The sequence below is a fragment of the Grus americana genome, chromosome 1 (assembly GCF_028858705.1).
Source record: "Grus americana isolate bGruAme1 chromosome 1, bGruAme1.mat, whole genome shotgun sequence".
Classification (NCBI taxonomy): Eukaryota; Metazoa; Chordata; class Aves; order Gruiformes; family Gruidae; genus Grus; species Grus americana.
In genome coordinates, this window is record NC_072852.1 from 60789942 (window position 1) to 61078299 (window position 288358).

The following is a 288358-nucleotide window of genomic DNA, read 5'->3' on the forward strand; positions in this document are numbered from 1 at the left end:
ACATCCGCTCTTCCTACAGAAAAATCCATGTTGTTAATCCTTTAGAGAAATACATGAAGAAAAATTACAGGTAAATGTTATTTGTTAATCTGAATGACTGAAGCTGATATCATATCAAATGGGCTCTGCAGTCTGATTTTGTTTGTGTACAAGAGCAAAAAGAAAATATACCACAAGCTTTTGTTGAACATGCTATCTTGTTGACAATCTAACGTCACTTGCTTAGAAAGGGATTTGCCCCTGGGCAGGGAGCCAGTACGAGGCCAACACACCTCACGTCCCACTGAAGGTTCCTTGTTGAGAGCACAAGCAGGATCAAAGCAATGTATGGTCCCCGTACTGACCTCTGCACAAAGCAGGCCCTTTTCAACCTGTCTGCGCATGCAGACTCGGTGAAAGTAGCAGGGCTGGCCAACCAAAGGGAAAGGCTAATATGCATTCTTTTTAATTTTAAGAGTAGGATAACACTACATGGATAACGTTCCTCTTCTAAGACGAACCTTTGATCTTTTTTCTTACACTGTTTTTCCAATTAACTCCTCTTCACACCTTTGCCTGGATGATGCTTTGACTCAAGAATTGCAGTATCTTCCATGATGATATGAAGCAGATGGCCTGGTTTGCTTTCCAGGTGGTACAAATCAGGTGTTATTTGCTGCTCTACAATGGCAGAAGTTGTACTGTTTCTATTTATATTGTATGTTTTGCTTTGGTTTGGTTTTGGGTGGGGGTTTTTTTTGTATGTGTGTTTTTAAATATCAAGTTTAAATGGGGGTGCTGGGAGATTCCTTACATACTTCATTGCCTGTGGCATTTGAACAGGGTCCCCTCCTTCTCTCCTTCCTTTTATTTCACTATATACACTTAATTACCCAGCCAAAATGAACAGAAAATATTTCTGACATACCTCTAAATAAAACATCGAGGCATCTTCCTTACAGATATAACTTAGTTGTGGTTTTAATTGCATATATCCTAACACAATATCTACAAGAATGTAATCTTTGTACAAAAGAACCCTCAACTCATTCACACTCCCACAAGAATCATGAATAACACTACTGACATTACACAGTGATTGCTTTGAATTACTTTGAATTACTCAAAGCAACACATTCTCCTTGACACCATGTCTGAAAAGAAATTCGTCAGTGGAAATATTGTAGTAGAAACACAAGAGTCAGCTGAACACATGCAAGTCCACCTATTTCCCAACAGATGATGTCTCAACTATTTTACCTGTGAATGTATTAATGAGAAGGAAGAAGAAGAAAATACATCAGGAGTTTAAAAAGAAACCCTCACAATGTTCTGCATTTGTTATATTTTACTGTGCTGTAATTATACTAAATTCTAGTATTTATTATACATATCACAGTTTGTCTGGGCTGCTGCAATTTATTAACAGATATAAAAGTGTAAAATTAACAGTTTCTCTTGTTATCTGCATACCACAGAATTACAGTAATAACTGCAATTTAGACTCAGATTTGGGAATACAAGATTGAATAGTTTTATGCCTCTCTAATCCAGTTTTATCCTTAAGCATGGGCCATCTCTTTCCAGCTCTGTAGCTAGAAGTGAGAGCTGCACCTAAACCACTCAGGTTTCATACTGTGACTATCACCAAAATACAGGTCTGCAAAGTGCTGACAAGCCAATAAACGGTGGTGAGAAATTTGGACTTTTGATGTTAAAACGGTTGGCTTCAACCATTGCTTTTTGTGTAATCTTTGTTCAGTGTAATTCTACTCGCTCTGAGAAAGAACCCAAGGGCAGGTTTGCAATAGCAAAAGAGAACTGATCGCATCGAGATGTGGGCATGGTCCAGCAGGGACTTCCACTCACTCTAGAGAGAAGGACCGAAGCATGCTTACTGCATCTCTTTCCCTCGTGGTTTCACGAGTCTCCCTTATCTTATAGTATGTCTCCAGGATCTGAAGACAACTTGAAAAATAGCTCTGTAATTTGTTCCTTACGCAGCAAGTACTGCTATAAATGTCAATAAACTAAGCTTTCAGGGGACATAGTGCAGTTGTCTTATCAAAACACTTCACATATAATAAAAGTGTTTGGTATATAAAAAAACATCTTCCCTTGCAGAAGAGACAGTTCTCAAATGTGTTTTATCACAATACCTTGGGCGCGCAGAGTACATCTCTGTAGACACAGATTAATTTCTCATTCAGTGACACTTCATATTATCACTGGCTTCCTTTGATACTTGTGCTTTAAACTGGTAGTTAAGATATCACTCGTTCAAGGGAGTAAAGTGACTACAAAAACCCCTGGAATCTCAGAGGACTCATGTTTGACAGTAGGAAAAAACACTCTTATCTGCGTATGACTACATCCAATCTGGCTCATAGGCTCAAAGTATTACTTTCAGCTCAGACAGTTGAAATAGCATGAGGATTTCAGTGCCAGGGCAGTTCTGTGGTAGAATTGCACTATCATAATTGGCATTAAGACAAGCTGAGGGCTTGGGATAACCTAGCATTTCAGGACAGAACCAAGACGTACTGAGTATAACTGCAAAGTTGTAAGGATGATGACTGAAAATGGAAGATCTCCAGTCATCTGCTATGTATTAGGGAATGCAACATAAAGAAACTTTTGGGCTTGTAATCATTTGCTGGAGTTTCCAAGAAAGATGTGAAGTGTTAGCACCAACCATGTGAATATGTGGTACTACACACATAAAAATGAAGCGCAGATAAAATCCTCATCACAAGCTTAGCAGTCCCTAAAAACCTGAGGACTTGATGAGTTCTTTCTTGACTTGATGAAATAATGTTTGTGGGTCAATTCAGCTACACTCAGTCATGGTTAGAATAAGGATTATCTAGGGTAGTGGAGAAGAGGAGAGGTTGTGGCATATGTGGTAAACTAAATGAGGTCCTTCTTTTGGTCACGAATGACAGAGACCTGGATTTACTTTGCCTAAATGTAGTCGTCTAGAAGTTATATATTTAGACTAAACTTATTACGCAGGTCCCAGTTACAGGCCATAGACACAGAGAGGCTACTCCAAAGGGAATTCTCACACGTCTCAGACACCGACGTCTCTGCGGCAGCCTATCTGCCTCCTTCAGCTACAGAGAGAGCTTGAAGAACTAGCATATACAAGGTGTCTAACTTTCTGACAGCTAAAGCCAAATCAGAAGAGCCTGTTTCCACCCCTAGAAGAACCGACGGGTTTGTACTGAACTGGAATGACCCCTTCCAGATCCTACATTTAGGCTCTTTAGATCAAAAGGTAGCAGGTAGAAAAATACCTCAAGTTTCCTTCTGCGCAGACATCCTGTCAAGGGATGTCTCATTTAATAAGGCATCGTTTAAGTGTCAGGCATGATCAAATTACAGAAGCACATTACGGTGTTTCAGGAAACAGCTGTTCACCCTGGCACTTAAGGAACTTGTAGACTGATTTGAACAGTGTATGCCATGAATATCCATGTGTCACAGGCAAAAGTGAGCTACAAAACTACTTGTGCACATCAACAGATTCCTTTGCAATGTAGTCTTAGCCAGAATTATACATATGAGCCATAAATCATAGGTAATTGAACAGCAGCTGATGTCCAGAAGGTAGCTGGGGAAGTACGGGCTGATGGTACCAGAGGCCATGAAACACAACCCTCTAATGACAGCAGATACGAGGGCGTGATGAGAAAGCGGTGAGATAGCTGGGACTACCGTGTGGAAAAACCAGGAGCAACTGTCCTGCTTTTCTGAGAGAAGAGGCACATGAAACCACGGGCTGAATGGCAAGGGCTTTCGGTCAGCCGACTGAGCCGAGGATGACACCTTATAACCAGAGAGTGCCAACCGACATGTTCCTCAGAAAGGGGAGAACTGCCGTGCACCTGGGCGGCTCCCAGGCCCGCTCTCCCGCCCCAGCGGCGCCCACAGAGCTGGAAATAATCTGGAAATAAGGCGGGGAGGTGGCGGTCAAAGGTGCTCAAACACCACCGAGGTTCACCGAAGGCAGGCTGCCTCCGGCCTGCAGCACGGTGGCTCGTGCCAAGCCCTGCGGCGGCTGCCAGGGAGCCGGCAAGGGCAGCGGGGCCGGCGAGCCGCCGTGGCAGGCAGGCGGCTGCCAGGAGGTCAGGGATGGCCCGGTCTGACACGGAACCGGGACGCCTGATAGGCATCCCCGGGGGAGCCCCTCCGCGCCAGCACGGCTCGGGCCGGTATCCGCAGCTGAGCCCTGTCACAGCCCCCGCAGCGGCGGCAGGCGGGAAGCGGCCGAACCCCGGGGCGTTGGCGCCGCTTCCTGGATGTGGCGCGCGGCGGCGGAAGCAGCCCTCGTCCCCCTCCCGCCGTTGCCGCCGCCATCACCGCCTCCCTCTCCCGCCTCCTCCTCCTCCTCCTCCGCGCTCCCCAGCCTGCGGCCGGGCCCGCGTCGCTCGGGGCCCCGCCCATGAGGCGGCGGCGGCGGCGGCGGCGGTGGTGGTGGTGGTTGCGGTCGGGCCGTGGCTGGGGCTGGGGGCAGGCGCCTGCCCGAGGGGCGGCGGCGGGCCGGGGCTGAGGGCCCTGATGCGGCTGCGGCCGCGGCCGCTCCGCCGCCGGGAGAGGCCTCGCCCCGGTGCCGGGCCCCATGCACCCCAGGTGAGCGCCCTCGCGTCCGATGGGACCGGGCGGGACCGCGACCGGGCGCGGTGGGGGCCGGGCACCTCGGGCCTTGCGACGCGGCGTGCACCCCGACGGGGGGGCGAGGACGGGAGGGGGTCCCTAAAGCGTTCAGCGCCTCCTGCAGGCCCCGAGGCTTGGCCCCGCTGCTTCGCCACCCCTCGGTCCCGGGGTGGTGGACCCCTTCCCCGGGCGTCGCCACCCTCAGCGGCCGTTTGGGCCGGGGGCGGCGGTGAGGATATCCCTTGCCCCGCTGGATAGCCAGACCCCTCACACCATCCTTGCAAAGCCATCCCTGGAGGCAAGTGGGGTGGTTGACAAGGGTAGGAGACTGCGCAATGCAAAAACTGGGCAGAAGCGAGATGAAAGTCAGTGACTCAGTTTGTGCGGCTCAGACCTTCAGGTTAACTTGTGTGAGTTTGGTGTATTTGGCCATTTTTCCAGGGTGAGTGGTACCTTTCCTTACTGGAGTGGCAATCCAAGCTCCAGTTCTCCATCGGTACCGCAGAGCTTGGGCCTGCTGCTGGCAAAGGGCATGTGGGGGGCTTGGGTCAGTGTGGAGGCCATTCAGTCCTGTTGACAGGGTTGTGACCGCAGTGGGGGCAGCCAGCCCTACAAACCGCTGATTAGAGCTGGTGTGTGGGCAGGAGTGCCAGGGTGGGCAAAGCTAAGGCCAGGCAGAGCTTGCAAAGTTGTTGACAAGTGGAAGATGATAGTTTCTCCTTGGTGTCCCCATCCCTGTGAACTGGTTCGGGCTGCATGTGTGGCTTGAGACCCCAGAGGACGAACGTGCTCCGAGCTGGCTTGATTTCTTCTAAGGCTGGGGATTTGGATTGTTGGGCAGCCTGGCGGTTTCAGCAGCTCTACAGCCATTCCTGTGATGTGCGTCCACTTGAGTAGCTTGAGAGGTGCAGGCATTCAAGAACTGCCAATTGATTACTCTGAAATAACATGTCATCCACAGTGCCAATTTTTAATGGGATAGGAGCGTGTGCCATGTCTGCAGAACCAGATTGAGGCAGCCTGTTAAAACTGTATAAAATGGCTATTCTGCAGAGGTGACTCTTGTCACTATTGGCCTGGTTCAAACAGATGGTGAATTAGAGGTTTTGTGTCCATTACCAGTTTTAAATGATTTTTCCCTCTCCTGTCCATTGACTTTGGTTTTTGAACATGAATGTGATGTCCAGAAGTCATGAAATACAAATCAGATGCTGTTGTCCAAGTAAATGTGACAATTGGCTTGCAAATTCATCTGTGTTCATAATTCTTTAATCACGATGGCTTTGACTACTAGGAGTGAGACTTTGTTTTCTGGATGGCAAGGAAAAAGCTATAGTCTGATTTATCTTTTTGAACTGCCTTTTTAATCCTGGTTATTGCTATCTAATATGATCTATATATTGATCATGTGATCACAGTGTGATGTGCTTTATACTTCACTTTCTAAGGCAGAGTTTTTATGTGTCAGTATCTGATTTTGAGTTTGTTTGCTCAGCCCTTCCTCACTGCAGTACAGTCAGTAATCAGGAATGTTCTTGCTTCATTTTCTCTTTCTTTTTCCCCTCCCCTCTCTGTTTCCTGGCCCCAGAATGAATGAAATGAACTTGAGTCCTGTAGGGATGGACCAGCTGACCTCATCCTCTGTGAGCAATGCCCTGCCAGTCTCGGGGAGTCACTTGGGATTGGCAACGTCACCCACTCACAATGCCATACCAGCACCAGGTAATGGGGAAAGCTCCCACAAGGGGTATTGCAGCTCACACTCTCTGTTTTACTGTCATGGGAATGTTTGTAACTGGGTAGCAGTGCTTGCTCTCATAGCAAGTTGTGCCTTTAGTAGGAAGTGAGGTGGTGTAGAATTGGGGAAGGGTAGACCATAAACCATTGCTGATGGGGGCAAAGCAAAAGGGATGTGTGCTTACTGGGCTTATGCCTTAATGGGAGTCTCATTTTGTTCTAATAGGGTGGTTTGCACTATGGGTAGCAGAATCCTTTGAAATACAAACTGTAGCTGCAAATCTGTTTCCATCTATGTCTATCTTCACTCAGGTGAAAATAATGATTTTTTACCTGTAAAGCAAAACTGTTTTCCTAGGTTTTTTTTTTTTTTCAGGGGACTGCACAGACAGAAGACCATTACAATTGTAAAGTAGAAGCAGGCCCTATATAATGTATCCAAAAAAGATCTAGCCACATTCAGGCATGCCTCTTAGTGCTGTGATAACTATGATCCTTTATTTGAAGCTTGCAACCTTACTTTGGCAGTACCGTACTGTACTTCCATAGGGAGCTCCTGAGGAATTAGTAACCTCTTTGTTAGCTTGTGTGTTCATAAGCTTATGTAGTTCCATTGAATTTAAATGGGCATTTTCTTTTGCAGGCTTGCCTGTTGCAATTCCAAACTTGGGCCCCTCCTTGAGTTCCTTGCCCTCAGCTCTATCTCTGATGCTCCCAATGGGTATTGGGGATCGAGGAGTGATGTGTGGTATACCAGAGAGAAACTACACCCTACCTCCTCCACCGTACCCTCACCTGGAGAGCAGCTATTTCAGACACATTCTACCTGGTAAGTGGTATGGTGCTGATGGATGGGAACAGAGAGAGAAATTGTTCTAAGAGGCACCGATTTCTGTCCTGAAGCAGGCAAGACTGACTGTTTTGCAGAGCTATAAATTCGTAGAATTTGTCTGGAGTCTGTTGTGTCATTTACCTTTATTTTCAGGTCTCTGTTTCTGTGTATGTATGTGAAGAGAATCGCAGGGTATTTTCTATTTGAACTGAACCTCAGGCTACTCTTCCTGTTGCTTTGGTTTTTAAGATTAACAGAAAACAAAGCATGCCTGGTTTCTGTCTCAAATCGCTTTAGTTTGAAAATTGCTGCTTTTTTTTTTTTTCTCCTGTAGTCTGAAGCAGTACTTGATATGTGCGTGATGGTAGGTTACAGTAAGTAGTTCAAAGCTCAAAAAGAGCAAACCATCAGCTGAGGAGTTTGGGCACGTTCCCACCCCTTTAGCCCATGGCATAGGTTTTCTTCATTTTTGGTCAAGATTGGTTTTGAAAGGCCTAACATACTGATTTCTATCTTGTTTCCTCTCTCACATGTGTTTTAGAGTATAAGTGTAGAATTTTACATGTTAGTATATGAAGACACAAAAATTTGAGCTTTAAATGTAGTCCTTGTTTTGTTTTGTAGCTAGGATTGACAGCGTGGAAGAGGGTAGATAAACTTCCAGGTCACCCAGTGGGTGTTGTTGGTTTACCCTAGGTTAGGTAAAGAGATACAGCAGCCCAGATCTCATCAACTACCTGGTGACTAGTGGCTGAACTTGCGAACTGCTTAGGAGTAACCTTTCCTACTGTATTACATGCTGTCCATTTTGTGAGCAAAGAGTAGAGGAGGAGACAGTGCATTTGAGGACTGAAGGCACTTGCCATTCTTCTGAGCTGGAATAATTTATGCAGAAAAGTATTTTTTCTTTCTAGTCTGCTTGATGTTTAGCCTGATGTTTCATAGGACTCTTCTGTTAGTTATCTTACTGCCTTCAAGGATCCTCCTTGTTCAAGCCACAGGGCAGCGTAGCATGCAGAAATATTTGATGCAGCAAATTAAATTAAACTGTCCATTTCTTGGCTCAGCCATTTTTAATGGGTTTGTGCTGCAGAAAGAATATCCATGCTTGCATGCTTGTGATAACAGACACATTTGAAAGGAAAACTTTCACAGAATAAATGGCCTATAGGATTCAAGGCCAAAAAGAAACGTGCTGACTCAGATCTTGCAGAATCTACTGGAAGTAATGTTTACTTGAATGTGCTGATGTATTTCCTCCAAAGATTTTTTTTTTTTTAGCTTTGTCCAATGAGAAAAGTTGGTAGTATATAAATAGAGGTTAGTGTTTCTTTGTATCTTAAGTTCTAAGGTTGGTTGTCATTGAAGATCTTTCCAGAACTACCAGAAAGATGTTATGGTTTCTGATTTAAATTTAACTGGGCTGTTGTTTTAGGAGAAACATCTTTCATCTAAGGAAAGAGAGCAGATGACTCATGATACTTTTGAGAGACCTTATCTTGGTCCTTCAAAATTGCGGTTGATGATCTGTAAGATGGACAGTTGTGTCACTTAATCTTAGAGGAAGGAAGTAGTCATTGTTAAAACTAAAATACCGAAGCAAAAAGGGTGTATATTGGTGAACTGTTTCTACTGCTCGTAGCAAAGATGAATAAGGGATTATCAAATGTTAGATTCCACTAGCAGTCCTTCATTCTTTGTGAGCTGTTTCTTGAGAATGAAAAATTATGCCTGAAATCAGAAGAACAACTTTCTGATTCAGTCTGTGTGCTGTGGAGCCTAGGTTAGATGTTGCCAGAAATGTGACTGTTCAGAGTTTGACAAATAACTAGAGACTTGCTCTGTTGGATGGAAGCTCTGTTTTTGTTGTCAAGTGATACTTTGACAGGAGTGTTGGGTTGGCATATGTTTGTAAGCCGTGTTTTAGAATTAGTGGGTTTTAATTTGACATAATGTAAAGAGCATGTCTTCAAGGCTTTAGGGTCTTAATGTGGGGGTGTTTTTGTTCAAGATTTGAAAACTAATGTAATCTCACACTCTTCTCTTTCCCCCTCTCATTCTATCAGGTATCTTATCTTACTTGGCTGACAGACCTCCACCTCAGTACATCCATCCCAACACTATAAATGTTGATAGCAATCCGGCATTGTCAGTCTCCAGCAATCCCTCGGCCCTAGATCCCTACCAGCCCAGTGGAAGCGTGGGGCTGGAACCAGGGATTGTCTCCATGGACTCCCGCACAGTGAACACGCATGGTGCTCAAAATCTGCATCCTAGTGACAGCCATGAGGTAGCGCTGGATACTACAATCACTATGGAGAGCGTTTCGAGGGTAACCAGCCCCATCTCTACAGATGGGATGACAGAGGAGCTTACGATGGATGACGTAGCTGGGGATCATTCACAGATCCCGAACAGCTCCCGGAGCCACGAACCTTTAGCCGTAGACACGGTGGGGAGTAACTTGACGTCAGACGCTGTGGGACACGGAGGTGTCATTCCTATTCACGGTAGCACTTTGGAACTCCCTGTCGTCATGGAGCCCGACCACATCGCTGGGCGGGTGACAGGAATATCAGACAGCACACTAAATGACTCAATTCATACTGTGGCCATGAGCACCAACTCTGTGAGTGTGGCGCTCTCTACCTCACACAACCTGGCTTCCTTGGACTCGGTAGCCTTGCACGAAGTGGGCCTCAGCCTTGAGCCGGTGGCAGTGTCTTCCATAAATCAGGAAGTAGCCATGGGGCCAAGTCACGTGGATGTGGCTGCAGACAATCTTGCCTTCGTACCATCCTCTCTGCAAATGGAAGACTCCAATTCGAACAAAGAGAACATGGCAACCTTGTTTACCATATGTGAGTGGGTGTTTCATTCTTTCTTGGGGTAGGTAGGGTTTGTTATGTAGCTGTTGCCTGGTGAGATGACTCTTGTTGCTAGTCTTACAGATTTCGGGTGAAAGAAACTTAGTTATTTAACAAGTCCACAAAAGTTGGAACATCTGCAGTGGCAGGTTAACCTTGCTGAAACTATGCTAGTTGGAAGTAGATACAATAGGATGCTTTAGTGTCGTTCTCTTCGTATCCATCTCCCATGTTGCCTTGATGTTGGAAGCTGAGTTCTTTAGGAACCTCTTGCCTTTTGTGGATATGCTGATATTATCCTTTGCAATGAGACTTTTGTTTTTTAAAGTCATGTCACAAATGATTCTTCTTGCTCTGTTAAAAAAACCCAACAAACACTGCCACAGGCCATACATTTTATCAAGTGGGTATAGTTGTTGAGTATGACATTGTGTGATTTTGCAAAATGTTTATTAAACCATGAACAATCATCATGAAAATGTTGTTCTCAACAGGACCTGCTGGAAAAAAGGGGCAGAGAGGGAGGGAAGTTTTTAATATTTCTAATTATTCTCACCAAAGGACTTCAGTCCAGAGGTTAGTTGATCTCCTAGGAAGAGAGGAGCGCTGGACATTGCACTCTCAATCCTGTCATTGTTCAAGGGGCGGTGTTCGAGAACTGTGAAGTTCTTGTTTGCTGGGACAGAGATTTGAACTTCCAGCCTCAGCAAATCTGGCTTCCCGCCACTGAAGCGTAAGGCCAGCTTTTATATTCAGTTTTATTAGTTGTGGTAGCGTTGCTGAGTGCTGCTCTTGCACGCCATCTGGCCCTACAACTGCCAGAGCCTTATGACAAGCTTCGCCTGCAGAACGTTTTTTAAGAAATGGAAAGAAATAGTGCCTTGGGTAGCAATGGAAGAGGTGCAGCTTACTGCAAAGTGTCTAGTCAGACATTTAAATTAAAACTTCTATTCTGTGGGATGAAATATAACTTAAAATCAGGTGGATGTAGAACTATCATGATTTTACAACTCCTAGAGGAAGACTTTTACAGCTGATCTACCTGGAAGTTCTTACAAGCATCCATTGCATGATGAACAAATAATGATCAAAATACTATAACATCCAACGTGCTCATTGTGAAATAACTTCTCTTCTTCACCTAAGTGAGATTTGATGTGCCAGCTTATTGTCACTATACTTAAAATAGTCATAAGCTGTTTCCCAGATGATGCTCCCCATTGGGAGGATGTTATAACTGCTGTTGCATGCCTAGTGCTTTCATGTGATTTGCAAAATAGATCTTTGACTTGAGAAGTTAAAATTTAAACTTTTTGTTGTTGTTTTTAAACTTCTGGATGAAACATGAATTTGTGTCCAGACAGGAGACAGCAAGGAGGAGGAGTTGTTTTAGGGCCTCTTAGAGGCTTTTCCTCACTGAGAAGGCAGGAGTCAGGGCCTTTTTCAGAAAACTTTTTACACTGTTCCGAAGTGGGAAGAAAAAAATGTGCCTTTGCTACAGTCCTAAATGTTTGTGAAACTTTTATGTAGCCCTTTTTTGGTCATCTTTGTTTACAGTTTTGGGTACCCAAATCAGAGAAGTAATCACTGTGTTTGGTTTTGGTGTTTTTTTGGTGATGGGGGTTTTTTTTGGTTTTGGGGTTTTTTTACAGTTGGCAAGGACAGAAATGGAAAGGAAATGGTATGTTTTGCTTCCGGTAGAATGTAGGATTTTTTTTTTCAATTTCTGAAAAACGTATGAATCCCTAAACCTTTCCAAGTGGAAGTGTCACATGCCTAGAACTTGCTTTTCTTCCTCTTTGCCTCTCCTTGGGGCTAGTTCACAGACTTGCAGTGGTATGTGCCAGGCAATGCTTAAAAACAGCTGTTCTAAATAGTGTTTCTCAATTACTGAGGTCTGGTTGTTGTCATTGCTGTACTCCTACCTGTCATCTGTGCACATGAAGCAATGCTTATATAGGCTCTACCTAATAATTTTCTGAGTACCTTCCTATCTACAGTTGCTCAAACTGTACTTTGTATGGGGTCAGATTCTGGTACCCTGATGTATGAAGGGAGTGCCCCAAAAATCTCTTTAAACAAGTAATAATGGAGGGACTGTTTATGCCTGCTGGAGACTACTTCTGTGATAGGTCTTTTATACTGGAGTTGGGCCATCAGGAGGCCAAAGAAGGTCTTTGTGTAGATCCTGCTTAATTTCCTGAGCATCTTTCTTCAGAAGAATGATTTTTCACAAGGGTGGTTGCCGAGTAGGTGTTGGTTGCTCCATTCATATACAATTAAAATGATGTAGTTTTTCTAGATGAGAGCATTTTATGCTGTACTTCTCCCTGAATTTATTAGGCTGAGGACTTTCAGTGGTTTATTTTTCAGAAGTACTTACGCTGAATGACAGATTGGGAGAGTGATGCTGCTGGTTCTTCTTGGACGTTTGTTTTTGTTCCATTTGGTGGCATCCATAGAGGTATACTGAGTTTATTGCAGTAGGTCCTTCAAAAGCAGCAGTGTGGTCAGGTTTTTACTGCCATGAAGATTTGCACATTGTCTGAATTTAAATGGAGCTAAGGGGATTTGTGGCTCAAATTGGAAGAATTTTAGAAAGAGGACCTTACTGTCCCTTTGCATGAGTATCCTTGAGGTTCTGCATGCAAGTAAACTCTTGTGTCCTGGTAAATTCCAGAAACATAACTAGTTAGAAAGTGTTTGGTTTGGTATGGCTTGGATTTTTCTGCTAATAAAGGTAATTTCACTTGTGATCAGGGAGAAAATGGGTCTTCCATCACCAGCATTACTGTCAGCTCTGGTGAAACTATCATCCACTTTGAGTAGTTTTGATGAAGAGTGGACTCTGTTGCAGGGCTAGATTGTCCCTTTAGGGATAGTTTAGAGTCTAGACAGTTAATTTACCATCATGAAGGCAGGTGGAGATCTTCATGTTTGGTCTGAATTGGGTACAAACCGTGACATGTACATCAGTGCCCATCTGACTGTAATAATATGGTTTATACTTTTCTCAGTAAAAGCTAGTAAAGTGGAGCTCCTTTAGCAGGAGCTGAGCTGAAGCTGAAGCATGTTGGTAGGGAGCCGATTGAACCGTGGGGGCTGTTGCATCTTTTTAATCCCTGGCTGTTGTATCTTTTTAATCCCTGTTCTCTCTTCCCTTGTCTGCAGGGTGCACACTGTGTGACAAGGCATATCCATCGGACTGCCCAGATCATGGGCCCGTCACCTTTGTCCCCGACTCCCCGATAGAGAGCCGAGCCAGGCTTTCTCTACCTAAGCAGCTTGTCCTCCGGCAGTCTATCATGGGAGCTGACGTGGGTAAGAATCAGATTACTCTATATTTCTATGCAGCAGTTCAAAATACACTCACTGCCTGCAATCCAAAACTGTAAGGATTTTAATGTGGGAAAGAAACATTGTGATAGAGAGGTGGCTCCCTCTTCTGTAATCGCCCTGACTTACATCATTGTGCAAGAGCTTCTTGTCCTCTAGTTACTTCTTAGATGTCAGCTAGACTCTAGGGGTGCTGCCACGGAGTGTTACTGAAACACTTCATAAGGTCAAGCACAAGCAAGGTTTATTTTTATTGTGTGCTAAACAGCCCAGGCACAGATTTGATAAGAAAACATTACAGCAGTTGGAGTTTGGGGAAGAAAACAATTAGTAATAATGAAGGAGATTTCTGTCTGCTTGTTCATCAGCTTGGTTTGCTACCTGTGGGTCCTCTGGATGCTGTCACTGGAGAATTGATCACGAGTGCCTCTTTTCTTTTTTTTTTTTTTTTTCCCCCCCCTCCCCTCATTTGCATTTGGCATGTAGACTGTGACCTTGTCATTGGATGTGGACCTTGTTACTGTATTTCACGCCATTTTCACCTGGAAATCGAAGAGTACAGTGCAATACCCTAAGGATCTGAAGGCTAGAGGAGAATGTGATTATTGGCTTGCTTAGTGATGCTGCTTGTTAAGAGTAGATTACATCTGTTCTTTTCAAGCTGCACTAGCTTCCAGTGTATTCCTAAAAGCTATTCAGTGTATTCATGTAGACCTATATAAATGTTTAATAATAAATAATATACACGCAGGAATCCCTCTGCCCATGACAGAAATACAGCTGCCTCTGGGGAGAAATGCAGAAGCTGCTTAACAATGCCCAGCAACAATTCTGGAAATTCCTGGGGATTAGGTAGGCGAAATGTAGTTACTGAAACTAGTATTTTCTGCTTCTGCAGAAAGTGCCATGAAAACTTTAATTGGTACAAGTGGCTAGGATCTTAGTTTTATAGCTTACTGAAAAGTAAATTACTTGCTTTTGACAAACAAATATTTGTAATTACAACAAAGCGGCTCCCAATAGTGTCATGTGGTGGTGGTGGTTCTTGTCTCTGCCTTAGGTGTGTTTTACATGCGAAGTAGAAGCTTTGATGATCACTTGCCTAGATACTATTACCCCTGGAGCATTATCTCATAAACCTCCCACCTCTTTGTTATGCATGATTAGTTGTTTAAATAATTGATTTCTGCAGATTTTGGCCTTCTACCAATAGGTGTGTGGACACGAGAAACCATTCCTGTAAGGACTTGTTTTGGACCTTTGATCGGGCAGCAGAGCCATTCTCTGGAGATGGCTGACTGGACAGACAAAGCAGCCAGTCACATCTGGAAGGTCAGTGGATGTTATGGCTCACAGAGTCTGCAGGCATGCCTTTATCTGGTGAAAGCCACCACAGGACACAGCAGCTTTAACATTATCATCCTTGCCAAAAATCAAAATTAATGCAGTTTGATAGTTTAATGCTTCATATCAGCATAGCAGAGCAGTATACCATGTAATATGCTAGTAATCAGTCCTGAAGTACAACAGACTCCTTTAATGCTTCTTCTTTTAAAGGTCTGAGTGTGGTTTCCAGCATTTGTCTGGAGTTGCAGCAGAGATTGTATGTGAATTACTAAGCAGCATTTGTTTCTTTGTTTTGATTCATTGTTTATTGAAAGTTCCCCCAGGTGATGAATGATTTGTTTTAGGAAAGCTGCTTTCAAGCTTTCTTTTTCACATTATTTCATGTTGAGAAGGTAAAATTGATCTATATAAATAAAACATGTACTGTTTGCACAGATATTATTATTATTCACAAGACTTGGCTTGTAAGAAAAGCAGCCAAATGCGTTTCTGCTGGGAGCTAAAGGTAGCGTGTGGGAAAGATGCTGATAAACAGTTTTTCTAGCCTCCTGGGTGTCAGGTCAAGATTGCTGTGTGAAGGGGAAAGTAAGCAGTAAGAACAGGGCTGTGGTCCTGACAATGGCAATGGAGATCTCCTGACACATCCTCTCCTAAAGAAAGCAGCTGGCTTTCACTGCATTTGTCACTGTGTTTTGTCCTAAGATTGCAGTTGTTTTTCCTTGTAGATCTATCACAGTGGTGTCCTGGAGTTCTGCATCATTACAACTGATGAAAATGAATGTAACTGGATGATGTTTGTACGCAAAGCCAGGTGAGAACCACCTCTGCTGTACTCAAAGTAGCTTGGAATCTGAGCTGCAGGCTCATCAGAGGCTGTGCTGGAGAATGTGCACTGCTGCCCTGACTGCCCAGATGGGTAATGAGCCTGGGACCAAGGGACCTTCAGGAGTTACCTAGGCATCTTGGACTAGTGGGAAGAATGAAACAGAGCACCCAGTGCAGAATGTTATGGGGGAACCAGTACACATACTGTAGTAAACCAGCCCCAAACCTGCCCGTATACTTTGTTTCCCTTGTTCTAAAGCTTTAAATCAGATTCATTTTATATTAGCTTACTGTGTATTAGCTTGTTACTGCCTTTCCTCCGTCCGTTTCCTTTTGGATGCATGTGTGAAGATGACGTTGATTGTCTTTGTGATTTTAATACTTTATTAGCAAAGTGTCCCTGGATTCTTTTGGCCAAGTTCCAGGCTCTTACAGCTCACAAGAGCTGTCCTTTTCAGTCTTTCTGGAGCCTGCGATGAAAACTATCCAGACTGGCTTCAATATTGCTCCATACATGGTCCACTGAGAAGGCTGAACCTCTCCTATTGCTCTGTGACACAAAGTAGGTTTCCCCTGCAATTCATTTAATTGCTCCCATATGCAGGAGTCAAGAAGTTAATGCTTGGTCTCCCACTGCAGTGGGGCAGAGCTTTTGCTGGTTTCAGATGCTGAGAACAAACATACACAGGATACAGCTTCAGAAGATGAATTATCACATCTTGGAAATGCTTTTCAAGAGTGATTTTTGAAGATAATTTTGCATTAGACTTTATTGCTACTTATTTCTCCCTCAGATGTTCTCTATTTCTTAAGGGGATTAATATGAAAAATACATATATTTTTGTAGTTTCTTAAGAGATCATAATGTCTCTTCTCTCAGCTCACTCCAATGTCTATTAATAATTTTCTCAGCAAGATATCACAGTGGTGTGAAAAATGTATCATTTGGTGGAGCAGATTGGCTCTCAAGGTCCAGTTTTCCTTTCCTTTAGTAAAGAAGGACAAAAGTGACAGACATGGATGTTTTTATAATATGCTGACAAGCATTGAGGTTCTCTTATTACCTATTTATAGGAATTTCCTTAGGTTTTTCTTTCCTCTCTCTCAAAAATTCATTATTTCTGGAGGGCTCTTTTTTTTTTTTTTTTTTTTTTTTAATAATTCTTGTTATTGCTGTAGGAACCGGGAAGAGCAGAATCTGGTAGCTTATCCTCACGATGGAAAAATTTACTTTTGCACCTCTCGGGACATCCCACCTGAACACGAGCTTCTCTTTTATTACAGTCGGGACTATGCACGACAGCTTGGTAAGTAAGTGCTCACCTTCGTTGACTTTGTGGGGAGTACTCAGCTCGAGTTCCCTTTTAGTGCCTTCTCTGGGCGCTGTGACTTGGGAGTGCATTATGTTCCTTCTCAGTTCCTAGTGGTGCACATCACAGTTTCCTTTTACATTTCGCGACTACAGGAGTACCATCGTTTAAAAGAAACATTTCACTATCTAATCCCACTGATGAGGAGTAAAAGATCGGAGTTTCAAAGAAGGGTTGTTTTTCTTCTGTTCATCCATCTAGTGCTGAGGGAGTTATGCTAGCTGAAGATGTTCCTATCCTCCCCCACCTTTGGTTGTGATAGTGTAGGTTTGGTGGAGCTGTGCTCAAATACATTCCAAAGTTTGCCTCCCCAAAACATTTGAAATGTCCTACCTAAAAGAGCTGAAAAGCAAGTACTAGAGCTGAAAAGAACAGTGGTGAAAATCTCTGCAGCTGGCTTTGCTACCACAGACAAAGTGTTAACGTGGGTCACACTCTGTTGAGCCTTGCTGTGCCTCATTCAAAGTGATGCTTTTTGCCCAAAGGTGTCCCTGAACATCCGGATGTGCACATCTGCCACTGTGGAAAGGAATGCGCTTCCTACGCGGAGTTCAAGGCCCATTTGAGCAGCCATATTCACAACCACCTCCCCAGCCAGGGGCACAGCAGCAGCCACGGGCCAGGCCACGGCAAGGAGAGGAAGTGGAAATGCTCCATGTGTCCCCAGGCTTTCATCTCCCCTTCCAAGCTCCACGTCCACTTCATGGGGCACATGGGCATGAAGCCACACAAGTGCGATTTCTGTAGCAAAGCTTTCAGTGATCCTAGCAACTTACGGACACATCTCAAGATACACACAGGTAAGGGTTGGGGAATGTATAGAGATACCTGTGGTAGTAAAACATTGGGGCAGGACCTCTTCTCTCTGATACCTCATCCAGTTGGCAGGGTATAGCTTGTGTCCAGAAATCTAAGCTCTTAGAAACATAGAATCATAGAATGGTTTGGGTTGGAAGGGACCGTTAAAAATCATCTAGTCCAACCCCTCTGCTGTGTGCAGGGACATCTTTCACTAGATCAGGTCACTTAAAGCCCCGTCCAACCTGACCTTGAACACTTCCAGGAATGGGGCATCCACAGCTTTTCTGCGCAACCCGTTCCAGTGTCTCACCACTGTCATTGTAAAAAAAATTTCTTCTTTATGTCCAGAATCTGCCCTCTTTCACTTTAAAACTGCTGCCCCTTGTCCTGTCACTGCAGGCCTTGGTAAAAAAATCTCTCTCGGTCTTTCTTATAAGCCCACTTAAAGTATTGAAAGGCTGTAATAAAGTCTCCCCGGAGCCTTCTTTTCTGCAGGCTGAACAACCCCAACTCTCTCAGCCTGTCCTCATAGGAGACGTGCTCCAGCCTTCTGACCGTCTTCATGGCCCACCTCTGGACTCGCTCCAACAGCTCCATGTCTGTCTTGTACTGGGGACCCCAGAGCTGGATGCAGTACTCCAGGTGGGGTCTCACGAGAGTGGAGTAGAGGGGCAGAATCACCTCCCTTGACCTACCTTTCTAAGAATGGCAGCATCCTGTCTGTAGGAATGATCTCTAGTCCATGCTGACCCCAACTAATGCCTGGGCACTGCCTGAGGGAGCGCTGGTTGGCATGGGATAGGGCTGCACTGGGTTCAGTGCTTATGGAACAGTACATGGACCTGTGTTCTGGCTAATTGTGGTGTTTCTAAAAGAGCATTTGATGAGTTGAAGTTGATTACCGTTGGGAAGAAGTGTTGGCCTTCATCTTAAGGAAATGGCACAAGACTGAAATTGGTGACTTTGGGGTCAGACTGATGTGGGTAAGGCTCAGCTCTGTCACTCATCAAAACTTAAGTCTGCACATGCTGTTGACTTCTGTGGGCATTTGGATATCTCTAGAGGCTTTGGAGATAAAGGAAGATCAATGAATGAGAGCTAACAGAGGAAAACAAAATAGTGGAAGATTTTTCAGCTGTGTAACAAGAGAGGGAATAAGAAAAGGCAGGGGTTCAACAGAGAGAGGACAGAAGAGAGGGTGAAGGTCAAGTACAGTCTGGCAATAGTGTGTGTATTTTTGCCTTATTTTTTTCAGTAAGGTTGAAGTAGCTGTTTGCAATCAAGGAATACAAATCACAAAACTGGAGGGGGAATAAAATCTGGAGTTCAGTGCACGTGAGTCAAGCATAGGAAGCTGCAGGCTCGATAATGAGGAGTTTTAATGTACTGATCAAGTACAAATGGGGTATACACAGCCACGGCATACTCAGTGGGATAGGGATTCGAGTGGTATTCAAACTTAGTCTGAATTCCGTGGCATGCAGGGGTTTTGAACTATTTGTGGTAATGAATAATGGAAGAACTGCAGATAAGTGGGAAAATGCGATAAAACATAAAATTTACCAAAGAGCCAGTGAGCTTTGTACCTGTGTGTTTGTTAGATAAGAGAACTTGTTTTTCTAGACAAAGGCAATGCAGTGCGTCAAATGTGGTTGGGCTCCAGTAAGGCATCAGATACAGTTTCTGTGAGAAATCAATGGAGCTGGGGATGCACTAATGTACAGTAACTGGATGGCTACCATGGTTACTGTTAAAAAGGAGGCTACCATTATTTTTACTTAAGAATTCATCTTGGATAAGCCTTGTCTTGTTAAATGTTTGCCTGAATCTCTTTGCTGGAAAATTTACGAGTCTACTGGTGGTGATGTGATATGCAGAACAGGGAGGCACAGTTGGTGTAGACAAGAAGCAGAAATCCTATCTTGTAGGAAAGGCAGACTCACCACAAGCACTGGAGGAAGAGGAGCCAACGGTATTTAGAAGGACAAAGTGCAGAACAGTGCATCACATGAAGGGCTCAGTGGTTCGAAGCAGTAGCATGAAGTAGGTTTTTCAGCTTGGGGGCATGGAGTGGGGGGTGAAAAGCCTTGGGAATGATGAAATGAAGTCAGGTGCCTGGGTTTTGCATAGCTAAATCTAGACTGTAACTAGGTAGACCTTTTTGCTGAGGCTGAAGAAACTGCAGGAGGAAACAGGTCCTGTTCACAAAGAATCTGCCTTACTTCAGGGTGAAATTTTATTTTTCAGAAGTGGGCAGGCTTGTTTGCTTACTGTGTTTCTTGGCACACTGACTGTCAATTTGTGGGTGTACGTATGTAATCCTAGGCCAGAAGAATTATCGCTGTACCCTCTGCGACAAATCGTTCACCCAGAAGGCTCACCTGGAATCGCACATGGTCATTCACACTGGGGAGAAGAACCTGAAGTGCGATTACTGTGAAAAGCTATTCATGCGGAGGCAGGACCTCAAGCAGCACGTACTCACTCACACACAGTAAGTGATCCTGCAGGCTGTGTTAGACTGGCCAGTGCAATAAATAATGAAGCCCAAGAGAGAAACTCCAGTTTGAAGATAGTTATGCCTAGGGAGTATAGGTTTGTCCTCTAAAATTACAGAGAAGTCTATCTGGACAAATTCCTTGTTACTGGCTGAAGTTGTCCTGTTCTAATGTCTGCAATATTTTAATGACACGGTAAATTCCAAGTGTGCACCTTGTCTTGTGAAATGGCATTCTGGAGTGCTCATAATTTTGAAGAGTGAGATAGTTAAATTACATTTTAGTTCCCTGCCAAGAACTGTTTCCACATCCCAATGTGACCACAAAAAATGGTAAACCCCCTCAATACTGTTCCCACCGAGTAGCTTGTTAGTGAAGTCTGCCCCTCTGCACTGGTGTGGGGTGCAGCCATTCCCAGCTCTTACTTCCCCCCAGGTCTCGTTCATGCACTTGAGCTCCTGCTCCTCCTGAGGGGAGATCCCACAGTTAGGGCAGATCCCCACCCCCAGGTCCCCCTCCAGTTAGCTGCAGGTCTGCCAGCCCCTCAGCTCTCCCCCCAGGCTAGATCTTTCCTTCTGCTGCGAGAATCTCTCCATCCTGTTTAGTTACTCCCAGTCCAAGGTCCTCCCTTTTGCTCGCCCAAAGCTAGTGCCTCTGCTTATTTCGTTTTCAGCATCTGGTTCTGGTTCTTGTACTCACTTGGAATCGATTGCCGCTTCTGTCATGCTGCCTAGGAGACAGCATAACACAGCTAGCATGAGCAAGAGAGAGGCAGGCAGACAGACTTGCTTTGCTGCTTGTTCTCACAGCCAGAGGCAGGAGCACTGCTGCTGGGAGGTGTTTTGCAGTCATCTACGGCATTTGACAGTTGCAGTCTTATAAGCCTCTGCTTAGCATTTACAGACTGAGGATTGTTAACACGTGGTAGCTTTTTCTTTTTTGTTCTTCCCTCCCCACCATTTATGCAAGGTGGGAAGGAGGGAGACAAACCTTTCCACCATGGCAACATCTCTGCCCTTGCCAAAACATGGAGCTTAACCAGAGTCTGTCTTACTCAAAAAAATAAACAAACAAACAAAACCCTTGTAGACTTCCTCCTCCTTTAATTTATCATCAAGAAAGAAAAACACTTGGTTGCAAGCTAGCAGTTAATCCAAAAAGCCTGACTTTTGCCAGTGATCTTGGGGAGGGGAGGGCAGAGAAGAAGGGCTTTGTGTACATACTCTGTGAGAGAAAACTGAGCAGTATTTACACTTTAGTGCTGCAGTAGTGCTGTTATTTCTGGTCTGCTGCTTCTTCAAGTATATTGAAAGTAAGATTTAGGAGTAAGACTGACCCTTTCACCTTTCCTGTTGCCACCCCCCCACTATTTAATACAGAATCAGCTGCCTTGCAGCCAGAGCGAACTGTACCTTTTCCATGTCTTGCAGAGAACGGCAGATCAAGTGCCCCAAGTGTGACAAGCTGTTTCTGAGGACAAATCACCTGAAGAAGCATCTCAATTCACATGAAGGAAAGAGGGACTATGTCTGTGAAAAATGCTCCAAGGCTTATCTAACCAAATATCACCTCACTCGCCACTTAAAAATCTGTAAAGGCCCCACGTCCAGCCTGTCGGCCCCAGAGGAGGAAGAGGAGGATGATTCAGAGGAGGAATTAATAGACTCTATGAGGACTGAAGACTGTGGGATTAACAGTGGAGTCTATTCAACAGGTGATGCCCTCTCTGGACACAAATGAAGAAAAGAGAGAGAGGGAGAGGGAAATTTTCTTGGATAATGAGGGGGAAAAAAAAAAACAACCCTCTTCCTTGTCTCCCCAGTCAACAGCATATGTCAAATGAGGAGTTTACCTTCTGTTTTGGTCTCTGCACTACCACCGCTTAATAAACTCTGTAGCCAAAACACTGAATGAGAATGGATAGCGCATGTACAAGTGAAGAATTGCTAAGAAGGGAATGTGAGGCAAGGAGTGGTGGGGTTTTTTGGGGTTTGGTTTTTTTTTTTTCCACATACTGTGCATACTTCTTTTCCAAATCACTCAGATTAATCCATCCAGCGCTGGGATACCTGACACACCTTGCATAGCCCTTTGCGTAAAGAGCCACAAACCAGAAATGTAGTTGAGTGATTGTGGGGACCTGTACGCCAACTGCTCTTAACTGCCAAAGCCGCGACAATAAGAAAAACAAACAAAAAAAATGGTGGTAGCAGTTGATGTACTTTGCTTTTTAGTACTTTTTAACTGAAGGATGTGGTTTGGCACAAAGCAAAGACTGGTCAATGCTCAGGTTTCCTTCTTTTGGGGGAAAAAAAAAAAAAAAGCTAGTGAAATCAGCATTTACAGACAAAGCAGTTGCCCCACTACAGAAAATCAAACATTGGCTTTTGGAGAACAGTTATTGCCGCTTCTCACTCGAATATGTGAGCAGGTGAAGAGGTGAAGACTGTATAGCTCAGTAAGGAAGCGGCTTACAGATGATGGGACAGTGTTTACAGTATGTATTACTTCTTGTGCTGTAAACCTTTTACCACCTAGAATGATGGAAGGGTTTGCTGCTAATATTATTTATGGAATGAAGATGTATTTCATTCGGTTGTTTTGAAAAAAATTAAAAATGTGGCTCTTTTCTAATGTTCTTTTTTTTTTAATATTTACACATTCTGAAGATAAAAAAAGTTCCTATCATCTCTGATAATGATGCGAAGAGAAGTAACACCATTTTTTCATCATCTGCCTCTGCCAAGCTTTCCGGGGACAAGGTATGGGTAGGAGCACCTCCATGAACCAGCACCCCTAAGAACCGGTCTTTAAACCGTGTCGCTTTGCTGTGTGGCTCCTCTGGCTGTGCTGCAAAAGAAAAGTAGGCTGAGCTCTCTTCTCTGACAAGGTGGTGGGAGGTTCTCTTGTGAAAGGGGTTCCAGTTCTTGCCCTAAAGGGCCTAAGTTCTCTCTGTAGGCTCTATTTCCTAGAGAGCTCCTTGGGTTCTTCAAACCTGAAAAATGCATAATGCTTGCCCTCTGAGAGCAGTAAGTGAATAAAAAGCTCCAGAAATACAGGTTGAAGGATTTTGGTCAAGGGAAAGATGTGTTTCTTGCAGTAACGCAATTTCTTCCTAAAATGAAAAGCAACTTCTAGAGCTACAGTACCAATTAATACCAGAGGTAGGGATAACAGAAATGACTACCCTCAACGAGCTTAACACAAAGCATTTATTGCAAATGAAAGTTTTGAAAAACTTGCAGGTTTTCAGTGGAGAGCACTTGAACTGAGGTGGTTCTGCTGCTTTCACTGTCTTAAGCTTCACAAAAGCAGTTGGGTGGGTTTGGTTTTTTTTTTTCCCCCACACATTGTTCACTATTGCTTGGCAGAGAAAGGATTGAGGCAGGAATCCCAACACATCCAAAATACTCTTGGTTCCTGCAGAGCCATGCTAAACACCTGTCACCAAGCTAGAAACAGCTACAGTGGATTTAGGAGCAGCGACTTCAAAGGCTGGAAAGGTACAGCCCTGCCTTTTCCGCATCTGCAGTTTGTACTGGTACCATTTATCTGCTGTACCTAACCAGAAGGAGTTACAATGAAGTAGGGTGGAAAGCTGTAGTTAGCTCTTGTCAACTACATGCGCTGACACTACAGCTGCTTTGGCACCAGTTGCTTTAATACCCTTGGCATTTTTGCAGCAGCAGCACTTCAGTAGACACCTTCCAGTACGTGGAGAGGGAAGCACTTCACAGGAGGACACAAGTAGCGTTTAACTTCTGACCTGAGGTAAGGCACTTCAGTGTTCATTTAAAATGTGAGGAAATTGTTTTGAGTCACATTCCTTGACTAGGTTTCTGATGCTATAAACAAAGCGTTTAACTAAGTCAGTGGTTAGGCCGATACTCAGAACTTTCCTCCGTGCCTTCCGGTTGCAGGCAGAAATCCCTGGGAGGAGTTAGGTACGTGAGTACGTAACATGGACGGCTTTCACCAGTGACACTGACCAGCTGAGATCCCTACCCTTGCTTTGTGGCCTTACAGCCTCTCATCCTCTTCTGATTAGTAGCTCCTTACTTCGGTTCAAATTCTCTTTATATATGTTACCTTTGGAGCTTGAAGAAAAACCCCAATCAATACACATGCATCATCAATAAGCTTCAGGTGCTGTGGAACCAGGGAACAGAAACCCTTGATCTTGATAGGATACAGCTAGGATATTTCTCATTTGATATTGGTGAGCTGTTTGTTGCAAATACATTTCATGATTCTACTCAGGGATGCCCAAGAAATACTCTTAAGACTTAAAGTTACATAGAAGAACTTTTAAAATCTGTATTAGAAATCTGTAAATCCAGCCTAAAATTAAGGATAAATTATCTATTTACACTTGTCATTTCATTCAGCTTTTGTTTATTTATTACATAGCTGTTTGAAGTATTTTTCCTTATGCCTTTAGAAGATATTTACCTTTGCAGTATTCAACAAACTTCTGGTAGCCCCAGCGCTTTTCTAGTGACTATTTCATTTTGATATATCAACTTTACACATAGTAGCCCCTGTTTCAGGGATCTAATCTCAGGCAAAAGCAAGTGATTTAATCTTTCAAAGCTGGTGATAGAGGCAGGAACTTAGAACTGCTGACTTAGAGCTTAACCACATTGCCATGTTTCTTTGTCCAAGATGAAGCAGCCTGCAGACTGCAAGACACTAGAGTAATCTCTATGAACTCTCACCAAACAGGAGGATTTGTAGAATGTACATTATAGTCCCATGAATTACTTTGATTTTGTGATGCTTGGTCCATCACGATTCCATTGCTGTCTCCAAATCGTTGCTGCTACTGCTGGCTGTGGAGCTGCAAGCCACAGAGTTGGCACTAGCCAGAACATGTCTCTCTCTGTTTCCAAAAACTTCATTCACTGCAACACAGACAGGGGATTCCTCACATTACTGTTCCAGAGACAAGACTAGTACAGCAGGTATAGCATGTTAACTTCACAGAATGGAAATCCTAACCCAGTGTGGTTTTTAAAGCTTTTCCCCCTTACCCCGAGTAGGGAGTTGAAGCTTCCACATCAGAACAATTTGCCACATATGATACTTAAATTACAAGTCCTGTTATTTCTCTCCCAGAGCATCTCTAGAGGTTGCCCTGTGCATAATTCCTGTACCTAAGTACTGTGAAATGGATGAGGTTTGTAGAGCAAAACATTAAGTTAAAATAATTTATTTCTGGTGTACGCCAAGCTCTTAAAATCCGCCTCCAGAAATTCACGCCATTTAGTTACATATAGCTACGACAACCGATGAAAACCAGCCCTCACTTTTATTCCTACAGGTACTCAAGAATGTGATACTTGATTACACCAGGAACATTAAGAAAAAACTAAAACATAGGTATTGTAAGAAATCAGGTGGTATACTTCAGCTACAAGAAAATAAATCGTGGCAAACACAGTTCTCCAAGTTAGAAAAAAACCCACATTTTTTGAAGCTGAAAACACAAACACATATGCAGTCTTGGGGTATTTAAAAATACTAACCTACAGTTTCTCTCAGAGGCACAACACATTATTGAATATACAAATATACCCTGGGGACAAGGGGAGAACCATAAGATTAAAAAAAAAAAAAAAAGAATATTACCTGCAGAAATCTTGCTTATATCCCAAACACGCAGACCTTCTCGCTCTCCTCCAAAGGCAAAAACAAACGGGAAGTCAGGGCAGCAAGCTGCACAGAAGAGAACACCCTGGGGGGAGGCAGAAAGAGGAAGATTTTTTTTTAAATATCATCCTAAAATGAATTTGTCATCTGAAAATACTTTCACCAAGCAAGTTTTAACAAATGTAAGCTCTAAAAGTTTCCCGAAACTTATTTTGGAAAGACACAAAATTAAAGTCAAGAGCTGCTTATCACAAACAGTAAATCACATCTTTGTCTACTCCAACCTGGCAGTCGGAGTACCTGTAGTTCTACTCAGAACACTGTATCTGGTGTTCAGGTCTGAGGCTTTAAAGCAGACTGCCAGCTACATGTGGAATTGAATACTGCACTGTAATGAGCACAACTTACCCAGAATACACAGATGTGATTAGGTTTTTTTCCTAAAAGATGTTATGTTATGTAAAACATAACAAGTTAGACAAAACTTTCAAGTTAGACAAAAAGATTAAGCAGACATAGTTTATATATAGACCTTCTTGGAATCAAGAAATGAATATTACTCTACCATTTTCATATTCCTGGAATGGATTAAACTTGGTCTGTCTCCAAGGATATCCCAGATTTTCACATATTTGTCAGCAGATGATGTCACAAGGCACCCTTTGATCTGACTGCTTAGTTGTAGCCCTGGAAGGTTAAGAGTGCAGCAGTGTGAGAGCACCAGGTAACCACTATTTCAGAGATGAGGACACATTTTGAAGTGAAGTCATGAGAACAAGCCCAATATTCTCCTCACACTAAACTCTGTTCCAGCACAGAGGAGTAAAAACTTAATGAAAGTTTCGTGCTGTCACTGCTCCCTGTAGTCAGAGCAAACTGACTTCAGGTAGGCCAATTTTGTCTCTGTATCTAACAACAGTAAGAGTGCAGAGATGCTATTGTTCCACAGAAAACTTCACATAATCTGGCTTCCCCAGGTAGTTTTCTTCGTTCATTCACCAAAGACCATCTCTTTTGTTATCCAAGACAATGGAGTATATAGTCATGCGATCTCATTGTAGACACCAAATCAGGTGCTTCAAGATGCTGTTTAGAAGCTCCTACACTGATCAAATGATTAAAGTAGCCTAAAGGAGGCAGTGTGAAAACCTGCCTATGTGCCATACCTAAATCACCTCCAGAGTGAATGTCAGTATCAAATAATTGCAGCTAGAGGAGGTAAATTACAGTTCATAATCCTGGATCGGATTGCATAGTTTTTGTTCTTCCTCACCCAAAAAACCACAGGGAGTGTGTCCCAAGTGAACAGATCTGTTTTGACATGCTTATTGATTATATTCACTGAGAAAAGTTCACTAAAATACTTTGCTTACAATGGCTTTTCAACAGAGATTTGTTTCATGCACCAGCTACCCCTGATTAAGCTCTTATTTGCTAAGCAAGGAGTCACCACCACCACAGTCATATGGGTTAAAGACATCTGCCAGATGTGCCTCGCCGCTGGGGACAAACACACACACAAATTACCTGACACCTCTTCGTCGTGAGCTTTCAGAGTAAAGAGGGGCTTATCAGAGCGAGCATCCAGACAGTACACAAAACCATCCTCTGTGCTTGCCTAAGGAAACCACAACATTTTAAAAACAGCCGTAGTCACTCGTTTGGAAAAAAGCCCCTATGAAATAATACCCACCCTCTATTAGATCCCTGTGACTTGAGATAGATTCCATCCAGCTGGTGCCTGAGCTATTCTACGTACCTAAACTACGCTGCAGGGACTTACGTGGAAGTCTTAATCCTGTACAAATTTCTTACACTGTATTTTGAAGATGGTTGCACTACAAAGCTTGGCTTTCTTGTTAGGCAATGAAATACAGGGCCTTTAGTCTCTTAACTGTCAATTCAAACTTTTTGGAGCCATCCTGCGGTTGCATAATAGCCCTGTGCAAAGCTGAGTGTGACTATACCGAGAGAAATCTACATCATAAACCCAACATAACTGAGCAATTGCTTTTGTTGGCTGTACACACAAAGCAACAGAGAACTTGACAGCCATTGAGTAGTAAAAAAGATCTGGTTTTAAATTCTGTTTAAAAGTTTTATTATAAAAATCTCGCCAAAACGAAGGTATTTTTACTCTGTACCAGATAGGACAGTGCCCTCTAGCGCTGATTTGGAACACTGAATATTCAGAATCTTTGTTCTAATTAGCTACTTCTCAGCTGCAATTGCCTCATTACATGAAAAACAACAGCAACTATGCAAAGGAAAATATATCCCAGCCACTGAACACTATAACAACACGGCAAAGAAGCCACCTCTGAAGTGAAAACGTATCAGCATCAATTTTTTTCTACAGTTATAATGAAGATGCCAAATAAGCTGCTGGCCTTGATACACTTGTTGAAAAAACTACCTAAAATCACCCTCCCACACACTGCATTTTTAAAATAAGCAACATCCAGCTGTCCATTGGGTCCATTATATGATTCAAAAACATTACAAACACAAAAATACAGGTTAAATGAAATGGCCACAGCCAACAGACCAAGAATAGAAGAGCATGTACTCACTAAGAAATTACAAGGTGAAAAATGATTCCAGGTTACTCTTTCAACCTGACCACTAAACCGCCACACTCGGTGGTTATCTTGTGGGTTTCTGCAGTCATACAGCACAGCTGATCTATGGGAAAAAGGGATAGGAAATTAAGAAAAAAAAAAAAAATCACGGCGGAATACTTGATGAAGTTGGTTTTACCGCTGGCCTCTACAGAAGGTCTATGTAAACTACAATTCAAAAGTTAAAATGGCAACAACTTCACTATTTAGTCTTCCAACTCAGTAACAGATGAAAATTTCTCAGATAAGCACAAGCTTTTTCATGTACTTCAAAGTTTCATCTTGGTTACAAACAGCTATTATAGTTAGGCAACAGAGCTCAAATTTGCTCAATATATAAGATACTTATACAGGAGACCATAATTATGCATATATATCACTTAATTATGAGCAGACTTCAGTAAAGTCAAGTAATGACTGTTTGAAATAATGCACTAATTAGGAAATCAATTTGTGATACATAGACAAACATTTTCAAATATGCTTTAATAAAAAAAAAAATAATAATCTTTACAAGTGGTTAGGGAAACGCTACTCCAAAAAGGAGAAAGAGCAGATGGGAGCTAGTGGGTCCTTTGGGATTCTTTACAGGCTTGTGCTCAGCCCAGTGGCAGCAGAATCTGTCCCAACTCAAAAAGCTCCTGGATGCCAATGCAAGAAAGGAGCGATGATGTCACTCTCACAACATCTCACCACAATTTACATCCACAGTGTAACCCACTCCCACTCTATCCTATAATTAAAGTCGAAGAAATGTGATCTCTATTTCTCAGCTCTTTTACCAGGCCTTTTATAACAACAGTTTTAGTACATATGCAATTTTTAATGGTTTGACTTTCAGGTTATGAATGCATCTGCCAATATTCAATAAATAGCCTGTGGTCTTGGGAAGCTTTACAGGAAAAATCTACAAAGACAGTCTACTGGTTTATAGACAGTACACTGGCTTATAGGTGTCCATGGGATCAAAGGGCTAGCTAAAAAGGGAATGAGAAGCTGGTCTCAGTGTTTGGACTTTTTTCTTTTTTTTTACCGAAGGAAGTCAAGAGGGAGGAAATTGGACAGAAACAGGTCCCTAACAACAATAAAAGGTTTTTCTCTGATACTTTTACTTAAGCAGATGTAGCAAGAGCATAATAGAAGCCAGAAAACATAAAGATTTGGCTAAAGATTGACAGGTCTTTAAATATTTTAACACAAAGTCTTAAAAGCAGAACAAAAAAATTGATATAAATAACCCACAGTTACAGAACAAAATCAACAAGTTACCCCTATGAGATGGGAGAACAGAGGGGAAGTTTTTTGGCTGGCAGGGGTAATAAAAACTAGCAGTTACAGAGCTAATCCAAGTGTGCAGCCACAAAGCATCTCCAGGCTGCAATCACAGGAGACAGCCTGTTTAACTGGGTTTTTAAAGTCCCTCATGCCCCACTCTGGTCTTACAGTTTGGCAAAACCTTGACAAGTTTTCACAGGAAGGACCAGTGACACATTCCCAGTGCAGGTAATGCCATAAGGCCAAATTAAGAAATAAATTCAGTTTGGAGCAGACACCTGGCACAGAAAATGTCAGTCCAGATGGTTAAAGGATTTGGCTAGTCCTGAGAAAGAGGTAAGGAAAACTGCATTTGGGCCACATACAAACCTGGCTACCTGACTGGAAAAAAGTAATAGCATTACTCAAATTTGGCACAGTTATAAGCCAATGAAAAAGAAAACTTAATGGGCTTAATTCACTACTTATACCCTCCCTATGTGTAACATTTGAAAATATTACCCTGACATACTTATCATAAGATCCAGAAATAAGGGTCTGAGTTTCAAATGGATGAAATTGCAATGTCTGGACCTAGATAACAGAAGATTTTGTTTTAAAAACTAAGCATTGAGATATAACACACATATACAGGAACTTTCTTTGAACCAAGCACAACACCCCCCTCCTCAAAACCAGCACATTTCCTCCCAAAAAAACCTTCTATTAAGCTTGTTGATACTCAGATTTCTCACAGAACAGTGCAAGAGATGCACATTATTTTTATTTCAAACACCCCCACCCAGTGGAAACAAGATATTTTCCAATATAATTTAACTGAACAGAACCACATGCCCCCTTTCTGCCCTAGATATTAAAAAAATAAGCTGGAGGAGGTTAAAGAATAGCTGCTTCCAGTTTGGGAGAAAATGCAGAAGTTAGCAAAAAATGAAAATCAGGAGTTTGCCAAGGGCAGTGACTTTGTTAACAGCAAAATAAGGTTATAGCTATTAATAACTAACTTTCACATTTTAATTACTATGAGATGAATTCATTTCTGAAGTACCCATCACTATGCTATTTTAGTACCATTTATTTTAAACCTTTCTTACCTGGAGCAAACTGTAACTGACGCTTATTGTTGCCTTAAGAGGCAACTTGACCTATGCTCAGAGATCTATTTTTTGTAGCTTATACCAACACTATTAGATTCCCAACCATCAGGGCTTTCACACAAAAGGCATTTTAGAATCTGCTGTAAATTTCTGCAAACTTTCTAAAGGATAAATTAATTAACATTTTTAAAAGCAAATACAGTGTTGTTTGCAAAAGCAACTAATTCATAAATTTAAACAATTCTGCACACTTGTTAGAAAATTACAGAATTGTTGTTTTAAGCGTTCACTACCAAGCAGCTAATGAAAAACCGCAATTATTTTTTCTCTGTATTTTACAGTGGAAGAAACACAGCAATTATTACATACCTTGTCTGTATGTAGCATCAGGCTGGCTGCTGGCTTACCCACAGACATATCCCACAAAATCACAGTATTGTCAGCAGACGCACTTGCTAAAACATTCCTGATAATGGATCAAAAAATAAGTTTTAAAAATCTTTATACAGATACAAACCAATATTGGTGACAAATCAAAAATACATACAGAGTCTGATTCTGAGATCAAGTATTCTCTGGTCCATAGACTATATATCTCAAGCCTGAGGCATAACTCCCTGAAGGTAATTCTAAGTTAAGACTACAAACAGACTATATTACATTATATTAGTACAACACTTACAACAACAACATTGATAGTTTTGCTTTTATTTCCCTCCCAACACCCCTTAAAATATCATTTACTGGAAGACGTCTCAAACAAAATGAAGCAAGAAAGGCTTTTAAGCACTTCCTTTCCTTTGACATTAAGATAGTATTTTTAGCATAGAATCATAGAATGGTTTGGGTTGGAGGGGACCTTAAAGATCATCTAGTTCCAACCCCCCTGCTGCGGGCAGGGACACCCTCCACTAGAACAGGTTGCCCAAAGCCCCATCCAACCTGGCCTTGAACACTTCCAGGGATGGGGCATCCACAGCCTCTCTGGGCAACCTGTTCCAGTGCCTCACCACCCTCACAGTAAAGAATTTCTTTCTAACATCTAGTCTAAATCGACCCTCCTTCAGCTTAAACCCATTACCCCTTGTCCTGTCACTACACTCCCTGATAAACAGTCCCTCACCATCTTTCCTGTAGGCCCCTTCAGGTACTGGTAAGCCACAATTAGATCTCCCAGGAGCCACCTTTTCTCCAGGGTGAACAACCCCAACTCTCTCAGCCTGTCCTCATAGGAGAGGTGCTCCAGCCCTCTGATCAGCTTTGTGGCCCTCCTCTGGACTCTCTCCAACAGCTCCGTGTCTCTGTTGTACTGGGGCCCCCAGAGCTGGACGCAGTACTCCAGGTGGGGTCTCACAAGAGGGGCAGGATCACCTCCCTCGACCTGCTGGTCACACCTCTTGTGATGCAGCCCAGGACACGGTTGGCTTTCTGGGCTGCAAGTGCACACTGCTGGCTCATGTTGAGCTTCTCATCAATCAATACCCCCAAGTCCTTCTCCTCAGGGCTGCTTTCAATCCATTCCTCGCCCAGCCTATGGTCGTGCTGGGGATTGTGCCGACCCACATGCAGGACCTTGCACTTGGCCTTGTTGAACTTCATGCGGTTTGCATGGGCCCACCTCTCAAGCCTGTCAGGGCCCCTCTGGATGGCATCCCTTCCCTCCAGCGTGTTGACCACACCACACAGCTTGGTGTCGTCAGCAAACTTGCTGAGGGTGCACTCGATCCCACTGTCCGTGTCGCCAACAAAGACGTTAAACAGTGCTGGTGCCAGTACCAACCCCTGAGGAACGCCACCCGTTTTAAACATTACCTATGCAACTTAGTTCTGTATACATCCATATACAGCCAAGAGCCAGACAAACCTGTTTTTAAAATATTTTCCTCTCTAATATCTGAGTGTTTATGTAACTACTGAAGACCCAACACTGTACACCCTTCACAGAATGCTGAAAGGAGCCACTAACATTTTAGTTGGTTTACAGACTCCACATTTCAACTTAAATTTGACTAATTGTGTTAAGAGCAATAAACACAGTTTATAAGTTTAATCAGAAAAAACTCAAAACATTCCCAAAGGCCTGTCAAATACACAGAACAATTGCTACTATTGCTTGTAACAACAGATCTACTACCTCAACATGCTGTTTCTGATTGAAACTGCTCCCCTCACCCTTGTTTTTGGTTTGTTTGGGGTTTTTTTTCAATACTAACAAAGTGTTTCTGACTGAAAGAGCCAACATTCTCCTGGAAACACTATTCTCCCAAACAATGTTACAAGGGAAAGTTAAGAAAATGCATAGTGAAGGCTATGAGAACATTTTACAGCAACACCATTATGACCTACAGGCAGAAAGTTAGTTATAGAGAGCTGCCACAGCATGTCTTGCTTAAAAAAAGCCCCCAACAACAACAACAACAAAACAACGAAACATTTAAATATAAACTGTTCCAAGGAGTTCCTTGTTTTGCCCCTAGGCTTCCCACTTCAAGGCTGTTTTTATTTCCTGGAGGATCAACCAGTATCAATGAGTTCGTAACTCAGCACATTACAGAATTAGGCGTTCCAGACACTTAACTGTTGTAGCCATAACTTTTTTGACTTGTCTCTATATTATCACCAGACAACCATTTCTAGGTACATGAAAGCTACTCTTTTGTAACACTGATGGAAAGATTGCTACCACACTCTGTGCCTATATATAATTTAAGAACAATAGACAACGCACTGTAGATTCAGAGTGCAATTTATGTACATTTACTGCATGTCTAGTGGGTGTTTCCTTCGTCTGTATCTAGATAACAAAGCATTATAAGTGAAGGCTTACACCTGCTCATCAGGAGTATGTGGAGCTGACTGTTTATCTTCAGAGACATTTATGACAGCAGGAAATAAAAAATAAAAAAAAAAATCAGCTTGCGTCTGACTGAAACAGTTTCGAGACCCATGCTGAGGATCCTCTGACAGCTGAACTGTTAAATCCCACCTAAGCAATAAAAACCACCAGCATCTTTATTTCAGTCAGCACACTGTCCTTGACCTCTCCCCCAAGATGGGCCAGCTTTGTGTTGCTTCAATAGCAGCATTTCACTGCTAGTCCATTCAGGAAACAGGGAATTCTCTCTGCCTAGAATAACCCAAAGGTCAGAGGCATTTCTGTAACTGTGCTATTACACTCTTTTCTGTTCACAGCTTGGGGGCAAAAGCCAGAGGAAAAAAAAAAAACGGCACAGCAAGGACTTCCTTCTATATATCTACTTCTGTCTGTTGAAATGGTGGTTTAGGTCACTGGCAGATTGGCACAGATCAGGGCAGCCTTTCTGCTTCTCCAATTTGTTCATCTGACTTAAATGTAGCTGATTTATCAAATTGCTTAGACCCACCTTAGCCCTGTCCTCATCTGGACAACCTGCAAATAAAAAGTCATCTGCAGTAATATATAGGTTTTCAAAAAAAAATAAATAAAGACTTCTAGTTAAAAAAAAAACAAGGGGAAGAGGGGCTATTTTTGAGAATTGATTCATTTCAGCACTACTTTCAAATTCAATGTTATACTATGTAAGATTTTCGATTTGTGTGAAAAATGTATGCCTAATTAAGTATACAAATTTGTAACCATCCATTGTTATTCAAGTATTCTTTTACCTGCTTTGTTTATTCCATGAAAGATCAAGCACAGCATCAGTATGTTCTTTCACTGTTCCTTCTGAAGATAAACTCTGTATTCAAATACAACATAAACAGACTTTTGAAAATTACAGCTTCCATGGCCATCAAGCATTAAAACACGTTAGTATGAACTCCTTAATGCCTTCACAAACAACTTCACGTTTTAAATTAATCTCACGTGCTGCAGCAAGGCTTTTGATAGAACTGTCCCTGCAGTACCTCACCTCGCCTGCTACCCCAGATCTCAGACTGCTCCATGCACAGCTGGTGGGCTTACAGAACTGGTTACTCCCTTCAGGCTAGTAGAAGAAATTTCATTGTCTCCAGCTAATGTGCAGCTTCTTCAGCTTCTTTCTAAACACTCCTGGAGTTCCCTCTCCCTACTCCCAATTAACTGAGCTTTAGATCCTTGTAACTGCCAGCTCCTAAAAACTCTAATTTAAAATGGTTAACCTTCAAAGTTTCCTGGGACAGCAATTGGAAAGCACCCATAAGCCACTCCATTCCTCTTCTATTCTTAATTCCAGACTTTAATTATCCATGCAGAGAACAACTAGCATTTCAGATTGAGGTAACATTTATGAATGGTATCTTCAACAGCAATTCTGGTAACTCAGTGATTTTCAGAAGCAAGTTTCACAGGACAATTCCCCTTCCAAGGATATTTTTTCTATTGTTTTTAAAACCAGAAGGTCTGAGAACTCAAGAAGTAAACCCCCTTCGCAATTACACACAGTGGCTCTTTAGCTGACGAACACTGCAGTGCTCCTTTGTCTGGGAAACCAAGATTAGCTACATACCCAGGGTTGACCTTCCCTGTTTAGGCACTCTTTAAGCACTTCCTGAAGCATCTGCTATCAACTTAAATCTTCTAGATTTTGCTATGTTATCTTCCACACTTGTTTACATACCAAAGAATTTTGACAAATGATAACACCACATTCAGGCACAGAATGAGGGTCAGATTCATCTCACATCATTTGGCATCCAGTCTAAACCTCAGTCTTCCTCTTTGGTAGTTAAGGTTTTCTCTGGAGTCCGCAAAAAGAAACTCAGCCATTCTCTGGGGGTGTCTCTATGCCTTAGACAATCTCAATGACTAGCTTCAAATATGCTTAAATTTTAAATAGATAAAGCTAATGAGGTGACTTCTGAGTAAATGTATTTTATTAGTGTCAACTTTGTCCTTTATTGCTCAATGCCTTTTCAACTCTCCGAGTCACAGCAAAATACTAATTTTAACCTATCGCAGACAACCATGACATTATCTTCTGTAACCTGTCTAAACGTCATCTTTCAACATGACAGAATTAAACCAGATTATCTATAATTTTTTCAGTGTAGGAAAAAAAATAATGACATTGCTCGAAGTTTCCTCCATCCAATCAGATAAACCATTTTGCTATACTTACCTTCTTTCCTTTCTTTTTCTTCTTTTTCTCTTTCTTGTCTCCAAGAGAAAAGACTGGTTCTAAGGATTCTACTATATCGAGGTCCCAAATGTCAATAACTGGGGTCATGTTACCCACTGCAACATAATTTCCTACAAGCAGAAACCCAAATGCAGCCACATTTATTTAGAGTTACGAAACAACGTATTTGGCAATCCAGCTGTTGCTTATTTCTTTGATTAAGTAAAACTTATACTTATGTGCCAGAATCTTCTATTTGAACATCTTCGATGATTATAACTGACAAGGAGCCATTTAAAAATGTCAACTGACAGCAGATGTTGCCAGAAAAAAAATTTACTTGCCCTCCAATACACTTCCCCTTCAGTACAAGTAACTGTTCAGACAAGCTGTATAAAGTTCCCCATGTTTTGTTTCTTTTTTAAGAAAAAAACCCACCCAAAACCATATTCCCTGTGCTATGAAATAAAAATATTTGTAAAACACAGGAAAAAGGTTATTAAATACATAAATACATATAAGTTTTGTTGTGTATTACAGTTAATCAACTGCATTGGCCATAATGATTTTGAACAAAAGCAACCTTTCATTTGCAAATGGAAAATAAAGCAGAGAAGAGCTTGCTCTGGTCTGCTAAGTGACATTATTTGTCATATAATCAGCGTTGTAGTCAAATCACTTGTTATGGCAGCATCGCTAAGATGACTCTATCACCAAACTAAAAAAAACATTGATACTCAGTTTTTCCATCTTAATATCTTGTTCTTATTTCTGTTTGTACCACTGGAGAAAATTATTTAGTGACAACATTACATTTAATATACTTTTCAAGTAAAAAAATATTTAACTGGACATTTACAGTATCCTTTGTAATTTACCTAGTGATTCATCAGGACTAGGATCAAAATTCAACCACTCCAGACTTAGAGGGTAAGCAGGCAAGATAATATCATGATGGACATAAAATGAGTTCTCTTCATGATTATAAACTGAAAAAGAATTAAAGATATACAAGACATCAGTGAAGAGAAAAGCAAGCAACTATAAACAGTCCTCTTCTGCAAAAGGCAGATGTGGCAAACACTAAATTGTCAAGGAGATCTACAATGTAAATTCACAGTGTGTTCAGAGTTATAGGTAAAGGCCAGAGCAGAGGCTCTGTACTAATGTTACGCCTCACAGAATTACACAAAACAAACACACATACTCCTGTGTACTTTAGGTAAGGTGACAAGTTCAGCAAAGCTTAGACACTTTATTCCTAGCATACCATGCTACTTTGTTTGTAAGATCACTTCAAAATAGATGCTCTGTATCCATTGCCACTTTCTACATCAGGATGCATTACTGATGGTTTAGACATTCATTTTACAGATTTGGTAATTTAAAAAAAAAAAAAAAAAAGAAAGAATTCCAGGTGCAATCAAAGGGGAAATGAAGGTAAAAGACAAACAGTTTTGAGATTAGAGGAAGCTGAAGAAGTCAGAGGAAGTTACCTTTAGCAGGTTGTAACTGAGATACAGGAATAGTTTTGGTAAAGCAACCATACACTGAACACAGCATTCCCTTTAGCCAGCTATTTTTCCTCCTTATAATAAAAGAATTTACTAACTGGATAGCAGATAAAACACATTAATTATTTTAATAAAATGGTATCATCACACACACGCAATCACTGTGCAAGTGACAGATGTTCAGACACTAACTAAAGTCTTCAGTTAACTAAGTAATCTTAGCAATTAACTAAGACAGGGCTACCCAAATGTTATAAACTGCAGAAGCCTGTGCTGTTGTTTTATAAGTTTATACAGGGAAAATAACACAGTTGTTAAAATTTGTAAACACCTCCAGATACAGAAAGTGCCAGGTGCTGGGATCTGAAGAGATGCCTTCAAACACTTTGGTCTTGGTGTTTTCTTAGAACAGAATACTTTGCTTGCAGAAACATGCACCATAGCAGAAGTAGCCAGAAACATTCCCCCAAAGAACCACCGTAAGAAAAGATGGCAACTTCAGCACACTCAGCAGTAACTTCAGCTCTCCTTGCTGCAACAGAAAGATCTTTTACACAGTAAAACTAAACCCGTCTCTAGAATAAGTGGTATTCAGACCTTATTAAGGATCTCTTTTAAAACTCAGATGATAAAGGTGCTGATTCTTCTACCTCTAGCAGCAGAAAGCACATTTAAAGAAGCAAGAAGAAAACAAGGGAAAAAAACCCCAGCAACAAACCACTAGAAGAAGCTTACGTGATATGGAAGGTAAGACTGTTTGGAAGAAAGATTGTATGTTTTGAGAATAAAAATGCCATAGTATTTTCCAAGTGTCCTTAGGAATGAAATAAGAAAAGGCAACAATACACAGGCTGATAAAGGCACACTATCCTCAAAATAACAGTAACTCCACATTAATTACTGTAGTTCTGGAAAGTGGCTACAGCACCATGATGTAGGAAAGAGGACAAAACACACAGGGCAGATGAGGAGAAAAAAAAACAACTTAAAAAACCCCCACCTCCTCCCCTTCTACACAGCCATATGGAACAGGATAGGCAAGACATATTCCCTAAGTTCACTGTAAGGAACAAATCCTATGTTACTCACCATGGACCTCCAAACTACAGTAGTCTTTATCAGCTCTGCCACAAAGGACAAGATTGTCACTGGGCTTAATCAAAAAGTCCTCCTCTTCATATTGATCCTGAACAGCAAAAAGGAGAGGGGAACAGATGTTAAGCAAAGCACATAAATGCACAAAACTACACACATTCAAAAGGCTGAATCGGTAATAATTTTTAACTGTAACTGAAAACACTCAAAACCCAACACCATCTTATGGTGGTAAACAGAAAAAGACAGGAATCAGACTCAATCATGGGGAGACTGAATAGTTATTATACAGACTGAAGGACTGCTTATGTGGACCTAGGTGGATTTAAAGAGATGTTTAATTACCAAATAGGAAACCACCTTTTGAGACTACCATGCTGCAGCCCATTGCTGAAAAGAGAATCACCACCAGGAGCCCACATACAGAGCTTACTTCCCTTGTGCTCTCATGCCTTCAGCATTTATGTAGTGTAACAACTTTTTACACAACAAGCATATTGTAACTGCTCCTTGCATCCAGGAAGCAATTCCAAGAGTTTTAGAGCATTGTCTACTTTCTGGAAAATATTTCCAGAAAAGTACTGCCTACGGCTATACTGGGCATTCAGCTGAACCAGAACAGATGTAACCTCTCATCTAATTTTCATTGTTACTAAGGAATGGAAGGCATTCAGGGAATTTTTGTTAGTGGAAAACTAAGAACTGTACATAAAAGTCAATAGTCTTACACAAACAGAGTACCATCCTTCAAATATACAACACATACAAGACTTTTTGGACTTCTTGTTGCAAGCTTTTTATTTCTTTTTTTATTCACTTCAAGCACCTTTTCAATATTTTAATTCTATCAAGTATTGCAACTCTTTGAATTAATCAACTTAATGCTGCATGGTACTTAAGTCTTCAACAGTACTAGTAATAAAAACCAAAATACAACATAAAATGCATGTTTAAGCACTAAAAAGTATTCTCCTTTCAGATTTTGAGGAAAGGACTTGAGTGTAGGAAGACAGGGCTGAGAAAAAGGTGTTCACTTTTTCTATGTCTGGAAGAAAGTTAGCTTTTCTGACATAGAATAAATGCAGCTGATACTGTCCCTGAATCCCTGTGCAAACGCCTCTTTGACTATAAAAATAACTTTTAAAGCATTTCTATCCTCTACTGGTACACAGGAGCAAGAAAAATCATCAACCAGTCAGTGGAACAAAAAGAAAACATACAGTGCCCCAAAGTGCACATAGCAAGTGATCTTGTTTTAAAGAGAAGACATATGCCTTCCTCCTTGAGCTTTGTTATGGCATGTGAAGTCACATAACTTCTTGTTTGAGACCACACATGTTTGGAAAAGTCCCCTGACACATAAACTAGACATTGTAGTAGAAGCCTACAGCTGCTCTTTCCTTTCAATCTTACTAGCTTTGTAGAATTCAAAATAGTATAGAAAGGACAGCACCCAGAAAAATCTCAGAATCTTAACGCTTAGAAGAGGTCTCGAAAATTCACCTACTCCAGCACCCTGCCCCAGATGATCATAGTCTCTCCTAGTTGCTCTCTAGATTACACTGTCTCTTCTCATGCAACCTCACCTTCTAACTGATGTAATCTCTCCATGTAAACTGAGTCAATTAAAAGTTGCAATCTATCCTTCTGAACTAAACCGTGGGATGTTCTCTGGAATCTCTCCATATCTTTTCTGAAGAGGCACCCAATATTCTAGCTAAGGCAATACTGATGTGGAGTAGAATAGAAGGATTACCTCATGTCTTGTTCACCAGAAAAAGACAAACAGGCTGCATAACAGGACAGCGCTGTTGACACGGTTAGCTTGTGCTAGACTGCAGCCAGAGACTTCTCCACCCCCTGCAGAACTCCTACAAAGCCAGCTTCTGCAAAGATGTTCCCCATCTGATACTTGTTGGAAACTAATACAGGCAGAAACAGTCAACTACAGGGTATGCTGTGCATATACGCTTAATAACAGGAACATATTTCTTCATGCCATACCCCTAATTTGACATGTAGCCTGAGTTCACCTCTGCTTGGTTTCTTCCACAAACTAGTGGAAGGTGTAAGAGTCTTGCAATCTGGGAAGTTTTCTAATATGGGTCGTCAACGGCCTCAGATACCAAGATTTGTTATTTCTTCAAGCATTTTCTGGCTCCTAGTAGATAGGTGACAAACCACCTCCATATACAGAAGCACGTGGCTTAAACAATGAGTTACTCTGCCTTAACATCTGACTTAAACATAAAAACCACACGTACAGGGGACTGAACAAAGCAATTTTAAAAGAAAAGAGTTCTGTCTGATCAAAAATCTGGCAGATCTTTGGAAAAGGACTTACAGACTCTGAGGCAGTGTGGAAAATTTAACTGATTTTTAAGCTTATGCTGTTTAAGATATTTTAAATTTTTATAGTACTTTTATGGTACTTACAGTGGTTTTTAGAGTGATGTAAGGATCATGATCATTACTTCCGTATACTGTCAGAGTAGCCAAAGAGTCTCCAAGTTTTACATCACCTAGATGGGAATTTCAGAACATTTTTTATATATGTCAATGACAGGTAAAGTTAGAAACTCCTGTACTAATACCTGTATTACCTGTACTGCGAAATATCAAGAGTGGGCTAAATGAACCTCCAAGTTGCAAACATAAGAACCTCAGTAAGCTAAATTGCTCAGTGCTTTCAGGGACTGCTGCTGCTCTGCTCCAGCACTACAGCAGGGGGAGTGACAGTCTGTCCAACACAGCTCTCGGTTCTAGTGTCCAGAAGGGGGACACTGAATTGTTTCACTCACTAAATTACTTCTGAAACTGGGACAAGCAAATAATTAAAAGTGAATTTCCAGCATTTGAAACATAGCACTGTGTAGTTTTAGGATACTAATGTCTTAAGTACAAGAAGTGAAACGGTTCTTCACTTACACTGCATATCTGACATTTAAATTCTTCTTACCTGCGTACTCCTCTTCATCATAATTTTCCAAATCATATTCACCCAGTTCATCATCAGACATGTCTTCATTTTTCTGAGAAGACTTAGCTATGCCAGGAATGGGTACATTCATGCCAGATGCCATCTGGTCCTCATTGCTATCATCAGTGCCATCCCTGTTTAAAGATACACAGCCCTGAGAAACCATGACATTTAGAATGCTTCCGGATAATTGCTTAGGGACTGTTAACAAGATTTCAGTGCACAATCCTGGCTGTTCACAAGGGTTTCAAGTCTTTATGCCAATAATTTGGAAATCTATTCACTCCTTTCCTATCTTTTCCCAAAATACAAGGCACCATTATTCTGAGGCTTCCAGAGAATTTTTCTTTGAAAAGTTTTCATGACAAAGTGTGGCACAAATTTTCCTTGACAGAGCTAAACTGTGTGTCTAAATACCTCTTTTTTTTTGTTTTTGTGGATACAATGCTCTCAACTTCACTTCTGTGTGTTCGCATGTGTCCAATTAACTCCTTTTTTTTTCCCCATCCACAGGCCCTGTCATGTGTGATGACTCCTGCATTTCTTCAATATTTTTAAGACCTTATTTCCTCATACTTCCCAGACTTGCATTAGAAGAAAAAACAACATAAATTAATTAGGTAGAGACATATTGCAAATTACTTCTTACGGGGTAAATATGTAACATCTAGAAAACTGAGAACTTTTGTGGCAACAATTCTGTATGAAAGAAATTCAGTAGAAGGAAATGGACATTAAACATTGGTTGAGGACCTAACAGACATCTCAGATGTCTCAATGGAGTGTGCTCCATAGGAACTTGTCCCTGCTGAATACATTCTATTTCTGTCCTTCTACAGGCAAAATTCCCAGGCAACAATACACCAAAACAGTTCTTATAGGTATGTTCTAAAGTAAATATCAGAAACCTACTTTTATTATCTGTTCAGTAAAATAAACGCTTCACATATTACCAGTTTTTCCTAGTGTAAAAACTGGTAACAAGATAATTAGAGATTCTAAATCTGAGTCTCATTTGTGATCTTTGCACAGGAAAAAGAAGTGACTGACGTTGTAACAAATTCTACAAAGTTACAGATGTTATAAAGAGATCATAAACCCTTTGGTTGTTATGGATGGTCTTTAAATTTCCATGTCGAAGTTTAACAGAATTCATAATTACTAACAAACAGCACCTCAAATCTTTCAAGGTTCTGGAAATTGCAAGAGAAAGGAAATTAAAGAAAAAAGGACTCAAAACCCCAAAAGTTCAAATGCATAAAGGAGAAAAAAGTAACACCACAGATAACAGAAACACTAAACATAATTGGTTAAGAAATTAACCTCAAGTAAGAACCTTCCAAACGTTTAAGAGGATTTTGGAACTATTAAAACACAAAACCAGAACAAAACACATTCTGGGACGAAACACTGTGCAGCAATAAACTCACAGATCCATCTAATAGAAATCGGGTGAATAATATTCACCCAACTATAAAAGCTTTTACTGCTACCTCTTGCATCTGTTCAATCACACATACTGTGGTATAACCACACACCCTACATAGCTGAAACTGAATCAGAAGCCTAAATCTATGAACAGATCTAACTGAAAATGGCCAGAAAATGGAATAAGACCTCAATACCTCATCTTTTTCTAGAGAAGACCTGTCTTCTATAGATTATGTTTCCTAAATCCACCACTTCTCTTATTCTTTTCATAAGTTTATTTACCTTTTTCTTAAAAGCAGAGTGACCAAACATAACACAACTAAGGACTTTTAGTGCTGAGTGGAGAGTCGTGATGTCTCCCGTTTTATATGTGAACCATAAACACATCCCTGAGTGACGTTTTGCCTTTTTTGCCAAAGCACAAATACCAAGGCATTCTGAGCTCCTCTGTGGCCTCCAGACTCACTTAGATTGTAACATCTCACCCTCAGCATCTGCTTTTTGACAGTCAGTTAGGGACTTCCATCTCGGTTTGCCACATCTCCAAAGCACCCATGTTTACAAACCCCAACATCTTATTTCCTCACGCTAGGCGGGAATGGCAACTCCAGTGAGGCCTGGGTCCCGAGCGGGTCTCTGCAGACTTCACCTGAATCGCTCAGCTAGTCTGACGGTACACGCTTGACAACTGAGGAACTGCACAGGAACACCCCCCATGTTGTCATATCCACAGCGAAGGCAGCATATACTCCACTCGCAGCATATTCTCCTCTCACTCTCCGGACAAACGGCCCTCCCGGGACGTCAGGCTCACTTGACACAGCCGCTTCAGGAGGAACTCGTGCTGGCTGGTGCCGATCGCCACTGCTCGCTGCTGCTTCCCAAGCCGGGCCTTCAGCGAGCCCGCCCGGCCCGGGCGCACCCCCTCCCCTCCACAGCTCTGTCAGCGGCGAGGCCCGGGAAGCTCCAACCCCGTCTCCAGCAGAACCTGGGAGACGCGACGCGACGCGCTCGGCCCGGCCGCCCCGCCCTGCTCCCCCAGCTCACCCCAGCCTGTCCTGGGCCTCCTCGATGAGACGGTTCAGCTCCTCCTCGCCGAGCTGCACCTGCGGGGCGGACACAGAGAGGGGTGAGGCCGGCGGGGGGCGGCGGGGGCTGGCGGGGGGGATCCCTCAGCACGGCCCCCACCCCTGCCCCCACCTTGTCCGGCGTCTCCTTGGCAACGCCGCAGCGCACCCAGGCGGTGCACGTCACGGGGCAGCTCATGGCGGCGGCGGCACGCGAGCGGTGCGGAGCGGTGCGGTGCGAGCGATGCGGAGCGGTGCGGTGCGAGCGATGCGGTGCGAGTGGTGTGGCACGTGCGAGCGACCCCGGCGCGCTCCCAATGACGTCACCGACGAGGGCTCCGTCTGCAACAGTAGAGAAAAACGGAAGGGGCGGAGACAGCTAGCCGCGTGAGGTCATCTCCGAGCGCCGGGACAGCCCGGAATGAGGGGGCGTGGCTACGGGGGAGAGGCCGTTGGCCTCAGCGGGGCGGGGCCTGAGGGGGCGGAGCATATGGGGCGGAGCCTGCGCGGCGGTTAAGGGGAGGTGGGCGGGAGACGATTAGTCTCCTCACAGCCCGGCCGGGCTGTCCGGCCCGTCTGTCCCCCTGGGCCCGGGGTGGCATCCGCTCCGTTAATGACTGAACTTGCTAGGCGACCGATTACCTTTAGCAACAATTTCTCTGATTTTCATAAAATGAATTGCAGAAGGGTGCTTAGTTGCTTCTCTTAGTTAGCCCAGGCTGTCAGGCTTGGCACCCCTGCCATCTTTAGCTGGGGCTGAGACCAGCTAGGGCTCCAAGGCCCCTTTAGTAGCAGAAATAAGCTCTTTGCCATGTACTAGGTCCTTATGCAACCGCTCCTCCTGGGTGCTCAGGTGAAGAAATGTGCTGCCCCATCTCCAGGCTTTTCAAGTCCTTTGCTTCCTGCACTGGAACACCGCTTCCCCCACTGATGTTCCCTGCCCTGCTTGATGTTTGCTTCTACTTTGGCTCTGAAATACCCCAGTGGCAATCCACCAAAATTAAGGGTTTAGAAAAACCTTTTTGTTACCAATCTTTAAAATTTATCTGAGGAGAAGAAACTGATACACGGAGTCAGCGGTGAGAGGGAGTTGCAAGAAGTTGTGAGGGACTGGCATTTTTCAGGACGTGCTGCTTTTTGCCCTCCCCGATGCCAGTCTCCTATACTAGATAGCTCATTAAATCAGAGAAAATGGATAAAATGTCAGTTGGAATATATAGGAAGGTAGTCTCTTACTAACTTGCACAAATCACTGCTGTTGCCATCACTGAAATCTTAATTCAGGGGATCACTGCAAATTACATGGATGGGAAGCTGAGGTTAGGGGAAGGAGCATTTCTCATGGTAAAGCTCAAGGACTTGGCAACCAAACTTCAGCTTGGCAGATGGAGTGGCTACATTATTTCATCCACATGTCACTAGACAGCACCACTGTAGCATTTTCATTATTTTATCCTGATTCTTCTGTGGTTCTGGCATGAGAGAGAAATAAATATCTATTAAAATATTGCTACCTCTTATGCCTCCTTGTCATTTCACTCATTTGCTGCATTTTGTCTTAATGTAGACATAAACATACCACGGCAAAAGCTGTATCTTTCTAGCTATTCCCCGTAGTACCCTGTAGCACAGGCATCTTAGTCCTGCCTGGGTTCTAGATAATTACCAATCTTGCATTTTGGTATGCTTGTCTTTCCACTGGGCTGTTAATTACTTTCTTTGCTGGTCACCTTCTCTTACAGCGTTCAAGAAATCCTTCTTGTCCTCCCACACATGAGTTGGCTACAATTTGGCTGTCAGTCTTCCTCCAGATTCTGAGGGAAGTTTTGTGTAAGTGGATGCTATTCCCAAAGGACAGGCAGAGGGGAGTGTTATGCGGCCAAGTGGAGGAAAGCAAGGTTACTTTCCAGTGACTGTGGTTCCTGGATATGTTTTTTTTGCAGATATATACATTTACAGTGTGGAGGTTTGCACAACAAACACTTCAGCCAGACTTGTTTTTACCGAAGCAATACCCAGAGGGGGCACACATGCTCTACATTCCCTCCCACTGCATATATAATCACAAAATAGCAGTGTACTGTGGTGATGCTCAACAACAGAAGTACCAAGAAAAAGAGACTTGGAGAAGGAGGAAGGAAGGAAGGAAAATAGGTAGCAAATGTGCATATGGATATTACAGCTTAGAGAGTTGCAGTTACTAGTAATATTTTTTCTTCTGAGAGCCAGTCTATAAATGCTGGGTGGTTCCAATACTTCTTTCCATCATACACTTGCCGGGGACGTGGAACTGCATCTCAGTCTTCCTAAGAAAAGTAAGACCATTCTATTAAATATATTACTGTTCCACCATGCCTTGGCAGTCAGGAGATGGGGTTGAAAGAGTGGTGCCCCAGGCATGAAGCTCCTTGCAGACACCTGAGCTGACAGTAACTGATAGTAACTGAGCTCTAGTGCAGTACAGCCCACTCACCCCAAGGAACCACCCAGGACGACTCATAGGTCATAACACACCAGGAAAGAAATGGTCGTCTTGTTAGTTTGTGTCCAAAGATGACTCAACCATGGAGGTGTGAGGCTTGTGAAAGAAAGCAGATGTTCATTTCTTAATTTGGATAGAATTCTGACACAACTGTTGGAGGAATTTGGGGATGAACCCAAAGAGCTGTTCTAATTGGCAACAAGGCTGTATAACTGACAGAAGTCTCTCTGAATCTCTGCTAGGTGAAAGAAATGGCCATGAAGAAAGATATGTGCAACAGGAGACAAGGATGCGAATGGCTGTCTTGGTAAGGGTGCGAGGAACAAGTTCATATCCCATGGAAATAAAAGGTCTCTGACCAGAAGAATTGTCATCAAACATTCTCATGTCAAAACCTGTTTTGGACTGGCCTTGGGCCTTTTCTAAAATCAAGCTTCTAAAACTTGAAGGCTGCTGCTTTCTTTTTTCTTTTTCTTCATCAGAGATCAGTCAGATATACACCAGTATTTCTCCTCCAGAGTTGGTTCATGCCTGGAATCTTTCTTAGACACATTTCTTATCCTCTGATGAGCAGAGGTGAGTTTCTTTGTCTTCTGAGAGACCTCAGCAAAGTAAGGCAAGACTTGATAGTAATGATTTTCACTGATTCAGTTTAGTCACCAATTCTGGTGTCGGAAACTTTTGCCTGTCTGAAGTGAAAAGCACTAAAGCATTGCCCCCAATTCTGGATCCACATTTGACCTATCCCTACCTACTGCTTTTCACCTGAGGATGCAAGTGCTGGATAGTTCACATCAACAGGAAGTGCATGCCTGTATCTTGTTCAAGGTGTCGTCATAAACATTCAGAAAGTTTCAGCTGGATTGTTACCCAGCTAAGCAGAGTGAATGTTTGCTCTGCTGTGGATTTACGAGGTCAGGAAAAGCAGGGTCAGTGGGAAAAATTACTGTCTCCTCCAAAGGGATGATCCAACTTCTTTTTTAGGGGATGTGCCAAGGTGCCCAGAGAGCTACAGTGTTCTTCTTCACACTGAGTAAGGGTGGGAGAGAGCTGGTTGATGAAGGAGTGGTGTTGAAGCAGCTGGTGCCACCAGGCTCTCCAATAACCGTTTGAAAACTCGAAGAGCTCCAGTGTCCAACACTCTGCAAGGACCTTGATAGACCTTGAATCATGAAACTCTCAGAGACACTGTAAACATTTCAAACATGACAGCTGGAAGGTACTACAAGGCCATGAAAAGGTTTATACTGCAAATCATACAGGCTGTAAGCAAGAAAACAAAGGGAATTTTATGTGTTTTGAGAGAAGGTATGTTGTAGGCTTATGGCTGTGGTTCAGCTGACCTCTTCAGATGAGAAGAGGGGAAAGGATTGATACACTGGCATGGCATCTCACTCAAAAAAAATTTCTGTTTTCTCAAATGAGCTGCAAAATATTAGTGTTGCAGTCCCAGAGATGCTGAACAGCTAAAACAAGGTCACAACATCAAGAAATCCTCTAACTTAGTAAAGAAAGAAAGGAGTACTTAAGCGTGGCTTTGAAACACCAAGGGCAGCGATGAAAGTCCTCAAGGTTGCCTTTTGATTCTCTATTTGCATTCCCTGTGTGTTTCTGTGAAATACAGAGCATGAATACTGGGAGGAAACCAAAGGAAGATCAGATCTCAGTAGGTCAGCATCTTGTCAAGGGAGACTACATACCCTGTTTGCACACAGCAGCGTAGCCTGGAGGGAAGAACCCTTGAACTGATAGCTAAGGCATAAAGTTAAGTTTTCAGGTAGTTGAAACAAGGCTGCTTTGGTTTTCTTTCATCCATGATCTCCTTAAGGAGTTCTCTGGGAGAGCACCAGCTTCCTCACTTTAAAAGATAAAACATCCTTGAGCTAAGGCTTATTCTCCCAGATCTTACATATTGCTTTCGGTGCTCTTTGCTTAACTTTATGGAATAAACTAGGTCTGTCACTTATCTTTTAACTATGTCTAGTAATAAGTGTGATCTCAATGTGAACCGGATACACATTAAAGGCATTAAATCCGTGAAATATAGTGAATGTATTATCACGGCAGAGAGGCGTGCTTATGGAGCATCTGCTTCCCCAAAATGTGTGCTGAGAGCTTGGGAGCGAGAATCTCATCATCCCTGCAATGACTGCTGTAAGATAGTGCTGGAACCAACATAAAGGCAGGCAAAGAAATATCATCAGTGCCCTCTGAGCAAGCTAGAGAAAAGATGGGTGGATGTGGAGAATGGTCACGTTTGCCACATACAGCCAATAGAGAAAAATAACTTTAAATGCATTGGTAGAAATCCAGGAGTAGAGAGTTGAGAGGGAAGGAGGCATGCGGGAGAGGAAGAACCAAGATGCACATGAAGGTAAGACACAGTCAAGGACCTAGCAAGCCATTCTTGGCCAACTTACACAGAGAAAATGAAGTAAGTTGAAAAGAAGTGTAGAATGATACAACATGCTAAGGATTTACTAGTAAAGGAAAGTCAGCAAACATATGGGTATGGGAAAATAAACCAACAACTGGCAGCACTCCATGTGCTGGGACTTGGCCAAGTTATGTGAGTTCTGCCTCGTAACGGTTGTTCTCACAGCAAGTGGGAAGTGGTGTCTATGTGCATTCCCCAGACGTTGCTACGGGCCTCCAGCTCCAGGCTTTGCCAACCAGAGGTCCACAGTGCCAGCATAGACTTGGGTGAGCGCCAGGAGAAGTGGCACGTGGGCGTGTGGCAGGGCTACATCACGCCTCCCACGGCAGATGGACACATCAAAACACCTGAAGGCTCTCACCCCTCCCGCACCATGGGAGCGAGGGGAGATATTAGGGCCAGTGTTTGTCTCAATGGTGGCACATTTTTATTTCCTCCATGTCTAAGTATATTGTTCAGTGCTGGTTGCTTCACATATTCATTATTCCCGGAGGAGACTCCAACTTCTTACACGAGCCACTGGGCTAATAGAGCAGAGGGGCTGATAAGCTCCAGGAAGGTAGCCATGCAGTAGGGTTGTGCTGGGTATGGTGACCTCCCAGCCTGCAAGGATATGTGCACGGGTTCTCAGACATCATTTACCTTCTAGTCTGACATCTTCATAGCAAAGCTTAGAGATAGCCAGCCCGCACGCCTACTCTGGAATAACATTTTCCTTGAAACATTCATTAGACAAAATGAAAGCCACTGCAGAAACATTCATTAAAATACAAGGCTCTGTTGACATGGAATAATTTAGCTGATACTGCTACACACCTAGAAATATGCCTGTATAAACCACTATGCAGATTTAAAAAAAAAAATATTGTTTCTGAGTGGTTTAAATGTTACTGTTACTTTCTAAGTAGTCAAACGGAGACATACAATCATCTTTTTTATGTTACGCAGATGCGTCTGCTACTGATTCCCTCAGCAGACCTACATCAAGCACTTCTGACAGTGCTTTTGCCTCAGGACAAAACCTGAGCCTCCTCTAGGTGAGCCCTAGTACGTAGCAGTGGTGGTTAGCCATTGCTGCCCATTTCTGCCCAGCAGAGGAGAAAACACAGCAGTGAGCAACACTGTCCTAAACCCTAATTAGCTCAGTGAACGAGTGCCATAGGCCTCAGTCTCTCCATGTTAAGATTGTCCAGAAAACCTCAAAAAATGTGAACTGAACATAGCAAAAGCATAGGTGAGTTTACAGAGAACCCAGAGGAATGGTGTTAACAATTACAGCTGAACTTCCCTGTTTTTCTCAGTGAAGAGTTAACTCAGATGCCCAGAAATACTTTTTTTTTTTAAATTATTCCAATATCACCAGTTGGGAAAGGAGACAGATCATCCCATTTTGCTACATGCACAACCTGCTTTGTTTTTTTCCAGATATTGGGGAGGCAGGCAAGGGGGCCTACAACTCTTATGAAATGTTGACACCTGTAGGGTTCCCTATGAGTTGCTTTTCAAACTGTGCTCCTGGACAGCAGAGCTTGCAGAGCCCAAAGGCACCTGGCAGAGCCACAGTCCTGGTCTGGACAGTCACCCAGTCTGGTGTGAGCGGCGTCTCAGTCCCACGACTCATGTACAGGCCATGCTTGAAAGGGTATTACCACCTTCTGCCTCCTGGAGCAACCTGTTTCTTAATGATCTGGTACATTATGAAGAAAGAACTTGACTCCAAATCCACTACAACATACAAGACAGAAAACATTGTAAATTAATGGAAAAAAAAATTTAAAAAGTAAAAAAAAAAAAGCTAAAATAAAAATATTTTTCAAAGCCTGATTTTTACACTTATGCCAAAGTTAATCAGTTCCCTCTATTTACTTCTGACTTCTCCGTGGGAGACCCATTTGCAACTTAGTTGTGTGCACTTGCAGTAATGAAGCAACCTTCCAGCCCTTTGGGTCCTCATGCATACAAACTGTTTGGCTATGACATATTTGCAGATGCTTAATTTTAAGCAGCACGGAGCTCCATTCCCGGGCCTGACGTGCCCATTTTTTTGCCAGATCAGGGCTCATAGAAAAGTGTTTGGGAACAGACTCTGTGCCACTTCTTCACACGCGCGGCAACCATACTGACAGCACTGTATGGGGGGGAAAACAGCACCAGGACTTCCAGATGTAAAACCCAAACGCATGTGGTTTCTGGGAGATGGTTCCTGGGAGAACCCCAGTCCTGCTGCTGTCTGAAGGACGTTGAGAAACACCTGAAGAGGAGAAGAAACAACAAAGACACTCATAGCAGCCATTTCCTAGGCTAGAAAACAATGGAATTTTTATTGAACAGAGATGGCTCATAAACACGCTCAAAGGAGTTCCACCTACTGTTCAGCAATATTCATTGCCATCTGATAATAACCTATGGGGGCAGCTGTATAAAATAGGAATAAAATACCAAATTGCTATATTCATTAATAACTTTGCCTTCCAAATACAGAACTGTATGTTATTTAAAGTCTGAAAATAGACTACAATTGTTAGCATTTAAACCAAACCTTTATGATAACAAATATACAAAAAAGGCAGTCAATATATTAAACATTTAAATCAATAGCATACATTTCTTAGAGGTAAACATTGAGCAAACAAAGCCACCAATGATGTTCAGAAATCAGGTGAAAGTTTCAAGGTCAAGCTCCAAACACTGTAGCTTTCCTAAAGCCATAGTGGTATTACACTTTTAACTAGCCCCTACATTGAAAACTATCTAGCATGAACATTTGAAAATAGAACATTGGCTATCCAGCAGGAAATCGGAAGTTTCTTAAGTCCTCATTGTATTTATATTGAAGCACCTGCGGAGACAGAGGGCGGTAGGAGTGAAGCACTTTGTTTTGCAAGGTTGGGGTTTTTAGTTCTGTTATAGACGAGGGCAACAGCGTCCTCATACCAAACACGAATTCCAGCACTGACAAAAGAGAAGTATTGGCCTGACAAACTGCATGAAGAATCAGCCTTGCAACTTGTGTTAAACAGAACGGGACTCGCATACCTGCCTATTTACTGAAAGCCCGTGCTATTTCTACTGCACAGAAAAAGTCTCCTTCAGTAGTTGATCTAGTGCCTGAGTTTGAAAGCTTGGGATACATACATACGCTCAAAAATAATGTGACAAATTTACTATCAATAAAAACATGTTTTAATGCCAACAACTAATAAATGTTCATATTGCAATATTGCTCACAACATAAATGTACAATTTGCACAAAACATGGCTCTTCAACGTGAATATTTTGCAAGCTACAATATATATATATATAATATGTATAATTTCTTTCCTTAAAGAATTATATGCCAGAGTGCATGCAAAGATTTCAAAGCAGTAACACAACAGGAGCAATCACTTGTTTACAGGTTACTGAAACCATTCAATACAGAAACACCGGGATATTAGATAACAGACAGACAGATAGGTAGATGTATATACACACTGCTTTTTCATGGGCCTTCCCATCTTACACCAGAAGTGTGGGTTCCTTATAAGCTCAGACTCCTAAGAAAGACTGATCCAAACAGGGCTCTGAATGTTCTCCACACTCTTTGAGCATAAATCACTTCTGTTGGAGATGACAGCGGAGGAGGCACTTGTCCTTTAGCCAGGAGTGGAGGCAAGCAATCTTCTCCATAGCCAACATCTGTTCCAATTCCTGCTCCTTCTTTTCTAAGCAGTGGGTGGTGAGCATCTATCCATCCTAAGGTTTGGCTGGTCCCAAGCAGTCTCCTGCAGCCTTTACAGTTGGAAACCCAAGACTGGAGAACCTGGATCTCCTAAACAGCAGTGCACAGCACTGCCACCGTTCTAGTCAGATATGTACAAGGAATGACACGTTATCCTCTGGTTTAAAATTTACATAGAGTATATACAAATAAAGCTATTCTATCAAGGTGCAAGTTTATTATTCTCTGGTGTGTTCCAACGAAGATTTCTTAAAAACCTTTACACAGACCCACCAGGAGAGTTTACACAAAGTTGACATTTTGCCATAGTTCAATACGTAGGCTTCGTCCTGCAAGCTCCGTAACGGAAATTCCTGTTACTTTCCCTTGGAGTTCTGCCTATGCACAGGACTGCATTTGGTAGACTGCAGTCACGTCTAATATGATTTCCTTGACTTTGATACGTTTTTAACTGGGATGAATTGGCACCATGGAGGTTTTTTTTCCAGGAAGTCATCAATCTCTATGAATCAGGGGGTTTGCAGTTCATGGGTCCAGTCCAGCTTTCCTTGCTTTTGATGGGAGTGTGGTATGTGAAGCTAGCAGTTTGGCCCTAAGGCCCAAGGGTATGTTTGGAAGTCCTTGGCACTATTTTACACTAGCTGATGGTAGGCAATGCCCTCAAAGAAACTTAAAAAAAAAAAGACCAAATGTAATTTACTAAACAGTAAACATCAGACTGATCCACTAAACAGATGGATATGGAATGCAACTTGTCTAAAATTAGAATGGCTGTTTTCTTAGGCAGGTCTAAATTCATAAAAATCTTTCCCACCCTGCACAGGCCTCATTCTGCAGCATGTAAATGTATGATGCTTCTCATAAAGTCACTGGAAACACAAAGGCGGTGATCAAGGAGCAGAAGGAAAGCCTACCCGCTCCCATTTCTCTTCAGCAAAAACCTCAAAATTGTGCAACTAACTGATGTAACGTAAGTACATGTTTATGATCCCTGCCAAAGTAGGGCTGCTGTGTGCAATGACAGCAGGACTTGGCCTTCAGCCTTTATGGTGTACCAACCACAACCGTGCAGATGACTAGATGGGAAATTATATCTGCTAGTGCATTAAAAACCCATACAGCCTTGCAGTAACTCCCATTAAAGATTCCCACTGACTTCATGAGAGAGAAACAGAGAGAGCGAGCAGACTTTAACAAGTGCATGTTCCACACCACTGGAGTTAAGTTTCTCAAAAATCCTTCTCTAATACCATTTTCCTCCATTTTGTAACTTGATGGTAACAAAGCATTCAGAGCATGTCCTCTCAAGCTAAGGGGAGTATTTCACAGTAGAAACAAAGATCTGGTTAATTTTTCTCTTTTTCAGAGTAATACAATAACAAAAAAACAACCTGCAGGTTTCACATGCCTTTGTACAGTGTTAACAAAATGACATCTAGCAATGACAAATGAATCATAATCTCATTGGAGATTTTAAAAGGATCAGGATCAGACAGCATGGGGTTTAAGATAACCAAAGGTGCACTCAGATAAGATGCTTTCAGAGTTTTCCCAACATTTATGCTAAAGACCTAATTATGTGATAGAACACATAAAGGTTTCTGATTTTGCGGACTGAATACATTATACTCAAGGGAAAAAGTTCATTTTAAAACCAGTAATTAAAAAAAAATCAAAAGAAATTAAATACAAACACACATTTTAAAACAACGTTCAAGTTGTGGACATAGTGGACAAAAGCTGCCACTTCAAATTATGGCTGAGCTCCTCTATTTTTAATACATTCCCTTCTGCCTCGTTTCAGCATGCCCTCAGTTAGTGTCTTCAGTGGAACGGTTTGCTCTGGAACATTAACAGCACGAAACAGCAATTTTCAAAAGCATCTAAGAGACTGACATCTTCGAATGAGCTACAGATGGCTATCTGTCTTTTTGAGGAAAAATATTTGGTTCCAGAAACATTTGTAATTCTTAGCTGCACTCTTTCTCTGTTGAAAAACATCTGCCATGCTATTGCCTGTACTCTGACCCTCTGCTATTTTAGAGGTTGAACATTCATAAATGGGTAAGCAAAGGGGAAGAAAAGTTTCACCTGTGTTGTTGATTGTAGATGACCTCAAACACGGCCGTAAAGCCACAAACTAGTATGTAAGCTACATCTGTGGGATGGAGGACACCACCACCTCTGTGTTTGTTGATGATTGCTGTTGGGTTGTGTGATCTTTCATTTGCTTCTTAATATAAGTGAAGTGAAACCTTCCCATAAAACCTCAACAATGGATGGCAGCAAAAACCCCCTGCTCTGCTAGAAAAAACCAAACCCAAATTCCTAACAATCGTAACAAATGCAAACCAATCATAATCGTTCCTGGGTTTATACTACACAAACTAGGAGTCTGCCTAAAAACTGCAAAAAATCAAGATTAACTAGATAGTTGTGCACTGTTCTAGAAACCATCTTATTTCTAGCACATCCCTTCCTCTTGTTTTCATTTTTCTTTTCTAGCTTTAAGTTCAAAGACATCTCAGGGACGAGTGGGAGTGGATGTGAAGAGGGAGGAAGGAAGCAAAGAGTTGTCCCACAGACGGTGCTAGCTATTCTGTCTTTCCAGGATGTTCGCACTGGGATTTCCCCATTTAGCCGTTGTTTTCAATGGCAAACACGAAGATACAAACCCAGCCCTTCAGAAGTGGATGACAGAGGAAGGATTCCCCATTTAGAGATCAAGATTGTGCTTTCTAATTACAGATATACATTCGGCTTGGAAAGTGCCTGATGTGCAAAGACTTCAAAGGTGACATAGTGTGAAAGACAGATGGAAAACAGACCTAATCTACAGACTAGAAAAATCAATGAAAAGGCTTCCAGCCATTTTAATGGGGCAAATTTCATCATGCTTTCATGTTTGGCATGTGAATGATGTTACAGTAGAATATTAACTTGTATTTTTCCTAGAACAATCATATATCCATCGTTTAACATGTAAACTACTTGAACCAGTATCAAATATTTATAAATGCTAAACTAGGTACAAAGTGAAACCCATTCGGGAAAGTGGAGTGGAGGGAGGTTCAGCTGCACTAATGGATATTGCATTAATGCTTAGCATCAAGGAAGGCTGACTGCCATTAACAAGAAATCTCATTACAAACATGATTTCATGCCTCATAACATATCCCGTAGATCTATTTACTGTCCATCTCTCTCTCTCTCATACAAACACACAAAGATAACTATGGACAGAAAATCCAAAGCATTGCATATGCTTAACCTTTTCTTCCCAATAAAAAAACCCCAATCAACACAACACCAAAACCCACAACGAAGCAGAAAATGCACAGCTCAGATGACATAGAACAAATTATTTTACAATGCCACTTCTGTCCTGAATGAGTTAAGACGCTTTCCAGACTTCAACCTAATCAACAGCCTGCTCTGAGGATAACTAATGCACAAATGGATTTACAACAAGCTTTCAGATGAGTGGGACTGAAGGACACGCTGGTAGCCCACCTGTTACTGGGGGTGGTGGTGAAAGAGTTACATTTCCTGTGTTATTTTTCCGCTGCTCTTCATTGCGATTCAAAAAGTTCAGGATCCAGTTCCCTCTGCTGTGTGGTAGCTGGCAGAGTGAAGACAGTGTGGGGAAAAAGAGCATTGACCTTATCTTGGGGCTGTAAATAGCAGAAATGTGTTATTCAACCTTCCACATAATGCTGAAGAGATCAGTAGAAGGAATGTCCTGCATTGCAGAGAGTGGGATTTACTTATTTATTATATGCATAACGCTCAGGCACCCCTATTCCCCACTGGTACAGTGCATGTGGCTGTACAGCAGCCACGACACTCGAGAAATATGGACAGGAAGCAACATACTGGTCAAAATGTACTGATGGGACTTAAATAGGTCAAGTTTTTCTAGTATTAATTGGAATTTAGCTGGGAACATGAGGTCAAAAAGCTCTTACTTACTTTCCTTTAGTCCTTGTATTCTTCAACGGATAACCATGAACTCACAACCCAAGGAAGACTGCACATTTTACCACGTCCCCAAATGGCACAGTTAATCACCGTCTCAATAATTGCAAGGCAAAAATCAGTTCCCAAGGTATTGAACTGACTGTCACGAATTTGTCTACCAGTGGTCTACCCAGGCTTGAGCAGCTTAAGCGGTGTATTTGATCAAGTGAATGGTGGGATGCTGGGGAAGCAGCTTTCACCCTGATGAGGCTCCAGGGGCTTCCTGCGCTCCTTCCAACCTTCTGCCTCAGTGAGGCACAGCCAGCGCTGGGGTGCAGGGGGCTTTCGACCGTGCTCAGGAGCAAATCTTAGCCCGCAGATGTGCTGCGAGCTCTATAAAAGCTACGCAGAACAGAGAGACCCAGACTTTGGAAAGGCTCATTTGAAAGCCTCTCACGCAGTAAGCTATAGCATAGCCAATTTATCCACTGCTGGGAAAGGGAAAGGGAAAGGGTAAGGCTGGACTCTCTTGAACCTGTAGCTTGAACAAGTCCAGATGTTTTAAACCATGTTAATCCATCCCTGCCAGAACATATGAGGTGTTAAGGCTTTGACCTTAATTAATTAAAATGATCTCCTAACGCATTTGCTTTTTCTGAAGTGGCTGTCTTTTCTTGTTGTGCTTGAGCATCTCCATTTTCTAATGTGGCTTATTTTAAACCATGAATGATTTCTGATTGGGTATTTCAGAGAGGTTTTTTTCCCTGTCTTTGTTTGCTTTAGAAAGGCAATAAGAAACAAGATTGCCTCTCACTGTGCTGGGTAAAGCCGAGTAATGGAAGTTTTAATGAAAACACAGCAGCAGAGATAATGGGAAGTGGAAAGACCAAAGTTAACCACACACAAAGGGGTTCAGGCAAATTTGCTCTTGCAGCTGCAGCAGTGGAGATATTTATAAGGACAAAGAAATGCTACCAACTGCTCGAGCTCCACGGCCACATCTGAGCAGTGGGACCGAGCAAACCCTCTGTGTGAACACTGAAGAGACCAGAGCCAAATGAGCTGCTTGGGGATGCTGAGCAAGGGGTGGGAGATGGGGCTGCTTCCTCCTCCCCTCCACTTTGATTTCATGGAAACTCCAAGTTGGAGAACAAATGGAGCAGGAAATAGGGACCACTGTACCTCTGGAATCCAAGGCAAAGATCTGGGGTTAGACATTCAAATTCTTGTACCTAATCCTCTTCCCTTGCCGAGACCTCTTCATTAGCATGCCATCCACCAGGGACAGAAACCTGTGCCTAATCTAAGCATGCCCGTTCACGCAGTGTCATCACCTCTGCAGGATGAAAGAACAAAACTGTAAACTCAAAGGAGGATGAAAAATCCCTCTCCAAAGGAAAACAAACATGAAAATTGCTGTTCTGGTACATCACATACAATCAGGTGGACAGATTTAGCCAACTAAACAACATAGCTTGCAAACCACAAGATGTTTGTAGAATTTAACCTATCTAGCCAATGCAACCTCTCTTGTAAGTTACTGCCATGTCTCCTGGGTGTTTTAGTGCCAAGCAGGCCAAGCAAAGCACAAAAAGCATCGTCTACTGAGACTACCAACTTGAGAACCTGAGATACCACATTTTGAGCCCTCTGTATGCGCCCAAGATAAATAGACACTAAGCCATCCATGGCCGTTCCATGCAAGAAGCCTCGAACAAGCTGAAAGAATGACAGTTTAATGGCAAGAAAAAGAAATGGAATACCCCCCTCCTATCCACGCTGAGCTTGCTTCCCCGGCTCTGAGACTCACTGAAGGCAGCTGACAAATGCCCATTAGCTTCTGTGGGTTTCCAGATTTTCCTTCTGCTTTGGGCACCACATTCGTAATGTTTCCAGCAGCGGTCTCACTGAACTCGCGGATCATTGACTCACAGCTGAAAACTTGGCTTTGCTATTTTTTGCCCTTGGAGGCTAGTTATAGCTGGTAGGTCAGATGCAATTCTACTGGAATGCGATAATCTGGTCAGAGCGGGCAGCCTCAGTTTTCACCCACTGAAGGTAACGGGTCTTACCTCAAAATAAATAACAAGTTTAAAAAATAACAAAACATTAATTCTGTTATAAATGTATGGAAGATGTGATTGGAAGCGCTGCGAGTTAAGAGATGTAAATGTTGTGCTTATAGACAGACATCTAAAATTAGCGATGTTCTTGTCTATGGGGTTTCAGATATTATTGGAGTGCTATTTCAAAGTGAACTTTCTGCAAGCTAGTTTATTAAATATTAGGACAAATCCTAAGCAGCTTTTTTAATACTTATATATTTCAATATCTCTGGGCCAAAGGATGAAAGCAACATCAGGCCCTTCATTTCTGTAAAGCACTTGCAGAACCTCACACGAAAGACACTTTGTCAAACAAACTCTCATTCATAAAAAAAAAATAATCATTCACTGACTTCAGAGGCAGCTTTAGTGAATGCAGGCTTCAGGATGTCCTCTTTCAGCAGTATTTTTAAGACAGAGCCAGCTCCTGAGGGACACTGAATACCTGCAACCAACTTCAAGTTCTGCAGGTTCTCGGCTTCTCCTAGGATTTAACCCATAGACAAGAGTACTAGGAATGGTTTTTTCTCAAGGCCTAAGCCTTGCCTTGAGTATGCGGATGCATGAACTTTACCATCACCTGCATTTTTCCTGAACATAAAACCCCCACTTAAACAGGGTCCTGCATGCCAGAGCCCCCACAGACCTAGTTGCATTACGCGCCACAACAGAACCCTCCTCTGATTCTAGATGGGTACGAGGGGGAAGAAGAGACGCCCTTTCTCTCACCGCGCCACCTCAGAGCAGTTTATTTCAGTACAAACTGAGGATTTCCCTTTTTCTTTTAATCTTCAAAGAGCAGCACGTCACGCTACGCTCTGAAACAAAACTAGAATTTCCGAAAGCCCCCAGCACACCACACGTTGCAGCCCATCCTGGACTTGTGCAACATTTGGTACGAAGCCAGCGGATATTCAATACAAAGAGGCTCAGTGTCAAAAGCAGCACGCGGAGGATTCAGCAAGCAGCTCTCATTAGTGCCAATAGAAGCCTGGCTACTAAGCCTTCACACCTCTTTAAAGATGTTTCCTCTGTCTTTAATAGACATTTGCACAAATCTACTCCAAAGCTGAGACCAAGCAGGCAAAGTTTTAGCTGGGGGGGGGAAGTCTTAGCCTTCAGAAAGCTGGCCTTTTTCCAGAACGGAGAGCATCTGGCCACCAGCTGTGTTTAGAGGACAGCAGGCGTAAGGAATAGATCAGGGCAAAATCTCAGAAGTAAGTAGACAGTGCTGAAATTGGTTGTGAAAAGAATACCACCCTTCCTCTGTGATGTCCAAAACCTTTGCCCTCCTACATTCCCCATCCTTTTCTCTTCCCAGCTCTTAAGCCAATTATTGGAAAATTGCTGATTCAGGAGAACACAGATACCCTTTCTGGGCTTGGGAAGGGATCCAGCAGGGCTCTCGAGTAAAAAAACTGGGAAGTGTGGAAACTGGCAGGGCGTGAGGCAAAGTGGAAATGTGAGGAAATTCTGGAAACTAAGGGAGGACCTTGTAGAGAGGTAGAAGGAAAGATCTGCTGTGAGGCAGGGGCAGGATGCCTGTAAGTCCTCAAATATTACAGCAGTGGATTAGTATAAAAAAGACAGATGGAAAGGAAGCAAAACAGCCCTTCGCTCATTACAGGCTGGAAAGTTATGATTTAAAGAAAAAAAAAGAAAAAATCACAAGTTTTTCTAAGGATGTTGTATTTTTTTCCATTTCACCTAGATTGGAGGCAATATTTTCCCTCAAAATTTGTAAATTATTGCAACTCATAAAAAAAGACTAAAGAAGCAGAAGACTTTTTATTTTCTAAGATGATAACACCATCTCTCTAAAAAATGCTAATAAAATGCTCTGCTGGAAAGAGCCTTATCTGATAGGGATGGTATTCATGGGCGCCCACTGAAACTCACACTGCTTTTTAGATTAAATTGACAACAGAGCCCTTCCCCCCCAGCCCCAGATTAATGGAATGAAGAATCCATGCATGAAGCCACATATAATAACGCTTGGAGATTATGAAATGGGCTAGAAGACAGGACCAGAATTGCAATAGATCTTGATGAAGTGAGGAAATTGTCCCGATTAAAGCAGAACAAATCTAATAAAGACAAGTTGAAAGTGTTATACTTCGGAAAGTGTAGTAAACAAATACACAAATAAAAATGGGAACTCCTGGGAAAGCAGCAGCGAATCACCCAGGAATGATAACAGAAGACAGACTAGATCAAAGGCAGCCATGGGACGTTCTTGTAGAAAATACTCCAGGATATATTTTCTGATATACTTCACATAAACCACAGGAGACAGTTACTCTGCTTTGCTTGTCATTCTGTAAAACCCCTGCTGGAGTACTGCATTTTGGGGAAACTGGGGTCTCATGAGGGGAATGACAGCAAAAACCAGAGACCTAGAAAATACTCGCAAAGGAACTAGTGAGGAAAGTAGGATAATTCCTCTCATACATAGAATGATCTTGTAAGATCATCTGTTCTTCCTGTCAATCAGGGCTTAAAGGACAAGTGGCTTGATTTACAGTAAAGAAATTCCAAATAGTCTCTTAGGAAAACCTTCCAATTATGAGGGTGAAGATCATGGATGTCCATCACTGTTGCAAGTGCCTGCAAACTGCACATTGTCTGGTGTGGTTCAGCTAGACCTCACCCAGGCTCACAGCAGGAGAGGTGGCCTAAAATGGGTTTTCATACACTGGTCTGTGGATCCACAAAGGTCTGCTGACTACTTCCAGGAGGAATGAATGCCAGGGCTACACAGAGTCTGGCTCTTCTGCTGGCAAAAGTGATGGGGGTCACAGGTCGAAAAAGATTGAAAATCATTATTTCTTTTTTTTTTTTAAGGTTCCTTTCAGCTATACATCTGTGACTTTGGGATTACCAGTGTTTTGAAGGGAAAAAGTTATTCCCTTATGAATCAATAGCCGCAATCCCTTCCTGTAACTGCTTTCGACAATAGCTTTTTGGGGCTTGTTCCCTCTACCATTCGCTAGGCACCAGCAAAGCAGATCTCGCGGCAGCTGTGGGTGCCACGCTTTCTGTCGTGCTCAGCCATCCAGACTGACAAGCTCCCGAAGGAGCGCAACGGGACATGCGGATGCGTGGGCTGACGCAGCTCTGCTGGCAGACTTGAGCAGTGTGTGTGTGGAGGCAGCTGCACTCTGTCGCTAGAGCCTTTGTCTCGCGTTTGCCTTTGAGTGCCCAAACATAGTGACCACTCAGTTCGCGTACAGCCACCGAAGGACATATTGAGCCCTTTAAAAGAAAGCCAGTAAACATTGCCAGATACTCTCAACTCACCAGAAGAATGACTAGCACAGAATTATCAGTGTTTCCTTCCTAATGAGTTGCAGGCAGGTTCCTACAAATGCTCAAAAGACATCTCCTTCCAGGGACAGCCTCTGCAGACAGGACTCTACACCCCCTTACCGAAGCCCAGTTAGTACTTGAGCTAGAAACAGGAGCACAACACCCATGGCTAGCATTGTAGCATTAGATGCCAGACTGCCTATCCACAAGTATACCTGTGGGCCTGCTTCCCAGAAAAAGCTATTTTGCCTATGGATATATGCAAATGCAACTCCTGACGACTTTGTTGGGCACTACACATGTACCCACGGGAAGAATTTTAATATCGTGATTATTGTTTGAAAAATTTTGCTATTTTAAACCAGGAATCTGTGGGGTGAGGTCTGCTCCTATCCAGTTATCATTGGCACGGAAGGATGGGTTTCCATGGATGAGGAGGCACACCAAATGACAAGCACCCCTGTGTGTTGCTGTTGCATCAACCATGATCTCGCTTCTCTAAGATCGCAACATTCACACAAAAGTTGCCATTACCTAAATGTTCCAGACAACATCCTGTGTGAACATCTACTATGCAGACAAAAAAACCCAGTCCAATTGACTGACATGCTGTGTCTCTGTGACATCAGTGGCCATTTAGACATTTTGGTAATTTGTTGCAGAAACTGTAGAGGCTTTACAAGACCAAGCACACAGGAGGATTTACACCTCAGAGTCATAAAACAGCTTCCTACCATGTTGATAACTAAAGCCAAAACTGTGTTCTCTGAGCGTGCCAAAAGCTATCAACATGGAAGAACACCCAACGCAGATACTTCAACAAAAGAACAAGAAGTTAACATGCACTGTCAAAATAAAACTTCTAAAGTCTATGAACTGGGCACAGTTTCTGAACGGCATACTAGAAAATAAATATATTAATGTCACTTTGCCATGGAGAAGGCAACATCCTTGCCCACTTCTTGCTGTGATTTTCAGAGACAGAGCATCAGGAATGTTGTGGCACGTAGCAGATTTGTCTTGCTAACAATATGCTGCAAAATAAACAAAGCTTTGACATTAAATCACACCCCCCCATCCCACCCCACCCAAACCCTGCACTGTAGATAACCTATACATTCTCAGGATACAGTGAGAAATCATTCTATAGTACATATTTAATTATAATTTAAAAAAGTCTAACTCGGACACAATCTCTGACCAGTAGCAAATTATCGACACATTACTGAAGTAAAGATCTGTTATCATCCCTTCACTGTAACAAACAGAAATCAGCATCTCGGGAAGGGTCTCCAGGGATATCATATCACAACCAATCGCACCAAATAAAAAAATATGCTAATTTCACAAATGAAGTTTGACAAGAAGTAACATTGCATTTGTCTCGGCGAAACGAAGCACGAACGTAACATTTCACAGGTACAGTTACCATGCAAACGCATGTTGAGTTTGTCATTGTTTTTAACCCCAAATCACGAGTAGCATGCAGTTCTCCTGCCCCCCCCCCCCCCAACTACTGTATTAGAGATAGTTTGGGTAATGTACCTCTTTGGTGTAACCATAGCCTGTTAGGCAAGATTATACCACCCTAGGAAAGAATACAAGCAAAACTTGATCATATGTATGTTTACACAATGTACATTTTACCATTTAAAAAAACAAAACATGTTACATAGGTTCTCAAACACAGCTCTGTCAAAAATGAAATTTTAAGCTTAAGAAATAGTTTTTAAACTACAAGGCCACCCCATTATTTTTTATGAACAATTTAAAAAGTTCCCACCCCTAAAAATCTGCCAGTATATTTCCTCAGCTGTAACAGTCTTACCCACTCTCTAATACAGTTGATCTTTGCTCGGCAGCAATAACAGTTCTTACATTTCTTAAATGCATGAGATAATGGACTCCGGGATAGATATAGTTCTTAAATGTGTAACACTGGAACAAATCCGCCTTAAATGATTAATCGGTCAATTCGGGTGTTCCCCGGCATCACCGCTCAGGCAGGGGCTTCTGCTGTTCACTGATGTGAGTTCTGGCTTTTGTTGGCATCAAGCTCCACGACCACGTATGTGAGTTCAGAATTTGATTACAACAGCGATTCACTGGATACTCTTGTACCCCGTTTGCTCAAAAAAACGGAGGAGCTTTTTTTTCTGTATTCCTCATCCAAACGGGGCCGCAGCCCAAGCGTAGCACCTTTGGCCAACACAGAACTATTTGGATGCAAAGTAGAATTTTTTTAATTATATTTTTGTAGTCATTTAAGCAACTGCAACGGGTTTAAGCAACTGCAACAGCAGACTTAACTTGCAGGGTCTTTATTAGAGGGTTACCATCTTCCTCAGCTTTACACAATGGAGCCCTTTGAAGAAGACAAATGAATTGACTGAATCCTTGTGGCCAACGTCCTCTGTAAGTCCTGTAGTACATTTTGACCAGACGTTTCTCCGTTCTTGTCATACAACAGCTGTTTGAAAGCTTCGTTTTCAATGAGGACCATCATGTTTTTTAGAAAGTAGCCTTCACAATAGGAAGATAGTTCTGTGACTCCGAGAAACTACAAGAAGTGAAATTAGAGAAAGATAACCATTCTGATAAAACCTGCTCAGGAAATACAGTGCATAAGAGCCGCACACAAATACACAAGCTAAGCATTTCAGACAGGCACAGTAATGCTTACAGATATGTATGTGTGGAGGGGAAGGAGTTAATCAAACACTATTTTATGCTGATGATTCTGGTAACAATTCCATGTCATAAGGCCCTGGTTTGTTAAGGAAACAAACTGCCAGGGGCTGAAACTTTGCTCCCTTGGAAACTGGTGGGAGTTTTACCACAGAGTTCACCAGACCCATGATTTCATGCTAGAAGTTACACCCTAAAACTACACATTTGGGAAAACATACTACAGACCAAGATTCATGAATGCCATCCTTAGCAATGATGGGACGTATGACTGCGGAAACTTGTCGTGTAAAGTTTCATGCTTTGAGGAATCTTTGGAGGAGAAATGGAGGCTTGTAGACCACGTGGTTTGGGGCTGTCAGTTCCTTACGTTGGACACTGTGTCAGGGTAATAGGCAGGGATACAGTAATGTGTGAGCAAATCTTAACCATGTGAGTGAAAATGTGTAAGCAAACCTTAGATGACCCATCATTTGATGGGTGACCTGTACTGGTTATCACACATTGGCTACATCCTGTGGTCAAACAAAGAGTATAACAGTGATATTCCGCTATAGGTGGAGAACTGGGTTTGTTCGGCCTTGAGAAAAGAAGGCTCAGGGGAGACCTCATCACCGTGTTCCAGTAGTTAAAGGGTGGCTACAAAGAAGATGGAACTCCCTTTTTACAAGGAGTCACATGGAAAAGATGGGGTAATGGGTGCGAGTTACTACTGGAGAGATTCTGATTGGACACAAGAGGAAAATTTTTCACAATGAGACCAATCAGCCATTGGAATAATCTCACCAGGGAAGTGGTGGATTCCCCAACTTTGGGCACTTTTCAGATTCAGCTTGACAGGGTGCTGGGCCATCTTGTCTAGACGTTGCTTTTGTCTAGACTGAGCTTTTGCGAGGAAAGGTTGGACCAGATGATCCTTGAGGTCCCTTCCAACCTGGTGTTCTTTGGTTCTGTGATTCTATGTTGCAATTTTAAGAATGGAAAGCCCATAGGGATGCCACAGATGATTTTAATACTCTCAGTTCAGCTTTGAAATTGTAAATGTGACCAAATCCATAGTTTCACCTTCCTACCACTACTTCATCTCTTTAACCAAGGGTCTCAATCTCTTGTTCCTACAGGTCCTTTTACATACTAAAAACACTGTTCTACACCAAGGCCCTCACCACAAATAGCTTTCCAAATCTGTGCTCACTTCATGCTATGCTTCCACCAAATCCGATCTTTCTCAATCATGACGACAAAGACTGTGATCTATGTGTCTCTGGGCCAACCTGCTCGCACATCCCCATCTATAAAGGCATGTCTCAGCGTCGCCTGAGTTCCTGCAGGTGCAGCTGAGCTTGCAAAGTAGCAAGGACTAGAAATGGTACCTACAACAGGAGCAAGTTACTCCAAACCTGCTCCTGACTGACATGGTGGTTCCTGGTTTCAGTGCTTGCTCACCTTATTCCCATCCTCACTGCAGCCTAACACCAGCTTCTTCCATACTTCAGAGCGCAACAGGGAAAGGCAGACGTTCGGCTGGCAAGCTGTGCTTGAACTGCTTGTGAGCTCCCCTGGCTCCTCAGGACCATCTGGCCTCTTCCACCACACAGCATTATCTCGTATTCACATAACAAACAAATGAAGCTACTGTGTGACAGGAGCACTCAGGGCAGAACGATCTGTGCTCATATTAATCACCTGCACATCACACAGACCAGGAGCAAAAAGACAGAGTATCTTCTCTGCATTGCAGACAGCGTAATAGAAAAGTATCTGAACTAGCTTTGAATTTGTGAGTTAAGGTCCTGGAAACCTTCTAGCTATCACAGTATGAAGCTGAGCCCTGGTAATTTACTGGAAGCAGGGTAAATTAGCCCATGCAGAGCTGTAGGGGGATGTGGCTTAACTAATTCCAGAAGTCAAGACTTCATTCACAGCTAGCTTGGCTATCTCTGCAATGCACTACCCACGTCAGTGCAAACATGACCGTGGCCGTAAAAGCCTCTCGAGTACACCATTTCCGCTGCCTCCACTGGAAGATGCAGGCACAAAAAGCTTGCAGGCTGGGGCCCTTACAGGCGAACAAGGAGCTGGATTTAGGCACTGGGTTTGTTCAGTCCCAGCATCAGCAGTGTGCCAGTCCCTCAGACAGGTCTAAAGCTCCGTGTAAGAACTTTCTTCAATCAGTACGTAAATAACAGACACATTTCACAATTCAAAGAAAACATGTAATTTTAAAACAAAATTATTCATTTTACTTTTAGTAACGGTAATACAAATCGAGAAGTTCCCACATGAGCTAGAAAATAAATATTTTTCAAAAGATTCCTGCATTGCTGATTTTTTTTCCTGTTACAATAAATGGACCTGCAGATATATCTCATTTCTTATTCATTTTTTTAGGTGGAACTTCATGCTATTTCAAACACTGATTGCGTGTTATCTGTACAACAAGACCTAACATTACTACTCTCTGTAGGAAATACCTGATGATGGGAATGGCAGTCAGATCTGCAGGGGTTTGGAGTAATCTGCAGGATTACTCTGTTCAATCAAACTTCCAGGACATGCTGCACCATTTTATCTGTCATATGGACCATGTAAGTTATAGAAAAAAAAATCATCTAAAGAATGCTTTAAAAATATTTAATTGCAACTACTTGTGTATGATTTCCATCTTCCAAGTGGAAGTCTAACTACTAAGCACACAAGAGGAGAAAAACTGAAACTAATCTGTGTGGCAACCACCTCCATTAATGAGCGAAAATAGGTTTTCTAGGTCAAAAAAATGCCATGCTTTTATGCCTAATGACTTAGGCCTCCTCACAAGCTAAGTAAATAATTTGATTCCAATAAGAAGCTGTGAATCTCTCCTCTCCAAGACATAAAATTCTCATTACCATCCTTGCATGGCTCTCAGACATTGCACTTTGACAACATGGCATTTTTATATATTGACAAGCTGTCACCAGCATTGAGTATATCACCCCAGTGGGCTTCAGGCAGGAGGAAAAAGGAAACTGTAATGGGAAAATGCAGCTTGGAAGGTGAAAGAGAGGTGTCTTATGCACTTAGGTGATTCCTGTTGAATAACTCAGCAGTTTGGGTTGCCATGATAAGAGATAGGTCTGCCACATGGCGATACACTCAAATTGAGTTTGAACTGCTTAGGGAAGGGGGTGAGAAGTTGCCACCAATGCTCTTACACTACATGATTTAGGACCGTCACTATACTTGGTACCTACTAGCCACTCAGTCCAAGTAAATAAATGACAAAACTTAAGTACATAACAAACATACTAAGCATATGTATCACTATTTATCATAAAACTGACCTACGAGTATGACAACAGATACATAACATGCAAGCATATAGGATTATTTTTACCTTGGCATGATTATAAATATCCACGCAGTTTTCTGTATTAATGCTTTTTGCGCAAATGATCTCACAGTGTCGTTGTAAAGCTTCAAGCTGGAAGAATTTAGCAGCAGAGAGAAGCTAAAAAAAAAAAAAGGCAAGGAAAAAATAGTCAAAACTGCTGAGCAATACAGTATCAGAGCTTGCTTCTTTACTATTTCATTATATTTTTTTCTCTGCCTCTGCTTCAGTTAGCATGAAAGTACTGACAAACAGTCAGAATGAGAAGGTTGCTTGGTTGCTTCAACCCTTTGCAGTCCCCTCTAGATCACTCTGTGGGAAGCTGTACACAGAGAGGCCACCACAGGCTGCTCAGATCTGGGAGCTGACTTTGGAATGGGGTGGGGTATGTATGAGAGAGAAAAAGGAAATGACAGCTTGGAGAGACTTTGGTCACTTTGCAAACATGACTCTGCAAGAAAGGATCTGCAATTACATTCCAGGAAAAAAGGGTTCCGGTTCATCTGCTCCCCAAGCTCTGGCTGAAACAGAGCACCTGGGCTGGATGTGGGGATGTCAGCAGAAGGGCCAGGACCAAGAGGATAGAAGAATTCAAACCAGATGATGATGACCACCCTGGGCAGTCTTAAAAATCTGGAGAGGCAATAAACCTCAAATCCGTCACCTCAGCAGGCTTAAGGAAAGGGAGTCGTATCTAGCTCGTGAACAGCAGTAAGGTCACGTCTAGGCCACAGGCATCGAAACGCTGTCTGGCTCCACGTTACTCCAAGGAGTGGGTGCACAGCAGGATACAATCCAAAGGTGGGAACCAGCTTGGTGCAAGGCACTGCCTAGTTAACACTCATGTTAGTGCCATGTGTCGGTATCGCTGTGCTACCACGGCTCTCCTGCCATCAGGACTCAAGCTGACCTCCCTCTTTGGCCCTGCGTCCACCCCAGGGATATACTACCTGGGCTGGCACTGCCTTGGGATCTCTGCATGCCACTGTACACTGTGGGCATGACCTGAAGCCTGGGGGGTGAAAATGGCTTAAATTTTGAGTTCTCCAACTGATTTCAGTAGGACTAAGATTTCCCCTATTGCCCCCCCTCTGTCCTTTTACAGCAGGGAAAAGGAATTTCATTTTCTGTCTTTCCATGGTAGGTCATTGCCTCTGGCTCTCTGCTCTGGTTTAGGAAGAAGGTTGGGGTTCTTCAGTGCTTGACACCTTGCTCTAACCCTGCCACGTCTCTTAGGCCAAGCTGTTCAAGTGTATTTCTACGGCCCTTATCATCTAGGACCGTGCGACAAAAAGCTATCCTGTGAATTCCAAAAGGGCTCTCATGCACTCAGTAAGAGCACTGGTGAACAAAACCCTGAAACTTCCCTGACATTATTCTAACTTCTCCTATGCAGTCTGCTCAAGCTCTGCTTTAATCCCATAAATAAATCCAAGTGCTGGAAATCTGCAGTGCTGATGTGATAGCAGTCAGCTGGCCCCAATTATGAATTGCAGCAAAGATTTCTGTGGAGTATTTCTGGTGCTTCTTGTTATCATATTTGTAATAAGGCAAGTTGCTAAATGCAGTTTTGAAAGATAAAGCCAAATCCTATTCCAGCTGCCTCTGTGGCTTAAGCAGTCACGTGCTGGTTTGTAATTACTTTAAACTGTGAGGAACCGTAGCCAGATCCGTTATCAACAGATCAATCAATCAGCCATACATTCTTGAGTCACAGAAGTTTTGAGATGTCACAAAAGTAGAGCAAGCAGCCAGCTGAACTGCAGCACAAGCTTTTTAACAGCCTAGGGGATAACGCATACATCTCTATAAAGCCGTTGCACTGCCTAGTCTAAGATTCCGTATTTCGGAAAGGGTTAGAGAAATTCAGGAGCTTCTTTCAAAGCTATGAGTGAAATAGATAATCAGTGACCTTCTCCTATGAAGCTCAGAAAGGCAATGTGGGTATGCTTAGTTAAAAATCCACTGCCTGGCTTGGAGAGTGGTAATTTCAGTCCTGACCAGTTGCATCCTCTGGCTGCCAGCAGGGTTGGTACAGATGTCCCTGTACCCATCAGAATTGATTCACCCTGGCCACTCATACCCCAAAGAAGAGTCACTCCCAATTTCTGGTTAGCAGTAGTTTGGTAAAAGCTAAGCCTAGCATGGATGCCCCAGACAGTAGCGTCACAGAGACAAGACTAACTAGTGTAGGCAAGAATAAAACATCATGGTGGCAGACTATATGTAATCTGTACACTGATGATTACCAGCTGTTTAAGTTGCTCTGATTTTAGTATTTACTGTCCTGTATTCTTTTTGGCTGCCATAATTTGGTGATCGTCAACAGAAAAACTCCCTGAATGACTACGAAGAATTTGCTCAGATAACTCTTAGTTCTGAATAGTTGGAGTCATTAGGCTGATCATAGCTGGCAACGGCAGCACACAGTATTTGGAAGAGGATCACTTAACATCCATACAGGTTGTGGACGTGTGGCTACGCTGAAGGCTCAGTCAGCTCCAGTTAGCTTGGTTTGGCTTTCACAAATGGGCACAACAGCACTGGAAGTTTTACATCCAGTGAGAAAGGGGCAAAGAAATCTCTGTATCTCAGGGAGCAGCTTAAGGTTTTATTCAGAAAATTTGATAGTCACATGCTTGAAATTGAACTGAACTGTGACTTCAGTGGGATTTCTCTCATGGTTAAAGCCGGGTACATGCCCAAGAATTCTCCCGAGTGAGGAACCAAACTGGATGCTTTTATGGTGCTGAGATAGGTCTGGACATGTAAGCCTGAGCAAATAAACCAAAAGTAAGTGTGGCAGAGGGAAGCCAATTGGCCCAGCTGGGGCAGAGCACCTCACCTATCAGGCTGAGAGAGAGGGAGGATGGTATACTATGTTGCCAGGAGCTGCTTCCAGATTTTGGTAACATCACCTTTGCACTTCCTAGAAAAGCCTCTCAAAGCATCTAACTAGATATTTTTATTTCAGATACTTTTTTTTGCTCGATGATCATAATTTTTCCCCTCTTTCTTCATGCTGGCAAAAGTTACCATAACGGGCAACTGGCAGAGAAGATTGAGTGTCTCCTGCAGGACTGCGGACAGCCTGGGCACTCCGGGTGAGGTGCTGCTGGCTTTTACAGGAGTGCTTATGTCTTGCCCAATGGCCATGTGCCCTTGGGTGAACAGTACACAGATCACTTAGCATTGCTCCCACTGCAATTAAGATAAATGTCTCTTACCTCCATAATTTCATTATTTTTAATCAGGAGTGACTCTGCACCTCCATAATAAAGATACTGCATAACCAGCTGCAATAAAACAAAGGGAGTGTTTATAAAAAGCAATCCGAGAAATCAGGGAACAGAGGGTGATGTAAAGATTGCAGGCAATACCCCAGACTCTCCAACACCATCAAGGATTTGTAGATAAAACTGGCCCAAACCTCCTGATTTCAAAATATATTGGGTTACTCGCTCTCTCTGCACAGTTCAATGTTTCCTTCTCACGGGTAGTCTAACATCTCAACCCTCACCAGCCACATTGTCTGGACTTTTTGATGAGCTCCAAACAGTTTGCAGGAAGCTGAGCAATTCATTCTGAATTTTCAATGTATTTCCCAGTATGTTAAGTACATCATCGATTCAGGAAAATACAGCATATATAACAATTATTCCCTTATTCCTTCCCTGGCAATGGCACCCCCACCTTCACCCAGCTGTGTGTGGGCATGCACGGACAATGAGAAAGAGTGGGGGAGCCTTTGCACTGTAATAGGAGCCAGCTAAGATCCCTCTGCAGTGAGCTTCCAGCAAGCCTAAAGTCATTGTAGGCAGCTGGCAATTATCTGCAGTGGTAACAGTTGGTACATGGAACTGTCTGAGCTCTGATTCAAATAAAAGGAAGCATATACACGTATACGCTACCGATACAGAAAGCAAGCTCTGTATTTTCATGGCAAAAAAATGGATTGAACAATACTGCTAAGGAAGGGAATAAACTGTGTCTCTTCCAAGCCTGTCCATTAAATACAGAAAGAGGCAAAAAGGGAAAAAAGGATCCAGTGCTTTACCTTGACATGCACGTCTGCGTACCCCGTATAAGTGAAATGCATGTTATTGGATCTGGTCAGGCACGACATTTGCAATCAATAGCACCCTGCAGCTTAGTGTATGAATGGAGATGAAGCCTGTGCTCATGAAACCACTGCTCTGAGCTATGTGTATGTGCGTACTAATTTGGACAGGGCATGTACAACGTTCCTATTACATGTTCCATTCAAATTCAATGTGAGAACTGACTTTACCTGAAAGATGGGGTACTTCACATAGTTGATCTCAATACAAGTACTATCAGATGAGGGCTTGCTAGACAGCAATGCTTTAAACCTAAATAAAAAGGAGCAAGATTGAAATACCAGCCCAATTATCTCCGTGAAAAAGTACAGCATCAGCTCTTGCAAAAACCGTACACTAAAATGAATGGATTTGTCACCAAAGAGCATGAAGATTTAGACACTGACATAAAATAAAAGTTCAAATCAAAAGGAAGAAGCCTCTCTTTTAGGAGATTTCAATTTGAAATTTTGGAAGAATACATTTAATATCACAATAGAATAAAATGGAGATAGCAAATTCAGATACTGTGATGATGCATATTACAAAACCAAAATATTTTTTCTTTTTTTTTTTTTTCCTTGGAGGCAACACGATCTTTTAGGAAGACTTGCAACATTTAAAACCTGCACGCTTTCTTTTCTGAAATTTGGCCTATGTCCATTATGCTGTTTTAAAAAAAATTTTTTGGAACAAAACAAAACAACTACACTAAGACTTTTAATGCTTCTTTGCAGGCTCAATACAATTGTGTAAAAAGAGGCAGTAGAGAAAACTGGATAGGTTGCTGTTTTCTGATTATCAAAACCTGAAATTCAGACACAAGTTTCAGGAAAAAAACCATAGTCTAAGTTAATAATTGCAGATTTACGAGAGACATATACATATGTAGCAATCTATTTCTCAGACTAGGTATTTTCATTTGATCAGAAGGTGAAAATGGGAAATGTACTGTCAGAAACATCAACCCTTCTACTTCCTCTTTTTCGTAATTCATCTGACCTTCTAGCAGTAGTGCAAAGCTTGGCTTATCTATCAAGACCAGCATTTGCTGGGTGCTGACCTTTTCCATATCACGACTGCCTCTTGTTAATTACAATACAGGTAACGACTGATTTGCTTTTACTAGTGTGAAACTCTACTATGAACACAATTTAGTAGGTTTAAAGCTGGTTTGGAATGTGTTTGTACCTCCACCAATATGCTCTAAACCAAAATGTCCATTCCTTAATTGAAGGCAGGGTCAGATACCGCAGCTGCTTTATGCAAATCTCTTTGTGCTGTGGGTTGGCAGCGTGTGTAGCATCAATTCCCACAGTGTTCAAACCACCCAAACTCAGTGGTTTGTCCTTGCCACATCTTGAAATAAGCCCTTATGGAGGACCAGCTAATTTGTTTAAAAGCACATCTTTAATTATAAAGCTGTATACAAATAAGGTTTGTGAGCAACTTTTTAAGGTTGAGTTGAGCTTGGTAACCCACGTTCAGCCTTCTGAGCACAGGGAGCAGCCTATAAATACTGCCTTTGGATACATTAAGTTTCATAGTTACTTAATTTTATTTAAAAAATGTCAAATTCTGTCAATGAATTGTGTGATAGTAGCTTGTTTTTCCTGGAGACTGCCTACACTGATGCAAGGCATGATTTAGCCACTCACGGGATAAATGATTATTAAGAATCAAAATATTAAGACTCCTCTATGATTAAGGGCTGGATGCAGCAGCGAGCTCCATGCAAATGTGCCTCAGTGGAATGAAGTCAGATGCATGGCCAGAAGCATGGATCATTTACTGGGTGGGAAGCAAGTGATGGGAGCACTTGTTAAACATCCTGCAGATCAACCAGAAACAAGCTGTTGAGATGGTCTGCTTAGAAAAAAACTAAGATTGGGCCATTATCCCTCACAGAATCTTAACAGCAGGGGAAGAAAAAAAAGAAAAAGCAAAACCACAAAACCAAATTCTATTTTTGTTAAACACCAGAAATGTCTCTATATTTTACCTTGGTGATGCAGTAAATAGCAACACTCTGTGTGCATAAAACGGTCTTCCTTCCACCAGAAATGTAACATCTGACATCTCTTTGTTGTTAAGAAAATGGGGATCTAGAATCACAAAAAGAAAAAAAAAAGCCAGTAACTTTAGTTTGGAAGAGGTCACGAACGTACAGAATATTTTCCTGTTTTGACAAAAGAAGAGAATAGCGTAAAAGGATATTGTTTTTAATGAGTAAAGCTCATAAAACTATTTTGCACAGCCTGAGACAGAAGCCCCCCAGACAGCCACGTGGAGTTCAGACAAAGGGAATTCAAAGCTTTGAAGTCCATGAGGACCTTTGCTGAGATGACAGCCTGCCGTCCCCGCTGTGCGGAGCTGGCACAGCCTCTCAGCTCTGCTACCTAAAGCAAACTGCAGCTGAACAGACGCTGGAGGGCCCTGCGTTCATTTATACCCTATTACGCCCCTCTGCGGGGAAGCCTTTGTGCGAAGGGCACAAGGGTCCTGGAAAACTGCTGTGGTCTTCTCCAGGTGACACTAAACCAGCCCAGGCTCCGTCAGCAGGGCTGGGAGGGCCGTGCCACCGCGGCATCACGCACAGCCAGCCACGGTGGTTTGAGATGCGGACAGACGTTTGGCTCCTGGCCCCGGGCTCAGATCCCAGCCTAATTAGCAACACAGACAAACCTTTGCAGATTTATGGTCCCACTCTAACGCACCTGATGATCCTCCTGATTTCAGCGGGAGTTGCAGGTCAGGCTAAGTTTGAGGCCCTTCCTTTTTGTATTCCTGCCTTTCAAATCCAGTTTTTTCTCTGACTTGTGCCCCCCCAAGCGCCCAGCCTGTGATGCAGACTTCCCACAGCTCTCCTTAGAGAACCAACGAGTATCTTCGAGTCACGCTTACCTAGGCGAGAGGTCTGCTTGCGCTTAATTTCAACCAGCTTTGGAATAGGGTAGGGTCCATAGCAATGAGTGAAAATGACAGACAGTTGCTGGCTGATCACTTCATTCTAAGCAAAAGAAAAGAAATATATGCAATATAAGCTTAGTTTGCAATGTAAGATCAGTATGCAAAGGGAGACATCACGTTATTCTCGAGAGTTGCTTGTTTTGAAGCTGAAAAATGTGATTGCTGAAGCTTTATTAAAAATCAGGGCTGAGGATTATCATTATTTGTTAGAAACTGCAATTCTCATTTAATCGCTTGCTAAGTCTCCTGTAGGAATCAGGTAAAATGGAAAGTCTTCTCCTTGGACCAGAGGTCATCTTTTCCCAAGAAATTCCATAGGCCCTGTCCCCTCCGTAGAAACAAAGCTCTTTTACAATAGCGATTTCGTTTCATTTACAAACTTACTATAATGGAAAATGACTTTTTGTTGCTCTTTAGAAAATGGTCATTGGTCACATTTTTAGAAACCCAGAGCTACAGACAGATGCATCTGCACAGCCTGCCGTACATTTCCTAAGCACAACAGTCTCACAAACAGACCCTCCCTTGCAGAGTGACTGAAGCATCACAGCCTGTCCCCAGATCTCCTCAATCCCAAATGTTTCATCAATGTGCTCTTACACCGCTGGCACTGGCCTGGGCACCACTGTCCTGAGGAAGCCACCAGACCTTCACTGAACCAGGACTGGTCCCTGGCCTTACCCACTTCTGCTCAGACTCTGGGAGCAAGGCACTCACAGGACGCTTTCCCAAGCGCCTAAGCAACTTGAGTATTTGTACGCCTAAGCTGCAAGGATAGTGAAACAGATTTAGTGCTTAGCTACCGAAATCACAGCTGAAAACAGGATTTAAAAGCTGTGGCAAATTTTATCCCACTCTTTGCTGGTAACCGGAGCAGGTCTAGACAAGTTCAGTGGTGCCACACAGCTAATTCATGACAACGTCTTTTAACTACCCTGTTTGTTGGCGATTCCCTTGCACACCTGGAAACAGCAAAAAGGCGAGGCACTTAGATGTGAGAGGGTCTAAGGCCAAGGAAATAAGCAGGTAAGGGAGAAAAATGATCTTGATATAAAAATTTGAGGAGTGTAGCTGTTACACTAAAAATAGCTCCAGGCCTATTGAGCAGAAACCGAAGCTTTCCTTTCTCTGAGCACATTTCAGCTCAGTTGTAAGAGCGGTGCTCCTTAAATCCCACAAGGGATGAGGAGTGGCAGAGATCCTGTAATGACTCCCTTACTGCATCTAATCAAACCGGGGGGGAAAAGGGTAGAGCTGAGCCCTCACAGGCATACGCTGATGTCTGAAAAAATTACACATGCTCACCCGCAGGCAGGAGTTGGCTCCTATTACATCAGATGCAGCATTGAAAGAAATGGTAAGATAAGAGAAATACTGATAGTAAGAGACACCATTTAGCACGGCGCAGGGACCAGCCCTCGGAGAGGGGCTCACCGCTGTGGCTGTGAGATGAGGATGATGTCCTGCACCGGGAGCATCTTTCTGCTCAGTGTCTTCCAGCCAGAGCTCTGCAAAGCGCTTCACAAAGGGAGTGAATCACAGGGCAAAGAGAAAAGGAAGATTTAAGGCCAGATTTAAAGAAGGAAGTGACTCAGCCACCGGGAGAGCTGGGGAGGGAGAGCTCTAGACAGACAGGGCAGAAAGAGCAATTGCTTCTCTGCTCGGAAGGGCTGTGCCGAAGCACTGCGGCCGACTGAGTCAGCCAGGGAGGAGTGCGTCCGGGGGGATGCTGATTACCAGCAGGGCAGCTCCCAGTTGGATCCGGCAGATGCTAAAAAGTCAGTAAATACAATGGAGGATGGGGATAATTCCGCAGTTCAGAGCGGAGGGAAGCTTCTGGAGAGGAGAGCCATAATTGGAAGAGTAACGCTTACCTTTACCCACAGTGAATAAAAGCACAGTAACTGCACTAAAGAGGATAGCTACTGTCAGCTACCTCTTGAATCTGCTGGGGTGCACAGGTCCTGGCTATGCCACTGTGGTTTCGGTGGGTCCATGAACTTGCCAGTCCCAGCCACAGCTGTGCCTGGCCAATAGCTTTTTAAAAGCACACATATACATCAATAAAGACAAAACATCTCCTCCTTCCAGGGGTGCCTATGGGAATACGGTGATGGAAAATCTGGGTATGACCAGCCAGTGCCTCGTTAGGAGCTGGAGGTCTCACTCACCGGCTGGAGCCACGGCACCACGTACCAGGACGTCCAGGTGCACCAACACTGGGGAAGAACAGGCTAAACCCAGTCACGCGGGTGCAAGAAGAGGATCCCTGCTCGTAACTCCAACCTGCATGATGAAGGGGTGGTGCACGCAGAAAACCCCACAGGAGCCTGCCTACACAGGTGAGGCACTGTCAGCTCCCTGGGTCATCAACGGGGCACAAACCCTGCGTGTGCAAATACAAGCCCTTTATAAAGCCACCCTGCCACTGACTGCCCACAAGCCCGTGAAAAAACCTGATGTAAACTAAGCTCTAATTAGCTCAAGATGTGATACATTCACATGAGAGATGCTAAAAAACCCTAAGACATAGAACAGTGATGGGACAAAGGGAAAAGACACAAAAAAAGAAAGACCTTGGGACTGGTGTGCCAAAGAAAGCAGGGCCATCAAACAGACAGCAGCTCGATGCACTGCAGAGCTTCAGAGCTCCAACACAGGACACTGCTCTCATTTGGCAGAGAAGAGGTCGGAGATCTTTGGCTTCTGTCGGTAACGTTAAATACTTACAACGTATGCCACCCAAAGACCAAAAAATCTGCTCAGCTAGAAAGCTGAAGCATGTGCTCATTTAGAGTCATTGCTAAGAAACAGCAGAAAGACACAGGGAGGGGAGCGGTGAGCTATTGCAGCAGAGCAAGCTTGCTTCCCACAGCACGCCGCACGCAGCCAAGCTCGCAGGGCTGTGGCCCTGGGTCTGCTCCCCGCAGAGCCTCTGCCAGCTTTTACCAAGAAACCAGGCAGAAAGAAGGAGAAAAGGGATGCTTTGTCAAAGGTACAGTCTGCGACTCGATGGCTGCGGAAAAAATTGGCTTTTTAAAGCCAAATCCTGCTCTTGGAGCAGGCTGAGCTGCGCTGCCTGTCAAGTAACTGGGAAGAACTGCAAGAGTCTACAACCTGGAGCATCAGCATTGCTCTAGCAGAGAGAAGGACATGTCCAACGTATTCAGCCTCACCCCTCGCACAGCGCCCATGTCAGGAAGCTCAGAAGCCACTCTGGTTACCACGTCCATCCCATTTAAAACACCAAGTTGGATAATTCTTCCCTGTTTATTCTACCACCCTACCAGCTGACAGTGAAAGCACAGCTGTAAGAGCTCGCTGCAGCAGTTGTGGGCGGCAATATTAACATCGGAGGAGCAAACCGAAGTTTGCTTTCTTGCTAGTTTGATGTTGGAAAACATTGTGCCAGGATGTGTGAGGCTGAGATCTGGAGTGAGGCCAGCTTCCTTTCAGACACGGGCGTTCATTTGCAGTTAAAGGGAACTGATGTGCATCTTCTACTGTGGGAGGGGGAAGAAAGCTTGGCATAGGATATAATAAAAATATTTACCTAGCCATGGGGTAGTTTACAGATAGGCAAGAGAAAACAGAGAACAACAGTGAATCTTCTGAGGGAGATGGTGTTTCCAGCAGAGAGTTGGTCGGTGAGCAAGGAACTTTGTTTTGTAGATACAAGTGATCTCCTGAGTTAAAAGCATTCTTCAGCAGAGATCTAAAGGAATTCCCCACTCCCGGTGAATGCACTTGAACTGCAAGGGGAATTCATAAATTCTTTTTAAGCAAAGCTGAAGGTTTTCAAGTTGCTGGAGCAGAGATGACAGGTTGATTGATCTAAAAAGAGGTGAAGACCTGGATGGGGATTGCAGGGGTATTTTTTTCTGAATGTCCTGCTGCTAAAGGTCTGTGGCAGGACTCAAGAAAGGCTCCTCCAGACTGCACATACCCTAGGAGAGCTTGCTCCATTCCAGCTTACCCAGTTCAACCCAGCCTAGGGTTTATCTAGGTCCTATAAGGCACCAGACACAGCTGGAAAATACAGAACCAGTTTTCTCCAGTACCTGTGGGAGACATATGTCATCTTGGTGGCTCAAGCTCCAAACTTTCAAGAGGAAAACTCGTGTCAGATTCAGCGGTTAGGCTGAAGTTTTGCTATTCTCTGACCACACTTCACTTCAGTTGCCTCTTCTTCTTAGGCTCCTCCATTCCCACACCACATCTCTCTGGATGCTCAAAACCCACTGCTTAGTTCTGCTGACGGGCCTATAGATATCCCACCACCTCCACGTGGTTCCCGCTACAGTGGTAACAAGTTAGGCTGCTTTTCTTTGCCTCTGAAATCCCACGCAGTACTTTGGGTTTTCCATCTGTTGATGTTACCCTCATCAGCTCAACCCCATTAATGCCATTTTAACCTAAGTGTGTCAGGCCCTCAAATTCCTCTACCACAAAGCTCCAAACCCAAAAGCTTACTATGTTAAACAAAAAAATAACACCCTTATTCTTCTGGGCTCGGTGCCTGTCTGTTAATACACATCTTTCTGCCACAAGCAGAGACACCATGCTGCTCAGGGAAGAGGGGTGCTGGCAAAGGTATCTTTTCTCTCCCTGCTCCTAAGGATGCCGGGGGGACTCAGCTTTCTGCTAAATGCAGAGCAGCAGAAGGGCTGCTTCCAGTCACCCATTTCACACGTGGTCCCCGGCAGCTGTTCAGCAGTGGTGGAGTTTCAGGGTACCTCGAGCCTGTTGAGGAGTCATCCACGAACTTCCTTCCACGACACACTGGGATACCCTTGAATTATTCCTCTGTTTATGCACTCATCTTCCCAGAAAGAGCCGATAAAGACTGAAGCAACAGAGAGGACTTTTCGCAGACCCCCAGCCCTGAGCGCTCAAACTCTGAGACATTTTTCGCCATCTCTCTGAACCTTTTCCATCCTCGCCTAGGTGTTTCTGCTACGGTCCTCTAGCATAATTCACTTTTGCCAGCTGCATCAAAACTGATTAAATGCCACTTTAGAGGGTCACTCCTAGATGATTAAGCAGCATACCCATAATTAATATTAGTCAACAGTTGCAAAGGTAGGGAAGCCCCAGAGGTTGGAGATACAGTTAGAGGCAGTGAACTGAGTAACAAAATGGGTTTTGTTAGTGCTGGGCTCAAGTCCTTCCACTGCAAATACAAACGGAAAAGAATTAATCACAGGTAAGGCACAAATGGACCCTTCAGTTAGCTTCTGGGAAAGCTGCCAAGCCTCCCTTTCAAAAGGCTCTTTATATCACAGCTGTGCATTGTATGTAAAAAGCTCAGATCCCCGGGCACAGTCTAATCCCTGGGTGAGAGCCCAGAAAAGGGCAGGTGTCACATCCATGGCATTTATTTATTGTAAATGAAGAAACGGCTCCTGCCTCTGGCAGGGAAACATTTTAGAAGACAGACAGAGGTAGGGAAAAAACCATCAAACCTGCGTTAGTATGAAGCTGGATGTGCGTTATGAAAACATGAGACAGGGTTATTACAGTCTGTTATTAACATGCCACTCGGTACCTGGCGTTCGCATCTCACATGGAGAATGCACGACGTACATGTGTGGATAACTTGCGTCCTGGTTACTCTGAACTGTTTAGACACAGAAGTACTACAAATGACAACGGGCAACATTACAGATCGCTGCAATTACTTGAGAACAGTGAAACCTGCCTTAAGAAATCACTCAAAGTCCCAGCCAAAAGATCAGTCACCGAGCGCAGGCTGGGCACTCGCTGACACACAGAAGGGCATTAGCTACTCCATGAAACCTGTAAGCGGGCCCTTTAGCATCCTGGGATGTCTTCAGGGTTATTTTTAGTGCAGCTTTTGGTGTGCCTGTCTCCTCTGCGGGAAGTCCACGTTTTTCTTCAGTTAAAGTATTTCAGTCATAAGCCAAAATATTTCCTTTTCAGGTGTTAATTTTTTCAAGAAAGGTAAAATACTATGTGGAGAACAAATATTCTAATGAAACCCATCATTACAGTAAAACCTCAATTTTCTGTTGAAAAGCAGTTTTAACACAGAAGTAAAATTTCACTCAGCCTAGAAGGGTCTTTCCTGATCTGCCTCCAGGCAAGAGAAACATTCTCCCAAGGGAGGGCTTTCCCCTAGGAGCTGAGCGAGATCCAGTGCCTGCCTGTGCACCGTACAGGGTTCACCCCTCCCCTCCGACCTAAGACCTTCCTGCAGAACAGGGTAGTCCGGCTTCATACAGCAAAACACAGCTTTGCTCAAGCCCATCTTAAATATTCATTTCAGCCCAGCATGAAGCAAGGGACAAAAAGGGGAATTTTCTAGCTCCTTCATCTTCCAGTGTCACTTTCTAGGTCACGTGCAGACCTAGGGGGAAAGCTGATGTTTGCTGACCACTGTGCCTGGACTTTGTAGAACAGATGCATGAGCTGAGTCTGTTGACATTCTCTGAGGAACCTCTCCTGACATTTGTTTTAGAGGCATTAAATCTAGAAAGACTATAGCCATAAAGAAACAGTACGCCCATCTCAAGTTTCAGCTTCTGAACATTTTGCTGCAACAGAGCAGGCAGCTGTTTCAGCCTTTCCTTCTCCTTTCTGTTTGTTGGAGACATGAAAAATTTTTTTCAGTACTTACTGCATCTGTGACAGAGGCTACATGCTGCTATTTCTGAAAAGATATATTAAAAAAAACCCCAAACTTTACTGTCTAAGAGACATGGGATTCTAAGTGGCTAACTCACTGCTGAAAGAGTACTTTAGCTTTTAAATTATATAGGACAGGTTTCTCAAGATACTTACATGCCTGAATCCTTTTGGAATTTTAAAAACTGGTTATTGTTTTGAATTGTTATTTGTTCTCAATAACTGTCAACGCTAGACTGATGGCTGTTATTCAAACAGCTCAGCCTTCCAAAAGAGTCTGCACCCCTGCAGCTTTCTTCAGCTGCCTATAGGCAGCAATGCAATTTGTAGAGTTTCTGAAACTCTGTGGGAATTTTAAATTCTGCGAAAATATCTTTGCAAAGTAGTTTACTGCATCTTTCAACAAGCCTGGCTGTATAATGCGATTGACACCTCACTGACGGGCTAAATTTTAAAATAAACCACCTTGTTACTGATGGAAACGATGAAGAGAAAGCTGCAGAACACAACTGAGGAAGGACAATGAAGGACACCTCCCATGACTTTTCAAGCTGATTTTGTCTTGGACAATACACTAGCAGTATTGTGGTCCTACACTAGCAGTACTAGTGGTCCTAAGCCAAGTTTTCCTGGTGTGAAGCACCTCCAGTGTCAGGTGGAGCTTCAGACAATGCTTCAGCGTGTGCTCTCAATACACATGTGGACTAACACACACTTCAGCGATGTGTGCTCACAAAGGATCCAAAGTAACAGCAAATAACAACAGCTCCTCATCCATACCATGGTGGGAAAGGAGAAAGTTGTAAAAGAGATTATTTGAAATTAAAAGATTGTATTTTTTCTCAAAAAGCTAGGCCAAGGACAATCTGATCTAAATTGCTATATGCAGAAAAAGCAGTGGATGAAACTGGCTCATAACCTTGTACTACCGGCAATGGTCCTGGCTCATCTGCATGGATGGAGCTGGGTGATTTTAATGACAATTCAAGCTCACGCTGAGCTCCAGAGTGGAAATCTAAAACCAACCTCCTTCAAAGGCCAGATGTGTTTAACTTCCAAAGTTGTGGTTTTGAGTCCCTCTCTTTTCAGATTGTGGAAATGTCAAGATCAAGGATCCAGGATTTTTGTAGACAGAGAATAAAGAAGCATCCCGCACATTCAGCATGTTATCCTCAAGAGAACCTCCCTGCAAAACCAGCAGAGCTGACCTGCAAGCCCCACCTCGGGCATTACAAGCCCGCAGATCTGGGTGCAGCCTCCATGCAGCTCTTTTAAAAGTTTCTATTTGAGGGGGCCCAATCTCTGAGCAGTGGCCAGCCATCAAGCACATCCACTCCTCAGGCAAATATGGTCCTCCAACATGGGGCAGGAGGGCAATCCAGCTCAGAGCCAAGCCCGGGCAAAGCAAACATCAACCTTGTCTGGAGGCAAAGGAGAGCTTCCTGTGAGAAGTTGGGGAGTTTCCCCAGGCCATGAAGGGCACAACACAGATTCTGACAGGCAGAAATACGGCTGCATCTCCCTATCCTTCTTCTGTAACAAGATCTCCAGTGTCATCTTAGCTTTGAGGGACTCAACTCTGCTCTACGCAGCAGCTAAAGTTTAGCTCAGGGCTACTTGCTCCCAGAAGTGTCTCTCTGGCTTTTGTCTCACGCAGCCCTGTCCAAACCACTTCTAGCAGGCTACGTCTGTGTGCTTGTCTGCCACAGAGATTCAATCCATCCCAAAATGGCAGTGCCTCTCCTCCTCATCGTTTGAGTTTTGCTTGGTTTTAGGAGTTTTGCTCTGCCTTGCCAGCATGGAAATACTGCCATTTCTCCACTCTCCATCCAATTCTCAACGGTGCAGCTGATAAAGACATTTAAAGGCATGAAAGGAAATGAAAGCACTCCGTCCCACTGGAAGCCACCAGGAGCTGGGTATTGAACCTTCATTTGTGCTATTGGAAGTCTTCCTCCAGGGCTTTAGTGCAGCAGCAAACAACCAACGTGCAATCTATTCACTGTTCTTCCCCACTTATTTCACAGCTTGAAGAGAGGCAATAAAACTAGGGACTTCAGCTCAGCCAGTTCTGCCCGATTTGCCAATTTTTGTTGCCATTCTGTGTTTCAGCATCAGGACTTCTGCAAATTTTTTAATTTTTATTTTTATTTCTATTTTAAGTGTCCCAGCACATCAACGGGAGTAGAGTGCCACCCTGCAGGAAACCACCATCAGTGCTGGCTGGTGGGCAGAGGTCCCACATAAACCTTCACATCTGGACCCTTTAGAACCAGGCATTTTAAAAAACATCTAGAAGAGAAAAGGGATTCCTTATATCTGATGGTGTTCTTGTAGGTATTGGTTATTTTTTCTTTAATCTTTTCCTTTTTGTAGTATCTGGCTTTTTTGCACAGTCTGGGAACCTGCAAGAACATTTTGTCTGACAGCGCAAAGTAGAAGGCGGGGGCAGAAGGTGTGCTTCCTACTCTGAGACCTGCCCTATGTTTCTATGTAATTTTTGGAGCATCTCTCTGGCCAAATTACTCAAATTACAAATTGCTGTCTGGCTTATCCAGGGTGTTGCAGCTTCTGAGGCCAAGACTGTCACTCTACGAGGCGCTCAAAATCTGCCTGTTTAATTACCTCAGTTTCCCTGTTACTAAAGGGAGGACAAGATCTTCTTTCACGTCTCAACTCATTAATATTTGTAAATTGTTCTGAGATTACGGGACAGTTGGAAGTATTTATAGGAATGCAAAATGCCATTTCTATTAGGTGCAAGTTGTCATGCAATTAAAATATACTGAGCATCACAATATGTAGCAAATGGGACATCTTGTTTTACATCAGCCAAGAAATGCTAAGTGGCTCTGTGCTTCCTAGTTGCTTATTTTATTCTTTCCCCCCAAAAAAACTCATTAAGGAAATGTACTGGGCCAGACTGTGATGTTTAGCAAGAGTTGTAATTGCTCTCAAAGTTCCCAGCCCACAGGGAAAAGGATGTCCGTGTGAGCACATCAAATTCCTCTCCCCACAGCTCTACAAGATGCAGAGCTTTACAATTTGCTGACGAAAGAGAGGGATATGAACCACAGTTACGGCCCTTCTGCACCTCTTAAAGGAGATTTCCATTCTGTATGTATATATAAAGAACAGTCTCTGCTCTCAGCCCTTCCAGAGAAGGGGAACAGAAGATCCTTTGAATCCCAGCTTTCCTCAGCTGCCTTCTACGGAGTGACCAGGGAGAACTTTTATTGGCTCATTCTCCTACAAATGAATTTATTTTGATTCCTTCCAAAGGGTTGCCTAGAGTCTGTCCTCATTTCTGTCTGGGAGAGCTTTGTGAGAGGCCATTTGGACAAGACCGCCGCAATAATTCATGCCATTTGCAGACAATTTGTAAACCCTTACAGTGTCCCAGAATGATTCATTATTTTTCTAAGAATATGAAGCAGTGTACGCGTGTGTGTTTGTGAATATGCATGCTCATGAAGAGTGAAGACGGGCAGCTCCCCTAGGCCCAGAAGCAGGAATAAAGATCAGCACAGATTTCTTCTTTGTCATGTAGGTTTTTTTGTGGTATTTCAGTTGTTTCACTCCTCCATATGTTAGGTTTTAATCGAACCCAAAGAAGAAGGTAGCAGTCTTACTTGTTTCCTTGTCTCCTACAAAAGACTTTGGAAGACCCAGTCTACCATGTTCCAAAGGTATAATCGTATGTAAATGACTTATTCTAACGATGATCATTGGCTTTGGCTTCAGCCACCCGCGAGAAGAGCAATTAAAGCCATCCCTCATCCTAGATTACAAGGCCTAAACTTTATCTCCATTAAGTTTGCAATACGATTAGTTTTATATCAGCTTTCAAACCAAACAGAACCTTGCTGGTAGTTTCTGGATTAATGTACAGTAACCCAAGCAAGTTCAGAACAAGGAATCTAGAAATCTTAGGATTTGGAATGATTTCCGAAAAGCTGTATCAAATATTCTCCATAAATATCCATCCAATACAAACTAATCCCAAAAGGAAGGCTCGTGGGAGCAAAAACCAGAACAATTGCCGGAACAAATGTTCAGGATTTGCTTGGGACTGTAGTCCAAGCCCTCTTTTGCAGGAGGGTACAAGGAATAAATCCATATCAGCTTTCCCTAGCTGGACTAAGTCTGGAACTTTTTAGTATTGAGCACCAGAACCTCTCCCCTTTTCACATTATTTAGGTTATTGCAGCAAGCGCTAAAAATTATTTGCTCCTTGCCATTACATGTAGAGTTGGGTGAGAAATGTTACTTACTTTCCAGTTAAACAATTAGAAGACTATACCAATATGTACTGCGGTGCATGAGAAAAAGAACAGCAATCAAATCCTTTTGATGCTTTCCATCACTAAAATGATTTTCTGGTAACAGTAAAGTTGACTGGGCGTTCCTTGGGAGCAACTTGGCTGTCAGAGGGACCAGTAGAGAGGAGATTGCTGGTTATAACAAGTTTTAAAAGGAAGTATCCAGCCTTCACTAGGTAAATCATTTTCCTCTCCTTGCCTGCCCCAGGATCATTCCCTTTGCTATTATACTTGCATACCCAATGGTACCTCCCTCAAAAGGTTTTGTTAGTCTGATTTGTCTGGCTAAGAAAATGTCAGCTGAAAGAATAAATCTGGGGAGGCTGCAAGTACAAACACTCACACAGAAGGTTTAAAAAAATTATCCTGTTGTGTGCTTGTAGAAACCAGTCTCCCCACAAGTTTAAGAGTCCAAATCCCACATGAAGGGAAGAGAAAGTCACGTGAGAGGTTAAAGAAATCCAAAGCAAACATGAATATTAGCTTTGCTGTACAGTCCTGTGAAACAAGCTGGGTAAAATTACTCTTTCAGCTGGTTTGGTTATCAACATCTCTTGCCATACTGCAGTGACTCTTGACTTTAATTTCACCACTATGCATCAGCTTCTGTTGTCTCTCCAGGTTATTGTCAGCATCAGTATTAAGCCGTTCTAGCAGGAAATGTGATTAGCTTTTTTTTTTTTTAACCCATGCTTCCACAGTGAAAAAGATCTGAGATACATAATACAAATACTACTACTATACAGTCTAAACAAGCTTTGGGACAGCTACACAAAAACAATATTGCAACTTTGTGTCTTATGGGATGGGAAGGAGGCTGATTTCTTTAAAACGCGTAATTTATCCTACCTTGCTGGCTTTTAGTATCTCAAACATCAGAGGCAACCCTTGGGTGATGAGCTCCTCTGTGTACTCTTCTTCCTGAATGGACTTGAATTCCTTTAGCAAGCACTGGATGAGGGGTCGTCGGTGCTGCTGGAAGGACGTGCGCAAGGACTCCAGCCACGTGTGCAGCGTCCAGGGAACACCTACGGATGGAGGACAGAGCTCATTCCCAGCTTCAGAGAAGGATGTGCCCTTCTGCTTTTTTACCTTTACTTATGTTAATCTTATGATTTTAAGCAAAAGCTGCCAAATAATCCTAGAAATCAAATTCTTATTTATCCCCGATTGAGAAGGCTGGTGGTTATCAGGACATCCCAGACCTGATGCACAGAGGCTCTCCTCCAAGTGCTATGAGAAGACTGTGGTCTCTCTGCTCATCGAGCCTTCAGCTTCTCTGCTGAGACTGCCAATTTGTGGTAATTGCTGTGGTGCTCTGTGATGCAAAAGCCTTTTTGGAAACTAGATTTACACTAGCTCATTTGTTTGAATGTGGCCCTGGAGAACCATTAAACAGTGAAGAAAATTATTTTGGTCACTACCCACCTGGATTCAAACTGGTGGTCTTCAGATTAAAACTTCCTTTAAGCGCTACCCCATGTCTTCTCCTGATCATTACTATTTTCCCTAAACAGCACTGGGCGAGTTAAGCAGATCAGCCTTTTCAAGTAGCTTGTTGTGGCAGAACCACTCTCCAGGAACTTAAAGGGAACTACTCCCATGCACTGAGCGAGAGAGCACACAGAGCTAATGTAGCTCTGCAGGCACTAGGCTGGAGGTGACCTAATTTCTGCTCTTGCAGAACGGAGTGGGAGGAAACGCAAGCCTGGCGTTTGGCTACATAAGATTTTTCCTTCTGCTTCAGCAAATGTCCAGCACCTGGAGAGCAGCCCCGTCGCTCTCCTCTCCCTCATCGCCTGGTGCTTTGCCTGCTCTGCCCACCCAGTGAGCCACCGCTCAGATCACCACACACCCCGACCCATGCCGGGTGTCTCCAGGGCTGGAGTGATGCACCAGGCAGAGGCATGCTGGGCTCCCAGGTCCCTCTCTCAATGCAGATTAGCAGGCATGGTAAACACACAGTCCAGACCAATTCCCCTCCGTGCTACCCAACCACCGTCTCGTCTTCCAGTCCTCTCAGCCCCACGTTGGCACAGTTATCACACCGAGAAGCCAGTTCCCTGCTCTTGCCCTCGGAGGTTCACAAACCTCAGAAAATAAATATGGTTTATGGTGGAGTGCGAAAGAGGAGCTGTTGGGAGGAGCCCCGCGGCAGCTGAACACTGCCCCAGAGCCTTAGCTAATGCTCTGCCAAACAGCAGTGTAGATGGCTACTGGTGGAAACCACCCTGTCCTACGGGAAAGTGCCAGTGGCCCCCAAGCAGGGTATACTGTGGTGCCGAAATGGGTCAGGAACCTGCTGGATTCCCTGTCACCTTCTGCTTCCACAAGAGTTGAGGAAGATGCAACTGAGGTTGGCTTAATAACAGGCTGTCAAGAGAGACACGTTTCTTACAGTAGTCCCTCCTCAGAGGAAGAGGAGAGAGGGCGCCGGGACTGACCTATGCTCCGTATGTCAATGGTCACATCCACGTAGCCGTGCTCGGCGCTGTGGTACATGGCCTCCTTCAGGGCTTTCAGCTTGGCCTTGCTGTTGCGGCTGGCGCAGAGCGGAGCTGCCGCTGAGTCGGGCAAGTCCGTTCCCTCGGCCAGGATCTCCTCCAGTGACAGAATATCGCTCTTCTCCTTCTCTGGCTGAGCAAGCAGCTTACGAAAGACGTTCCTGTCAGTCACAGCACAACAGAGAGAGGGAGAGAGGGAAAGAGAAGGTGGGAGAGCAGAGTCAGCAGCTAGGCTTTTGTTGGGCCTGGGATACTTGCTGCGATGTGGCAAGTTAGGACATCTATCCAGGACATTACTCCAATTAATGGCAGGACCAGTTGGGGCAGACCTGAGGCAAGCACCGCTCCTGCTAGCCCACCTGCACTGCTGGGCCACATCTGCAAGACGCTGCTGTCATGACAGGAACTGTACAGATGTCGCACAAGTGGCAGCATCTTGTGGGAACAGAGACCCATGAGCTAAATGTGACTCAAGACTTCTTCCCACAGTCAGGGAAGGACGAGGCCACTTGAGAAGGGAGCTGCCTGGAGCTACCGAAAGCACCACCACTCAATTAACACTCAAAGCAGTCTGGGAAAGCTGGAGCAGCTAGACATTCAACGAGGCTAGTCAGGGCAGGTTCAAGCACATCTGGGACTACTCTGCAAAGGCACTGATCCAGCTGGGCCATCAAATAGCAAAGCCCAAACTCAGAGACTTGGTGGCCTGAGGTTCATACCAGCATGACCTCATCGATCTCAACAGAGTTGCTCTCGGTTTCTGCAGCTGTGAGAAGAGAAACCAGGCTGGCTCCCATCCCACCTCCCTCGTACCCTGATGTCCTCCCTGCACCTCCCTGCTCAGACCCATGGGGTGGCAACGGAACATGGCATGTCCTAAACAAATTTGGAGAAGAGAGGGAAAGAGGAGAGAGTGTGCACGTATGGGTAGGACCGTAAGAGCCATGGCCTGCGACATGCGCAGCCAGCAACCGAGGAGAGCCCTTAGTCCTCCTCGGGCACGTGGCTCCCACTGACGCCGGCTGGCAGCCAGGCCAGAGCAGTGAACGTGAGACTCCAATAACCGAACTGTCCTCTCTGTCCCAGGGGCCTCGCAGGGCCCAGATGGGCAGCGTTGTGCGAACCTGCCCTGACATGCCGTTAGCATGTTGTTAGACTGGCAGCTCATCTCTAAGCAAACAGACGGTAGGTACTGTCTCTAACCTGTATCTATGTTCCTCTGGATGGCTACAATCAGAAAAGTAGGAACGTGAAGATCATAATACTAATCCGTTACACTGCAGTCAACTCCTGAGCGTTGCAAGATCATGCATGCTTGGTGCTCATTTCATTACTTTTTTTTTTTTAAATTTGCAGCATACATACTACATTAAGGCACACAGGACTTTACAGTAAACACAGATGCAGAAACTCTGTTCAATGACAATTAAGGCTGCAGCAGTACAGACACAACCTGACCCAAACCTTAGAAATATGTCACCAAGAAATTCAGAAGGAATGTCTTTGGCATTCCTTTCTGCCACACAGCAGCTACCATTTAACAGCCATTGCATTGCAACACACCATGAGGAGTCCTCTTCCTTTTTTTTTTCCATCAGCTATCAAAAAGCAGCTTGTACCACCAACTGGTTAAATTCACATGCTAGCAAAAAGCCTTACATCTCTGCTCAGTTGGTGGAATGTTCAATTGTTCATGCAGAACTTTCACCCATCTGCTCAAACCAGATGCCCAGGCAAAAAAATAAGCACTTGAAGAATGCCACTAGACTTGTTCCCACTCTACCTGTGTCCATGCGCAGCAGCCTGACTGAAAGAGTTCATGTCACCTTGTGGAGTCATGGAAATGCCGTTCCTGTACATTGTTCCTATCATGGGGTCAGCTCCTCGCTCCAACAGCAAACTGACCAGTTCAAAATTTCCTGCAAGTCAAAAGATGCATTTTTACTTCTTTTAAAATCCAGTATTTGCTCATCTAAACCACAGATCCCGATTGAAGAATTTATTACAGTAGGAGGAGAAAGGCCTTACCAGCAGCTGCTGCCAACTGTAAAGGAGTTTCAGAGTAATTTTCCTCTCCATGCTCCAAGGAACCTTCTACCTTTGCTCCAGCATCCAGCAACAGCTAGAAAGAAAATTCACCATTTAGAGCAACTGGGGGTATCACAGTTTTCAGAGTTCATGATCAGTGACAAATGAGAGTCTAATGCTTCCTGTTATCTGCAAACCAGATACGATGGAGACAAGTGACATGCAAATTCTGCCCATTTGTTCATAGAGGCAAACTGATTCCTTTTTTCGCTCATTTTACACTGCCAGACACCAGGAGCACTAGTGTCCAACTTCAGAGCCAAAAAAGTGTAACTCAGTGTTTCTGAATGGGAAATGGGGTAAGGTCAGTGTTAGGAAGTAATGCGCTGAAGATGGAAGTACTGAAAATTAGCCCGACAAGCATCCTTCCTTCACGGTCTTGTAGAAGCCCAGCACCATCCTAAAATGGATCGGATTTCAATTGCCTCCATCTTTTACATAAAGACATGGCCAAAGGAAAGGCAATTCTTAAGAACCAATTGCAGCAATGAGTCCAAAAGCTGTGATCTCCATCGGGGACACTTCCATGTAACAACAACACTGAAAACAAAAGTGGCCAAGGAGAACAGGATGGAGCCTGCACTCCAGCCCCCTCTTGGCCATTTCTGTCTCAAGGCCTTCAGTTTTGGTGCTTCATTAAGCGTGCCATAGACATAGCTGTTTTGAAGAATAAACCTTCTTGACTTTTGAGATGCCAAAGCACAGAACCAGCATATCCCACGCGACACCTCGCTGGGGTAAGGAAAGCGAGTGCTTCTCCCCCTTTGGAGCAACACAAGGGCTGTTGTCCACCTCTCCCCCACCAAGGCAGCGGTTTTGTGTTTGCTAGATTATAGGGTAAGAATTGTAATGAATGAATAAACAAACATACAAAACAAGTGGTCAGGAAGGAGCACAAGGAGTTGTCAGACTTTCTTTGGTGCAACTTTGCTTTAAAATTGTCCTATTTAAACCTCATATTGGTTAAGGTTTGAACACTGTATTCATTATATAATAGGTCTATTATATATCAGTACACTCTAGGAGAAGCAGAAGTAACCAATATGAGTATGACAAGAGGATACTGGTTTGAGATGGATGTAATTAGAACTGAGGAGGAGAAACAAAAGAATGAGATGCAGGTAGGGAAATACAATAATACCTGAACTACAGGAATATGTCCATGCAACACAGCAAATGTCAGAGCTGTCCAATGGCGGGTCTCAGGGTGGACGGATGGGTATTTATGAGCAGTACTGACAACCTACAAACAAATTAAAGTTATTTTTTTTTTAAAGAGCTAGACGTAATAAAATTCAACTGCCTGAAAGCCAGGCATGTGAGGGAGTAAGTGAAATAGAAAACCTGGGAAAGGTGCTTTATAAAATGATTGGCTTCATTTTTTTCCTGCAAAAATTTTCTCAATATTAAAACTGTTCATGCTGATTTGACAGCTTAAATAGAGCTCATACCAAATGAAGTCTTTTTACCAACTACTGTAGCTCCATCTAAACCACTGGCCACCAGATACTTTTGTACAAGGTCAAAAACATCCACAGCTGGTTACAGCAGCACACACCGGGGAAGCAGGGACGGATCAGGACGCTTACAGCTGAGGACCGCTCCCACTGACTTCTCCAGACCATGTATCAACAGCCCTGGGCCTTGGGATTGCTCCAGGCCCAAAGAAATTCTTTCCACATACATCAGTATGACTTTTGTCACTGCCATAGAGAAAGACACATCACAAGCCCTACCCTAGGAGTTCACAGATGTGCTTCCAGGCTCCTCCTCTCCCAGCAGAGTTAAAAAGACAGCTGAGAAGCGGTGGGGCAGAGCGGCGTTTCAGAGACGTTTTAAGAAAACTCCTTTTTACTGCCTTCTCCTGTCTGAGTTGAGTTAAAAGAGCAGGGTGGCGACAGCCAAAAGAGATGCAAACTATATCCTTAGAAAACAAAATGGTATTTTTCACATTGCTTCTTCCATTTTCTACGCTTTAGTGCCTGGTGCCTCTAATGTAGACATCGGGAAAGATGAATAACCACTCTTTCCTTCAGCTTCCCTGTCTTAAAGATGGGGCTATTAATATTGATGAGGTTCACAGAGATGGTAAAATCTAATGAATGTTTCCAATCCAAGGCTGCACACTCGGATGGTGTGTGACACTAAAATTCAAAATCTTATTATTGATCTTCAGAGGAAGAGTAAAATCAGAGTAAAAAATGCACCCATCTCTCCATCTCATCAGCCAGCTATGCTTTCACTATCTTGTCTGAAGTACTTTTATCCACGTAGGGGAGCAGGCCCAGTCATTAAATGCTTGGTTGCATTAGCAGCTCTCATTTCCAAGTGCCACATGCAGTGTTTTGCTAGAAGCACACAACCAGGCCCCTAGTCCCAAGGACAGGGATGAGGGCAAAATCTGAAGAGCCCATGCAGATCCTGTGACTTGCCAGAGGTGAGGATCTGCACCAGCACCTGGCTGTTATCGCCCAGATTTGCCAAAGAGAGAGCTTGAAGTGCAACAGGAGAAGTGTGCCAGTGTCTGAGCATGGGCACGGGGCTTCTTTGTGTCGGGGTTTGCTCAGAAGGAAGAGGATTGAGCAGCTCAAGCCTTGGGGTTTAGGCTGGGGAGCAAGAGCAGCGGAGGGTGAGGATGGGCAGGGTCACAGTTCAGCATGGATTCCCACCACTGTTTGGGGCAGCTCATGGCAAGCAGCAAAGAAAATGAAGTCATTTTAACTCCTTGGCTCCATTTTTTTTTTTTTTGGTTAGAGTTCTTTCCAGTCAACATGGTGTATGCAAAAGGCCTGCAGCTGACTGGGCTTTTAAGGCCTCAGTTGAGATTTGCTGAGCAGCTACAGGTCCCGCTGACTCCAGAGCAAATTGCAGCTTCTCAGCACATCTGGAAATGAGTCCATTTTCGTTCAAGATGGGCAATCAAAAAAGGGAGGCACCCAGCATTTGAGGCTACTTTTGGAAACACATATCTATAACTGATTTGCAAAGTGAAAGGGGGAAAATGATGCAGGCACCTGACAGAGTATTTATTTTTGTTCATGGTTGATTTGCCTTTTTTTGGCTGTAATTGCTCAATTTGCACAGTTGGTTGTGGTGTGCACAAATCATCTTATAATTGCACACCATAATTATTCACAGTTCTTGTCCCAAAGTGTTTTCATTTGATTTTAGAGCAAACACTCTACAGAAATGAATCAGGGAGGTTCACATCCCTCACTGGAGCTGTTCTCTCAGATGTCAGCAGTTTCAGGAAGACAAAACTGTTTAAATTTGCATTTGGTTCAAGTCTGGAAGATTACTGGAGCAACTGGGAGGACTGCTCCTAATGAAAACTTGTCCTAGGAACCAAATAATGCCACCTCACCTCTGAGCCACAGGCAGGGATAAAGGAGAGATCAGTCTCCATGCCCATCCAGTCTTTGGTCTGTTTATTGAGAGTGCTAACAAGGGTTTGAGTATTCAATTATTGCCAGCTCTTGAGGGTGGTTTGCTTGAATTTGGGAAGAGTTGAGAGTGGAACTGAAATCATCAGCTGATTTCACATAAGCCACCGAACAGCAATCAGATAATAACGACTATCAGACTCTTACAGGTGACATCCATTTCTACTTTTAAATTAGATTTTTTAAAAGTGCAAAACGTCTGGCTGAAAGCAGTGACTACAATTTATCAGCTCGCTCAAGTCCAAACAGAACAGATGGAACACAGATAAGTGAAGCAGACAGCTTAATTTACTCATGACCTCCACAAACTGAAACTGGAATCATTAACAAATAATTCTTTTGCAGATTTTCAAACGGCTCTTTAAAAATGTACATACCTGCATTGCACAGAGTCAGACCACAATCTGCTTGGTGGACAGATTGTGTAAATTTGTGATGAGCATTCATCAAAGAGACGTTTATATTCTGGAAGCTTCAAGCTCCTTATCCAAAAGTTTTGAGCCCAAGGCACTTTGTAAAACAAAACAGTGGAACCTACATTGCACTTGTGTGCTGGGGATGCTTAGCTGGAACATCTCAATGCACACAAATGCTTGAGCTTTGGCAGGTTATCAGACAGGTATTTCTTTTACCCTCTTCATTTTAACTCAGCTGAGATTCAGGGATTCCTTCCAGTATCACTAGAGCCGTGCTCTGTGCTAGTGCTAACGCCTGTATTCATCTGTAGTGTGCAAACACAATTAAATCAGTATTACCTGTGGGGTAAGTCCGATTACTTGACCCCTTTTGTGCAGTGAATCCCAATGTTAACCTAAAGCAGTTTGATTTCACTGTTGATTTCAAGTAGTGCCGTCCAGGATAAGACAAATTTATTTTCTTTTTAATTCTTGGCATTTTCCCTCCGCTACAGTTTCAGGGGGTAGTTTAAGATGTAAACAAATAACAGAACAAAGATACAACCAACAAAAAGTCCTCACCTCAGCATTCAGATCTGCTCCAGCATCTAGCAGCATCTGCACCATAGCCTCATCACCCCTGACACAAGCATACATCAGTGGAGTCATGCCCTAGTCATTTTTTGGAGTTAAAAAACAAAGGAATTGACAAATTTAACACAGAACTCTCTTTGATTTTTTTTAAACAATTATTTAAGTATATATCATCAAGACTAACAGTATGTATTTAATGAAAGCCATTACCTCTGTTACAGACATGCCCCTCAGACTAACAAAAGCCAACCATTTTTGTAAAATCTCCATTTTTGTTGTCACTTGTGTTGACTGTTTGGTGTTTGGTTTTTTTCTTTTCATGTTATCCTCGGCATCCTCAGCATGGCAAGTGAAACTAGGCTTGTCAGCCTCACCTCCATCTTAATATACTAAACTGAGCATCTTTGTCTTCGGAGACCCAGCAGAGAAATGTTTTTATCAAAGCAACCGTATTTCCATTGGTATTTTAAAAAGACAATAATTCTATTCAGTTTTCTATGATCACGATTTCATATAATCTAACTTTTTAATTACTGCAAGAGCCTCCAAAAACCTCCCAGGATCCTCTTAAGACAGGTTAGATTCGGGCTTTTTTAACGCAGATACGATAAGGGGCTGGAAATGTAAAGGCTTTGTATAGCACTCCCTTGCAAAGAAGGACTTAATTTTAAATGAAACGCCGGGCAGCATTGTTGCAAGTTGCTGGCTCTAAGGAAACATGGCCCTGTTTGGAGGAAAAGTAGATTAAGTGACCCTTCACTATAGAACCACCACAATGCAATTTGTATTAATCCGAAATACCTGCTGCGGCTGATCACCATTTCCCTTTAGATAAGTATTACTGTGGCTGTGGTAATGAGTCCAGATGAAACCATGAAAAAAATCATTAAATCTACCGTAAATTATAACAGAAAAAGCTGCTTATTAAATACAGTAGGGGGTGTTGACCAACAGCCACCAGTTGTTTTGCAGTAAATCTACCACAGCACGCAGCTACCTCTGATGCATGTTTATACCCTACCTCGAGGTCCCCTGGTAAATTTGTTGTCAGACGATAGCCCGTTTGCTGTTTAACCTGCGCGCTGCCGTGAAGTGGAATTATTTTGAGAGAAACTGGAAGTGCCCAGCACGGCCAGACAGAGCCATGACACCGCTCTTCTAGCAAGAGCCCAGCACCACTATTTTTGCTGAACTACCCCATTTTTCCTTTAGTCCCGCATGTTTGCATGCAGGACTAAAGGCAGTGGGTGCTTACGTATGGAAAGGCTGCCCTGGTAGAGGAACGATAAATTAAAGTTTGTCCCCGCAAGGTACTTAGAGCCCCCTTGAAACACACTGAACACTTCACAGGATCAAATCTGCAGTGTACTTATGGAGTCAGAGTAAGGGAATAGGCACCTGGGGCCTCGTGCCATTAGTAAGAAAAAAACAGCTCACCCCAGGCAAGGAGAGTTCTTGGGTGACTTGAAGTTACTTGCAAAGAGAATTTGAAACTACTTCAGCTACAGTCAGCAGCAAAACATTTCCTTTGGCAGTCAATAAACACTACGGGAATGAACAGGACCATGAGGATTACAAAAAATTGTGTTTGGTCCTTGAGACACGGGGACAGGATGGCAGCTTAAAATTAAATACATGTTCCTTCAACTATTATTTCAATTTCTGTAAATGGCGTCATTCAATAATTAAATCAAGCGTTTAGCACAAGGGGTCTAATCAGATCCGAAGAAAAGAATTTGAAAGCCCCATGCTGGGGCTCCCCACTGCAACACGCAGCACGTGGGCAGCCACGGCGAAGAATCCCACAGCAATGCCTGGAGCAAAGGGTCTGCCTGGGGACCACATGGGATATTTTGGCCCTGCTGAAGATGAAGAAGGACTTATCACTGACTAAAAGGTGCCCAGAATGTCATGCTGCAGCATCAGGTCCTTAAAGTGTTAATGAGGTTTCTAACCTCCCCTCGCACTGCTGTCCCTGATCCTTTTGGCTCTGCCAGTTCTCCAGCCTTGTGCTGCAGCATCGCTCACCCCCCTCTCTTTGCATGTGGGAGGAATGGATTTTTAATGAGCCCATCATTAGTGTTCCACACGCACACAGCAACATGGTAACAACATGTACAATCAACGCAAAGGGCTTTTGGCAAAATAAAAAATGGCCATTTTTCTTTCAGCCTTTTATCACTTAGGGCTCTGTCCTGCACGATGTGAGATCCTACAAAATGTGGGATGTTTGATCCAGCGAAGCAGTTAAGCACAGGCTTAACTTTCACTCAAACAGGATGTAAGCATGTGTTCAGAGTTAAGCATATGATTAGGTACTTTGATGAATCAAACCAGAACATTCCCAGGTTTCAGCCTGGAGGACAGAGGAAATATGCTGTGAAAAGTTTCCACGTTCAGACTAACTTAAAATAATAATAATTTTTAAAAGTATCATGTATGAACCTTGGAATGAGCTCTCCAATTTTTTTTGGAAGGAGTACTGCTTTCTTCTAAAGCTCTTCTCAAACAAATCCGCACTACTGACCTCAGATTGAAGCTCCTGAACAGCAACACAACACCCAGAGCAGCTTTCATCTCAGAGGACCTAAACTCACTTACAACCCAGCTCCTGTCCCAAGCGACCACCTCAGGGGCGGCATCCACCTGCCTCTTGCCAAAGGGGATGTCACAGCTCTGGGAACATGCAGTGACACTTTCATCAGGGGCACCAGAAAATTCAGGGAACTCCATTTCAAAATTAAATGGTAATATCTGTGGCCATCGTTTCCCTTCTAGGAAAGGGGAACCACCTCAGTGAGAATCGCAGTCCAACAGACTGCTGCCAGTAGGCAGCCATGGAGGCAGGTTTATCCCCAGAAACAACCACCAGCCTCCTGGAGATGTAACACCAGGGAAATTTAGGCTCCTTCGTAGGTGGATGCTGGCCACAACGGCTAATGGAGTGGTGACATCTGGAAGGTCAGTTCAAACTGGGCTCAACTCAATTAAAGACTGCCAGAGATTAACTGTTTCCTGCCAGGGTTTGGTGGTGCACGTGACGTGCATTGCAGACCCCAGGGCAGTGTTCAGTGGAAGGACGTTCACCTCACAAAGCCCTGCCCCACACTGCTGTTCATGGCACTGAAGCAGTTTTAAGTATTCAGATCAACGCTAAGCTCTCTTGGGATCTCCTGGCGTCACTTGACTCAGTTCACTGTTAAGAAAATTTCAGGGGACCTATTCGCCCTCATGCTGAGTTACCTGAGTACCAATAAATCGATACAACTCAAAAAGACCAGACTTAACGTAGATGTTCACCTGGTGGTGCTTTAACTCGATGCAAAGTAATGCAGGGAAGCCATTACGGCCCTGTCTATGTTTAGCTGAAAGCGGGGTCTCATTTTCTGTGATAAGCAGACAAAACTCTTACATTTCACAGTTGTTTCTTTACGTTTCTGTCTCGTTACCTGTTCACTCATGCTGTTAATCCCATCCGGACCCAGCAAGGATATGGCTTGTTTAACCAGATCCGTTCGGCCACAGTTGAGCATCCGGAAACCCAGGTCCTGCTTGAACTTCGCTTCAGTGGCAACTGCATCCAGTTTCCGAGATGCACAAAAACAGTCGTCGATTCTGTGGACGTGAGAAATAAACTCCCTCAGAGGACAATCAGAGGACAGACTTTGCTGTCCCTAGGAAAATAATTCTTTGCCCTGTCTTTGAAGGATGTAGGTCATGCACACATTCATCCTCCTTTGACCTGTATGTTCAAGGGAACTGCCGAATGGGAAATGCTAATGCAAGCTAATGGAGGTTGCCCTTGGTCTATCTTTCATGGGACAAGTTATACATTTTATAAAAAATTGGGGAAAAAAAGCACACAGCTTTCACTTGATTTTGCTTCTCTGTTTAAGCAATGCACAACACATTCTCACTGCAAGTTTTCCCTCTGCATGGTGAGGTTATCTGGTCCCCCAATGTCTGAAAAGTTTCAGTAAGCTTTGAACTTACATCAAATGGATGTATAATCATTGACAATACAACAAAGAGAAAATAATGTCACTCCAAATGCCTTCAAGGATCTTACCAGCACAGCCCCAGTAACAGGGAAGCTTTTTTGGAGCAAAAAGTGCAAGTCGCAGAATCCCAGACTGGCTGAGGTTGGAAGGGACCTCTGGAGGTCATCTGGCCAACCCCCCTGCTGAAGCAGGGCCACCTGTAGATCAGGGCACCATGCGATCAGGGAGAAGGCAATCATGCCAGGTAATCATGGCAAAACACCACAAATCCTTGCTGGCTGTGTCTAACAGATGAGATGTCATTCTTTTAATGTCTTATTCAAAAGATCTCCAAATTGTAAACTGCTCAACATATCCATTTCAAATGGAAGAAGGGCTAGGAGTTATTTAGCTAAGATGTGAATCTACAGCTCCAGAGAGGGCCAGGCAATTCTAATCTGATGTTTATCCAACTCTGTTTCATCTTATTAAAAGACAGATTTGCTTTTCTTTCATGCTGAGGAGTGTCTGGGGCAGAGGGTGGAGTCCAAATCCACAGTGCTTTTGGTGTGAACTTGGATAAAGGACGGTTTGGAAAAACATCGCTTTCATTCTCCAAAAATGCTAGGTCAGAAAACGAGGGGCTACTTATGAATGAAAAACAAAGATCAAAAGTGAAAAAGTCAAATAGACATCAAATATTTGTTTTCTATTTCATATGTAAAAAAATGCAGCAAACCAAAAGAAAAATATAAAGAGCATATCATTATCATTTAAATTTCTTCTTCAAAGTGCTTTATCAGAGCTTTATAAAATATATAACACTGCTTAATTTTTAACAGCAATATGCAACAAATAAGCTGTTTATATAGAAGCAGTGGTGGTATGTAGTAATAGCTACCGCTCTTCCTCCTTCAACGGAGGAAGGCAAGTGAGATGGAAAATACAAAGTGTTTTGATCAAAGCTTCTGCAGGACTTAATACTGAAACTGGCATCTGAGCTCAAGCTTGCCCTCTGTCCTGCTGGGCCACGACCGCTCTGGAAGACAACAGATATTTTGCTGATGTTCATTCTACGTGCTCAGGTTGGGTTTTGACTGCTAAAAAGTTGATGTCCTGAGAATGCAAACAAGGTATGCTTGGAGTATCATTACTCAGGGGAACAAGGACAATGCTTCATCACAACAGTATGCTGCAAGATTAATGCACACCACTTGGTCACAATAAATACACCGTAACAGCAACAACAGATTCTGCACCAGTAATATGCCTACAACAGAGACGAAGAAAGCAATGCCTATCAAGGCTGGGTTTTCTGCAGTAGTTTATGAGCAAGTTTAAGGAAAAAGCAAAACCAGCAGAGATACACAGGGCTGAGCTCAATGACACCGAGATTCACGGGAGCAACTGCGGCTTAACACGTTCGCACCACATGGCACATTTCTGACACAAGAGTCACAGCAACATTTGGTACTTGTTACCCCCACAGCATGAGATGCTAGAGATCATCTGTGCCCTCCTTTAACATACAGCAAAGATAAAGCATGATCAGAACTTAGGTGGTGGGGGTTTTGGTGCATGGAGGGAGAGTCTGGACCTCCCAGCTGCAGCTACCCGGTGCAGACACTTTACCAAAGCGGTTCCTTGGCAAAGTGCAGCTATGGAAAGATCTAGATATACTCTGAGGACTGCAGAGGTGTCTGCCACTATGAATCACTGCCTGTGTTAAGTCACTGCTTCATCATTTGTACTGAGGCATATAACATACAGTCTGAATAAAATGGGTCAAACTCAGTGCTGGCAGAAACAGGCAGAGCTTCACTGACGTCAGCCCAGCTCGGTGCGTGCAAAACGATAGTTGACGATTTCTTCCTTAAAAAAAGACGGATTTTGACCTGGGTTGCACACCCACGCAAGGGAGGCAGGAGGAGCAAGGATCTATCTCGCTTATCCTGTACAGGCTGCCCAAATCTCTACTCTGGCATGGGTTAAGAAATTACTTACTTTTCCGTAAGTAACTCTTCCGTAAGTGGGCTCTGGTCCCCTAAAAGCACGTCAGTTCACCTGCTTACTATAGCCAAGGAAGGGGACTCATTAATTACTGCTGATAGTGGTAGCAAATTAGTACACCTCAGTCAGCTGGGGGGATAAGCATCTTGGCCCAAGGGCTCCGGGATGCTACAGCTGTCCAAATACTGCAACGATAAGACGGATGCAGAGGAGCGCCTGGGCTGCACAGCTGCTAGGACACCAGCACTGACGAAACATGATCTAGACCAAGTACCACAAAGCAAGAAACCACAACTTAGTACCACCACCAGTGGCCCACTGCCTTTTTATACCCGAAAAAGGACCCATCATGAGGGAGTTACACCCCCAATTTATGGGACATAGCAAAAGAAACTATATGGAAAAATTTGACATCATTGCTGGTGCCACCATTGTCATATGTTGACTAATAAAACGGACAGTGATCAAACTGGGGAGTTTAATAAAACAAGAGTATGACGCAACGGAAAGGAACGGAAGATGCTTCAGAAGAGAAAGCACAGCAATGTCTCAAAAAGCCAGAGAGATGAACTGAGTTAAGGAAAAGGAGATTTAACATGTAACAGATAAAAAGCAGTGAAGCGACAGATCAAAAATGATCAGAAACTACAAGTACAGAATAGAACACAGCATCATCACTTTTAACAGCAGAGAAAGCCAACTGGGAAGACGATGCAGCAGACAGACCGAGCAGTCGCATTTAAAAATGAAAACTGAAAAATCAAAAAAAAAAAACCAACCCCAAAATCCATCAAAAATCAACCCTAAATCACCACAGCACTGCATTTGCTCCCAAGTCCTCTTTCATACCACTAACTGCATAATATTGATTCCAACAGGAGCAGAGCGTCTCTGCTCCATATTACACTGTATAAGGGGATGCTCCTCCATCACGGATACCATCCAGAATCAAAAACATTAAAGGATGCAAGATAAAAAAGGAAGAAGGCAACAGGCACCCAGGCTTGACTCACCCAAGACTTCTTAGCTTTGGACTGCAACAAATACGACTGACAATGTACAAAGAGGCGGGAAAGGGATGGGAAGAAGCTTGAAAAATAAGGTTGACGAGGAACAGTTAAATCAGCTAAATATATAGGGTCACTTTTTAGAGTTGTGAAACTGTGCCTGTAAAGCAAGGGAAGCCAGCATAAGTGCAAACAGAGCTGGAAACCTTCCCAGCTGCACAGTCAGTTCACGGCCCTTTTGCCAAAAAGTTTTCATGATCTTTCCAAGCGCACAGGAGGCTGATGCTGGCCTGACAGTGGGACGTTCCCCCCAAAGGCCACCTTGGTCTGTTGCCAGATTCTGCCGGCTGCCGGCACTCACATGGGTCGTCCTTCCCCCAAGACCTCACCCTGCAGAAAAGGTGCTTTTTCATCGAAGGGGCAGGGAAGGCTGACGGGAGGAGCAGAAGACCACAGGGGCACCAACACTCTTCTCCCTAGGGACAGTGTCAGGATGGCAGGACATCACCACCCTGGGTGCTGGCTGGGTCAGGTGGACTTTGAGGTTCCCCAAAGGTGATACAGTGACAAAGGTAGGACTGACCAGCATTTCTTGAGGGTGATGTCCTCTCTCAAAAGACTCAGCCCATTCTGGATTTCCCTACGTAGGAACCTGTGGGGCTGGGCAGCTCCTTGGCACCACTGCCACTGTACACATGCTCCCACTCCCAGAATTGAGAAGTAATATGCTTGAATTAATAACAGACACTGATCACAGTCCTCATGCTCAAGAGCAAATCCACCCCTCTAATTCAGGGGTTCGATCACACAGCCTGTATGCTCCCTAACTGGTCCCTCCCTACCTTGAATCAAGCAAACAATTGCCTTTTTTAAGCAAAAGAAAAATTAGAAACAGGTGAAATCTTGATTTTATATTTGTAGCAAAGCTGTGACAATGTTTTTTAACTTACAATGGAATACAATTTTCTCCAAGTCCTCTTTTAATTCCTCACAGATATTGCTTCTACGGCAGTTATCTTCAAGATCATTACAGTGTTGCCACTGCACATAATTAACTTTACTGTGGCTTTATATGGTGAATGCCATGGTAACATTAATTATTTGCAAATGGTCACTGTCAAATGCTGCGTGGTGACCATGACACTCTATCGTACTCCAAAATACTCAACCTCTGAAAAGAGTCAAAGATAATCTTCTTCATTTATAATGGGTCATAGCAGTACAGAAAATTATTTTTATCTTTTTTCAAACTCATATTATGAAAACATAATGCAGCACTTCTACAGCAACGGTTTAAATGCAAGGTTTGTTGGGGTTTTTTTGTTTTCACTCAGACTGGCTAAGATAGGGTCCGTGCAGATCTTTAATAAGTTACTCATGGATTGAATACATTTGGGAAAATGGATGATTCAAAGGCAAAGTGTTTCCATCGTAACTGTTAGACACAGCAGCTCTCTTATTACATAGCTTTTTAATTATTTGTTCTTTGGGAGGGGATTATTGCTATAGTCTGTAGTGGACAATTAAAAAAAGAAAAAAAAAAGTAATGCTCTGTGAATGTTACCAAAAAAGTAGGAACATCTTAATCATGTTCTAAGCTATACGTGCTGGCATAGCATGCTAAGAGTTGATTTTAAAAAAATGGAATGCAGACTGTGACGAGCAGCAGGACAATCATTCCCCTCCGCTGAAATGAACAGATCATCATCCTGATAGCCAAGCACCGAAACCTTGTTTGTCCACCTGGGACCAGATTGCCAGTCCTTTCAGTTAAAAGAATGATAATCTATTAATTAAGTCCATCTTTTTAGCTCTGTGGAGTTTATTCAGTCTGTCTCTGTCCTAAATATGAATGAGGTCTCGAGTCAAAAATTATAGTTCAGCTAGTTGGAAGTCTAGAAGGAGTCATATTTTAGCCAGCAATATACATGCATTTGCAATGCTGAATTTCTTGGGGTCAGGGATCACAGTTTTGATCTGGGTATGCACAGCCCGTAGCACAAAAGGGTCCCGGTTCCTTGCCTGGGGCTCTTCAGTGAGACTACAGACACAAACAGCAATAGCAGGAGCAGCAGACAATTTGATTTAAATGTGTGAGCACTCTTTTCTCCAATGTGGTGCTTTAAAAGGGACTATAATGCTGTTATTAACAGGACCACAATATTAATACTATATTGAGACAATTATTTGCATTTTCAATTTTGGAGAGCAGGAAACATAAGCACAAACGTGTTGATCAAAATGATGAAGAGCACTGCTTTGTAACGCAGACATAAAATATCTCCATTTACTTTAATCAGGAGCCAAATTAAGAGAAGAAAATAAAAATACTCCAGATATTTATTAGCCAACCACTTATTCTTGTCAAAGGCCTGAGAATAAATTGGTCCAGATAGTGGAAAATACATTTAAAAAGTGATGTGACTATCAAAACAAGACCCAAATCTATATTTCAAAACACTCTTAATATTACAGTCCCACGTATGTAGGCCAGGAACCATGTTCAAAATTAAATCTGACTTCAGATTTTGAACACAGCCAACATATCATAGGAAAATTTGGGTACAGAATCATCTTTCATATGAACAGATAGCACAAGTCTTCACTAGTGAGCAGAAGACGCTATGTTATCTGTGTCCTGATTATTACATTCAGGAATGTGTATAGAGAGAGCATATGAAACAGTAATGAACTTGCTTGCAATGGGAAAAGCCCAGGAAGGCTGGATCCTAAAGCCCGTAAAAATATGAGCATGTTCTACCCTAAAAGTGAAGGAGAACATGAGGACAAGGTCCTTCCCTTCAATAATTTTTTTTTATTACTGTTGTCTTCAAGCAGCCGGTTTGGCAGGAGAGGTTGAGATTCACCTCAGGAAACCCGTGCGATACCTTTTAAGTAATAAAAATCTCCTTCATCCACTGGCACCATCTGCCCCTAGGGACTGCTGGATTTTGTCAAGTAGCTTGTTTGCTACCGCTCGCTGGTTTGGCATTTTTGTGTTACGGCAATAGCCACGGCTGGTGTTAAAGGATTAGTGAAAATTTGTGGGAAGAACAAGGACATTCAAGGAGCTAGGCAAATACCAACCATCTCTACTTAAAAGTGGCTGTATCTAATTAAATAGCAGAATTTCTTAGCAATTTTCTAGTCTCTCTCCCTCTCCAGAAACTCAGCCCCTTACCCAGCACATTTTAAGAGTGAGCAAGGGTAGTGGAAATATTTTTCTGCCTCCAAATCTCTATTTATTAAAGTATATTTATATTTTCATGGTCTAGTACAAGCACAGGATTTCCATAAATAAAACATTAAATGTAACTCTTCCTCTTTCACTTTCAAGTCAGAATTGCATATGTGTGGTATAGTATTAAGATGACACAGCAAATGGTATAGATTGTTCTGAAAGAACAAAATAACAAAATCTTCCCTTTACAGTGCTGTATTTTACCTTTTCCATGGTCTTAAGAAAACTCTCTAGAATGAGCCAAGGATGCTCTCATGTTAAATAAGCTTCACTCTTGATGCTGATCATCCTATTTTTCCTAGAGAGCCTTCATTAAGAGGGATGGTCCCAGACAGACAAGCAGACTTAGGTATTCTCAGGCTGAGGCTAATTGGAAATTAGGACTGATTTTCAATTAAAGACAGGTTTTCAAAGGCACTCAGGCACTGCATGTGCCCAGAGACCTTTCTGGAGCAGAGCCGTAAATGCAACTCGGAGCCCCGGGTGAGGCTGCGACAGGCAGCAGCTGCGGGAGGGTTAATAAACCCAGTCCTGTGCTGCAGCAAGGCTTGGATCCATCTACACTTTCAGTCTGAACTTACGACTTGTTAATATTCACATATTCCTCTGTCCGTGCTACCCTTTAAATAGTATATTTTTTCCTTACGTGGTGGTTACTCCTGATGTATTTCTGGAGAAGAGTCACGCATTCCCTCAGCACCCGCTTTGCTCAGGTGAATAAGCCCCTTTCTTCTAGTCTTCCTCCAGGAGAACATTTTGTCAAAACTCAAACCACCCCAGCTCATTTCTTTCTACCTGGTCCAATGTGAATATTTTCTTGACCCGGACACAGGATTTGCAATTCCACATCACTTCCTACCACTTTCATGTACAGAGGCACCAGTATTTTCCTGCTTCTACTGGAAATACCTCTCCTGATGCATCCTCAAAATGCACTTGCTTTTTTCATGGCTGAGGAAAAATCCACTTTTATGGTTTACAATCATTCTGAGATGAAATATTGCTCTAAAGTCTTTCCCACCACCTTTCCAATACTCAGCTCTCCGTATAGTATATATTATACTGCATATATAGTGTATATGTTACATATACACCACAGTATGTATTTTTCTAATTAATCTCCATGTGTTTGCCTTCCATTTGTGGAAAACTGCATTTTGTCCCATTTCTTTTGTCCCAGCCTTCAAGGTCATCCACTTTTTCCTGGATGATTTCCCAAACTTCCTCTGTCAGGACAATGCCTCTCAGCATCGTGGCATCAGCAAATTTTAACTTCATGAGCACACTGCTAACATTTGTGCCAAAACCCTTTCTGAAAATTAAAAAAGACCAGTTCTTAAGAGGAAGAGCTGAAGATCTCTGCCTGTAACCCCATCGCAGCTAACCTAGCCCTTGCCACCTCTCTTGAAGCCAGTCCCTGCTGACTTTCCAATTCCTTTACTAATCCCCATCTTCTTCATCTTAACTAATAGCTCCCTGCATGGACTGCATCAAATTGTTCACTCAAGTCCAAATAGATGAAATCTACTGCACTTCCTTGGGGTAGAAAATCAGTTATCTTATCAAAAAGTTATTAGATTAGTCTGGCAAGATCTATCTTTAGAAAATCTGTGTCACATTTTATCCCATTTTTCCCTCAACAACATGTCTTTAATCAGTCTTTGCTTGAAAAAATATTTGAAGGCCTTGCACTAACAGCCTGGAATTTTCCTTGGATCATTTTTCATCCTTTTCAAGTGTTGGGCATTACTATTATTAATCGTTAGAGTTATGACACCACTCCGGGCTTTGTTAAAAATATTTCCCTCTGATCCTCTGATTTCATGAGGCAGCTCTTTCTCATCGCTGGGATAGAGGTTATCTGGTCACCCCACAATTTGAGTGCATTAAGCTGCATAATTTGCTCTCCTTTTGATTACTGTTTTCCCATTTTCATAACCTTGTTGCTTTTATTTATTTTTCCTTTCCCCCCAAGGATTTTCTTCCCGAAAACAGAGGCCACTTAAGCTCTTGGGGGATGGCCTCTGTTGACACTGATGTACACCTCTCACAGGTGCCTCCTCAAGGCCAGGACTTACAGATACCAATTTCACCTCTGTACTCCTGCAAGAGAGGAGAAAAATGTGTCACGTCCAAGGTCAGGAGCAGAGACAGGACCCAGACTCACAGCCAGCTAGAGAAGAAAAGGGATTTTTGCTGCCCAAAGGGTGAGCCCAGCACCCTCGGGCAACCCAGCCATGACTCAGAAATGCTGCTGAAGTGTATGAGCAAGCAATTAAAGGGGATCAAGTTAAGGCTCTCCATCTGTGCACAGTCACAAGCCCTGTCACACCGGCTCCTGCTCTCACCAGCTCTGCCTCCACCAGCAATGATGCTGCCACCTCCAACTAAATTTGACTGGAATGTAAGGGGGGGCTCTGACTGCACCAACAGGGTCAGCATGCAAACCCCGCTGCCTAGCTCCATCCTCCGGAGTCCAACCCCAACAACCAGGGAATGCAAACAAGGGACCGCAACATAGCCTGGTGCTACCAGAGCCTCAGGGGTCTCCATGGGCTGCACATCAATATGGGATGGGGATGACTTAGAATCAAAGAAGTCTGAGGCAATGCTGAGGGTAGAAGAAAAATACTTCAAATAACACATGGGAATTGCCCTTTGTAGAGGGGAATTGCACTCATGTCTCCAAGATTGTCGATTTTTCTTCAATTTTTGCTGCTTTTGGACATCAGACCGAACATGCGCACGCATGCACATGCTCACACCCCAGACTATATCCTTTAACCTCTGGCTGGCCAGAAAATAGCCCTTTATCCAGTCAGGTGCAGAAGTGACCAAGTAACAGTCCCTCGCATGACATTACCACCTCTCTCGGGTCAGTTTGTTCTAGCATCTCTACATCCTCCAGAATTGCTATGATATATTGCAACCAGAAATGAAGCCACTGACCCTGATAAAAAGCACGGCAGCCTTTGTGCTGAGCAACACAGGATGCTCCTCCCTTGCTCTTTTTCTCTGCTGTCAGCCTCCAGATGTAGTCATCCATTAGCAATGCTCCCCACCACATGTCTAACACATTGGGTTGGGTTTTTTTTGTTTTAAACAAACTTCCCACAGAATGGAGGATAGAGAGACAGTCAAAAAATGTTTTGTGCTTAGGTGGAGCAAGGGGAAAGGTACCCCTTGCAGATGTGATGATATGAAACAGCCACAAGCAGGCATCTGTTTGCAACCAGCCAGACCCAGTGCAGACTGAGAAGTGACGCTACCTTATTGCAGCGGAAACGCAGGTCAACACAGTTTTTACCACCATGCCCCTTTTTGGCAACAAATTCCCTTCATCCCTGATTCCTTCATTAATAAAAGGTGTAGAGCAGGGAGCAGAGCACCCACCTTCACCAGACTTACGCCAGCAGAAAGCTACTTCGCACACAGTTCTCTACTGACTATATCCAGCCGCCTCAGGTGGCCCAACAGGGACTGAGTACAGGTGAGGCTTTATTTAAGTCTGGTCTCCAACTAAGACAAACAGTATTTTGGATAAAACTTGGGCTTCTGTCTCAGTTAGCTGTTGTGCATCCAGCAGTCAGTCCATCTGTGAAACCTACCTCCATGCAAAAGGTGGAGCAACTGCTCTATTTAAAGCTTCCACTCCTGAGGGAAGGTGAACATTTATATCCCTGCTCATCTCTCAAGTCTGGGGAAAGGGAAGAAACTTTCTGGCATGTCTGCTGCTGTAAAATGAAGAGAGATTAGGAAGGAGATAGGCAGCTCCTGTCTGATTACAGCTTCCCTTACTCCTCTACCCAGAGCAAGAGCAGCTTCTCTTTCAGGAGATGAAAACGTTGCAAGAAATTAAGGCAACGGATTTTTAAAAAAGGATCAGAAGAGGGGAGAAAGAGAGGAAGTATTGGAATGAAAGGCAGGAAGAAAGCAGAGATGATTTACAAAGCCACATATCGGGAACCTCACTGCTGGAGCATGCGATTGTGCTGCGAAGTGTCACACGAATCTGCTGGGAGATCTCTATGCTGTAGTTCAGATAAGAAACTGCACATTTGGTTTTTATCCGAACTGATCCTGAACTTCATAGCCTTTGAGATCATGCCAATCTCTCTCTCCCCCTCTCCTTGTATGCATGTTTTCCCAGAGTGGAAACTGATTTTGCTTTATGCATTTGCAATGACAGGTTGTGAATCAACACCATGGAATGATGCAATATCACATACGACCATGGGAACTTTTGGGTTCAGGTCTCTATATTTTAGGGACTAAAGAAGACTGCTAAGAAAAGCCTAGAAATTGAACCAGTTTCAAGGTTATACTTATTAAGCTGTTTCTATGAAAGTCAGAAAATGTATCAAGCTAACTGCATTCAAAATCCTTCAGCTGTCATCCATTACACAGCTTATTTGAAAAGCCATCCTCTGCAAAGTTGTTGTATTTCCCACCCCCCCTGCCCCCAGTGTTTGCATTTATGGAATTGATGCTTGCTGAAGAGTTGATAGTTGGAAACACTCCCTCCCTAACAGGGAAGCATGAAAGGTTGGCACCTGGCTTAGTGGAAATGAAAAGTGCTGAGGGTCTACACTGAATACAAATAAGAAATTACAAGCTTCAACATTTCAAATTAACATCTTGATGCCTCATATTATTCTTCAGAAAAGCTCGGTCCTTCCTTTGATCTCAGGATTACAGGCAGACGGGGTCTGATTCGCAGCTACTCAAAGAACCTGCTGCACTACGCCGGCAGCACGCACAGACCTTAAAATAAAACCCAAAGTACATGGACACTCATTTGCAAACCTCTGCCAGCACAGTAGAGTGAGATTGTCATTTTGGGGCATCAGTGGGTGAATTGGGTCCCTGCAGTCAAATAAGCGCACACTGCAAAGTCTGGTCTCTCTAAAATCCAGAATTTGTTTCAGGAATGATTTCTCTTTTCATTCCCACCTGATTAATCCCAGGCTGCACTCTTCAGGCTTATTTCCACTTGCAAGGCAAGCAGGACAACAGCAATCACTTCTATTCTTTATGAAATGAATTCTTGATGGAAACTTTAAACTAAGTACTAATTTGTTCCTCATAATTAATAAATTCCTCTGCAGCATAATACAACTCTCCCCAACTTCAAAGGATTTTGAAACTCCTGGAAAACTGTCTAACAGTTGAGGGCATTTTCTATATATATACACACCCATTGACAAAATACAACTTTAAGAATGGTATATTTTGGTTTTTTAATCCACAGATACTTAACTGTATCTACCTTAATTTTTAAGACAGAGGATGTAGAGCAGAATCATTATTGCCTTATTTGCAATCCTACCTAAATACTGGAAGAAGTATTAAATTAATTGTGCCTTTTCAAAACCAAGTGCTAGGTCTTCAGAAAGCGCATAGTACCTATAAGTCCTGACATTTCAGTAGGGATGTAGAATGCTGCACTTCTGGAAATGAGGGCCAAGATGGTCACACCAAAGAGAAGCAATTACAGCCAAGATTTGAAATCTGAAATGTTCAAGATTTTGCTTTTGAAATTCAATATATTTCTTCAATTAAATACTGAATAGCTGTGACTATAAAAAGCCTATGCAGATCTTGAAGTTAAGTATTATACTCTCTGGTGACAGAGCATGTCAAGGCCAGAGTCAACAGAAAACAGCTGCTCCGATGCAGGTTATCCCACCTAATCATGTAGATCGTCCCTCTGCTTTCTGTAAGAATGCACCTACTGTTGTATGAAGAGGCAAACTGCTGAAAATTGAGGTTTATGTACAAATTTGTGAAGCAACAGCAGTGAGTAATTTCTACTTTGGCAGATTCAGAATGCCTTTTCATATGAAAATCAAAACCAAATATATTCTTAACTCCAGAACAGCCCTAGATCATGCTTTTATACATGTACATAATAATAAGGCAAAACAGACACTAAAAACATATCCTGGCAATAAATACTGTAAGACTTCATTAGAAAACCAAAAGGTCATATCTCATGCACGAAAAAGTCAAATTATCTAGGCTGACATTTACAACTAATTTGAACCGACATTAGCATGAAAAATACAGTTTTACTGCAAGAGGTACTATTACCTGTAAGTTTAAATGTGCCCTTTAAACATTAATGCTGAAAACAAAGCACTGAAAAATATCTGCAGCCCTGCCAATTACATTTCCGTATTTTACAGCAAAGCAACGTGAAGCAGACAATTAGCAGAAGATTTCAGCCCCTCATTAGCAAGCAGAACCTAATAGTAAGAGAGAAAAACAAACACCATATGAGCTCTGACGAGCAGATTACGGGCTCAATCCAGCTGTGAGATATTCAGGCACCCATTACCATGCAACCGGCTTATCCATGGATGTGAGCAAATACCAGGAGCTGATTTTGCAATGCACACAGCGATGAGCCCGAGCATCCATGCACCTCTCAAGGCAATAACAGAGCCCTCTGCCTGCCTGCTTGCTCGCTGTCACTAGGAAAGAGACACATTTTGCACAAAGCAGCCGATTTTTTTTTGTGGACTTACTTTAACTGTCGAGGTTCGCAGTCAACTCCCGGCAGTAAGAGCCTCGCTGCCTGCCGTACGTCATCGCTGTCCACCGAGAAACTGCGACGGTGCCCCGCGTGAGCCACGGCAACCCGTATCCACTCCATCAGGGGAGGCAGCACAATGAACGGCCTGGGAAAGCACACAAACATGAATGCTACAGTACACTAGCATCAAAATTACAGGTAGAGAGAGGGCAGGGGAATGCGTGTGTGTCTGTGTATATATGTATGTGAGAATGTATATAGAGAGAAAGAGAACGAAACAATCAAAACGAAAGCATGGGAGAGCAAACCAGCTCAGCAAATTTCAAGCAGGTCTAAATCAAGATGTCTCACCCTGTCTCCAGAGCAGGATTATTTGAAAAGTGAGATTTATGAGCCATGCTCATTTATGGGGCTCCTGCGAGGTCAGTGCACCCGCCTGGCAAGCCCTCCTCCCCCCCATCTTTCGCACGGTGTATCCTGAAAACAGGGCAGGAGCCTGGCGCAGGACCACATCCTGCTCCGGCTGACGCACTGGGCTGCCACTTTGCAATAGGGACAGGAGAACGAACCAGGGCAAAGGGAGAGGATGCCCCCACCCCAGGATGCCAGGGATGGAGGGGTGTTGTGTGAGGAAGCCTCCAACATCTCCTACCAATGCAACATGCACCTCGTGCTCAGCACTGAAAGCGGGGACCTTTCCAGCTGATCCCACTGTATTATTGAGGTTATCTGTGAGCAGCACCAGAAATCAGATGGTTTTGTTTCACTTTTAGCAATATCAAAACACTACACCTTTGGGTACAAGCTCTTCTGCCACTTGAGCAAAAATACACAAAATCACCTCTCAAAGTGGACGGTGGGACTCTGGGCCACAACCCCCACTTCATGGACACTATCAGAGAGATGGTCCTTCGCTCCACAAGACCTGGACAGCCCCATGTCCTAGCCAGAGCTGTCCAAGCCTTAGGTGAACCACACAACACAGTTTGCCCCCATCTATGCTAAAAATTATTTGGAGACTAAGAGAAAAATGCTAAACTTTAAATGAGAACCATAGCTTCAAGTCTTAATTTGCAGTTAAAAAAATAAAAAAATAAAAATCTGAAACTGAACATCTCGGAAGGTCACTGCCTGTTAGGTCAAGGTGGACAAAATCCCCAAAGCAATGCAGGCTGCAGCAACTGCCCTCCCATCCCCAACAGGATTTCGTGCCCACTTCATCATCTAGCTGGTGTGTCCAAAACGGGTGTCTCCTCTGCACCTGTACACAGGAGACAAAGTCTGTGTGGGGAAGAAATGAGGAAGGGTAGAAGAAATCCATCTTTATAAAAATATACTATAAAATTCTAAAAATTGTAAAATCATTAAAAAATAATAAATCTGTCCAAAAGCTACTTGAAAACTATGCTGAAACTTCTGTAGTTAGTCAGGACTGCTGAAAACTATTTAGACACAGTGAAACTGTGTGGCTAACTACCACGGCTAAGGGATGTTAACAGAGATTGCTATAATATTAAAAAAGGAAAAGAAAAAAAAAGAAAAGGAGATGAAACTTGTAAATGACTACTGTCCTCAAGGAATGTCTGCAATTAACCTGCTCTTACCTTCTTTTTCTGGACCTTTTTATTTTGTCTCATTTTCTATGCGGCTCCTTTTCCCTTCCTCTTTAACTGTATATTCCCATATTCCCTGGATTTATTAGCTCAGTATATCATCCTAATACTGGAAATGTTCCTTTTTGTGCAGCACCATCCCCTACTTTTGCTCCTTTCACCTCTCCTGCTCCTTCTCATTCAATATTGCTTTCCCTTACTTGCCTTCCCTTATGTGGTCCCTTTCCTCAGAGGGAAGGGGGGGGGGGGGAGAAAAAGAGAGTCTGGATTAGATGCCCAGTAGGCAAATACTTCACATTTTAAATATATAACTTCACCCCAAAAGGATCTACCCTGAGAAAAAGATTTCAGATAATGTTGATTCTGGAATACTGGTTTCCTATTTATAGCTCTTTATGCCATTTATTTCTCTTTTGAAGACTTGACTTTACATAGCTCTGATATTAATATTCTTGAGGAGGGATGAGATATTTCACAAGTGCCGAAGGACAGAGAAGCCCTGAGGCCACTAATTTTCCCCGGGATGCCGGGTTCCCAAATCTCACGGGCGCTTAAATGAACAACCTCTTTTTGAAATATGACATCTTTGGCCGACTTGCCACTTTTATCATTATTCTATTCGAACAGACTGCCGACCCCTCAAGATCAGGCTGCCATTGTTTCCAAGGCTTTTTGCTCTCCCCAGTCCTGCTGCGGCCGCATAAGGAGGCAGATAAGGAGAGAACATCTTCTCCCACAACTTCCATGAAACAATTTCCATAACCCAGCTCATTTGTCATGACGGCGGCAGCGGTCAGAGGAGGGAGAGAGGAGAGCCAGGGGTGTATCTGCTCCTGGAAGGTGACCTGCTTTCCAGGTCACCTGTGACATGTGTCCTCAGAGCAGAAGGAACCCTCTGTCATGGCGTGAAGTAGCTGGGGACAAGTGATCGGTGGGAGTTGCTTTCATCACTTGCTGAGCAAACAGTAGAAAGGGAGCTGCAAATCACACTGGAAGTATAAAAATGTATATAGTTACTTGGTGCTAGGAAAACAATTAAAGGGCAACTCAACTCTAGGTTAAGGTTTGCATGAGTGAATGCATGGATCAGAGAAACGAAGAAAGGCTTGTACGGAGCTGTCCTGTAACATCTGCTGGGCGAACGGAAAAGCAGAGAGCTGTGGCTGAGCAGGGGACTCTGAGGTTCATGCTTTTCCTCCTCCTGTGCAGGTCAGAAACTCCCCCAGCACAAAATCTGCCCCCCCTCCCCAGTAAGGAGCAGAGCAAATAAAATTATTTACAGCAACTGTGATAACTGCACTATAAAACTGCATCTTTTTTTTTCCCGGTCTTGCAAACTTCAACAGAGAAATAGAAACCAACGTGGCTATTTGGTGCAATAAATCCGAAAAGGGAAGAGAATCAGTGTTCTGCAGAAGCAGGGGGATTTTCTCTAAAGGCCAGTTTTGCTCCATACACGAGGATGTGGAGTTTACTCACAATATATTACATTCCTTTTTCCGAGGCAAAAAATCCCAACCCATCACTGCGTATCTGAGCGTGTCAAGGAATTTGTATTTTGAGAAGAGAACCAAATATGGTTGAGTGCAATAGGTTAAAAATACCCTTCAAGAGTCTATGCACCACGTGAAGTGGATTTTTTTTTTTCTTTTAATGCTGTTTATGTGTCAAAGGAGAAAGAGGAACACAAAGTCATAGGGAGGTGACAACCTACAAGACAACGTGGCATCACCAAGACATATATCACTTTTCAAATGACACCATGCAAAAGTGGGTTAGGCAAATGCACCACATCATTGGTGCATACATTGCTTTATCTCTGCTGTACAAAGGCAGGTAACAACCAGGAGAGTTTGGTACTTTTGTGTTCCAGAGCAGACATAGCAGGTAAGTCACCTAGTTACACATTTTGGAAGCGCCTGCCTTAACTAAATTAATTTAACCACAGTAGGAACATGCTGGGCTTGACTCTGCTTGAATGATGTGGAACATCGGGAGCAACTCGATTGCTGCAGAAGCACCTTACAGGGGTGCGGGTCAGCGAGCACTCTGATCTCCTCCTCTAGCTCATCTTTGTACCTGTGCTTAACTTTAAACGCATGCTCCTGTCCTCTTTAATTCACTGCGGTTCAAAGTTAAGCATGAGCTTAAGTAACGTCCCAAATAAAGGATGAATTTCAGCACAGGCTTGTATTTTCCAGAACTGTTGTCTAAGGGGAAAAACGTGCCAGATGGGGATGCAGGGAGAAGTCTCTGCACAAAGCAATCTCCATCCCACACAAAAGAGATGGGAGGTGGGGGAGGGATGGGGGAGGCCAACAGAAAGCAGATCCCAAAGGGTTGGACCTTTCTGTCCCCGAGTCCTTGGCAAGGGGACAGCTGGCTCCTCTTGGAGCATGCCCTCCCTGGGTCCCTACTTAAACAGAGAAAGGAATTATCAGATCCTCACATTGCCAGTTCCGCCCTCCACAAAGTATCCCTCCTCTTTCCCTCTGGCTGCCCCAGGTCTGTCTCACAGCTATTTTGGGACGACTCAGGGACCCGTGAGCTCCTGGGCCTTGCAGACATCTGCAGGCAATATCCAGCTGCCCCCCCCATGAGGGACGACTGCTCGTCTTCCTCTCCCATCCCAGATATCACACATCCTTCTCCGCATCACCCTCAGACATGGCAGCTCCCGGCCAGCACCCGTCCACGCCTCTCCCCAGCACCCTCCCCTCCAGAGCGGGGTCAATGACCCCTCTGCACCCTATCAGACCTGGAACTATTTTGGTTTTTGTGGGGCTGATGTCTCTGGGGCACTTAGAATTACAAAATGGCTCATCAGGAAAGCAAATGTTATGTGAGGAAACCTAAATATAAGGCATAACCCGCTCCAGTTGTGCCACCATTTGCTCAAAACCCACGCTCCTCCCAAGATGCACGTAGCAGTCCTGAACTGCCCACCATTTCCCTCCTCAGCTTGCTGGCACAAGAGATGTTAAAAGTCCTATCACGCATATGCAATAGTTCAGGCTTTTTCATCATCATCATCATCATTATTATTATTGCTATTATTATCAGTGGCAGTATATCTGTATATAAACAGGAGGAATCTTTGAATGGAAGAGCATGAGAAACGGGCACTGTAAAATCCAATAGGATGCTGCATTATCTTTGCGTGAATCTGCCAGGATACCAGTGAAGCTCTTTTTTGGACACCACCTGCTGCAATGTTGGAGTTGCAAAACACTAGGGCCAGCGCTCCTACAAATCCCAGCTCCCAATAACCCCTGGCCTTGGTTTTTCCCTGTCCGTACCACCTTTGCAGGGTGCAGACTCCCAGCTGCCCACTGACCATGACTGCACAGTCCACCATTGCCACCCAGTCCTTCAAGAGCAGGGCCATCACGCACACCCACCCTCTTCTTCTTTATTTCCCAGCAGCTTAAGCAGTTCTTCCTCTACTCGGTTGTTCCCTCTCCCTTGCAAGGTGGAGAGTAATCCACCTTTTTGGTGGGACCCCCCTGCCAGGAAAGCAGTGTCCTGTCTCACTCTCTCCTCCCCGTTCCCACTATTCATAGAAGCATAGAATGGTTTGGGTTGGAAGGGACCTCAAAGATCATCTAGTTCCAACCCTGCTGCCTGAGCTCCCCTCCGGCGGGTGACTCCCTAATCATTTTTGCCAGGTGATGAGAGTTCCAAAGGAGGGACTATTGCTGGTCACCTTCTCCAGCGTGCAAACTTAAACTGCCTTCCTGATGGCACACTCATCACCTTTGAATGCTCCTCACCCAGGCTTGGTCCTCCTCCACCACCGTGGCTCACAAACCCTGGACAGACCACCAGCCCCTCACTCACAGCAGTGCCTGCAGCATCCTCCAGGTCCAGGAGCTCATCAAGAAAGAGATTTCCCCAAATAATCACAGTGCTCAAAGAAAAAATTCTCTTTTCAAGTGCAGCACAGCAACCTCTGTATTTCTGGGGGTGCTTCACATTGCTCTTCTTCAGGCACCGAGCCCTTGCCCCACCACATGCACACACTCACTGTATGTATTAAAATCAACCCGCACAGAGAGGACTGGCTTGATGGCTGCATCACAATGGGAACAGAGAAACTCCTGAGGGCTAATCCTATTCAGATGTGAATTCCCACAGCTGCTTCGTGCTGTCCCCTCCCTTGCTTTCACCAGCTGTTAAGTGTACACAGCTCTATAGACTTGACCTCCCTTTAACTTAAACACCTTCCGTATGGTTCAATTATTGCAATTGCTTTGGTTGATTTCTGTTTGCAGGATCCTTTAGCTACTGAGGAAGACGCTGTCGTGGTAAGAGTTTCTTCGCTCACTCCAGCCAAGGAGCCCATCCAAACCTGCATGGCAATTGCAGCCAAAGTGCTCCACGCAGGTCACTGCTGTTTTACTGATTGCTTCTGCAATTTTAGAGTTAACAGCGCTTCTGAGAAGCAGAAGGCTATACTTTTGCAAGGAAAAGCCTATCTGGACAAAGGTAGGGAGATGTTTCTGCTTGCAGATATGAGTCAGCAACTTTAACGTTATGAAAAGGTCTTTTCATTTGTTTGGCTTTATGCTTATGTTTTCATGGGTGGTTTTTAAAGAAAATCCCAGCGTATGAATTGAAAAGCATTCTTAGTTCTGACAGTTTTCATTTAGAACATATGATGAAACCATATACGCAACGCTAGTCTGTTTTTAGTATTATTGGAGGATAGAAAAGCATGTTTTTTCCAATGGTTAGCATATATTTCAGTTGGGTTTCAAGGCTGCAAAACTCATGTTTTATATTTACACCATAAGCTACTTGTCTTCAGAGTGAAGAAATACCTGCAGTGCATTTTGTTCAGGCTGAAGGATCAAATCTCCTTGTTCTCACACAAGCCTCAGTGCGACCTGCCTAGGCGGAGGGAGGGTTTACCACTACACTTTTGTGTACCAAGACATCAGTGCTCCAGAGCCCGCACAAGGGTATCTGCAAGTCACAGTTTTTGAATTTGCATCCAGTGTTCAAATGCACCGTCCCCATTGCCTCTCCCATGTTAAAAACATTAACGGCCGAGACTTGAAATGCAAACAAGTCAAAGTGATGACTTGGCCAGCAACCACAATGGGGAAATATTTCACGGGCAGTTTTGACATCCAGTCTGACACGACTGGCTGCAGCATAAATCCCTGAAGAGATGCCAGCATTGGGAGCGCGGCGCAGAACGGTCCGGGTAACACGCTGTTCTCGCAGTGCTGCAAGCAATTTTCTCTATTTAAAAAAACCCCTATAGCCATCCCATGGACAGAGTAAGTCTAGCTTGATAAATTAGGTGTAGAATGCAGCCCCAGCCCAGCAAGGATATACCATCTGACAGCTGAGCTGTGAATACTGCCTGAACTATTTCTTGTAACATGTGCAATCTCACACGCTGCAGGCAGCTGCCAATACCATTTCTGAAGGGATTTTTAAAAAGTGGGAAGTTTGATATTTAGGATGCAAATCTAGAGGATTTGTGTAAGGAAGGATCTGGGATTTCTTTTCAGTGGTTCCCAATCAAAATCAACCCTGGAGTTAACTTTGAGTTCAGCAAGGCCACAGTTTTACCCTGTGAAGTTTTCAATTAAATAGTGGATAAAAATATATAGGGTAATACGGGGCTATGCCATACTGGCACATCAAGCATGTGTAATCCCTTCCTCAGATATACGTTGCAGGGTTCATTCAAGCTTCATAGCAGGACTTCCACATTCCCAGTGCTAGTGCTTTACCAGTTCTTTACTAGCATTGTCCATCATTCTTTCCACTCTGCTGGCCTTTGCTAGAGACTGCCATACCCGTGGAGTTTGTACCACATAATAATTTAAATCAGGGACACAGTTCCTTGGTTATCTTCTTACTGATATTGTTCTACGGGTAATAATCTGTACTACAGACAGGGCTGTACCAGTTACAAAGATGCTTTGAAGGAGTTCAAGTTATTTTACAGGAGTGGAACACTCCTCTCATTAAGGCGGCTTCATCACATTAATTAGCCAGGTACAATAATAACTATCCAAATCATGAAACAAAATTCAGATGATAACCCAAACCCTTCCCATTAATCACCAACAACTACAAGCTACAATTTGCACGTGTGTGCAAGTGCAGGGGACATGTACTTTTTCGTGTGTGTCCACGCGCACGTGCAAGGCAGGCAGAAAGATAAAAAAGAAGCAAATAGCTCATGGGAGTTTCCTAAGGGACTGCTCCACATACACGGAAGAGTAGTGAAGGAAAACTGAAAAGAAGGTTAAAAATCAGACATGTATCCATCAACTCAATTAAGACGAGGGAAAAGCTAAAGGTTGCTGGGCGGTACAGGGAGTTATTGCTCCTCCAAGGCAGAGTGGCAGAGGAAACGCTGGAGAAGGAACTTTGCTGCCTGTGAGGAGAATTAATGGGTGGTTCTGGACCGGCTGAGCTGCTGAGCCGCTGCTTCTCAATGAGTTGTTAATGGGGAACATGGAGAGTTAGGAAGTAATGAGGACTTTGTCAATACAGCTGCGGATCAAAGTGGGTAAGGAACCACTTAAGGAAAAAACCATCACACAAATCTGCAACTACAGATTCTGCGCTTTCCGGTGCTTAAGAAATTACTTGTAATAATTTTGGAAGTGTTATAGAGGCTGAGAAGCAAAACACAACCACGGGACAGATACTTTTATTAAACCAGAAGCAGCAGGCAACAGTGGCCTCATCTACAATTTTTTTTTTAATTCCCAGGAAAAAACGAACAAACCTAAATAATCTACAGCCGCCTGCAGGTGGAGGCACCAGAGGAGCACTGCTTTCGCAGGCAACACCCGGCACAAGACAGATGTCTCCATCACATCCTGGCTGGGTGCATTAGGGAAGGGGAACCCCACAAAACAGGTCCACCCCACCTCCATGCCTACCAAACTAGCTGTCTACATCCCCAGAATGAGGTCCAAACCACGTCCTGTACCTCTATGCCTGCCAAAATAGCCATCTACATACACAGTACGCAGGGCCATTAGATAACCCACCCCACCTGGACTGGCTTGGATTGGTGCCAACAACACAGACAAAAAAAATCAGAGGGTTTCTTCCAAAGCGACCAGATTGAAAGAAGAATATGAATTTGGGGTTGGAGGGGGTCACACATCCATCTTATGGTTGGGTTTGTTGGCATTTAGGAAGTGGGGAATCTCTTCCAGGTTTTCCAAGCAATCCTAGCCACCTTCCACCTCCTCCCCCTCCCATCAAAGCAGCAGCTCCCCCCCCTGCAAGGGCTTTGCTATTTTTTTCCTTTTTATTTTATGTAAAGACAAACACTATTAAAAACACACCACGTTCTCATTTCTTTCCCTCCATGAAGAGCAAACACAGAGAAACACTCCCTAGAAACGAAGCACCGGATTTATTCAAAGGCAAGCATCCCATTTTACACGTCCCCCAAGACTTCGAGGGAGGTACCGCTTTCTGTGCTGGAAAGTGCTAAGCCAGACAGGACCGCCACCGTACCAGCTTCCCTCCTGTATCCAGCCTCTGCAGAAGGCCACGCAGAGCCTTTGCGGCTCCCTAATTCAACCTGGTTCAGAGCTAAAATCCAGGTGGGCTGGAGATGGGTGGGAAGGATGGGAGCAGCTCCCACGGGGCCATGGAGCCCTGCAAGTGCCAGGGGAGCTCTCTGGCCACATCCTGCAACCCGCCCCACCCTGGGCATGCACGGTCAGGGGAAGTCCTTGGCTTCACATGAGCCAAGGACAACCCCCGTTTCATGGAAATACTGCCTATGGCCAGATCCATGCAGTCCGGGCTTCTCTGCACCAGCAAGGACACAGAGAGGCCAAGGATGGGGAAAGTCACCTGGACCTCCCTGCTTCCTTCTGGGCTTCATCCAACCTAAAAGTGACTGTCACAGCTGGAGATGAAGAGAGGGAACACAGCACACAGATAAGGCATAAAGCTTGCAAATATGCTGCATATAAAAACGTCATGTTTAACAAACCCACTTCCTCGCAACGCACAAAACCTCATTATGGAAACCGAAACCACCAGAAATAAGTCATGGACCACAAAGCATGCTTGCATGTAAAAAAAAGATGGGAAATAGGCAGGAAGGCTTCTCAGAGTACTAAGGAGAAGTCAGCTTCACTGGTTTCCTTTCTGAGCAGCACGGGATGGTTACATCCAGCTGGTGAATCTCCAGAGCACAACCCCATGGAAATAGCCGGGCTCATGTTTAACCCTACATCGCTCCCACTCCAGCACTAAGTACTAACGCATGTTTGATTAGGCAACAGGAGGAGTATCTGCTCCTTCCAAAAGTGACCACAAGCTCTTGGCAATAACACCGAGTACTTGCTTTGGCCCTAACCGCACACCGCAGTTGTTAAACTGCCCTGCCAAAGGAAGACATCTTGCCAGACGGAGTATTCAAAATAAAGCAAAGAAGAACAATCACTTTAAATAATCGGTGTTTCAAGTGCTCTAACGAAGAGAACATGTATTAAGGCAACGTCTAAGAAAGGAAAACCTATTACAGCAAATGCTAAAAGTGATTTTTCAAATATTCCTGCCCTTTTCACTTTCCACAAGGAAGTGAAGTCTGCAGAAATCATACAAAACCAGAGCTTCAGCATTATTCACCTTTATTTTCCCACTGGTTCCAGTGGCATTACTCCCACAAATGGGGGCTACAGATTAGGTGAGGTTGTTTTCTAATTTTGGTTATTTTTTATGCATACTAACCACCCTCGGACACGAGTTAGGCCTTCCGCAATAACACGTCTGGATGACAGACTTCTGCAATAACAAATCATGAAATTAAAAATAATTTCGAAAAATGAGAAAATTCTGGATTCTTGTCATTTCCTTTTTTCTTTTTTTTTTTTTTCATACTTTGGAAACAATAGAGCAAAAAGCAACAAACATGCTTAGAGTGACCCAAACTTGAAAAGAAACAAAATGCCAAAAGGCAAATGGCAAAATTCCCAGTAACATCGTTAATGCCAAAGTTTCATCTTATATGCTTTTCTGTGAATCGATATAAAAGTATTTCAATGAAGATATCATTGAAATAATATCATATTATATACCATTTATGATTACACATATAATGAGATTCTCAAATGCTGCTTTTGAGATGCAGACCTCATACTGAAACAATAACAAGCCCTGTATGCGCGGCTCTCAGGGCACACGCGCAGATCAGAGCTTGGCTCACCCGTACAGCACGATACACACATCAGGGCGTAAACGTGGAGCCCAGCTTGAAAAAGCAGCTTGCATTTGCACCACCATGATACCCATCCTAAAAATGAATACCCAGCACTTTCCAAGCACCAGCCACTCCTCTCGCCTCCATACTGGGGAAGCCTGGTTTAGGGCTGGTGAGAAGCACGGCAGGGACCTTGCGTTACTAGAGGGTTTGCTGGGCTTTTGACAGGAGATGGCTTTATTTTCTTGGCCAGCAAGCTGTCCTGGTTGCTTTCTGCAGTGCCTGGGTGCAGAGCTGCCCTGCGCTGGGCACCTTGCCTGCCGGCATTTGGTAACCCCATCACCGGCTTCGGTGGCGTCTCCTTCTCACCTTACGGCAAACCCTGAGTCAGGACGGGGCCTGAGGCGTGCCTCCCCTGCCCTGGCCATCCCCAGAGGGGGGGGCAACAGCAGCACACCCAGAGTCTGCCATGTCCCTGTCCAGGGCAGCCCCAAGGTTACTCCTGTGCCCAAGTACTCAGCATGTCTGGAGCCCAGCATCTTTTAATGACCTCTCCTTTCCACACACTACTCTATTCATTTTTCACTTCCCCAATCGCAGCTGTCGAGCCCCATTAACGTGTAGAAAAAACACATTTAAACCCAAACCTGCTAGGCCAGAAATAGAAGTTCTCATTTTCTTTTCCAAAACACAGAATAGCTGAGCAACAACGAAAGGAAAAGGAAATCTCTCCCGAGTGCACATCTGGAACCAATTTGCTGTATGTAGCCACTGGGTGTCACTTTTGATATATATTGGGTCAGCCACGCAGCGCTTCGGCGACAGAAACGGATTTCAAAGAGGTGATCCTAAACCAAACCAGACTGCTCCGCAGCCTCTCACGCGCAAGCTGTAATTAGCAATTAGCCAGCCAGGCCGATTTATTAATGAAACGTCTTCGCCATGACATTAAGCACCATGCAGCAGCTCTTACCTCTCGGTCTGCAGCGTGACTTTTGATGGCTCCACGTTGGGGTTTTCCCACTCCATCTGTGGACAGTGCATGAAGTAGCAGAGGGTGTACAGAGCCTCCGGCTCCCAGTAAAGCGATCCCTGCTTCTGGTGCATCGGCGTCCCGTTCCCATGCTGCTTGGCATTGAGGGGTTGGAGGTGGTGCATCGCTCGAGATACCAGGTCACCTGGAAAAAAACAAAAGCTGGGTGAATGCCAGGTTTTCTTCATCTCCCCAAAGTTTTCAAACCAAAAGGCGCGCCAGGTTGGTTTTCCTTTCCATTTAACCTCACACATGCAAACAGTAAAGGGTAGGACAGGATCCTGTGCACTGCTCACCTCCTCCAGGTCAGACATTGCCTGATGGTTTACACAGTGCAACATGACATACCTGGGCTGCAGACAAGCCCTTGAAGGCCTGGGGAAGATGGGTTTCTGCAAATACGGTGTGTCAGCAGCGCCAGGCTGGCCCATCTCAGCACTTCCAGAAGAGCCAGTACGCTGGTACTGGGATCACAGCTACCTACAGGCAATCCTTGGAGGCTGCCAAAACCCCACAGTCCCAAAAATGACTTGTGGGGATGATGAAGAGAGGCACCAAAAGCCACATGCTCCTGAGTAGAGAGCGGCAGGGAAACGTATCCCTTTGGAACGAGGAAGGAGGCAGTCAGATAACTCACAGAGCGCTGCGGGAGCACGCAAATGGACACGTGGGTAAGAAAAAAAGGGGGAAAAGATTGCTAAAAGACAGTATCAGAAATGTGCAACTGAAATTGCAATTTGTAAGCCCAGGCTGAGCCCGGAAAACTTGATTTTAGCAGAAGAGCAAAACCTGTGGAGAAGGCTCACCCAGCCTCTCAGGTTTCCAGAGCACGGAAAATGGCCCAGGAGAAAGATGCTCATCATCTCCCCTGCGCCAAAGTGGTTCTGGGCGCGTCCTCGCAGGGCGAGTATGGGTAACCAGCTGCAGTATGCGGACTGTGATCAGCAAAGCCAGCAAGCGAGATTAGCAGGCAAATACGCGGGCAAGCAGCAGTGAGTCTCTAAGCACTGTGCTGATTGTAACTAATTAACTAAAACATCTCCCTTCAAGGCAGTGAATTTTACGTTTGTTGACTAGTGACCACTCTATCAAAGGCAGGGAAACAATTGTGGTTATAAACTGCCTGTTTTCACATCTTCAAATCACTCTGAGAGTGCTTTTGGGGGAAATAATGATCCCAGATCAAATCAGATGGTTTATTTTAAATGAAAATCTGAACAAGACCCCTTTGGGTCATTCTTAAGCTATACAAAATCAAGTGATGGGGAAAAGAGGACATAATTTTCCAGTGTTAAGAAGAAGTCACACGCTTTCTGTTATTTGTTTTCCCAAGTGATCACTGAGCACTGAAACTCGGAAGGAAAAGTTAGAAATGCACATTGAGTTAGGAACATAAAACTAAATCGGGGGGGTGGGGTGGGGTGGAGGAAAAAAAAAAAGCTGAATAATGAACTCATGGGCCAACTTAAAGGAGAACCATTTCAACTGTGTGCAAGGCAGAGCTACAGGGGTTTTTTGCAAAGTCCCACCCCTGTGAACACATCACAGCACATCACCTCCCTCCAGCCTGACTGGCACAGAGAATGATGATGCTGCTGCAACAACGTGCACCAGGGAGAACAGAAATGACTCGTTGAAAAATGCTCAGCCCAGTCCTCCAAAAACACAGCCTTAAAACCATGAAGAGAAGAAAACCGCTGGCATGAGAAAACTGCCGAGTCCATGATTTCAGGGTTTTGACACAATTTTTTGCTGCGCTCTGCAATATTCCTCTGATTCAAAGCTTTCATTTAAAAATAGTTTCTGTCGTTTCCCTCTGCCAGGAAATTGTCATGATAGGACCAGTCTTGCAGCCCTGTACGCTCATAATTTCCGAGAGAAGCTGTGCATGCGGAAAGCCTGCAGGATCAGGTCCACGGCAGAAACAGATGTGCCTGAGATGACTCCCCAGTCCTGCACGAAATTATCTGCAGGCAACCAGCAGCAAAGTTTGGGACTCCCCTTTACTCGGTCACAGCTGACGGCCAAGCCTAGCATGGGCCAATTTAACTGCTAGCAACCTTGCTGATAGCAAATGTAAATTCCCCTGCTTTTCTCCAAAAGGCAAATAAAAAATGCGTAGAACTGCTGGCTGCAACATCCAGCTTTAACAATAATAGCAAAAGCACAGAAAAAGGAGTTGCACTAAATTCAGCCTTTTCAGACCCAAGCCACCACAGCACTAAAGCATGTGGGTTAAAGTTAAGCACGTGACTAGTCTTATTTCTGTGGACTGAGACAGCAGGCACCAGAGAAACCCCCTGACTTCTGTACCCAGTGATGAATAAAAATCAGGATGCAATTTAGGCCCAGATTCAGGCAGCAGCATTACTTCATACCCATTCCTCCCGGAGCGCTGGGGTGATGCGACTTCAATGACACATCCAGCACCAGAGGAAGCTGCATGGTGAGTAAGGAGGGAAAACAGCAGCACGAATGACGTAGGCAGGGCGGGCAGCTCAGCATCGCTGCTGATACAAGGCTGGAGGAACTCGAGCCTTGCTGAAATCAATGGCACAGCTCCCATCCATTTCAGTATGACCAGGGGTTCACTCTTTTATTCTGTATTTCCTCAACTGCTTCTTAACAAACCCAAACCAATTCATGCCATTAAATCTGAATTAATGCTTTTTATGTTTAAGCCTCATTTAATTACATCATACCAAGAACTGATTGGCTCAGATCTTGCTTTTGCTATGTTATCTCTGGTTACATTTCAAGTAATTTCTATATTAACAATTATTATAACATTACTCTATCAGACACAACACAAAGCTTACATAATCAATATCTATAAAGCATCAAGCTTCACAGAGGACAGTAAGTAAGCATAAAAAGCTGCATTATGATCTTGGTACCCAGCAGGCAGAGCACTGGAGGCAGGACGGGAATTGCTGCTCTCTATTTTATTCCATAGTGTAACCTCAGACAATCCACTGCGTGCCCTGGTGCCCTTCTCCTCCTCCAGCTGCATCCAGTTACGGTGTAAATTCTTCAGGGCAGAATCTGTGCCTGAGAGTGTCCATGCACCAGGATCAGTGCCAAGAAGGGATGAGGGAGCTGACAGGCGCACGCACACACTGTATGGTAGTACTTACGTGTACTCTGTAAAACATAGTGTAGTGCAACATCTGGTTCTAGATGCACGTGTGTTGTTTTCAATGCCTACCATGTTTTGCTGCTTCTATTCTTCCTTGCTAATATGCTTTTGTTTCTCCATTTTCTTCCAAAGAATATACCAAGAGTTGAAACTCTCTTTGATCCTGGCCAGGGCACCCCAATGCCCATGGACGTGAAACCAGCTCCATGATGAGACTCACTGGTCTGGTCTCCAGCAGTTAGCCAACGCAAGTCTCATCCGGGAAACCCAACCTATATATGCTCTCCTTGCCAGCTGTAAAATCCATGGTATATCTCAACACCGAGGGCAACCTTGAATTTGTGGCCAAGCACAGAGAGGCAAGCCACCTTCATCAGTTTGTGTCACCCATCTGTGCTCCTCAGAGCCGTTCAGCTACAGCAACGCTCTGCAAGGGGAGGTTACCTGCTCGCAGCATTGCTGGCTCTTCTGCATCTTTTTGGCCCTGAAAATGTGTCTCAGATACATCAACTGAGTGCATCTGAAAGGCCAATAAAGTCCTGAGTGCATCATTTAAAAAACCAAACAAACAAAAACATAAAAAATAAAAATCGCAGCAGCTGACTTAATCTTGTAACTCCATAGACGCGGCACCCGAGGGCTGTGGCGTCACAACACAAGGGGCTCGGCAGGGATCTCTGTCTCGCTGTCCCCTGAGATAATTTTTGCCCCTGTACCACTGCCTGCAACCCATCTGAGGAACAGACTGGGGAGCCGATCTGCCTGACAAAAGACCTTGCCGATTTTTGTTTTTAATTTAAACCAAATAAACACTTCCACAATTTATGCAATGTAAGCCAAGCGAGCCGATGCACAAACTGATCTGCTGGCAGAGCCAGGGAGAGGAAGACATCACATTGTGCAGGGTAGACACACACACACCAAAAAAAAAAAAAAACCAACAGTGAGGTGGGGGGGATATTTGAAGATATTTTTGTTGTCAAAGCTGGGAAGCCAGGACTGGAGGACAGGCTCCCAGAGGGCAGCAAAGGTGGTGGCAAGCCCCAGGCTAGCGCTGCCTTGCATCCCTGGATTGGGATGGGAAGAGCTCTGGCAACGTGGCTCCAGACTGGAGCTTGTCAGCCCAGAGGACAAACGCTGTGCCGCGCACAGAACCATCACCACACCACAGCGTGTGGAGAGCTGCTGCCGTAACTACCAGCATTTTGTCCTTTCCACAACTAAAGCAGGACTTGTCGATCGCTGCTGCTGTCAGTTCAGCACAGTTTATAAATGCAAGGTCCACATACATTTGATTTAAAGATTGAAAATATTATGTAATGTGCATGTTGTGACACGGGCCTGGTTTAAGGCAATACTGAATATTAAGGAACAGCTTCACTGACTTCAAGCCAAAGATGTGATGTGACAGAGGAAGTTAAGCTGCTCCAGTCTGTATGGGGGTGGTATACTCAAAAACATACAGCACACGACTGGACTGCAGCACACAGCTGGGGGGAAAAAAGAAGAAAAGCAAAAAGAGGAGGAAGAAAGAGGAAACGATCAATGCCTGATACCCACTTCTGAGAAGCTTTCTGAGGGATTTTACCGTCTGTCATGATGGACCTGATCTTGCAAACATGCCTGCCTAGGAGCAGGCTCGCTGCTTTCAGAGATAAACTTCCACAGCCTAAAAGGTTCAGCTGGGTGTGTGTGTGTACAACCACGACCCCGAGGTGAATGACGCTGCACTGATCCTTGCACAGCCACTCCCTACGACTCCTACTTTGAGGTTCCTTGTTCCAAAACCATGTCCTAAAACCACAAGAACTTAATGATGATATTTTTGCACACTGAAAACAAGCCACACAATTCTTTAGCCGATGTGTTTCCTTCAAAGCCCAGGGGAGAGAGGATGATCTCTGTTTCCACCACAGACATCTTCCCACATGATGCCCCATTTGGGGACTGTGCAAAGCAGCAGCAAGCCATGTTTCTAGTGTGACAGCATCTTGCAAGAAGCACCCATCAGTGTGATAATGCTGGTCTGATCATCCTTCCAGCTGTGCATGACTCCAATGTGTGTAGCCTGCCTTCAGGAATCATGCCCTGCGGTGGGGCACGTTGCCAGCACCGGTGTTACTGCTTTGCTGTGCTACCTGAGGGAACATTTTCTCCAGCAAAGAGGGGGCCAGAGCCATAGACTGGAGTTGTGTCTGTCCTTCAAAGCCCTTAATGTCTTCCTGTGTCCTGTCCAGACCACAAAAAGGAGGAGTATTGGTCAGGGAGCTGCACTCCAGACACCAACTTCATGTCATGGCCAGTAGTTTCCAAAGTTTGCCCCCTTACAAGCATGTGAGGCTGGTGCAAAACTCACTGTCTTGATCTGGATTCATTTCACACCTCTGTATAGAACTCTTGGATCTATGGTTTTGCTCATGACTAGCTCCAGGGAGACTGTATTGAAAACATGAATTATAACCCTAATAATAAACCCTGGTCTATTCGATCAGACTGCTACCTGGTAGCCACAGCCAGCCTGCATCCATCCCATACTGTAGCTAAGTCTCTCTCCCTTTCTACCTCCCTGTTGCCTCTGGTTTCTGCACAGAAGTGATGCATTGCTACAGCTCACCCCAGCATATGCCTGTAAGCGCATGAATGCAGGTGAATACGAGTAGTTGAGCTGTTGTCTTCTGTACCATGACAAACCACCTGCAGCCATCCGCTCAGTCAGCCGCCTGAGCCAACCCTATACTCTTGATTTCAGCTGTGCTGTTCCTCCATGTTTGCTCTGCCTCTGGTGTTGCATCAATCTCTATGTTTCAAAAGTCAGCCGAGCAAAAACTGCTCGAGCAAAACCTCTCCTCGAATGATTTATTGGAGGTCCTTCTACTGCTAACTCAAGACAACCCATCTATTCCAGGAAAGGAGTCTGCAGAGAGCTAGGGTGGGTGCACACTAGAAAGTGTTTAGTATGTATGTTACTGTGCACATGCTCTTAGCATAAAGTATCTTCAAACATAAAGCTATGCTATTCCTGGCACACAGTATATTCCAGATTCAGTAGCCAGCTGCCTAGGGCTGTGGGTGCACTTGGAGTGCTGTAACCCACAGTCAGTGGAGCATCCCACGTGCAACAGATTCACCGTCGAGGTCACCTTGCAGAAACCTCCCCATCCCTGCCATCTCCCCTTGCCCACGTACGTCATGACCCTGTGTGAACTTGCTACCCCTGGCAACCTTTTCTTCTCCTAACAGCCATTCACCTCTCCCATAGAAGAGCAAACAAAGGAGCTGTGGTCCCAAACTCTGAATTCAGCACCAAGAAACAGGACCAGGATATGAGCAGCCCATTTCTTGACAGTAGTCCCCCCGTGGCCTCCCACAGATCATTTAACCTTTTATCTCCACTTATCCCATCATCACAAAGCTTCTATTTATATTAACAGAGTACATGTTTGTGTGCAATTTAGTGTTTGCAAAGCCTTTGAAGACTGAGAAATTAGGGATTGGATATATCCCATTAAAAAAGCCACAATAATAATTAAACCTTTTAAGTTCACATACCTATTATAATAACACTACTACCTTCAAATCTCCAATCCAATGTGGCAAGCATGATGTTTGTGTTTGGTGCCTCTTAAACCACGTCAACTATAAACAAAACAGGCTTTGACTCGGATGAGTTATTCATCTGCCGATACAATGCAGAGCCTTCCTTCTGTGGACCGCCACTGCCTTATAGATCACTGTCCCTGGATTTTCTTTAGCCTGACATGGACCCATGTCCTCAAACTCTGAATTTAAGAGCTCCTCCGTGGCTGAGCAGGCCAGCTGAAGAGTGCTCAGTCTGGCCTGGCTGACTGCCTGCACTCTGCACAGCAGGGACTGGGACGACTTCAGACCTAAGGAAAGGAAAATGCTGTTTTAACTCCGAGCGTGCTGTGACACACAGGAGTTCAGGGGTGAACAGGAGTCTTCTCCTCAAGGGTTATGTATGTGGGGGAGTTCTGAGCTGATATATTGTTCTACTGGGAAGGGGCAGTGGAGGGTTGGAACTCCAGCATCCTCCACCCACCAAGGTGATGCCTTTTGCCTCTGTTAAACCTGAATGGGCTTTAATGCATGAGGTAGAAGCCCCAGGGGAACAGAACCACCTGCATGGTGACAGACCCTGGCTTGGTCCCCAGGAAGGCAAAGAGAGCTGAGTCTCACCCCATGGGGGAAGCCCCCAAAGGAGCACTGACAGCAGACTGGAACCCAGGCAAGCGATAGCTGCCTCTGTTCAGCCCCTGTAATGCAAGATAGAAATCCACCACCCCCTGGTCAGCAGGGCAGTGACAGGGAAGGTAAAGCCTTAGCAGGGTGTAGACTGGTATTTTCAAATTATCCTCCCTCCTGCTTTATTTCCACTAATAAATAAATGTGTTGCTTTATGGCTTATGATAGTGGGTATCTCAGGGAGAAGAGAAGAAAAGCAGGAGGTCATTTGGGGCTGTTAAGTAACCCACAACCCTTCTTGTGTGCAGATGCAGCCTGCGAATGGAGGCTGGTCCGTCACTGGGAGGAGGTTGCAAGGGGAACGGAGTAGCAGCTAGGGGAGCCAGCAACGAGCTAGCACTTAATGGAGGCAAGAAACTAGCTAGCATTTAAACATTGCATTAATTTGCTTTCTTTACTGTGGGACAAAGGGGCATCTCAACACACAGAGCGGATGACATGTGGATGGCAGCAAGGAGACGCAAACGAGACACCCAGAAAGTCATGGGAGAGTTAAGACGTAGAGATCTTGTGCAATAACCCAGTGGAGGGCCCTCAAAAACTAAGAAAAGTATCATCACATCCAGATGATGATCATATCACATCCAGTCCACGCAAACTGCCAGTCTATGGCCAAACCCTACACTGAAGAAGGGAGCACTACCATCGGAATTGGAGGTCTCAGCTAGTACCTCCGCTTGGCTCAGCACTACACTGCATGAACCAAACTGTTCACAGGGAATACACTTTAGTCTTTCTCTATGGTGTTGCTTAGTCTGAGAAAAAATATCTGGCAAACAGGGCTTTTGCTCTGGCAGTAAGTAAGTAGAGTTCTTAAAACATCTCCTTCAGATGCCACCCTTCCAGCAAGCACCTTTACCCCGGCATTTCCTTCTAAGCCTGGGTTTAACCTCTTATTTACAGGACATGAATCAATTTGTACGGCTCCTGCAGTGCTCCCTCCTGTTGGTTGCAGAGGATTGAGGCTAGATGAAAAGGCGAGGGAGGGGATGTCAACTTTCATCATCTCCTCAGCTGGGGCTCCTCAGCTGTGAGGAGAAATGAAAAACAGCATTGGTATGTGCAATCACATTCCTACTTACACTTGAGCAGTAACCCTTCCTTTCATCCCTTTAAAGTGTGCCAAGATCTACTAGGAGGCTGTGATTTTGGAAATATATACATTCAGCACTGCAGAGGCAAAGAGAGGACGATGGAGAAGGGCGGCATTTTTCCATTGGCAAAAAGGAAAACCTTGCTGAGACCTGAGTGGTGACGTGGAGGAAATACCAGCCTGAACATCAAATCTGGGAGCTTCTGTAAGTAAAACACCATTCAAAGGCTAAAAACCTCTGAGATCAGCAGCGTTAAGTCGCATCTGCATCTTCAGATCATCCTAGTTTAACATTGAAATGCCTACTCATGGTTAACCCTCAGAGTAATACCACCACCACCACCTGACACCGTGGTTTGCACAAGACTGTGTGGCCAACTTCCCACCCAGGAAAAGTCGTAGCGGATGGGTTATGTTTGGACTCAAAGCAAGCCGCAAACAGTTTTCTGCTCTAACCTGAAGACATGCATGAAGACACAGCTTGGATGACACCCTAAGCCACAGTTTACCCCTCTGTGTGGCTCAAGAGACACAGACCTCTGGCAGCCCTTCACATACACCTCAGCATGGGGTGGCTTTCCCTGCTCAGCCGCACACTAACACCTTACGGTCTTCACCTGAAGGCAGCAAGGGAGGAGTATTTCTTGGAGCCAGGGTTGGTGCCCAGCATACCCCAAGGCTCTGCTCTTCCCTGTCACCCTCTATGGGCACACACAAGGGAGTCAGTCCTCCTTCATCCTGCAAAACACCACTTGTGAGCCTCATCCCTTCTGCACCTGGTCTCCAAGCCGGCAGCAGTATTTTTAGATAGGTGGTGAACAGGTGTGTTGGACTGTTATGCTGTTAAATATAACATAAATGTTTTGTGAATTGCAAACACGCATATAAAGAACAACAACAAAGGTCACAATACAGCAACATGGGATCTCTCCATGGCTGTGCCTAATATTCCCCCCTCCTTTTTTTTTTTCCTCTATTCAGTCTCCTTATTTTTCCCTATCTGAAAGAGAAGGAAATAAAGAGGAGAACTAGAAATCTTGAAGAATTCCCAAAACATTTTTGGGGGAGTGGAAATCTATTCCCCTTCTCCTCCAGGTCTCGTCTGGAAATACAGGAAACTTTAGGAAAAATCGAAAAAAAACCCAAAACCCAACCATTTCTTGTGAAATATTTTCTCTAAGATTAAACAGTAAAATACTGTAAGGCTACTGTTTAAAATCCTATTATTTCTTGCTGTGCTTCAGTTCTTCCCAATGTTCTCTATATAATAAGCATTTCAAATGAAATTACATTATTTTAAAACATACTGTAGTAGGCAATTACAATTCCTGAATACTAAATGCCAATATAACGTAGGCCAAATTTATTGTTGTTCCTTAACTTTGTGCCATGTTCATTATATTTTAATGAATAAGGTTTCACATTAATTTTTCAAGCCTTCTCCTTGGAATCACGCATTACTGCCGTAATTGCGTTGCAGAATTAGGTCTCTATTTACATTCTCCTCCAAAGTCCTGGAGACAGAACCTTGCTTTGATTTTTTCCTTAAGTCAGCAACACCGCCTCTTTTTCCTGTTTTTGGGAGAACGTCCCAGGGCCAGCGGCACTACCTCGCCCCGCCGCCGCCAGGCAGGGCAGGCCCATCGCAGGGACGACCAGCGCCCGCTGCCTGCTAAGCCCAGGAGATGAGAGCAGAAGCACCAGGCAAACAGGGTCTGGGGGGAACCGGAGCAGCATCTGCAAGTCTGGTTGTAACTCCCAGGTCATGAGGACCCCTCAATGGCAGCCCAGTTTGACCTCCTCTTCTGCAGCATTCTCAGAGGGTGCTGCCCTCCATCTACAGTCACATCCACCATCCCCCCTTTCCCTAAATTTCGCTCACCACTTTCACCCCCCCGGGGAGAAGCAGCTCACCCAAACGCTGTTATCTAACACACTGGCAGCATTCATGAACCAACAAAGGGAGCAGACAAATGAGGGCATCACATGTAGGGAAAGGTGAAGGCTTTTCACCTTGTGCATCTATTTTCCACCTGGGACAGACATAAAGACCGTGAAGAAACTAAGAAGATTTGAGCTGAAATACAGGTGCTGGGCAGCAAATGGGTCCCGTTTGGCACCTGTTGTCCTCCATGGGACAGATCTGATTTCCTATCTCAAAGACTTCAGCAGCTCAGCAGCCGGCCACGTCGCTGTGTGCGAGAATGCCGGGCAGAACTGAGAGCAGGGGAAGCCTTTCCTCTGCAAGCAGGCATTTGTTAATTCTAGGTATTCTGCGTACTTGCAATACTTTAATTATTAATGTTGATAAACTATAGGAAACCTCATTCAATTAGAATTGCCTTTTTTTTTTTCTCTGAGATAAAATTAAATTGCTTTATTGCAAGATCCTTCTTTGCCCTTGTCTTTTGTGCTCTTACGAAGAACACAGAAATGAAGTCCTGGCTCCTGGGATATTGCAAGCTGGTGGGACACTGTGGACACATGCTTGAGGACTGCCCACTCTGATGGTCAAGTTTTTGTCCTTGCCACTCACTCCTGGTTGCCATCTCCTCCTCCTCTCTTCACAAGTGCTATCCTCTTTATTCCCTCCTATCCAGAGAGTCTCCCCCACCACCTTTATTCATCCCCACAAAAGCAGGGGCTTTTACACACCTAACCTTTTCCTCATATCCCACTTCCTCCATATCCTCTTCCCTCTCCACAACACGACTTCTAAAGCTCTCCATCCCCCTCACACCACCAAAGCATCGATAAATCCTCCCTCGCCTACTCCCTTCCCACCAACGTGCCCTGATCCCCAGGTGTTCCCCCCTGGCTTCTCCCCGCTGCTCTGCGTTTCTGCCCCCACACTGCGGTTCCCCAACCTCCCTCTGTGGCAGAAGCTTTGCTGTAACCTCCAGGTCACAGCCTCTGCTGATGCCAGAGACAGATAGACAAGCACTGAACAAAGAGCAAACTCCCTTGTATCCCTCATTGCTCCCTTTTCCTTCCATTTTAGGATTTTCCCCCAAAATCCAAAGGGTTCTGCCAACAGACATGCCACACCTCCCTCTGCATTTCACAATGCAGTTTTGAACTCTGCACCAGCACTGCTCCCCAGCAAAGATTTCTACCCAACTGAGCTTCAAGCCTTGCAAGCTTTGCCAATTACCATTCCTCCTACTGCTTCTTCCCCAACATGCATCTGCTTGCAGCGGCTGGGGAGGTACCCTCGACAGTTGTCCAGAGGGCTTTCTGGAGGGCTACCAGCATGCTGGTTGGAGATGCCAACCTCTCTCTGACAGCTGCATCAAACTCCCACCGATGCATTCTTTTTTTCTTTGAGTTGGCCACCCTGAAGAGTGTTTTGCCTGTGTTTGCAGTCAACAGACATAGAGAGAGGAAACCCTAACAACCAAGCATTTGAATCTGACATAGGACTACTTAGAGATGACAGATTTATGGAAATCGAATTAAAAAACAAAACAGGGGGAGGATTAAGAAGTCTAGCTTTTTGGTTTGCACACAGAGGTTCAAAAAAATCCAGAATGGAAAAAGCCCTGAAATATCTACAGATTACTTATTTATTAAAACACAACTGTATGTACTTTAAAAAAAGAGAGCTGTATCATGTATAATTTAGTTGGCACACAGACAATACTGTTGTCTGTTTCATATGTGTGAGATAAATAAGCATAAATTACTTAATTTGAATAACACCAAACACCTGATTCCAGAGGCGGAGCAACACTTCACGCTAAGGCATGTAAGTGCTCTTGGCTTGTTGACATTTCACCAGAGCAGAGAAAAATTAGCAAGCTGAAAACCGAAATGTATATTGTGGCTTGCAGACAAACATCTATGGTGCATACACACTGCTCATGAACAGCACGTAAACTGAGCCCTAATGATATGATGGAGCTATAGAGGTGACTCCCATTACTACAGAGAAAGCCAGGAAAATGAACATGAGACCCCTGTACATGTTCTTTACAACCCAGAATTCAGTAACAAGAACAACAGTAAGCTGGGCTGCATGTATCTTCATAGATTTGAGTCTTTTCAATTTCTCCCCAAAATTTCATAACAGACCTCAGGAAATAAAATACTTGACAGTATTTCTGACTGACCTCAGAAAAAAACCCTTTTTGGTCTGAACATTTCTGTTTACCTACCATAGCTTCTTATCTCTAACTATACTGTAAACATGTGATGGAAGGCTTCTCTCTTAATAAAAAAAAAAAAAAAATTAAAAAGGCACTTCTGGTAACTATATCTCCATGTCATATGAGGATTCCCATGGCATTTGCCTCCTACAATTTATGTGTGCTGAAACCAAAGCTTTCAGATTTTGACAAATATCACAGATTCTCACATTTCCCAAAAAGTGCTTTAATTACTAGAAAATAATTTATCTTCCTCTGGTACAGGTTTGAGGAGTTGTTCTTTCCTGGAACTGGACAAGGAAAGGCAGGGTGAAGGACCCTCTCTAACACAGGTGAAACTAGCTTTGCTTTAAATTTGTGACAATATTTCCTTCACTTATTGCAGCCTTCAGCTTTTTGCTTGCCCATCTCAAAAGAAGTATCCCAGTGAAATGAGACAGGACACCAATATGACAGACATTTGCAAGTCTGACCAAGCTGTGAGGTGCTCTCAAACACAACATAGGAAAGATGAAATAAAGCATGTCTCACCTTTAAAAATAAGAGCAGTGTGTGCAAACAAGTCACATGCATTGCTCTGAGACTGCACAAGACTTCTTTCCTCCTATGGCTTCAGCTTCCAAACTGGCCATGGAGCATAAACATGGCTACATCTGACCCAAGGTCTCCTTCAACATTACACGTGACGACTCATCTCTCCTCTGCACAACCAGGCAATGCAGCTGGCTTTGCTTTACTTCGAGGAAAGAAACCTAAACAATACCAACAGACTTGTACTTACTGAGTTCAGCAATGCTCCCCACGCGCGTAGCAAGTAAAGATTGCTCGATGGTCCTCAGCTCTGACTGGCTGAACATCTGCACTTCCCCAGGCTTGTTTGACCTTTGCTGGTCTTTGTGAAGGTTCAAGCTGTCTGGCAGGCAGAGAACACCTACAGTGGATAAAAAGAAAGGAGAAGTCCAATGTAATTTCAGCCAGTATAGATGACTTTGTTGCCACCACTGCATCGGTTTTGGGACATTCCAAGACAGAGCCTGTGTGTGGAGAGCTCAAAACCAATCACTATCTATAACTCAATGTCACAGATGACCCACGCTCTTAGAAGTGGCACTCGTTGACTCTTCTTTATATCCTCAAGTCACTTACGATGTCACTTAGGGATAATTCTTACAGAAAGTCCTAGAGAATTTCCCAAGAAGGAGGTCAAGAGGGTTCCAAAGAAGCCTCCTAGAAACTATTCTAAACCCATACAAGTTTATTAGAAACTGGTATCCCAGCGACAGAATTCTTAAAGATTGGCTTCAAAATTATATACAAGACAGACAATACATATACAGAATTTTCCTGTAAGGGGAATTCCACTGTCAATCGCCAAAATAATGGATAGAGTCAAGATGCTCGCAATGTCATTGATGGGCTTATTGGATTTCTTTTGTACATACAACTCCTGGCAATTGAACTGTTCAGGCTTCAAAAGCCCATTATGCAGAAGCCCTTACAGCTGTGAATTTTTGTGGGGCAGGGCACAAGTAAAGCTACTGACATAAAATAATTTACATACACATTCATTCAGGCACAAATGTCACTTTCTGCCATGACATCTAAAGCCTCAGGAGTAGATAGAGGGCACACATTTATTAATCAAAATCACTGTCATGCTACAAACCAGAACTTATTTACAAGAGCAAACGCTGCATTACCATCCTTGGGTAACAGATGCATGGAAGTCCAGCTCGGAGAGCAAGCTCTCCTCCCTTCCCGTGGTCCATAAACAGCCAGCTATGGCCATGCTCTCCACAGCATCACCTTCCCAGTCCTGGTGGGACACACACAGGTAGAGACCCGCTGAAGGCAGTGGAATTGTATCTCTGATGATCAAATTTCATCTCATCTCAGATTGCATATTATGCAACAATTACCCTGGAAAAGAAGCCAGAGTAGGAAAAGTATTTTTTCCATTAGCTTTTACTATTCCTTCCTTTTAAGCACAGTGGAGAGGTTCTGCCCTTATGGGCCCAGCAGACCTTACAAAATATGTTAAGGAAGAGGTGAGGGTGGTGCGACACTGGAACAGGTTGCCCAGACAGATTGTGGAGGCCCCATCCCTGGAAGTGTTCAAGGCCAGGTCAGATGGGGCTTTGGGCAACCTGGTCTAGTGGAGGGTGTCCCTGCCCATGGCAGGGGGGTTGGAATTAGATGATCTTTGAGGTCCCTCCCAACCCAAACCATTCTATGATTCTACAGATACATATGCCGTGTTTTTCTTCCGGGGGAAGAACTTAAGTTTCCCAGGTCACTAAATATATGGCATCTAACGCTATGGATCAATAATTCTACCAATAGGTATAACATTAGAGGTCCTGGGCAGAACATCTACCTTAACTACTGTTTACTTCAGTTATGAAACAGCCTCACAGACGTCACTGCTCTGGAGCACTGCAAGACCAGGTAACACACCTGAGAGGGGATGTTTTTCAGCCACCTTGTTAGCTCCACCAAACTGCTTTGGATTCCCTCCTCACATCCATCTCCTCTCTGCTAACAGTTTGGTCTAAAAGTTGTATTTGCTGCATAGACTTAAAAACATCCCACCCTGGGAAGAGAGAGGCGATGCAGGTTCAGTGAGCACATTCCAAACAAAAAGCATGTGTATACACTGGGAATACTGGGATCAAAAGGTCTTGTCCACCATGGCCATAAAACAGCAACCTAAACCTAGACCACCCTCTGCACACAACAGCAACACCAGAACAAATTCCCTAGTAGCCTGTTTGAATGCTGGAGACAGAGGAGCAGGAGCAGCCATTATCTCAGCCCCATCTCCAGTCCCGGGGTCCCAACAACCACAGTGAAACCGTATGCACACGTGGAAGGTCACAAGCAAGGAACACGACTCAAGAAGCAGCGCCCTGGAGAGAAAGAGCAAGACATCTGACACAGCAACAGGGAGGAAAGAATTAAAAGCAGAGAGGTAAGGGATAAAAAGTGACAATGGCTTATCAAACAAGTTCCGCAAATTCTCCTGCCACCGCTCAGTGGCTGACTCGCATGAACACTTGGCACGCTGATCAACATTTATATTCTGGGGATGTACAGAGCTTGAGAAGTACCACACCTGGATTTAAAATGTAGACTTGCCTGCATATTTTAGTAAGTGTTCTCTCTTGGAAATCTCTCTCATTTATTTAGATTATTTTTTATAATTTTAATGGATAGAAATCAAGGCAAAATTGGAAGAGCCTTCCCTGAAGAAAACAGATGTGTAAATACTCAAAGAGATTTCTAAAAACAAGAAACAGAGCACAAATATCTTTATGGCATCTTTAAAACAATGAATATCCAACAAGAAAATAATTTTTCAGTGAAAACACATCTTAAGTGTGGAAAAAATTACTGGTTTAAGATACCTTCACAAATACGATTCAAATTGTTTACAATCATAATATGTACAGGAGATATTTCTCCAAGTAATTAAAGCAGTGGGGTATAGACATTTTATTCTCTACTTTGTCTATGACTTTGTTCCCACAGCCGGGCCTTTTCCTTACAAACAGCCCTGATGATTAATTACTCTGTTCTTTAGCGAAAGAAGTGTATTCTTAGGTTCTCAGATGAAAAGTCCAAATGAAATGCAAAATGTGCCATTGTTCAAAAACTTAGCAAATTATAGGATATGTCATGCCAAAGGCTTTTAGTTGAGTTGGAGATTAGTAAAGACATGCAATAGCCAAACATCTGATACTTATATGCCAGCTTCAAAACTATAATTGACCACAGCGGGTGACCAGTGGGGTGACGGAAGATTGTTTGTAACTTTCAGAATTTTGCTGGATCAGATCTGGTTTTCGTCAGTATGGAGAAATGGAATTCTATGGCTCGGGCATGCAACTCTGCCAATTTTCTAGCTTCAACCGTTTTCCCCAAAAATGATTACAGAAAACTGAATAAAATGATTTTTAGAAGAAAAACCCACTCTTTTTTTATCAGTGTTTGATGTAAAGCTCAAACTCGCTGATGAAAGACTATGGCAGGGAATTGCTCCCTGGCAAGAAGAGAACATGCCAAATTGAAGGGGGGGGGGTGGCGGCTAAAAACTTTGTGATTATAAATATCTTTTTTATAAATAGAAACCTTTAAATAGCCACGACCAGCTTTCACTGGTTTGGCTACAGTTCAACTTCCTTATTTTAATTCTCTGCCAACTGGTATCATCTGCTTGCTTTATCAGCCACATCTCCAGCCATACTGTGTTGAACCTGACAAACAGGTGGGGACCTCAAGTTTCCAATGGCCTGAAAAACAGGACTTTTTTTCCCCTTGCTTTTCTGGCTGTCGCTGCCAATGCTATCTGTCATTCCATACCAAAGATGTCTGGGCACTATCTTCAGAAATGAACGGCAGTAACTGTCTTTTCCCTTGACCAGCATTGCTTAATGTCCTTCCTTTCTGCACGGTTACTCAACCCTGTGCGCTGCTTTGCCCATTACTTTATCCCTCTATCCCTCTTCTTCCCTCCAATTCACTAGAGTGGAAATTAAGCAGTCAGCTGTTGCCTGATGAATAAGGGGCCAGACTCACTCAGTATGCCCCAGGCTGATTTGTGCCACCCAGCAATGTACAGCAGCTGTACGTTGAATCTACGACTGCTGTGAACCACTGGAGCAAGGCAAGACAATCGAAACGCTCAAGTATATTTGGATTTTGTCACCTCTTTTGGTGCTTCCCCTCCTCTGTACCCTCCTTGGGGCAGGGATCTGTCGAGGACTTGTCTGCAAGGAGACATATCCAGAATGGGCCATACCCAAAATTGTTTTATTCACTTTGCCCTTGGCCTCAGGGTACCCTGCAGTCTGTAAGTGAAAGACTGAAGAGAAATGCAGAGAATACATTTTAAAATCAGCAAGATGCTAAAAAAAATCATGGTGACAAGCTCCTAGTGCTCCCTCTCCCAAATCTCTAGAGAAAAAACAACATCATAGGGAAAATCCGATGTACAATTAATACACTCCACATTTTTCCTGCCCTCTGGGCTCAGCTTAAACACAAGTCAGAGCTCAGTCCTCAAGGACTTAAAAATCCCAAACCAAAGAAGTATTGCATAAAATGACAAAGTGAAGACTGAAGATGCCCAAACATATAAAAGAAGCATTTATTTTAAACCTTCATGCAAACTCATCCGAAGCCAGGGGTACCTGGTAACTCTATTCCAGTTTCCCCACAGACATTCCCACCTCTTGGGCTTGGTTAATGACAACCCTTCATTGCAAGGCAGATTGTGGCACAAATATATGTACATTCCTGCATACTCATTTCAGAGCTTGCCATGGAGCTACCCGTGCTGTCCTTTTAGCATGAGAGAAGTGCGTGTGCATCACACAAACATCCCAAACTCAGTGCCTGGCAGCAGGCCTGGCAGAGCTTGTCCTGGCTACTCAGTGCCTCCCCAGCAAAACAGCCTGAAGGGCCTGATGGCCAAGAGCACCTCCAACACACATCCCACAGTTTGGTCCCAAAACGGCTTTGCCACCTAAAGAAGCATTTTCAACAGGGAGTCCATCTCAGAAGAGCATGAGAAACACACAGAACCTCAACTTGCAGTTCCAGTTACTGTAGCTCTTAAGTTACTGCTCCAACTTTCCTCTTCTCACCTATTGTAAACATGCTTCATACCAAATACGACCTATATTTGAAATTTTTACTTGTATTTCAAGGAATTTGAAGACACTTAATCAAGCTATTGCTTGAGCATACAGCAAATTCACCAAGACCAAATGACATTTCAAGTATCACTGAATTCAGTTTATATATATGTGTGTGTGTGTGCTTGTATACATACACACACACACACACACACACAAAGTGACAGACCAAGGCAAGCAAGGAAAAGTCTGCACTGCCTACATTCATGGATCTGCAATACCTCATGTCACTCACGTTTTGGTTTGCCTCCTCCCTCTCCTTTAGTATTCAAATCTCACAGTCTAAACCAAAACAAATTTCCAATGGCACTAAATTAAAAAAAAATGCCCACTGGACAATGTGATTCAAATGATCTATGCTGAGGCATCTAGCAGAAACCCAACACAAATGTGTTTGTTTTGAGTAAAACCACAAGCACTGTAAAGACCATAAAATATTTTTGCACATTTCACCATTCGTTCCTTTGGAAAGAGTGCCAGATTTCTATACATGTATATTAATTTAGAGTCTGGATAGAAGCATGAAGGTTTTGCTGTGCTCTTTTTTTTTTTTTTCCATTTAATTAAGGGCTCCTACTTTCAAGTGAAAATAATCCAAAATATCTTTGACCTCCCTCTTTATCTATCTACTACGTTTCCAGCAAATGTACATATCTGGAAAACAGCTTATACTCCCACTGCAAGGTATAGCTGGATCCCACTAAGAGTTTATAAAAATTAAGTGTGCAGGACAGATATCAGGCAAATTGCTGTACAAAATAGGCCTGAAAATGGTAGTTAACCCTGAACAGTCCTGAGAATATGGTGCTGGACGTTATGTTGCTCAAGCAAAATGCTGACCTTCTGTAGCAGGACTACATTTAGGAGTAGGAAATGCACTCAATTGTCACAATTTATTTTTCACACAGGAATATGGGACTAGAAGGTCTTTGAGTCCAGTCTCCTGCTCTCATAAAGAATCATGTGAAGATCAAGAGCTCACGAAACATACAATAAAAAAAAATAAAAATCCCTTTCCTTCCACCACCTCATGTACCAAAATATTTCCTAGGACCAGAGAGCATTCTTGAGATCTAAAGTATAAAGGCCTATGAGAAAGAAATAAAAGGAACAATAGTATTGCCAGCTGCCTTTGCAATAGCAATACACTTCACTAGGTACAAACCCCAAGTAGTTGGTATTCTGACATGCAGAAAAGGTCTCCTGACTCCACATTCAGTAATCATGGCAACCATGACTATGTGAGGAACCATAGGTTCACACCAGGTTTTGAAGCACGATGTGGGAACACCAGCGCCATGAGCTCAGCATCCTGACACCAATGTGCAGGAGCTGGTGAATACAAAGTGACAAAAGCCACCACATAGAAGCTCAAATTCATGAAGAAACCCTATGGCCTCTGTTGGGTGAAGCAACCTGCACTGTGACTCCTAAGCTCAGCCTGTCAATCTGACTGGCAAGGCAGATGGAAAACATCTTGACTTCTCCTTACAGAAATAGGACTATGGGGAAAACCTTAATGCTAATCATATCAACCAATGCTTTCAGAAGACCTGGAAAGCATTCAAGGCAAGGAGTGCAAAGTGTCTTCTTTCCACACATTCCAGCCCGGTTAAATAACAGGGAGTGGCTTTGTATGGAGAAAATGCAAAGCTCTTCAGAAAGCTAGGTGGTGAGATAAAGTTTCCAGAACCAGAGTCTTAGAGTAGGCAAAGCAGTCCAAATGAGGACGGGTGGAATAGGCATAGGAATCAGATGCAAGAGACTAAAGGGACGCTACTTGGTGCGTCTTTAACACCTACTACCCAAAGACATTAATAAGCATTACCGGCTTTCCACTTAGCCTCAAGACGCTGGTGTTGAGCAGGTAAGGTAATATTCATGTCCAATTTACAGAAGTGAAAGCACTAGAGAGCTTAGTAACTAACTCAAGGTGAAAGAAGAAATGCCAGAGAAAGCTAGGAAAAGAGCATAAGGCTTCTAGTTATGCAGTTTAACCACAAGAGATCACCCTTTCTCTCCTGGAAAAATCAGTAGAAGAGCAAATGAATAATGCCTAAAAATGAAAGAACCGAGAACCTAACAAAATCTGCCAAAAAATGATCAACAGCAGCAACCACTGATGAACGACAAACAGAAGTTGTACAAACTCTGCAGATTTTGGGTTCTCATCAGGAACTTCACTTCCAGAACAACTGCAAAGAATGATCCACTGAGCTATGCAAGGGCAACTTTTTTTATTTCATCTGGCCAAGTTTGGAGATTTTGTTTGAGCAGTTTTGTCTCTGGCTCCTTGCAATTGGAAATTTTAGTAACTGCATATCTGCAGAGCAGTTTTTTCCAAAGATGTGTGATCGTTTTCAGGGCAGTATCCCAGCTGAGTTGGATTTGATTTCATCAAAAGCCAGAACAGATGATCGTCATCCAAAGCAGAGAGTACCTCTGTGAGATATTAGAGCAGATGTTATAGGAAGACGAGATAATAGATTTATATTACAACACGTGGCTGTGACATCTTTTCTTGCAAGGAGTTTCTTAGCACAACACATTCTACTTAATTGGGACATACTCCTTATTAGGATCCTTCTAAGGGAATCATTTTAGCCTAATGATAATGAGTGGCAATCACTGCTGCTTAAAATGGCATGGAAGTAACAACAATTCAACTAAATTAGGATATATTCTGCTAGTACCAAGCAGTTAAGTGGTGCACAACCAAGTGGAACGCAGGATGGATTTGATTGTTTAGGCTATATATTACAAACCAAAGAAGGATCAAAAGAGATTACATCCCACTAAACATAGAAACTAAGCTCCCAAATCAACAGCTACAGCTTTACATTTATTTTTATTAGGATAGAGAGAAAATAAAATCTTGGTCCCACCAAAATCAACTGCAAAACCTCAAGATCACCACCAAAAAACTCCCCCAAAAACAGTGAATGTGAAGCAAGCCGGTCCACCAGCAAGAGAAGAAATGCGAGATCCATCTCCTTGTGCTTATCCCAAGGTCTCTCCCAGTTCCCTGAAGTGGCCCTCATGGTACTGCCATTAGGCAAGCAGCAGCAGATGCTGCTTACCAGCATGCATCCGTGGGCAGGACAGACAACACATGCGCTGACAGCGTGGCAAGCTGCGGCTGACACAACGGACATGTCCTCCTCCCTTTCCTTAGTGAGGAGACTGATGTGCACTGCATGCATTCACCTACCTGCAATTTTCACCACCTCTCTCCCTGATGACCATGAAGGGGCATTTTGTCGACTTCACAACAGGAAAATTGCTCAACAGCACACTGTTGCGCTCAGCAACACTATTCTACTGACACAGTGACAAGTTTCAGTGCAAGTTGTGATTTTTTTGGCAGAGAGATGTTAGAGCTGACATAGCACATTTATTTCACGCGCAGTACCGATCAGCTTGAGATTACCCTGATCTAAGCTATGCTACCCTGGACCTAGTGATTTGGAGGAGAAAGGTTTTTCTATCACACTCTTTGATTGGAGGCATTCAGATACAGAAAATAAGAAAATACCAGTTATCATCTTCCTTCTCTGCTACATGTCAATGAATATAATACTTGCAGCCCTCAGTGTCTCAATACAAGCAAGAAGTTGAGAAGTCAAGGGTAATTTGCAAGAGGAAAAGAGCACGATGAACTTGTTCGCAGTGCTGGCTAGCAAGGAAGATCGGACAAACGTGGATTTGATGGCACCCAGCCTAACCGTGTGACGCCTCTTCCCAGTATTCCAGATGGTGGACACATACTCAAGGGCAAAAGGATGTGCACTGGTATAAACATGGACTCTGGGAATGCACAGGACTACTAACTCATACAAAACCAGATTTGGCTAAAACCAGGCACAATCCTCTATTAGACTAAGAGTTCGCAGAACGTCTAAGCCTTTGAGTCACTGGAAATGACAAAGAAAACATTAACAGCTTTTATTTTATGGAAAAGGGCCTGTCAGCTGATAGAGGCAGAACAAGAGGATTTGGTGATTCATATGCTTTCCCAGAGCCTGTAAATTTCCTTCATTCACTACCGTCAGCCCCCCGAAATGCCCAGCCATGACAGACAACTTCCCCTTCAGCAACCGTGACGTGGCAAGGCCTGAAAGCCCAGCGGCGCTGACACAGCATCTCTCCTAACCTAGTCTGGACTTCTCCGGTATTTGATTAAAAAAACCATCAGGTAATTAAGCATTATCAAATAGGTATATGCTCAAGTCTCTTTTTTATGAGTTTCTTGTTGTGGTGGGTTGACCCTGGCTGGAGGCCAGGTGCCCCCCAAAGCCGCTCTATCACTCCCCTTCCTCAGCTGGACAGGGCAGAGAAAATATAAGGAAAGGTTCGTGGGTCGAGATAAGGACAGGGAGATCACTCATCAACCACCATCATGTGGAAAACAGACTCAACTCAGGGAAATTAATTTGATTTATGACCAGAGTCAACTAATGAGGAAATAAAACCAAATATTAAAACACCTTCCCCTCACCCCTCCCTTCATCCCGGGCTCAACTTCACTCCCCATTTCTCTCCCTCCTCCCCCTCCAGCAGCACAGGGGGACGGGGAATGGGGGTTGCAGTCAGTTCATCAGACCCTGTCTCTGCCGCTCCTTCCTCCTCAGGGGAGGACTCCTCACACTCTTCCCCTGCTCCAGCGTAGGGTCCCTCCCGCGGGAGACAGTCCTCCACCAACTTCTCCAACCTGAGTCCTTCCCACGGGCTGCAGTTCTTCACAAAATGCTCCAGCGTGGGTCCCTCCCACGGGGTGCAGACCTTTGGGAACAGACTGCTCCAGCATGGGTCCCCCACGGGGTCACAAGTCCTGCCAGCAAACCTGCTCCAGCATGGGCTCCTCTCCACAAGGCCACAGGTCCTGCCAGGAGCCTGGTCCAGCATCGGCTTCCCACAGGGTCACAGACTCCTTCAGGTGCCTTCACCTGCTCCGGCGTGGGGTCCTCCATGGGCTGCAGGTGGATATCTGCTCCACCATCAACCTCCATGGGCTGCAGGGGGACAGCCTGCCTCACCATGGTCTTCTCCAGGGGCTGCAGGGGATCTCTGCTCCGGTGCCCGGAGCACCTCCTGCCCCTCCTTTTGCACTGACCTTGGTGCCTGCAGAGGTGTTCCTCTCACACATTCGCACTCCCCTCTCCGGCTGCAGTTGCTGTTGTGCAAGTAACTTTTTCCCCTGCTTAAATAACGTTACCCCAGAGGCGCTACCAGTGTCGCTGATGGGCTCAGCCTTGGCCAGCAGCGGGTCCATCTTGGAGCCAGCTGGCATTGGCTCTGTCAGACATGGGGGAAGCTTCTGGCAGCTTCTCACAGAAGCCACCCCTGTAGCCCTCCCCCTCCCCCCCTCCAAACTTTACCACACAAACCCAATACAATTCTAACGATATTGCTTTTGGACTTCTTGAGACGACAGACTATTTCAATTCCAAATGAGTAAGCCCATGAAAGCACATAATCTCCCATTTTTTAAGACCTACTATCTAAACAGGCTCCTGTAGCAGGTACCACAGCTATAGTAAAGCAGTACAAAATGCTTGATCCAAAAGAGCATTTTTTCCGCTTTCTCTGTGTGCCACCATTCCTTTGGCAGAGGCACCGTCCATTGAATGCTTAAAAGGATCCATCATTTCAAAAACACTGATGTGCTTACAATTTCTGAGCAGTTGCACTGAATACTTATACAATACACTTGGCAAGAATATTTCGACTATCATAAAAAACACCTCCTCCATTTGCTTCAATATTTGTAAAGATTAGTATGCTTTTTTACAGGAGAAGGAACTGTTTACCAAAATTCCTCCTTCTGCTTTAGAACATCATCAGCTTGTACAATCCCCATGAATAACAATACATATCAGAGCACGGGGCATTCCCATCACAGTTACCAGCTGCATTCCATGGACGGGCACAGTAGCAGCAGCTGGAAACAGGATCGAGGGCAGCGGGATGAGGTGTCTGTGGTCTACGGAGCAATCACCGCCTTGCACTTGGGAGCCAGTTACGTATGCAAAAGCTTATGCAAACCATATGTACAGGAGTAAGGATGGTTTGCAATTCAAACTGGTGAAACACCTGACCTTAGAAGGGTGAGGTGGTCAGTTGATGGGAGAATAATGCCCCTTTCTGTGGAGCTGGGTGCGTGCCATTTGCTCTGTAAGTCATCTTCCAGAAACACCAAAGCCTTGGGCTCTGTCCCAGGGAATGCTGCCATAATAGCAAAAAGCAGCTAAAACCATCACCATCCTTCAACTTGGAAAGACAAAATCATTGGCCTCAAAGGCTTCTGGGATGACACTAGGGTATGCGATTGAATAAAATAAATTAAAAAAAAATAAAATCAGTAAAATCTGCAGTGAGCAGGGCATAGAGATGAAAACACAGGACACGTAGGGGCTGCAATGAAGCCCCCGGGACTACAGGACACAGGTGAACAAAACGGCCCTGCTGCCACGCATTGCCGTGCTTCAGCAGGAAAATGCAGGTGGCTCTGGCATAACTCTTACTGACTTTGTAAGGGTCGGGATATTACACCTGAGTGATGAGTTTTGAGTGAACTGGAGTGTGTGGAGTCTGCAGTAAAGGTTAATTAATTAGGATTTCCTTTCAACTGCTTGCACAGATGAATATCAGATTAGCTACTCCACCCTCACCATGAAAACCCACACTTAATGAAGGTAAAGAATGATAAGATGCTTTAGAAACACACGCTGCTATTTACTGGCTTTAGGGCAGTATCCCATCACCCCAAGCATTTACTATACTCCCTCCCACCCTGCTAAGAATGGCACTGAGCACAGCAGGATGAAAACCACCTACCCTTGAAGGCATACGGTACAGGACTACAGCGATCTCCTGAGCTGTCCACAACCCCACGCAGGACGTGCCCTACAGCCCCCTGCATCCCCCCCACCAGCTTAGGCCAGGTTTGCTGCATCATTTGGGGTATCCGTGGCAGGGGAGATGTTCACACCTGCCATCACCTGAGCACAGGTACCGACGGCTGTGACCTGCCTGGGACCAAGGTACCCAGCTCCCACCCTCAGTAAAGGAGTAACCCTCTGCCTTCAGCATGTGCTTCAATGGGGTTTTGCCATGTATTTAAAGCCAAATATTCACCTAAAAATTTCACTGACTGGAAACCCTGGATGCCAGCCAGACGACAGTCCTTTCTAAAAGTAACCTTTACGTTCTTCAAAAATTCCACTTGGCTTACTAAATAGAAATGGCTCGTTAATAGCATGTATTTCACCATCCAGATCTTTGATATAGACACCTATAACAATAAATCAGCTCTGACCAGTAAAGGTTAACCTATATACATACATATATATGGTAAAATCATTACAGACAATGAAAAAAATTTACAAGAGACGTTAGACTATGTCACTAGCATATTTTATGACCGCTTGCCCTACAGATTGGCTGGCTGAACCCATTTCAAATAATTCAGGTTTTACAGAGTTGATGGACACTCTGTTCCCCACCCAGCTATAATATAAACTGTGTTCAGATGCATGAGCTCATTACATGGCTACCAGTTTAACTGAAAAAGACTTTTAAAAATTACTTCACAGAGGTTTAATATTTTTTTATTCCTGCTGAGTATCCATTTGTACATTCTGAATTTTATGATATCAAGATACACAGTTTTCTTCCTGAAATCTCTCATTCATTTTCTGAAAATGTTGCCCTCTATTACTTTTTGCAGACAGAAGAGGCTGCACATTTATTCTCAGAGCGGTTAAAGGTCAAGCCCAGTTTTCATTTATGCATAATGTTCAGATTTGAACCTCTGCATTATTAATCTCCTCCACTTTTTCACCTAGACATTCACACACAGATCCACAAACACCAAAAACCCTAGAGTAAAGGGATATGATCGCTTCTACAGCAGACCCTTCTTCAGCACACCAAACAGACAGCAGTTAATGAAGAAACAGATGCTCGCTATTTTATCCTTCTGGTTCAGTGTGGTCTTTGGCATGACTTTGACATGACCGCATCTAATCCATCCTCTGCTTCGAGTAAAGCATGATGCCGTCCCCCATGGGCTCACCTCTTCCCATGGGTGCTCTTGCAGGGACAGAGCCGCATCCCTGACCACTGCTTCACCAGCCCCTACCCAGTACTCAGGCACTGAGAGTAGGGTGTGGGGAAATAAACCGTGGAGTAGTGTTTCCCCTACAGCCTTGGTCTTGGAAATGGCTGAGCCAACATGGCTGACTTTAAAAAAAAAATAAAATTTAAATCATTTTGAGGGAAGTGACTGCCCTAGAAAAAACTAAATGCAGTTGGAACCTATCAGAAGCAACTGAAATCGAGGATGTATAATGATGACCAGCAGGTAGTCGTAACAGTAGGCCAGGCTAACCGCCTCGCCAGCTACATCTCATCTGCTGATTTTATTTAGCCTTTTCTCTTTTAAGCAGACAGAAAGAAACCAAATGGCACTTGGAAACTTCCAGACACAGCTTCAGTGGGTCAGCATTACATAACTGACAAGCTGATTAAGGAGCAATATACGCTATGAAGGACACAGAAATCGAATATAAATCTTCAAAATTGATTCAAGTCAAAACCCCAGATAGAAAAGAACCCCTAAATAATAAACCAACACAAAGTAAACTCTTCATCGCACTCCATTTTCCCAACAGTCAAATAAACTCCATTTCCATCACTCAGGTACAGTGCCCGAACAGCCAGCCGCCTGGTCATAATGTCATTTCTTCCCTCATCTCGCTTGCGTACAGACCTCCACTTCGTTTTTCACCGGCTGTGCTCATGACAGCTACGTGCTCTCAGCATCCCTGGGACCCATTCCTCGGCATATTCTCCAGGGCTACAACAGAGAGACGCCCCGTCCTTTCACTGTGATCATCATCTTATACCTGCAACAAACCAACCCCATGCTCGCTGGAGGTGGTTACAGCTCCTAAACTGAGTAAAGTTGTACTTCATTCCAATCACATTCTCTGTGGATAAGCACAACAAAATGCTCCCCGTTTTGTATTTCTTTAATATTAACAATGATATGAACCACAGGGAAGTGTAAGAGCATTATGAAGATCATAATATTTGGAAAAGACATGGATTCAACGAGAACTACTATTTTGTAGCATAAAAGCAGGCCATGAAATGTTAACTGCAATGTACAGCACCGCAAGACTTACAGGAATTACAAGCAAGTTTTCATTGTCTCAGCGGCACGTCATGGGGAAAACGAACAAAAATAGACTAAATTTCTAGTTCAAAAATAAAACAAATTTGTAATTAATTATTTTAATTCTTTTCTAGTGAAAAAGCAGAACTCTGCAATTTAAATCATTTGTAGACTCATGGCCTCCAGCCATGAGTGGACAACATACTACCATTGACCCTAGGGATCACAGGGACTGCTACAGCAGGTCAAGAGTGATCTACGAGCTTCATTAAGAAATTAAATAGAGTTCATATATACACATATATGTGTGCACTCACACAAACAACGCGAAATTAAAGGAGGCATTTGTATGCACCAGACTTCCCAGAGAGTATGCTCTGCTGGAGAACTGTCACTTACTTTGAGCTCGTTTGCCCAGAAATACGCAAACACGAAAGTAATTCTTAACTTGCTGCTAAGAGTTTGACTTGGCTGTGCACAGAGATGCCTGCAGGGCCACCTCCATATATACCCCTCTTGGTGGATGCTTGTTGGAGCCAACAGACAACATGCAAAAAATGAGTTATGATGCCTGTCCCCTGTTTATCTATGCATTTGTTTCATCTCAAGAGTTAACAGGTAATAGGATCTGACTCTTCTCCTAAAAGCACCCGTTTTCATGTGAGGGCTAAGCCATGACGCAGTGCTGAGGATGCCACTGTACAGGCATCTGACAGTTCCTGAACATAACACACAGAGCACCAACCCATCAGCAAGAATAATACCGTATTAAGTAAATCAATGCAATTTTTCTCATTGCTGTGGTCTTTTGAACTAAGTTTTACTGCACTCAGGGACAAAAATATACTAACTACAGGCTATTCATAGGCAGAACTAAATGGTTCATTTAAATGGGAAGCAATATAATTCTCTCTTGCACCGTTATATATAAGTTATGCAGACACAACACTTGAAAGACGCGTTGCACGTGGGTCATCTTTTCTGACAAGAGGTTTGCGTACCGAAGACAGACAGTTCTTCTGGCCCAAATTCCTCATGCTAGTCATGTCTCTAGGCGACTAACAATGGATTTAGTGGAGGCTCAAAATGGTTTGTTGAGTAAGAAAGTTGCTTCTTACCCTGGCAGAGGTGGAAGCAACCTTCCTTCTTCTCCCCACCTCCTGCAGTGCAGGGGTATGGTACAGTGACAGGAATATTCCAAAATACACAGGTCACCTTGAACACGGCTGCAGTGGGCAAAGCCTTCAGTATGAGAAATGAAAGATCACATTTAATGAAGAGGAATTTTGACAAAAGAGGCGAGCTGCCTTTTTTTTTTTTCTCCCCACGTGGAAATTGTTATTCTTGGTATTTCCAGAGCAGAGCAAAGCACTGAAACTTTTTCATTTAATGTATCTGTAAGTTCCTTCCTCAGACAGTTTCATCTTTGTTCAGCACTCAAGTGGTATTCTTTGTCCACTAAACATAGCTGGGGAATTCAACACATTTTTATTTAGTTTCTGAAATCAATTGTGCATGCGCACGTCACCAGTACTGACTTCTCATATGATCATGGGCTCTTTCCCCACCTCTGCTTAAACAGCCACTACTTGAAACTTTGAATTCACAACCAATTTTAGTGTCAACTGACAAATAAAAAAAAGTATCCAACTCAAATGATTTTAAGGGATGAGTATAACAATCATGGCAAAAGCAATGATGATGTGACAACCTGAAAGCCTTTGAGACTAGTTCTCAAAATTACAAACATTGGGAATTTAGGTTTTACCCTACATTCAACCCTGTAAACATCAAAAATTCTACCAGTTCACATATAAAGGTCCCCAAGTAACCTGGACTTTGCCCTGATAACAAAACGAAGGGGAAAACTGGACATTTTGAGACAAAGTCTTCTTTTCCAGATAGAGCTGGAAAGAACAACTGGCAACCGTCCTTCAGTTTTGGTTATGGACTGACCATAAGGTTGTCACTTGCAAAGTCCACCCACTGGAGTTTTTAAGCAAAAAAATGTTTCGGAAAAGATCTGATTCAGAAAGGGCAAGTCCAGCAGCATGGCTTTCCTCACCACACTCTAAGATATGGAAACAAGATGCACATGCAGACACAGAATGCCCTGAACTGGTTTCTCAGGATCTTCATCACATACTTTTGAATTTTTCCAATCTCAGTTGTTTATACAGCCAAATAACCATTCTGGGGTCTGCACATCATGGTGGGGGGAAAGAAATATGACAGTGCTTGCAAGTCTGAGGAGAAAAATAGTAAAATATTTTTGGGACGACTTTCAGAATCATAGGAAATATGCAGGATGAAGCAATGGCTTTCATGTAAGTAGGGTTAAAATGTCCTTACACACATAACACAACAAACCTTAATTTAGGTGCTTCAAAAGCAGACAGACCAAGAAATTACTCTGAAGCAAAGCGAGGCATTCAAAATACGTAATACTAACGCAGAGAAAGATTACATATTGGGGGCAGCTAGAACACGCAGGTCTTCATCTAAAGGAGATGACATCCACAGCAACCACTTCTTTGGACAAGACAAGAAATATATTATTAGAGATGAACCTAGACTAGGTGGAAACAAACACATTTTTGTCACCTCTCAGCTGGATACAGGCAGTTCATCTACTGATCACAAAGCCTTCAGGCCCTGGCAAGTCCCAACTCGTGCAGCACATTGTCTCAGCCATGCAGGCTCCTGCAAGCACCTGAGCTGCCACACTTCCCCAAGAACTAACAGCCCCATGGTGTCCCACCACCTTGCAGTCCAGGTGCAAAGTACTTGGCTAATAATAACAACTTATTTGCCTAATATCCTGTTTGGCTATCAAATCCAGAGGCCCGTGGGACACGCTGGAAAAGCTGCTGCTAAGTTGAGTGGATTGTGGATGTTTGAATGTGGAAGGTGACTCCCGTAGGCATGCAAAACGCCTGCTGTGCCGGGGCTCAGCTGGTGGCAAACACCAATGAGCTGGCCGCCCGTGGAAATCCTATCGCAGCAACAGCTCCCCGCCGGTACGTCTGTGCATGTGCCAACACCCGCTCTTTATTCAATTCCCTCCGTTGGTTTATTTTGGCCATCGACCAAATCTCTACATGCCATAGCCCACAGCCGGGCATCTGCGAAGGCGGCGGGGGAACGGCATGGGGGTTGATAGCACAGCCACACCGCTGCCGGCCCAAGATCAGGGAAACCAGCGCTGCTGCCGAGCTGGGCTGGCTCCTCATTGCTCTGGGAGGGCTCTGCAGCGACTGCAGCCCGTGAGAACAGAGTGACCTCTTTCATCCCACTGAGGGACGTACGTGACATACATAGGTGCTGTGGTTTGCAGGCTGTGGTTGCCGGCAGGCAGGCATGGAAACAGGCTCAGGTTTTTTGCAGCACACCGGCAAGGGCTGCCTGGGTGTGTTTGTGTAACCGTGTGTGCCGGAGACCATCCTCTGGCTTCGAAGAGCCATCAGCACATACCAGCCCTGCGCTGGTGGGGGTTTGTAAAGCGCATTGCTGGGTTTGCTTTATCACCACAGACTAAACGCTACTGCAGATGACTCCCATAAAATGAGATACATTGCTGTAATAAAGGAAACAATATTTACCAAGATACTTAGAACTTTATTTTCTATATACATCTTCAAAGCAATTAACTAATATTAGGGCATTAATTTTCCTCAGGTATGGTTAGGTCTCTCTTAGTTTACACAATTAAGGTGCAATGCTTCAAATCTGCTGCCTTGAACGGGAGCAGAGATACTGGCACCTGCGACGAAACCAGAGCTCAGAGGTCTTAATCCGCCAGCCCAAATCCCCTTCTCTACAAGAAGAAGAAGAAAAAAAAAAAGAAGAAAAAAAAAAAAGAAGAAAAAAAAAGAAGAAAAAAAGAAAAAAAAGAAAAAAAAGAAAAAAAAGAAAAAAAAGAAAAAAAAGAAAAAAAAGAAAAAAAAGAAAAAAAGAAAAAAAAAAAAAGAGTCAGCAGCAGAGTAAAACAGGGTGCAAGATGCTCCCTGGGCGAAGCCAGCAACACAAGGGTCACTGCCACAACCACTGAGAGCACGCAGCACGAACGATGCACCCAGTAAACACCTTAACACGTAGATCCAATGAGGGTTCATTAAAGAAGCAACATTCTAGCTTGATGCCACACAAAGTGGCTTCACCCCAGTGTACGTACGTTGACGCTGGGGGCACTGCCTCTTATTTACACCACTGATGGTCCCAAATCAGCCCTACCTATGAGCCCAAAACACTCACCATGATGAAGAATGAGAGATATCCAGAGCAGCAAGCTGCACAGGAGCAGCGGGGTGCAAAGAGGAGCTTTGCTCCCACAGGGAACATATGCCTTGTCCAGGTCCGAGGATGTCCTACGGCAAACACAAGCCCCCCATAGCACATGTCCAAAGTGAGCTGGGAGCCAGGACTCCCACCTCCAGTCGCAGTCTGCCATGGATGCCTCCTTGGCCTCCAACAAGCCTGCAGACCTATGCACGCCCCAATTTATCCCTCTTTAAATAAAACTGGTGATGCCATGGAGGCTTGTTTCAGTAATATTTGGAAAGCACGATGAGAACACTGTGGTATGTAAACATCCCCCCCAGTAGGTTTATCAATAAACCAATTCTTAAAAGAAACAGTGAAAAATGGAAAATGGAACCTTCATCGTGGCTTCTTTAAACACGAGTGGATGACTTGGCCTTGGTAGCAGAAGGGTGCGCACTCTGCTCCTCGGATGCCTGTCAGACAACTCCGCTATGCAGAGGTGAAAATCAAGTGCTCTTAAAAAAAAAATACTCCCCTCACCCAACACTGTGGACTTTAATAAATCCAGATGTCTAATAATTCAATTCTTAAAACCATGCCTTGTAAAAAAAAAAAAAAAAAGAGGTGGAAAAAAAAAGGGAGGAGGGAAAGCACACTTCATATTCATGAAAGAGCTCACCAAACTGCACAGCCTACCTGGGAGAGTCGAGGAAAAGGAAAAAAGAATAAAAATACAAAGTACAGACGTTTCAAATTATACAGAGCAAATATTCAAGGGCAGTGAAATGTTATGAGGTAGCTTAGTAGAACTGTTTAACAGTCTCAAAGATACTTTTAAACGTTTCATTATCGGGAAATCCAAATGTCAAAAAACCCCGAAATTGGCTTAAAAATAAATATATTTTTATGAGTAAAACTCAAGTTCTTTCATTTGCTGCTTTATTTCCACAGCTTTCAGCACATGCTCTGCTCTAGTCATGTTGTCAAACTTATCTCAGAGGAAAAGTTCTCAAGAAAACCCAGCATCCTGAGAGCTGGGGCTTTAGGAAAACCATCAAACAGGCAGAGACCTTTACTGACCACATCAGCCATGGTTCTTAACTGGATCCTCACTGGTATCTCAGCCATTCATTCTGAGATTTTTAGTAGCACCTTTCATAGATTTACAGGCTATAAATCTATCAAAGCCTTCTGCTTTTCTTTCTTTTTTTTGGGGGGGGGGGGGGGGGAATAAAAAAGATAAAGAAGAATGCCAAAGAAAAGCTTGTGGTGTTTGCCAGGGAAAGGGAAGACAGTGAAAATAATTCAGCACTAGGAAAAAGAATTCACATTGATAGAGTTGATAAAAATATGAAATAATACAAATATAATTCATGCAACTGCCCCAGGACAAGAGATCATTTTTCATAAACCGTCCTTGTGACCTCATTATTATTTCTTAAATCGCTCCAACACTTTGAGCTTTGCCGGCACCAACACAGAGAAACTCCCGCAGGTTTGGGGACGGAGGCGCAGCCACCGAGGCTGCGGGCCAAGGGCTGGAGCACGGTCCCACCACCCCTCGCTGCTGGAGCTGGCTGGTGGGACTGGCAAGTCCAAGTGCTTTGCAGAATGAAGTAACCCCTATCAAGGTCATGCTTTGAATGCAAACATGGCACAAGGAACTTAGTAGAAATTAATGATTGTGTAAAACACAGTGATTTTAAATTCAATATACAGCATTGCGATTTGAAAATTTGGGCTAGGATGTCACAGCATTTCCCTGGTTTCAGTTTTTTCTGAAGATATAAAAGCACCACCCTCTCATTCTTTAGAGGAAGTTTAATGAAAATTCCAAGGGACAGCAATAAATGACTTCAACCTGACCACTGATTTAGCAGAATATTCTTAACCAGATGAAGCCCATAGGAAACAGCTTTCAGACAAGGCAAAACTCATACCAATTTTATCGTCAGCACAATAAAGATCAAAGATGGCCGGACTTTTTTTATTTGCCAACTCATCTGCTTTTTGTTTTTTTAAATCCTACCATAAAAATAATGTACCATATCAAGCTCTCCATCACTCCAGTGAAAAATGAGGAGTAACGCCAACAGAGTCACTGAGACTACCAGTGAGCAAAACACTAAGGAAAATCCACCCCACTCTCTCTTTCTTTTTTGGGTATAACTAGATCTCATCAGCAGCTTGCTAATCACTCATTTCCAAAATCCCAACAGGAAGCGACGGATGCCAAGGGAGCCATCCGGAAGGCGCGCAGCCCATCCAAACAAGACCTCTTGCTCTCCCGACAGAACACACTTATCTCTGCAAAGCCTTTGTTTAACCACCCCAGCTGAAAACACATGCGGATGACGAGCATTTACAAGTAATTTAACCTAAAATCCATCGTGGGGTTAGTCTTCGCTGGAAACAACATTTGGCAGCCATACTCAGCCTCAGCGACGGGCACTCCTGATAACACGAAACAGAGGCTGGCGATGTTTTCCATGGCAAGTTTTCATGTAGTTTGCTGGTAATTTTTTTCAGAGATGCTTTTCTCTGTCACTTTATGTAAACTTTACATCAAATTCAGTAAACTTTTGTTTAGTGAACTCAACGAACTCATTTTAGTAAAAAACATGAAAGAAAAATATCCGTGAAAATCTGAAAAAGGGAGTGAATAATTTGACCTGAAAGCTCATGTGTTGACCAGATTTTCACTGTAAGACTAATCACTGAAGAAAGCACCGAATGGCAAAATTCACTCATCATAAACTTCAGAGATTTCAAGAAAGCACTTGACAGATTCCATCACTATTCACTCCGGAACATCTTGAAGTGTTAGGCTTGCCAACAAAAATAATTACATCATCAAGCCTTTATACCAAGCAGCAGCTTGAATACTTAAAGCAAATGCAGATTTAAGTACAGGGTTCAACATAAAGGCTGGTGTCAGATCAGCAAGAATTCACTCACTTCTCTAGCTGGGCACTGCAATCAACTTCACTGGGAAAACAAACATAAATGTAACAATATATGGTTTAATGACAGTCCCTTTCAAAATCCAGCCATTGCCGATGTCCCCAAGTCTTCCGAGTATATCTGACCCAACACGCAAGACTGATAAAGGCCAAGAGCTGGATCCAGCACTGGAGGAAAATGGGGTTAGCAGCCTGCTACAGAGGAAAAAATGTAATTAAAACACAACTTCCATTTTAGAAGAAGTGATGCAGTTTATACAGTAATTGGCTGTAATTCACAGTCAACTGGGAAAATTTCAACAACTGAAAAGAGGGTATTTGTGCTTAGCATCTTAAATAGGATTCACCCATTAAAAAAATTACCTACGGCTCAAACTCTTGAAAGACTACAAGTGTTCAACTCAAAATATTATTCCTGCCTTGATATACAGACGAGAAAGCTGTAAATCCATGAAGGGTACAGACAGACAAATGCTGTTAGAAGCAAATGTATCATAAAATCCTGGGTATAGCATAAAATGAGTTGATAAAAGATGCAAAGATTTACTCTAAGGCTGTCTCTTTTCTGAAGGGTTACCCAGAAAAGGAGGTGGAAACATTTGGCAAGCATGGTGGGGATGCAACTTGAGCAGAAGAAGGTGGTGGTGAGGGGGGAAAAACCTGGAAAAAGTGGGAGTGACATTGAAGTTTTGAAAGCACAGGTGGCTTTTTGGAGTAGCTCCTCCTTGTCTTCAGCTACACAGGCAGATAAAAAGCTGCATCGTTAGATCCAGGTCACAGCAATACAGACACCAAAAAGCAGTAATTTTGCTTGGGTAACGGCATCTAGGCTCTGGGCTTTTCGCCGGTCGGGCTTTGCCAATTGGAGGCAGTAACTCCTTGCCGACAGCCATGCCAGCGGGACTTGGCAGCCCCAAAACGCGTTCAGCCTCCGCTAGGCCTCGTCCCCAGCAATCACGGGCTGCTGCTGCGCTCTCACATGTGCAAAAACACAGGCCCGCCTTGCACCCTTGGAAACCATATTCACAGCAAAACTGCCCACAAGCAAGAACACGGGGGAATAACAATAAATCTGTCCCCTTGTATAACTGATCTCCGCTCAACTAAAGGTTTTATAGAGCTGCGCTACAAAACCGGGGAATATTTAAAAGTCATTTTAACTAAGAGACGAGGAGCTTACTAACTGTAAATGTGACATGAAGGGATTCCGTCTTTCTGTTCTTACAATTTTAATGTTTCTATAAATATTTTACATACACATACTATCTACCTTTATTATAAGTTTGAAAACTATGAAGGCTAATTTAAAAAAAAAAAAAAGAGTGAATGTTTAAAGCAACGTAAATCCCCCTAAATGGCAAAGGCAGTCTATACCTTATAATATACTACATCTACTAGCAATCCGCTAGTGTTTAAGTGACCAGCGTAAGCATGACCTGCACTAAAATTAAACTTCACAGCCCAGTATTACATGGCTGCCAAAAATTGCACATATTTTAACATATGCACGAAATAAAACCCAAAGAATCCTAAAAACTCAAAAAGCCCCCACACATGCAGGAAAATGATTGTACTCATCAATATACAGGTAACAAAATATAGAGATAAATTAATACTTTTGGGTTGCTAATTCACTTAAGTTATGATATAGTCCACACACAATGCAATCAGAAAATGCAATTTTTTGGAACAACTTAGTTAATTGTACGCCTAAACCACACTAAAGGAAAGTTAAGGTCACAAAGTCAAGTATTCAAAAATTAGGAATTGCCAGATTAAATTTACTACTGCAATCACAATTTTATTCTCTTGTGCGTGCATGCACACTAACACACATGGTTTTATTCCACAACTGCATACTGTTTTTTTCACAATACTATCAAGAGACCTGCAAAAACTACTGGAAAGTTGGAAGGAAAGCAGAAATAACAGAAGACTACAGCGATTAGTCCCCGATACTAGAGAAAAAACAACAACAAAGAAAAAGAAACCCAAACCCCTGCTGCGTTTCCTTGTTCTCGTGTCACTGAGATTGATGGCTTCACATCGACATGTTTCCAATGTACAGTTAGCCACCTTTGGCTGAACATCTACAGAGTGGTACCTTCTCCCAGGAGGAAAAAAAATAAATATATTTTTCCATCTGTAACAGGTAATATTCTAGGGAATATGGAAACACGGGACAAATCTGCTTTTGTGAAATATTGCTCTGCAATGCTAGAGTTTTGTTCACCTTAAGTAGGACAGTCAAACACCCAGTAAAACCCCAAAAAGGAAGCATCTGAAACTAAATCTCACTCTTTATTCTCTCAGCTTTAAAATGATAGCCCCTCATTAGAGGAACATCTCATTAAATAGCCCATCTGGGTCATTGTGCAGGTCCTCTGCTCCAACAGGCAGCACAAAACCCCAGAGAACTCAGGAACGGTTGATGTCCAAGAGCTCTTTTTTGCTGCACTGAGCAAAGATTTGCCTGGCGTCTCTAAGGACCCTGACGGCAAGAAGGTTGGGAGCCTTCGGTTTGTTCTCTCCATCATTAAATCTCCAAGGGAAAGCGCGATCTTTCATTATCACCATCATTAGCACTTCCTGGCAACTATAAATTCAGTTCCTTGAATCACCTGTCCCAGCTCTACTGCTAAAATCCTCTGGAGGAGCTTGCTGACTTCTTCTAATCCCAGGTAAAAATGTTTGCATTATTACGAGTAATTTAAGAGGACCTTCACGAAGAGCACACATCAAGGGCGAGGTTCACCAACAGCATAGGGTGATGAGCATTATGGCACTGCTGCGGTCATTTTTTAAACACCTGAAGAACCGCCTGTTGGTCCACACATCACAAATCTCATGTTTATTTGAGGTCAGAAACAGGCATGACCAAATCTAGACCAGTACTTGTGTCCTCAACAGCAATTCTTTGGCCGTTCAATGGTCCTCTATAATCTTCCTGCAGAATCAGTAGCGTGAACTTCTCCTCGTGAAACAACTGAAGAACAAACTGAGAAAATCTGAGAAGGTGCAAGACAAGAAACAAAATGTCCTAATGGTATTTTTTGTCTTGAATGCCACTAACACAGAAAACAGAGCCCCGCTTGTAGTCCCAAAGGCAACAGATACTAAACTGCCCTTCTGATCATCTTCCACATATTTCTGTGTGTAGTTGCAAGCCCTGGCACTCTCAGCTAATACCGAAAACAGATCGAGTGAAAGCTTAAGGCTTCATAACCTTAACATGGTAAATGCTTCCAGACCAAAACCAGGTAGATTCAGACTGCTTATAATACAACAGACACTTAGGGATGTTTCTGGAGCATGCGTGTAGTAAACAAACAGCCTAAATGTCAGAAAAACTGTTGATTTAAAACCTGACTAAAAAGAGAATGCAGTTTCCCGGCCAGATGCTGCTGCAATGCTGGTACACTCAGATCAGGACATCAAAAAAAGCCAAACCCGACACCTACAGCTTTCAAAGTAGGAACAAAACAACACCTTGCCTAAGTAGACCAGGAAGCAGAACTTAAATTCCAGCTTGAGATTCAAAGCACCTTAATAAAGTAGCACACACAAAAAATCAAAATGTTTTAAACCTTAGAAAGCACCTCTTTGAAAATTCTTATTTTGTTTTCAAGAAGATGCACTTTAACCCTCATGTTTTATGCCACCTTACTTTCTTTTGCTGTTTTGCAATTCATTCACAGTGAACAAAGAGGAACGCTGGCTCAGTGTGGCTCAGACTTGGAGAGAATTACCCACATCAGGGGTCTTTTTTGCACCTTTGAGGGTGTGCAAGAGTGAATACCCTAGATGTTTTCCATCCATCCCTCCCTCCAGCTGACACCAGCGAGACCCATGTCCTCTCCTGGCTCCAGCTGTGCCCACGACAAACCCAACTGCATCATCCTGTCTCCATCTGCTCACGGCGGCTGCCTGGCTGGAGACAGGGACTCCCCGCAAGCTGCCAGCTGAACCCAACGGAGTCGCCCAGCCGCACAAATGGCCGGGCTCCGCAAGCGGCGCGAGCCAGGGAGCGGGTGGACGAGCCGGGCAATGGATAGCTCTGCAGGGGGCTGTCGTTATCGGCAAGGTGCTATGAAAGCACCGGAGCAGCTGGCGCAGAGAACGGACCTCTGCCGACGGCTCGACTCTCTCGGTACGTAGCCACCACGTGGGCTACGACAGCTTGCGTTCACGGGTCCGAGGCCATTTCCTCCTGACTGCACGCGGCTTTACACCAGAGGTGCGGTTGGCCCGTGGTACCTGCGCTTCATGAATGTCCAAAGCAAACGCAAAACGTTGCGAGTCAGGCCAAATCCTCCAAGTCAAGTGGTGTTTTTCTCGGCTGACAGAAGACTGAGGAGGCCATTCATTAGCTGCAGCCTTCACCCATTAGCTTTGTAATCTGCAAAGGCAAAATACTGCTGAGCGCTCACATTAGCAGGAAGTCTTAATGAGGGTAAATGCTGGGAGCGTGCCTCAAGAAAACCAATTTCCTCGCTTAATTTGGACAAGGTGAACCTGACAAGAAGATACTGCAGTTATACTTAGTCTGTCGTACAAAGTCAGGGCAGATGGAGGCTGCTGGCTTCAAACTTGGAGCTACTTCTTTTACAAGGAGCCCACTCCAGGAGATCTCACCATTTTTTCTGCAGATGAGGTTTACCTGTCCCTCAAATGAAGGTCAGGGTGAGGCCTGAGTGTGGAAGAGTGCTACAAGGCACGATCCCACACCAGACACGCTCCTCAAGCAGGCGTGCAATGGGAGCATCTTCCTAGTCCACAGCCAGACAAGCAGCTTACAAAAGAGGGCTCTTCCTAATACTTATACAATCTCGATCAACTAAAGAACAATTTTACAATTCAACCTCTCTTTTTTTCCCCTTGTCCAACTTACGCAAACTAATTACCCTGACAACAGACATAATTTGCCTTTACATCCACACTTACGCTTGGGGCTTCTGCTGGCACAGATATTCCAGCCAGAGGTAACACAAAGTTTAAGGACCTGGTAACTTTAGCATAAAAATGCAGCCGGCGCAGAACTAGGCAATAGTGATGCAAGGTTTTGAGGAATATGATTCTAAATGTCTAAGCGCTACCTGTCACACATATTTCCATCATCCTTTGTTTCTTCTTCATGTACAGAAAAGCAGCTTAAATTATCAGGAAACTTGTTTTCCACGCAAACACAAGGCAGATTCAGTCATTTAATGAAAAATGACTTTTGGAGTATTCTGGCTATCAAGAGACATCGACTCTATTCTCAACTTGAATAAACCCTAAACTTCTGAAATTACCTCAGGAGGAGCACACAGGCTTCCTCCCTGCAAACATATGCCTATGTATATCTCTGCTTAATTAAACTGTTACTCATACGTATAGATGCTTGCAGAGCTGGGGCCTCTACCTCTTTGTATTCAAGTTGCTTGACAAGTAAAATGCAAATGAGGTAATGTGCTGCAAATGCAAATTATGTATTATTGATAAAAAGTTACAATTCAGCATGGAGGATTTAAAGAGAAAGTATCGAGGCCTATACTGAAAGAAAGGAGCAGGAAAATTACATATTTTTTAAAAAAAATGTTTTATATTTTCTATTTATTCTATTTATTTCCACCTATTAAACATTTTTCTATTTATTATCCCTAAAATGGAGCACCTCGCCTACTTCAGACAGCATACAGATGCTGAGACACTATTCTGCCTATCAAGATGTGGTTTTCGCTACTTTAAATTAAAAAATTCCCACAGAAAGCACCGAAATGGGGCGATGGCGCGAAGGTGAGAGAGGCAGGAGAGACTGCTGTGCTGAAAAGCTCTGTTGTGTTTGGCCACATATTTTTCTCATTTGTTTAGTCTGAAATTCCTCCTTCAGTGACTCTGGATTTGTTACCTTTTCGGAAGGCACCGGGAACATCTGGACTCCATATGGCTCGCACCTACTGCGTGGCAAATGAAGCTATATTCTGTTTTCTAAACCCTTTATTTCTCCCAGCATTGCCACCGACGGGGTTTTAAATATCTCCACAACAGACTGCAACGTAACCTCAGAATCACTCAGTTTGTTGACACAAATTCCATGGCAGTGCATTAACTGTGGCTGGGTGAGCCGGCATTTTTTGCCTCATCTTCTTAATTTTTTTCTTTTATTTTTTTTCCCAAGATTATAGTAATACAAAGGAACATATACTGAGAGAGCAGTTCAGCAGTAATGTCACCTGCACTCAAGGAAGCTGCCCCACCAAGATAAAGGAGGGAAACAGGTCATCCTAATGGTCCTCGCACAAAGAATTACACTTCTAGATAGAGAGTTAAAATTTTCCTTTGGTCTCCTAATATCCCAAATCTTGATGGAGCCACCTTGAGCTTTCTTCCTAGACAGTAATGATTTTTCAAACTCACATACTGGGGAAAGTGGCATAACCTTGTAAAAGTATTTCCCTCTCCCTTAACTAATAAAAGAAAAAATGTTAACTCTTATTTGCCCCCTCCCCGCTAGTCATTTCTGCATCACAGTTTCTCCCACAGGTCTCTCTCATACCCACCGCTGCTAGAAATGCAGCTACTGGAGCTGCAGCCAACGGGCTGAACTGAGGTTTCTGCCAGCCAAACCCACCAATGCAGAGGTTTGTACCACCTTGAACCTTGACAGAGGGTTGTTTCGCTATTCCTCGCTCTCCAGGAGGGATGCAGAGACCCGGAAACACTCCACTAATTATTTGGATACTGTTCCAAATCCAAATGGAGTTTGAAATATTGTCTCTGTTCTAGAATAACTGGTCATTTGGGTATTTTTTCCTGCTGTACACCAGGTTGATTCAGAGGAGTTAATCTCAGCAAGGAACTCGCTCAGGTTCTTTTATACTCAAGGAAATATCAAGCCCTGGATCACGACAACCACTACACTGCATCTCTGTTAGAGATGTTAGGCTTTTCCCCGAGTCATTTCGGTTTGCTTTGTCATTAACAAATTTCATCTCGGGATTCAGGCACTAGACTGAAATGGGGAAGACTGGGGTCCACTTCCACAAACTCCTCAAGGGACCCTGGACATGGCATCGGTGCGAACCTCCGATCTTCTCCTGGCCCTCATCTGCCCACACGATACCGGGCTTGCAGGGAAAGGAGCTAGTAGTCTTTCTCAGTGCAAAAAAATGTGCCTACCATAATGCAACCAGCAGCAGCAGGACCTTCTGGATAATATTATAATAAAATCAGCGATAGTCACAATAGCACCTAGGTTCAGTTGGTAGATGGGCTGTTTTCATTGTTATTCCCCAGGTACAAGTCAAAACCACAGCAGATTATCCCAGCATCCCAAACGCTGATAGTTCAAAGTGAAACCCACCTGTGCTCTGGGTGTGAATTTGCTAAGGCAAATCTTCCTCTTCATAAATCTGTCTCTGTCACTAAGGACATATTTAATTTCTGCAGTAATCTTTGCATGAATTTACCAAGTACAGAAGACTGCACCTCCCTTTTCTTTCAGGCCAAGCACCTTCAGCACTATTAACCTCCTTGCCAATTAAGGATGACAGTGCTTAAAGAGGTGTTTGCATACACGACTATGTATTTACACCAAGTTATCTGCACACACAGGTAGCTGTTTCCCTGCACAACACAAGTGCTCGCATCCCCCCAGGCATTGCACAGCCCTTCACGTGGTCTGCAGACACGTTAGTTAAGCCTTCGCAATGTGGCAGGGAGGTCAACCCGCCGCACTGATGGCAAACCTGGAGGGTAATGCATGCCACCACTGTCACAGCAATGCTCCTGCGTGTCACTGGAGCGAAAGCTCACCCTGGCTGGGATGGTTTCGGTGGCTTTACTCTCCCCTTCCCAGCTCTGCCACACATCGGATGAGGGAGCCAGGCTGCGGTGCTGCGGGACCATGCCACGTTGTGGGGTGCATGGGCAAGTGAGGAGGTGTGGGGGGCACAGGGGCCACACTCCCCCTCCACTGCAGGCTCCTCCTGCCCTGGTCCCATCCAACGAGCAGCCAGACAGGCTCCAGCAGGGCTGCCTGCAGTATTAAACATCTACAGAACGGTGGCCTTGCTAATGAGACACGAACGTACGCCGACCCTTCACTGTGTTTACTGCCTGCTAGAGGCGGCAGAAGAAACGCTCCTTCACCTCCACTGCTGTCAGCACCCACAGATCTCCCGACCTCTGCTCCAGGGGTTCAGACCGAAAGGTGCTGGCTAATCAGGCTGTCATCCAGGAAGGTGCTTAAGGCACCTCTTTGAACTCTCCAACACCATTTGCACCTTACAGGCTTAAAGGCTTTGCAGGGTCAACGCTACAACTCTGACATCAAGTACAGCTCTTGACCACCATGCATGCAAACAGAAGCAACGTGCGCTTCTCTCTCGCTCACATGCACAAGCGCATCCCTGTCCTTCCAAAGCACAGGGCAAAACAAAGAGCTGCCTGCATGCAGACATCCCCAAGAGGAGCAACCACATGTGGCAGATGCTGCTGCATTGCTTAATGCATCATTTAAAGCCTTTCGGGGACTGTACCATCGTCATGAGTAATTTGGCTAGAATATTGTCCAGAGACCGTACTGTGTGGATTAGGGCACTTTGAAGGTCACTAGCTGGGTCAAAAGCAAGAAAGCCCTGCTAAAACCAGAGCTTACCATCAGCACAGATCCTGCAATGAGAGTAAGAGCAAAAATGGGTTCTGCAACGCCAAAACATTTATTTCTTTCTCAGTCAAGCCTCCTTGTGTATAGCCTACATATAAAGCATGCCACAGATCTGTCTGTCTGAAAAGCAGTGGCCGGCAGCACGCTGTCTGTTTGCATCCATGTCTGACCCCGGCTTCAACTGCTCTGCCGGCTGGGCTGGGTACAAATTCAAATGAAAGGAGGTTAGCAATCACAAACCATGTCTCCACCACCAGCACCTTTTCGCTGCCCTACGGCGATGCAAGCATCACATCTGAAAATGAGATGAGACAATCTTAACTTCATCTTTAACAGAATGAGTCTCAGGTCAGCAGGGACGGCGACTGCTCAAGTGCCGCCTTGATTTACACAGCTGTAAACCGCAGCCACATATGAACCCAGGCAGAAAGGCAAGCTCATGAATTATGAACAAATACAGCGTGCCAAAACACATCAATCATCATCAGTCACAGACAGGCCAAGCGCCATCAATTCGTAATGTTGACATTTGCACAAAACTTATACAAACAATCAATAGAATCGCATGGCAGACTGGAAAAGATGTCGGGTTTATGCCATTTAACACTGGACTTTTCACTGAATGTGAAATGCTGAAAGACTTTAAAATAAAACTGACGGAGAGTCACTGCTCTAGTCAAAAGTCAGACAAATGGCCTTTGCCCACTAGAGAAAACAGATGAATTTATCTGTTAACTCTTTTCTTCAGTGCTGCTGGTGAAAGCCAGGCCGGCAGCTGCCTCCCTAAACACATGAAAACCTGAAAAAGTTAGTTTTACTCAGCAGAAAACCTCCACTTTTCTCCCAAGGAAGAGCACAAGAGAAAAAGCTATGAACATGAACGTTTTTAACTAGGTAATGAATGCTTTAAATCAATATGACAAGGCTGTACACAAAGGAGCCACAGGCTGCAGGCTGGCATTCCTAGAAGTAGTGGGACAAACAATATTTTCATGAGGTTTTTTAGAGAAAAATTTGCTTTTGGGCATGTCATCTTTAAATTACTGTTATTGGCTATTAGATATTATTCAGCCTCCTAATTTCCTTCATTTTAGGACTACTGATTGTTACATTAGGACAGGTTGCAAAACTATCTAGCATCACGCTTTTTCCGCCATGGCTACAAACTGCAGGGCTTCCAGCACTCTCCTTTCTAAGGCAGGAACAAGTATTTCCTGAAAGCGTGTTTTGGGCAGAGTGCATTTAAAGAAGAGGAAACTTCTGTGGTTTTCTTTCTCAACTGCCACACAAAAAAGGACTTCCTTGCGTTTGAAATGAAAAGGGAACACATACTTTCCAGATAGCAGAGCAGCTTTTTGCTATAAACACAAGATGAATGCAGCTCTTGTTCTAGAGACTGTACGGTTACTGATAACAGTTTTTCTTGAAGGCTTTTAAAAAAAAAATAAAATGCTGCCGTTCATTTGCCAGAACACTTTTGCTCCACACCTCAGATCCATCACCACAGTACATGTCAATGCAACAGCAAACCATTTCTGCAAGGACAGAAGGTGCCCTCTGGGAATGGGCAACCACCTCAGCAAGGTGCGTGATTCCCACCACCCAGCAGAGCATCCTGAAATCACCCCCTGACCCTCAGCAGGATGAGGTGCTGCAGGAGGCAGCACCTGGCCGCATGGGTGTAAGGCAAGTGTACCCAAGTCGGTGCGAGCACACGGATGGAAAGGTCGCAATGAGATAAGAGAGCATCTGTAATATTTGCTCTTCAGCCAGCACTCCTCTCCCTTTCCACTACATACACATAAAATTTGGCACTGAGTCAGCCAAGCACAAAAGAACGCACTTAAATTTCAGATGGTAAATACTGATTATAGTGACTCTACAAGTATTATTGTTGTTGTTAAGGGGAGGTGCAGAATTAAATGCAAACGCGTTGCTAAATCTATGTCTTGATCTCTTTTTACTTCTATCTAATCCTACATCTGAGCCGGACCATAAGCCCTTGAGCACAGAGAGGAAAAAGCACCTTCCTGCAACTTGAAGATACACCCCACACAGAAACAGGCATGTAAGAAAAGGGTTAACTATTTACGTAGCATCGGGTACAACCTCAGGTTTCACTTCACACTTGAGTGAGATTCAAAGCAACTCTAAAAAAAAAACCCAACAAGAAAACCCAAAAACTGTCAGATATTCTCTCTCTCTCTGGGAAAAATAATTTTAAAAAAAAAAAAAAAAAGGTGGGAGTCGGGGAAGGGTAAGGGATGTGCATACACTGGCCGGAGCTGCATGATAGGACCGTGTTTGTGAGGTCAGGATGAGACCTTGGGAACCTCCCAGTTTTCCAGTGCCACTCTGCAGGGGCTGCAGGACCAGCCAGATCCCGCTCGCTGCCCTCCAGCCCCAGCTGTAGGCTCCCCTGGGAGTCTCCCCTCAGGGGCTGCACCTCCGAGCATCCTGCTTTATTTCTGGGCTGGCAGTTCTGCACAACGAATGGAAGATGCCGACAGCATCTCCCAGACTTTCCTTTTCCCTGGGATGTGGGACCTGGCCATGGGACCTTTCATGCCTGTGAAAGCAGAGCCTGCCCTTCCTCTGCCATGGTGCCAACCGCCTAAAGAAGGGCTCCAGAGTCAGATCTTTCAAAAAAACCTTATCTGAAAGGGCAGGAAAACTTTGCTGACTGTTTGAGCAGTTAAACCACAGGTGTCCCCAGCCGCTGTGGGGAGTGGGAGGAAGGAGGAGAGCAGTGCAAGCCCTGCGGGACACGGAGAGCGGCTCTTTGCTGCACCCAGCTCCGCGCAGCAATTAGTGTGTTTTGAGGTCGATACACCACAATTGATTTTCCTCTCACTTACCGATGTAAACTGGGAATAATTCCATCACAGTTGATGTAAACATTAGTATAAAATTGGTTTAAGTCGGAAAAGCAGTGGGTTGACTGTGTTACTGTATTGGAAAGCCGGTTTCAAAAGAACAGTCTTTATTTCCTTGTAAGTATATCTACATCAATAAAAATGCCATGATTATCTTTATTTGTTCTAATGCTGTTGCTCAGGTTCAGAATGTAATAGAAGGTACTTTCTAGTGAAAATCGAAAGGCCCCTGAAAATCTGCAAGCTTCCTCCTCATGTGTCACAAGCTTTATTTCTGCAGAACACCCAGGCTGAAGGAGTCACCAGCTGTAACGTATCCAGCATCCCGAGCGATCCTCAGGCATGAACACATCAGGCATCTTCCCCACCCTCGTGCTCCTCCCTTGACAGAAGTGGAACTGCTTCTCCTATTTTCTGTTAAGGATAGTCAGAGAGACTCTCCTTTTGTGCATGAAAGAGGATTTCTTTCTGCTTAAGGCACAGCCTCGCCAACACTGACGTCCCATAAAGCAAGAGCTGATGTTTCCTACTAACTGTAAGGAAAGTACAGATCCTTTGCCACACTCAAAAAAAAAAAAATTAAAAAATTGTGGCATAAATTTTTCATATGAAAGGCAAGTCCCCATGCCAGGATCCGACACTTGCCTTTTGCTGTGTGGTCATGCAGGATGATGCCCCATGCCGCGCTCAGGTAAGCTCAGAGCCATGCCAGGGACGCAGAGGGGCACTCAGACGGGGACTGTGGCAGCGGGTCACCCCACAGGACCAACAGAGGATTTGACAAAGCCTGGGTTTAACAGACAGCCCTCTCCCACCAAAGCAGGAGAGAAATTTTTTAAACTACCCTGGAATATAATGGCAAAAACTTCTTGCCGTACTTCGAAAAGGAGACCGCAGATTTTCCCGCCTGCCGCTGAGCTGAGCCGGGGCATCTCCGGCATGATGCCCCAAGTGAGGGGCTGCCAGCTCTGGGCAAACAACATCCTGCCTCCAGGGCTCAGATTCATCCTCCTGGAAATTTATCCACAGGTGCTGCTGTTAAAAGTTTAAGTCCACAGTTGCCATCAGAAAGATATTTGTTCTCCCTAGCGGCTATTTTCTCCAAGATTATAGACAACAGATGATGGTGATGCTTATTATTATCGTTATCATTATCATTATTGTTTAAGTAAACCTGTCCAATGCCAATCCTTAAGATGACAAAACATAAAGCTCTCTATTCAGGTCAAGTTCCTCTCAGTTTAAACAAAGTATGTAAAAGCATAACAATGCTATCAAACGCAGATAGGAAGCTTAGTAAAACATTAGATTCTCCCACCAATTATTATCTCTCAGTAAGCTGACATCTGTGGGATCACCCCTGGGCCTTTTAATTTAGCATGTCTTCTAATTAAAGAAAGATTAACTGTACATCCAATAATTGCTTCTCCTTCCTCCATCAGGCTCAGGCTTCTTTCTGTCTTCCTCCTGAACCCCCAGGGAGGGGAGGCTAAACAAAAACATGTCCACCACAGCCCCTCTCCTACCTGCGGGCAAAACCCCAAGGCACCAGCTCCACCACAGCCCCGGCTCCCCCAGAGAGCACCATCTTCTGAGGAAGAGACTCTCCCCTGGCCTGAGCAGAATGATGGCTAGAAGAACGCGCTGGTTTTCCACATGCTCCCCTTGAAACCCAAGGGAAGAGATGGCCATCTTCAGACACAGGCTCGAACCTCACTTCTCACAGAGCCGGTGGTAGAAAATTCACTTCCTCCTTCCAAAGCTGTGGTCAAGTGCCTGAACTTAAATGGGACAAATCTTGGCATTTGTGCCACAGATCGTGCAGGCAGTCTTGGATGAGCCCACAACCATCTACTCAAGCCCAACCCTATCCCTTATCCAACAGGACCTGCCATCCGACTCTGCTTGTCCATGCTGTTTCCCTGTGACTCCCCGCAGGCTTTCCCATCACCTCCTGATTCGATGCTCAGTTTCCACCCAGGTATTTCAGGCACAGATTTCCCATTATAAATGCTGGAGGGGTTAAACACCTGTATCAGTTCAGGACCTGAATCTCAGATCAGAAAAGCCTGCCTAAAAACTGGTCCTAGTACCCATGAAACCAGCCATTTGCAGATGGTCTGCAAACCACATGCACACAAACACATACCCACAGCTGCTCAAGGATAACAATGAGGTCTCTACAAGCAAAAACGGAAGGTAGTTTTTTTTAGCTCTATGTCTCATTTATCTTGATGAGGGAAAAGCCCCTGGTGTTAAGTGAGTTTCAGGAGCGGTGTGGCCCTGGCACAAATCCCACCCCTGCTGATGTCCCATGGCAATGGATTTCCCACCACCTCCCCAGCATGCTGCTCCTTGAAGACAGCTAGAGACCCAACGGCACCAGCCACAAGAGGGTCTGCTGAAGTTTCCACTTGCAGAAATATCATATACGAGAGCAATCCCTTTGATACACACTGGGACGCACGCACACACATCCCCAAATCAGCCCCTCCAACGAAGTGTAAATATTCGAGATTTATCCAGCTGCCAGTGCAATCTCTCATAGGTGGTGTGTACGAAGAGAGCAGAACCGCTGCACTTGAGGGATGAGGGTTCCCTGTCCGTCTGCCTGTAGCACAGAGGTGGCAGACAGACAGGCTGCACAGGCACCCCCCACGCACACCAGCCTCAGCGGCTGCAGAGGATACATGCCTGCCTACTCCTCCTGACAGACAAGTAGGATTTTTCCCCACACTGTCAAAGGGCCGGGAACACATCTGCTAGGCTCAGCCTGCACCCATGCAGCTTTTTGGCAGCCCTCCATCCCGCTCGACTCTGCTACAAGGTTGCTCCCCGGTTCACTGGAAGATTTACTTCCTTGCCGGGAAGCACATAGAGCTGGGAAGGATTCAGCAAAGGAGGATTGGGAAACCTCCTAACTACACAGGAGGAGCTGGAGCCCAGATCTGGGAGCAGCTGTGAGCCTGGCCAGGTGTTCATGCTCACACAGTACGAGCGCAGCAGCTACAATGACTGCCCAAGGTAGGATTTTAGCAGGCTCGCTCCGACCCAAACCTGCCATGCTCTAACTTGCAGGCCAACGTGCGGGTTGGGCTTAGCCCGCGGCAGCACGTGGTCCTCCTTGGACCCGAGGTGCGAGCTGGTCCTCGACCACCTCTCCATCACCAGAGGTCCCCCGGGGCTCATGGCCACCCTACCTCTACCACCACCAAACTCTGCAGAGGTTCTGGTGTACAATTTTCTGATACAAGTAATAAGAAGCCAAAATCAAAGCACATTCAAAACTTTTTCTTCATATGGCTTACCACCAAAATGGTGGCCAGCCAGCCCAGGAATACCAGTTCTCCCAGTAGAAGGGACGTGAACAAGTCACCCCACCCTGTGGCACATCAAGTTTGAGATCCGTAATGATTGTTAATTATACCAACAGCAACGGACCAAAGGCTTATCCTCATGAAAGCTCATCAAAATGAGTGATACACCCATCCCACTCAAGAGAATTTGGTATTGGATAATTTTTACATTTCTCCATAAAATAAATTCTCGCCCACTCTTATTTAAAATCAGAGAGCCACTTCATCAAACACCGCTTCTCTCCTACAGACAAGTTTTGCAAAAGGCAGAGAGGGTTTACATCAGATCCGCGGCAGATTCTGGGTGTGTAATGGTCGGTTGCGGGTCTCATTTGCAACCCCACGAAATACCACCTTCTCCCTTCCACCCACCAGCTTCCTTCCCTTCCCATTTGATCTGAAGTTCTTTGATACGGTGACTTCACTTCATGTCTGCATGTGGCAAACCTAGCGTGACATACCTCCTGGGCAAGGCAAACGCTAAGTCACAGCAATAACAAAGGTGGGCTATGAATCACTCCTGTCCCATGTGGAACAAGACTTTATTTCTCCTCTTCTTCCTCCTCCACCCATCATTGCAAAAAAAGCTTCCAGTATAAGACATGAGGCTCAGCATAGCTCTGCTGCCGGCAGGGCCATCCCTTGAGCACAGATTACCTTTGCCCACAGATGATGTTCTGCAAAAAGTTTCTCCACAACAGTTTAAAATCTGTCTTTCTGGGCGGTCTCCCTGCAAAGCTGAAGTATGAGCCTTTTGCATGTGGGAAAACGGCACTGCTTTTATGCAGACAGCTCCTAACTACAGCATCTTAATTAAGGGCTGAATCATGTTCCAGCTTGTGTTGTAACAGTGTGTACAATAATCCCTTTAAACACCTGCTCGCAGCACCTACCCCAGTGCAGCAGCGGGATGGGGAGAAGGAGGCTCCACGCCACCATGGCTCCTCACCACTGTCCCTTGCTCTTGCATCACCCTGCCGAAATAGAAGGGTGTGTGGGGCAGGGTTGGGAGCAGGCAGGGCATCGGCCCTGTCCCCAGGGCACCCACTGCTGTGTGTTTACCCCAGGGGCCGCCCTGTGTGGCCACGGCCTCCCCGGGCAGAGGGGAGACCGCAGGAACCCACTCCTTTCCCTTCACCTTCACCACAGCCCTCCCAAGGGCTTTGGTCCTGCTCTGTGCACGGGGACGGGTGGGGAGCATGACACTCCCCCAAGAAATCTGCTGCGCAGAGCCGCCCTACTGCCGGCAGGAAGGGCAGCCGGTCGGGATGCTCCCAGCCCCAGCAGCGACACCACACCGTTCCCCGTGACTTAAATGGGACGTCTGGGAGCCTGAGAGCTTTGCATGCCTGTGTTTGTAACAGTCATCTCAGCACCCCACTCTGCAGGGACTGATAAACCCCTTAAAAACAAAAAAACCAACCAAACAAACAAAAAGCAAACAAAAAAAAAAGAAAAAAACCTGAAACACAACAACAAAAAACCACCACCACCACCAAGTACTACCAAGGAATGGAGCTTTTTTTCTCTTCCTCTTTTTTTTTTTAAACTAAAAATATAGTGCCTTCATTGTGCAATGCCAGGTATGAACATCATTGAACATTTAAGAAATGTGAGATTGTTTAAAGGGAAGAGAGTCTGTTTTACCCTACAGGCACAGAATTCGGAAGGGCAGGCAAGCCAGTTTCAACCTACACCAGAGTAAGCGTGGCTACAAACAGCATCACCTGCACCCAGGGTATCACCTGCAGCGGTGCTGGCCAATCCTGAGATCACTACCTCAGTTTTTCAAAAAGAGAAAAATAAACAAACGAACAAAAAAACCACCCAAAAAACCCCACAAAGGCTCATCTTACCTTGTGATTACAGGCACAGAGCATGGGGCCTTCATCACACACACGTTAAAGCCGGTGAATTCATATTTACAGGGCAATTTTCATCATCTTACTCTGCTCAAAGCAGAATGACTCCTCCTCTCTATCCCTCAGCAACTCCTGTTCCCCAAAATCTAAATCAATCTGTCTGATTTATCTTTTTCTCCCCCCGCCCCAGTCTTAGAAGTTTGGACTAAAAGACAAAAGGAAATGGTTGACAGAAGAACTAAAAATGGAAATGTGGAACCTCATTAATCAACGTGCAGAGCTTTCAGACATGAAGAAATCCTGACAAAGGGAACCTTTACAGACTCCAGTATACTGCTTCAGACATCCTATACATATATGTCCCTGAACCATCTCAGGGAGCACACACCTCACATGCCTGGATTAGAACTCGAAGGTGCCGTCCCTGGCCAAGCCTCCCTACTTCTCCTGCCACTGGACCACCCCAACAGCACATCCCGCCTGGCGCTGCAGCAACGACCAGGACAAAACGTGGCAACCCCGACCACTGCCTACTTCTCTACATCTCCTTTTTTACCTATTTGAACTCGCAGTCCAGGGGAAGAGGACAGATTATAAAGCTTAACAGTGGAAATCCATCCCTGAATTGTGGTTATCTCCCTCCACTGAGCCTTACTTGCTCTTTCCCATAGCCAGACCAAAACACAGCCACACAAAGATCCAAAATCCTAAAACAGGACAAGGGCAAAGGCATTGATGAAGCTGAGCTAAACGCAACCTTTTATTCCATGTTATAACATTGCTTTGTCATTCACTGGTGGCCAAGGAACAACGCTGCTGCTTCCCTCAGAAACTTGCCCCAGTCTCAACAATTGTAAAATTGCAAAATCCTTTCCCTTCTAACCGACCTGAATACAGCCAAGTTTCACTGTGAGGTTCAATCCATTAGCTGATTAAAAGCTATAGATCATGCTGTCATGGACACATTCAGGCCATTATGAATAAGACCTGTCAGAAAAGCTTCCAGCACTACCAGTATCTTTGAAATTGCTACGGCTACAGTTAATAAAATTTCACGTTCAATCGTTCTTCAAGCCCACGATATCAACAGGCAAAGAAATTTGTTATTCTTTGAAATTATGTATTTAGAAGTGAGTTACAGGTATAGCACCTTTAATTTCCAAACAGCAACAAAAAAATTATCCCAAAAGAATACCAAAGCTGTTGTTGCATGCCAGCAACTGTCTGCTTATGTGAATTGCACAAAAAAAAAAAATTCACTGATTAATTCCAGCTCCAATTTGCAGATTTGCTTCCTACAGACTAAGCAAAACTTTGAAGTTTCTCTGTAGACAACTTTCTTCATATCCATCTGTTTACTCCACTCCTAAAAACATTACAGAAAACACCCCTCAAACCAATACATCTTTTATTCACTCCTCTTGAAAGCCATCAGTTTACCAAGAGCAAGATTCAAAATATGAAAAATGAGAATAAATAATAGAGTTTTTCAGGGTTAGCACATAAATGCTGACTGCTAAAGAGCAGCCACTGTTTTTCAGCATTGCTACGAGAGTTCTTTCCAAGTCACCTCCCCATATGCCAAGACTGCCAGCAATAAAGTCCCTGGTATTCAGCAAGGCACTTCCCTCATACTTAAAATTCACCCGTGCCGCCGAGGGTGGGGTGGGAACCTGCACACGTCTGGGAGGCCCCACCTCTCCCGTCCCAGCACCAAAATACCACAATCTGTAGCTAAATTAGGCAAGTAAACGAGTAGAATGCAACTGGTTTTTGAATATCCCTAAGCTTACTCGACTATCACCTCTGACATCAGTTCTGTCTTGACAGGGAGAACAAGAAAACCACAGGGTCTCCTCGGCCCAAGTAAATTCTCCCCCTCATTTCTGTCAACTGAGAACTCAGTCCTCATAAATGCACTCTATAAATGCACCTGGATACGTCGCCGTCGTTTTATTAGTGTCACAGCAAGCCCCCTGTTACAGGAGATTTACAAGACTTCCTAGAGGCTCAGCAAACCTCACTCTTTCAAACTTCATACGATAAGTGAAGATTTTTCATTTGCACATTACAAAGATATTTAAGCACTTGCCTTTTAGAGCAGCAAAACCTAAATCTTGTCAAATTGCTAGCCGCACATTATTTACCTAAATAATTTATCCTTACATGCTTCAAATGATCTTCAAAGCGGCTGTAAAAGTTCCCAGTGTATTCAGCATTCATGGCAATGAAACAAATAGTGTATGCAAATATTTTTAGCTCAGTTTTCATTTTGCCAGCTAGTTACCACGTCTGGATCCCAAGCTCACCGAAGGCAAAGAAAAGACTCTGTAATTATTTATGACTCCTCCTTCACCTGCCATTCTGCGTGAATAGTACCCTGTGAGTATTTGCAAATGTTCTGTGACCTTGTGAATTATTTTATTGTAGGATGTAGAAAAGCAGCTTTTCAAAGCGACAGGGAATCATTTACATCCTGCACGGTCTGGCAAATGACTTAAGTGCAACTCATATTAGTTTTCTTTATGTGGTATTATTGTTAAAATGTATGCTTATTGTTAAAATATCCTCCACTTTCAGAAAAGCAAAGAAAAGACGGGGGGGGGGGGAAGATGATTTATAATTGTGGCTACATTTTCTCTCAAAAAATTCTTACCCTCAAAAATATTCTTGGTCTTACAACCCTCTTTCATAAACAGCTAACAAGGGTTAACAGATCTTGTCTATTCTCGACATCATAGAACTTAAATAACAGTAATTATTCCAACTGACAGATCAGAATCAAAATATCGAAAACTGTTTTTTTCTGCTGAAACTTTGAGAATGAAGTGCTTCTTCAGGTGTCCTGGTTTCAGCTGGGACAGAGTTAAATTGTCTTACCAGCACCTAGTATAGTGCTGCATTTTGGATTTAGGATAAGAATAATGTTGATAACACACTGATGTTTTAATTGTTGCAGTCAAGGATTTTTTTAAGAAGGTGAGGGGGCACCCAAGAAGCTGGGAGAGGACACAGCCAGGACAGCTGACCCAAACTGGCCAAAGGGATATATCATACCACATGACAGCATGCTCAGTATATAACTGGGGGGTTGGCCAGGAGGCAGTGCTGCTCAGGAACTAGCTGAGCATCATGCCAGGTGGTGAGCAATTGTGCTGTGCATCACTTGTATATATTATTATTATTATTATTATTAATAATAAACTAAATTTTTTTCCTGTCCTGTTAAACTGTCTTTATCTCAACTCATGAGTTTTACCTTTTTTCTTTTCAATTCTCTCCCCCATCCCACTGGAGGGGGTGGAGTGAGTGAACGGCTGTGTGGTTGTTTTAGCTGTCTGCCAGGTTAAACCAGGACACCAGAAAAGGGGCTTAGAGCCTACAAAGAATTCAAAAAGCATTTATTTAATTTAGAACGGGGAGGAACCTTTTGGGCAACAGGAAGGGTGGTTTTAGCCCTTTTTCACTCTTCAGTTGCTAAAGGCTTTCCAGTAGAACTGCAGACGCACAGTTCAGTTGAGTGTCAACGAGTTTGCTTTTTTTAGACTTATTCTTGCAGAGACCTCATAGGTAAAAGTGACGAATAGAGGTTGAAAACTACTGCACAAAAGGACTATGAACTAAAGCAGCCATACAAGCAAATCCCATGGGGGACAGGTCAGATAAAGTCTGACTACCACAGACATTAAAGTAGAATCCAGAGTTTGCTGGATCGTGTGATTTTTGACATTTAGACTTACCCCCCTCCCCATGATTTATACGTATGCATTCTGTTATGCCCTTGCTGATCACCTGCTATCATCTGAAAATGGAAAGAAAACACAGCATTTATCTTATAGGGAAACAAAACAAGTGATCACCAATACTCCTAGAAGCTTCAACCTTCAAAAATAAGGACTTGATTTCATAGGATATCAACAGTTGAAATAAGGACATTAGAAATTAAAAGAATGGCAACTTGACTGATAGTACCAAGTCTATAAAATTAAAGTGCAAGACTCATGAGCTACTTTGATCAACCAAACTTGCTCCTTAGTTGAACTCATATGTATCCAACAAACTACTGTTACCAATTTTCTTCAGTCATCCACATTTTTTGTTCTAAGTACCCGCACTTAGGATCACTTCACATCACTTCAGATGACTGATGAAAATAACTTTGACAAGGACAAAAATAATCAAAGATCTGGACCTGTGAGAGAAGAGTGATCAGATTTGCTCTGCGGTCAGCAAACACATCAAAGGTTACTGCAAATAGAAACAAACGGATTTGTTCTCCACAATGCCAGTGCACAGAACAGGAACTCATGGGCTCAAACTGCAGCATGGAAGATCTGATTTAGGCATTAGGGAAGGCTTTTTTCCAGTGGTAAAGATAACCCTGGACAGGTTTGTTGAGGTGCCCTGTGGAATGTCCCATGTTGAAGACTTGCACAAACTGAATAGGCAAACTCTGCCAAAAATGGCAAAGATATCCTACCAGGTGTAAGGGGGTGGACTCCTGAAATAATTCCCAGAGCTATTCTTATGTGTATGATAGATTCCTGGACCGGGAAATAGTAAACACCATTATCAAGAACAGAGATTAGGAATTCCTCTTGCTTGTGGGCTAGGATAGGAGGAAGGACAATGCTGACTGAAGGGCGGAAAGACGCAATTTGCTTTCAAAACTATCGTTGGTTGGTATAGCGCAGGCTCAAGACAGTAAATTAATGACTTCGTTATTACATAAATGGTTAACCTCACCATGTGCATTGTTTCTTTACTGCAAAACACAGACATATTAGAGGTGAAAGATGAAGATGACCGTTTTGACAAATATATCAACAGTAACGTGTGGATCCTTCTGTCTCAGGACCTCAAAGCACTTCAACTAGGCTCCCAGTGTGGGTGCCAACACCCTCACTTTACACAAGAAAGGTGAGGCAGACAGAGCTTGGTTTTCTGCCTCCAGCCAGGCTGGGGTGATGGGAGGTACAGACACCTCAGACAAAGTGTTCACGCTCTTCCCATCCTCCCAGCACTAAGCGCTATTTTAACCACCATGGCATTTCCAGCCGATATAAATCCCCTGACTGCTTGAGGACTACCTGTGGTCGCAGAGCATCTTCCCTAAACTGAAAAACAGCAGGGACTTTAGAGGATTGAGAAGTTTGATTAACTCACGGGGTGGGGGGGAATGGGTCTGAAATCATCTGACCAAAGACCTGAGGTGGACACCAAGAACTCAGTAGGCTCTGGAACTGCATTAGCTTCCAGGTCCATAAGTCTATGTCTCAGGTTTTTCCACTAAAAATGGAGATTTAGAAGGCTAGAAACCTTGATGAACCTAGGAGCCCAGAATACGGGCAATGTTTCAGCCACCTCTGTCTGCCCTCTGTTTTGTATTAGAGGACATTTATTTAAAAAAAAAAATAAAATAAAAATTGCCATGTGGGTATATTTATAGACAAGTCAAGTAACATTTCCACCCAAATCTAATCCTAAAATTACAAGTACATTTCCAGCTGAAAGGAATGACAGCGCAGTTACCTTTGCAGTAGCATCTGCTCCAAGCACTTGCTCGCGTGTTTGCTGTCCCCAGCAAGAAAGACAATACTGCTCGGATGCAAACAGAGGCTTGGGAAAGGAGATAACACCCCAAATCATCATTTCTCAGGCTCACTGAAGAGTTGGTACAGATTCGATAAACAAACTATTGAGACTCTCTGACAGCGGTCAAAAGGAAAATTTATTCCTTAAGTCTCATTTCCAAGTTTATGAAATATGTTGGGCTAAAAATCACTCATAGCACACTAGCAACGCTTTAGAAAAAGACCTTTTTAAAGCCAGTTGACAAGTAGCTGGGGTTGCTTGCTGCCAGTCACGGCTTCCTGCTTATGAGGACTTTTTGGATGACTCCAAGGCACAAGTCTTGCCACCAGCAGCTTTATTTATACTGTGCTGAAGAAACTCAACCAACACATTTTGTTTCTCAAAAGGACAAAGACTTAGCAGCAAGCAATGCGTGTCTTGTGAAATGATGCTCAGCTCCAGGCTTTTCCTAGAAGGTATCACTTTCTCACACTGGGGACCACTTTCCTACATGGTTTCAAACACAGGTTTCAGCAGGACCCCGAGAACCGGGATGACGAAGGCGCCCAATCAGGGCACCTTGGGCACCTTCGTCATCCCGGTTCTTGGGATCCTGCCGCCCATCAACATTCATTTAACCACTCCATACAACGTGACCACTGTCCTTTGCAGGCATCCAGCTTTCATGTCCAGCATTCCTCAGCACCACCTTTAAGCAGCAGGCTCTCAAATGAGGACAAATCGCAGCCCTGTTTTTATCCCTGGAGGTTTAGCCTCTGATGTCGTACCATATAAGCATGAACACTACGTCTTCAGACCAGCTGTCTGCAGACATCTTCAATACGTTTCAATCATTAGATTGTCCAACAGAGCTGTTATTTTCCTACCTATTTTAGCTGCTGAAGTAATCTGACAACATACTTATCTAAAACCTTGTGGTGGGTTGAGCCTGGCTGGAGGCCAGGTGCCCACCAGAGCCGCTCTCTCACTCCCCTCACTCACTAAACAGGGGAGAAAAGGCATAACGAAACGCTTGTGGGTCGAGATAAGGACAGGGAGAGATCACTCACTAATTGTTGTCACGAGCAAAACAGACCGAACTTAGAGAGGGAATTCATCTAATTTATTACCAGGCAAAACAGAGTAGAGGAATGAGAAAATAAAATCAACTCTTAAAACACCTCCCCCCACCCCTCCCATCTTCCCAGGCTCGACTTCACTCCCGGCTTCAACCTCCTCCCCCCTCAGCGGCACAGGGGGGCGGGGAACGGGGGTTACAGTCAGTTCATCTCACGGTGTTTCTGCCGCTTCTTCATCCTCAGGGGGAGGACTCCTCTCATCGTTCCCCTGCTCCAGCATGGAGTCCCTCTCACGGGGTGCAGACCCTCAGGAGCAAACTGCTCCAGCGTGGGATCCCCCACGGGGTGACAAGTCCTGCCAGCAAACCTGCCCTGGCGTGGGCTCCCCTCTTCACGGGCCTACCGGTCCGGCCAGGAACTTGCTCCAACATGGGCTTCCCACGGGCCGCAGTCTCCTTCAGGTGCCTCCACCTGCTCCGGCGTGGGGTCCTCCACGGGCTGCAGGTGGAATCTCTACACCCCCTCATCCCTCCTCCATGTGCTGCAGGGGGACAGCCTGCTTCACCATGGCCTTCACCACGGGCTGCAGGGGGATCTCTGCTCCGGCACCTGGAGCTCCTCCTCCCCCTCCATCTGCACTGACCTTGGTGTCTGCAGAGTTTCTTACATCTTCTCACTCCTCTCTCCGGCTGCAAAAGCTCTCTAAGTGGTTTTTTTTTTCCTTCTTAAATATGTTATCACAGAGGCGCTGATTGGCTTGGCCTTGGCCAGCGGTGGGTCCATCTTGGAGCCGGCTGGCATTGGCTCTGTCAGACACAGGGGAAGCTTCTAGCAGCTTCTCACAGAAGCCACCCCTGTAGCCTCCCTGCTACCAAAACCTTGCCATGCAAACCCAACACAAACCTCATCCAACCTAGTGAGATTTTACCACATGCTGCATTCCGTACAATATAGCCGTGAAACATGGATTTCCCTCAGATATTAATGTCAGCTCTTCCTACCCAAGGGATTGCTCCTGCCAACGTCGTAAAAGACATTTTCACATTGACATTGTCAAACCTCTGAATATGGAGACATCAATGCTATCCTTCAGGGAAGGCCCAAAACTTTCTGAGCTGCCTAAAAAGGAGCAGCTGCTCATTAGAAATTTTTTTCCCAAGACAAAAAACTTTTCTGAGCTGAGAATTAAATTTAGTTTACCTTTTTGGGATCTCTCTGTGCCTGATAAGTTGGAAGCTTTACAGACACAACTCAATATGGGATACAACAGACTGCACAGGTCAGATTCTCTATTTCCCTTCCCTTTCTCTCCCTTTTTTACCCCAACACGCCTCTTACCACCTCCTCAGAAGTAATGGGGTGGTAGATGATGAGGGGGTCCATCTTGAATCTCAGAATCTAATAAAACCCTCCTGAAATCAAAACATCTCAGCAAAATGGCTCAGCTTCAGCAAAACAGTGTCGTTAATTATTTAGAGGAAAAGTGCCAAAAATATTCCAATTAGACTCCGTCCTATTATCCTCTTGCAGCTGCCTTCGCTGAGAAACTTCCAGATCTCTTTGCCCTGTGTACCTGAGATCTTAAAACTTTTCTAAAGGAAAATGAACAACAAAAAGCATCTGAGTGCCTGTTTGAAACTGCAGCTCTGGACCACCTACAAACACGGCACTTTCTGCCCTGTGGCCTAACCCTTCCTCTCAGTTGCAAGTATACACTGAATCCAAGAGATTTACGTACGAGTTTGCGTTTTCCATTGTTTTCTCATCTTCTTAAGGATGCTGCTGCTATATATGGTGGTTTTGGACATCGATTCAACATTTTAAAAAAAATAAGGTGACGGCTAATTTAGTTTAGGTTTTCATCCTATTCCTGAACCTATTCCTGCATCCATAACGGCTGTATTGTAATCATGACAACATTAATACTGGGCCTACTGCTACCTATTGAAAACTAAAGGCAATACTACTGAAGAAAGCATCTATGAACTATGGGATATGATACAATCATCTTGGCATTTTTCTGAATGATATTTCAATTGTCTCCACCCTAGAGATGGCAAGCTTTGCTCAGGTCAATCAATCTGTTAGCAAACATAATACAGCTATTTGGAGTTTCAATTAGCAATGAAGATTAGGTGAACATCAGTTTAACTTTCTATGTATTTACATATAATTAATTTTCATGCAAAATGTTACTGGATAAAAAGATAAGTCTAGGTGAATGCCTCTTTTTGATTGCCTTGCATGGCATTGCACCCTGCTTTTCACTCCTCTAATATAGCTTTACTGAGTATTCATGGAACCATTTGCTTATTCTGAATGCAATGAAAGTTAAGATTATTTCTAACTATTCATATTAAACATCCATTTGAAGATGTCTCCTACCAAACCTCTAGACCTGAAGTAGGTCAACTAAAGTACAGGTTAGTGTCAGATGGCACCAATTTTTTCAAAGGCTTTGCTCAGTGATTTTCTTGGCTATCCTCTCAAAACTAAAACCACCTCCCAACACAGACAAGACTTCAGACCCTACCAAATCAAAACTATGCAATGGGTTTTACATTAAGTAGCTGCAAACTCAAAAGCAGGCCAAAAAAGAATCATTACTATCATTTATTAAATCAACAGCATAACCTATTTGGAGAAGGTCTGTGTTTTGAATTACACCTACACTGGACCTTGTGGAACTGCACCTCAACTTCAACAGGGTTTCTCTGCAATGCCGCACACTAAACCACCATCACCAGCAAGAGACTGGTAACACAACCCATGGCACATCTTACTTCTACTTTTGCGGTCTGGAGAATACCATCCATCCATCCATCCACAAAATCTTTAACTGCAATAAGATATTGCCAGGTACTTCAAGAGTAGCTAACTTCTCCAAAAGCACAGCTAACATCACTGTTCTCTAAAGCTCATCCCTTCAGATATCATCTATTTATACACACTTAGACATTAACTCCAGAAAGTAAACTACAAGCTTCTGCTTGCCGGGGGGGAAAGATGAGTGAAAGCATGCTCTGATTTGAAATTCTGTATTTTCCTGTCTTAGCAAGGAAAATTGGAGGAGAAAGACATGCTTCTCAACTCTCCCAGCCCCATCAGCACATCCATCCTGCCCATATTCCTGCGTCCCACAGCTGGGGCACCCCAGCTCCTGCCCCACGGGGTGCTCAGCCAGGCTTTGCTCCCTGCACCAGCCTGTGGGCAGGATCCTCCTGAGCTGAGCACCATCATTCTGACCACATCTCTCTTGTTCGGTCCCGGGCTATCAATCGCCTCTTGTGAGAAAACACCTTTCTGAGCTCCTCCAGCTGGGGTAATGCCTTTGGGACCGGCTCTTTCGCTATGCACCACAGCAGCTCACCTTTGTACCTCAACCCTACCATGTGTGCCAGAAAAGCTGTCCCCACAGACTCTTTAATCAGAACAAGCGATGACTCACTGAATCAAAGCACCCTTAGTCCTAGCAGCTACAAATTTAGCACAGAACTGCAAACAAAGTTTTCTGCTGAGCTTCAGCCTGCCCTTGATTTTCACCCAGCCTTGCAGAGAAGCATCCCAACCCAACAGAGGAAGGATGCTTCACCCCGTGTCACCCTCGTAGGCGAGGTAGGGTGGGGAGGACAATGGGAGGAGGCTCCATGCAACCTCCATAGCTTGGCACAGAGGCTGGTCAGGCCAACAGGGGAAGGAAACAAAAAAAACCACCCCTCCCCTTGTTCACCAGCCGAGTCCCCAGGGCTGCTTACAGACACAAACACTGCTGCTCTGCTCCCGCAGCCTCAGCCCTGGAAGCGGCATGGGGACAACAGCCCTCAAAGCCCTTCGCCAGTGCCAATGCATGACCCACGGACAGAGGCACTACCCTCTGGCAGGATATCCTGCCCCCGTACCCTGAGTCTCTGCCATGGCACCCAGCTGCTCTTCTCCTCCAGGCAGAAACATTTCCATTTCCTCATCACACTTGAATCCCCTCTGCAGTCACTTCCCCAGTAAATTTGATTAGAGCTACACATTTTCTCACATCCTCTACATAAAGAGTGGGTCATTCACATCTACGGCTGCTCTCCTATACGTTTGTTTATTCAACTATTTACATTGGCAAGCAGTTACTCTTGTAATCGTTACAAACCAACCATTGGCAAGACCAAATCAGCATGCTGTCCTGCAAATGGCCACAGCCTGCTAGTCCTGCTGCAATAACCAGCTTTTTGCACATACTCATTTAAGCTGACATTTCTCCTGAGCAGTTTCATTATCCCAGCTGTCAGCCAGCAAGTCCACCCCCCCTTGGGAAAACTCTGCCTTCTTGATTGCCTCGTTCCTTTGACCCGTGACAGGTCTGGTCCTGTTTGCATTCAGCCTCCCCCCCGGTCATGTAAAACTAAGGGGGGAGCAGGGGAACCCTACCAGAGGTGCAGGCTTTATATGCTAATAAGTGCCACCTTCGTTAGCTTGACGGCTGACGGGCAGCATTGCTGCAGGGCAGGTTTCGGGCAGGAGCAGGTGTGCGCAGCCCAGAGGCGCGTGTGCACCTCGCTAATAATGGTCTTCAGACGGGACATTCCAGCACCTCTGAGGTGACCCATTAACGACTTGCAGGATGTGGTAACGAATATAGGGCAAATAAGTCAGCGCACGGCTGGCAAGGCAGTCTATCGAGCCTGCGCTTCGAAGAGAAACCTCAGAAATTAGACCTTTGCTGTGTTAAAGTATTGGCAATGGTACATAAATGTGTTTTTATACATTTATAGACATTTCCCTCACCGCTGCCGCCAACTGTGCCTGTGCCTGAATTTCCTAGACTAAACTACAGAAACTACGGCTGTTTGAAGCCTATGAGGAACTGAATGTGTGGTGGGTTTTACACATCACCCACTCTATGCTATTTATTAAATTACCGGGGTGTTTTTCCAGAGATCAATTTTGCCAGTCTTGCTCTTCATCAGTGCTCCCATCAATCAAGAAATCAAGAGAGTTAACTCTGGGATCAAGGAAGTACTTAGGCAAATGGAAAAGTGGAAAAGGGCCTTAAAAATCAACCAGAAAAAGGACCTTAAATTCTCCCTTAATCACTCTTTTAATACTATGATAAGAGGCTTATTTGTGCCTCGGAAGGCTGATTTTTTTTCTCATCCCTTTTGAGAAGCAAAGCAAAAGCAGCGAAACAAAGAGTATCAAACCCAGGTATGAAATGTCACCATGAAAATACGGCACAATTATGCACAGATAAGCAAAAAGAAAATACCAATAACAGGTGTGTTTGGCAGGGAGGGAGCTGTTTTCACACTGCAGAGAAAAGCAATTAGAACTATCTAATTTCGCAACCACTTTCAAAGGGCCGGCTTGTTTGATTTTTTTTTTATTATTATTATTATTTTATTTTGAAACGGTGGCAGAGCCGAGACAAATTTTGCCAACATTCAAAGTAAGTTTTTGTGATGCTCATAACACTTTCCCAGTGGAAACAGAGGGCAGGTTGTTGGCACGTACGCAGTGGTTCCCTACCGACGCACGCAGCACCCGCAATGCATCTTTCACCCAGAGAAAAGGCGAGAATTTCCCCCCGCTCCGATAATCGGGGGCTTCTTGGGGAAGCCCATGTATTATTCACTAAAAATTTCTAACATCCATTAAATTATTGCTAAAGTTCAACATTTAATATTCCCCATGAGAACGGATGCATTTTGCTGTCCTTCAGAGTAAACATTTGTGGTAACGTCTCTCTAAGCACAAGTCGCTCCCCCCCACCCCAAAGAGGAAGAGCAAGCCAAGTGGGGTGGGGACCTGCCCTTCCCACTGTTTTCCACCATCAGCTTTAATTTTACTGTTTTAACTCAGTCCTCAGCGTCTGCAGTCGTAAAGAAGGTCCTCAACACGACAAAGTGATAGTGAGACTGGCTGGGGCACTCCGAGTTTACTTTTCTTCAGAGGGGAAGGGACACACCTCTTAAATATCAAAGAAAGGTTGGGGAACACCAGCTTTCAGCCCAAATTACCAGATGGAGTCATCTCTCCAGTTTCACATCCACCATCACAGCCTTGAGGTCAGCAATGCCGTGGATTTTACGCACAATGATGCAAAACACCTCGGGGTTGGACTTTCCTGGGGGATGGAGCCTGCTCCTGCTATACACTGTGTAAGGGGCCAGCAGCTGTGCGCTCTATGGAAGAGCAACCCAGTCCTTGGCCATTTCTGCTCCCTGGAGCTGCGGCTACAGGAGAAACGTCCAAACAGTTCCTCACAGATGTCCCTCCACCTTTTTTACTTCCTTGCACTGCCAAGCTGAAGACTTTTTCAGCTATGTGATTCTTCGTAGGATCTTTTCTCCTTTCTTATTTTGTGGAGAGCACGGAGATTTAGCATCCTTGCCCTAAGCACTCCTTCCAAAGGAGTGGCAGAAGAAATACCTGTATCTGCCGGGGGAAGGAATTAAGCTAGTATCTCACTGCACGCATCCTTCAAGGTGATGCTGACAATAGTGTCTGCCATTAATGCGGCTGCAATAGCTTATATATATCAGCGTGGGTACCTGGCTGGAAACATTCAGAACCATTGATCCCAAACTCCCCAAACGCTGGCACTAAAATTTATGGCCAGACTACCTCCCGATCATCAGCGTGCACATGTTGCCCGCCTGAGATATGAATATTTGCTGTCACCCCTCGTCAACTACTCTTGCTCCTGCAAAAGTAGTTCATTTAAAGTCAGTGGGATCTATGCAGCAAATTTTCAGTATCTATTCCACCCTGTTGATAATGTCTATAAATTACTTGGAGAAACCAGCTGTAAAATTGCTAAATTGCTGATGACATGAAACTGAAGGGAGTAGTAAATACAAAGCAACCACAAGAGAGATCCAGAGGGATTCGGATCACTTATGTAACTAGGCCAGTACACTGAAAATTAAATTTACTGCAGAGCAAATGTAAACTATTGCTCAGTTATTGGAAAGCTGCGGAAGCAAAAAACCTGCACTTCTGAACTGAAGCATAAGAGAACAGAACCATGAAATAGCAGATACCTATTAAAAAAAAATCTCTTGAAGGAAAAAAACTAATCCAGCAGAGCCACCGCTGTGATGGGATCTGTGGTAGCTGGAGCTCAGCTGGTGCTGAGCAATTTGCTGATCACACTCTGCTCGGAGACTATAGGGCAGGTATGAGAGCAGGCTGCAAACAGAAAACATCCTTTCTTAGCAGTTTCTTGCGGTTTGATTGTGAGCCCCGCTGATGGCAAAGTGAGCTGCTCAGGGATGAGGTGAGAAGGTCCCAGACCCGCTGGTCATGCTTGTGGTGGCTGGAGGGAAACACCAGGCACCTACACCCAATGCAAGCTCTGAACTGAGACGTTCATTGAGGCAAGGAAATGCACAAAGGGATTGTCGATATAAGTAACAGCTTCCCAGATTATTTAAGTAAGCACTGATTTGTCTCCAAAAGGTGTGCAAAATCACCTGTGCCTTACTTCATGCACCTGTTAATCCCATAAGAGCGCAGAGGCTGGAGTACAGGGAGAACGGGAGCACAACACAGCAGCCTCATAACCCCATCGGGACAGCTCCACCACAGCCGTGACACCACCCCGGCAACACCGTGACACCAGCACCGGGAGCCGAAGGAGCAAGGCGAGGGCACCCGCCTGGCCCAGGGACCAGGAGCCTGGCAGCAAGGGCTGCTCCGGCGGGGATGGCAACTGCACAGCGGCAGGGAAGAAAGGGGGCGCTGATGGGGGATAAGCCAGTGGCCAAATTTCCAAGTGTGAGATTTTTCCAAGGCTTTGCACTTCACCTAATTGGGGCAGATGTTCGTGAGGAGGGAGAGGAGGTGTGCCTGCCACTGGGCAACTTCTCTGCCAGACCCCAAATCCTCACTCCCCAAAATATCTCACCTGGGCCACGCAACATAATTCCTCTTAATCTCACTCTTGGAAATATCAGAGCTATTTTGGTCAAAATTCCCTCCCACTTCAAAATTAAAATAAAATACACAAAAGCATCGGCTTTGCTGACCTTCTTGGGAAATTTCAGCACAGGGACTTACAATTTGGCGACGCAACAAACAGCTGCAAAAGTCCCAAAACGCAAGCAGTCAGTCAAGGGACTTGATTTGCAGAGATTGTTACCAGCATCGCAGATTACACAGACATTTTAAAACTACAGAAGCAGAGACAGGATGCCCACAGTAAAACATGTAAGAACTCTCCAGTGGCTACAGTGAAATATGTGCTTTGCTTTAACATAAGAAATCACCAGGTTGATGCTCCTGCCTCCAGCAGCGACCAGTACCTGACAGTACAGCAAAAGGTGAAAGTCTTCAGGCTTCAGTGCTGCCAGGTCCTGAGCAATCCTGTAAGGTGCTGGGTGCCCCCACCTCCCCCAGCCTTCACAGGGTGCCCAAAAACACTCAAAACTTCCTCAGCCACTTGCGGGACCAAGGCACCCGGGCGACTATGCAATGCGGCAAACCATCTCTCCTCATCGCCGGAAAAGCAGTTGTATCCTGAAGCATGAAATTTGTTTAGCTCTATTTTCATATGCGTAACTGAGTATCTGACATAAAATTATATAATCCCTAAAAAAAAAAAAAAAAAAAAAAAGCCCAACACCAAAAACACAGAATGGCCTCAAAAAGTAAAACCATTATGATAAAGAACAATATTGAAAAGGTAATTAAAAATGTTATTAGACATAATTTCAGGAGAACAGAAAATGACAAAATAATCAGTGTTGATAAGCCAAATCTCCCACTCTTAGATGTTCTTTCACACATGAAATTTTATTGTCTATAACTCTGTACTACATTTTGCAATACAGAACAGAAAAGCTATGGGGTTGGGTTTCTTTTTTTTTTTTTTTTTCATTTTCCATTTTCTTTTCAGAAACGTAGCATGGTTAGCTGACTGCGTTAGCTTAATCATTGCCTTCCAATCCAAACAGGAATTTCCCAAATGTCTTTCCCCTTCTTTACCCAGGCTGTGCCCTTCCACAGCAGCCTGCTCTCCCTGGGCAGAGAAGCTCACGCCTCTTGGGTCCCCTGGGGTCACTTTTGAACCCATGGCTACCTTCAGCTCTGTTTGAGGGGGCAGAATGAGGTTTCCAAAATGTCGAGTCTCTCCAAAATGAATGAAAATCAACAATGAGACACAGGGTCAGAAGGAGCCGGCAGACACGCTGCCTCTCACCTGCCCGCAGCCAGGGAGGATGGGAGGGGGCTGGAAGCAGCCTGGGGACGCGGGGACAAACAGGGGGCACAGGGGGCTTGGCGAGGAGGGATTTGGGATTTCCATGCTTGGGTGACACAGGCATACGCAAATCCATTGAGAAAGCTGCTTTTAACAGCTAATCACAAATTACTTTCTATGTGAGGCTCTGCTGGTTTTTCTCCCTTTTGCCTGATTTTAGCTTCTAACTCCACACCAAGCACCAAGGCTTCTGCTCTAGGACCCTGCTGAATCACAGTGCTAAATTGGGAAGCCTCCTGAAACGCATTTTGCCTTGCAGTGCCTATTGCAGGATTTCTACCAGCAGCACCCAGTGGAGATAAACAACCTGGCAAACAAACTGATGGGTTGGGTTTTTTTCCTCCCCTCTTTCCTGATCAGATTTCAAAACAGACATCAGTTCATGAATAAAGAAAAGGTTGTTTTGGTTTTGTTTCTAAGATAATGAAGTTTTCTGTATTTTTAGTGCCAAGGAAAATAGACATATAAGAAAAGGAATGAAAGCAGCGTGGATGCTAAAATTTCCATTTTCCTGACCTCCACCACCTCTAGGCTGTGGCTGCATCTTCCCACATCTGCACAAAGGGAATAACTGGTCTTCCTGGGTGTCCACTTCATACTGAAGTCAGTGGGACAAAGACACACGCTTAAACGCCAGATTTGAACAGCTCAGACCCTCCTTTCAGAGAAAGGGAAAAAAAAAAAATCAAAGTATGATCGTAGGACCATGACATCTGCCATACTGCCACAGCAGCTGATGGGGATTTAAAGGCTCTACAGAGGAGAAATAGAAAGATGATAGGAGAGGGTTAACGTTTGTAGAAAGGCTTGAAATGTGGCAATCAGAATAACTGTTTGGATGAGAAATGTTAAAGATTACAAGCTTCACCTTCTACAGCAGCAGTGTTTGCATTGTGTGCAACACACAGGTAATTGAGTCTTGGTTCTTCGCAGCTTACAATGAAACCGAAGAGAAAGGCGAGATGGATGGTAATTGCCACAGGTAAGAAGCCTGGGTGTAGCTGTGAATATACTGGGTCAATACTGATAGACACACCGATCTATATGGTTTCTGACACGAGGCACTCTACTCTCATGTTTGCTGAAGCTGAATTACTACCATCTCTCACCCATTTCTTCTCTCCCCAGAAGGAGCAGCATGCAGGAGGACACCTTTGTCTGACCAGGGCTGGTTTGTTCAAACGCACATGGCTACGCATTCGTGCCGGGGCACGTAAAGTCATGCTCCTCATGAAAGCTCCAAATTCACCCCACGGCACAGGACAAGCTCACCACTCGTCCACAAGCAGACTTGACTTTTAGTGTGGCAGGTGCCAACAAAATAAAAAAATCTACTCCAACAAGTAAATTTGTGTTTAGGATGTTAGCTGACACCTTTTCAAGTCTGATGTCTCCTCAAAATCAGTCCTCACTGAAGACCTGACCTTACCAGAGCTGAGCACATCCAGCTTCAAGTGAAGTAAACACCTACTTTTTTTGGCAACTTTAGTTTAGCAGCATTAAAGGTGCTTGTGTTTCCTCAATGAGGAGGGAAGAGCCCTTTGGGAAGAGCTGGTGGACAGGTTTCTGAGGGAGTAACGTTCATTTCTATAAGTAGACTGCAATTCCAAAAAAAGTAACACCAAAAAAAAAATCTGTGCACGTTTGCATGAAGCACGGTTCCTACCTCTGGTCGCAAGCCTATAAAGACCTCTTTAGCTCTTTCAGATGATGGCATGTCTGTGGGAGCCACGCTTACAGAAGAAAAAGAAACGCTCAAAAAGTATAAATGGAACCATTAATTTCTCTCTGTCAGTAGCACTTTCCTCACCACCGACCAAGTCAATGTCTCAGTAACTATTTATTTACACCCATGGCACCCAAGGATTCATTCCTGAGACATAAGAAATAACTTCCAAACCCTTGCAAACAACTTGTGCTGCTCCACTACCAGGTCACCCCAGCTCGAGGGTCTTTAAAGACACAGCTCCTGACTGGGAACTAATGCCACAAGCTTGCCACAAGCTCCAGCTGCCACTGGAAACGTCTCCTTCAGTGTTCTGGGTTCACTTTACCATTTTAAAAACTCACTTTGAAATGATCTAAACTTAAAAAAGTTGAAGAGTTACATTTTTGGAGGAATGTCACTTGGGCCACAACTCAGGAAAGCAGGTATTGAGCTCTCACTGCCACCACTGGGACTCCAGCACACACCTCAAACCCAGTAGGTGCTCAAGTGTTTCCTCGATACTGGGACTTGGGCTCTAAAATGATTTCTGGCTGCTGAGCCATCCATGGTGGTGCCTGCTGGCTGTGCCCAGCGGAGCACTATCACCCAGCAAAAGACAGTCCCTGCTGCCAGAAGCCTGCAGCATCTACAGTGGAGGTCCCATGGACCTTCCCAAAGTGATCTTCATCTTTTTCCCATTAATTCCACCTATGTTTCCCCTGCTTCTGTATTCATCACTACTGATGTCCCAACTGACTGCAAATAATTGATCCCTGCCCGCTCTGAAACTGTTCTTTATGTATTTATAGATTCTGTGTCTTTTTGTGCATCCTAAGGCTAAGGCTCATCCCCAGCCTTTTCTATTACAAGCCTTCTGCTTCCAAATCTTTTCATTTTTGTTATTCTTCTCTTGATCCCTTCGGACCATTTTCTAGTATATCCATTTAGATTAACAACGGTACCCAGAGGTAAATACAGCACAGGACGCAGTAATGGCAGCACAGCGTAATAAATTACCCTGCTTTGCATCTGGCGTGCCCACTACTCAACTAGCAACCAGCTACTTTGGATGCCAATTCTGAGGGAACTGGGAGAGGCTTGGCTTTCAAAAAGCACAATACACCACCTCCTTGAAGTACAGGGGTTTTCTTCCACAAGCAGTAACCAGTATCAAGGATAACTTCTGAAATAAAACAAACAAAAAAAAACCCCCAAAAAACCCCAAACCCCAGATGGTTATTTTAAGATGACTTCCCACAACTGGAGATGGAGGTTCAAACCTCAGTCCTCTCTGAGGACCACACTGCAGGAACTGCTCCGGTAACTCATCCTGGGTCCCTGACTCTTCTCTGGGCCACTAACTGAACTTAACATGCCTTTATAGTCCGTATATTTAAATATTCCTTCCTGCCTGAATCATGCTGTGTCTTTGCTCATTATTTTTCCATCAGCTTTAAGCCATTTGTCCAATCACTCCATAACAGACTTCATTTTAAACAAAATCAACAAGCACCTTTTTAATTTATAAAACACACTTTGTAGCATACAGACCCCTTTCAGGGCTGCCCACATAACCCAGAGATAACTCTCAATTTTGCATGGACTTAAGTCCATCCCTATTCAATGAAGTTTTTCTCCAGTTTGAAATCAAAGGACTCCCTTACCCTCACTTGAGCACAGCGTGGACAAATCAGCAAGCCAATGCACAGCCCAATAAATGCAGAGGGGAAATCCATCCCTTTGCTCTTTGTTTGACTTATAACCAGAGCTCATAACTGCCAGTAAAATTAAACCAAAATTGAAGCAAAAATAACCTGTTGTGGGTTTTTTCCGCAGGTCAGCCTCTTTGAGGGGAAATGAAATATTTCCCATCTCTACCACCTACTTTCACCAAGTTGTGCGTCCCTGCCGAAGCAGTACCGCAGGCGCACTGCGCCACGCAAGCACCACGAGTCCCACGCTCCTGGGAAGCTCTGAGCATGGTGTATGCCCGCACCTCTGAATGGTCCACACTTGAGCTGGACATCCAACGCCCGCAGACGTGCAGTACAACACGCACTGTGTATCGTACGTATCCACTGTAACTTCTCTGCATGTGCTACAGAAATGGTCTCTGGATTCACAAGAGACATTTCCAAGCACCAGGACATGCCTGGGAGTGTTGAAACAATGACAAATTTACAGTTCTCAAATCCAGCATGAATCCAGAAAAAAGGGGCATATCTGTGAAAATCTGAACTTAAAGTGACCCCTCACTAGTGTTGATAGAAGAAGGAGGTCACAGTGGGATGGGCAGCAAAGAGCCTTCCAGAAAGAAAGGCAAAAATTAATAGCTTTTCCCTGTAGCCACAAGGCAAAGAAACACGCCTACTAAGAAGCACCAGCGCATCTCCAAAATCACAACACAGATTATGGATAATATGTACTTCCAAAATAGAAAGCATTGTGCTAAGGAACACGTTGTCTTGGAGTAAATCAAGGGATGCTGTACACACGTACCACACACGCCTACTACCGCATTGAGACTCTGGAGGACCTCAACACTGCACAAAACCTTGAACCACAAGTACTAGGGAGCCCCTCCATGTGCAAATAGGAGGTAGGACCTCTTTGTCCACCCAAATGAGACCCTACCAATGGATACCACACACAGTTTCAGCCAAAAAGTCGCATTCACGTGCCTCCCTCAAACCAATGCCACCGTATTCTCCTTCAACCAATAAATCCCAAGAAGCGGTGCTTCTGCTGGCTAAACCCACCGGGCTGCCAGCCGAGCTCAAAAGCCCCAGCACTTGGGGCCACTGGCATCGCAAGACTGTTACGACATTATGCTCAGACATAAGATGGAGAACAGCCTGACCCAGACATGGCAGGCAATGCCAACGCCATCTCGGAGCAACCCTGCGACTTGCAAACTCAAAACGTCAAAGTTTGTTCTGAATATTCAAGATGCCTAAAAGGAACTGCAATCCAGGGAGGCTTATTAGGGCACATTTTCCAAATTGCTGTTCGTTGAGTCTCCCCCTTAAGTGAACGCTGTGGATAAACTACAATTTTCTACAGAACCTTTATTGCCTGAAATGCACTTTTCCCACAACTTTGTATATTTTTAGCGATTGTGACAGGTAGAAAATGCTCACCTCCTTTGGCAGACTCATCTCCATCATTTTTACCACCAACCATCTTGTTTGTTTTAAATAAGGACAAGCCCCAAGTAAAAGCACTTAATTATAGTGCTGTACAGTATCCTGGCGTCTCGTCCGATTCCGGTATTTGCAGACTCAAGACATTGATTTGTATAGCAGGTTGTTAGTCTTCAGACAATAAATGTAATTCACATCTTTGATTACCAGCTACTGCTGCTTCTTACTTATAAGGATTTGGGAGAAAAAGGGAGTCCATGACAAATGCACCCATATACACCAAGAATACCAAGCTGTGTTTTGATATTTCAAATAAGAGTTTAAATGGTACATGAATCCTTCCATCAGCTGTTTCCATAAGCATGAATTTATCGCTAGCGTACAAGGGGGTAACGGGGACCCACGTCTTCGGGTGATGTGATGAAAGCAAACTTCTGCACAGGTCTGGTCCTGAGCCTGACCAAGTCAGCCAGGTCTCAATGGCCTCTCCAGGTTGAGACCAACCTAAAATCCACTCAGCAGTCACAGCACAAGCAGAAAAAGCCCTGCCATATCCCTTCATATATTTTCTCCATGATCTGGAGGACCCACTTCAATAAACTAGATGATACTCCAGTACATCTTTGATCAATTAATCCTCAGGCAAAGCTTATGGTTTAGGAGCAACTGTGGCAACAGCATTGGGATGCTAAGGCCGAGTATTTAAATAAAAGACTGTTTGAACTTCATTTATAGCTAAATGTGAAGTTCAAGCTTAATATGTTTTCCAACACCTTTCCCAACGTGGTGCACTCACCTGGCCAAAGCTCCTTTGACATGCATACCCAGTACCTGGGGTCAGGAGCTCAGATCAGCCGATCACAAAGATTTAATCTTCATCTGCCAGCCACCTTCTTCCCCCCTAATGTGTGACTAGCTTAAAAAGCCCAATGTATTTCAAACCATAATTCATTTTATTTGCTGTCAGGTTGCTGAGCTTCTGGAGCACACATGCATCCTATTTTTGAGGTCCTTTGCACAGCCATGGCATGTAAAAACTGACATGTGTGTGGTGGGGGTGGATTTTGAGGGAAGGAGGAAAATCAAATGAACGCAGCAATTCTCCTGAAATCCCACTGTAGCAGCTGGAGCTTTACAGGGAGCAAGCAAACAGTCCCCGAAACGCTATCAAGAAAATCACAGAAGCTGGCAATAGTGTCGCTATTCAAGATGCGCAAAAGCACCAGCACCCGGACCTCAGTAAACCGGAGGTCCACGATCATAATCACCACACAGCATCAAAAAAGGAGAAAAATCAGTATGTTATGTACCAACAGCAGCACGCTTTCAGTGCTGCTTTCTTCTGCCAAAAAGGAAAGCAGGTTTAGAAATCCACCGTAGAAGACAGACTTTGTGGTCAAGTTTTCAGTCACGCTGGTTCTGTTGCCAGCACCATCCAAGCTGATGTGAACCAGAACAATGTCAAACCCTTCCATTTGTCTTGCTATTTCTTCTAACTCTGAATTTCCAAACACCCCCTTGAGAGGCCAGGAATAACCAGTTAATCAAAAACACCCTGTGGTTTGGGATAAAAAAATGCTAACAGCAATTCTTTTTATGAATCTAGCATTCCTGCTTGCAATCCACAATAACCCCACTTTAGTTACATGACAGTATCACCCTGCTTTGGGTTGATGAACATCTCGTATTTTCCTGTTTACATTCAAGTTATCAGCTGATATTCTAGAAATAAAAGACGTATTTAAGTCCCTCCTACCCAATTCTTTTAAAACACCACTATATTAAACGTTACATCATTAAATAAACAGTTCCCATGGCCCCAACTAACCAATGCTTTCCACTGAAAAATTCTGCTTTGTTTTGTTTTGTTTTTGAAAGCAAGTATTTAACTATTAGCTCCTTGGTTTATCCTTGGTTTTGAGAAAAGTTGTTTTGAGTAATCGGATTAATAATGTGGAAACTCTAACTTAAATTTTCATGGGAAAAAGATTTACATGCTTCCACTGTTGAAGACTGATGGAAGAGATGAACTAACCTCTCTTTCAGAGCTGCTGAATATGCAGAACCTCACTAGAAATGGTCTACTTGATAATATATCAATTTATGTTTATGCAAAACTTAATATGAATGTATCTTTGCCTTAAAGGCAATAATCTGTTCCCCACATACATACTTCATTCTGTTACTGAATGCCTCCCCTAATGCATAATTGCAATAATTAATTTTTATAAAAACATTCTGGAAAACTCTCAGGCCATTTTTAACCTGAGAATTTTGCCATTACAATTTGCCACATACAAATACTGTGAAGAGAAATAATGTTCAGCTTTCCAAATTGCTACTAAATGCTTTGTAAAGCATTGCAGTGGCTAACTCCTTGCCCACCCCTTTAGGCAATGTATTTCTGTAACCTCCACAACCTTTACATAAAAGAAAGCAAACTATTCCTGAAAGAAGTAAAACAGGGAATTCTATACAGGATTCTCCTTACTTTGAGAGTCTACGTCCATTCAACATCCATGAAAACCTCATTATTTATGATTTCTCCTTCACGGAAGGCTCTTTCTGAAAATGTAAGAATATCCTGAAGTAGTGTTTTAGAGGGAAAACAACAAATAGAATATTCAAGATAAGTAAAGTAGCTTCATGCACAAAACTCACATTGATTTAATTAGGTTACAACCCAAGGAAATTCCTGTGTTGTGGAAGAACCCAACAATGACACAAATGCTACCAACAGTCAGATGTGCAATAGCTAATTTTTGGAAAAGAACAGATCCTCTAGAAGTAGTGGCAAGGAAAAATAAAAGTATGGAAAATCCTTTCTTAAGGGAAAATAAAAAAAATAAAGAATTAACAGAGAGATGTAAAGCTGAATCTAGCTGACCTTCATAATGTATGGTTTTAAATTTTTTTCAGAATGTGAACAAGATCATGTATAGTAGAAAACATTGACCGAATACAAATTACATTTTTAAAGGTAGCAAAAGCGATTACTGCAAATTTAAAAAAATAAAATTAGATGTTTAAATTAAAATTTCCCATGAGCTACAAATAGTCTAGCGCAAACTTTCAAGATGCCTTTTTTTTTTTTTTGGCTTTCTGACAAATTCTCTTATTCCTTCTTCTCATCAGGTCGTGGTTTTCCTTCTACCTCCTTGCTTGAGAAACACCTCACAGAGCTAACATGCAAGTGGCAGCCAACGTCCTTCCTCATGGATTTATTCGGGTCATTCTTGACATAAATGAGCAGGAAGACATTCAGTCCTCCACCATCATTCCCTCTTCCTTTTTACCTTCCTTTGGCCCGCCTTCCCACATCCCTTTTCTCTGTGCTCCAAACTTCTCCTTCGATCTGTTCTCACCACATCATTAGCCAAGTGTTGCAACTCCATCATTGTATCTTGAAAGTTGACAACCATCAGGACAGACTCAATCTATCACTCAGTCTTCTGCCTCTCAATGAATCCTGAGGGCGAAGGTGGAAATGAAGACAAGTCCAGCAGGCAGCCACATAAGATTAGCTTCAAGCACTGCCCACCTGCAGGTTTCCCATGCGATACCTGAAAGAGTGCCTAGTGAGCGAGCTCTGCATCTGTACAGCACATCCTAACAACAGCTCCCTCCTTCAAAAGGTTGTTTTGCAGCTGAGAGTACCACCTTCGATGATGAAAAGCACTAAGCACTTGATAAAGGTCAACACCACTGTGCCCATGGTGAAATGAGCTATTTGAAAGACCTTCCTCCAAAGCAGCACCAACAGGGAACTATCTGACTTCTTGGGTTTTGGAGGTGTGACAGCTTACTTAGACTGTACGTTAAACTCCAGCACTACCGCACAGCCTACTTTCCCTGGGCTCCACAACCACCACCACTCAGGTGTTCCTCTTCAAAGCGCTTCCCAAACACTCACCCATTAATCCCGCCAGCGCTTCTGAGAAGCAGACACCTCTGTTATCCCCAAATTACTGGCTGGGAAGCCAAGGGAAGGAGTTAGAGGCTTGAATATTCAAGGAGACCATGAGGCATTAAGGGCGGCATTCAGCTGCCCTAAATTCCCAGGTTCTTGTACCTAGACACCTAGGTTTCTGGAGGGCAGATGAGAAGGGGTGAGCGAAGGGCAGGGCAGCTGCAGGCACCTTGGTGAAATTAAGAATCAACACAGTTCTCAATGCCCAATTCCCACCCTGCTTTTGGCCTTCCCTTAGGCTCCTTTGAAAACCCCAATACTGGAGATGTCCAGTTCTGAATGAGAAGCCCCCAATCTCGGCCTTGTGCTCAGGACCATGCAGATGTCCCCTCTCTGCTCTGTCACACTGCAAAAAAATAACACAAACAGAGGCCTCCACAGGACAGACACAATAACGCACCGAGATCAAACAACCAGGTGAGCAGACACCTGTATGAACTCATACTAGTAAATACAGGTTGCACATCTTCAAGATTTTAACCAAAGCAAGAATATGAAAACTCTTCCCATGGCCTGAACAATTCACCTACACCAGCCAAAACAGGTGAATTATGCATTTATTTGTTGAGCAGGAACACAGGTTCTTTTTCTTGTTGTTTCTGTTTGACACCCTCAATCAGACAACCCTTGAGCAAAGTGACCTAAATTTGAAGTCAGTCTCACCTCCAGCCAGATGTTGGACTAGATGTTCTCCAGCAGTCTGCTCCAACTCCAATTCTTCTCAGACTCTTTCTGCCATGGTACTGGGATGCTTTTGGCACCAGCAACTTGGAAGGCTCAGAGTACAATCCTACCACGCACTCGTCCACAGCCCACTCCTCCCATCATGCTTCTTTCTGGTCTTGAGCTGCTGAGCCCTTAAGCTGCTATAGCGAACCACTCATTCAGGTGATTCTGCATTAAGGGAACCACATCTCAAGGCAATCCAGAACTTCTGATGGGCCTAATAATTAAATCATTATTTGGTCAGAAACTAGTAAAACAATATATTTTGGAGAACAAAAGCACACACGCACGCAAACCTAGGGAGCTGGAGTAGTTTCAGACGATGTGGGCTCACAAGCAGGCAGCAGACTGAAGAGCATACAGCTTGGAGAAAGGCAAAAGGAGCCAGTGCAGAGAAGTGGGGGACAACAAGGAGACAAAAACAGAGAGGAGAGAATGAAGGAAGCTGCAGAGAAGAGCGAGGATTCTGCTTGGTCACTAAACAGAATAAGCCAGATTGTCAGCTGGTGCAAACAGGTCAGACTTGTCTCCATCTGTGGAGCTGGCCATGCTGGGGATGGATGAAACAACTGTCGGTGATGTGGCTCGGGGAAGGAAAGCTGTTCAAGTGACTGGTGTTTTGCCAGGACACACACCCTGAAGCTGACAATGCTGACTGTGGAACATCCAGTGCCACTGTTCCCCCGTTCTTATTTAAAGCGCTTCTACAAGTATTTAAGCTCCTGAGCCCAGAATTCAGAAGTCCCAGTGATGAGCACAATACACAAGTTTTTACAGCAAAGAAAGGAAAAACACACAAGATTATCTTCTCTCATCACTGCTGGCACATACAAATCCAGCGCACGTGAGGCTAGAAGATCTACTGCAACAAGTTTTCTCTAGTCCTGCACTAGGTTAGTATTTCCAAGCAGCCTCTGTGCCTAGACACACGCACAGTACTTGTCATCTCGTATCGCATGTAACGCGACAAGCAGCCGCTCCTTAGAACAGTGTACTTAAATACAGCTGATGTGGAACAATTACTATCCTGTAAAACATTATAAAGGAAGAACTACCAGAGCCTTTTAGTACAATTCCAGAAATGATACGGCTCCTTCTGCCTTCATATACTAATTGCACTGAAATTGCATCCAATGAGCCCATGCATATTTAATCAGGTCTGGGGCTGCTATTGCATGGGGTGCTACCAGCCAGAACCATAAATTATTAACTTCGCCAACTAAACTTCTGCTGAATAATTTTCAGTTGGCGGTGCGTTGTTTGACTGAGGCAAAGCTTGCTTTGTGTATCCCTTTATCATTAATATTCTTCCTGGGCTTCCTACTGCACCAAGTGCTGGGAAGGGTCACTGCTCAGTTCGAGACGAGGCCTCCAGGGAGGATGTGGTGCCTCAGACAGACTGTATTATATGCCATCGTTGAATATTTTCCTAAGCAAAGCACCTCCTCTTGGGTCATGTCTAATCTTATCACTAATTATACCTCTTTGTTAAGGCTAAAGAGCCTATCTTGTAGTCATCTTTATTAGGCAAAGATTAATAAATAGACATGATCCTGCTTTGCAGCCTTCCAAGTAACATGTAAAGCACAGCTAAGTGCTAGGAAAAAACACAGGGAACAGATCCAATAAATGAATCTGTGCCTTCACAAGGCTTCACTCATTAAATAAAACGAGGCTGTGACAGCTTCGCTTTGCCCCGGGTACTCTCCACCGAGCTCACAACCCGCAGCCTGTGGCAGGTGTGTGGCTGAGCACACCAGCTTCGTCCCTGCCATGGCAGGCAGTGCTGGGCTCGATTGCCACCTCCGCCGCCGGCTTCCCGAGCTGCCCCTGCCATCACGCCCCACTTGCTTCCATCCCTCTCGCTGCCATCCCACTGAACGGCACCCCACTTCCGCAGGCAGCCAGTGGGCGTTCGCAAGCGGGGTGCCGGCACCGGCTGCTGGCAGGGGTACACTGGGACAGCCCCATGCTGCTTGTGCGGAGCAGGGTTGCTCAGGGCTGCGATCGCCTTCCTGCTTGTGCTTTGCTCTGCAGGGAGCATAACGGATCTCTGCTGATGCTCGCAAGAGCTATTATAAAACATATATATAAAAAAAGACACACAGCAAGCAGCCCTGTGTGGGTAGGAGGGGTGCTACCCACAAGTTGCTGCACAAGTGATGAGGAGTGGAGTTGTCAAGCTCTTATTTCCAGCTTTCCCACACTTTTCATTAGGGGACAGCGGGGTAAAGCCGTCAAATGCAACTGCATCAAGATTTATTCCAGGCTGCTAGCCCGCAACTGCATGTATTTGGAGATTCTCAAAATAAACACACTGTAGAGGTACAAACTATCTCTATCTAACAATTATTATTAATGCTAATTACTCACTAACATGAAACACTCCCCATGGAAGATGCAAAACACGTATCTTTAGCTGTCGGCCTGTGCAACAGCTGGTGGAGCTGAGCACGGCAGGCATCTGCTTACCAGGAGTTTTTCCTGACAGGGAGGCAGCCTTACAGTGAGGGTCTCGCACCTAGCATTACAAATCAGTAGACCTTGGGGAGAAAAATGGAAATTTTGAACCAAGGAACAAAGCCCGGATTATATGCAGGCCAATGTTTGCTATGGTGCTATTTATCGAGCAAAGCTGTGTGTATCAGCTCATAGCTGCCATACCTCTCTTTAAAACAGGCACTCTTTCCTAAAAAAAGCAAAGGCAATCAATGTTATCAGCACTGTCAAGTACCATACAAAAGCAGTGCCCAACCTACAGCCGGTTTACTGAGCTCAGTGAAAGTCCCACAGAAATTGGCACCCTGGACCGTAATTCCCCATGTGCTTTCCCATCACAAGGCTTACTTGTCATTTGTGCCCTAATTCAAGGAAACCAGGAAAAGGAACCACCCTAGCTCAGCTGACACAAATCTCCTGGCCTGGGCAGCGCTCAGTCAGCCTGAGAACATTTACATGCAAATTTAACTGGTTTAAAGTCACGCTTTCAGTTAAACGTATGTAACTTGGGTAGGTCCAGCTACCACCCCTGCATCCAAGCAATCCTGCTGACCTTGGTGGAAATCCCATGCGGAAGCCCACCAGCCCAACCCTGGCCCTACAGCAGTCCCATGTACTGGGCTGCTTCCAGCAGAGCTACTGCTACACCAACCCACCCAGCCTGCAGGTCACAGCAGATGCTGAGTACACAAGGAGAGCATAAAACCACATTTCTGGCACCTGGCAGCCTACAGAAAGGGATCCCATCGATTAGCACCATCACGCATGCTCGCATCACCATCTCTTTTCTCTCAATGGCAGCAAACACACCATTCATCAGCTCTCCCAAAAGTCAAAGAAGAAAACTCATCTTATTTGTCACCCACAAGCTGTGTCAGATCAAAGAGTCAAAGGATGCTGGGGCATCAGAGACGCCTGCAGGGGCAGCAGGCTGAGCGCCAAGCGCCCCGAGCTAGGGGACAACTTGGGGACAGCACCAGAGGCTGGAGCAAACAGGGCTTCCAGCTGTATTTGGCAAGGAGGGAGGTTTCTTAGAGGCTGGTGGTGGTCCAGGGGTGCAACAGCTGCATCTCATGCTGCGCATGGCGGCCACAGAGCCCCAGGGCTGGCCAAGGGACAGGGCAGAGGAAGGAAGGGCAACCTGGCGTGTGGGAAGGCTGCCCCAGCGGTGTGGTACACCTGGCCAAGCAACACAGCAGGCTCCCAGGGGAAGAGGGTGCATTCCCTTCTCCTGGCCCTCTCTGCAGCAATTTGGGACGCACGAGGTCTGATGAGGCGTGAGAAAAGGTACTGAAGGAAGAAACACCAAGCAGCAAACTGCTGCAGGGTCTCACCGACCAACCCCACTCCTGTCCTGAAGCTTGCAGAGACGAAGACCACCAGCGCCAGCTGCAGCGTTTCTCCAGCTGTTTCCTGTGTCTGGGATGCCACTCCGTTTTGAGCTAAGTTGCGACACAGCGCCTCAACAACTGCTCTGAAATAAATGGACCTCCTTACCACAGGGTCCAGTGACAACCTTGTGTCCTTGCTGGCAGCCGCTGCTCACATTTACCTCCATGTTCAGCACCAAGATCCACGTCTCCCTTAATACCCGCACGCTGTGAAAACAAGAGCGCGTACGCTCAAGTACTGCTGCACCAGACGTCGGATTTCGCGAGGTCATCACCAAACACAGACTGGGTAATTTGCAGCACTAGCTAGTGCCATATTTTGCATGTAGATAAAATATGTTCACAAACTCCCAGCCAAAACAAAAATAAGCACTTTTGGGAAGAGAAAAATGAGGAGGCTGAAGGCCAAAGGGCAGGCAGGAGCTGCTGGAGGAGGTGAGCGATGTGAAGGTGTTTAACTGGAAGCACAGGGAGGGCTCGGTGAGGAAGCCAAGAGGGGCCATCATGGCAGAAGACGCTACACCAAAAGAAGACAGTAGCTGAAGACAGACACCATACAGGTTTGGCTCCTGATACTGAAACACTGAAACACAGCACACGTTCAAGTCACTCCTGGATGGAAGAAGGGGAGGGTTTGAGATGACCACACGTAAGGAGAAGTGCAAAAAGTGAGCCAAAGTGATCGAAGTACAACTGGTTTAATTTTCAAATACAACTGTGCAATCAAAGCACTTCCCATCCATGGCACACGGTGAGAAGCCACCCCAAGCCCACTCCTGTGGTTCATGAGGTCACCAGAAGCCCCAGCACAATTACGTCCTTCTTTCAGAGCTACTTATTACTGTAACACTCCACATCATCTTTTCTTGTGGCTCATAAGTACAAGTATTTTAAAAGGCCTACAACCACACTGCTACTTTGACAGTTTTCAAGAACAAAAAAAAAAAAAAAAAAAAGGAGGAGAGGAAGATGATCGCCCACCTAACAAGCTTGTCTCCAAAACACAGGTTTACAACACAGAGAGCCCAGTTTCTGCCCTAACATACATCTGTGTTCTTACACAGATTTCTTTGGAGTACCGTGGCACAGAAGTGGTGATGCTTTACCTCACAGCGTTACGCTTTCATATAGAAGCTGTCCTCTTTCCGTTTTTGAAGAGAAGAGTCTGCTGCTTCAGTAGCCAAAGACTAAGCAAGAAAAAAGCAATGTTTCAAGTCCTGAATTAAAGACATTGGACAGATAGGATTTTAGGTACCCAGGGGAGGCATCAAGACCGTCGTGGTCACATATGAGAGGAGCAGTCAGGATCCAACCAAAAGCCTTTGCGATAGGAAAAAAAAAAAAAAAAGCACTAGGAGGCAAGGATGAACACTTGGTTCAAAGCATGACCGCTGTCTTAAGGGAAGGGTTAAATTCGCATACATAATGAGCTCACCCTGCAAAAACCTTACCCTGAGGTTTTTATTCAGACAAATGCCTATTGATTTCCTCTTCAGTGCAAGCTTCATGACCTGGCCAAAAGACATCTTATGAAGAGATTACGAGGTTTGATTTGAGAGCATATCAATGACAGCATGGGTTAAGCTCACTTAATTTAGGAGAACAGGAGCAAGCCTACCCCCACAAGACTAAAAGGCCCAAAAATCTACATAGGAAAATGTGCTGCAACTGGAAAGGGCAGGAAAAAAGTGGAGAAATCATTTATGGTTACGTGTAACTATTTCCCACTACTGCTGAAGGACTGTGAAACCACAGGAGGGGGAAGCCAGCTGGATAGGTGGGGCAAAACCATGCTCAGAGGAGCATGCAAGTACATGGTACAAGCTGCAACAGAACGACACGTCTCTTAAGCTGCTGCTTCATTTTCCAGTAGGTATTTACCTCTCCTAAGCACAATAAAATTATATCTGGGTTTCCCAAAAAGAGTTAAGGGAGAGGAATGAGGGAGCAGAGAGGTGGATTCATTATGGCTGAGAAAGGGGACAGAGGGAAGGCTAGATTGGCAGTGACAACATAAAATGCTGCACAAACATACACAAATGGCTCCTTTTTAAGAAAAAAAAAAAATGTGCTTTGCTCATGGCCACAAAAAGCACTGCACTCAGCATATTTATGGTCTCTGTGTTAGTTTTCCACATTAAGATGACTGCCAGTGCCTTCCAGGGCTCTGAAAACTTAAACTCTCACTGGAACCTAGCTTCTGCTGATTTACGTTTGCATCATCTAACCTCTGTGAACCTACACTGGTATCAATGACTAAACTGCTCTGAAATAGAATTATATCATTTCTAGCACGAGCATAATATATGTGTAAATATTGGACTTAAGTTTCCAGAGCAGTCCAGCCAGAAAAAACTAACCCTGCATTCACATGGTTGGAATTGGAAATAACATGCAATTTTTTTTAATAATGCATAGAATTTACTGTCACAATTTTCTAAATTTACACAAATGTATGTGTTTCTAAACACATTTGTATGCATGCACATGTATTTACTGTATCTTTCACAGGAATGTTAGGCACGCTGATGTCTATCCATACCTGTATTTTCAGAACCCTTGCAATGCCCCAGTGATCTCATACAAAAGCCAACTGGTGCCAAATACAAAGGAAAAAAGAAAAATCAGATCACAACAGCCTCATCTTTCAGTGCAGAAAAATTTGTTTGCAATCAGATTTCAAGCCTGTCAGTCTGCTGAACATAAACCTGTATAAAATTCAAGGGGTAATGGGTTTAAGCTGAAGGAGGGTCGATTTAGATTAGATGTTAGAAAGAAATTCTTTACTGTTAGAGTGGTGAGGCACTGGAACAGGTTGCCCAGAGAGGTTGTGGAGGCCCCATCCCTGGAAGCGTTTAAGACCAGGTTGGATGGGGCTTTGGGCAACATGGTCTAGTGGAGGGTGTCCCTGCCCGCAGCAGGGGGGTTGGAACTAGATGATCTTTGAGGTCCCTTCCAACCCAAACCATTCTATGATTCTATGATCTAGCTCCTGCAATAGTTCTCAATCTAATAGGTGTCCTTGGTTCTGCAACGAGGAAGAGTTTGCCCATGGCCGCAGCATGCTCCTAGGAGATGAGACCTCTGGGGTTCATCTGATTCATTGCCTGACTTCAGCCAAGCCATGTCCTCTCTGTGTGCCCATCAAAAAACACTTCAGTGGCCCGGAGGACTTGCCTGCAGAGCTGCAGTATGGCATATACTCTCGGACTCTTCATACCTGGGTCCTTCTCTGTTGACCACTAACTGACTTTTCCAATGGAGCATGGCTGCACTCATGTCCGGAGCAGTCACGTTTCACATCGGGTCGGAGAGAGCAGTTGGTTGCGTACCTTCCACTCTTGTGCTATTTTGGTAACCTTGCTGGAACACTTATCTATCAGGCAGAGAGGGCACTATATATGGGAGCATCTACCAATGCATTCAAGTCTTCCAGCCCATAAGAAGCAATATGATCCCCATCCCACGGCATCAGCAGCCAGTAAATGTAACGCCTGTTACAACAGCTGACAGACTAAAGCAGAAGTAACAGCACACCAGGCAACGGGATCCTCGGCAGGTGCTTTCCTCTGCCAGTTGTTGCACGAAGGGCAGGAATGTTTCCCCAGCCCTGGTCCACTGCTGGTGAGAAAATACTTCCCATCACCCTGAAGAATGAAGCGTGCAGCACGGCTTTGGATGTCAAGCTGAAATAGTTCATTTCAGCGTGGACTATTAGGTCACATCCCTCTCTGCGTCCAAGCAACCCTGCAGCATCTTGAAGCGTGGGGCACAAGTCAGCTCCAAATTAAGTCAATGAGAGCTTTTCCAGTGACACATCCAGGAGCTGGCTCGGACCACAAGCGACCACAAATGCTGTCCCAAGAGGCTGGAGGAGTAGGTGGACATTTGGTGGTCAGTCATGACCATCCAAGACCACACACTGACTCAATATACAGACACCCTTCTATACGTATGCAAAATGTGCTTCGTCTATTTTGACAACTGCAGTTCTGTTTCAGTTACTGATAACAAGCAGGTAAATGTAATATAGTATATTAAGTAAAAATAACACAATCCTTTCTTCAGATCCCCTCCTGGTAAATTTTTTCCTGCAAAGTGGAAGAAGGCTAATTTTCACTTCATGTGGGAATTATAAAGGCATGCAGATTAACACTTTTACTCTATTTTCTTGCAAAAGCTGCCATTTCTTATAAGCTGTATTAAACCCTAGGCTCCGAGTTTGAGAAGATGGTGCTGCTCAACGCTGTGAAAACAATAAGACTATCTGTAAGGCTGTGCAGCATCCCCTACCCTGCTGGAGCTAAGTAAATTATAACCTTCACTTCTTTCAGAGGAACAGTCCCAGCTGCAGAGAAATGATTCTTTCATATGACAATATAAAATGATACAGTCAAGCTGCCCGACTTCATTCCCAGAGAGATTTTCTCTCGGGATGCAATCTGGTTCGAGTGGAGGGAGTTATCTGAACGCTGCATCAGAACACGGAGGATAGAGCTGTTACCAGCAGTTTCAACCTCTTGCAGAGAGCATGCCTCAATATACATGTAAACACTCATGCACAATTACTGAAAAAGAAGAGAGCCACCCTAAATGCTGTTCTGTGTCCCTGAAGGGCTCCCTGAATGAATAAAAATTCATTCATTAAGTTTCAGCTGTTGCCACTGCAGTAGGCTCCAAGGGCAGGATTAAAATCGGGGCCGGGGAAGGAAAGAACGGAGCACCCCACCACAAAGTACACAAAATGCCATTTCCAATGGACAGTATTTGGGCCCTGAGGAACTCAAGGTGGTTCTCCATCACTGCAGTGTCCTGCCAGATGTGGCCCCCAAGCCTGGTCTCTACAGTTCAAGCCACCAAGAGTACTCTGCGACTGACTCAGGCCTCGGTATCATAGAAAAGTCCTCACGTTTGGGTGCTACGAAAACCTTCAGTCTAGCTAGAATGCCACATCCTGGGCTTGGCTTGAAGATAAGATCAAGGAGCTCAGAAAGATGATAACAGATAGAAATATTCATTGCAATTGGAGAAAATGTGTGGGAAGCAACGTAACATGGAGACTGGGACTGAGGGAGCACAGACCTCGGCACCAGGCTAACCTGAGTTTCAAGATGCTGGATGAAAGCTGTCCAGCAAGGAAGTCCATCTTGCAGTGAAAACCCCCCCACATACATGGTTTGAAGAAGTTCTGCTGCTGCTGGGTTTTTTGTTTGCTTGTTTTGTTCTGGGGGAAGGGGGGGGGGGGCGTTAAAGGAGACTAAGCATAAAGATATTCTCAGTAGCTGCTGAGGGAGAGAAAAGAGAGAGAAAAAAAAAAAAATCACATCTTAGGATTTCTATGCCCACATGTTTTTACCCTCAGCGTAGACTACCTCTCACCAGGAAGATTATGTTCCATATTTCTATGAACAGATACAAAGACCACTCTCCCCCATACACAGGTTTGCCCTGACTTTTCTACACCACCACCAAATACTGTGTCCATCCATCTCCTCCGGTGAGCAATCATCCAGCCAGCGAGCAGCAGCCACACTTCACCAGGCAGCACAGCACACGGGAGGTACTTTGGCCATCTTGAGGATATGAGGACTGTGCATATTGCATAGGCTGCTCCGAGCACGTCCCTGCTGGGCCATTCAGTTTAAGAGGCATAGGGAAAGGAAACCAGCACCAGCTGCCTCACACAGTTGTAACTGATGCTGTACCTAGTGGTACTACCGGGGAGAAAGCGATGGTCCCCCCTACCCCTATGCACCAGCAAATTCCCCAGTGTCACAGCCCACAGGGTGGCTGGTGCTCACAAAGGGCAACGCTGGCGAGATACGCTGATCGCAGAGAAGAATACAAGTCAAATATCTGATCACGTCTCGCTCGCTCCACTGCTCGTGTATACACATTCATCAAACCGCTTTTTAAGTCAAGAACCTCCTTCCAGCCAGTGAGTTTGCTCTTGCAAAGGCATGAGGATAATTGCAAAACAACAAAGTAACTGTTTTACAGGTATTTACTAATACCTTCATTGACACTCACATAAACCAGTTTGCAGTATCATAGAGGAACGAGGAAAAAAAACCCTGCACAATCAGCCTGTATTTATGGGAGCCTCTTAGAAGCATGGGTGGCTTCCAGTTTCCAGTATAAGACTGGGCTTCTGTATAGTGTGAATAAAACCAGGGTAAACCTACCTGTTTGGCACGCGTGAGAAGATAGATGCTACCAGGTCCAAATCAGAAGCCCACAAACTCTGTTAATCCATGCTTATCTTGAGTTACCCTGCTGGAAATGACTAACTGGGCTTAGGCTAACGCTTTTCCAAGAAGAAAAAAAACCTCATCAGTCATCATTTAACCTTCACCAGCTGTGAACTCCCAGAAAAAGGGGATATGACCTTTAAAGGATGCGAGCACACAGGAATGCCTGAAGGGGCCACAGGGCACACGTTATCAGCAAATGCACCTGAAACGTGAGGCAGTTTGAAAACAGAACAGCAAGTCTTTGCTGGCACCCTGGCCCTCCCCTTCAGTGCTTAGCACTTGTCTCTCAATGCTGCTGATGAGCAGATAGAGGACCTTTCAGGTTTTTTGCCATGTGAGCATAGCAGGAGGAAAAAAGCAGCAAAGCTTCCCGTGTCAAGCCATTCATGCAATGCAGGAAGCAAGAATTAACCCATGACAGTGGTGCAAACGGGATGAGAAGGGTCTGGTAAGGCTGGGAGGACACCCAAGCACCAAAGCAATGGATCAGCAGGGTGCCCCCTCAGCCAAGAAACACAACATCTATCATAATTTCCTTTTCCACTTTCCCAGAACCTTTGAAAAATGGCATAAAATGAGAAAAAATACCATTGCCAAAGTGATTTCAGTTTTAAGCTGCTTGCATGACAGAAGAATATATAGTAAGTTTAAGCATGCCTTCCAGCCAGAGCTAGTTCCCACTGGCATAACCAATATCAAGAAGGAAATCCAGGTCCTTTCTCATGCTGCCTCAAGTATAAACCAGCTTATTTTACCCCAGTGCACAGGAATGCTAAGCAGGTCCACTTAAGAATGCATTATTTGCTCTTGGACATATTCTCTTGTAGCCCTGGAAGGCAAATAACATTTGCTTTCTGCAACACATCAAACTGAATACTCGCATTTGATTAGCTAGTTATGTGAGGTATCCTCAGGCTTTCTCTGCTCCTCTGCATTTTAATAATCTCTTTTTAATTTCTGACTGATAGTATTTTCACCCCAAGTGTATTAGTATTTCCACACACCTATGCTAATTCCAACACCGCAAGCAGCTGCCTGTTCTTCTTCACTCTCCTGGTCTTCATACACTTTCTGTCTCGCAGCTGCTGCCGCTATGTGAAAAGCATGCCCAATTTTCCATCTTCAGATAAATGGGTATTACACACCTTACTCCTACTTCAGCCAGGCCACTTGTTAATGCATAGAAAACTTCAGAGACGGCATCAATATTCTTTCACACTATACAGCTACATGTCAAGATTTTTCATAGCTTGAGCACAGATCTGCTCAAACTATGAAACCAATCCATTAGCGCCATATGAAAACCAATTTTTTAATCTTGTTTTTCTGCAGAATGAAAAATATCATAATGCTAAGCTTGAAATAAAATTATGATTTGTAGTTTAATTTTTTAAGTATGTGAGTATTTTTCCAGATTTTGCTTTAAGCCCCCCCCTGGTGCCTGCAATTCCTTGAAGCATTCTTACACTACACCACATGAAAATAAACTGCATTTATCCCCCGCAGAGTCAATCTGCACACCAACAATAAACACCCTAAGCCTGCCTCTTTTAATATGCGAAACTCTGACCTCAGATGTATATGCAAGGTTGCCGCTGACTTTAATGAAGACAGGAAAGTATATTTAAGGGCAAAATTTGGAATACAGTCTGGTTTTCCTCAATATTTCATATAACCACTCCATCAGATTCCTAAGGGTCTTTTTACCCAGGCCTCTGTAATGAGCTTTTGTGAGCTACACCTCCCAGTAAACCCCTGTCCCCCTTGACTTCAAATTTCAGAAACCTTAATTTAACTCGGAATATAAACAGCAACTCCAGAGACTGTTTCCAACCCCGTGTATTCTTGTGATGCCGCTTCGTAGCGCGTTGCTCTTCCATAGCCTCTGCTCCATCCATTTGCTGCAGGCATGCTGAAAACAGCCCCAGCCAGGCATTCAGCTCCCCCAGGGTCAGGCACACAGGAAAGCTTTAGGGAATACGCCAAAACCATAGGTAAAACAGGGATTCAGGGCAAGAGCACATGATACTGCTCTTCGAAGATGACTCAAAACCTCGTCTCAGGTGAAATACCTATCTCACAAGCCCAGTTCACCAGATGGGGCTCGCCTAGATGGGTGACGTCGCTCCTGGACCTTGCCACCAGCTGGCAGACGTTTGCTGGTATAGTTCCTAATGTATGGAAATAACTTCACAGATGCTGGACTTTGAGGAAGAATAAAGCAAACAAACTAAACCACTCAGCCTGATGTAGTAAAGTTGCTTCCCAAAAGAGGCGTTGCTAGATTTATGTTCCGTCATAAAGCAAATCCGTGTTAGGCCTTACCAAGTCTGATTCCACCCCTGTGCCAAACCATCCATTTAAACAACGAAGCCCAGCACAAACGTAGGATAATTAACACAATGCGGAGTTTCGTTTCCTCTCAAAGGTGTTGAGCCCGGGGCTGCTGAGGGCAGAGATCACTGCTGTGGGACGGCAACCCCCACAATGGGGTTCACCTCCCCGCCAGCACCCATGGGGGGGACCCTGCTTGCTGCAGCCCCCCAGGGCTCAGGGCAATTCCCCCAACAGCAGCTTCAGTCCCCAGCACTCTTCCAAGCTCATGGGGAGCACGGTCTCCCAGGGCATCCACCTTGGTCCTACTCCTCCCCAAAAACCCCCCAAAAACATTCCCCTCCTTCCCTAACAGAGGAATAACAACACTTCACCGGCTTGCAGGGTGATGGCAAGGATGCAAGATGGGTTCCCACCAGCGGCAAAGACCAGGGGAAGCTGCTGGACACATCCCAGGCACAGGTGGGCATGCACAGGTTCAGCTCCTGGGCACGGGGGCAGCGCTCGTTTTAGGAGGGATTTCAGGTTTCGCAGATGCCTGCTGCTGAGGAAGCATTTCTGTTGTGCAGAGGGGTGGGACGGTAAGAGCCCTTCATCACCCAGCACGGCTTTGCACTGCTTCCCTGTTTTCTGGGTGGAAGGCCAACTAGAGATAAACTGGGCTTCATTACATTACAAGTAATGTAGAAAAAGAAATGAGTTTTGTTTCCTCCAGCTCCCTGCTGTAGTTTCCATTAGGCATAAAAAAATTCAGATAGCACAACCATTTTCAATTCAAATGCTCCTGCTGTGCCCTCACCAGGACAACTCCCCAGGGAGAAGTTTTGCTATCGCCGATGACTGATAATGAAAGAGTAAACACCATGCTGCCCCACTTTCAGGTGTTCGACCATATGGTTACCTGAAAATAAAAAGCAAACAACATTCAAAACTTCACCTTCTTTTTCCAAAATGCTTGCAACCTCTGAATCTGATTTTGCACATGCTCTTTGAGATGAAGGTTATTTGAAAGATTTACATTCCAGGAATGGTTGCAAAGTGTGCAGGTTATCTACGGTGCTGCTTGCACGGGTTAAAAATAGCAGCTGATAACATCATACAACACTTCTGCCCAGTTCTCAAAAACCAGAAGTGACAGGCAAGGTGAGAAAAGATTAGGAAAGTGCAGCTGGATTTCACATTTTATTTCATTAGGAAGACTAAATCCAGATCTTACATTCAAATCCTAGGAACCATCTGAACACCAAACCACCATCACAGCCTCAGGGCACTGCCCACTTGAGTCCGACACAGACATCGCCTCAAACTCCCCTTGCATAAAGGCGCTTCCACAAAATCCGCAGGACTCGAAGGGTTACTAATCTGCTGCCCTGTTAAGCTGTGAATAAGCTGATGCACAGACAGGGCTGGTAACCGGTAGGTGTTAAATGAGCTGAGCCCCTTGTTCATGCGTCTAAGAGCGAGCACGCTGCTGCCACGCCACTTCGATGCGGCACTGAGAGCAGGCGAAGAGGGTAAGGCCACCCAGTGCTGCTATGGGGTGAGCACCGCAACTTCCATTCACAGACTGGGACACACACACTCCACGGTGTGGGTGAAGTGGATCAGATGACAAAAAAAGTCACTTTAAATAACAATTCACTACTCAACTACTTATACATTTTTCTTCAGCAGATCAGAGCTTCTGACAAGAGCCTTGGTGGTTGTATCTCAACTCCAACTGCAGACACATGCAGAAAATGGTGCTGGAGCTCCCTGCACTGAAACAAAGTGGACATCCTCAGTGCAGCTACAACACAAACCTGCTTGTTTTCCATCGCCAAAAAATGTGGGTAGAAAATAAACTTCCAGCACCAAGCACCTCTTCTGGCTTCAGGGTAGTGACAAAACCAAGCCATGCAAAAGATGAGCTATGAAAATAACAATTTAACTCTGTCTTAAATAAACGAGCACACCAGGGACAAAACCATACAAAAAGGTGTAAACTAGCCAGATTTCAGGAAAGATCTCGCCTGGCATTCGGCAGCCTGCTGGACTGAACAGCAGCCGTGCCCGAATGGCTCTTGGTCCTCAGATCTCATCCCAACCCTCAATAATGACATCTTGTGCTGGCCTCCGGCATGTCACTTAGTCTGCTTTCCTGAGCTTTTCCATCTATAAAATGGGAATAATCACATTTAATTTCCTTGCAGAGCTGTTATTAGGGTTAATTAGCTAATGTTTGTACACTGCTTTGAAAAATGTAGGAGTGCTCGCTCTCTCCTTCTCTCTCACTTTCTCTCTATATAAATATATGATGTCCTATTATCATAACCATCTGTGCCAGTGAGAAATTTTAATTGCTGAGCTAGCTCTTGGGAAAGACCTGCCATTCTGTAATATATAGGTCAGAGGACTTTGTTAACTGTGAAGGTAACGATAACACGTTTCAACGGGGAATGCAATGAGACATGGGGTAATGCCAAATTTGGTGCTAGCAGGGAGGTGTTTACCGAAAACCTAGATGAAAAATCTTGGTGGCCCTTCTGCATGTACCAGGTACTAAGGAAGGGACTTACAGTCTCTCTTCAGGCAAATAAATTTATCTTCAATTAAAAAAATTGAGAAAACATTGACCTGCATTTCAAAATGCAAAAGATGGGATATTCTAAAGGCTAACCTGGAAGAAATACATGTGAAAGCAATTCCATCGCTAGAGAGAAACAAGCGGGTCAAAATAAATGGCTCCTCTGGCTTTTGGCATGAAATAAGCTCATTTCTTAAATGAGAAAAGAAATGAGAGAGGAAACAAAAGAAGTTATGAAGTCTAAATATACGCTGGAGGTAAAATATTATAAGGCATAAAGTTAAGGGGACAAACAGTAGGGTTTTTGTTTTGCTTTTAGCTTGAAAAAGTAATGGGAAACAAGTATATGTTTTTATAAATATAACCAAGGAAAATACAGGGGAGAGAATGGGTCTATTGTTGAACAAGGCAGGGGATCACATAACAAGAATCCAGATGGATGAAGCACTCAGTAGTTATTTCCCTATGTGTTCTGTACAAAGGACACAGAAGTATTAAGTAGGAGATAAAATTCATGATCTAGATAAGCCTGGGAAAAAAATGAAGACGAAAAGAAATGTGAAAGTATATCTATTTAATCAATGTGCCAAATTCTTTCTATAGCAAACATCTACTGAAGTCAATGGAGTTAAGCAAGGGATAAATTTAGCCTACATTTTATAACTCAATAAGACCAAATGACATGCACAGAAGGGATCTAAAGAAACCAAATATACACTGAGACCGTAAAACTGCTGTTGAGCAGTCTTGAAGCTCATATGGAACTAGCAAGATACGAGCAATCTGGAGATAAACAGTTTGTAGAAAAGAGGTACAACATGGGGATGGAGTAAGAGATAGAGTTAGGAAATTCCAATCAACTGCTTTATTAGAAGAAATAAAATACACAACATAAAACAGCATGATGAGTAAAAGAAAGGTTCAATAAAGAATGATTCTGCCCAGAGAAATCTGAATGTCTTCCAAACATCCAAGTGTCTTGGAGGGAATGAATCCTAAATTAATTAAGCAATCTTTACTACTTTTTCCTATGGGAATACAAACATACACGAAAGAGTATGCTTTCAACAATAACCCCGCAAAACCAGAAAGAATGGGAAAGTCCTAGGTCATAGTCTATGCTAACCTATGCTGATGTAAATCTGGGCAACATTCACCGGCTGCCACAGATTCAGCTCAGCAGAGTTGGAAGCCAAGGCTGGACCAGCCTTGAACTCAATCCCGTCACAGTGAACTCATGCTCTTAGGAAAGGTGCTCACTTAACACACAGGGATGACAACATTCTCTGCTCGTTTTGGAAAGCAAACCACTGCTTGTGCCAGAGGAACCATAAATCACTGAGCGTGGTCAGACCTTAGGTTGCCAGATGGAGGAGCTGGTTATGAAGACTGATTTAGATGAACTCAAAACTGAATTCAGATCATGGACTCTCTTCACTGGAGACCAGCATTACCACTGGGAACAGGCCTGGGAATTTTCAGTCACCTACGTGAATCACAGATCCACATCTTCTGTTACTGTGCTTAATGTGAGCTTAAATAACCCAGATGTATCAGAAATGTGGGTAAACTAGCCAGTTGGCAACTTAGAACAAATGCGTGTGTGTGCATACACACACACATCTATATTCTCACAATATTTCAATGCAAAATTTTAACTATTTACTATATTGGTAGAAGAGCAAGAAGTTCCCATAGCACCCACAACCTTTACGCAGAACCACTAGATCTCCAAACACTATCACAGGAAGAACACTGATACAGGGTGTTTTTACAAAAAATTACTTGAAATGCTAGAAATATCAAGCAAATTTCACGATCAAATCACATTTACGAAAGACAGCAAGCAGCACCTGATGAGAGGAAGAGGGCTGATCACGTCTGCTCCAGCCCTCCTCTTACAGTCTGGTAAGAAAACCCACTTCACCGCGATGAGTGCTGAGGAGGTCACCAGGTGATGGAGAACCACCAACACAGGGGAAGACTGAGCGAAACCATGCAATGAACCCACAGGCCAGGGAGATGCGCACACTCAGGAAGGATAAGCCCTCGTTCAGCCAAAAGACACAATTTTGTGCCAAAGGCTGCAGGGTGGGGGCGGGGCTGGAGAGAGGCACAACAGAGGACATGCCACCAAGAGGATCAGCAGGTTTAGGAGGCACAGGGGGCTTTGAGGAAATTTGCTTATAGTTCAGGGACAGAAGAGGAAGTGGAGACAACTGAAAAATAGCAATATATAGCACCGAAGGGATGGATAATGTACAATAGATGAAAAATCATAAGCAGCTGAAAAAAAAGATTTCTGTAGGTTATGGTAAACCAGTCTCAGACCAAGCTACCAGTGTGCGAGCTTCCTAGCGCTTACCCAAACAGCTCCTCTGCTGGCACCGTACCTCAAAATTGCTTTTTGTTTTACATTATCTGCCCTGCCTGAGGAGGTACTTTGTAAATAAACCATCCCTAATAACACACAATCAAGCAACAGCTCCCTGCAACATTACAAGGTGTCCACTTCAGGGAACTCCCCATCACACTCAACTTATCCCTCTGTTTCCCAACTGGCACCTAACACACACGGGAGGGGACTGGACCCCCACACCATCACGTCCTTGGCTTTGAAGGGACGCATTGACTGCAGGTCCAATGCCTGAAGTTTGCCACGGCTTCTGCGTGACTCGCTCGATAGCTCCGGCAAGCCGTAAGGTACTTAAACGCCAGGGCTGCCGCAGCAGCTGTCGATCAAAAGGCCCACAACACGGTCATTTCTGTTTCTTGGAGGAATAACTACAGGTGCCTGCTGTACACTTCGTGTTTTTTAAAGGCGGCTTACCTTGTCGAGACAGGAACGGGAAACAAGTTTATTCAGGCTCACCCATTCTTTATGGAGTTCATGGCCCTTGTGAAAATACCTTCCTCCCCCCGCCCTGCTGCTCATAGATGACAGGCATTTCCAGAGCAAAGGCTCAAGGGGTGGATTTGCAGTACATCTACCCTTAACCTGACTTCTCAGGAAGTCCTGCGCCTTGCAGAGAGGCTATTTCCAACTGTTGTATCAGCAACTCAGGGGATAAGCCTGGTGCCAGGTGGCTTAGTTGAGGATTATCAAAAGCTGGGCTGCTCCCCACATCTCTTTTTAGCTGCCTGTCTCCACTCTCGGTGAAGTTTCTGGGACAACTCCTGCTTCTCCAAGAGCAAACATCAGGCGTCCTTCCCAGAAAGCCAGGTGATACAGGCTTAGAGATGGTGCCAAGTGATGCATCAGGAGACACTGGCCACACGCTCTTAAGAAATCACTGCACAGCAGTGCCAAAAGCCCAGTCCTTCAGTGGCAATGAGCCTTGGCACCGGCTGTCCTGCCGGCAGCATCACCAAACGAGCTGCAGGAGGAAGGCACCCCCTCCCCATCAGCCTTGACTTTCTTCATCTTTGCAATATTACGGGGCTCTGGTCAACATCAGAGGATCTTGCAGCCACGGGGCTGGGAAAGCAGAGCACTAAAAGGAAGGGAAAGCCTTTGCAAATATGGTTTTAATAACTTCGGGCCTGTATCAGCATGTATCTCCCAGTGACGGTACACGGACTTATTCAAGATAGTCACTGTGCATTTCCCTGCACCAGCTGCACGGCACGATGATGTTTTGAAGTAACTTGGTGCACGATATATATTCGGCAACCATTTATGAAGCACATAAGTAAGCAGGAGACAAAAACACTCATCCTAAATCACCGGTGCTGCGGTGGTGATTTGCTTTATTCCTTAACCTCCCCAAGTAGTCAGATGTTATACATGTTAAGAGTTTACAGCTAACCCATACAACCATGCTCAGTAGATCCAATTGTACCAGAATAAGTTCTGTGGCCCTGGTTAGGAAAGAACTTTTGTGGCTCCTCCGCTGTCCTTGCACAACACAAGTTTCAGCCCAGCTGAAGGATGAGATTGAAGAGATATCAAGAGAAAACAGAGACAACTAAGCCATCAGAAGCCAAACTGCAAAAGCTAAAAGCCGCAAAATGCTACGGACGCATTTCGTGTCATCCCAAAGCAGCAGAACCAAGAACATCTAAAGAACAAACTATTTTCAGCAGCACTGATGGGAACTGGGAAATTAAAATACCAGACTATGGAGTACATACACTTGGTTTGCTGGCCAGCCCATATGGCCGAGGCAATTCTCTCCACTCATTTCACCTCTCCACTCACTGGAAAAAGGATGAATTTGGAAAGAAGGATGGAAAAATACTGCTTAAAGAGAGCAACAGTTTTTCACAATCTCTAAAAACATTTCCGTATATATTATCTCAAAAGGATATAAAATAGTATGATCATAGGCCATGCTAAGGTGTGCCATCTCATAATACACAATCACCACTGTGCAGAACCTGTATGGGGTAGATCAATCGCCCAGCGGGGCACCAGGAACATCAGAGCATTCTGGGGCACCGCAGCACAGCAGGGACAGCCTGCTGCAGCGATTTCGGAGAACTTCAGAGGTTTTAAAAATATACACATAAAAAAAAGTATGTGACTAAATGCTCCCTTTCCTGTTGCTGTTTGCATATTGTTAAAGGGACAACTCCATTTTTAAAGCACTTAACAGGTCACCTTCAAGAATACACCATATATACCCACACTTGCTCTCTGTTTCCTAACCATCCTTTAATTCTTGATAGGATTGTACTGCACAGCCTGGCGTTCCCAACTTTTCTTTGCATCAGGTTATGATTCCCAACAAAAGCGGCTACCTGTAAGTCTCCACAGCTGTGCTTGTGGGTAGTTCACATTTTTAAAGCCAGGGAAGTCTGAAACTTTGGGGCAATAACAGGAGGGGGAAAACAGCTGCTTAGCTCTAATTTGAAGTAAACACCACCTCCTGGCAGATGCCTGCCCTATGGACGATACATGGGGAGCACTGAAGACCACCAGCAGCACAATGACTCCTAATTAGTAACAAACGGAAACAAGAATGTATGGAATGGGGCTGCCTGTGCCCATGCGCAATAATTAGCAACACGCTGCACCACGCGTGGTACGTGACACTGTCACTCCAGCAACCTCCCCTTCTGTGAAAGAGGAACAAGGTTAGACCTCCCAACCCCACATACAGTTTTAGTTTTAACAATTTATTCGAAGGATGCATCACAGTAATGGTCAAGGAACATCCAAGCTGGATATTACATCTAAGGCAAAAACGCCAGATCAGCCCCACTACTTCCCACAGCCTGTGGATTTTAAATGAAACCTCATGATCCAAATTTAGAAGTGAAGCAGAAACCTTGTGAAGAAGCTGCTCCCTGGGAGAGCCTGGGATTGCTGCCTCAGACATCATTAGGAAGGTGTCCAGCATCAATGCAGTGAAAAGGCCATGTCGCAGCGTGCCTCAGAGGAATGATGGCAGAAGGGACACTGCTACGGGTCCATTAGGAGAGACAGCTGCTGCTACTGCTTCCAGTCAAATGCACTGCAGCTCCTGTTACCATCAAGCAGTGGAGAGGACTTTTATGTGTCATCATCACCCACTGTTAGCTTTGACACTGCTTTCATCTCCACTATTTACACACTGAAGAAAGAGAGAGGTGCTGGGAAGACAATTCACTTGGAAATGCCTGCTTAAGAACCCACCCCTCTTATCTTCCTGCAGCATATGCATGGGTAAAAATAGGCAACCGGCCTTGATATCTGGTGAAGCTCTCAAACACTGAACAGATTTGCTGCAACCTTCCTGGGCACCGTGCAAAGCCCATCCTTCCCTCCATACACCCCTGAAAGGAGTGGGAGGAGAGCAGGGCAGCAGATATGCTGTGGTTTCTAACTGCGCTGCTCTGGGGATACTGCATTAGATGGGGCGGAAGGGCTTCCTCCTCCCCCCTCCCAGTTCTGCGTTTCAGTCTCAAAACCCCTACCAACCTAGCCACAAGTTTATGGATGAGGACGAGGGAGGAGTGAACATGGCAGAAGGCAGCACCTAATACCATATCACATGCTGTAACTGTGGCTGCAAAGACTCGTAGCTGGCACAGCATCAGCCGAACAAGAAAAACACGGGACTATCAGACTCAAGATACAGCCACTGCTTGAGGAAGAGCGAGATGGAGGGAAACTAATTCCCATGGAGCTCAGTCGGTGCAGGGTCACAGAAGAGGAGGACTTGAAGGAGCCTCCAGAACTCACTCCACACATGAATTCTGCAAATGCTTTTGTCACAGGAATATTACTGACTCCTTCCCGCTTCCCTTTTATTTTCTTACAGATCACAAACCCAACAGACATCTGTGATGACTAAAGAAGCCATTACTGGCACATCACTGAAACACTGCAAGGACAGAATTACTCCAGATTCACGGTACACCCCCACCACTTGCTGACTATTGTATTTGCTGCAGGACTGACTCTGTCCTCGAAGCCATACCAGCACACACCTCACAAGTCTGTGGAGCAGTGCCATGCCTTGGGTACCATCAACACCTTGCAAACCATGGAGGCAGATGCTGAGCCAGGTTTTCAAACATGGGCAGCATGATGATATTATTAGCCAAACCTGTGCAACTAACAACCGTGTGCTTTTCTTCGAGGCATATCAACAGCTGGCCCCACTGAAGACATGATCTAAGACATCTAGTACTCACATTTTGTGTGTCCTGAGCTGAGTGGGTACGGAAGCTACTCACTGCTGTGCTCCTGAGCAACCAAAACTGAAATTCAATTTCGTTGGTCAATTGGATCTCTTAATTTCCACAATGCTCCTGGCTAGATGCATTTTCTCTTCCACACATGCGCACAATTGCGGCTGCCTGGCCTCACAGTAGACAGCAAGCAATCAAATACAAATGTGGACATTGAAATCTCAGGCAAATTCAGATCCATGCAATGCAAACATACGTACCCTCATACAGGCACACGTGCTTTCCAGCAATTTAATGATTCACTGCAAGGGAAGAGCCCGTTCATTTTGATTCAGGAACAGGTATTGATCCTGACACCCACATGGCATCTTCTCAGGAGAACAAAGTTATTCCCCCTTGTCTATGTCTTCTTCTGGATAGGTGTCTTGACCCGAAATGCTATACTGATGCCAGGTGTCTTTAAAGGCTCAGTGTGTCTGTGCAAGAACAGAAGGGGCAACACCCTATGGTCCCACAGCATAGTAATTGCTGCTCCTGCAGGGATTTGCCACTTTCCTTAACCCTTACTTTGTCTCAAGGAATTACTCAGGTACGTGCAGGACAGTAGATGATGCATAAATCTCCCCTCAGTTTCCACCAAGTTTAGACATTCACTTCGCACAAGTTAGAAAACGTATTTCACTTTTTATTATTTTTATTTAAAGGCCTACAGAACAACATAAATCCCTCCTTCCTTTTCTGGAGGAGCCAACAGGACTCGTTAAGCCTTCTGGTTCCCTCTGCTGCCATAAAAAGGTGCAGAGTTTCTGAATGTGATCAGCTGCTGTGCAAAGGCTCTGCTGTGGTCTTGGAAAAAAATTCAGAGTTCACACACCTCCCGCTGGAGCTTCCTGCAGGATCACGCCAGCCTCCCAGCACTGCCGAGCCGAGGCAGGAGCCGGCACTGGCAGTGAAGGTCACCTCTGAGCAGAAAGGCTTCTAGAGACCCTCCTCTCTGTCTCTGGGTCTTTGGAAACAACTAGGCTTCAGAAGTGACTGCCTACACAACGCATGGGGCTGAAAGGAGCAGTCTACCTCTGCAAGGAAGAACAAGAAGTCAAAGGACTTAAGCTTTTGCTTTCTACTAGGCTTCCGACATACTGCCCTTGAAGACATTAAAGCCAGGCATCTTGCTAACAGAGACAGAAAGCTAGACACCAAACAGAGCATCTCCTCACCGGCTCTCCATTAGCCTCCTGAGACAGACTCGCAACTGAGAATGAGGAGAGCACAGAGACCCCAGCTACTCAGAAGCTCTGTGTGGTTTCCACCTGGCGGAGCCCAGGGCTGGAGCAGGGCGCTGAGCCAGGTTGGGCAGGCCAGGAGACGTGGCATTTCCATGTGCGAAGGCAGTACCCCACCCCTGCTTTACATCCCTTCCAGCTTCCCAAGAGTCAGGGGAAAAGAGCTCCCACAGTCAGGCAGCTGATGGATGCTACACCAAAATGAAAGGCATCAAATTGACTACCTCCGTAAGTGACTACAGCTGCACCTACCCGCAGGGGCTCTCCTGCAGGAACAGCGAGGTGACAGAAAACCTCGACATCCCCAGACTAAAATACATGCACAAGTACAAGGTTGGTTTGTGCATGCTCAAGGGAGGTGATGCTTCCAAATACTACATTTACACATGTAAAACAGAGGCAAATTGTCAACTAACTGAGAGCTTATCCAGCACCCCGAGGCAGCAAGGCTGCCTGAAATAACTCCTTGTCAAAGAATTGCTCACATTCACCAGAAGGCATCAGGCAACCTGATGGCAACAGGCTGTGGCATATTTGCTAGATCTGGATAGCATCCCTTAATCTGCCCTGGCTAAGGGGTGGGATGCCAAAGCCAGGAAGCACTACGTGCTAATGTCCCCATCAGTCATTCATTTTGAGGTATTTCAAGCACGTGTGTTAGAAAGACAGATTCCATCAACAGCAGTGCTTCAAACACAAAGGCTGGTATCACTGAAAATTGTCTAAGGAGGGAAGTGCTATATGAAAGTTCAAATATAAGATGTTTTTCTCTGACAAGCACACTTCAGAAATAGAAACCACAGTAAAACACAGTGATTAACAGAAAGATGCATGTATCTTTTCTAGGTCAACTCTCAATAACTTGCGAAGATACCAGGTCACAGACTCATTTGGTGGGTTGGGTTTTTTCTTCTTCTCTCCTCCTTTTTTTTTTTTTTAAACACAGCTATATTGACTTCAATGGAAGTTTTCCATTCTTAAACCAGTAGATCTGTCAGATAATATATTTGACCTAAATGGAACTGAAGTAGCTTTCTCTCACAATAAGCGTAAGGAAGATCATTGCAGCACGTCCTCATCAGATATTTAGGAAAACTTTACAGCAAGACTTGAGACCATGAAACTAAATTCTGCTCTCATTACCAGCTGCTGAGATTTAGGCTTGGACCTGCAGCTCAGAGTCTATGGACTGGATAAAGGAAAAAAATCAGCAAGTATTTCCATACTTCTCTGTAATTTGAAACCACCGAGACATATCTCAGGGTATAAATCACACAGGTCTATAAATAAAATAAATTACGATTTTGTACTCTTTGGAAGAAAGCTGACACCAAATTAATGTAGTGAATGTAAGAAAAAATAAGCCTGGCTCATGGCCCAAGCACATAAGAAGCTCCCCCTTGTTCCAGGGGAGGAAACTCCACCACCACCATTAGTTGGCTATGCTTCAGGGGCTTATGGCTACAGGTAGTCTACAATACACTACATGTCTGTCTGTATGTAGCATCTTCAGGTAATGAGGTAACTGTTTATTAACAGAAAGTGCCACCAGCAAAATTCCAGCAAACTCCCATGAAAGGGCGAGCTCCTCTCAGGTAATTAAATGGGAAATCTTCCCAGTAAGTCCCAATCCCAGGTTCACATCACACGGATACCTACGATTGCTTCTCTACACTACATAAAAAGAGTGTCCCACTTTTTAACTGCACACTGTCACTTCTGTGAATTGAAGGATGACCTTTCCCTGGCAGTCTTTTTAAAACAAAGCTGCTACATGCATGTGAAAAAGCAAGTAATCCGCTACCAGAAAATACTTAAGTTTGGTATAAACCAATTATCCTCTGCGGCAAAAAGATCAGATAAACACGGTTTTGAAAGCGTGTGGTTATGAAATGATTGAATGTATCATTTTGACTCTTTTATAACAAATTACAAGATAAAACTGAAGACTTCTTTCATTTCATAACAGGAAAGAAATCTTCTAACACACAACTGTCACTTAAAACCCCTTCAGAAACATCCTGTTCAGTTTCAAAGTGGGGGACAAAGGTGCATTATAAAGTGCTTTAAGAAATTTATTCCCTCCTATTCTGTATCCCCCACCTCGATAATACATAGCAAAGAAAGCAGGACACATCTTGGAGCCCACAGATAGAAAACCAGTGAGAGCTTTGCCTGCCAAAGACATCAGGATCCTTGGGGGTGCCTATAAACCACCATGTCTGAAGCCCGAGCTGCAGTTCCTGTAACTCTCTTGCCTTCTGTACGTGACATGAGCATTATTGCTCAGTGAGTTTACAAAAAAATATGAATGAGCACATGAAGACCATTTCTCAAAATCCTTGCAAAATGGGAAGCTGAATTTCTAGTTTCTAAGAAAAAGAGATTTACATGATTGCACGTGGCTGCCAGTCCCTCCACCACCCCCAGCAACCTTCCAGCTCATGGGTAGATTTCAACTAACTGGTCAAGGGGACCACGGCACAAGGGATGGCCACTGACAACTGTGTTTCTAGAAGTGTTATGGAAGCGAAAGATCTAGGAGAGACTATGCTATTTTTCCCTGTGGAGGGGAAGGCTGGTGGCAAGCTGAACCTTTGTCAGGCACTGGAGAAGTAAAACAGGACTGTGCTGCGTGACACAGAGATGGAAAAAAGCTTCCAAGAAAGCTGCAATTAATTGTGCTACGGTATCAGTAAGCACAATGGTTACACCATTAGAGCCCATTATTCTCCCTCCAAGACATTACATTACTACATTACTGATGCAACTGGCCGGCGTAACGAAGTGGTGCTTTGCATCCTTCTTCCTACTGAACACCAAGTTCACAACACTGTAGCACCGATGCCAGATTTAGTGAGGGTTTTTTTTCCAGTGGGTCAAAAATTCCAGTTAACAACCTAAAAAACAGCTGTGCAAAAAGTTAAACACCTGTCCTTAATCAAATGCAAATGCTTGGGTTTCTATTTGATACAACTCAAAATTACAGCTATTTCTAAATACTCTGCTTCAACAGTGAGTATTTTTACCTCATCTGGACAGACTATTTTCAGAAAGGCATTTGAGAGAGATTATGCCAGAATGCAGTAAATTAGCAAGCCGCTTACGTAAATACCGAACTTCTTTGAAGTTAAGGGGGGGGGGAAAGAAGCAGCTATATCTAGAGGGTTGCCACTCCTAACGCAGAGAGCTCATGTGAAAGCCAGGAAAGAAAGATTTGCCCATGTTGCTCCATCACAAAAGGAGCTCAGAACAGCAGATCATTCAGTCCTGCAGCTCTTACTAATTCGTGGGACTACTGAAAACGAGTAAAGTTTATTCATGTGAACAATACTGCAGGAAGGAGCCTCTGTTTGCAGAGCGCCCAGTCAGCAGCGAATGGTTCTGCAGCGCGGAGGAAGGCCAAGAACGCCCACCACGTCTTGTGCAATGCCTGGGAAGGCTGTCCAAGTGAAGGTTGGGCTAAAACATGAAACAGTACTTCCTCTGCAATTATTAATATAAGACAGAGTATTAATATAATCTTTAGGAACATTCTCCTTCACGTGCATAACCCCAGAAAATCGCTTTCCAGTCACTGCCTGCAGTATTCAGCTCCACAAACCCCCAGTACATTGCAAAAAGGAGATGGCTCTTTAGAGTTATTTTAAATTTCCTTTCTTTCAGTTTCATTTAATCTTCTCACACACCGGCTCTCTGCAAAAAACTAAGCAGTTGATCAGTTCCCACTTTGCCGCTCACTCTCCTGCACGGTGCAATCACAGCTTCTCCTCAGTGCCTTCTTTCTGGACTAAGTAACGCCACTCTGGTTGACTATCACTGTACCAAAATATTCCCCTTGGACGTTCTGACTTTCATTATCTTTTCCGCTGTTTGCCCTATTCTTTCTCTTTCTGGAAATGAGGCTACTGAAACTGAACTAATTATTCCAGGCTCAGAGGATGTTTTATGGGGGTGCTGAATTGTTCTCATTTTTCCCTCTGCCACAGCCAATACCCATGTGTTTGTTTAAATAACGACAACTATTTCAGTGCATGGGTGCCATGCCAGCAGCACGGTGAACCTTCAGGGGAAACAAGATCAGAACTCGTCCCCATGATGCTCCTCAAGCCCCAGTCAAGGGGAGAAGTAAACTAAAAAGTCCTCATTTTCTCAACCCCTCTGCCCTTAAACACAGTCCTGACCCCCAAAATGGATGTTTTCCCAGGGCCTCATCTAACTCAGAGCCTACCAGACCACAAAGGTGTGATCCCAACCCTAAAGACCACAGTGTGCCCACCACGACACCTTACTCCAGCCGGGGATGTATCGGCAGCGCTGTCGGGAGTACGGAGCATGGATTGCACAAGCTGCCTGTGGGCCTCGCAGCTCCTTTCAACAGTACTGGTGTAACTCTGCTCAGCAACTAGCTTTGTAGCCAGTTTCGCAGTTTGGGTGTGTTTGCCCTGTTTGCATGAGAAGCAGCTATTAAGCAGGCTGCAGCATTCCAGGTGAACTCCCAGGGAATCCCAAAGCATAGCCCTAGGTTGGGCAAATCAGAGCCGTCTCAAGGTGACAAAGGTGGGGGTAAGGGTGGCGGGGTCCCTTCCAAAGGAAAACCTTGCCATGGCCGTGCCTCCTCTCTCCAAACGAAAGAGAAGCCACCTGCGATCGCAGTTGACACCTGAGCATCCAGGGCCAGCCCAAAACCTTAGAAAACACTTTGTGACTCACCAGCTCCTGCCTCACACCGACACAGTCTGTAATTAAAGTGTCTCGATAGAACCTCACCAGCCCTGATAAGGTGGTGTTTTCCCACCCATCTGATAACTGCCAAGTCTCTCCACAACCTCAAGCTCTGTCTCGAGCCCTTCTCTCCCCATGACATCCTTGGTCAGCAGAGAGGAGGCAGAGCTGGCAGACATCAGCATCCCCATCTGCTCTGGCAGTTTGATGGCTCTCATCACCACAGGTCTCCTTGTAAAACCCACCAATTATCCCACGCGTACGCAAGTTCTATGTGCTGAAGAGAGATGACAGCCCATATCCATCCTGAAAATCAATTAGACTATCTGTATGCTTAAGGGGGAATAAGCTTTGGCTGGGGTATTTTTCTCTTGTTGTATTTAATCTTGCTTTAGAAGCATTCAGCCACCACAGTTTAAGTGCTGATGTATGTCAGACAGACAACGTCACTGACTTATCTACCTTGGCTCTCAGTTTTCAGCTGCAAGAACATCGCTATATAAGTTCAGCATCCTTTGCATTAGATAGGTGCTTTTTTCATTCCTACCTTTACACCTGTAAAATAGTCAAAATTATTCCTGCTTGTCTTACCTGTGGTTCACCAAACATGTTCTTTAAGACAGAAGGCAAGGCATCATATACATACACACAGGCAGGAATTTTTCATTAAAAATGATCTGCACTTTGCTGGTGTCTGCCCCTGCATTCACTCAGCTTGCAAAACTGTTTTCACTATCCAAAATCATTGAGGCACAAGGCAGTTTTTTTGAGCACGGTGGTATAATGAAGAACTAGCTAATAGGTAAAGCAGAACAGCAGGTCCTAACTACTGGGAGGAGGCTTTTTTGTTTGGGTTTCTGCTCCCCCCTCCCCCCATGTTAAAAGAATTGGGTATTTTTACAACCCTCCTCCTTACTGAGAACATGCCAGATAATTAAATCTAAGCTCTTAATTTTTAAAATCTAATTTACTTTTGAAAACATACACTGCTGGACTATTTTTAGGATTTTTCTTATGTGGGCCAGCGGAAATAGGCTAGCCAGTTAGCACGAGGGCTTACAGGCTGCGCCAAGCAGAATTCACGTTGCAGTCTTTAAGCTGAACACCATGAACCAGTAAAACAACAGAGAAAAAAATTTCCTTTCAAATTATAAATATCTGCAGTGGGGTACTGATATTGATCTTCAGTTTTGAAAAAAGCTTATTTTTAGCAAAACTCAATCTGGGCCTACAGCTTTGACTCAGGAGTTTCTTTAATTTGTTACCAACTCAGAGCAAAATAATCTATCTACCCAGACTTACAGTGAATGATTCAGTGAAACTAATTTCTGTGATACACTGGCATGCGAAAAAAAAATAAATGCTCCTGTATTACAAAAAAAATCTTCTTGGCATCCTCCACAAGAAGCATCTCAGTGGGTACCCAAAATGACTCTGACCTCTGACGTCTCTCTCCTTTCTGTTGGCAGCACTTCCTACCAAAGAGCTGGGAGTCCAGCATCAGTCCCCGGGCATCTGGCCCGCCTCACCAGTGGCAGCTTGCCTTGCTACTGGCCATGTCCTCTGCTTCTCCATCACCTCAAAGCAAAGATGTTTCACCTGGGGCAAAGGACCTGCAGCCTGGGGACCGGATATGGCCCATAGCCCACAACCTCTATTTTTCCAAATCCCTGCCGGTTAACATCCCGGAGAACGGTCTGCAAGGAAAAGCCAACCTTCCCCGACTTTAGCTCCTTGTTCACAGCCAAACACAATATATTAGCAAAGGCACTACAGCCCAGCAGTGTTTATCCAAGACCACCACGGGACCAGAGAAACTGTGAAACACTGCGGGATGTGAAGTTTCCTCCAATTATTTGACCGCCTTGAAAATGCAAATGCATTCACCATACCTCTGCTGCAACCCCGGCACTGTTCACTTCCCCCACCTGGGAGCAATATTTCATAGCAGTGCAATTTAAAAGCAGGGTGTTTTTATTAATTTTAAAGCCTCAGACTCTCACAGGTCCAGGTGCTACTCCACAGCACTCAAGGACAGAAACCTGGTCCTTGAAGAGGCCTCTTCTCTAATCTTCTTGGGGGTTCCCGTTTGCCTGCTCACTCAAGAGCCTGTCCCGAGACCCTTATGGCCACATGAAGTCCATGTGCTGTTCACATGAGCAAGATCCATCCACGTAAGGGCTCTGGGAGCAGGCTCCGAATTTGCTGACCCAAAGGTATCACCCATGCCTCCCTGTTTGGCTGCAATGCCTCCGTGCACTCCTATCTCCTTGCGGGCATCCCGCCTCCCACACATCCTGCAGCACTGATCCCTCCCTGCACTTTCGCTTTCAGCTGCCTTACAACACCGGGAGAAAAGAGCTTATACCTGTCTCCTGTGCTTTAACAGATCTTTTGAAAAATCCCGGTATCAACGTCCATTACTGCCTTAAGCACAACGACAGGAAGAGCCCAGTCCCGAAGTGTCACGCCAGCAAAGTTCCCACCAAGCCGGTCTGTTACACTCGCTGATGACAGACAACCAACCACCACCAAGCAGATTTACACCGAGTCTGCCTAAGAGCCAGCAGGATCAGAATCTGGCCCAAAATTTTTGAACAAGAAGGATGCCATTTAACACAGTGCTTGTAAATGGCCTGGAACTGAGTGGGGTGAACAAGTCCTTCCTCCCGTACCCACCTTGCCAGCTCTGTTCAGCAAGGGCACGGTCACCTGTCCTGAGGCCTGTTGGTACAAGTGGCGTAATTTTCTTCCTGTTCCTTACTACCAATCCAGTATCATTTAACTCTAAATCAAATCCAAGCCTATTTCTTTTCCTTATCAGCAATGAGCCAAGAGAATCCCTGTGGGAAACTGCAAGTGTCCCAAGCACCTTCTCAGCCCCCAAGCTGGTCCATGTATTTACTGCAGGATGCCAACAGCCCTCTTACAGTACCACATTATAAAATCTCCTGGGTTGTTTCCAGGATCAATTACACCAAAAGAGGGTACCGCTTAATATGAGCTGGGCATAGGAATCAAGAAAGAGAATAAAACACCATCAAGATGACAGGCACCGCTTGAACAGAGCCCAAGAAAATGGTCACGTCCCATAAGCCACGCTGTGCAACTTCCTCCTCATCCACAAACTGCCATGGTAAGTAAGGGAATGTGATGATTCAAAAGCATCAGTTCAGTGTAACAGGTTAAATTAATTAAAATAACCAAGACAAGCTTCTGCAGCCTCAGCAAGGTATCAGCAGAAGTGCCTGTAACCCATCCATGCTGCTGAACTGATCCACACCGATGACAGCTCCTCCCAGAAACATATTCCTCACTCCTGCTACCAAAACGAGCCTACAGCTGCCTCCTCACTCACTCATTTCACTTGATCAGTGGCCTCCTCTCTTCTGTTTTTACAGAAGAGAGATGTAGCTTTATGGAAAGCAAAAGGAGTGACTGACCACCAGATTGTATCTCCTCACAGCCTACAACAGCAGGATTGCTGTATTACCTTCTGGGAAAATGGGAAGCTTACACGCTGACAGACAAACGTGGCCATGCTGAGCCCACTGAGAAGAACTCTTTGTTGTAGGAAATCCCTGAAAGCAAGGACAGATCAAAAACTGCATTTGAGGCTTTGGCTGGCAGAGTCCTCTAAAACATCCGTGGGGTTTTTTTCAGGCTGTCCCCACTGAAGACCTCTGGCAAAATAACTACAGGTTAAGGTGACTGCACAAGCTCCGGGGTAATTTTGACTCCATCTGTACGTCTTTTAAAATACTTATCGGTATTTTTATTATATTTACATTATATTTAATTATAATCAAATATTTATATGGACATGGTGCAGTAAGTTGCTTTTGGTGAGGAAGAAAACAAGGAGAGAAAAAAGCCCCTACTTTTTCCTTACACCCTGCTGAAACCTCCTATGCCTGGGGCAAAGGAAAACAACGTGCAGAGAGGTGAGAGTGCTGGCATGGAGGGACTGGCCCAGTTGGACACAGCAGCCCAGCCTGGGAGACTGAGAGAGGCACCAGCAATGTGTTGAAACTGGGCTGAGACTGGGAAAGCGAGCAGGCACTGATGCACGCTGTGAAGGTCATACAGGAGGTTTGGGAGGCGATGGCACTGGAAAAACCAGCCCACCACACCGAGCAGCTGCTCATTTCACTGCCCAGCAGTTAATGCTGACGCTGGGTGTTAAAGGAGACAACAGGAGAGGTCTGCTGGGCTCCAAGCAGCCATCTCAGGCCAAGCAGCTCAGGGATGCAAACAGCAGCAGCGCTGCTGCTCGTGATCCCCGTAGCAAGAGAGCATGTCCCGGTGACAAACTCCCCCATCCATCCCCTCCTTGCTTCTTCTGTACAGTCTCTCCTGGGCCAGCACCAGAGCTATTTTGAGTGGCAGATGCTAGCTTCCACAAGCTGCCTGAAAGGAGCCCCCGCTCTTTTTGCGCTACACATTGACCAGAGGAAATTACTTCGGACAGAGGATTTAATTCCTGGTGCCCACGCACTCCAGCAAAGAGCTGTCTTCTCCTCTGGTGTCATCTAATCGAGCACGGCTTTGTCCTTTCACATCTTCACTGGGGGGAAGGTGGGGGGAAGACCATAAAGCTTTCCTCTAGCTTCTGAGAGAGAACTCAGTCCCTGTCCAGGACAAGGGAGATAAGGCTCAGGCTTTACAAGTCCCCAGCTGGTGCACCACTGGATATTTACTCTGGACAACATGGAAGATTTCTGACTGATAACCAACAGCTTGGTTCAATACACACTGCACAAAGGCTGACACGCTAAACGTGGTTACTCAAAGTAACTTTGAGCCGCCATGGAAAAGAGCGTTTGCAGTAGCATCAAGGAAAGGTGCAAAGTTGTCCCTAACACTCACCTGCACCCTGTGCTGCCAGCTCACAGGAGGGCTGAAAGACTAGATGAAGCCTGTTACCATTCAGCAAAGAAAGCCAGGAACCCAATACACTGCTAAAATTAGGCTGTTGTTCCCCAAACATACTCCTTGTATATACAGTCATATTTCCCAATCGTAAGTCCAAAGTCTCGTTTACATCAGAAACTAAGTGGTATAACTGCAGCCCTAAAACTCCCTAGCGTGGCCACGGCTATAACTGCTATTAAGGTACTTTCCAACATGATAAAGGGAATAATCATACTGGCATGCATCATCTTTATGATTATTCTGGGTGTTCCTGGTATAACCATTTCTGGGATTTTTTTTTTTTATGTTATACTCATAACTGAAAAAATTATATGAATAAAGATGTCCAGAGGGAAACAAACCTTCATCGGCCAGTCAACCAGCAACCTCCCACTGAGTCTCTACTTCTCAGTCCCACCATTGCTCCTTCTCAATCCTCACAAGGCAACGGAGGTCTGCAGCGAGTGCAAACATGCTGAATGTACGTCTGTCCCACTCCTGCCAACACTGTTGGGTTCAAGCAACCCACCCCATTCCAGGGAAGGAGCACGGTTTCCTCACTGCCATCCCAGGTCCCACCAGCATCAGTGGCCACAAGCCATGACCAGGCACAACCTTCTGCTCTTTGGACAGGCGACTCTCCTTCCCATTTGGAGAGGGTACAAATGCACAACTTATTTAGAGAAACTGCGGAAGTTTGCTTGGGGGGTTGTCAGGTAAGAGAATCGAGCAAAACTACACATCATTTTTTGCAATGCTAACCTCTGGGCAAGGACCTCGAGTGCCCAGAAGCAGATGGGGAAAACACAACAGCAAAGACCCCTAAGTATAACATACAGGAACATATAAGAACCTTCAGGCTGCATTCCCTTTTTTTCTTTTTTACTAGTGAACAATTAAACTGAAATATAATGGGGTGAAAAAGGATGTTCTTCAAACTGCAGTTAAGAAAAGCCCAGGAAAAAAGCATGAAATTCTACTTTGCGCCCAAATATCCCTCTATCATCCTAGCTGAAATAAGTTTTAAATTTATTTTTATGTTGCCCCTAAAGCCATAATAGCATCTTGAATGGTTCAATTACAACAGAAAGCAGAGAAGTCACAAACAGGTAACAGTATGCTCGCCAGTAAGGGAAGGGAACAGTCTCTATATACACACACACATATGTATACATACATATCAGAACTTAAAAGCATTAACTGATTTGGTTAAGCTGTGCTAATACATTGCTATTGCTCATTTGCTTGGAGTCCCTCTAGTTCGCCTGGATTAGGAGAAGTGGCTGAGGTTAAACTGAGGTTAGCTGACACGTGTCAGCCAAGCCTGACCTAATCCTGGGTTTCTTCCTAGTTGTTGTGTCTTCCCCTCTAAATAATATTAAGAATAGGAAGAAACCACAGGGATGCAGTTGGGTTCCAAATAACTATTTTTAGTAGCTGTACACAAACAGACAAGGCCAAGTTGTGCATGCCGGCTGCTCCGCAAAAACCTGCTCCCCACGATCCCCGGCTCCCTGGCCTCTGCTGTTCCCGAGTCCTGCAACACAAGATAAGGAGACCCCCTCCCCAAGACTGAAATGAAAACTACCTGTTTTCTCAACTCTGTATTAATCTCATTGTTGTCTAATACCTTTCCTCCACCTGGTAAAAGAGGACCTTTATAATACAGTATAGGTGACTTTGAGCTACTTGGACCTGCCATCCAAGCATCCCCTGTGAAAAAGAAATACATGGACTTACTCCAATGATTTGCGCTGGTTCCAAGATCTGGGGAAACCTCCCAATCATCTCAAAGCAACTCTCGGATCTGGCCTAAAAGTAGGGGTCTGATGAGCAATAAAGAAATGAAAATAATATAGCTTAAACCACAGAGGTGCCAGCTTTTACTGCCTTGCATTGAGTACACAATATTTTGCTCCCACTATTTCAAGGGAAATAACACTCTGCGCGACTGTTACAGGATGTAAAATGTGTACTGCGCTGTTCAGAGCTCGTAATTGAAACATTTGAGCGCCAATGAAATCCCAAACGTAAAGTTTTTAATTTTCATTCAACCATGACATTAAAATTCGGGGGGGGGGGGGGAATTACTACCTCGGAGTGCTTTTAAGGTCTATTCTTTCTGATGTAGTAACTGGGATAAGCTCAGCCAAGATGCCAGCAGCTGCTGGCATACTCCAGCAGCTTGCTCCCAGTGCCACTGCCTGCTTCTCCTTTGTCATCCCTGCTCCTGTACCACACAAGAGGTTGTCAAGAGGTTCATCAAGGAGATGCAGCCTGCTGCCCGCAACACGTGCAGGAGTGCCACCACCTTCATACACGTGCCTTCGGCCCTGCATAAGGAATGAGCAGGCATCTGTTGGAGAGCAGGGCTCCTGTCGAGGCAGCTGTCCAAGCTCGGGCCAGACGTACAAAACAAACCCAGCAGACTGAAAGAACCGCTGAAAGAACCGGTTCAACTATCTTCTCTATCTGAAGGCGCATGACCACTGTTTATAGGAAGGAGAAGGTTATCTTGCAATACAGATCTTATTCAGCAGCTTCCAAGATGACTGTGTATGACACCCGGCTAAAAAACCTCAGCTGAAACCACTAAATGCTCTGCACAGCTGACGGGGAAGCCCTGAAAGGCTTGTTTGTGTGTTGCAGATCTTCAGACCACCTTCCTCAACACTCATGTTCACAGGCTAGAGTGAGACTAGAGACTCATTGACTTAGAGCAGTCTCAGCCTACATCATGCACTAACTCATGTTCCCTGCATACTTTCATTCCATGATCTTCACGGGTTGCCTGTTTCGCTGGCTGGCTGGAATTTAACCTGGAAAATGTTTAAAGGTTTGATGTTTGCCTGCCAGAGAGCTACTGCCTCTTCCCCCAAAAAAAAAAAAACCTGCAGAAAAGGTACTGCTTAGGGGGTCTGCTTTTGCACTGCTTTCCTTTCCCCCCCTGCACTCAAATCATATTGGCCACGGTACCTCCAGAAAGGACCCAGCCACCACTCTCATCCACATCTGACGGACCAAATCCACCGATTTCAGTGCCTGTGTGTCCACATGCCACCCAGCTGGGGAATGGCACCCAGATTTATCAAACCTCCAGAATACAAGACCTGCCTCTTCTCCTGCAGCAGTGCAGAGAGATGTGAAGAGAAGCCTGCTACCTATTAAGTTGCTTTATCACAGTGTTTCAAGTACTGAGTAGAGAGGAAGGATGAACTTGTGGTTATGCCACTATGTAGAGATGTAGCTTCTAGCAGTCCTAGCCTCCTACCACAGATTGCCCAAATAGTTTTGAGCAGGTCAAAATCTCCCTCATCAGATTTCCCCACCTTTTAAGTGCCTGAGAAGGAAACATTTGCAACCAACTGTGGAGCACTCAGACATTAAAATGGTGAGGACTGTATAAACAGATGCGTATCTCACTGGTGAAGAAACAGACTGATGTGTTTAATGGTTTATAATGGCTGGTTTAGTTGCCATGAAAGTACTTAAGAGCATGCAACGTGTCCTTGGATTAAATCTAAATAAACATAAACAGCAATAAAAAATGGCTTTTATTACAAGAAGGCCTGACTCTTGATATATGAGGATGCCAAACTACATATTATAAGATGTCAAAAAGCAAAACAACATTACAGTCATTTGCATAGAAAACATAGTGACACAGGGAGAGAGGTAAAACAAAATGGACAACTTGCTAGGGTCTGATTCGAAAATCTTAGAAAAATGCCATTTGCTTGAGTCGGGACTGAGCTACCAAGGAGATTTGTGTTAGGTAAAGCTACAACAAAATGGAGACAAAAACTCCAAATCGTGTCCCTGGAAGGGAGATAAATGAGGGTCAGAATGAAGTTCATTTAAATCCACTGAGCTGATACAGAGGGAGTTAGAGAGATCTGCAAAACAAAATGAAAGGCTCGGTAGGAGACTGCACAGCCAGTGCTGCAATGTCAGAAATGCAACACAGTGCCATCTGAAACCTACAGGCACAGTACCAGGACTCGAGGAAAAATAACGGTGGCACTCCTGGGGAAGACGTGCCTGCCTGCAACAGCGCTAGAATAAAGCACAAGGGTCCTGCAACACATGCCCCCGACAGCAGATGCATTTTGAAGGAAGGTTCAGCAGAGCCTCTGGGGAGGACATCCTCGGGTGAAGTAAAACCGCCAGAGGAATATTTTGGAGCTGCATTTATTTACACCGGGGAGGAGGATTTGCCCCTTTCTTTTGCTCCTGCTTGGCATCCTCCTTTGAGTCTCTTATGGGAGAGAAGGTGTCTTAACACAATAGATAATTAGCTGTAATGCATCCTCTGTGGCTATAACAACTTAACAGGGCTTATCTGTAGACCTGATCTAGACTTCCAGTTATCCTTGTTCTCCCAGTTCCTTCCCCCCCCCCAATATTTGCATCTCAGCTTGACAGGTATTTTGTATTCAAGCTTAATAAAAGTGTTTGCATGTGCCTGTGCACGCTTAGGAGAAGGTAAGAGAAAACTACCCGATTTTAACTCTGGTTCCCCGAGACGCGGCTCGTTCCATTTTCCCTCCCCTGACAAACAGAGGGAACTGAAATAAGAAACGTCAACTTTGGGATCCTGCTCTACCAAACGATTAACTCATTAAAAATATTGGACTCTTCGTTTAAAAAAGAAAAAAAAAAACCAAACAAGATTCCCCAGGAAGTTGATGCATCACCGTGTTGCATCTGTGTCAAGCTCTGGATAAACAAGCAGCAACATGAATGAAATCTGTCCAGAAAGACTGCATTTCAGCGCCAACCACGCAATCTCTGGCCAAACCACTGCATATGTAACAAAGTTTGATCTCGCTTGCGAGCGCTCAGCTGCGCTTCTGCCATTTCCTGTGGAAAATTGAAGCTCTGAACGATGTCTATCACCCAGCCCTCACCAACACCCCTGCCAGCAGCCCCTAAATACACACACAGACCCGCAGGCAGGCAGCCCCGGCACAGCCAGAGCCAGGCGGGGATGCTCGGCAGCTCCGGGCCGGGCACCGCCGGGAAGGGGCAAACCCGCCGCGCTGTCCCCTTCTCCTCCTCCTCCTCCTCCTCCTCCTCCCACCCCGGCGGCGCGGCCCCGCCGCAGCCCCGCACATCCCCGGCGGCAGGTGCCGCGGCCCGCCCGAGCCCGGGGGGACGGACGGGCGCCCGCGGGGGGGTCCCGCCCCAGCGCAACAGGTGGTCGGTGGCGGCGGCGCCCGGTCCCGCCCCGCGGCCGCACTCACCGCTGGCGTTCTTGCCGCAGATGAGGTGCTGGTAGGGCTGCAGCAAGCCCCAGAGCTCGGGGTCGTTGTTGACCGTCTGCTCCAGCGCCTCCAGGGTGAACCGGGGCGCCTCGCCGCCCTCCTTCTCCTTCTCGGCCGGGGCGGCGGCGGCGGCCGGGGGCCGGCCGGGCGGCGGGAACGGAGCGGCGGGGCCGGCCAGGACCCGGGCGTGGATGTCGCGGAAGAGGCTCTCGGTGCCGGCGGTGAGGTAGATGGCGGCGTGCTCGTGGATGCGCAGGGCCACGCGGCTGTCCACCATCCAGCGGTAGAACTTGCCCACGGAGAAGGCCAGCCCGCACCGCGCCGACTTCCCGCGGCTGAAGCGGTCGCCGCCGCTGCCGCTCATGTTGTAGAGGGAGAGGGCGCCGAGGGCGGCCGCCGTGCAGCGGGCCGCCAGCGTCCAGCCCAGGACGATCTCCATGGCGCTCCGCACCTCGTGCTTGGTGCACTTGGCGAAGCGGAGGCTCAGCCGCTGCGCCTCCCGGGCGATGCGCACCAGCGCCCGGCTCACCAGCGTCGAGAGCCGCGCCGCCGCATCCCGGCTCCCGGGGCTGGCGGCGGCGCCCGGCGCCCGCGGCTCCCGGCGCGGCGGCGGCAGCAGCAGCGCCTCCACCTCCTCCAGGCTCCAGGGGACCTCCTCAAGGTCGGGCAGGAGCCGGGAGCACTGCTGCCCCGCGCAGTCCAGCACCTCGGAGTCTTCCGCTAGGACGGTGTTGACGGTGTCGAAGCTGTTGTGCCGACTGTGCATGGAGTCAGTTAGGTGCGGCCAGCAGCTTCCTCCATAGGGGTACGCGGGGTGCGAATCCGAGCAGCACAGCGACAAGTTGGAGGAGCGCACCGAGTCCGCCGCGCCACCATACCCGGAGTCCAGCGTCAGGTCTTCCAGCGTCCTCACCGCCGTCTTACCTCTCCGGGCCATCGCTGCACTTCATGCTGCACCCGCGGGACCCAGGCGGGGAGCGGCTCACAGGAAAGGGGAGGAAGAGAACAGCGAGGGGGCGCGGCGAAACCCGCCGGCCGCTTCGCCCCGCCGGCCGCAGCCTGCTGCCGCTCCGCTCCGCCAGACGCCAGCGAAAGCGGCGGTGCTGCCCGCGCCCTGCTGCCGGCCGCGGCCCCGCTCCCGGCCGGGCTCCTGCACTGCGCCGCGCCGCCGGCCCGACACCGCACCGCAGCGCAGCGCCGGCCAGGCGGCGCGGGGGGGCGGGGTCATGCAAAGCGTCTCCAGCTCGCAGCCAATGGCGCGGTGCGGGGGCGGAGACATGCAAAGCTCCGCGCTCGACGGCCAATGGGGAGGCGTCCTGAGCCTGGCGGCACCTCCCCTCGCCTCCGCGGAGCGCGGAGCCGCGGCGCGCCGCACCGCGCAGCGAGGGGCGGGCGGGGGCGCGGTCCCGGCGGCGCTGCCCCGCTGCCGCTCCCGGCCAGTCCCGGTCCCGCCCGCGCCCCGCGGGGGCTGCAGCACCCTGCCCTCCGCGCGGGGCCCCCGCCCGGGCTGCAGCCTGCGCGCAGGCAGGACCCCGCGGTCCAGTCCCGACGGCGGGGACTTTGCGTGCTGCAAAATGACAACAGCGGGACCGCTGGCAGCCGAGTGGGGGGCGAGGCTCGGGGAGGAGTGAGGCCTACCGTGTCCCCACGCACCGCGTCCTCTGTCCCTCCCGGCTGGGAACAGCAAGGTGTGAAGCACGTCTCTGTTGCATCCACCACCACCGTCCCCCAGGCAAAGAAACCGGAGTCCTGCTCCAGCCCTCGCTGGTTTTTCACACCAGCAGTTTCCTGATGTTGCTATAAACAAACGAAAGGCACCACAGGCACACTCACAAATAGCATGAGACAGTCAAGATGTTTTGAAACCGAGCAGAAACTGCCACGTAAGAATAGCAGGCATTGCTGGTGTCAGGAAGAGCAATTTCCAAATAATTAAAACAAGTACAATAAAGCCCTTGGATATTCTTGAAATTAACCCACTGAGTATCACGAAGGGTTTGACAAGCAAGATTTGTACTGAGCGTAGGGTGCGTTTCCTATGCACGTTAAGATTTCTTGCGCAATATATGGACAATTTATCCCCAACTAACGTACTTTAATCTGACATTGCTAGGCTTTAGCGTTATTAGGAGTTGCCTGGCTAATATCCCAGGCAACAGACTGAGAACGTATATGCTTGTGCGTCTGGTTTTGAAGAAATGTTATATCCTTTTAAGTGTAAAATACCAGCAAAATTCTATCCCTTTAAGGATAAAAGCCCAGCAAACCCATTTCTCTATCATGCCAACAGAGGCGGCCAAAATTCTTCAGCAGACAAGGCAAGTCATGTAAGAGATTTCCCCGTCCAAGTGAGCGAAGCCTGACGATCCTTCAACATAAACTTCCTATAAGGAAAGCACAAACGCAACTACAGGTAGGCTGATTTGTCAAACAGGTTGGGGAAAACTATGACACCACCGAAAACACAGAGAGAGAGTTGTCTTCCAGATGAAGGGCTGTCAGAAACTGGTTTCTCAGCATATCCTTGGTCCTTCCACAAGATACATTATGCACAATAGGTTTCCCCAGAAATCCTAAGCGGCGCCATATCCCGATAAAAAATAGCGGAGCTGAGAACAGGAGCAACCTGAACTACAGCCACTGTCGTGCTGCAAATAAGTTCAGGCCCACAGCGCTGGCAGCAGCTAGTCTTTGGAGGGGGGATGATCATCAAAAATGAGAGCATGCCTTGAGAGCAAAAATCCTGTGGACTTTGTGGTGATCCAGCTGTTACATCTTGCAGTAGAGCCCTCTGGTGTCTTCAGCGCTTCAGTGCAGTGGCTGTTCAAAATTCACGTTTCCATTTGGTAGAAGGAAGGCACCACCAGGACGGAACCCCTCAAGAAAGCTATTTTTCTGACAAGCTCCGTTCACCTGACTGTGTCCCTATGCTTTCACAGACTGCCACAACTGCTCGCACTGAGCACACGTGACAGCGGGTCAAACTCAGGGAAAGTCCAAGTTTAGGAAGTTTTGTAGGAAACGGTTTGTTTGGCTTCACCAAGGCACAAGGTCCAGGGAGGGTGGAAAAAGTGATCTGGGTGGTTTCTTCACCAGCCTTTGTAAAGAAATGGTGCTTCAGAGGTCAACATCAGCCCTAGGCTGAAGCATTGGTTTTGGGCACAGCATTAGCCACACATTGAGACAAACAGGAGAAATGAGAAGTGGACAGTTGTCTCAGGCTGCGTGCAGACTCAGGCATTCGTATTACTGACTCAGAGCTAGTTTGTACTTCAAAAGGCGTTGGGGGAGTGATTGGGTTTGGTTTTTTTTTTAATTTGGAAAGCAAAATATCGGGCTTTACTAGAGATTTTGTACATGCAGCTAGATGTGCATCACCTCACACATGGCAGTTTGATTCCTGGTCACACTACCAGCTGGGAAGATGTTGCGACACTTGGACACAGCAAAGGCATGTCAGCAGCACTGGGCTGGTTTAAAATTTCAAAAGGAGCAGTGAGAGCTTCTGACTCATTTCTACAGAAGACTAATTACCTTCGCATTGAAAGGGCTGGAAGTTCAGATCAGTGCAGAGTGGCCATTCTGGATCTCTGGTGATCTTCAGTGCCTGAAGGATCTCACCTGCCCAGGTGTGGATATCCTGGCTGCTGCATCCTGGGGCGAGCTTCGGCACGTTTTGGAAGGACATCTGAAAGTGCTCCTGAGACGAGGCGACTTTGTTCTTGAAACTACCCTGGGAAAAGACAGAATCAAACAGATTGGAGGGAAACACACCCCTGCAACAAGTCCAGTGCCCACATGGGGTGAGCTCTGCAGACAGTCCTCACCTTTAATCCAGAAAGGCCACCACACCTCTCCTGTCCTGGGCTGAAAGGCAGGTGTCTGCAGCTGTACCCTGCTCTGCAAGCCTTACAGCTGGGGTCATTTGCCTGTTAGACAAAAACATCCACTGCAGAAAACAAAGTCCCTTTATATGTCAAAAGCTGGGGGTGGGGGGGGAACAATTTTCAGCTTGTTGGAGACATGGACATCAATTATCTTTAGAGAGGATTCAGACAGGGACTGATTAAGTACCATTCCAGGATGATAAGTGCCAGCAAAAACTCTGAAAGAGGGAAATTGAACCACATTTTTAAAAGGTACTCAGGGCCTATTTAAGTGAATGAGAAGTTGGATTTTGTATGGGGAGAGCAGTAAGTACACAATTATTTCCTTCCCCACCCAGTCAACTGCCCGCAAATGGCATCTTCTTGAGAGCTGTAGGGGAAAACATGACAGCAAACAGGCTGCCGGACACAAGAGGAATCTACCTAGGATCAAGCCACTCAAAACAATTTTTGTATTCAAAATTCAATGATGTGCTGCACTGCAATAACAGCTCAGATCAAAAGCAGCATTCGCAGGCTCTCCAACTGCTAGGAGCAGACTGTGAGCCTTACCAGGGCCTTGCTTATATTGCTGTGGAAGTCGGAGTGCTAACGTTTCTAATCACAGGGGGTTAATTTACAAGGCAAGGCTGTAATCCTGTACCTGCAAAGCAGGTGTGAAATGCACATCCCTGGCAGAGGAGCCTTTGGGGCTGCAGCATGTGTACAGTCTGCTGGGGAAGAAGACGCCCATCAGAGAAGGAACTGAGCACTGGCATCAAGTAGCATCGTCCTTCTGGGCCACTGGGCGACTGCTGCCAACTGTTTAGGCAAGCAGGCTCAGGGAGATGACTCTGGTGTTGCTCCTCAGATGCATACAACACTGAAAGGAGTGGGGATGAGCGATGCAATGAGGACACCTACTCGCTAGCTGGTGTGGGTGGGAGGGAAGGACACACGGCGGCAGGATGCCACACCACCCGCTTTTTCCCGGATCAGCTCCATCCCGCTGATTTCAGCAACTAGCTGCGTTAGGACCCCTGGTAAGGACTCAGCAGGAGCTATCCTCGCATGGAGAGGCACGGTTCAGGCAATCAGCTGCTCCTCTTGCAGACGCTAAGGAAAAGGGCTGCCCCTGAATTTCAGCTGACTATTGCTTAGCCGGGGCAGCCGCCCGGCTGTACTCCTCTGCTATGCAAAAGCAGCAGCTCCTACTTCCCACTGAGCTCAAAACCCTTCCTGACCTCGTTCCCACAGTCCCCATGCCCCCGTGTGCTGAGAGTGGAGGTCCCTTAGAGATGTGCAGACTCATGCCTGGTGTGGAGGGGAGCGATTACTTGGGATTTCTCAGAAGCCACTAACCGGGGATGCTCAGAGAAACCAAAATCTCACCGCATCTAATGAAGCCGCAGAGCCCACGGCCGTGGCACATTTTGGAAGCCAAGAGCATAGATTTCGGAAAGAGATCTGACAAATTCCTGGAGGCTAAGGCCACTGGTAACTATTAAACACACACAATGATGCACATGCAGTCTTCATCTCAGAAAGTTTCTCAACAGCTGTTTGCCAGAAATGGGGAGGTTATGCCAGAGGAAGGAGCACTTCGTAATCGCTCGGTTCCTCATGGGTCTGTCGTTGGTGGCTGTGCAGGATGAGATACTGCGCTGCAGAGACGGGACCAGAGCCCCCAAGGCAGTCCTTTGGCTTAAGCCCTTACTCCCACACCAGCCATTACCACCAGGTCACAAGCACAGCTTGGTTCAGAGGTCTGCATAGCCAACGCAGCAGTGCTTACTGTCTTTACAAGATGTTGGATCTTGTCCTTTTTTCTAAGAAGGATCGACTGCAACCTCTGCATGAATCCTGACAGGTTTTAATCTCTTCTTTTCTTAAAACCATCCATGATGAAGACTCTGCAACTTCCTTGGATGGTCTGAGTCCAAATAATCTTACTGCTTAGATCAGCCTTCCTAACATCTAACCTAACCTTTTCTTTGCTACAAATGTGAAGAATGAAAAGATGCTCCCAAACTTTTTTAGTGGACTGGAATGTCTGTCTGGTTTTATCTTAGGCAGTACTGAAAGCAGCTATAGAGCCAAGCAGAATACATATGCAGTGAGCCCCCAGCCAGCAGATGTAGGTGCTTCTCACAATTCACTATACCTCGCCAAAAAAGCGTAGCAGCGTTTGCATGCTTTATGTGCAGTAAGATTATACATACATACTACATTTTGATCAGAACTAAAAGAAACAGGAATAGCAGGCTTCCCGGAGGACAGAGACAAAGAAAGACTCTGTTCAGTCAGTGGTAATTTCCATTCCCACCCAAGGCACAACACACCTAAGGGATATATGCGTGGCTATATGAGAAAACAATTTAAAGGTGAAATCTAAAGTGACAAACAGGCTTGAGATCAGCAGTGACTGTCGAGTTAGCTGGCCCTTTACTCTTTGCTTGAGAGGACACCCAGCATAGAGATTGTTTAACCTAATCTCCTGCTCTACTCCTCCCTGTCTATCCATCACCACTGAAATCCTCTTCATACTTGGTAGCTCGGGAGTGACAGTTTTGTCTCCTCAAAGAGCGGAGTGCTCCAGGACTCAGCCCCACAGTACACGACCATGTTTGCTGCATCCTGATGCAGCAAGGAGGTGACAAGCTGGGTCTGGCACTCACTCGGACCCCGGAGTCCACACCGTGCGTCTGCTCTCTCCTAGGCGGGGGGGGGGGGGTGTATTCCCTGTTTGCAATTCAAGAGTCAGTCCTGATTTAAAAAGAAAATAAGTCCCTTTTTCTTTTTGTATGTTTTACATAGAATTCTTCATGGTACTGTAGCCCACAAATAGTCTTAAGTGCAATTTTAGGAGGTAGTTTCTACAATATGACCTTTCCCTCTGGGGAACGTGCAAAAGGAAGGGTGAGAGAAAGACATGCATGAGCCATGCTCTCCACTTTCCCCACTTATGGGGAATTTTTTTAAAAGAGAGAGGGGGAAAATGGACTGCAGAAGGTTATCTTAAAATCCATTCGTACCTCTGTCTCTTGCCAGTACTTAGGACTGACATACATGTCGACTATTAAAAAAAGCATGATGTCAGCTAAGCCTATTCCCAGACGGCACTATTTGACGAAGAAAAGTCCCAGGTAAAGGCTTTCTCAATTTCCCCATCTAATGCTTTTTTTTTTTTTTTTTTTTTTTTTTTTAAGGGAGCATTTGCAGCTAGACGAACGACCTTGCCATCCATGTAGCAGATCTCTTCCGCACCACAAGCTCCCATCCCACCGTGCACTGACTCGTGGGTGGGTGGGCAGCGAAACGAGGAGCCCCAGGCTGTGGGTCAGCCAGTGCCATGTCTGCGGGGAGCAGCTCTTCCACCACCACCTTCCAGCCCAGTTCCAGGAGAAGGGGCTTTGCACGCCGGTTCCCAACCTCACTCCTTTCTTATTTAAGCAGGCGAGGATTTTTTTTCCCCTTCCTTCTTCTCCCAGTAATTGTGGCAGGCATTAGTGAGTCACAGGCCTATACAATTACAAAGCGTAATTAAGATAAGAGACTAATACAATTCTCTGATATTAAGTGAGAACTTTCTATTTGTAGGCAAATCCCAAGAAAAGCACACAGAAGAAATCATTTTCATATGAAGAGGGTTTTTTTCTTCCCTTAAAAATAAGAAAACAAATCCTAGACATTTTGGCATAAGATAACATTTAAGGAACTGAGCAGTATTGTGCCATTCCCTTTCCTTTGTCCTAGCACTTACAACTTATTTTGCATGTTCCCTTTAAAAACTCATCAAAGCTCCATTTTTTTTTAACGTTACAGCATTCTGTTCATTCCTTGACTGACCAAAAGTATTGCTGAAATGCCCATAAATAAATTAGCAAAATAAAAAAAAAAAAAGTCGCCTCAAACCTAATAAGAACTAACTCCAGAAAAACTCATATTGCTGTCAGCGCTTTTCCTTGCAGAGATATTACATCACTGCAGTCTACAAGGTTCAACAGCAAACTATATCTTGATACATGGGAGAGACAAAGGAGCATTCTTGCTAGAAATTTACATTAAAAAAATTAAATTGTAAATATAGAAACATATAATACAAAACTCTTCTTTTTAGAAGATTGGTAATAATTTTTTTACAATTAACAGTACAGAGCATCGAGCAATGAGAACTGACATTTCCCAACTCTGTCACGAGGTGCGTTTCATCACCTGTTTCATCATCCCATGGGGCCCCGAGGTGGCGCAGTGCAACAAAGGTGACTTGGACATGGAGGGGACAGCAAGATGGGAAGGGAAAGGCCAGCTATCCACTTCGGGGAATGGTGTTGCATGAGGTTATGATCAGTTTAATAAAACTGAGGACTTGCCCCGCAAGGGTGGTGGGCTCCGGGCAGGAGCAGACATCTCCTGCGAACCCACTGTGGCTTCTGAATTGAGTAACCGTGTTTTCAGGAACTGGAAGGTTATTATAAACCGCTGATTTCACACATGGTGAAGGTGTGAGCAAATCATGAAATATTTGTGGGAAATCTCTCCCCCTAATCAACCCATAATCCATGCTTTCTCGACTCCCTCTCCCTCTTTCCCTCCCATTGCTGGGAGTAGACAAACTATATATGGTCTGCACAGGGATTATGCTTTATCCGGCCAGCGACCTACTGGAGTGTCATGTACTTTAAGAAATATGAGCTACCAAACTGCCTCTTCCAATTTTTGTAATTTCAAGTATTTCTTGCATTTGCAGATGCCTAAAGGCTCAGGAAGCAAGCACTGCAGAAGCTGGGGGAAGGGCTGGTAGCCATTTCTGCTTCACATCACAAGCTCTCAAATGACCTGTATCTCATTTAGAAACCTGCCAAAATACCATCCAAATAAGCAACTTTTTCTCCTTTCAGAGTCCCTTGTTGAATATCTTGATATACCTTGATGCCGGGCATACGCTGATGTCAGCTGCAAAGGGAAAAATAACATTTCCAGTACCCAAAGCAGGGGCTTGACAGCTGTTGGATGCTGAAGGAGACTGTAAATACAGGACAAGAGTCCACCCCGGGCCTGGGAGGAGGTGCAGGTTAAGCACACGCACAGTTTTATCCTGTAGTTACGAGGACTGTGGAAGGGAAAACTTAATGACACACTTTGCCCACGCTGCTGGCCCCGGCAGGCAGGGCTTGCGGGCAGGAAAGTGCCCGTAAGTAGCTGTTAAGCTTGTGGTGCAAACACAGCACACGCTAGGTGGGGACCAGTTTGTAAGCACAGATGGTTTAGGCCCTATTAAAAACTAATTTTGTGATTTTTTTTTTTTCAGCTGAGTTTAAGGCAGTAAGATAAGATCTCCACAGACTCCCAATGTGCAAAGCCTGTTAGCCCCGAGGACAGAAGCTCTGTGGTGTTGGTGACAGCCCACCGCCTTCATCTGGCTTCAGATCTTAATTTCAGCTTAGCGTTAGGAAGGCCCTGTATTCTTGCACCTCATCACGGAGCTGCGGATGGGCTGGGAGGGATGGAGTTGTCACAGGTGGCCGTGCTGGGCTCCCAAACCCCCTTGGACTTGATGAGAGAGGGGATGAGGAAGGACAGGACCCGTTTCCTTGGGCCACCAGAGGAAGTGTCTGTAGGAGAGGTGAAGATGCAGTGAGTCAAGGAGCTACCAGGGCAGATATCCCAGACACCATTACGGCTCCAGTCAAATCTCAGTGACGAGATTTCCCAGAGAAAAGACAACTGGGGGAGGGAAGACACAGACGCTTCCCTTTCATGCCCACCTCCATGTAGTTGTTGCAGCATCCAAAGGAAAAAGCAATTGGTTTGTTTTTTTTTTAAAACCACATGGTCTGTATCCTTCAGCTTCCACGTGCTCTAGGGGTAATACCCCCTCCCAGGGCATGGGTCTCTGGGGTGGGCACTGACCCCAGAGCCGCAGGGGGCTGACCCTGCACAGTCCTGTCCGAGTGGAAAAGAGAGGGCTTATTTTAGCAGCACGGCCAGGATGTGTCAGCCAGAGTCCTGCTCTGGGTCTCCAGGGACCCAGATCCTTTCCCTAGTCCCATCACTGCTGTGGTGCTTATGGACCTGGACAAATCGCTTTATGTCTCTGTGCCTTTATTTTCCATCTGTAAAATGGAGATAATTATATCGACCTTCTTCATAAAATGCCTTGCAAATGCTAGAAAACAGCTAACTACTATCATGATTATTGTCTAAAATAATCCATTATAGCCTCTGGATGCTGGAGAAGAAATGAATGATGGCGGGAGTCCACATAAACACTGCATTAGATCAATGCAGGCACTATTACAATGTTGATCTGGTCTACTAGTGCGTGTTCCCACAAATCCACATGGGGATGAAAAATCCAAACATATCTCTTGGCTGACAACTGACTGAAGCTATGTTACAGGGAGGAAAAGAAAAAAATCTAACCCCATTGCACAAACCAAACTACATAGTTCCTGCTTTGATCACAGAAGGAAGAAAGTTTTTTTGGCCAAGTTTTCTGCATATGACAAGAATTGTTTTCAGTTTGTTTCGGGAGTTATTTTTGCAGATGAGCCATCTGAGTTTGATATGAAGAAGGCACCCTACCGGTGCATTTAAATGTTTAACACTGTCAAAGTGAGGCACTCATTGGCTTTAAAAATTAAAATCTGTCTGGGAACAAAAGCAGTGTCCGTCCCATTTGCTGACAATGGGAAAGAAAAATCCCAAACTAATCTCTGTGCAAGCTCAAACAAACATCTCCTGTACTCCATCTAGCAAAGAGGCAAACTGGAGAATGAATTCAAGGTTTTCTAGGAAAGCTTCAGAAGAAAACAGCTTAATTCTATGCTGTGCTAAAAGCCAGCCCAAAGCCACTTGCTACTTTGTGGTTGAGAAACCGTCTGCTTCCGGCTCTTCCTCTACACCCCAGTCATCACCAGTCAATGCCAATTAAAGCGTTAGAGGAGCTACCCACAAACGCAAAATACACTTACCATACTCAAGTGAAAATGCATTGATTTCTTTCTTACAATGCCATAGCCCGTGCATTTTTAACAAGGGTGTGTGGCAGAGGTGCTTTACCTGCCAGTGAGCAGAGAGCAGTTGCGTGCCACAGGCTTGTCCCGGGTGGTGGGTACCAGCATCTCTCGTGGGTACCAGCATCTGTGGTGGGTACCAGCATCTGCGGTGGCCCCGCACTGCCCAGCTCCCATCCCAGCAGGCTTGGAGCTGCAGGGACGGTAGACACTACTCTGTCTTTTCCAAAGTCCTACAGTGAGGAAGGAGAGGAATAGGTTTATACAGACATTTTCTTCTAAAAAGAGACCAGTGGAGAAACTGGCTCCACAGGCTCTGCAGTCACAGGATGCCGCGCTCACTGCACAGCGCCGCTGGCTCGGGCATCCGGATCGGCATTTAAGAGATGGACTCCCTGGGGTCACCATCTGTACGGTACATCTGTGGTAACCTCACCAAGCACAGCAAGGTCGACACGGTAGCTGTCTTGAAGGACAAGCTCATGAGGGTTCACACGACATTTTACTTCAGGGAACACAGGCAGCTTGCCACAGGCTGGTTCCTAAGTACCGAGCTGGATATTACAGTCCTTCCCAGGGCATTTCAGCTGCTGCCTATGGCTTTTCCAGGGCCGCAGAGCACAGCACTTAACTAACCTCCTAATTACAAACAGAAGGCTTCATTTTAACGCGATACCTTCCTTCGTTGTACACTACATTTTAAGCCTCATGATGCATTTCTTGAGGAGACCTGTTGTTCCTGATACCTTCTCATCCTGCAAAAGAAAAATACCCCAATGACATACTAGTAGATAGAAATACTATGCATCTCAGTGAGGCTTTTGATTACAATAACCCATCGCCTCATACAAAACAGCATATAGCCCAATCATCCCCCAGAACAGCAAGGTGTGTGGGGGGTAAAAGTCTAGGATTCACATTTTCAATCATGTAGCCCAAAAGATGAGCCTGAGATTTTATAAAGATTTCTTTTCCCCCTCAGGCCTCACATATTCTCCTTGGTCTCAGCTGCTGCTTTAAAAAGCCAATTCATCCAAAGGGCGGAAAAACCATGTGCAATATCGGACAGCTATAATCTGCCACATTAAAAATATCGGGGAGCTTTGCATATATCTGAGCATCTCTGCCCAGTGAAGGTGCCGAGTTCCTGCTCAGGATGTGCAGAACTCATTTATACAGAGAAATACTTCTCCTGCCATAGTCCAAGTTTCCTACTTGAAAAAGAGATGACATTTATTCAGTTGGTAAAATAATCCGGCAGCACATATTGTGCCCCTCTCACAGCTTCCAGAAGAAAGCCCAATATACACTTTCTTAGGGATATAAAAGCTTTTCTGCAGTCACTGGCAAAAGTATTTGGAAAGGGTTTCAAAATACCCATATCAGCAAGATGCATATGCCTGATTTCTGTTTGCATGTCTCAGACTGTAGAAAGCAACCGTCATGTAAAGGAGCAGTAAAAAGGCCTTTAGTAACATGCTAGAAAACAAAGCGATTGCAACAAGATTTTAAAGTAGCTTTGATAATGGGAACCAGGCAGCTAATGTCAGTCCTTTCAGTCGGTTGACAATACCTTGTGACGGGTGCGCTCGACCACTTAACAAAACTAGTAGTAGTTTGGTACAGGCTCCAAAGGAGGTAAAGACCTGAGCCATAGAACTCCTGTTCTCTGAAGACCCACAAAGAAGCAGGGCATTCATTCTGCGATGCCTGCGAGCTTGGAACACCGATCGCATGATTAACACATAATAGCAGGTGGCTTTTCCAAAACTCATTTATCAAGGAACAGGGAAAGTTGTGGGTGCAAGGAGTCTCACACATACCTTTCCCACTGCGTGTGATTTGACTACGAGCCAAGCACTTTATTCCATAAGTATGACAGCCTAAGCGAGCCGCCTTTGAGCTCTCCCTGCTAGGCAGCGTGGCTGCATGGCGGTGATCCTCCCTTGAGCTGCGACAACTCTCAAGGTTGTTTCTTGAGGCAGAGAGACTTTTTACCAATGGCAGATCTTTGGTAAGGGACCGATAGCATGCTGAATTAATACTAATGAAACATTGCTAATCCATGTAGTTACTTAATAGTAATTATTACAAACTTTGCATATATAATCCCTTAGACATAAACCATTGACCAAGTCTGGGACTAAGACTGGATCTGGCCGCACCTAGACTCCTCTCTGAGAAGGAGTTTAGAAAGCAATGGGGTCCACTCTGAACCTCGTGACTCATCAGGAGTGTCTTCCTTACCCTTTTGCGTCTCCAGTCTCTGTGCGAATCACTGTAACTTGACCCTAACTGAATTTTCCTTTGTATGTTTCTTCCATGCAGTAAGTAATGGAATGAACCTTGCCATCGAATTTTGTTAAGTCACACTTTTACAACATCATATTAAAACCATTTTTGCTAATACCTTTGACAGGGGTTCTTTAAGGAATCCTAAATCAGGATTCGTGACTTATTGAACCTTGGAAAACCACTGTTAAGCTTTGTTAAATTCCATCAAATTTATTGAACTCTGACAAATTATTGTTTTCCCTCAGTAAAATATAATACTGCTTTTCTCTTTTGAGTGAGGTGAATTCCACTCTTTCGCAACATACCTAAACCAAGGAAGTTAGATCCAAAGACAAATAAAATAACCCATGCTTCACACATCCACCCACAGGCAGAGAAAATCTTTTGTTCCCTTGGGTGAGTCCCTGCCCCAGCCCGGTAATCCCCAGCCGTGCCAGGGCACCGGCTGCGCCACAAATGGCACCAGGGAGCCGAGCCGGTGGGAAAAATAACGTGGAGAAAGCAAAAGGGGAAGGGGGGAAGGTGTGAGCTCCACTCTGTGATGCAGTTCGGTGCCGGGACAGCCCTACGCATGGACACAGCCAGCTTAGGAGAAGGGTGGAGAAGCAGCGAAGGCACAAACTTGCGTTGTACAAACAACGTTTAAAGCCATAGCCCCAGCACAGCCGCTTCTTGGAAAACCATAGCTAGAGCACAACTGCTTCTTGCAAAGCCATCATCTCAGTACAAACACTTTTTGTCTCTCCCGTGATTTTCCGGGGTCAGGCTAGACCATGGTTGGAGGCTGGAAGAGACGAGCACTCAAGGGAAACGTCACATGTGCAGTGAGCATCGTGGCTGTCCTCTTCAGATCCTACCGTTATGTATGTGCAAGTGGCCATGTTGCTGAAGTAAAAATTCTCTCTCCATAATCATTTAATCCCAGCTGTTCCCACAGCAGCAATTTTTTCATGAAGAGGTACCCTTGCCATACTGGCTCGAAGCATGAGACCGTTTAATTGAATATCTGATTTCTGGCAGTGGCTGTTCTTGGCTTCATCTGAAGAAATCAGAAATATGCTCTGTGACACATGCTACTGGGCAGCAATATGCTGTGGAGGAAGATTTTATTTCAAAGATTTCTAGGGCTCAACATGTTTTTGAGTAGATAGGATAAACAGTGTAATTGCACATCTATTTTTTTCTATGCAAGTGCCTCGACATGACATTTCCAAAATTTAAATGCTCTAAGCACAGACCTTGGGGCAGCTAGGAAGAGCTAGATTTTCACAGTTTTCTTAGCATCAAACATCTTTTGGCTGGCACCTCTAAAAATGAATGCAGATGGAAACCTAGAGGCAAATAGTTTAACAAATTTGAAAAATGGCTGAGTAACCTCTCACCCTGGTAATGCCGCATAATTATTTCTATTTTTTGTGAGGTGAACTGGAGTATTTTTAAGTCTCATCCTTTGCTGAGGTTTTGCCCCTCCTTGATTTTGCATTAAGGCAGAGAGTACTCAGTAACTCTTTCCTCATTGTCCACTGTTTGATATCTTTCTGCCCTCATTCTAGATTTTACAGACTCTGATTTTCATCTTCTACCAAATTCTACAACACGTTTTGTCTGATATACTAATACATATGTACAAATATATACATCTCACATTTTTGCGTTATCCTTCTCATGAGGAAACCAAGATAAATGCCATATTCAAAGCAGTGCTGATTTTCAAAGTAGTATTAGGTTTCTCCCCCCATACTGTGACCAAGGGAATTGTTTGCTTTTTGCTTCAACACAAGTGCACGCTGGGTTTCCACCACTGACATACCTGCGTTCTTCCCAGGAGGCTGCCGCTAATTCCATCACAGCCAGATGAGAGGGCAGTGAATATTGTTCCTGACAGGGTTATTACTTTGTACTTAGGATGCTGAAACATTTAGAAAAACTATTCCAATTTTGGTGTTTATTCATATGGTACGATATTGCTGTTCACCTTTACCTACTTCGCTTCCACAAGCGACACCACACTCCGCCATTAATCCTGTGTGACAGGGCTGCTCTGCTGCCCACGTTGATAGTATCTGTATGAAAGGGGGAACAGATGATCAAACGACACATGAACCGACTGCAGGGCTGAAATTAAGAATAGTCCTTCCAATGAAATGATAAAGGTTTGGAAAGAGTTGACATTTTTATAATGTATTGTTGATAACACAAAAATCCCACAGAAGCCTCTCAGTTCAAGAGTACATGGAGGAATACTGAAAGTTGTAATACACTGCTCTTTTAGAGCATCCTTCAAGGATCCAGCTGCTGAGGTAGAAATGAAGAACTTTTTCACTTTTTCTGCTTAAACGCTTTTCACTTCAGCAAGTCCTGCCTCCAACTTACCCAGATGCTGTAGGCAACCAGAATGGGGCAAGTAACAGATTTTCAGTTTGATGTCAGTTCTAAAAAAAAAAAAAAATAAATAAATAGTTTGTGGGTGAAGCAAACATTTTGTTCAGTCTGAACATTTTGACTTTGAGTCTTTAAAACTTCCAAACTGAACCTGAAGGATTTTGAAATAAACTTGTGGCAAATCAGAAGATGTCGAAAGGAACGGTTCAGCTGCTTTGAAGTTTGGACGCTCATTTCTCTCCTCTTTTGTGCATATGAAAAGTTTGACTAAACTGACATTTCAGTCTCCAAAGTGACATTTTCTTTCCAAGAAAACTTTTGGCCAACAAAGTGTCATTTCCCTGTGTAGCAAACAGGTACAAAGAGAAAGCTCTCCAATTTGTATCCCTTTGAGTGGCTCCAACACATCCTCAGAAGTAAAAATTAGATGTGAAATCCAAAACCTGTCATTTCAGTCGAAATGAAGTACATATAGCCAAAGTAAAGCTTTATGCTTACAGTAACTTCTGACTACTGGTATCCACTTGCTCAGCTGAGGCTGAAAACCACCATGCTCCAGAAGGTAATTTCAATATAAAGCTCTTTAAAGATTAGTTAATATAGATTCTCCCTCCCAGGGAAGAAGCTTCCTGTTGTGAAATCCTCAATGAAGAGGACTTATGCCGAGCTGGGCAGAACAACTCCTGCTGCAAACACCATCCCCACCCTGTCCCATCCTCCTTGCACAGCTCCCTGCACCCCTAGAGAGCTGGAGGTGCAGGGACAGGCTGGTGCAGCTGTCCCCTTTGCTGAGAAATGACAAAATCAGGAATGTCCCTGACGGGGAGGGCCCCCTGACACCCATGTAACTGTAGGGACCGTGTCCCTCCTGGCCAGATACTGGCAGCAGAAGTGAGATGCAGCCCCGGGCAGGCACACTGCTGCTCAGTGCACCCCAAATAACTCTTCCACCGCTGCTGCGTTTCACCGGTGACATCCATTGCAGCACCCGTCTCAAAAGTAACAGGCCTGAAAGCAGCCAAGTGGCTCTATTTAAAACTAAAGAGGAAAGTGCAGAGCTTTGAAGTCAGAAGGCATATAATGAATTCAGCAAAACTTTGTATTTCAAAGCTGGTTCTATTTGCAGAAGCCATCTGCCCAGAGAAAAGCTTGAACATGCACCTCTGACAGGAGTCAAAAGAGTTGAGGGAAACAGATCTTGTTGAGGATGTTTCACATCATCCGTTCCCACAATATCTGAAATGTCACTTTGTAGTGGAGCAGCTTCCATCCTTATATCAATTACAACATTTACATCCAGCTCCCCCGGGGTTGCTGGCATTTGAAGTGACTGTCCAGTCCAGTAGCTCCCAGCAATTTCTAATGAGATATGTCAATAAGACATCACTGCTTGTCCCTCCTAATGATAACTACGAGCTGTCTGGAGCTTTCCCTTAAGCCACTGTCTTACTTATCCCCTTATTGAGGGTTATTGATCTTCCTCTTTCCCTTTGCCAGCACTCAGCTTTTAAGCCACAAATCCAGAGATAGCTCCATCCAGGAGGACAAGGGGTAGTGTGTCGTGCAGCCCTTTTGCAGGAAAGGAGCGCAGCCCATGAGCCAGGTTATCATACCGGGCAGCAAATGCAAACCCATCCTTCGGGCAGAACTGGCAACCAGCAGCTTCTCCCAAGTACCATCTCCCCAGAGCACCCATCAGCCATACTGGTTTGCAGCACGCAACTAGGGCTTACGTTTCTGCAGCAAGGCAAAAAAAAAAAAAAAAAAAAGACGTTGTGTAAAGCTCAGAACAAGCCTGTTTAAGAATTCCCTCTGATATCACTAGTCTTTCATACAGCCCATAAGAGCCATTAAAATTCTCTCTGATAACTGGCTTCCCGAGAGCATGAGAGCCAGGCGAGACCACGCCAGCCACAGACTCTAACAATATTTCTCCTGGCTTAAAACAGACCCTAAAATAAGCCTGGAAGTCATCTGTGAAACCAACCTATGTCATTGACTTTGAAGATTAGTCTCTGCGTCACAAGGAAGTGGAGAAAAGCAGAGGTCATTCCCCTGGGAAAAGGGCGAAAACCATCACTGGAAGCTTATATCAGCCAGCAGCCGGGGCAGCTGGAGGGAAGTTCGCCATGGCCAGTGGCCCTAGCAGAGCCTGGAGCTGTGTGAATGCTGACTGTCCACGGGCAGCATCTCCCCAGGTCTCTCTCCAGATGCACTGCTGGTGTTTACAGACCTGGTGGGATGATCGCTGTCTTTGATAGTGGGCAGTGACCCTAATGGAGGCAAAAGTTATCAAGGAGAAGAGGGAGGGTATAAGCAGGCAGAGAGAGACAGATAACATGACTGCGTAAGCCTTGTTTTATCAGAAATCAGCTTACAACCAGTCTCCTCTTATTCCTGAAATCTTGACTTTCTTGTAACATTCACTGGGTACAGCCCATTGCAAATGCATACAGTTCCTGCTGCTATAGTCTTTCACCTCATCACAGTCTTTAGTGTATTTTGCTTTAAGACATTCCTGCCAAACACTTATTTCTCCATCCATGCTGGTTTGGTTAAGACGTATCAGCCTTTGCTCCCTGTGCTCACGTTTATGCCTGTGGCATCAGGTAGGAAACCAGCCCCAGCGCCCTGCTGCAGCACATCATGGAGCCCTTCTAGGAAACGCTCTGTAGCACACTGAGGAAGGAAAGTGCAATATTTTTCCTTAATGGCCTTGAAACAGAAGCTTTTAGCATCTGCAGTTTTGCTAGTCTAAGATACTGTTTTCTGTGCCTGCAGCTGTGGATGAGTGCGGGGATAGAGATCCTCCACACTGTGACAGCAATTCTGAAGGGAGCTTCAGAGCCCCTGGGCCACAGAGGTACATGTAAAGGTCCAAGACACATTTATAACCCTGAAATTGAAATTAGGTTGCGGGCACTGGCACACGGTCCCACCTCTGATCTTACTGTGACTCCAGGAGAGGAAGAAACTCCATGCTTTCACACAACTGCTCTGACTTCAGCCGGGCTCTGTCTGCACAAAGCTCTTCTTGGGTGAGGTCCTCATCAGTGCCTGCATACGCAGAGGACTGCATCTTCCAAGTCGACTTTCTGGTAGTCTTAGAATAGCTGCTGTAAAGGAAAGAGCAGACTCACTCCGTGACAACTCTATTAACAATTAAAAAAACCCCAAAACCAAACAGCCCATTGGCATTCACAGAAAGAATTCAGACTGGAGCCTTCCCTTAATACTTTGTGAATTAGCACAGCATCCTAACAGGATCCCAGACCCCACTTGAGCCACGTGGCACCTTCTCCAGCTGGTATGTGCCAGGACAAATCCTGCCAGGTACAATCCCCTCTAAAATGCTGAAGCTCAGCTACTTCTCACTGCTGCGCAATCTCCACATCCATCCTGATCGAGCACCTCCCAGGAGCTGGTAGAAAACTCGCTCTATTGCTACTGACGCCTAGTGCTAATTGTAAACAGAAGAGGCTGCTTAATGTGGTATAATCCTGTCCCTTTTAACTTCTACGTTTTGGACAGTGCAATTTCTTTCTTGCTGTTTTTAGTCTTCTAGGGGCTAATTTGTTATCTGGACATCTTTGCTCACCCCCTTCCCACTTTCAGCCCAGCTGCCATCTTCAGAGGCACCGGGCAGCCAGATGGATTGACGGATGCACACGTCTATTCGTCAGCACTGCTTTTCGTGAAGGGTAAGAGAAGGATATGGCCAATACCAGTGGCTTTTTTTTTTTTCCTACTTTTTCTTTTTAAAATGGCAATATCACACGTTATGGGGTTATTCCAAACTGAGCATTTTGCGCTTTTTCCTTCTCAGATACTGAGTTGGCTAGCAGAGCAAGTTGCTGCATAAGTTGTCATTACTCATGATTAGTGCATTGCTGGGTTTTAATGCATAGAGGTAGGCACTAGACATTATCTAGAAATAGATGCCTTTTGGCCCCCAAAGGCTATGTGGCAGTAAGGGAGAGGGAATAGGAGCATCAAAAGTTGAAACAATTTCCAAAGGTGGACAACAACCACCACCCCTGGTTCAACACTCTTGACCGCTGAGGCAGAGGACATCCTCTTCCCAGAGCAAAGCTGCCTCACTATGGAGCCCAAAATGTTGGATTTGGAATCCAGGGCACTCGCTCCCAAGACTTTTTAAGCATACACACCAAGGAGTCAAGCAAGTAAAAGAACAACAGCCGCCAAATTATTTGCATTCCAGCAATATACAACTGGAGTGCTGATACCTACCAGCTGTACCTACGTGTAAGCTTTTTGAAACTAAGATCATTTCTTTGTTGTACCAAGAGGAGAAGGTGGTCAGCAAAACCACACTTAGTCCAGGCCCTGCACTGATAAGAGGGCTACTGCAGCCTCTTAGTTCTTCCCTGCTTCAGGAGGGCTGAGAAAGCAGGAGCTGGGCTCTGCTTCAGCACAGCCTGGCATTAAAATGGCATTCTTCTAAAAGTGCCTGCGATAAAATAGCATCTTCTTACTGAGAAGCTGTGGTCCCAGCAAGGATCAAGGTCATAGCTGCTGATTTTAATGACAGAAAATGAACTTGTGACATATTACTTGTGCTATCATTGCAGAGTTAGCTTGGCCAAGAGATAATTAATGGAAGATGTGTGGTTGAGTCCCCTGTGCTGCTCTGAAAGTCTCAGGCTGTAATTGGTACCATTGGCTCTTGTAAAATAAACTCTACTCCTGATCCAGCTCAGAAATCAAACCACGGCACTCCAAAAGAAACGTTTTTCTTAGGCAGTGGCCTTCTGATAAAGTGATTTTAAACCTCAGAGTCCTCTGGGCAAGTTTCTGGCTTCCAGTGCTGTTAGTCTCCTCAATGTTGTGCTATATACTCTCTGATTTCCCTGCCATGGCTCCGTACTTTATGTAGCTGGTGACTCTTGATGACGCAATTTGATGCATTCAGCACAACCACACACCAGCATGAGCCAGAGATCACCATATTTCTGGCTGTGGAGCTAGAGTAAGCATGGACCTGTGCCCAGACAGTGTTGGCGGTGGCTGGAAAACCAACACAGAAAGTCTAACAAGAGAACTGGTAAAAAATCTGCTCCACTGAAAACAGGGTGCTGGAGCAAATCTGTCATCGTTCAGCATACTGAGGGTTTCAGGCAGCCCGGTTTTGGTGTCAGGAGCAGGCACCGCTCTTCCCGCTTCCCTGGCTCCTTCCCACTCTTCACAGTCACTCAGGAGCCACTTCCCCATATCCTACTCATGCACATGTATCAGGCAGAGCTGATAAGGAAGGAGAGGACGGTCTGAAAGCCGAGCGGCTCTGTCGCAGGCTCCCTGTGTGGCCTCATCACGCTGTGGCTCAGTTTCTCCCCATAAAATGACTAACAGCACTTCTTTACCTCCCGAGGGGGGTTGGGAGGATAAAAATGGCAACAGCCACAAAGCGCGAAGTTATTACAACCATCCGTCCAGAGAGACTGTCAGCTTTAGCACGTAGGCTGCTATCAGACACGGTGCTGAGAGCATTCCCGGCAGCTGCCCTGTCGGATGGAGCACGCGGTGTGCTCTTCTGGCGTAGGTGCCTCTGGGCTCGGAGGGCTGAACCTCATACAAACCATTTTCTGCCTCAGAGAGAGAAAGTAAACCTCTTCCACCAGGTTTCTCCTTTTCTTCCAGGAGAAGGCAGCAAAGGAAACCTCCACCACCTGGGGCACCTGGGGGAAATGGAGGAGGGGCCCATGCCCTGCTCTGCAACAGCGCCCTGATGAGAAGAAGCTGAGAAGCCATATGGGGAGCCAATACTGGGAGCCTCTGCTCCTCCCTCCTCCACAAAAGCAACAACTAGGTGTGGAAAGATGCTGTCAAACCCTACACCACATCAGTTCTTGCCACAAGTGCTCCTTTGCCTCTAACTACCCTGAAAGGAAGCACAGTGTAGTCTACTAAGAGCAATTCCAGACGCCTGCTGTGGTGCATCAGGAGATTGACTTATTGACTCTGAAAAGCCCCTAATTTTAAGGAGAACTCTGTACTTAAACTGGAATAAGTTTTGCAGAGATCAGCAGAGTTCATCCGATGCTAGGGAACCAGGGAAACCTGTTAACAGTAGACAGTGGATAATTGAGAAAATTATTCAATGCTGCTTTTAAAGGACTTCAGATTACAATATTGCATGGGTTAGTAATACTTTGCTCCTATTTTTTTCAAATATACATTTGCAATGGATTGTTTGTTGCTAGCTTTTGCCTTGCAATCAGACAAACACGGGCTTTGTTCCTACCGGATCTCCAGCTAAGCGGAGTAAGCCAAGTAAGACATTGCAAGGCAGACTATGGACAAATATATTTATCTGACACAGGAGGTTTATTTTGTTGGGGGCGCGGGGTTTGGGCATAACGTGTTACATACAATCAGGCATTGAAGTATTACTTGATAAAAAACAGGAGAAGAAACCAACAGTTCAAAATTATACAAGCTAAACTGCAGGACCTGAGGTGGATACCAAGGCAGCCCACGGGGCAGGGAGGAGCGGAAGTCGGGACGTGAGTACGCAAGGGAGCTCAGCACGGTGGGGTGGGAGGGATGAACCTGCCGAAAGAAACGGGACTGGCACCATGCCTGACATATGCATCCTGGAGCCTGGCAGACTTCCCCTAAGAACCAGTTTCACAAGCGAAGCTCTGTCAGTCAGACCGTCCTGCTGCCGCGGCTGATCAACGAGAACAGCCTGCCTACGGCCGGCCGCATCTTCTAGGCAAAGGGGAGGAAGAGGTGTGTGTTACGCCTCTTAACACCACAATTTATTTGTTTATGTGGCTTCAGCCATGCCATGTGCATATGCTTACTGAGCTCTACAGAAATCAGCAGTGACAATAAATACGCTTTCGCAGCAGCTGCTCCCATGCCTCCTTCACTTGGCCAGATGAACAGAGGACATATACTTCTTTTTTACTATCAGGGAGCAGTCACAAACAAATGCCTTGAAAATCTGGCCCTAAAACTGTACGCAGAGCAAAAATTAGCCCTGAAGCAATTGGATGTTTGGGCATGTTTCCCACTTTTCCATCCAGACATACTAAGCAGCAAGAAAGCTCAGAGAGCTGGGAACTCCCCTGGTGGAGCAGAGACCCGGCTGCCAGGGCTCTGCCATGGTTGCTCTGGAGTAGCTTCTCCATGCTCCAGGGCAGGCAGAGTGGCTGGAGACAAAAAGGACACATCTAGGGCGTGCTAGGCTGCCAGGGAGTCGCAGCAAGGACAGCATGACGTAGCTTGCAGACACCAGAGTCCCAGCTTGCCCCAGAAACCGTGTCCTCAACCCTGGGGTGCATCTGCCCTCTCCTCATGCATGAGCAGCACTGCATGAAGTGCCCACTTGGGACAACCACCTTGATTTAAAAACCAAAAAAACCCAAACCAACCAACAATTCAGGAGCCCATAGCTCCTGCCTTTCCTCAAGGTGGACTTCTTTTGAAGCCAGCGATTCTTATTTCCCCTCCAATCTTGCCAGCAATGGTCCAGGCACAAGCTGTTTGGCTAAGGTGGGCTGGTGCCCCAGTTTTGTCCCGTCCCTATCTTTCACCTTTACTTCACATGAGGAAGATGTATATTCCATTTCACATAAGCCCAGGCGTATGTGAGTGATTAAGTGTGACCAGCTACATATAATTATCTTAGATGTAGGCCTATAAATGATTCATTAAGATCTGTATCAGCTAGTTATTTAATGTGTCCTGCTAATTAAAACTTTGTGATAAAGACAACTACAGCTTTCTGTAATTATGCCTCTGGACAGTGCGATGCACTTCCAACTAGTATTTGCAATCCTGGGTGTACGTTGACACTTAAAGTAGGGTAGAGAAATATAGGTTAACTGCTGCTCTTAATTGCTCTTCGTTACTAAGATTATTGTAGAATTTCATTGTACAACACCCTGGGACTCTTCTGCATAGTGCACATTACAGACACCGTTAGGTAATGATGCTGTACACTGCATTATCCTTTTGCATATCTGAGAAGCTTGTGAAAAACAAACAAACAAACAGACTATTTCACCTAGAAGGAATGAACACGTCTGGCTTGGGTCATCCGGGATGGAGGGGCGGAAAGTGGACGAAAGACATGTTTGAGGAAATGCAGCGTGTTTTACCCTACAGGATCAAATTCAGTATTTCTCGCTTAAGCCAGAGATCCTGCTAAGTTCACTGCAAGCTTGTCTTGGGTAAGGTCCACAGATCTGTGTTCACCATATGCTGGATCCAGCTTCCATCAGTGCCAGTAGGAAGAAACATGACTCAGGAAGCACATTAAGCCCTGTTTCGTTGATCAAAAAGGTTGCTACACTAAGTTTACATCTGTGTGACTAAGTAGGTCTAACTCAGTTTGTCTCCAGTCTTGTTCTCTCAAAATATGTTTGGCATCAAAGGGACTATGCCTATGTTTGAAACAGGTAGGGACTTTAAAACATTTTCTTGGGATGGCTATCAATGTAATAAAACATCAGTAACAAGTGATAAATGCTAAGTAAAAGAAGCTTTTCCTAAGCAGCTTATGCTAAGAATATAAATCTTACCCCACTACCGAAAGACTCCATTAAGTGTCATCCTTCTAATCTTGTCAGCAGCCTGATATGACTGCTAGGATAAATGTAAGATCGATCGCCTTGCTGCCTCTTCCACTGCAAGTTCTGCTTGGTTAATCACGATGGGAGACGACTGCCCTTGTGTCGACACTTGGCGTCTCCTGGGAGGATGCTCAGCTCGCTCCTGTCGTCATCAGAGCAGGGCATGTTTCACCCAGGGGAATGACTCAGGTATAACCTGTTGGCTCCTGTTGGCCACAGAGCATTGCCTAAACCCTAAAGTCTGCATCCCATGGGAGCAATGCACTAATCTAATCTGGGGTTAGCTTCTACAAACACTAATTTGTGAAGACACAACAAAAACTACAGAAGATAGCAGATATGTCTATCAAATGGATTTGAGTCCCCAAAGGTGACCTGGTATAGCCTGTATCACCGTGGCCAGCACCAGTAACTCACCAGGGTAGCAGAAGTATGGAGTAAACTCCATGCCAACCCTAAATGCTTTCTTCTCCCCATTGTCTCTTTCCAGCTTCTCATATCCAGCCTCATTCACATAGCGCTGCATCCTAGAAAGCTACTGCAGGACAAAGCTAGAATGCAATAAAGTAAGTCTTTAAATATGACTTTGCATATGTTAACAATGTTTTTACTGACTGATTGACCTTGTGCCTATAATAGCATAAAAGTAGCATTTGAAAAACTTGGCCATATCAAACAGGCTGTCTCTTGTACAAGAAAATTAATGAAGTCCAGTTTCCTACAGACCTGTGTCTCTTACCATCTTATGGTGGCTCCTCTATTACTGTTACTCTCACGATACAGTGGACACGATTAGTCCTTAGTCACTCATCTCAACTGTTCTTTGGCATGTGGTGAGGTCTGAGTTTCAAGTTAAGCTCTTCAATGTGATAACACCCTCTGATGATTACTCAGGAGAGTGCTCACAGTGCAGATTTATCCTCTATGGGAGCATTTCACAGTGTATCTCTATCCAGTGATCTCCTTTAATTAAAATGATAGGAATTAACATATATTTGAGACTCCTACTGATAGTTTATCAAAAATTATTCAGGTTGGTCACCCTCAAATAAGGAGGTACAGACCAAACAAGGGTTTAAGTCTCAATCTCTCATGAGACAAAAAAGTTCACGAAACAGGATAGCCCTGTGTGTGCCAGCTCCAGCCTGCGGTGGCTGCAATGATGCCAGCACATCGTTATTAGCTTGCAGAGGAGGGATCTGGGCTTAGAAAAGAGAGAGACAAAGCTGAGGTTGTTCATCAGTTCCTCAGCAAGTACCACCTTGCTCCTGTTTTGAGGGATGCAGGATATGACACCATTAGGATGACCAGACTTTTAAACTGAATTTAAGCTCTGCTCCACTTGCCCTCAGCATAAGAACAAGCACACAAGTATCCCAATGGACTTATGGCCGTGATGAGCATGCTCTTTCCTATGAATGTCACCTTTATGTCTCAGACACCTTTGTTCTTCTTCAGGAGCATCTTGCAGAGTGGCCCCGCTGGGCGGCAATTCGTTGGTAACGGGAAACAGGGCAGCAGGCAACTCCCAAAGGGCTCATCTGCAGGTGTTTCTGCTCCGTTTTTCCAATTTATTGGTATGGCCACCTCAATAAAGCACCCAGGACAGACAAGAAGAGGTACCATTTATATAGGAAGATAAAATCCAGGCAAGTTCACCCTGACCTGAAACTATATGGAAACACAGATGTCTCTGTCAAGGTTCACACTTCAGCAATATCGTAGGACAGTAGCTGCCAGCGAGTGAACGGCAGGTGTGGACAAGGCTCAGGGTTAACCGCAGACACGAACGCGAGGTCATGGCAGCAGAGAGATGGAGTACAAACAGGGTGTGATGGTAGCTGGACCCAGCAAGATTTCTTTTGTCATGAAACTGGAATAACAGCAGCAGGAGCACCTAGAGCCTGAAAAGACAGGGAAGAGGAGAGTCTGCCTGCTACCCCACATGGGCCCCGCAGTAGGACGGGAGCCACGTGCAGCACGGAGAGGGGAGAAGGAAGACTCTAAAGCCACGTACTGTGCCCCTGGCTCAGCGAGCAACTCCATGGCTGCAAACAGCGTTGGCGCGACTCAAGACCTGCTGTGTTTTTTTGCCTTGCATATTTTTTGGGTGCAGCAGCACTGCTGGAAAAGGCACAAATTGGCATTGCAAAACCTACTTCACTGAATAGCAGAGGCACTCGAGCAGAGGAAATGCTGTTTCCCACTTGTGCTGCAGTATTTCCCTGTGGCCTTTGGGTGACATCATCCTGGCATTCTCCTCCAAAAGCAGGTTGTTGCAGGCATTGACTGATGGTAGGAAATGAATTATCATCTCCCCTGAAAAGATATGGAAACAGAACAGGATTAGATGTCTTAACCCAAGGGCCATGAGGAGAAATGGGGTCAAATCCAGAATTAGAGCGAAGGTGCTCTAACAATAGGCTACAAGCTATAGGTTTGCACACTGTCTAGCACAATGTGGCCGTAATCCTGCTGAGGCCTCCAGGCAGCACTACAATATACATCATCATAATAATGAGTTTCTAATCCCAATCAAATGCCCAACCCAGTAGGCACCACCTGACTCACAGAAAGGATTAGCTGACAGATTGTAAACAATAGTTGCAGGAGTCGCTGGGCCCATTATGCAATCCTTTTATGCTGAATATACAGAAAGAGCTGAGAAAATTAGGAGCTTTTGCTGAGAACATAAGTAACTGAGATTTTTCAAATATAAGTAACAGGTATTCTCATTCTTCAGCCCTAGGGATAACCCATCGATATCATTGCACACCATTCCTAACTCTTGAATCATCCAGATTAACCAGGACAGGGACTCATGTTCATACCATGAGATAATAAAGACAAGCTACTTACAAGATGATCCTCTGAAGGATCCAGACCATGCCTGCCTCTTCCCATGAATAGGTCCTACTTTCTTTCATCACAAAAGTGCCTCTGTCACAAGCCAGAACATGTGGGAGAAGCAGGGGGTGCATGGGAAAAAAATCAACAGAAATTAGAGAAATTAATATTTCTTTATGAGAATGAAAAAAATTGAGATCAAATAGATGTTTTTCCATTAAAATGCATACTACTAGCCTAGAATTTAATTCCGGGAATAGCTGAGAGCTGGCATCTAGAAAACAGAACTGCTTGAGTTACTGTAACTCAAGAGGAACTCGTCTGAGGACAGACAGCTTGGCTCAGCCACCAACAGCCATATTACAGACCACACTCAGTCTAATCACTGTGCAGTTTCAGCAAGCTTGGGCTTCATTGTTCACCTCTCAATGGAGCTGCTTAAACCATCCCCCAACTCAAGTTAGAGGGGGCATGTATTAAATAGGAGTCAGTTAGGGACAGTCTTCAGGTTATACTTTAAGTTAATGATGAAGAAAAAAAAAAAAGTTGTGTTTTAATAATGTTCCTCCATATCCAGCCTTTATAATTTATGATGTTTTCATGCAATTTGTTTTTAATTTCACCACTCTTTCCATAAGAAAAACAAGATATACAATAATAAATCAGACCTAAAACTTGTCAATCCAGACTCTTTGGTAGAGGAGACAAAACAAGCTCTCAGAAGGAAGGGTTGTTGCTAACCTTGTCAGCAGGCATAAAGAAAATCAAGGGGAATTATGCGTGCTAATTTTGTTATCTTTCTGAGGCTTGCGATCTCAAAACTCCTTAAGGATTTTTTGAGATGCTCCCTCTCTGTCAGTTCCAAATAAGTGTGCACTCCATGTGCGTTCCTCAGATGAATGGCAATTAACAGTGAAACAACAATTATGATAAAGGATGAACAATAATAAAATAACAATGAAAGGAGCAGGAGCTCCTGCCTCTCCACCTGCTTTTTATGCACCATCACAGCTGACGACTCTTTTTTTGGCCAGGCAGGACACATACTCCAGCACAGCTGAAGGCAAAGGACTTTTGCTATTGACTTCGGCAGCAGCAGGACAGGGGCAAAGCGGAGCTAAATGAAAGGGATTTCAGTATGAGCGGCTGGGGCTTGTCAAAGAGCCCTTTAAGCTTTGCATGCTGGGTAGCAGTGGAGCTGATGGAGAAACATCTGATCAAGTAGTTGTTGTTGGATCTGGTTGTTGGCTCTACTCGACCCAAGTCGAAGCCCGCTCACTGTGAGTCTGGTGCAAAGTCTCCCGTTGGCCTCAAGCAAGGCTGAAGGACACGTAGGTTACCAAAAGAACCAAAAGAAAGCACTGGGGCTGTTCATAAAGATCTGGAAGTAACGTGCCTGAAATAACAAGAGTAATTGAGTGTGCTGTAAGTATCTATCAGGCCTACAGATCATTTTCATAAACATAACAGCAAGGGAATATTAAAGGAATTTTGTCATTAACTGTGAGCTTTAGCAATTACTTCCTTTGTCTCATACTAGGCCCGACAATGATCCAGTCACACACGAAAGCAGAGAGGTTGCTCCTTTACATGTAGTGCTGCCCCGACACAACGCATGCTTTGACTGTATTTCTGGACACTGGGGCGTCCTGCAATCCATTTGTTTGCTAGAGAGTGGAGTCGAAGGTGTACCTGACTGAGCAGCTAATTATTCCCTTTGCCTTCTTCCTTTCCTGCATTTAATTCCAAGTGGGCAATAATCTGGATTGTGTTTGTGATTACTAGAGTATCTTTGTAATGCAGAGAAGTCAGATCCATCCATACCTGTTTGGTAAAGCAGAGGAAATCTTTAGAAACAAAACATGGCCCAGTGATGGGAAAAGGTGAATGTTCAGCTCTGATCACAAGGCTGCAGAAAGTCAAAGAATGTGAAAAAATACTCCAAAAAATGGTCCTTGAATAACGTACAAGAACAAGATGAACCCCCAGGCTTTGCCAGTTCACCACATGAGGAAATTCCTTCCTATCCCAAACACAGCCAGAGATTCAGCAGCGTGACTGGGAGCAAATATCATTAGGGCTGATCTAGCTTGTTTTTATCCAGGCATGACACTGGCACTCAAAAGACAATGTTGGGTTTTGATCTTGCCTTTCAATATTACACAAGGAATCTCCCACAGCAAAAAATTCCAAATAGTGATTAACCTTTTAGGGCAAAAGCCAGACTTTCCAAGTGTTTGATCTAAACTCAGTTATTTTTTAATTTCCAGGAGTGGGGTCTTTTCTTCCTGTTGGTGCTTAGTTCACATAGATTCCTGTGCAGGTCCTGAAGATCTCCTGAAGACACATCAAATCCTACACAGAGACCTGAGGTGCACTAGGGGTTAATGCATTTAAGCTGTGAAAACATGGTTCTGTAAGTGGCAGCACAGCTATGTAGAAATCTTGAATATGAAGTAATTTCACATACAAGGAATGTCTTGCGGTTCTTGATGGAGTCAGGTTGCTCTTTTGATTTCCATCCTCGGGGTGGTAGTGGCTGCTCACTGGGAGGGAGGGCGGCACGGGGCCATCACCAGATGCACCTCCTGGGAAGGCGCCGAGCACGTTGGATTCAAGGGGTGCAACGGGAATTGAGGATATTCAGCACTGCAAAGGATCTGGCCTTCCAAATGATTTCCACTGTTGCAAGCCAGAATAATTAAAAATACAGGGGCTATCTTGTTTATGTACTGATGTCTTCCACGTCCAGGCACTTCATGATAAATCCCTGTAATGGTCATATGAACTGCTCCTAATCTGATTTGGCAAGCTGGCCCAATGATTCCTGCTTCTGATTAAAAGTGTTTCCTTCTTCACTTGCTGAACCCTCTCTGCAGTGAAGCCACGGCACTGAGGCAATGAATGGCAGACCCAACGGAGCATTTATAGTTACGGAACCCGGCCATTTAGTGGCACACGGCACAAACTGACTTCACTGGCAGCGCCGTCTGCTGCCTGCCTTTCTGGATTCGCCTTTGAAGACAGATGAGAAGAGACTTTCTGGAAGCAACGGGTGTCCCAGGAACGTGGGAGCAGCGAGCTGGGTCAGAAATTCAGCCTTCATAATCATGAGGTGAAAAACTGGGCTCTGTTCTACTAAATTAAGCAACAAAGCAGCAACCCCAGAGAAAAACAAACAACATATTTCAGTCTTCTTGCAGTTCGTTACACAGGCTGGCAGCACTGTTCTGTGTAACGCAGCTTTTCCCAAACCAAAGCTGTGCCAAGGTATAGTTGAAGGGAGACGGTTCAAAACAGCATTTTGGGACAAAACACTACAGACGTTGCAATAATGCAAAACCTAAGCATTAGACGTTCAGAATGAAAGATGAATTGAGAAATAACACAAGCGTGGCTGAGCATGGAAAGAAATAGTTACTGCAGTCAAACTATCTTGTCTCTGCTTTAAGGTGATTCAATACCATGACCATGAACCTAAACTGAAACTATAGGCATGTAAGTGTGATCAGAGTCTTATAGTCTGGTTATCTTAAAAATAAACCTTAAAAATTAAAGTTTAAAGTGTAAAAATTATAAAACTAGAGTCCTAACATTAGCCAGTAGGACAAAGTAACATTACTCTACAATACATTTGCAACATGCTTTGACAAGCCTCTTCCCCCTTCCCCTCTTCCATTGCCTGAGCTAGTGTGTAAATATTTTTCTGATTAAAGAATAAAATATCCTGGTGGGGTAGGGAGAGACTGGGTTCTGATTAAGTCCTTAGGAAACGAAAAAGGATGGGTGAAAGAACAAGTCTGCTTTCCCATGTCTTTTATTCTATTCTTGATGACATATTTAAGATCAGAAACTTTGTGTAAGTATCCAATCCCTCATCACATGAGCTACCTAAACAACACGATAGGTGGAAAGCAGAGAGCAAGACACAACCTCTGCATCTTTAGGAGCAACTCCCTTCCACAGGGTTGTCTGGAAGCTGGTAGCAAAGAGGTGTCCATGGGAAAACACATCCCCGGTGAGGGCATTAGTGCCGTGGCTGCAGCGGTGTGGGGAGAGGAAGGAGAGGGAAACGTCAACACCTGAATTGCAAGAGCACACGTAATGCTGCTGCTTCTCAAGTCCTCAGCGCATCCTGCAGCAGCAGCTCCTTAAAGCCAGCCGTGCTGAAAGAGCCACAGCTCCCTTGCTCTTTTTGCTGCAGTGCCTTTTGCCAAACTCCTGCGTGCACGGAGCTTCTGTCCTTCCTGATGCGTTCGCTAGTCACCAAAGCAGCCGGAGCTGGGAGCGAGAAGAAACTCAAAGGCAAAAAACGCTGATCACATATCTGTAACAACATGACTGACATCAGTGATGCTGAATCTGCTTGCTACATACCCACTTAGCCTTCTGCGAGACCTCTGTGTCACATTTAAGACACTGTCCAATTTCAGCTTAACTTCTTTGTTTTCATTGTGCAGAGCAGTGGAAGTTAAGATCTGGGAATACTGCCAACAGTATCCAGCATCTTTCTGCATCACTGTACCCCTAGACTTCAGACATAGGACAAATCCTTCCCAACCTATGGATTTCTCCAATCATTTTTCCCCTCTTCAGACAGGGAAACACACAGAGCTGAGTGTTTCATTATATGCTAAGACACAAAGTACAATAAATTATATTTACTTAATCTCTGCTCAAGGATTCGTGCATTCCTCTTTACTCCCATGCCGTCCTTAGGAGTCAACCTGCCTCATTCCTTCCAAGGCTATGAGCCAAGGTTCAGATCCCGTACGCAATCCTGCTCCCTCGTACAGGTTTCCTGCCTGGCATCACCTGATGCAGGACTTTCAGCCTCCCCAAGGTGCAAAGTCCTTAGATATTTGTATGCAGTTTAACTACCCAGGAAACAACCAGGGAGGATTGCAAAGACTTCCAAAAAACCTTTTCCTAAACAAAACCAAGTCACTTACAAGATTACAGCAAGGGAGTATGCAGCCATGAAAAAGCAGACAGCTGAGTGGATCTTTCCCTCCCCTCAGGTACCCATGCTGCCAACAGGTCCCTGGTATTTGCAGGAAACTCAGGGACTCCAGGTCTCCTGCTCCTGCCTCTTGCTCCAGAGAGTGCCTGTTCCTTGGCAGAGGGCATTTCTCTTTAAAACAGGCAGCCTATGGCACTTCTGCCCGTTCCCCTTGCGCTAGGATTTTCCATGTGCTAGTCCCCAAGCGGAAATGCTGACAGAGCTCTTTTGAGTCAATGACTACCAGTTGCTGCCAGGGCTCTGCCAGGGTGGGGTTTCTCAAGGTTGATGTGTCTTGCTTCAGTGTCTAAGACCGAACTGGTTTTCTGCTGCCAAAAACCTCACGATATTCACCAGAACAAAAATGAATTCATAGGCTGCCACTGATGCTCTCAAAACCCTCGCTGCCTTTCCAACTGAGGAAATGGAAAATAGAGGAGTTCTCAGAATCTGCCTTCCCTATGTAGGGTAGGCATCATACAAATTGTACCTTACTGGTCTGGGCTTTAAAACCTTTATTCTTCTAAGTTGAAACCACAGCAGTTTTCCACGTGTATCGTATGAGCAGTACCCGACCAAAGGTGCATTCCCACTAGAATCCCCTTTTCTCGCTGTGGGTACCCAGGGAGGGATGCATCCGCAGAGCGTGCACGCTGCAAGTACAAAACAGTGGAAAATCCCTATGAAGGCAAAGTTAGTCTCCTGTTTATATTTAGAGCTAGTATTTCATGTAAGCTGTGATGTTACAGAGTCAGGCTTGTATAGCATTATGAAGACATTTCTCCTTGCCCCTTTGTACATAGCTTGACAGAAGCAAGAGAAAGTCTCTGACAGATGCTGATGAAATGAGCTATCTGGTTACAGAGCTGAAATATTTGGAAAGGACACAAGCAAGAGCAGAATCTATTACCTTTGTGAAAAGGGGATTTAATTTCTAAACTAGCCACACGTGGCAACAAACAACCTTGTCTTTGCCCTCTGGTGACAGCCTGCAGGCACCATGCAATTATGATTAAAGCCTTTCATTGTTTTTGTCCCAGATTAGATTAAGTTGGTATTTAAAGATACAATTTTCTCATTGCGTTGTCACGCCAGGACAGAGACATGGTTGTCTGTGCACTTTTACTGGGGATCAAAAAAGAAATCTGAATGCTTTGAGGTAAACATGACTGGCAAGACTGCTAACTTCCAGGAAGAGCAGAAGTAATAACGATGCTTCTAGATGATGATGATGATGATGATTATTATTATTATTGATGTTAATTCTTAGTTTTCAGTTTAACTGGGAAAACAATTTGAATGAGTGCACACAACCACTGAAGACTAAGCAGGGAAGAGAAGGCCACTGGGGTGTGTTTCTAGTGCTGCCTACAGCAGAGTTGCTCTCTCTCCCTGGCCACAACAAGGTCAGCATCCCTGCTCCCAAGGTCAAGGCCACCTCTGCACACAGCCATGCCGGGCACCTCCTCACACTGCAGGATGAGGATGTTTCTCAGGAATAAATCTTAAGAATCATGCAGCACCTAAAGCTCTGAGACTTACAGATCAATTTGCACAGCAAGACCTATGGTTGGATCAGATGATGACCTATGCAAGGATCATTGAGTTATGCACCTTCATCACATAAACCAATATCCCAACTACTGTTGTTAACATTATTATGATTTTATATAAACAGTACCTCACTTGACAACTACAACAACAACATGCATAGCCACACAAACACAAACCAGAGTGGCTCTGTGACACAGCCATTGACCCACCACCTTTCTGGCCAGCAGCATCTCCACGTGACAATGTAATCTCTGGCCTAGGCATCGCATGGGCTCTCCAAATCACTCCTCATTTATCTTGTGATGGTTTTATGCAGTCAAAATCAGTCTCTGGCAAGCCTTGCCTTTTTGCTGCTGATTCCAACCCACCATTTTAATGGTCAACATTAATTTGTCTTACAAATTGATTTTACTAATCTCTTCACATTTCACACCAAACACCCTAGAGCGACAGCAGTTTGCACATTCATCTCTGGCAGCCCTCAGGCATCAAGGGAAGGTCATGTGGATGCCACTGCAAGAGCAGCGATGCCTTTCCCTTTTCACCTGACACTGCTGTCCTTCAGAGGACACCTTTGCTGGATGGGGCTGGTCTCGATGCCATCCCCAGCCCCTGGGAGCTAAGCACACACCTTTCCAGCGGGCTGAGCTCACCTCTTGAAGCTGCGCGCCTCGGCATGGAAAACCCTTCGTGTTCCCCAGGCCAGTGAAAGGGCAGAAATGGGGCTCCAGCCCTTGTTGCTGTGGATACTTGATATGAAATATGTAACCATCTGCAGGAACAGGGACTGAAACCAACAATCCCAGCCCTCTTTGCCCTGGATGGAAGAGCATCTTAATCTTCAGCCTAGGAACTTGTTTTTTTTTTTCCTGTGGGTCACAGGAAATACGGCAGTATTTGTGTAAAGCAAGACAAGTTTGGCTGGAGGACTAGCTTTCAGCAGGGTAAGGAAGAGTCCCATCTTGGAAGTGGAAGATGGGGACTCAGCTGCCGAGAGGTGGAGGAGAAAACAGAGCCAAAGTCTTGCACACTCTAGAAAAGTGCCTTCAGAGATGGCCATTGAGAAAAGCCCAACGCGATGCCAGTCACAAGCTATGAACCTGAACCAGAAGTGCCTGTGGCAGCCTGGTTGGGTACCAAACTACATACCCATCGCCCTCTCTGTGCATGATGTGACAGCTGTCTTGCAAGCTCTCCTTTCAGGACTCTGGGGCACCCCTCCTCAGGCACCTAATGCACCCCTGCTGTGGCGTCCCTGGCCGTGGGTTACCAACGCACGTGCAGGGCTGGTGGCAAGCCTCCATGTCCATACTAGCATGCAGCCACAAAGTTTCCCAGAGCAGCAGGGCTGTGTTGTGTAATCTGCCACGCAGCCGCGAGTGCACGGATCCCTGCTCGCCTGTGTATTTTCCTCATTACAGATGTTTGAATCATGTCACACCAATTAGCTGTATGGTGGAAGGTGACTCTAGTTTTGACGTCACAAATGGCCTCACCTAAGACTTCTCTAAGCTGCTGACTTGACCGTAATTTAACCTGCTATAATTATAGTAATTAAATGCAATTGTTAATAACTAGGATATTGACAACCTAATATTTCTCAGTGTCACCTGGCCCTAAGATTTCATTTTTATTACATGGAGAATGTGAGGTATCTGTGCTACTCTGATATCAAGAGTACTCATAGTGAAAGATTTGACACAGGTACTAACTTTCTTACAGGGGCAAACATACAACTAATTTTAACTCCAAGCTAATTAAAGGATGTACTTGCAAATTCTCCAAAAAAAAGTCCTGTTTCTACTCAATGAGTAAGTAAGTGTTGCAAAGTTTGTAGAGGACAAATTGTATTTTTCATACAAGTAGATTATGAATCCCAGCCTTATGTACAAACTAGAACTCAATTATAACTATAGCATCATGACTATTAGCTCAAAAATAGAGTGGTAAAAATAAATAATAATGGCTTTACAATAGTTTGGATAAAAATCATACTACTTATTAGCTGCATTCCAGTATTACGAAGCAGATGGATCTAAGTGTGAGACAGACCTAAGAAATGCCATCAGAGTGAGGAAAGGATGAGAAGGAGCAATGCGTGGATTCTTGCAAGTATTTAACATTCCCAATTTTAAGAAAAAGGACAACAAATAGCTAATTGCCCAAACAGTTTCAGAGATACGGGTATGAAGGAAAGAAGAAACAATAGGTAAGGAGATTGAGATGGCATGAGAAGGAGCACCAACTTGGAACTGAAAGTGCAAAGGAAACATTTTCATGAGCCCCATTTAAATCCTCCTTCCTATTCCAAGAGGCAGTAGATGGCTCAGAGAGGTTTCTCCAGCCCGTCACTTACCAAGTGAGGCCCAGGGGACTTTGTATTCTGTCTTACAGCACTTTTACCGTGGGAACTTCCTACACTTCGTACAGGAGGAAGACTCTTGATTTGTTTTAGGAGTTGTGGACAATCAGCTCCCAAATTTCTAGGATACAGAAAGATGCCTAATAATTGAAAATTATACCTTTTTACCATGAAAGCACATGGAATAATGGCAGTCAAGTTCCAGTACGTCATTTATCAAATCAACAAGAGCTTTGCCAGCAGTCACAATGGTGCCACATAACAAGGCCAGCATGTGCTCATCCAGCAAACAAGAGACCACAGGAGCCACGGGCTTGCTGCATATAGGACCAGAAGCGCCAAAGGGTCTTATATCAGAACAGCTTTTCCCAGCATGACAGGTTTGCTCTGCCTTGCATGAGCAATCCCTGTTGGGATTGACCGCGATGCTTCCTGCGCACATTATTTTCACCCACCAAAACATGCCTGCAGAGTCTCACATCAGGCACCACGCCAGGATATCAAATCCAGCGCAGCACAGGTAGCACCTACACACCTGATGGGATTCACTGCCTACTTGCCCAGCCTGTGCAGCCCTACAGCAGCGTCGCTGCCTGGACAACATTACACTCGAGGGCTAATTTCAACTGTACTGGCAGCGTAGCAGTATCCAGCATGTGGGCCTGGCCTAGATACCACTGTCTTCTGCAGCACACAGTGCTGCGGCAGCAGCACACACCCCCCGCCCCCCCCCGAGCCTTATTACTTCTAATTATAACCCCTGGCAGACGTGCAATGTTTTGGCAAAGTTTGGCACGATATTTTATGTTGCTTTGGATTGACTGAGGGAAGCAAGCACTATCGGCTGAGCAGCTCCCAAGGCACGTTCGTCAGCAAAAAGTGAAGCTCTCTAATTAGTAAGTCATCCCCTTCTGCACGAGCACCGAAGCGCTGCAGAAAGAACTTTCCACCAGCAAGGGGCTTAGCAAGTGCTCCTGCCTCTGCCACCACCAGCTGAACCACAGCACGACAATGGGCTCTGCAGGAGGGCAGCACTAGCCGAGATGTTGGGCTGAGACTTGGGAGATCCCTGCTGCTATCCCTGCCTCTGGTATCCAGACTCACCGGCTACGTGACGGGCCCTTCCTTCCCCCCACTCATCCTCCGCCTTGGATATTTATGGGAGAAGTTTCTCAAGGCAGAGAGCGCCTTTAATAGAAGACTGTGCGATAGTGCACCCAAGGGAGCCCAATTTCAAATGGAGCCCCCATGTGCTGCTACACCAACGATTATGAATGATTTTGATTTAAAATGATTTGGGAAAAGACCTGCATCCTTGGTGGAAAATTACAGCTCAGATCTCTCCTCCGTTTTAAAGCCACTGCGTGTCTGACAGTTCATGTTGCGGCTTGCAGCTGTAAATGAGCTAGCTGGAGCACCAGTGACAGCTTCCCACTGGAGCACAGAGCCCGGCAGTCGCTCATTCATCCTGCTGGGACCATCACTCTCTTGTGACCAGGCACCTTAGTACCTATCTCAGGGAGCCAGATGGGTTCCCTACCCTGCACTGCAGCCTACGGCCTAGGCATAGCTCAATGGGCTGCGTTTGCAGGAGCGGGGCATGTTTACTTGTTTAAAGAACAAACATTGTATTGACCCCTTCAATGGCATGTCTCAAACTCTGATTTAGGAAATGGGTTTGTGCCATTTTTAAATAGAAAATACTTGAGTTGCTCACAAGATGCAGAGAGTTGTATAACACACAGAAAATATATCAAGTCCCCATAGAAAGGATGGCTAAGTGTAGCTCTACTTTTTTTTTTTTTTTTGAAGGCACTTGAGAACAAGACTTCATAACAAGCATTGATGAGAATCTGCAACTCTCACAAAAGGGAGTGGAAATGTAAGTACTATCTTAGAAGAGCCTTAAGAAACAAAGTCACAATAGCCCCTCCAGAGTAATCCTTCTAAAAAAATCTAGCTGGAGAGATGTATTTCATATACAGGCAGAACGTTCAGCTTCTCTCCCTTCCTGGGCTCTGGAAATGCTTTCTTTTGACCTGAGATTTTCCTTCTCCTTCTTCAGCTTTTACCTGATGAGCTCCTGCTCACGTACACTCCTATTCACATGGCTGGCCGCCCTGGGCTCTAGCTGGGCCCCTCTAATTATTTTTTAACAATCTAGCAAAAGATCTGATAGTAAAAAAAGTGACTTCTGAATAAGAACATCCAGAGACTTAGCACACTTAAGCATATTAATTTCATAGCTCTAGTGGCTTTGTCCTAATAATCACAAGCATCCTAGTAATGACTGCTCTTCCTCTTTCTCCCCTACCCTTATTTATGAAGCAGTGAAATTAATGGACCCTATGATTCTACAGATTTATATCTTCTGTTTCCCCAAAATCCTCACCATCCCAGCAATAACCAACTCTCACCCTCTGCTTCTGGTGACATACGCATGGGCAAGATGCTGGACCAGCATCAGCTGGACCAAGCTGCAAGTGTGGTCCCCTTGGTGGACTCCAGTCTGGGCCCACATCCTTGATTTAATGACCCTCTTCATAAATCTGCTGAGAATATATAATTACCTTTGAGACTCCTGAGTTTCTCTCAAACTCTGCTGGATTTGGCCAGTGGGATCAAAATTTAACGGTGGTGACAAGCAGCCAAGACCCATTGCCCTGACAAAGGGGGCTGAAAAGGCGTCCATTCCATGAGCGAGGGCAAACTCCACTTTTCCATGGTGCCCACCACCCTTCATCTCCTTCCACTGCCTCTCCTCATGCAGTAGATTAAACCACTGCTGCAATGGCATGTTTCTGTGAGGCGAGGAAGACTCTGGGCAAGGCTGAGAGTTACATCCCTGCGCCCCACAGCCCCTTCGAGGGGATGCTGCCTACGAGCAGGGTGGCAGCAAGGATCTTTTTTGGGGTGCTACTCCCAGCAAGCATGCCCTTCCCTCTCACGCTCTCCATGGGCCTCCCAGGCCGTTCTTTAGTCTCCTGACTTAACTGGGTGTGCTCCAGATGGCAGACACCTGAACACACCCCCACTAATTATGCTGCACAAATAAGTGCTTCATCCAGAGAAAATAAAGGAGGAAGAAATTAACTCCCTCCCTGGCTGTATTATCAGGGTGTTTTACAAACACAGCATCCCTGGCAATGCCCCCAAGCTTTGGGAGAGACACGCAATAAAGTTGCCCATGTATGACCTGGAGGCTACGCAACTGCTGGCAGGAAGCCCCAAGCATCTCCTTGGGATGCTCCAAGCTTTCTAAGTGGAAAGCTGTCCTCCTCGGCTTCAGCTAGAGGAGTTTCCTCCGTGGGAAGAAAATCTTGCTGTTATCCAGGTTGAGGAGGGGCTGCGAACAACCGGCATCAGAGCCAGCCCTCCAGGATGACCTCCACACTCCCTAGGTTGTCTGATTGATACCCTCGCACCTTGATATTTAAGAGACACCTCCCGAGGTTGCTAGTAGCTCGCTTTACTCTTGAAAAAATTAACCCAGCTGCTCCTATGACAGCTGCTGCACAAAGCTTCAGGCATTTGAAAAACATTTCAGGACAGAGTCCATCCTGTAAAGACTGGGTGGCCCCAGGACCAGCTTGTTTTGTGCCCATCCTGGGGAAGCGTGGTCTCTTTCCCGACCGCCTTCTCTAGTCGCTGAGCTTCCAAATCCAGCACAGACAGCAATATTAATATATTGAGTCCTCTGAAGAGCTACAGAGAAAGAGGTTTTTGGAAAAGCACGAACAGTGCAGTGGAAATATGATAGAATGAATCAAGTTTTGCAATACAAAAATTCTCACTTTGGTTCTCCAACTTACTCTATTTCTTCAAAAAAATAAAGAAATAAAACTTTGCTTTATGAGGGGGTGAAAAGAAATTTGTAGTTTCAGACATTGCCCCATTCTGCCTAGCGTGAAGTCAGGCCCATCCAAAGTTCTTGAAGCATTTGGGAGAGCAAGCAAAAGCCTTACCTGGGCATGGGGTTTGGGGGGTGAAATCATGGTCTGCATGATACAGGGCAGGGCTGAGTGCTGGGAGGGGGTCACTCTGAAGCCAATGGTTACTGAAAGAGGCACATGTCTGCAAAAAGTTTCAGTGAATTAGCATTTTACAGCAATATAGGTTATAGAGGAGAGCTGAACACCAGGCTGCCAGAGCTCGCTACTGGTCCATGGCCCCTGGTTGCTGTCCTTGCCCCACTGCAGCCGGCACCTTACAGTCCTCAAAGGGCTCCCAGGAGCCCCCCACGATCTCAGATCTCAAAGTAGAGCCCCAAAACTGCTGCACAAGCTGCTGCGTCTGCAGGCTGCCTCTGCCAGCTGCGCTCCATAAGCAGGTCCAGGGACATCGGGCTCCTCAGACCTGCAAAGTGGTGGGCTGAGACCAGGACCGCAGCCCCATTAATGAGAGTTTCAGTCATCCAGGGATGCTCTGGTGTCTGAGAGGCACTTGAACGCACACTGCTTGTTTCTGCTCAAATCTGCTTGAATGCACAAATCTGGTCGTTTTCTCCCCACAACAAGCGAAGAAAATTAGAAGCAGCCACATCAGCTACAGGGAAGGATGGAAACAAGACCCTGGAGAGGAATACCCACCCTTGCTGGACAAAAGCCCTGAGACAGACACCTGCCTGGGCAGGGCATGTGCTGCACATGGCACGTGTCGGAAACCTGGTTTTGCCGAAGAACCAGGACAGTGATTCTGGCATAAGCTCAAGCATTTCTCCTTTCCAAGGGCACCTGCTTGGGAAGTAGCATCTGATTGGTAACATAAAGGAGATAAAATAGGAGCAAAACTGAGAAAAAAAACCCCACAATACTTGCAGGTGTAAAGACAAAGCATAATTATGCACGCACTTTAATTATTTCATACTCTTAAAATGGGAAAAGACTTCGCTCAAAAAGATAACTTCCTTTAAAAAATTGAAACATTATTTATTGTGGGGTTTTTTTTTCTATATTTCAAGGATGGTCTTTAAAGGTTCCAGTATTGTAGGAGAGTCTTTGACTTTTCTATCTCTCTCTGTCTTTGCTTTCCACAGCTGGGAGAAAAAAATCTAAGGGCCTTAAATGAGTTTAAATATGAAAGTCAAAAAAAGGCTTTGAAAATAAGCTGTGAAGGAACACTCTGTATTTAAACTCCACAGAGAAAATTAAAATCAAGGGAAAGCGTAGAGCTGAAACTGTAATACATCAAATTTTTATATGTATTTAATATATATATATATTTCAATCAGAGGACTCAATGTCTTACAGCTTTCAATAGGACTTTTGTTTGGGTAAAGATGGAAGAACAGAGCTCTGTTTCACCACAGCTCTGTGCTTTGTCTGCTATCTCCAGTTCCAAAATTTTTACTCCAAACAGGGGTAGAACACCCGTCTCCGAGAGCAACTGAGCTCGCGTAGGATGGGAGCGTGCTCCTTTGTGTGGTATTGCCAGCGCCAAAATCCCAGCTCTGCTGAAATCGGTGGCAAAACTCCCCGGCTCCAACAGAGCCGGCTTTCCTCCGCCAGGCACACGTGGACGCCTTGCTGCCTCCCCCAGCACCCTGCCACCCCACGGGGCCTCCGTCACGCAAAACCAGTCGCGCTTGTGCCCACAGGGACTTTACCACGGTGGGTTTCTCATCCAGGGACAAGATCGCTCTTGCCACAGCCTGAGCTGCTGTCAGGTGGGTTGCCATCACCTGCGGCATCCCCAAAACCAGACTGGAGGGAGGCAGGGCCAAAGGCTGTGCAGACAGCGTCCCCTGTGTTGGGCACCATCTTCAAATGAGTGCTTTTTCTTCTTCACAGCTTACCTGCTGACAGTTGCACCAATGTCCCTGTGACAGGCTTGTCCATTCATGGCCAGCCACACCAAGGGTCCTAGCAAAAGGCGATGAATAATCTCCCCTCACCCATGGCCCATGTCCTTCAGCACGAGGTGCATCATCCCACAGCAGGGAAGCGCTCCCCTGCAAACGGCCCGAACTCAGCTAGGAACAGCAGACATACTCTGCATGGTATGTAGCCTGCTCCTTCTGTCCACTGAGAGTCTTAAAATGTGGTCCATCACTATAACATCTGAGCACGAGACTATACGTGGTGCACACTGCAGTCCCCATGACGTGTCCCCCTTTGATGTTGAGGAAAATAATTTATAGGCAACAAAAGACTGGACAGTAATTCAGGGGAACGGATAAAGTTTCCTAATAACTCAAAGGTGGAGGAAGGAAATTCTTGCCACTTTTACTACTGTGGTTTGTAGGAGCAATGAGGAGGATGACTGGAAAGAGTCTACTTTAACAACAGTACTCACTTACCAGCCAGAGAGGGGAAAAAACTGTTGGAGCTTCAACCAGTGTCTCGCAGCTTCCTCGATACCATGTGCGGGGCTCCAGGGGACAGAGCCACTAGTGTGGCATCACAAATTACCCCTTCTCTCCTCATTTCTACTCCAGAATCTCTCCAGCCTTGAAGAAACCTCTTGCCTCCAGGCCATGGCTTCACCCCCAGGAACACACACAGTTACCTATCTGCGTGAGCCACTGTGGACTTCTCCAGTCACTAGCACTGCGTGGATGCTAAGTGCTTAATTGCAGTATTTTATTTTTCCTCTCCTGTAAAGGCAATTCTGGTTAACTGTCAGAGAGAGTGAGAGCTTTTCATCCTGATCCTTGTCTCTTCCAGTCACAGGGAGACCATGACTTTTGATTAAAAGAACTTTTGGTGTCAATTAAAGCACACAGACCCAGCTTTTATCTTCTGGTCCCACTGGTACAGCTCTCTTTTGAGAGGCAGTATCCCTCAGTAGAGCAATTACAGCAGCCTCGCATCACCAGAGAGAATAATTCTCCAGAATAAAAGCTAAATGATGGAAGGAGACAGAGTGGGTGACTATGTATGTAAACGTTAGGCTTTGTTTGCTAATGCAAACAGCTCTCAGGGTGAGGGGGAATAGCAGAAATATTCAGTTAAACATTTAGCTCACTGGGTTCACATATGGTGACATACACAGACGTGGTGTTTGCATGGCTGACACTACTGGCAGTGTTGAATTTTTTTAGGGATACTTTCCCAGAGCATTTTACTTGCCAGGAGAATCTTTAGTGAAATTGTGCAAGCGTAACAGATCCGTCATTCACATACAGAGCTGTGCATTTTTTCTTCCTTCTACAGAACAGTTTGTTCCTCTTTTTACAAGGTATTAATATAGGAGAACCTATTCCTGACACTGAGATACAGATTCTTGGGTTTCCCACATGGGTTCAGATCTCAGCTGATCTAAGTCAGCATATTTATACAAAAGGAAAACCAAGCCTGTGGTGGTTTTTCAGTGTTGATTTTTGTGCCTTTGTGGCTGGGCTTTTTTATGATAGCAAAATGTAAATGCAGGAAGCTTCTTCTGTTCTTGGGTTAGAAACACACAATCACAGAAAGATAGTATTTCTGAATACTCACATTTTACATAGTATCTGTGGTTATCAAGGGTTTTATCAGGAATGCCAAAAGAGACTGTTCAGCTCCTGAGAGCTAAGAGTTCCGATGCTTGAGATTAGGCACTAGTGTAAATCAAACACAGCAGGTAAATTTGGAGGGAAGTCAGCAGGTTAAGATCCTGTTCTTTAAACAATAAAAATGTTTCTTCTATGTGTATATTGCCCTAGAAAAGTGAACCCCAAAGCCAAGGACTCTCTCAGAGCACTTACTGCCACGCTGAAGGATGCAGATGGGAACCTTATATTAACCAGAAGCTCTGCAAAAGAAAGCGAAACTTGAGTTTGACTTTTCTCAACCCAAATGAGATGCAAATTAAATAAATAATGCAATTTCAAAAAAATCAGAGCAGGATTCCAAAAATTACCTCAGGTTTGCTAACCTAGGTCTTACTTACCTTAACACATTCCAGTAGATGCAATACTTTGCCCAAACAGACCCCGGAGCAGGATACTCGAAGAAGTTAGGTCCCACCTTGGGGATGATGCATTGCAGGTGTGCATTTAACTCCTGATCACCCACGTTAAGTCATGTCACCTACCACCTGCGTGATTGACCTTCTAGCTCTGAACGACAGGGCCTGATCCTGCTGCAGCATAACCAACCTCTTGTCTCTCAAAATCATGAGGAAAGGACTCCAAAAAAAAGCACTCATGAGATGAGTTTACTATGCCAACCTGAGACTCCTCTACTTACCTCCTGAGGCGTGAGTCCTAAGGGTCCCTTTTTTCCATCTCGTCCACAATTAGAGGTAGAAAATTTTCCCCTTTTTTTCTGAAAAGGTCAACTGAAATGCTACAAGAATCTCACGACTCCAGGAGCTGCAGCCGTAAAAAGACAAGCACAAACACTTGAGAGCACATGTTGAATCTGTGAGGCCATTGTGAGAAGTCCCATTTTTTTTCTGGTCCAACTGCAATTAATTGGAGCATTGCTACTGTTTCCAGGGCCAGCAGGACTGCCTTTTCCTGCCTGCTGAGCTCTGCGGCAGGTGAGTTTCAAAGGGATGAATTCCAATTTAATTAACGGAAAACAATTTTCTTTTAAAAAAAAACCCAGCAAACAAACCATTCTTACATTTCTCTCAAAATGCACACATACATCATGTAAAAACCAAAAAGGTAAAGCAAAGAAACTTGACTGCCTTGTACTCCTAGGAGAAGCTGGAAACCCATTTGATATTATGCTTTAAAATACCATTTTTACTAGCATTGGATACCTTAGCTGGAGGACCCCATGATAGATGGAGTTTCTTTCTTCTGTTAAAAACTTCCATTTCCTCTCTTAGACCACAAATGTAAATATAGAAATAGATCATTCTGAATTGGTCTGTTTGCAATGATTTATTTAATGGCTAACCACAGTGTCTTGGGCTACTGATACATAATTTAAATATGTCACACAAATACAGCACTTTATTTTCAATTCATTCTCTGTGCATATTCAGTCAATCGAGCATGTGAAAATAATAAAGAAAGCGAGGCCCCGGTTATCAATTCTGACAGGGTTCACGGTCCTTCTAAATGTATCTTTAAGTCATTTTAGCTTGCGTTTGAACGTTATGATCGTGACAGGCATGGCTTAAACAGAGCTAACAGAGCTTTAAAATAAATACTGAAAGCTTCTTGCTGAAAGTTGATGCAAGGTCTAAGTCCCAATCCAGCAAACATCCCTGCTTCTCTCAGCAGCCCTGGTCCTGGCACGGTCCCGGCAGGCTGAGGAGTCCCAGGACCTCTTTGCTAGCCAGAGACCACTGCAGGAAGGAAACCCCCTGCCTTGAAATTCAGCTTTTGACATCCTCCACTTCTTCTTCCAAAGATGACCTGGATTTGGGGCCTATTTGCCCTTTGCACAGGGGTGAATGTCCCCACTGTGCCCCCCAGAATTGCCGAGCAATCCTTAGGGATGGGGAAATGGATGGTTTTTCTGCTGAAGTCCTGCAGGACCATTTGTTTAGCATGCTGTTCTGCACACTTTCGCTACTCATATTAAAACTCTTTGCATGTGAAAGCATTGCAATCCGCATTTCACGCTTACACTCATTTAGGCTTTACCATTGGATTCATTTCATATTGCAATTAAAAGCTACTCTAGCATGCAGCATTTTAAGAAAGATGCACCTTTAACATTTAAGGATACCGTATCTTGCTGCAGGAAGTCAGATCTTCAATGAAATCTAGTCCGCTTTGATTAATAATTGATGACATTTTTGCATAGGAAAGTAAAAAAAAAAAAAGACACACTTTCTATTGATCTGAGAGACTCAAGTAAATGAAACAGATGAACGTTTTTGCCTACATTTGTTAACTATTGATATGATGGCAATACTGAGCAGAGACTATTTCACGGTATGTACAAATTTAAGGCTGGAAATAGAGAAAGTCTTAAACTGCATCATGTTCAATTTCTTTGAAAACTTAATTTGATGTTGAACAGATGGAGAACCTGTGTATCTTGGCAGTTCAAGGTTATACATATCTTACCCCAGTATTGCAATGTCGTTAACATATGAGGAGCAGTGGAGCTTGTGCAGGCACTTAAATGTCTGAAAGAATCTTAAAGACTTGGGGTAGATCTTGAGCTGGGAAAAAAAAAATAATTTAGAAAGTACTATTCATTAGTCTGACCTCAAGCACAACTTTTTAAAAGAGATATTGGAGGACATAATCAAGATGCAGAAACAAATGGAGGCAAAAATGCAATATGATTTTAGAAAAGAGAGATTGCATCAGACTAAACTTGTTTGGATATCTACTTGTCTTGACCAGGGAAAATGATAGATCTAATCAACATGGACTTTCGTTACATTTGAGCCGGGCCCACATAGGAAGCTATCAGTGGATCTGGAGAAGCCATGTGGGTTGGGGTTTTTTTTGTTGTTGTTGTTGTTGTTTATTTTGTTTTTAATTAAATGCCCTTGCTCCAGTTCACACCAACAGGAGATTAGACATCTTCCAATTTCAACAGCTTTCACTGAGTTTGCAGGTTGAGAGTCTGAGCGCTGATGAAGACAGAAGGTCTTCTCCAAGCAGAAGCTGCCGTGGCTTCCCTGCAGCTGACAGCAGACCCAGCGGACCCGAGCAGGACCCGGTGGCTGGCATCATGTTGCCTTCCACAAACCCAGGGAGCTGGTGGAAGAATTGCCCGGGTAAGGAGCAGCAGTTTGCTGCATTCAATCTGCAGGAGAGGTTTCAGAGCCAAGGTGAGGCGATTAACCAGCAAGGACGCACAGGGAGGGCATTTCCAAGCAACGAATATTTCATTAGAAGAGCTGAGAGGCAGAGGCAGTCCATAAAATAAGACTGATGAGTCATTGACTGTCAGTCTGTGCCTTCCTGGTGCATCAATATTTCTATTGGAAGTTCACAAAATTAAAAGTATTGCTGGGTAAAATTTGGCCCCAGAAGTTTTGAGAAAAGGTAAGAAGAGTGGAATTATTTCCATGAGATCATTTTCTCTTCCTAGCTACATTTAGCTAGTGGCAAGTACTGCTGTTCTCCAATGTTTCTGGTCCTGTCGCTTCTTCCCAAGATCAAATTCCCCTTTCAGACCAAATGGCCTGTGTTTGAGAACAGCTGATTTAGTGTACGTGAACATTTATAAACGTGCCCTCCTAAAAAAATGATATTGCACACAATTCTCCCTATCAGGAATACAAAAAGGAGCAAGTCTCATGTGGGAGACTTTGGGTACTGCCAGGGGGAAGGCAAATCAATACCATAAAGATGAAGAACAATGACAACAAATCAAACTAGCCAGAAGCACCAGCCCCTTTGAGGCTTTTGGTTCTTGTATTTCTATGTTGTGCTCATAGCTACTGCAACACATCAATGGTAGGAAGCAAAACAGAAAGCAAGTGTAAATATATAAAATCAGTATATGGTATATGAAAAGCAGTTAAACTCGATATTGTTCAAATAAGAAGTGAATACATTCCGATAACTTACATTTACCTTTGACTACAGCACTGCATGTGCCAGAGCTGGGAAGAAAAAAAAAAAAGGAATAGTTTCACAGAATGGCAGGGGTTGGAAGGGACCTCTGGAGATCATCTAGTCCAACCCCCCTGCTAAGGCAGGATCACCCAGAGCAGGTTGCACAGGATCGCATCCAGACGGGTTTTGAATATCTCCAGAGAAGGAGACTCCACAACCTCTCTGGGCAGCCTCTTCCAGTGCTTGGTCACCCTCAAAGCGAAGAAGTTTTTCCTCATGTTCAGATGGAACTTCCTGTGTTCCGGTTTGTGCCCATTGCCCCTTGTCCTGTTGCTGGGCACCACTAAAAAGAGTCTGGCCCCATCCTCTTGACATTTTTCCTTTAGATATTTATAAGTGTTGATGAGATCCCCTCTCAGTCTCCTCTTCTCCAGGCTAAACAGACCCAGCTCTCTCAGCCTTTCCTTTCCCTTGAGAGATCAGTGGAAAGGGCAGGTATCCACCCCAGTAACTGGTAAGTTAGACGTCCAAAGATTGTGATGTTTTGACACACAATGTTTTCTTTTATGTTGAATGGTTTTAGCCTGCAGTTTTACACCTAAGAAATTATTCTGGGCAGAGACGCCTGGGCGTGCACAGGTCACTCCTAGAAAGACCGATATGAGAGCTGCCAGGCTGTGCTTTGGTTTCATGGAGTTGGTAAGTCAGTATCTAGTGATTTCCCACATGATTATGGCTGAGGATGTCAAACTAGATTCTGTGTCCATGCCTATATGAGGGTAAGTATAAGCTAGGCATGTTTCACAGTCCTCACGTCCTTGCAAATGTGGTTACAGCTAATGAGTTAATCCAGTGCCACCAAAATCCATGAGCACTGTGTATTGACTTTAGTACAGACAAGATCAGACTCTACATAGAACCACAGAATGGTTTGGGTTGGAAGGGACCTTAAAGACCACCTAGCTCCAACCCCCCTGCCATGGGCAAGGACACCCTCCGCTAGACCAGGTTGCCCAAAGCCCCATCCAACCTGGCCTTGAACACTTCCAGGGAGGGGGCATCCACAGCTTCTCTGGGCAACCTATTCCAGTGTCTCACCACCCTCATAGAGAAGAATTTTTTCCTAATATCTAATCGAAATCTACCCTCTTTCAGCTTAAGACCATTACTCCTTGTCCTATCAGTACATGCCCTTGTAAACAGTCCCTCTCCAGCTTTTTTTTTTTTTTTTTACATCATCTTACTGCCTAAAATCTTCCTTACAAGATAGAGAGTTAAAAAAAAAATAAAGTCAATGACAAAACTCCTATTGACTCTGGAGGCATGGGAACAAGCCTGTGGTGTGAAAAGACAGCAGGACGCTTTCTGGCTAGGAAGAGCTAAGCAGAATTGCTTTTCACTAAGTAATAGAAAAGCAAGACTCCACTGTGGCTACTGGACAGCCTCTTACAAGCTGAATGTACAACTGAATCAATACTTACAGTTTTACACTCTTATACATGCAGTGGGGAAAAAAGTTTGTATTCTGATCATAATATCTGATGACTCAACAACAAAGACTATTGAAATAAAAGGAAAAAAAAAAAACCAAAAAAAGAGGCATTTAAAAATTCATTGGGTGACAGCGAGTACCTTGCCTTTAGGTAGGAAATGCTTCTACTAAAGTGACTTTAGCAAAATTAATTAGGTCATCATGAAGGTTCACGAGGAATATTCATTGAGGTAGCAATCTGACCAAAGCAGTCTCTTGAAATACCTAGCAAAACTTTATAAAGAAAAATCATTTGCTGGGAGTATCCCCGCAGATTAAATAGCCTTGGTAGAAGGAGAAGCATTTCTAAAATTTGAATCAGCCTTCTTGCAAGCAGTGAACGAGGAAAAATCCTCCCTAGTCACATCCCCAAGTTTAAGCATGTGCAGAAGCTCTGTTTAGGCTGCTGAGAAGCAAGTCTGACTCAAGTCCTGCCCTTGGAGCAGTTCAAGCCCTTCAGAGAACAAGGCTTCCAGTGACATCAGAGTTTACCCTCTGGAGGGAGGTAAACTGGGTGTCCGCACCCTTTCTGGCTCGATGTGGAGGATAGGAGGCTATGGAACACTTGAACTGTTGCAGACTGCGGGAAGCGGTGCAGGACTCTCAGCTTACAGTCAGCCCAACGCTAGCGAGCCAGAAAATGGAGAGGTTTCTTCTTGTTTCTCCTATATTCTGTGCAACTAAGGCTGGTGCCTCTCCGGCTGCGTGTCTGTTGGTGACTGAGAGCTTACAGCAGGAATCCAGCAGTGCACTTAAGCACATGCTTAGATTTCTCTCTAGTAAATCCAACCCTCGAGCGTGCTGCTGAACCCTACACTTTGGTTTGCATTTCTCTACAAATCCCTCTGCCAGGTGAATCAACTCTTCT

At 44.7% G+C, this 288358-nt stretch overlaps 3 protein-coding genes across 6 annotated transcripts; 1 reads left to right on the top strand and 2 right to left on the bottom strand.

Annotated features, from left to right (window-relative positions):
- Positions 1-4333: 4333 nt before the first annotated feature.
- PRDM4 (PR/SET domain 4) lies at positions 4334-23200 on the top strand. Of its 2 annotated transcripts, XM_054841761.1 has the most exons (11): positions 4334-4614; positions 6227-6360; positions 7019-7204; positions 9274-10068; positions 13246-13395; positions 14624-14742; positions 15483-15568; positions 16762-16889; positions 17438-17752; positions 20079-20247; positions 21682-23199. In XM_054841761.1, the coding sequence occupies exons 1-11, from the start codon at positions 4604-4606 to the stop codon at positions 21989-21991; spliced, it is 2403 nt and encodes an 800-aa protein (XP_054697736.1). In that variant the 5' UTR covers positions 4334-4603; the 3' UTR covers positions 21992-23199. The 2 variants fall into 2 exon arrangements, with proteins under 2 accessions (XP_054697736.1, XP_054697726.1); XM_054841751.1 differs by lacking the exon at positions 4334-4614 and having other exon boundaries at positions 6168-6360; positions 21682-23200.
- A 252-nt stretch (positions 23201-23452) lies between these two features.
- PWP1 (PWP1 homolog, endonuclein) lies at positions 23453-44400 on the bottom strand. Its single transcript, XM_054841775.1, has 15 exons — positions 44195-44400; positions 44042-44100; positions 41543-41697; positions 41020-41105; positions 38578-38674; positions 36853-36963; positions 35975-36105; positions 34539-34612; positions 31263-31359; positions 30311-30372; positions 28477-28588; positions 27431-27521; positions 26469-26590; positions 25883-25988; positions 23453-25155 (listed from the first exon to the last, which is right to left on the bottom strand). Exons 1-15 carry the CDS (start codon positions 44258-44260, stop codon positions 25040-25042), a joined length of 1485 nt encoding a protein of 494 aa, XP_054697750.1. The 5' UTR covers positions 44261-44400; the 3' UTR covers positions 23453-25039.
- An 18777-nt stretch (positions 44401-63177) lies between these two features.
- On the bottom strand, positions 63178-239833 carry ABTB3 (ankyrin repeat and BTB domain containing 3). 3 transcript variants are annotated; one of them, XM_054802163.1, is made up of 17 exons: positions 238602-239833; positions 137250-137399; positions 123766-123970; positions 111967-112119; positions 98648-98813; positions 95187-95276; positions 91908-92009; positions 90707-90800; positions 90462-90597; positions 88619-88839; positions 87024-87202; positions 75139-75244; positions 74237-74339; positions 72426-72507; positions 71362-71430; positions 68141-68254; positions 63178-64636 (listed from the first exon to the last, which is right to left on the bottom strand). In XM_054802163.1, exons 1-17 carry the CDS (start codon positions 239557-239559, stop codon positions 64427-64429), a joined length of 3138 nt encoding a protein of 1045 aa, XP_054658138.1. In that variant the 5' UTR covers positions 239560-239833; the 3' UTR covers positions 63178-64426. The 3 variants fall into 3 exon arrangements, with proteins under 3 accessions (XP_054658138.1, XP_054658157.1, XP_054658147.1); XM_054802182.1 differs by lacking the exon at positions 91908-92009; XM_054802172.1 differs by lacking the exon at positions 71362-71430.
- Between the last annotated feature and the right edge of the window lie 48525 nt (positions 239834-288358).

Excerpts from the sequence above, each read along its gene's own strand:
- ABTB3 (XM_054802163.1), bottom strand. The coding sequence starts at position 239,559 with ATGGCCCGGAGAGGTAAGACGGCGGTGAGGACGCTGGAAGACCTGACG. Across the intron at positions 88,840-90,461 it reads GCTGCTGCGCATGGACACAG|GAACGTCTTTCGTAAGCTGC; the intron begins GTAGAGTGGGAA and ends TGTGACTGACAG. Across the intron at positions 87,203-88,618 it reads CATTGACATACGGAGCATAG|GTGTTCCCTGGACGCTGCAC; the intron begins GTCAGTCCCGGC and ends CTCCATCCGTAG.
- PWP1 (XM_054841775.1), bottom strand. The coding sequence starts at position 44,260 with ATGAGCTGCCCCGTGACGTGCACCGCCTGGGTGCGCTGCGGCGTTGCC. Across the intron at positions 41,698-44,041 it reads GAGGCCCAGGACAGGCTGGG|GGATGGCACTGATGATAGCA; the intron begins GTGAGCTGGGGG and ends ATCTTTAAACAG. Across the intron at positions 26,591-27,430 it reads TCACGACGAAGAGGTGTCAG|GGCTACAACTAAGCAGTCAG; the intron begins GTAATTTGTGTG and ends TTAACCTTCCAG.
- PRDM4 (XM_054841751.1), top strand. The coding sequence starts at position 6,168 with ATGTTCTTGCTTCATTTTCTCTTTCTTTTTCCCCTCCCCTCTCTGTTT. Across the intron at positions 6,361-7,018 it reads CAATGCCATACCAGCACCAG|GCTTGCCTGTTGCAATTCCA; the intron begins GTAATGGGGAAA and ends TTTCTTTTGCAG. Across the intron at positions 10,069-13,245 it reads GGCAACCTTGTTTACCATAT|GGTGCACACTGTGTGACAAG; the intron begins GTGAGTGGGTGT and ends CCTTGTCTGCAG.